The sequence below is a fragment of the Cupressus sempervirens genome, chromosome 6, assembly GCF_028749045.1.
Source record: "Cupressus sempervirens isolate cs-2001-9-10 chromosome 6, ASM2874904v1, whole genome shotgun sequence".
Taxonomy (NCBI): domain Eukaryota; kingdom Viridiplantae; phylum Streptophyta; class Pinopsida; order Cupressales; family Cupressaceae; genus Cupressus; species Cupressus sempervirens.
Genome location: NC_143123.1, coordinates 486215610 through 486503967, shown reverse-complemented (window position 1 = coordinate 486503967; position 288358 = coordinate 486215610). Strand labels below are relative to the sequence as shown.

General features: G+C 35.2%; 3 protein-coding genes across 3 annotated transcripts; 1 reads left to right on the top strand and 2 right to left on the bottom strand.

Annotated features, from left to right (window-relative positions):
- The first annotated feature begins 74912 nt into the window (after positions 1–74912).
- Positions 74913–193879, top strand: LOC149553152 (DnaJ/Hsp40 cysteine-rich domain superfamily protein). The gene is made up of 5 exons (XM_089788652.1): positions 74913–75211; positions 75293–75423; positions 133818–133878; positions 160041–160137; positions 193430–193879. Exons 1-5 carry the CDS (start codon positions 75154–75156, stop codon positions 193506–193508), a joined length of 426 nt encoding a protein of 141 aa, XP_089644778.1. The 5' UTR covers positions 74913–75153; the 3' UTR covers positions 193509–193879.
- Positions 115781–116343, bottom strand: LOC149553154 (uncharacterized). Its single transcript, XM_089789842.1, has 2 exons — positions 116137–116343; positions 115781–116026 (listed from the first exon to the last, which is right to left on the bottom strand). Exons 1-2 carry the CDS (start codon positions 116304–116306, stop codon positions 115804–115806), a joined length of 393 nt encoding a protein of 130 aa, XP_089645968.1. The 5' UTR covers positions 116307–116343; the 3' UTR covers positions 115781–115803.
- Positions 117068–118671, bottom strand: LOC149553153 (uncharacterized). Its single transcript, XM_089789841.1, has 2 exons — positions 117449–118671; positions 117068–117303 (listed from the first exon to the last, which is right to left on the bottom strand). Exon 1 carries the CDS (start codon positions 118186–118188, stop codon positions 117568–117570), a length of 621 nt encoding a protein of 206 aa, XP_089645967.1. The 5' UTR covers positions 118189–118671; the 3' UTR covers positions 117068–117303; positions 117449–117567.
- Positions 193880–288358: the final 94479 nt, after the last annotated feature.

The following is a 288358-nucleotide window of genomic DNA, read 5'->3' as shown; positions in this document are numbered from 1 at the left end:
AGTTATCCAAGGTCCAGATGTATAACTAAATCTTTTCACAACTTAGTAAACCCATATCTATAAAATAATTTCATCATGCATGCATCCATTAGATTATGCAATCACTCAAACTTGTAGGTTACTATCAAATCAATTTGTAGAAATATAAACATGAAACATAATAGATTCAATAACTTATTTGACACAATGATTCAACCTAGAAACCCAATTTGGGAAAAATCACCAATAACATGCTACTGATTCTCACTCTTCTGAAGTGATGCCCTATGAAAGGCCAACCCTGTTAATGGTTACAGTGCACACTGTTAAATATGACCTGGATAAAGGATTTCAATCACCCTATTAGGAGTGATCCTTGTTAGAGGACTTTAGACCATTCACTTGGAATGTCACCCAGTTAAAAGATTTACAAATGATTGTTAGGTCAACCTTAATCCAAAGGATTTACCCTAGACTGATACAATTATTAGAGAGTAACAATAAGGCTTGATCTGATAAAAAATTATAAGTCCATTTGTAGATTATAGATCTATATTTTAGTTCTCCATTCTGCTTAGCTTTCACACACTTAAGCTATAATAGCTTGTTCATCCTTCAAGCATACATATGCTTAAGCCTTCTTGTTTTGTTTTCCAATGTTTCTTTGATTAGGTCACTGAATGAAGCAATACCCTAGACTCCTTGTCTTCCTTAGGTTCTCACACATTACCAACCTTGCTTCTGACTAGCCATCTCTAAAAATAGAGAATTAAGATATTTTATCATTCATCCTCCATCGTCCAATTTAGGCTTAGGATAGATTAGGTAGGATTCAATGAATCTACCTCTTATTTCATTTCATTCCCTTCTAGAAACTTCTCCTTCAGTCCTCTTTGAATTTGCCTAAACTAGTTTTCCATGAATTTTGTGCCACCAGCTCATCAGTCTTATCTTCGACATGGTTCACATAATCCAAGAAGTCAAACTTTTCAGCTCAGATTCATCAAATTCTTGATCTTTCTCATAATGGTGATACTCAATATTAACTAGCTTCTAATACTCAACATATACTACATTGCTCGGCATCCACTATAAAATCACTTGGCATGAACTAAAGTTTATTGGTGCTCGGCATTAACTAAACTTTACTTGGCATCAACTATTTCACTCAGCTTACACTAAAATTGGCTTTGCTTGGCTCCAACTGATTTTCTACTCAGTTTGCACTAACTTTTCTCGGCACCTACTATCCACTCGGTCAAGCTTGGTAGACAAACCCCATTTAACTTGTTCTTCTAAACTTAATCAGTCTAACCAATCTTTGCAACCTTAAGTAGGTTATCAATGCACTCTAATATCACTATCTTAGTTTATTCTTGTACTCCTTTTCCATATCATAACTGAACCTTTCCTCTAGGTGTTATTGTTACATCATTTTGATCAAATCCTCTTCATCAATCAAAGAAGTGATGGTACTTAAATCATATAAGTAGTTTTCTTACCAGCAAATAGCAGGTTTGACATCAATGACAAAACAATGATTGAAACATATTGATCATACTTGTATCAATCTATTTTCAACATCGCCTTGTTCTTCACTTTGAGAATTCAATAGCCTGGTAGGTTAAAAACCTCAAAATAGAGTATATACCTTCAAATGGTCAAAATAATCTTCCATTTAATGTTCTGTACTCTTAGTAGGTAAAAACAAAGTGCATGACAACTATCTTGGCTTACTCTATAAAACTAAGCACACATACATACTACTTTTCTCAGTCAATACCACAACTTGACTCATACTAACATAAAAAATTGACACTTGGTCACTACCAAATTGTTAAATTGACACTTAAATTCAAACATTAACATCTATCCTTAGGAATCTTTACTTATACTGATATGGAATTCAATACATTTTATGCTAGGGACTAGTGTAGGATTTAGCAACTTGAAACACAGTTCCATACATACCCTTTATGCTTAGTTTGTGGTATTGTGATAATATGATCCATTAGATTGGGTGACCTCAACATAATCGTTTGCACTATTTCTTCCTTCTTCCTTCTTTCTCTAGGTTTTATTCATCTATTTTTTCATTTTCTTAGTTCCAATTGTTGTTTTTGCCTCAACTCCAATTGTTGTTTTGCCTTTATTTTGCTCAATATTGAACTACAATACCTAGTTCCTATAGTTTCTAGTCAAATGGACAATCATATAACAATGATAACATGCTACACTATCATTCATCCAAATTTTAGATTTACCTCTTAAATGTGTTCTAATACAATTATCTACAATATGTCCATACTCACCACATAGTTGACAGTTATACCATGTATTGTAATCCCAATTGATTGTATTACGTTGTTTAGGTGCTTTGCCTTGTCCTTTGGATGTCTAATTATTCTTTGCCTTAGATCTACAATTTTGTGACTTATGAACAATACTTATAACTTGTATATCAATAACCTTCAAATCTAGAAGTGGTTGATGCTTTTTTGACCTTTGATCTACATTCATGTGCTAGATGACCTTGTTTGATGCCCTTAAAGCAATAACCATTCAACTTAGGTTTAAGGTATGACATATGAATCTCGCTCCTACATATGTTTGTTGTATGGCTTGGTTTTCCACAATGATAACATGTAGGCTTCTTATTCTTTGGCTTGGAATTTGCATTCCTTTATTCTCCTTGCTTTTATGATTCACCTTGCTCTACACCAAATAGGAACTTGACATAGCCTAGTCTAGAGGTGTCATTAGGTATCCTAGGTGCATTCATCATATCATTCAATAATTTCATAGCCTCCTTAGGTTAGTTTATCCTTTCCATGAAATAATTTTCAGCTTTCAATTCATTCTTCAATCTCTCATCTTCAGATTTTAGACTTACAATATCAAGATCCTTTCTAGCCAACTCATGGTTAATACCTAATCACTAATTTACCATATCAAACTGATTGTGTGTTATGGTTTGTACATTAATGATCTTTTCATCCAGTCTTGTAATCAACTATGTAATTTTTACTTCTGCTAAAATTTTGTCATCCTTAGCCTTTCCCTCATGCTCCAAAGCTTTACATAGTCCTACTAATATCACTCCATGTTCTCTCTTCAATTCTTTTACTTCTTCATTAAGATTGTTGTTTCTCTCCAATAATTATTCTATTGGTGCATCAATATCACTAGATCTACCTTCATTACATATATCCTCATTACTTTCCTCCTTGTATTGTGTGTTATTCTTCCTGAGTGTCATCTCCCTCCTTTGATCCAAGAACTTCCTTAGTTTCTCTTTAGCGACCTTGACTTTTTCCAATGCAATTTGCAGATCAAGCTTATGTTCTCAATAGCATTTCCTAGCTTATAGGCTTCCATCTCTAAGATCTTGTCTCTTAAGTGATTGAGATTATAATAAGAGAACTAGCTGTAATATTCATTATTAGAAATCTAATAGGGAAAGTGAGATACTAAGAGGGGGGCAAGGGTGAATCAAGATCTATAAAACTTTAACCCTTCAAAAAAGTATCAATCTAATAGCTTCACCATAAATCCTCATCTCAATAATATCATAATCTAAAAGAACATTCATTGCAATGCATAATCAGATCTAGCATCTAATATCATGAATATCTCACATACATGTAAAGTATCTCAGAACACATGAACACAAGGATTTGGATATGAAGAAACCCTCCAATGTTAAGGTAAAATTGTGGTGGTGATGACACCCACAAATCTTCACTACTACAACAATAAGTTTGGCTATTAAGGATCCAAGTTTGATCACTTCTAATGATCTACCATATAAGGTATCTTCCATGTAAAGAGATTACAAGACTTATTTGGTCTACCTTGATTAAAGGATTTAACATTTTTTGGTTAATAGTTTGTCCCTCTTTCTAACTTGGTTTTACCTTGACTCTAGATGCTCAGAATGTGAGGAAACAAAAGGATGTTACTAAAAAATGGGTCAGTGTATGTATTATATCATTGCCCTCTGAATTATAAGGTACATATCCCTTATATGCAATATATGCAATGAATTGTGTTTTTAATGGATCATTGGGATGAGGGATATGCTCTTAACCTGAGAGTAGAAGAGGATAAACCAAGATGCTCATAACTAAAAACACCCTAGGAACAAATAGATTTGGGAAACCTATAACACCTAGTGGAATGGATATCAAAAATTACCTTAAAGTTCTTCTAACATCTACTTATACTTCTAAATGTAGATTAGTCCTACTAAAATGCAGTCTAGAGATAAAGCAAAGATACATCTGAAAGATGAAACGGAATCCACCTTGACTGATAACTCTCCACTAAAATGGAATCGAGTAAGATATCATCAAATTCAAATACATCTATCCTACAATCTCATAGAAATTATTCTAAAATCCAAGGTTAGCTTGATTGAAGAGACAATGAAAAAAACCTAGGCAAGCTAGTCCTAAATGGCATCAGAACAATCATATTACCTAACTACAAACATCATACAAATCCTTCATTCCATCTAACTCTTTGATTCTCACTCAACATCTAGAAATGTATGGGGAAAAGTTAGATAGAATTATCATTTCTTGTATTATCAAAAGAAATTACATTTATAGGCCCCCTCTTGAGGTTCTTGATCAGTTACAAATTCATCGGTTACATTAACAGAGCACTTGAAATGTCAAAAATCTAACAATCAATAGTTACAATTCAATACATCAGGAAAATACAATAGAAATGATTAGAATTCCTCAAAATGGTTCACATTCTCCTTTGATTTGTAGCAATCATATTGGCTTAAAATCCATATAATTCATCTTCCAACAGTCACTATAGTTTTGAATTCTGACCATTTATCTTAAACCAACAATCACAATTAAAACATAACATACTTCCTTATTTTTCCTTTGTAATCTCCTTCATGGGTCCCTCTATGTACACACATGAAATCATCATTATGTCGCTATGATTAACATTTATGCAACTTTTTATAGCAACATAACAATGAGCATTAATCTCTTTTTGATCTGATGGTTGCAAAAAAGATCTCTTGTTTGGTTTGCAGTTTGGGTCCTCCTTCTAGCTATGTACATTGTGGTAGATAGGTGGCACTATTTCATTGCCTAGAGAATTTGACAACTATAGAAATTGATGGGCCCATCAAGACACATGTTGATCTATCATTATGTCACCATAATTAACAATTGATCAACTTTACATGGCAACATAATGACAGTTGTAGATCTTTTAAGATCTGACGGTCATGGAAAAGGTGTTATTTCCAAGGTGATTTGACTATTCAACTCAATGACATGGATGTTCAAATCTATTTTGGACCATTGATTTGATTTCAACTTAGTTTTCACCACCTTTGACCATGTTCTTCATCATTTCTACATCTTTCAGTGTTCACTCTGAATCAAATTCAACTAATATTATTTTTTGCTTGTTCTCATGATCTGAATATCATCTTATATCCTTGGTCTTTGATGTTCTCCACTACTGTTTTCTTTGAATATTCTTGTGATCTCTTTTAAATTTATCCTTTCTTTAGAAAGAGACCTTTTGACCATGAAGTTATAAATTCTCATAGAATTAGAATTGTTTCCCTCTCATCTAAGAATGGATTGACACTTACCCTCCTACCTAAATCACCTAGCAGGACTTAAATGCACTTTAACTTGATTGATTCCCATCAATATAAACTTAGGGAAGAGATAAGAGAAGGAGGCCTAAATGGAAAACTAGAACCAAACAAGACCCTAATCCTTGACTTGATATTAACCAAGTAGAAGTTTAAGAATAGGGGATTGAAACAATGGCAAAAGTTGGCTCTAACTAGGGAACTAGGCATTTTAGTGCCTAGGCAAGAACCTAGCAATCTCCAGTTTCGCAAAAAGTTAGGCAAAACCACACACATAGCAACAAACTACCTGCTTCATTTATTATAGAAAATACCAAATAGAAAAGATCAGTGCCTTAGTCCATTGGATTGCAGAGTCTTAAATAGCACAAGGAGATGTTATGCATTCTAGGTGGTGGGAAGTAGGGTAGCCAAAACATAGGAAAAGAAAACACACAAAAATCAGGAAAGTAAGGAAATACAACTACACTAAACACACACCTAACCTAACATATTTACAGAGGTGAGATGAATCTCACCTTATGAAAATAGCAGCAAAAGATACTCAAGTGAATCCACTTACTGATTGACTGAAGTAGGATCCACTCCTCCATAATTTATTTTGATCTCTAAGTAGGATCGCTACTTCTAGCAGCAGCAACAACATGGAAACTCTGCATGTTTCTTTGATTATATGCACTAGCTAGCTATACATCCATTTAGGTCCGAACAACCATGTTTGGTCATATACTTCATTATCTCCCTTTGCATTTTTCATGTCATTCTCTTGATAGTCTTTTTTTGTACCAAAGACATACGCCTCTTTTAAGATAATGAACTCATTCTTGTAGTGGTTTGAACTTTCTTTATGAGCCTGAGTGTAGAAAGATGTCACATCTACCATGGAATCCACTAATTGATGATCAGTCACCTCATTACTTTGAAAAATTAAATCAATTTCATCCCTTCCCTCTTTCAGTGTATTATCATTGCCTTCACAATTTGAATGCACAAAAAGAGAATCAAAAGCCAATAACCCTTCTTTAATTTTTAAGTTCATAGTTGGGTCATCTTGAAAAGGTTCATCCATTTGGAGGTGTGACAAGAACCCACAAAAAATCTATTCCTCCTCACTATATGAAAAAGTTGAGTCTACCAATGGAACTAATTCTTCTACAGACTAATAGTTGATCTCAGGACTCTTTTCTTCAATCACATCTCTACCAAGGATAAGATTCTTACCATTGGATTCATGAAGTTCTTCCTCATGCTAACACAACCATTCTTCAGGATGAACTTCATTGCTTCTTTCTTCAACTAGAGTCAGATTTGTAGCTACTATCAGATCAAAAGTGGAATGTTCTAGTGTAGGTAGATGATCATCAAAGGATTCTTCTTTAGATGACTCTAATGGAGTATTGTCACTTTGATCTATAACATTATAAATAACCTCTTGTCTACTAATGACTGCAATAATATGAGAACTAGAATCAGGTGACATTACCATGGGAATTTCATAATCAAGTGTAGATGTTATCTTCAACTTTAGCTCCTTTCTCTTATCCTTTTGTTGATCCTTCAAGTGGTGGAACCAGTTGCAAAAGTGATTCCATATCTTCCTTTCTTTTGGATCATCTCCTCTATTGAGGTTTTCTACAAGATTCAACAAGATCTTCTGAAAGACCTTGTCCTTAGTTGTATGAAGTTCTTCAAGAGTAGGCTCAGGCTTTGGCCTCTCCTTTGTGTTAACATTAAGTACATTCAGTTGCTCTTCAAAGGTTTGGAAATCACAAGAAATAGAGTCATTCAACCTTACCAAGGGTTTTTCATGTTCAACTATATATGCTTGTTTTAGCTACTTTCTTTCTCTTTCTTGTAAGTTCATGAGTCTTTGGAAATGGACACAGATGTGATTCCAAAATATCTTTGACATATGATCATCTTTTATGTTGATGTTTTCTCAAGTTGCATAAGAGATGCTTTCTCTATACTATTCAAAAAGCTTACAAAGCACCTTATCATTTGTGGCATGAAGTTCTTCAAGAGTAGGAATGAGTTTCATCCTTGCTTGCTTCAACCTCAACTCCTCTCTTTGCATGTCTTTAAGCTTGTAGAATTTGGAGCACACATATTTCCACAGGGATGCAGAAACATGATCATATTTAATGCCAATATCATTTTGGACATCATAGGAGATGCTTTCTTTATATAGAAGTCCAAGCTCTTGTAGCATCTTGTCAGTAACCTCATTAAGTTCTTGGAGAGTGGGTTTAGGCTTTAGCCTTCTCCCAGTCTTTGAATTTGGCATGGTCATTGAGTTACACTAGACCTTCTTGGACCAAAGGGAATAGGTCCTTCATACTATTGAAGACACCTTTAGATTTCTAAGAATAAGAAACCAAATACTAGACTTAGATTCCAATCCCTAGAAAAGTCACCAAAAACTATTGGTTAACAATTTGTCCCTCTTTCTAACTTGGTTTTACCTTGACTCTAGATGCCTAGAATGTGAGGAAACAAAAGGATGGTACCAATAAATGGGTTAGAGTATGTATTATATCATTGCCCTCTGAATTTAAGGTACAACTCCCTTATATGCAATATATGCAATGAATTGTGTTTTTAATAGATCATTGGGATGTGGGGTATGCTCTTAACCTGAGAACAGAAGAGGATAAACCAGGATGCTCATAACTACAAACATCCTAGGAAAAAATTGATTTGGGAAACCTACAACACCTAGTGGAATGGATATCACAAGTTACCTTAAGTTCTTCTAACATCTACTTCTACTTCTAAGTATAGATTAGTCCTACTAAAATGAAATCTACAGATAGAGCAGAGATGCATATGAAAGATGAAATAGAATCCACCTTGACTGATAACTCTCCACTAAAATGGAATCTAGTAAGATATCATCAACTTCAAATACATATGTCCTACAATCTCATAGAAATTATTCTAAAATGCAAGGTTAGCTTGGTTGAAAGAGACAATGAAAGAAACCTAGGCATGCTAGTCCTAAATGGCATCAAAACAATCACATTACCTAACTGCATACATCATACAAATCCTTCATTTCATCTCTCTTTGATTCTCACTCAAAATCTACAAATGTAGGGGGAAAGTTAGACAAAATTTTTGATGCTTGTATTATTAGAAGAAATTACATTTATAGGCCCCCTCTTAGGGTTATTGGCCAGTTACAAATTCATCAGTTACATTAACAAAGCACTTCAAATGTTTAAAAATCCAACAATCAATAGTAAGGGTTCAATACATCAAGGAAATACAATAGAAATGAATACAATTCCTCGAAATGGTTCACATTCTCCTCTTATCTATAGCAATCACATTGGTGCCAAATTGATATAATTCATATTCCAATGGTCACTGCAATTTTGAATTTTGACCATTGATCTTAAACCAACGATCATGATTAAAACATAACATACTTCCTTTTTTTTTCCTTTGTAATCTCCTCCATGTACATGCATCAAATGATAGTTATGTCACTATGATTAATGTTTGGGAAAAATTTTATAGCAACATAATGATGAGCATTGATTTATTTTTGATCTGATAGTTGCAAAAAAGATCTCTTCTTTGGTTTGCAGTGTGGGTCCCTCTTCTATCTATGTACATCATGGTAGAAAAGTGGCACTATTTCATTGCTTGGAGAATTTAATGACTGCAAAAAGTGATGGATCCATTGAGACACATGGTGCTCTTTCACTATGTCGCCATAATTAACAATCAAGAAACTTTACATGGCGATATAATGACAGACATAGATCTTTTAAGGTATGATGATTGTGGAAAAGGTCTTATTTCCAAGGTGATTTAACTATTCAACTCTATGACATGGATGTTTAGATGTGTTTTGGACTATCAATTTGATTTCAACTTAGCTTTCACCACCTCTGAATGTGTTCTTTGCTATTTCTACATTTTCAATGTTCACTCTACATCGAATTCAACTAATATTGTTTCTGGCTTGTTCTCATGATATGCATATCATCTTTTAGCCTTGGTCTTTGATGTTCTCCACTAATGTTTTCTCTAGATGTGTCTGTGACCTATTTTAAATGTATCCTTTCTTTAGATAGAGACCTTTTGATCGTGAAGATATAAATTCTCAGAGAATTAGAATTGCTTCCCTCTCATCTAATAATGGATTGATACTTACCCTCTCACTAAAATTACCTAGCAAGACTTAAATGCACTTTAACTTGATTTATTCCCATCAATATAAACTTAGGGAAGAGATGAGAAAAGAAGCCCTAAATGGAAAACTAGAATCAAACAAGACCCTAACCCTTGACTTCATATCAAACTTCAAAGTTTAAGAATAGTGAACTGAAATCATGGCAACAACCTTACAATTAAGTAAGTAGTTTCTTATGAGATTTACAAAGGTCTATTAGGACCAGTCTATTAAGAGATTTAAGCCCTAATTACACCTATTAAAATGTATTAGTATCAGATCCTTCAATTTACACTAACATGTAGGTAACAGATCTCCTTTGCTCATTCATTGATCACCTCTCAGATATGATATACCTCTATCTCTACACTTCACTGATCTGTTCAATCTTTACATTCTATCTGATTCACCTTCAACCTTGCATGCATCCATTCCTTCACACTTCACACAAATACAATAACCTTCCTTACCTCTATGTCTTGATTTAGATCATAGACCCTCCTGAAATATATTATTGGGTGAACTTTCTAGATCCAAATCAACAATCTAGAATCAATCATTTTTCTGCTTAGACCTTCCAATTTTGTGATTGGTGGAATCCCTTGCCTAGGGATTAATGATCCTCAACAAAATGTGCAATCACCTCCTTGATCAACTCCTCAATCTTCAAAACACACTTCCAACTTGACACAAATGGTTAACATAGATTTCAGTCTCATGCCAAACAAAAATGTACAACTATGTTACTTGGCACTTACAACATATTGTTGCTTGGCCTAAACTAATTATTCATGTTGTCCCTTGGCCTTCACTAGCTTGGCATGAACTGGATAAATCAGACTATATAACTCTTGGCTTCCACTAATCTCTAACAAACTTGACATCCATTATAATCTTTGATTTTCTTAGAAATTGTGTGAGTACTTGGCAAGCATTAACACACTTGATAATAACTATTGTTGGGTACTTGACTTAGAATATTTACAAGTCTTTATTCCTTCACTCGGCTTATATAGGATGACTAGGTCACAATGATGACCAAATAATATTGCCTTGTGAATGACTAAGTGTTTGACAGTAATAGATAACAAGACTTAGGCATTAACAAAAATTGATCCCTAGTGATTACCAAGTTAGTTTATTAAGAAAGATGTAAAATTTGAGATGATTATGAGTGTGAAAGAGTATACTAAGGAGTTATACAGATTAGACATTAGACCTTAACATGTTGATGATGAGGTAGAGAAAGTGGCTAGATATGAATGGTTTGAGAATTAAAACTCAAGATGAGATCAGTTTTGTGAAATTGGATAGTGAGAAAGAAATATATCAAAATGCCTTGAAAGATGAAGATATCTTGACAAAGAAGCATGAACAAAGAAAAAGAGGTAGAGGAGGAATATTTCAAAGAGGTGGAGGTAGATCTTATGGAGAAAACACTAGATCTATGAAGACCATGCAAGATAAGGGAAAAATATAGTGGAAAGGTCATAGTTCTTATGGAGGAAGAGGTAGTTATTACTGAGGTGACTATGGAAGAAGAGGGATTCCATGGAACCTCTTTTAAATGTGGTGAAGAAGGAAATAGAGCCTTTAAATGTAAGAAAACCAAAAGTAGTAGCAGAAATGTTGCAGTCCAAGGAGTATCTGTGAGTCCACCAAATGGACCTGGAAATTGGGGAAAATTTGATGGTATGTAGAACTTTGTGTAATGAGGAAAATGATGGAGAATCCCTCCTAAGGAGAATTATTTTCAAGACCAAATGTAGGTTGTAGTAAAATATTGTAAAGTGATCATTAATAGTGGTAGTTCAGAAAAGTTGGCATCAAAAAAGCTAATTAATAAGTTGTAGTTGCAAAGGATGAGATACCTTAAACCCTATCAAGTTGCTTGATCAAGGATGAGCATAAGTTTTTGATAAGTCAATAATATTTGTGAGATTTTATATTGGGAAGTACTTTGATGAAGTTCTATGTGATATTATGCCTATGGATTGTTTCTATATACTTTTAAGTAGACCTTGGCATTATGATAGACAAGAATTGCATGATGGTAGGTTGAATCAATATACTATTTGGGAAAATGGAAAGAGGCAAGTCTTCTTACCTTTGATAGAGGCACCTAATGAAAATAATTTTATTACAGTACAAGTTTGCATGGTTAATGGAAGTCAATTTGTGAAGGATATTAGGAAAGAAAAGTTTGTTTTGTTGTGATTCCTAGTGCACCAGGTAATGATAGTATTGACTAAGTTCAAATAGACGTTGAAAAGTTGTTCACTGAGTATTAGGAGACTATTTGAGAGAATGTACCTCATGGTTTACCACTAGTAAAGAGTATAAGTCATTGTATGGATCTGATTCCTCGAGCTAGTTTTTTGAACAAAGCACCTTATAGATTGACACCTATCAAGAATGAAGAACTAAACAAGAAAGTGCAAGAGTTGTTTTAGAAAGGTTTGATTAGAGAAAGTTTGATTCCATTTTTTTTACCTACTATATTATCATCTAAGAAGAATGGTGAGTGGAGAATGTGGATTGATTTCAGAGCCAATAACACAATAGTAGTGAAATATAGGTTTCCTATATCAAGGATGGATAATATAATGGATTATTTGAGTGGAGAAAGATATTTTACTAAAATTGACTTGAAGAATGGGTATCATCATATCAAAAATAGAGAATGTGATGAATGGAAAATGTCTTTCAAGACAAAAGAAGGTTTGTATGAATGGTTGGTTATGCCTTTTGGTTTGACTAATGCACCGAGTACTCTTATGAGGTTAAAGAATGAAGTATTGAAGAAATTCTTGGGTAAGTTTATGATTGTTTATTTGAATGATATTTTGACATTTAGTAAGACTAAGGAAGAACATCTAGAGCATATTAGGCAAGTGTTGCAAAGATTAAAAGAGGATATGTTGTTAATTAAATTAAAGAAGTATCCATTCATGAAGGAAGAGATTGTGTATTTGGGATTTGTAATTGCAAATAATGGTTTGAAGATGGATCTTGAGAAGGTTAATGTAATTCTTGAGTGACCTACACCAGAGAATGTGTTTGAGGTAAGATCATTTCATGGGTTAGCAAGTTTCTAGAGAAAGTTCATTAAGAATTTTAGTTCAATTTTTAATGCTATGACTTAGAAAATTAGAGGAGATAAAAATAATACCAAGTGGGGACATAAAGCTAATAAGAGTTTTGACACTTTGAAACAAAATGTTGTTGAATTACATGTGTTGGCTTTTCCTTGTTTTACTAAAGTATTTCAAGTTGAATGTGATGCAACAGGAGTTGTGTTGAGTCAACATGATAAACATGTTGCTTTCTTTAGTGAGAAATTGAATTATGCTAAAATGAAGTATTATGTGTATGATCAACAGTTCTAAGCAATTGTTAAAGCTTTAAAGAACCGGATACATTATTTGATTCTTGAGGTGTTTGTGTTGTATATTAATCATAAGGATTTATAGTATAAATTGAATCAGATACATATGAATTGGGTTGAGTATTTACAGAATTTCACATTCATGATCAAACATAAGAGTGGAGTATCTAATCGAGGTGTAGATGCATTGAGTAGAAGAAGATCTTTGTTCACCGAGATGAAAGTTGAAGTTCATTGCTTTGATGAGATGAGGATTTGTTTGAGATTGGCCCTAATTTTTTTAAGGCATGGAGAGAGTGTAGAGCACTAGTCCCAGATCAACCAAGTAATTATGAAAATTATTCCATTCAGGAAGATATGTTATTTAAAGGAATTTAGTTGTGTATACCAAGAGGATTTACAAGAGTTAATTTGATTAAGGAGAAAGATAGTAGTGGATTGGCTGGAAATTTTGGTATTGCTAAGACTTTGAACTTTCTTAAGAAGAAGTATTATTGGTTGTAGTTGTATAAGGATGTTCAGAAGTTTGTAAGGAGTTGTGCAGTTTCTCAAGTTGCAAAAATATGTAAGTCAAAATACTAAATTGTATATAACTATTTTAGTACCTAAGAAACCTTAGAGTGATATTAGTATGGATTTGTGCTTCGCTTACCAAGGACTACAAGAGGGCATGATTATTTATTTTTTATTATTGATATATTTTCTAAGATGACACATTTTATTAAATAGTAGGGTTTCATTCAAGAAGAATATAGAATAGGGGAATAATAGAATAGTTGGGTCAGATATTGGAATGTCACAAGCTATGCCAAGGGAATCGGGTAGTAGGGAAATTAGAAAATTATCTGATTCAATGCATCTTACCAAGATTTTCTTCAAAGATGATGTTAAATTGCATGGATTACCGAGGAGTATTGTATCTGACTAAGATAGTAAGTTTGTTTATTATTTTTGGAAGACATTCTGGAAGAATATGGATACCAAGTTGAAGTTGAGTTCTACATTTCATCCATAGACTTATGGACAAGAAGAGGTTGTGAATAGAAGCTTGGGTATTTTTTTGAGATGTTTAGTTGGGGATAAATTGAGTAATTGGGATTTAGTGTTGGAACAAGTAGAGTTTGCATATAATAATTCTATGGAATGGAGTATTGGTAAGACATATTTTGAAATTTTTACCAGGATGCAACCTAGAGGTATATTAGATTTGAGGGATATTGTTGGAAAAAATTAGAGAAGTGTTGAAGGTGATGAATTTGCTAAATTTATGAAGTCTTTGCATGAGGAAGTCAAACGTAAGTTGGAATAGAGTAATCAAGATATAAGGAGAGTACAAATAAGTCTAGAAGACATATGAGTTTTGAAGTTGGTGATGAGTTGATGGTTAATTTTCATAAATGTATATTTCTTGTTGACACGTATAGTAAGTTAAAGATGAAGAAATTTGGTTCTTGTAGAATTTTGAGGAAATTTGATAGTGGTAATGCTTATAAGCATCATGAATTTATTGATGAGTTAATAGTGCCAAGTGATTATCCTAACTAGTAGACTAAAGAGATAGAACATATTTAAAATTAGAGAGTTGGTAAGTGTACAAGAGAAAATGATTACTTTGAGTATTTGGTAAAGTGGATGGACAAACCAGTTGAAGATGTGTGGATTTCTCAATCTAAGTTGGATTCAACTCAGGTTGCGACATGCTCATGATTTAGGAGAATCATTTATTTTCAACCCTAGTTGTCTAATGCAGGAGCATCCTAGGTTGCATTATTATCCTACTTGGTAGATATGTGCTTGATTATCATTGTGAACCTACTCGATGAATTCATTATTTATTGGCTTGGTGAAGGTATCTTTTTCTTCATTCACTAAGTGGATCAAGGTCTTCTTTTACCAAGTGATTTTATGTCCTATGTTCACTAAGTGCCTCAGTGACTATTTGTTGTTGTATTTTGGTGATGTCCCATTCTTCTTTCACTAAGTTGTATGTTTGGTTCTTATTTGAGAGCTAACTTATGTATTTAATTTGAGGTTTTAATTTAATGAATTGGATCAATCATTGGGATGTCCATTACTTGGTTGGCCTTCTCCATATGATGATCTAGAATCTTCTGTAAGTTGTTTTGGAAAGTATAAATATAGGATCTTGGTCTAGGTTTAGGAGGCTAGTCAATTTAGTAGGAAAAAGAGTTGGGAGTTAGAATCTGAAAAGGAGATCATAGATCTCGCATGCTTGAGGTTATTTTCCTATGTATTTGATTCTTTGTATTGGTGATAACTTAAAAGCCCTCATAGTTGGGCATGTATGATGAATGAATCAATGAAATATCTTGATTCTCTCTCCTTTCTAAAATTGTGTCTTTTGTGAATTGATTCCATTGCGTTAACTATACAAGGTTGGTTGACTGCTAGGTTTACCATTGGCCCTAGTTTCCATCTATTCCTTGTGTCAATCTATCGATTTATCTATTATCCTCTATCACCCATGACCCCATATATCTTTATGATTCCATATCTTCATCTCCACCCTCTCCTCTTCTTATTAATATCCCTCCATAACTATTCCTCACTTTTCATTGTTTAATTATGATATAGCAATCTATAATTAATAATTTAACATTGGCTTTATTACATAATCTCTCTCTCTCTCTCTCTCTCTCTCTCTCTCTCTCTCTCTCTCTCTCTCTCTCTCTCTCTCTCTCTCTCTCTCTCTCTCTCTCTCTCCATTTTTCCATATTTCTTCTTCCATATATCTCGACTTTGTCTCTATTATTATTTTTATTTTACTTTTGAGATAAAATGAAATAGACCTAAATGTTATATTTAAGTATAGGTAGAATGTACAATGAGTTCCTTGTTAAGCCAAAATTTCAAACTTAGCACTTAGTAGAAAAATTACGAAGAAAACCATTCAAAATGATTGCTCTAAGTAATTTTATTACAAAGACCACATATATTGAACATGATGGTGTACAAAAACTAAAAACTAACAAGACCTTGCATATTAGATCTTAAAAACATAAAGTCAATTAGATGTAGAACCACTTGTAGTCTTCCACGTCATCATTAAAATTGGCATCTTCTTCACTATCTTACATGTATTCATTAGGATGTAAAAACCATTGGGATATTTATTGTCACTTTCTTCCACACCAGCATAAAAATTTGGGTGTATATCAACAACATGAAATAGGGTTGACAATTTAGGACATTGAATAATAAGAAAAATTGTATCATATAAAGTGAAAGATGGTGCCAAGATCAGGTGTGTCTCTATCGTATTTTTTCTTTGTCTATTTTGATTTTTTTAATAAATACTTTCATGGATCAACAATAAGTGAAACTATGAAAAATAATGTGAAATCTTTAATACTCCAACTATAAATGTATTCAAAAGTTTTAATCTATGTGCTTCGCTTCTATGAACATCACATAGAGAGAATGAGTACTAAGTATTGTATTCATTCTCATGAGAGATTGGTTCTTGTGAACCACTGCTTACAAAATGGGTTAATATTGAAGGCTTTGAGAAAATAAGCAAATCAAATCCATGAAGCCCTCAAATACATGTATGTAGAAAACATGTCAAAAAGAATAAAAAGACAAGAGGAGGCAAGGCTTTGCTCTGAAAATATGCAAATTGTATTCTCAAATAAAGAAAAGATTTTAAAAAAATTACAAAGAGATCAATCCTTATGAAAGGAGATCGAAACTCGAAAAGGGTAACCTAAAAAGTTACAAAGGGTAACCTAAAAGGTAAAAGATGTAACGCCTCGCTCGGGAACCCAAGAGAAATAAACCTAATATGTGACAAAGTTTACTAAACTATTTTTTTTTTTTAAAGTTTAAACAACATCAAGATAACATTAATGCGGAAGCAATAAGAACATACATATCAAATACACATTTGCAATTACAGATACAGTTTCAATTCCTCAAGGATTCCTTTATGTTGAGTCACATTTAATAATTTTAAATTAATTAGTTTAAGTTCCAAGTACAATGTCTCAAGATCATAAAGAAATAACAGATACATAATCACATAAGCAAATGCATAAGTATAAACAATACAATGAAAGTACATCCACTAAATAACATCCACTGCACATGTCGCAGGGTATGTGAAAATAGATATAATACATCGGAATACATGATAATATATATACATCATCTGAAAAGAAGTCTCTAAGATAAGAAATAAGAATGATAAGGGTACATCTTCTGCAACGAACATCCAATAGCTAGCAATGTGAAGGGGAACCCAAATGGTAAGAAGGCACTACCTCCCGACCACGTGGTTACCTAGTCAGGCTTCCACTCCCACCGTGCAGGGAAGATAATGAACGATCCACATACGGCTATCAAACATAAAACATTCCTAGGCAAGGTACCCCTAATAGCCAAAACTACCTCAAAGGTAACACATACTACTCAAGAAGATAAAATAATCCAAAAGTAAGAACACTCAATCCAATACCAACACCACATAACCAAACATCATACACGAACCAAGTATAAACCAAATACCAAGATCATAAGATAAAGTCAACAAAAGACAATCACCTCAAGTCAAAAGCCACATATTAAGAGTACATCATCCATGAATCACCAATCATCATCAATGAAAGTAATAACCACAATAAACACATCCAACAATAAATACACCACCAACAATAAGTACACCACCAGAGGTACACAAATCTACAAAGGAGACTCAAGCTACATACTAGGGAGTGTCATCACATGGCTGCTTGAGTTACCCTGGACTGATCTCTTAAGAGACCTCGGACCCTCAAGCGTTGAGTTACCCAGGACTGGTTACTTTGAACCTCGGACCCTCAACATCACACATATGGAAACTAGAAAGCCCTCTCAAGAAGACGAGGCACTCATCTCATTCCCATCCTTAGTCTATACAAGCACTAAAGGCATGGGTAGATCAAATATCTCTAACTTATCTTTTTAGTGTGTTTCCCCCCCATAAATTTTAATTACTAGATTATCACTTATTACATAACTTGCATTAGGTTACCCTGGTACTGACCACTTTGGGTCCCGGACCCCTATGCAAGCCACTCCCAAGTCACGTACCTAGATAACCTCTCCTAAGCACATAAAAACATAGTTGTGTCCCATACCACAACACCCATAAAGATCAAACTCGGTTCCTTAACAAACAACCTGATAACAAGATGGTTCTCCCATCCAAGTACACATAATTTCTCCACAAGATAAATCTCATAAATATAATCTCCAATATGAATAAAAAAACACATCACAACATCTAGTCCCATAAATAGTATACAAGAAATCTGACAAAGCCTCTGGTGTACATCCTAGGCTGGTCAAACTAGGTCAACTCCAAAATCCACAAGTAAAGACAATACATAGAAAATAGTACAATTTCATAGTTTTGCATTTGATTCGAAAATACACAATAGAGTTACCAGTAGAGTTTTAGTTTTAATTTGTGTTTCAAAGTATAAATTTTAAGTAAATAAGTCTCAAAGATCACCCATACAAATTATCTCGTTCTTAATTTGAATTTTACCCTTATTGATTTTAGTCAATTTCGTAAAAACAATCAAAGAATAATTTATTTAAATTATTAAATTAATATTTGCTGATTCTTAAAGATATAACCTATTACTTTTATCAATATTGAATACATTTGACTCTTAATTGAACATCTTATATTATTAATTAATTCTCATTAAACTAGATTAACTAACAATCTCTAACTTTGTTAATATTCATTAATTATAATTTTAAACAAATTTAATATAATTAAATAAGTATATTATTATATATATAATACTAAAATTTATTATTGAAAATCATTATATTTAAAATTAATAATTAATAATATAATTTTAATATAAATTAATTTTAACTAACTTAAATAATATATATAAAAAACATAATATTAAAACCCTTTTTTTTTAACAAACATAGCCTACGGCTAATGATTGCTGACCCTTATAAAGGGTGGCTCCCGTGGTGGCTTCGCTGCTGCAGTAGCAGCAATGTACTACCTTTACGGCAGAACCTGCTGCTACGGCAGCAGTCATAGCTGTCGTGCAGCATAACATGGCCGCTGAAGGTAAGTATGGAGGGTGGGGGTTGGTGGCCCCGCCCACCCCATTTAATATTAATTATTTTATTTTATTTTAACTTCTTCTTTTTTAAATAGCGTTTTCCCAAATAAGTTTTATATATATATATAAAGTAATTTTGTTTAATTGAATAAACAATCCAACTCTCTCATAAATGCATAATTTTAACATATATATATATATATATATATATATATATTTTACAAATATTTACAATATTAGTTTGATGGGATAATTATGTTTAGCCAATCCATTTTCTAGCTTAAATTATTATTATTTTAAAATTGAACCTCTTCAATTGTAATAAAATATATATTATTTTAAATTTTATTTTTAATAAATTTTAAGCTACTAAACCAATTTCATTTTCTCTTTAAATTTTCTTCTACAAAATAATGAGAGACTAATTACAATCAATCAGATCTAGAAAACAATTAAGACGACAGACATAATTTCAACCACCCAATCAAACACAGAGCAAACAGATATTTTCCAATTTGAATTACATTTATGGGCTTTCAAACCCTACCTCGATCTGATGCTAACAATTTGGTGAAACCCTTGCTAATCCAAACCCTTCAAAGCTTCCAAAGATTTCTTTGTTCCCCTTTCCAAAAGTGTGTTCCCTGAAACCTGTGTCTGAAAACTTGTCTCCCAAAAATCTCCCCTGAAAAAATGAACCCTCAAATCTTGATCAGGAGTTCTCTTCCTACAATCGGGGCACTAATTGTGCGTTTACCCAAGAGGTCTCTTGATCCCTTTTGTTAACTCTAAAATCAACCTTTATTTATCTTATCTTTCATATTTTCATGCACGTTAAATGGATTATTAAATCTCTTTATTTAATTTCCACTCCACTTCTATTTTAATCAATTTATAACTTATAAATCTCATGCGCACTTAATGCGATTAAATATCTTTATTAATTTCACATGTTTAATCTTTTCAATTAATTTCTTTTATTTTCAACTCATGCATAATTCATGCGAACTATAATCTTTATGATAATTAAATATCTTTTCACTTTTAATTTCATTTTTAGAAACTTAATTGATAAAATATTTATTAACTTAAATAACAATAATATTTAGCATTTATTTAAAAATGCACTCTAAATATATTATTATTAAATTAAATAAATATAATCACATTCTAAATTTAAACTTTAACTTTTATCTCCAATATTTAATTCTCTCTTATTTAATTAATTCATTCATGCACAACTAATTTCCTTTTTAAATTAAAATATTCTTTTATTATTCCTTCATGCACTTTAAGTGAATTATTAAATTACTTTATTTAACTTTCCACTTTACTTTACTTTAAATTAATTTATTAACTTTAATCTCATGTGCACATTATTAAATTATCTTTATTCAAGTTCACATGTTTTTTTATCTTTTAATTAATCTCTTATATTTTAAACTCATTCATGCGAACTTAAATCTTTTTCATAATTTAATATCTTTCTCCTTTTAATATATTTTTGAACGTTTAATTTGATAATATTTATTAACTTAAATAACAATAATATTTAGCATTTATTTAAAAATGAACTCTAAATATATTATTATTAAATTAAATAAATATTATCACGTTCTAAATTTAATCTTAAAACTTTTATCTTCAATTTAATTCTTTATATTTAATTAATTTCTCAATTAATTAAATATAATTAAATATTCAAAATATCATAATAATTTTTCATTAAATTAAATTATTAATTTAATCTATTAATTAGACTTAATTAATAGAAATTCATCAAAGACTCACAAAACAACATACGCACAAAATACTCACGGGTTTAAAAAGGGTAGACAGTCTGTTACGAGTCCTCCTTGCAGGACAAGTATTTTAGGTTATGGCTAGGATTGGACCTGATCATTATCTTCCCATTCTCACCATTTGAGTATTTGTAATAGGGCACGCTCATCCTGGCAATTCAGGGAAGTCGATGCCTGGTACCTACATCCTGCATAAAAGACGAGCATGTACATGTATATAATATATCTAAACTAAACAGACAATGGCGGGGAGTGGTTCATCGTGTAGATCCCGACTAGCAGGTGACTACGACTCCCTCCCCTAACCACATCAAACACGTCAGACAGAAAGATAAAATAAACACGCGCACCATACACATGCAAGTATGGGGTAAGTATCGTAAAAATAACAAGTCTAATATCAAATGCGTACATATAATAATGCATCTCTATCAATACAACATAATCATCATTAAAGACATCATGTTAACATTTTTATGAAAGAAACCACATTTACTAACTAGGAATCATTAAAATATCATTAACAACACATGAATGAAATCAACTAAGCAACAATAACTAATACATTTGTGATCAAAGTCATGAAATAATATCATAATATTACAAATCTAGTATCTCTAAAACTAACCGATGCATAAAATCAACCTAAAGCAAATTGATAATGATAACAAAAATGCAAACGAGGGGCAGGCACTACAAAAGCTATTTAATAATTAATAATTAATTATTAAATAAAGAATGCAAAAAGCACATAAAGTGAAATCTTAAAAGGGAGAAAAGGTAATTTAATTAATGAAATTAAATTAACATTTTCTCTAACAAATAATTTTGAATCAACAAAACTACACAGTTGAAACTGATAGCAATATCACAATTGAACTTGTTGTTTGCTATCTATATTTTTTTAACATCATCTTAACAATATCACCATTTATCCTTAATTTTGACACATCATCCATTATTAGTGCAATGCTTTTTGCACCCATTTTTAATTAGAGTTTCCCACTTTCTTATTTTTCCACCCATTTCAACTTTTTTTAGCAGATAATTTTGTTTTAAGTTTTTCTATTTAATAAGTCAATTACATGTGTCACCTTTTACCACTTTCAATGACATATTGAACATATTGTAATCAAACTTGGATCTCTCCACTAAATAATTTGATAATTATAGTTATCTAATTAATTAGAATTAGTTTATCTATCATTGAATAAACTATACATCTTTAATTGAAAGAATTCCCTACATCCTTTAAGGTACTAATTATATAAATAATCTTATTATTCAAGATTAATCATTTAGAAATTCTAAATCATTAGTTTTGGTCATTATTTGATTGGATATAGATTGTTTTTTAAGAAATCACCAAATATGATGACACATCAAAGAATCAAGAAATATGATATATGGTATATAAATTATACAAATAATTTACATATCCTCTAATAATTTTTTTAAATGGACAATCAAATTAGTGAGTTCAAAAGGGGAAAAACTTGTAGAGTGAAAAAGGAGTGCATTACAAATATTACGAATTTGAAAGGTTTCCATTCTAAAATGAATCTTTGAGTAGAATTGAGGTTAGTATTAGCATACTTTAATGCTTGTATTTTACCTATAATATAAAAAATAAGCATTGTAACTCTATTGTTGTAATTTTTAAATGTTCACTTTTGTCTTATTTTTTAATTTTCATTCATACATATAATAGTAACTTCCATCTAAATATATAAAAGGAAACGAGTGATTAGTGTAATTTTTAAATTATATTTTTCTAAAGTTTCAAATTTTATCTTTAATTTGATATGTATTTCCATGTAATACACTTTGGAAGATGACGCAGCACAGGGCAAGAGAATCCCCAAAGGAGATGTCCTAGCCTCCAACTACAAAACTACGCAGCGAAAACACAAAAACAAAAACCAAGAATGCAAGACCAAATCACAATAATATATTCATAAAATATAATTGATTACATGCAATGTGTCAAGCTATAAGCCCTTCCCGGTTATGGCCAAATACAAAGCAAGTAATAGTTCTGCAAGTTCCCTCAAGATCCAATCCAAATATTAGCTAGTCGAGATCCACACTCTGGTAGAAACCCCCCAAGGAAGATCTCAACTTGTGCTCGCAAGCCTCCAAGCAATCTCCTTGTTTTCCAAGCCGCAACTACTAGCTCTTCTCCGAATTCGCTCTTCCAAGCTCCTCCACTTCTCCATGATGGATGAAAAATGACTAAAGACTTCCCCATAACCCCTACTTATACCAATCCAAGCCACAAGTTAGCCCAGAACACAAATTAAATACAAATACATAAATTAAATGCCAAAGTCGGCCAACAACAATAATTAAATGCCCAAAATTGATGTCTTAGTAAAATTGTGATATCTCCTAGCTCCGAATGAATTAGAACTCGTTCTTTGAAATATAGTTATTAATCTAGGCCCTCTTCAATCCCTAAAAATTTTATCCTCTAAATCATTATAGAAAATTATTTATATGGCTTGAAAAAAGAACCAAATTCCTAAGCAAGGTCGAGCAAACAAAGACCATGCCGAGCAACCAAGACCATGTCGAGTAACCAAAGACCATGTTGAGTCCCAAGACCATGCCAAGCAACCATAGACCATGGCAAGCAACTATAGACCATGCCAAGTTCCCAGACCATGCCAAGCAACCATAGACCATGTCGAGCTCCTAGTGTATGTCGAACACAAATATCTGCCAAGCTCCACAACATTTAACCAAAATACCTCCAAACATGTAGGATTACAAGCAAGCCTAGGATGCTCTTGCATCAGACACCCTAAGTTCAAAAAGATGTTCTAGTAACTGGAAGAACATCTTCTAGGATTCAGAACATAAATCCCAAACTGGTTCTTCACATACATATCCTCTGAGTCTTCAACTTGTAAACTCTTTCCCTTGTTTTTCTTCTTCTTCACATCCACCACAGGTGTTTCATAGGTCTGCTTTTCACGTTGATCTCCAACCTTCTTAGAATCTACCAACTCAACTTGGCTGCCAATACTCAGGTTCCTCCTACCGAGCTCTTCATTCTGTAAAGGTATTAGGGAAAACTTCCTACCACCTTTCTCAATAGTAAACAATTTCCTAACACAATCATGCATAGCCCTGTAATCATACTGCCATGGTCTACCAAGCAACACATGACAATTTTTCATATCCACAATATCACACAAGACTTGATCCTTATACTGCCCAATTTGAAAATCAACAAGGCATTGCCCCCTCACTTCCAAAGCATGCTCACCTTGCAACTAGCCAATCCTATAAGGATAAGGATGTCTCATTCTCTTCAAACTAAGTTTCTAAACCATCTCTTCAGCAACAAGGTTATCAGTACTACCACCATCTACAATCACTTTGCAGACTTTACCACCAGACTTACAAGAAGTTTTGAATAAACTAGTTCTTTGACAAGAATCCAATGTCCTCTCACCAACCAGTATTCACTGGGCCAACAAACTTTCTCATTGCTGAGGCTAATTGTTCTAGACGTCAACCTCATTCAAAATAGCAGTTGTCCTACCAATCAGACATTCAAACAATCTATGTCCTTCTTGACCACACGTGAAATAATTACCTTTGAACCCACCTCTGCCTGTCCTTCTTTTCTATTCAATAGGTTTTGGTTTACCCTCTACTTTATGTTTAGCTTGTGCTGAACTATCCTGCTTTTCCTTCCCTCGGGAGCTACCTTGATTCTTCCTCTTTAGCTTCTCCTTTTCTCTCAAAGCATACTGATAAGCATCCTCAACTGAAGAAATATTCAACATACCAACCTCATCCTAAATATTGAATCTCAAACCATTAATATATCATGCTACCTTTTCCTCTGACAATTCTCTATGACCAGACCGAATAGTCAACTTGAAGAATTCCTCTATATAATCTTTCACAATCATATTCTTCTGCTTCACATTCTGCAACCTCTTAAACAACTCAATTTCATAATCTACAGGAATAAACTTAGCCTTCAACTTAGTCACTATCAATTTCCATCTAGTGATCTTCATTTCACCTTTCTCTTCTTTGTCTCTTTGCAATTCCTTCCACCAAAGAGTAGCATGCCCCTTCAACATAGTTTGTTCCAAACTTACTCTGAGTGGATACTCAATATCCTCAAGCTCAAAGTAGTCTTCCAATTCACCAATCCAATCAATCAAGTCTTTAGGATTCAAAATGCCTGAAAAATTAGAAACCTCCATCTTATGTTTCAACTTCAACTGAGATTCAAGTCGAGCAAACTGACCAGCCCTAATTCCAATAGTTCTCTCCACATGATCAGATCTATCCTCAACACTAGATCTAGCAATTTCAAAGTTTTCAACAACTTCCTCATAACTACCTTCAGTACCCACATGCCTAGGTACACCACCTAAAGCATTCATAATTTCAACGATCATGTCACTCTTCATTAATGCTATCTAGGATATGAACTCTGCTCTAATCTTCTCTGAAATTCATTCTTCTACAGTATTAGTAAGATCAAAAATTACCCTAGGGTCCAATATTTTTAGAGGCATCTTCCAAAAATTTAGCAAACCCTAAGCAACAAATCCACCAACCAAAAGATCAATCAGCCACAAGATCAATCTTCGTCAACCCAAGTCCTAGTGCAAATTGTGTCAGCTTTGGCGATCTATCTACACACTCAATAAAAACCTTCACTCTAATACCACCTAATGCAATGTAGGGTAAGAGAATCCCCAAAGGAGATATCCTAGCCCCCAGCTACAAAACCACATAGTAGAAACACAACAACAAGAACCAAGAATGCAAGACCAAATCACAATAATATATTCATAAAATATAACTGATTACATGCAATGTGTCAGGATGTAAGGCCTTCTCGGTTACGGCCAAATATAAAGCAAGTAATAGTTCTAAAAGATCCCTCAAGATCTAATCCAAATCTTAGCTAGTCCAAATCCACACTCTAGTAGAAACCCCCCAAGGAAGATCTCAACTTTTGCTTGCAAGCCTCCAAGCAATCTCCTTATTTTCCAAGCCACATCTACTAGCTCTTCTCCAAATTCGCTCTTCCAAGCTCCTCCACTTCTCCACGATGGATGAAAAATGACTAAAGACTTCCCCACAACCCCTACTTATACCAATCCAAGCCTTAAGTTGGCCCAGAACACAAATTAAATACAAATAAATAAATTAAATGCTCAAAATTGATGTCCTAGTAAAATCACAATGTCTCCTAGTTCCTAATGAATTAGAACTCATGCTTTAAAACATAGTTATTACTCTAGGCCCTCTTCAATCCTTGAAATTTTCATCCTCTAACTCATTATAGAAAATTAGTTATATGGCCTGCAACAAGCACCAAATTCCTATGCAAGGTCGAGCAACCAAAGACCATGTCGAGCAACAAAGACCATGCCGAGTAACCAAAGACCATGCCGAGTAACCAAAGACCATGCCAAGTCCCAAGACCATATTAAGCAACCAAGGACCATGTTGAGTTCCCAGACCATGCCGAGTTCCCAGACCATGCCAAGCAACCAAAGACCATGCCGAGTTCCCAAACCATGCCAAGCAACCATAGACCATGTCGAGCTCCTAGTGTATGTTGAACACCAGTATCTGCCAAGCTCCACAACACTTAACCAAAATACCTCCAAACATGAAGGATTACAAGCAAGCCTAGGATGCTCCTACATCAAAAGACATCTACCTTGAACATCAATAGAATTGGGGAGAAGCCCGTAAGAAGTTTTTCATGCCCATTTAATAGATGGAATAAACATTGTAAATAACTATAAAAATATATTAATTCATACACTTAGTTGTATTTTTAATAGATGAATTATGAGTATATATATGTATGAAAATGGAAGCATAATTAAAACTATCTGTTGAAGCTTGATAAAGTATAATTATATAAAATTAACATATAAAACATGATCACTCATAAAATAAATAAAATACAGAATTTAAAAATGTGAAGGATTACTTAATAGCAACTATTATGTATGAAATCACTACAGATGATCAAATTTGATTACTCCTGACTGAATGAAATGTATAGAACTAAAAGGAGAATATGAAATTCTAATTTAAATATAGTAGTGAAAATAGACTCATTATGAATACTATTCATGCATAGTTAAATAGATTCCTAGGTTATCAAGAGTTCACACTCTTCAGGTTACAAGATAAGAAGTAGAACTTGAATTTTTTTCATTACAATAAAACATAAGCAAACCAATAGATCAAATAGATTGAATGTGAAAATTAAATGTAACAAATAAATATTCTATTTATCCTTCATAGTTCAATGCCTAATAAGCTCTTACATACATAGATAAAATATAAGTTTTTGAGAAAGCTATGCAATATACATTCTGTTTGTAGCAATGTGACAAATAATAAAATAAAATAACCTCATTAATCAATAAGTAACCTTGTAGATAGATCTTGCATGGTAGATTAAAAAAGGATTAAAAAATGAGATATTTAATAGAAAGAAACAATTGCTACTCAACAAAATGTATATGTTTGAAAAGATATTTAATATCCTAAAAAAAAGAGGGAATTGTGAAGTTCTCCAAATTCAACTAGTGCAACTTATTGAACCAAAAAATGGAAATTTTTGTTTTTTTCTTTTGCTTCCACCAATTAAATTAAAACAAAACATAAAATAAATAATTAGATAAATTGCTACTATTAAACCTAATTATGCATCTTAAAATGGCTAAAAAAATTAAAATTAAAAAAAACAACTCATGCAATTTAGGAAATGAATCTGATCATCACAAAAAAACTAAGAATAACGTACAATTCATATGTTGCTAAAGTTTGAGAGAGAAAAGTGTGGGGAAAAAAAATTGTTTTCTATATTACTTCTAATTGATCACCACACTTTCGCACATTGAATTGCTTTGGTATCTTAGTTATAGTTGTAGACACCTGAATATGATTACATCACTTAAGTAATCTTATTTAGTCATCTCCTAAGGCATCATTAGTTAAGTATTTAATATTTAATAAATGTATTGTCATCCCCTAGTTAATTAATTAATTTAATTAACTATAGTCCAATTGATAAAATCAAACGATCACCCAAAATCAATTTTTTAATTAAATCCCTATTCCTCTATTAAATTGAATAAATCCTCCAATATATTCAATTTAATTCCATACCCCCATTTTATTAAATAAATCAATTAATAAAATATCTAAAATCCTAAAAGCCTCCCTAAACACTATCCTAACCCCTAATCCAACCCATTCACACATACTAACCTCAATTAGCCACCTAACTAACCCATCCCATCAAATCTAAGCCACTTACCCCCTAATCCCCCTCTAATCCAAGCCTAATCCTCACTCTAACCATGTGCACAACCTTAATCCTAGATTAGGAATTCCTAACCCAAGCCAAAGTCAAAACTTCCACCCACCTCCCATTTTAATATTCAAACAAAGACTTCATCCTCCATTTTAAAGTCAAAACTTCCACCCACCAACCTGTAAGGAAACTTGGCAATAAAGAATATAACTGTTTCCACATAACCCATAATAAATCTGAAATAATCACGGAATTAAAATCCACATGCAAGAGAATAGACAACATACCCACAAAAATGTGACACAAGATATACCCTGGGAAACCCTCATAGAGGGAAAAACCCAGCCTCCAAAAGCATCCATCACCATGTATTATTCAGCAAAAATACCATTGCCATACAACCATGGAAGCCTTCATGGCCATAGCCACAACCGAGCAAACTATGTGAACAAGCACGAATCCACACATCCCATGCCATGCTTCCAACCTTCACAAATGCTCCCTTGGCTAACCTGTCAAGCCTTGTCCCGCTCAACTCTTGCCTTTTTGTCTTCTCCTTGTCACTCTCCCACTACAACAACTACCCTTGTGGCTGCTTATATAGTAGCAAAGTCCCACAAAACCACTAAGTGGCATTACATAAACCATTTGCTAAAACCATGTGCTACCTAACCCACTAACCCCACATTTAATATTGAGCATTTAATTCTTTTCCCCAATATTAAATAATTACATGAAATATTTTCACAATGTTACAATACAACTCATCAAGAATATTCTATGGGAATCTTTACATGTTGCACGTCCATCTAGGCACAACATTACATAATAAAATAAAATAATAAAATATAACAATATTATGCAATGTGTGCAACACCCATTATCTCAAAAATCTCCCACTTGTTGTATACATTGCATAGGGTCAATCCGTAGCCACATAAATGAATAAGGGAACTATCCCTCCCAGCACATCCACCATCATGGATCAAAATACACCAAGTGCTCCATCTTGGTACCCACAACAAAATCAAAGTATCTAGCATCTCGAACATGAATGATCTCACCTCCTATTATGCCACTCCCACTGGACATACAAAGAAGCCATCCAAAGAGAAAGCCACCCAACCTGTCGCATTAGAAGATCATAAAATCCTGTACCAACTAAAATTCTGAGCACAAAAAAAAAACCTGATCCAAAAGGTAATCACATGTATCCGTAGTTGTCAAAATATCCATAGCTGAAATAGCACCCACAGTAAGTGCCAAACCCATCCAACTATCCATACCTCAAAGGTATAACAAGTGAATCTCATATCACTGACATATCCAATCTATAACCTGCAATCACAAGCCTCAAGAGCAATACCTGCCACATATATACCAAGAAGCTCCCATTGCAAAAGATAATGTCAAATCTATAACCAATCCACTCAACACATCTCAAAGAAGTGAATCCATGTAGTATCAAGGACATCCACAATACATCAACTGATAACCTGCAAGAACAACTCTCATAAAAAGTCTCCAATGCTCTCCCAAATTCTCCACAACCAATAGAGGAAAGAGATAAAGAAATAACCATGTCATATCTCACATGACATACATGAGCACAAACCAGTGATCACAATCTCCAACCAATCTCAAATCCAATGTAGTCAAAAATTGAACATCTAGGAAGATAACCAAGACTAGAGAAACCATGCAAATTATAACCTGTATCATGTCCTTCTACACACACCTCTAGATGTAAACTGTGCAAGTATGATCTCCTCCATAAAACCCCAACAAGAAGCCTCAACAACACCCAAACAATACCATATAACTCATCATGGATGTAATCCTCTCACAAGAAGATCAAACTCAATAAAACCATTCCTAAACCAAGGAATAACCATTCCTAATCCAAGGAATATGCCCAATATAAAACCATCTCCCAAACTCAACCAGCATAACAACATATGCACATGGAGATAACCAATGCTAAACCATCTCTCAAATGAACCCTCCAAAACTAACTCATGTACCATAGCTCAGGATCCATATCCATGAAAGACAAGCATAAATATAATGCAACTGAGAGAAAAAATAGGCTATACCTCTCAAGTAGCAAACCGCCGAGTAGACCAAGAGTGGGGAATGAGAATGCTCATCAAGATACCCAAGTATCCAACCACGACTCATCTAAGAACAATCTCCTCTCAAGTCCATATCAGGTGACTGCCCCTCGGACTTCCTGTTGAAACCATCAACTGTCTCAACCAATACTTCTCTAATCCAAGAGAAATCAGTGTCACCACCATCTCTAAGTATCCATGAGCACCTGTAACCAATCAATCCATGCCAACTCCAAAGGCAACATATCAATATCATGAAGTATTCAGCTTATGATCAGTGTACTCAATACCAAGAAACTAAACCAAGATCAATGTCAAAGTTCCAACCATGGCCTCAGGAACATAAACATGACAACATGATCTAACCATCTCAACCAAAGAGATAACATGCTCCACATGAACATACCATAACATGTCACAACTCTAAACGTGTATCAAGAGTATACCATGACATAATAATGAAACCATCCTCATACCAAGGATAACATGCAAAATAAAAGCATAAACCACATCTTTTCCGAGAACCCTGTGAGTCCTCAAGATGCAACCATCTCCATACACCATGAAGAAAACCATCTCCACATACCATGAAGAAAACTAAGAACTCCATGAGTCCTCAAGATCCAACCATCTTCAAACACCATGAACATAACAAGTGCACCATGCAAATGTCAAAGACGCTTCTGCAGCAACATGATCTAAGACAAACCTCCAACATCTGCAAACACTCAATAAATATATCAATGCCAACAACTCCCACTCAACCGTGGTACCAAGTCACCAATGGCATCATAAAATCCATCCTCTCCAAACTAAGAAGATATAAACCAAACCAGGAACTAATCCTACACTATCACCCCATCACTGTCACAAGCTCCCACTAAACCATGTATCCAAGCTATCCATGACATAATGATGAAAAACCATCTTCTAACCATGAGAATCAACCAAGGCATCAAACCATCAAAGAACTCAAAGTGCACATCATGAGCTCCTCAAAAGAAACCAAATAACCATGATCCTCAACCAAGAAGATATACCACCATAACTGAATCAAAAATCCAAGCTAATGAACATCAAGGATGTACCTGTATATCCAATCATGTCATGCCAAAATCCATGACACCATGATCACATCTATGAACTTAGCATCTATCTCTCAAAGTGTCCAACCTATCAGCATAAAATAGTCAACCACAATCCTCCACCATGATTGTCCCTGGTAACAACATCTCATACCTTCTACATGAAGATAAAAGTGAATCATGTGACTTATGGCATAGACAACCCAAATCCAAGCCACCAATCTGAATATGCATCAATAATGAAAGATCAATGGGCAAAGACAACCCATAACCAAGCTATAAATGCAACCTGTAAGTATAGACCGCTTACAACACTGCACAACTTGTAGACCCAACAAGTCATCATACATATCCAAATCCAAACACTGATAACTATATCATCATGAGACCAATCTGAAATATGAACTGAGTATACAATGACATCAAAACTTAAATCTCCAATGCCATAAACTCACAATGTTACCATAATCAAAATATACCTATAAACTGTTCAGATCAATATATCAACAAATAAATAATGTCAAACCTACACCAAATTTGAACCAATGTGTAAAGCTCTCCAAGAGCTTTCTGTTGACTACTCGAAGTCCAAAATCTGACTCCATATGCCCAAGTTATGCCCTAATCTGTGCTCAAAATAAATAAAATCTGACTTTAGGGCTCTCAAAACCTGACAAAATATCAAAATCATAGAACCAAACCTACACCATGTTGTAGTGCTCTGAATTAGCTTTCCAACGCCTATAAGAACTCTGAAATCTGATATTCTGAGAGAAAGTTATGGCCATTTTACTAAGACAGTCTTTTTACCATTTTCAGTACGATTTTTAATTTTTAATTTTTTCAGTGACGAAAATTCCGACGGGATTAAATTTGACAGCCATCATGGGCTGAAACCAAAAAACTCTTTCATTTCCTGTGAACATGGCCAAACTAGGGCATATTATATATCAAAATTTATGAAAATGTCGACCCGGATTCAATGGTGAGGTCTTTTTTTTTTTTTTTTTCGTAGGAGGTCATTTCTGCATGCTACCCCCCAAAACCCTCATTTTAAATGAAACATCCGAAAAACTCTTTTGTCCAACAATTTCACATGCCCAAATCTTTTAACATCCCATTATAACAGCAAATCCAAAACCCTCAGATCTGCAATAAATCATTTATATATCTTGCCCTTTCTTTTATCCTCTCATGCATTCCCATGGATTCAATCTAGGGTTACAATAATAAAACCATAGCTCTGATACCACTTGTAAGGAAACTTGGCAATAAAGAATATAACTATTTCCACATAACCCATAATAAATCTGAAATAATCATGGAATTAAAATCCACATGCAAGAGAATAGACAACATACCCACAAAAATGTGACACAAGATATACCCTGGGAAACCCTCATTAAGGGAAAAACCCAGCCTCCAAAAGCATCCATCACCATGTATTATTCAACAAAAATACCATTGCCATACAACCATGGAAGCCTTCATGGCCATAGCCACAACCGAGCAAACTATGTGAACAAGCACGAATCCACACATCCCATGCCATGCTTCCAACCTTCACAAATGCTCCCTTGGCTAACCTATCAAGCCTTGTCCCGCTCAACTCTTGCCTTTTTGTCTTCTCCTTGTCACTCTCTCACTACAACAACTACCCTTGTGGCTGCTTATATAGTAGCAAAGTCCCACAAAACCACTAAGTGGTATTACATAAACCATGTGCTACCTAACCCACTAACCCCACATTTAATATTGAGCATTTAATTCTTTTCTCCAATATTAAATAATTACATGAAATATTTTCACAATGTTACAATACAACTCATCAAAAATATTCTATGGGAATCTTTACATGTTGCACGTCCATCTAGGCACAACATTATATAATAAAATATAACAATATTATGCAATGTGTGCAACACCCATTATCTCAAAACAACCATTTTAATATTCAAACAAAGACGTAACATCCTCTTTTAATATATTCAAATAAAGACTTAACCTACCTCATTAAATCCCAAACCACTTGCCTCTTAATCTCTTCTTAAGCTAAGCCTAATCCCTTCCTTAAGCATGTGCACAACTTTAACCAAGGGTTAAGAAAGTCTTAAACCAAACCAAAGTCAAAGTTTCATCCTTAAAGTCTTGCATTCCTATCCAAGAGCCTTAAAGGCTCTTATATGAATTAAAGGCTCTTTAAAGACTTTTTACACCTATTTTCCACACTCATCCTCCCTTTTCTTCCCTCGTAAATTCCTCTAACCACCTATCTTGACCATCTTCCCTATCCAATCCCTTTATGACACTTGTCACAAGGCTAAAACTTTGAAGAATCAAAATCCATGTGCTCTCTTCTCCTTGCATCCTAGCCCTCCTTAACCAATTCCCCTTCCTTGCATCCTAACCCTCCATCTCACTACCCCTTGGCCTATAAATGAAACCCTCTCCCTTCACAAATATCATCCACTTTTATGCTAATGTTATGATGCTAGTTTGAGAGCCTAAGGATTAACAAAATACCATCATAATGGAAAAATCCATCCACAAATCTATTTTGAATCATATCCTCCATTGAAGATTGAGCACACATCCCATCTTACGGACACATATATGCATCAAAGGGAAGATTGCTTGGTTTAAGAGGTTTTCACGTTCTTAGGCTACTTTGATACTTTAATTCTCTTTTGTCTAATCATATATGTGAGTTAAATCTATTGTTTTGAATGTTTTGATTCTTCATTATATTCCTTTAAAAACTAGTTTTACAACTCTACAATAGTTGCATTCCAATTGTCTAAATTTGCATTATGTCCTCTCAAAAATCTTTGAAAGACAGAGTTTTTTGAAGCTAAAGTTTTTTATATTGTTATTGATTGAAAATAAAAGAGGGGGCATTTTTAAATTTTCTTACCTCTATTAGTAAATGCATCAACAACACTAATGTGTTTACACTACAAAAATAAAGCTTTATTTTGATTTGTTATATTTTCTAAAGGTCAGGATTTTTGTCCTCTACATCATGAAAAAATGTGTGAAATGTGTACAATATTAAGGGGTACAATTTTACCATAATGTTATTTTACACCCAAAAAAACAATTTCTACCCCACACAAATTATGCACATTTTCATCGGGACTTACCTTGAAGCCCACTATGTGGACAAGAAAATCAACAAAAAAGTCTGTTGCAAGTGTGGATAAGATAAAATCACAATGTGCATCAACTAAATACTTCTAGTGCAACATAACTAGTAAACCTAATACAATAATAAAGATAAACTCTAATAGTTGACAAGTTTTTTTCAGACCACAACCTCATTTTACAACTTTGTCCTAAGGCAGACAAAGTCTATAGAATATGACCACATAAAAAGTGGAAACACTAGTAGATGTTGGCCACAAATTCCTTAGCGTGATCAAAATGAAGAAGAGTGCGGAGAATAGCCATGTGGGGCTTCCCTTTTCATCAAATTGAATTATTTTTTTGGCAATGTTCCTTTTTTTTACCAGCGTAAGACACCCTGAATTATTCAAACAATTTGGCAAACATATTTGTTGGGAGTAATCCTATCAGTTTAAATATTAAAAGGAAAGCCTCATATTAAATACCATCTCTGAGTCTAAATAGATCCCTCTTTGCATCCAAAATTAGTTTTAGGAACTTCTACAACTCACACAAGGAGTAATTTAGGACTTCTTGAAAGTCATTCAAATAACAAAGTTGAAAGGATGTATCTATTAGATTGTTGCCAATTTTTTGTATTCAAATGGACTTTCATTTAATTTAGTTTGTACTCTATATTAAAAAGATATGATCATGTCAATTAATGAAGCACCAAAGGATGTAAAAGACCAAATTATGAGAAGGTCTATATCACACTTTTGAGTAAAGGAAAATATTTATACCTCAAGGTTCTACCATTTGTAATGGATAGGAGAGTTCTAGAAATAGACTCCTAATTAATGTTATTGTAATGAGCCCAAATAGGGCAATATTTTTAAAAGCAATGGAATATAAGGTTGGAGAATAATATATTGAATTTATTAGGCCAACATTGTAATTGGATTAATTGAGTTTATGGGTCAAAAAGTATTTTGTAAGTGATCACATATAATGCAAAATTATGCAATGAAGTAGGGTGGATAGTGAAATCAAGATATCAAAATATTTGGTGGATCACTAGCATAGTTCATTTTTTGGACTCAAGGCTACAAAATTTAGAAAAAATAAACAAATACATAAGGTTTATGAAAAAAGTAAAATATATTCATACAATTATTTGTAATAATCATTTACCATGATCCATTTAAAGACAATGCACTAAGCTAGACTTTTTAAAGGTAATATTTTTCTATGAAAAATATTTAATTTTTTAATTGTAAGAAGACACAAGAGAATTGTACCTCATAATAATTAAGTAAATGAATTTAAAGTTGGGTTTTCTATAGAAAAGGGGTGCATAAAATAGTCTAAAAGGCATGGCATCTAGTACTGGCTAATCTCCAGACAAAATGCAGCAAAGACAAAAAAATAAATTCAAACATGAATCTTTTTCAAATTCACGAAAAGACAATGAAATTTTCTCACAAATTTTGTTGTTTTTTATCACAAAACGTACAGATCATGAAGATCAAATGCTGAAAATTTCAAAAAAATATGGTGTTTTAATTTTTTGAAATTTAGTCAATGGTGCAATTTGTAGAGAGGATAGCCACATCCATCTAGTACATGGTAGTCTTTTTACAAAATATCCCATATCTTCATTACATGGGCATTAAGAATTATTTAAAGTCAAGAAATATTCATTCTATTAGAAGATGATCTTAATGTGATTAAATGATTAAAATTTGTGGGAGTACATTTATATTTATCAAAAGTGGTCTATTACTAATCTAAATGATGAATGTAATTATAAGGTTGTAGACAATTTCTTTAGAACTATCCTAATTTCCATATATAACAAACCAAGTTGTCATGGGAAATAGTTGCCTCCTCAAAATCATCAAGATTCTAAACTATTTTCCTCTCAAAGGAAGAAGAGGATGTAGAAATAGTTTCAGTAGCTTTGGAGGCTTTGTTTGAGTCCCCAATAGGAGATGAAAATCCCAAAAAAATAGGGAAGCAATTTCACATTTAAATGATCTCTAAAGGAACTTATGGAATAGACATCTCATTTTGAGTTCCAATTGAAATGAAACAATGGTGGGATTTTATCCCAATCCACTAGGTAGGACTTTATAACTTTTTTTTATGGTAAAACTCATGAATTTTAATTTTTTAGAATTGATGGGTAAAGGGATCAATTGAAAAGCATTATTAACATCTAAAGATCATCTTTTCATAACAAGTTGGTTGTCCCAAACATGTTTTTCCCACTTTCAACTAGAAAAAATGTTAGGATTAAACTTCAAATGGAAATAACAATTACATGCAAATATAAACAATATTAGAAAATAATAGATCACACAGAAAAGAACACAAGACACCAAGATTTAACATGGTTCACTCAAACCCCGGGCTACGTCCACCAAACAACAAGTCTAATATTATTAAGATCTAGTGATTACAACCTGATTACAATCTGTAATCCCTTACAACTCAATGCCGCCGCAAGAACCAATTTTTGCATCACCTTATGAAACAATCCCTAACCCTAAGCCCTTTTATATAAGTATTTTTCCACTTTAGGGTAAAAACTAGTTACATGTTGGTCATAAATTGGCGAATATAAGCAATAACCAATTGGCGAATATTAGCCATTGGTGAATAGTAGCCCAAAAAAAATTTAAAGAATTTATGAAGTACGTACAGTACTTCCCTAATCAATCACCACAAACTAACAACAAATTGAGAAGAACAATATGTAAGCTACACACTTATATACATATATGTGCACCATTCAAACTCGTATAGTTAATTTTTTATTGGAAGTGCATTGGCACTTTCCTAATCTATTTTCAATGGAACTTCTATGACAATCTAATTCCCATAATTGTAAAGAAATATATGGTAAACTTTCTAAAAGGAAAGTCAATGTGAAATTCTCAATTTTAGGACCAAAAGAAGAGAACCAAGGCTTCATGCAGATGGAATATCCCTAAGAAATATAGTTTCACATCAATTCCTTGTATACATTCAAGTAAAATTATAGGATAAAATACTCTTATGTACAAGGATGGGTACACATTTCATCTACCACTTTTTCTTTTCTTTTTTTACTATGAGTGATCCAATGCAAGTCAAATATTACGGGATAAGATTTAATTAGTCAACAAATGAGAGCATGTTTTCCTATATGTATTCCTTGTTATCATAGGAAATACTATCCAAAAAATGTCATAAATATTTATTTAATGTTGAACCAAATGACAGAAAATATTGTCATTGTTCACACCCAAACCTTTTGTGCCACAAGGAAGGACACAGGAGGAGAACCCTAACATTAGAAACCTAATAGCCAGAGTTATAATCCTCCCTATGGTATTTTTGTGATCACTTCTTGGCACACCAACACCATGAATTGTAGGTCCTTAATACAAATCTAGAAGGTAGAGAAAAGTGTTTTCACAATGCATAGTAGGAATTTGCACAAAAGAGTTGAGCTTCAAATACATTATTTATATTTCAAAATTATAATATTTGAATATTTACATGTTTTTTTATTTGAAAAAAATTATTGATGGTAGTTGATACATGATTTTCCATCCACTGCATTATCTTTAAAAGGATTGTGGATGTCGAATAATCCTTGAAACATATCATAATTAGTGATTACATTGCAATTGGAGGTAACCTCAAATATTGTGAACAAACAATAATGGATTTCATTAATTATTTAAAATGATCTATAAGCTCAAACATATTATTATCAATCTTTCACTAAACCTATATTCACCCGAATTGGTTGTTTTAATACCAATAAGACAATATTGGGTTACATCTATAATTCATAGATGTAATGATGGAGCATGAGAGATACTATTGTAGATAAAGAGAAAAGGCCCTCTAATTTTTTTTATAGGAAATATATAAGGTAATCAAGAATGTAATACTCCACCTATCAATTACAAGTCTAGTTGATTATTATGGAACAACTCTTGTGGTTATGATCTATAGGATATGGTGTTATTTATATTTATGGAATTAATATTTCTACTTACCCCATACTTGCATGTGTATGGTTAGTGCATATGTTTTTAGTTTTCTATTTGATGTGCTCGATGTGGTTGAGGGATGAACTCATGGTCACTTGCTTGCAAGATCTACATGATGTATTGATCCTTGCCATTGTCTATTTTTATATATACATTTAAGTTCTTGTCTTTTATGCAAGTAGTAGACATTTACTTCTTTAAATTGTTAGGATGAATTTTCTCTATCAGAATATATATCACTAGTAAGAGAGGGGGGATAATATATAGATCCAAATTTCAACCTAAGCTGTCATTTATCCTAAAATAGTTGACAAGTATTTGATTAACTACTCATATGAACAAATCAAGGTGACATGTATTCATGGACCCTTTCCTTGAGCATGGTTATTGCATTTTTTATTTAGTTAGGTTATTTTCGTGTATGTCATGTGGTTTAATTTGGGCGTCTACATCAAGCTAGTTAGGAAATTAAACAAAATTAATTAAATGATAAATTTTTTCTGTTTCCTTTGAAATATTAAAATATTATGTATAAGGTTATTTAATTAATGAGAATTAATTAAATACTTTGATTTAATTAAGAGACTTGTTTAAAAAGTCCAATTATGGAATTTTAGACTTTAATTTGAAGTACAACTGTGATGCAAGAGCATCTTGAGTTTGAGGCTATCTTGCATTGACCAAAATATATTGTTTTCAATTTTCTTTATGTTTTTCCAATTCCCATTTTGTTTGATCATTATTATGATTCTTTGTTTGATTGATTCAACAACTATGGTATTTGGTGTGTGTACTACAATTAGTCTTATTCTGGGTCTTATTCCTAGGTTCACAACTCATTTGGTTCTTTATTTCTCGAGTTATGATTCATCTTCCCTTGGGTAACATGTTCTCACCAGTTTCATGTCCATTGGTAGATTTCAATATTATGATGAAAATCTAAAACTGTACAACTTTAATGGTACATATAATGTGTTGTCTTTCATTTTGTCATCGCAAAAGTGAGGCAACAATACAAAATTTTGCCAGTTAACTTTCAAATTTATATAAGTTAACTCATTATATAGTTGGTAAATATTGGTCAATTAATCCTTCCCAAATCATATAGTGAGTCATCTTATCAAATGTTCTTGTCAAGTTTTTTTTTTTTTTTTGAAAGCTTGATTGGAATTGTCAAATCTAGTTATATATATTTGATTTTTGAGGTAGTCAAAGTCTCTCTTTTGTTTTGCATTTTAGCAAAAAAAAATTGTTTTTTTTGATATTTTTGGTTTGTTCAGTCTCTTTCTTTTGGCAAAGATCTCATTTTGAGTTATCTTAGGACTTAACTAGAATTGTTAATGAAAATTTATTAAGGTTTAAGTACATGCATAATTGGACTTTAGAACCCCAATTGCATATTTTAAATATTAGACCTTATATTTTGATGTTATGTGTTACCCACGAATAGTCCACATTTATTTCTTGTACATGATCATGATAAGTTTTAAGGCTACTATAAAAAGATGGTCTCCAATCGAAGTCCCATTGTGAACATTAGCTAGTTTAGTGTTCTTGTTTGTAAGTATCTTGGTCCAACAAATCTATGAACTTGAATATTGAACACTTTATTCAAGGTTCAAGTTTCAAGGTTCATATGTTCATCAATTTTCTTGGTTGAGTCATGAAAGTCAATTGCCACAAGGATAATTTCACTCATCATTGAACTTGAACTTGAACATTGAACACTTTGTTCAAAGTTCAAGGTTCATAGGTTCATCTTCGTGCCTAGTCTGTTGTCATGAACATGGTTTCCAATATATTGTGACCATTGAACTTGAACATTGAACTATTTTGTAGTTCAATTGTTCATGTTCACTTGGTCATAAAGATTGATGCCTTCGGTGCCACATATCTAGGCTGATAGCTTAGCAGAAGCACAATTTTAAGCAAATCTACAGAAAAGATATGTATTAATTAGGAGTTAAAGGTAATGATGGTAAGGCATATCATGGCATGTGTAGAACTTAGGTGAGCTTTTAATGATTGAAAATACTTGTCCTGACACCTATCTTGTCAACCATCAATACGCTTTAAGTTCAGGTTTTATGTTTTAAAAGGAAGTCACCTTGTTTTCATTCCCCTATCATTTTTTCTTTTAGTAAAGATTGTCTTGTCTCATCTAGATGTATGTGGTGGTAGATTAAGCACTTTATTTCTGCAAGCTTGCATGCACTCAACATGATGATTCTTTAGCCCTTCATCTTTTAAGTGTCATTTCCTTTTGCATTTCTTAAGGGTTATGCATTCTTTCTATTTTGTTTCGTTTTGGTTAACTTTATACCATGGTTATCGCTTTCCCTCCTAAGTTATTCAATAAGGTCAAGGAGTCTATTATAAGTAGTGTCTTCCTTGACATTGAAGATATCTTTCTGGAAAAAGAAGATATGGATAAATTGTTAGCTACATTTGCAAACCCAATACCTAGTTCCATATCTTAGAAGGTCTCAGTTAGCGATCTTTTGCAAGTGTTTGCTTTCCCTGAAGCTTTCCTTTGTCTTGATTTAGTCCTAGCATGCAAGAATAGTATGATGCAACCAAAAAGTATATATGTTCCTTTAATACTGAAGTCCTGGTGTATGTTAGTTGAGTTGTTGTCATGGGTGCACTAAGGATCCCTCCACGTGAGATATATGAAGACCGGACTTTTAGTTATTCCTACACCTAATTCTCTACGGATGTCACTGAATTCAAAAATACCATTGCAAAAGGCTAGCTTTTTAAATTCAAGAGAGGGGGTTCTTGACTTCCGTATCCATTGACTAGAGAACACATGATCCTTGAGATTAAGGATGTCATTACATTACTGAACACATTGAAGGGGAACCCACATGCTTTTCATTAGGATAACTGGATGTACTTCTTGATCCATAAAATCTTGGGAGAAGATAAATTCATTGATTGGGAAAATATCATAGCTACTAGACTACAAGAAGAGCTCTCCCAGACTTCTGGAATTTCTAGATTTTATATGACTTCCTACTTGTTTTATATCCTGGCTTATGGTAGAGAGTGGAAGGGTTTACCACACTCAGACTGGAATCCAAACATGCCTTTTTACAAGTACTATCCTTTCTTGTAGAAGAATAAAAATCCTAAGGGTTTCAAAATAGTTCAAGATACCTTCTTAGCTAAATTGGTATTTGAATTGCAAGGGAAAGAGAATGTGAGGTTGACAAAGGAAGCCACTCAATTGATTGATATTTATGGTAGTTTCTTTACTCAATTCCCCAAGTTCACCTACCCCAGGATTAAAGGATATGAAGGAAAACCTTTAAGGTTGCCTCGTCACTACTTGTATCATTTTGTGTTGATCAAGATATGTAGACAATTGGTATATTTTGACAAGAATTGTAAAACTTAGAAAGGTTATGGTTACACCTTCCCTATTAAACTTGGACATTATAAATGTAGGACAATCCAAGATGACCTTAAGCTTCAAGCTGAGATTAAATCCATGAACCTATTAACCTATTTTGCTAGACCTAACTTTGATAGTCAAAAGTTTTCCCTAAGGTTCTCTAAGCTAGGTTCCTCTTCTCTTCATTTACCCCATTTAGAAGATTTGTGGGCTAACTATCAAGATGATTATGAAGTTAGGAGGAGGCTGAGGTCTAGGTTATCGCTAACAAATCAAAGATTTCAATCTTCTGCTAGATACTTTTGTAATCGAGGAAGCAAATGAAGAATTTGTTGACCTAATTTATATTGAGCAAGTGGAAGCTTACCCATTGCTGGAATTTGATTGGATAATACTAGAGGAGGATGACCTATATACAGGAACCCTACCTATCCTAACCAAAATAGAACAATGACTCATAAGCAAGAAATAGTCAAAACTAGTGGCTCATAGCAGTCAAAGGGTTCATGCTAGTTCTTATTCACCTTTAGTTATTCTCGATACTAATGAGGTTGTTCCTTCTCGCACTATAGGAAAGCTAAAGTCAAGTGTTGAACTTGAACACTCTATTCAAGGTTCAATTCATCTCCTTCCTTTGATCAAGTGGACCCATTCTCTTAGCAGGAAGAAGCAGGAGTAGGCGAGTAGCTTGAAGGAGACTCATGACAAATGAGTAACAATAGATCTTGACTTAAGGGAAGAGACAAAAGGAATAGGGGAATCCCTAATTGGTGAGATGGAATAGGGAGGTCAACAAGTAATAGAAGGGGCTAACACTTTGAGTAAAATGGCACTTAGTTCATCACTTGTGCTACAAACTCCTCCTCTTAAGGAGAGTACCTCTATCCCAAATTAGTTTTAGTTATTAGTGAGTAAGAAGTGGAGCATAGTGCTAGCGACTCTCCTAGTGGGTGATATGGTAAGAAAATGCCTTGGGAAGACTCCTAAGACCAAAAGGGCAAAGATTAAAATTGTGTTGAATATTGATGAAAATATAGGATAGTGGGTAGTAGAAGTAATGAAGCCAATAGATGAAATATAGCCCTGAGATTATACAGCCAAGAAAACTATCCTCAACCCTACCTCCAGAGGAATTGAAATATATGGAATGTAGGGAACTCCAGGATTTCCCAACATGTATGGAAAAATTAGAGGGATAAGCAAGAGCTCAAGCAATCACTACAAAAAATGGCGGAGTATATCTATGAAATTCATATGCCTATTGTCATTTTTGTGATCGACGTTGAATTTCCATTGAATAAGATCTTATCAAATAGGTTAAAAGGAATCATTCCATTACCCAAGACTATGGTGAGTGGCTAAATGTTGTTCATGCTCAGGTGACTAGTTATTTCTCTCATTTTACAAATACCAATGCAAAAGCTGATAAATTGACAATAGCCTTAGAATCAGAGATGAACATATGGGAATATGAAAAAATCTAATGGGATGAGTATATCATCAACATTTCTGAGGTTTAGGAATATGGCTAGACAAATTCTTGAAAGAAAATTGAGAATCCAAGTCTGAAGTTGATTTTCTATGCATCACCCATGCTAACCTAGAATGGAGAAACATAGTGATGGAACAGGGGTTAGAAGAATGTTCTAAACTACTAAAAGAAGTAGGATGTCTGAAGGAAATCCTGGTGGCTGATATTAAATGCATTAATGTCAAGATTATGGGAAATGAAGATTGGAATGAAAAGGCCCTAAAGGACGTAGAAACAACCTTTTTCTCCAAGATTAAACTGTTGAAGGAAATGAGCGAAGTCTTAGTCAAAGATTTAACCATTATCTCCCGAGAAGACTCTATGATGATCATTTTTACCGATCACTTGAATGTACAAGACAAAAAGCTTGATCATATCTACCAGATTATAAAGATGTGGAAAATTCACCTAGAGTAGCTAGGTCTCCCCACAATAGCAGAAGTTGGTTGGTTTCCTTGCAGCACACAAAGTTTGGAAAGAAAACGGTGGTAGTTTCTCTGATGCTCAAGAACTTCATACCAATATCGATGATACAATTAGAGCTTAAGAGAGGATTGAAGAGTCACCTACATCAGTTCCCTATTTTTAGTTAATTTTCCTTTAAAACTCTATTTGTTTAAAAAAATTGGAATTCCTTTAAGGAGTTAGTTTTTGAAAGAATTAGAAAAGCCTTGTGTGGCTATATATGTAATATATTGATTCATCTAAAGGGTTGGCTCTCTGGATTTAGTATCTAGATTTTACTAGTAAGTTTAGCTATTTTCTCCTTTTTTTGTATGGACTGTAAATTTGATAATACTAGAAGTGATTGTATGATTATTTCTAGTGCATCTATTTGATAATCATGTGATTGTCTTGTTGGGTGATGGAATTCATGTGAATTCATTCCTATATAGATGTTGTTTTATTAACTATGTTGTGGTTACTTTTCCTTTTGTTGGTTTGGTGAGCTTGATCATTCTGGAATTTTATGCTATGTGTCGTAAGGCATCTATTAAATGTTATTTGTTAAATATGCAACATTATTTTGTGGTTATGAGAGGATGCTTTCATGTTCCTTAAGTTCTTTTAGGTCAAAATAATGACTGTTATAATTCATTTACAATAAGAGTTGCATTGATAAATTATTGTAGAAGGGAGTTGTACCTTTAAAACATAGAAAGTCTATACAAGTCTTTCAAACTCATTTGTGGTGAAAGTTATTTTTCTTGTTGATATAAGTTTAAATAACTAAGAGGAAAAAGTATTCAATAACATTATGTTACACTTTTTGATCTTTTAAGCTATAATTTAAGTCACCTAAGTTATAAAGTGCACTTTTTAAATCTAATTTGATGTTAAGTTTGTACTTTATTATTATAGTTTAAATCATTTTAAATGAAAATCTCACTTTTTCAACCCATTTACACATGACACATAAAATTGTTATGTGTAATATGTAATAGATGCTAAAATGTGAGATTTACTTAAGTGAATGAATTAAACATATGAAAATTAGAAATAATTAGTTCTTTTAAGTCATTTACACATGTAGTTGAGGAAACACACAAATGCACTTAACAGGTGTGATTTGCCTTATGTATATGAAGTTGCACCCAAAGTATGATTTTTCTTGTTTCACCTCATTCCAAAAAGCAAATCACACCATTTGAAGCCAACTAAATATTTCATATGATAGTTATTTAATGTGAAATGTATATTTCATCCTTAAAACCATGATTGGTTTATAAAAACAACGTTTTTTCTACCAAAACTACTTGGCTGGGAAATTTTACATGGAATTTAAAATAGGTGTCACTCTCAAAAGCATGATTTTATTACTTACATGTAAATGCAATATGTAATCACTCACAAAAGGTGCGGACAACTCCATACTTGGGGAATTTTATGCAAGAAGGTAACATGGAAATGAGTTAAAAAAGTCTGACCATGAATTTGAGTGAATTTGTAATGTGTAAGTTGGCTAGAAAGTCCTGACCTCTTCTTCTAGTGTCATTTACACAACTTTTTTTAAAACTAATTAAGTTGTATTGAAAAGTGTGATTCACATTTGGGTGTCCAAACTCAACATGTCAATGGGCTGGAAAAGTTTGATTTACATCAAAGACTTCATTTGCATGTATAATAGGGAGTGAAAAGTGTAATATGTAATTGTAGATATCATTTGCATGGGTAATAGAGCTAGAAAAGTGTGATTTTAGGGCTAAATGGAAGATTTTTAAAAAGATTTTGAATTCTATATGCATACACACTTGAAAAACTCGATTTTGGAGAAGAGCGTCTAATTCCAACTTCTCGCTCCAAGATTATTTTTTCCCTCCAAGTTCTTCCTCTAAAAAATGAAATTGCTTGCAAGGTTGAAGTGTTTGAAAGTCACCATTTTGTGTCAAATCAAAGAGAAAATTATTCAAGTCAAGATATGTTAGAAGAACCTATACCTTCAAAAGGTAAAGATAAATGCTTCGTGCCAAAAGAAGCAATAATCATTTGGTCTCCACTTTCCAAATGGATTCCCCGTAACCTAAGTTTGTGTGGGAATAAATTTGATTAAAACAAAACAAAAACCAATTAAAGATGTTGATGGGAAAGGCTTTCTGAATTTACATCTAGAAACCATTAAGAAGGTTTTCAAAGTGTCAAAAACTCCAGTATGTGTAAATCTGACATAGGAAAATTGACAATAACAATGGAATGAGAGAAAGCTTGATTACATTAAGTTTCCAAAATACAAATGGCTATTCATCAAAGAGAGTAAGGAGGTTATCAAAATATGAAACACCATGGTTATTATAGTGAATGCAGTGGCTTAGAATACAAGAACTATTGATAACTCCAACATTTTAATCACTTTTCTCAGAAGACATGTTGCATATAATTAATTTGCATGCAATCAAATTACACATGCCTTCAAGAATGTAATTGAATAAGTCTTATTTCTTGTTTGACTTAGTCAAGGTGGTTGAGTTCTCCAAAAAATTTCTCCTCTTTTCTCTCACTTCTTTGCCTATACAAAAGAGTGTCTTCCATTGTAAAACTCATCTTTTTATATACAAGAAACCTTTGCAAAATTTGTGCAAGCGTAATTGTGATCGTAAGAGTTTGAAAGAGAGGTGAATGGAAGAAATAATTTTTTTTGAAGCTGGGTCTAGAGGCAATTGTGGTAGTATAAATTGGAATTTATGAGTGCAATTTGTATTGTTGTATTTAATTTATTCTAGTATTACTTGTATTTAGAGAAAGTGTGTAGAAGAAACAATTTGTTTCGAAGTTATTCCTGGAAGTAATTTTGGTAGTATAAATTGGAAGTTGTGACTATAATTTATATTTCTTTACTTAATTCATACATATTGTTAGAAATAGTTATTTTCATGTTTGTATGTTGAAATAACTTATAGGTTTAGAATTTAGAAATCATCTACTTATGGAAGACTGTGTGCCCCAATAGTAGAGATTTATATTTAAAGGATTGTAGAGGAGTCCATGAGCTTCCCAATTCACTCTAATAGAATAAAAAAAGAAGACATGGATCTAAGATGGTACACTTACAATAAGTTTGTAAGTTGATTTGATTTATTGCTATCACTGTTTAGATTTTAAGATAGAAGTGTAATTAAGAGATTCATCTTGCTCATTACTCTCTTTCCAAGTAAGAGGATTCTTTGGAGAAGAAAAGAGGAAAGAATATATGTAACACCTCTATTAGTACCTCTAAACTTATTTCTCACCTTGATTTGATCCAAGTAATAGTGAGAAGGGGGAGCCTTCCCTTTAAGGTAGGAGAGACCTTGTCTCACACATTGTGGTTGGTACACCTATTTTATGACAGAAGTTATACAAATGGTTAGTTGCAAAATATCCACCCAATATAATGATGTTCTTAGATCATGTAAGGAATTTAATTTATGATGGTAATTCTTCAAACATGTTATTTTATTTGTTCCTTATGATTTGGGACCAGACCTATTTCACGTAATATGTTTATTGTTCTTGGGAAATATTCATAATCTTGAGGACATATTGTATTTCATGATGACTATATATTGTAATTGATGTATCTATAGAGTAGTGGAATTTATCATTTCATAATTATAGATCATTTATCATTAGAACTATATATAAGGTCTCTAACCAAATATTGGAGGAAAGCAAAAATGTATGTAACTTGTTAGAGGTTTATTGGGGAACCGAGATACTGAGAGGTGGGGGGTGAATTAGGATCTATAAAACTTTTATCCTTCAAAACAACTTTACTCCATTTATTACATTAACCATCTCATATCTAGCTCATGCATAACTTGAAAAATCAAATGCTAAATAAATATAACTATGCATCACATTTGTTAAATGTAAACACATAACATAGAAATTTGGTAATCTAGAAACCCTCCAAGGTGAAGGTAAAACTGGGGTGGAGATGACACCCACAAATCTTCACTATTGCAGTAACAAAGTTAATCTATTGGGGTTACAATTTTGATCACTTTTGATGATCTACCTCATGAGGGTCTACTCTGTTAAAAGCTTTAAGATGGTTAGGTGTACCTTAATTAAAGGATTTTACACTTGCAATTAAGTAAGGAATCTATTAGGAGATTTGCAAAGGTTTTTTAAAACCACTCTGTTAAGATATTTAACCTAATTCAATCTATTAAAACCAATTCAATACCTGATCCTTTGGTTTGCACTTATGATTGCTGATTATGAATCTCCTCCTTCCAATCTCTGATTTGATCTCCAATATTATATATTTTTATTATGTCCTTCACTGCTTCATTAGGTCGCTAACTCTATTCTTCACAACTTTTGCATGCAACATCCAAAACTTAACTGCTTCTCTTCCATCACATAATTTGCACTATCTTCTATGATATCTTACTTCGTGTATCATCCATGCTATTTTTTGAAATAGGGTTTGGATCTATCTATTTAAAGACATATGTAGAGTCTTCTATATGCTTCCATTTTTGCCTCTTCATCTGATTGGTTGTTCTTGTATGCACCCTAGAAATGGTGACCTAAACTATGGGCTCCCATTCTTCAATTTATCAATTTCCTAAATTGATGCATCACAATATTTTATTGAATCAATTCAAATAATTTTCCTTGATCAAATTGCAATTAATTTAATTATTTCAATATTTCCTAAGGTTTAATCATTTCTTCAATAATCTTATTTAATTAAAAGAAAACATCCCTTTTAAATAAATAAAATAATCTTATTTAATTAAAAGAAAATCTCTCTTTTAATTAAATAATTTTATCTTATTTAACTAAAAATCTCTCTTTTTATTAAATAATCTTATCTTATTTAATTAAAAGAAAATCTCTCTTTTAATTAAATAGTTTTATCTTATTTAATTAAAATATCCCTTTTAATTAAATTATCTTATCTTATTTAATTAAAAGAAAATTCCTATTTTAATTAAATAAAATAAGAAAACATCATTATAAATAAATAAAATAATATTATTTAATTAAAAGAAAATCTCTCTTTTTATTAAATAATCTTATCTTATTTAATTAAAAGAAAATCTCTCTTTTAATTAAATAGTTTTATCTTATTTAATTAAAATATCCCTTTTAATTAAATAATCTTATCTTATTTAATTAAAAGAAAAATCCTATTTTAATTAAATAAATAAATCCACACTTAAAGCTCTCTTTTTTGATGAAAAAAGGAAATAAATCAAATAAAATCTTATAAAGGTTCCTTTTTTTTGCACATATCTCTAAGTGGTAGGCTTTTTCCTCCTACTTTCCTTTTTAGGGATTTATCCCACATTGCTCTTGTGAGAAGCCTTCCACCTCCACACTTTCCTTTATAAGAAGCACTCTCCTTCTCATTTCGATAGATGTTAGTTGCTATAGTATTGTTATGCTACATGTTTGAGAGCGATTTTGGAGGAGCTTGAGCATTATGGTTTGAGCCTTAGGGTTTGGATATTAGAGCTTCATTGAAACTTCTCTCTTCTCATATTCTTCTCTCATGCATCCATTGCTTCCATCATCATGATACATCCTTGCATTTCCATATTAGCTTAGAGTCATATTTGCTTTCATAGATTAATCTTGCATTGTTATTCCTTTCGTAGATTAGATTTCCTTTCTTGCATTGCTTTGCATTGTTATCATTTAGATTAGCTTGCATCTTCATTTCCGTGCATATTTGATGACTACAAAAACTAGCATTCTTACTTTTCCTCTTTGAATCTCTCATTTTATGGTGCACTTGCATGGACACAAACTAGGTCAAACTGAGGGCCTCCATTACAAACCCTTGCCCTCCATGAATAGAGAGCTATGAGTCAACATTTGAGATGTCATTCTTGAGAAATCTTCAATTTAATGACTCATAAAAGTGTGTCAACATTTTAGCACACATTTATTTCCCCATAGGGATCAATGATCTACATCAAAATGCATAACAACCTATATAAAAAAACTCTACGATTATTATATGTCGTGTTCATGTTAGCTTGAAATGATTTACCTCAAAGTTTGTATCATTCCATACCTTTATGTTCTCTTTGTGTTACTCAACACTCACTATCTCTGATGCTTAGTCATAACTATTCTTTGTTCGGCTACTCGACTTTAACTTACTCGGCTCCTTCTGTATAACTTGACATCTATGTGCTCTATTTGCTTAACATTCACTATACTCGACTTATATTAAAAGTACTTGGTGACCAAAGACTTGCATGAGTCCTATAGAGCTCAGCATATACATGATTATTTACAAGTCTTTACATGACTCAGGCTATATAGAGTAGCTTGGTTCCAATGATGACTGACTAACACTACTATATATATGACTAAGTGTTTGATACTAATAGACAACAAGACTTAGAGATACCAACAATCTCCCCCTTTGACATTAGTGGAAAAAACAATTTTTCATTATTTCAACTATACAATACAAAAAATAATAGTACTCCCCCTAAGTCTATGACTTACTTCTTATAGAACTTCAAAAAAATTTCTTTTACAACTTTACATGACTCAAATTAGTCTGATTGTAGCCTTGTCATACCTTGTCACACCTTGTTTGCTTTTTGTTTATCTCAACTCTGAATCTTTGTATCTTTCCATTTTGACTTGTAACTCATCATTCCCCCTTGATCATTTCACTTTATTTCCCCCTTTTATATATCAATCATCTATATTAATCATTTCCCCTTATTTTTTATACTTATGGCTATTGATGGGGTTGAGTAGGTGGAATCAAACCATATTTTTCAATGAATTATTTATGAATTTGATTGATCATGGCAAGAGCATGATCCCATGTGGTTCTCATGATTCCAAAATATGAATCTTTATTTCTAGACTGGCTACCAAGTCAATTAAGCTATCAACAATAGAAAGATTATGGTCTCTATGCACTAGATCTTTTGTTGAAGTTAGCTTTCCTTGCATAACCTCCAAATAAGGTATCAATATTGATTGGATAGATATTAATTTGGCCCTCATTATTTTATCTTCTATATGGAGCTTCATAAACCTCCCTTGTGCAAACAATAATCTTCTATAATGCATTGAGCTTGATAAAGTTGACTAAGAGATAGAACTACTAAATTCTGTACAAGTGCCTATAACTCTACTTTTCTCACTAAAATGACAACAACAAAAATTCTCTATTACATTCTTTTCAAATTTCTTCTTACAACATGCCATTAGTTTTTCATTTGCCTCAATATCCTTAGTGTTGACTTTTTCAACAATTTGCACCAACTAAGAGATAAGGGGGGCATTTTTATCTATCGTTTGAATGTCAAAGGCATTAAAAAATATGTCCTTTATATTATGCAACACCTATTCATGTTGTTGTTATTGCCTTATCTCTTCTTGCTTTTTCTTTCTTGTTAGGATGTCTTGCAAGATAACAATTTTCTTAAAAGTGAGATTGCTTAGACCCCATTTTGGAATTTCAATTTCATCTAGAATAATAGTATTATTTGGAGAACTATCATTTTTCTTATATCATTTGCTTTCCTTTGGAGTGTTGTTTGACACTACTAGGGGTAAGAGTAGGTGATGGGGTGTCACCACTCGATCTAGCTTGTACTTCAGTGCTTGGAACAACAATGGTAGAGCTCAATACTACATTCTCTTTTACTAATTCTTCTTCTTTCTGGTCAGTCTTCTTTTCTCCCTCATTCTGAGGTCCTGAGACATATGGTCCTGTGTGACCTATAGTAGATTAGTATATATTTGAGTCTTTATTTTTCTTTTTTGTTTTGCCTTCGTTTCTAGTTCCTCAGCCTCTATTACCAAAGTTTTTATTTGTGATGCCTATTGTTTTTGTTGCTTTATCTTTTTTTTTTGAAACCAACAACTTGAACTTGTATTTCTCCTTCCTTGGGATATTTCCTTATTTGTTGTAATATTGGAGTGCCAGGTGTAGTATCATGAATAGGTGATACATTGCCCTGTGAGCTTAGTACACCTAAACTTATTCATCACTTTAATCATCCTCTATGGTTATTGTATCAACTATTTTCTCTTGTTCATCTCCTCATGTGATTAATCTAAAAATGCTCTTCCATAACAGTTCATTCTAATGTACAACCTGAAATTTATTATGTAAAATCACAAATGTTCTAAATTTAGGAATAAATTAATTCTTGTATTTCTCCAAAAATGTTAACTTTTCTTTATTTGTCAACTTGGGCATAATCTTGGCTAATGTGCCTTCTCTAATTTTCTTCTCAACTTTTGTTGTATGTTGCCACTTTCTATCAAGTCTACTATGCAAATCATTTAGAATCTTATTTTTAAATTCTATAGGGGCAAGCTTATTATTAGGCATCATTTCTATCATGACCTCTTCTACTTTAGATTTCTCATCATTTGTCAACATCTTATACATTACATATTTAAATCTTGATAGGCCTACAGAGTTCCTAATGTTGGCACATACCTTGTCAATATTTCTTGGCTTTGTAGGTACAATGACTCAGTGATATCCAGGTTAATTAGATTTGGTCCTCTCTATAGCTTCCTCTTCAATGTTTTTGTGTTTTAATAACATTATTCTCCTTGTTTGTATCATAGTAGTTGGCATTTTCCTCTACTCTACACTTGTGCCACTTGGTTTTGTGATATTTACTATTGCTTTCTTGACTAGTGGCTCGACACTCATTATTGTTGTGGTGTAGGAGGAGAGAGGGGCTTGGATGTCATCTTGTTTTCAACCTTCCTGATGCAAGAGCATCTTGCATTGGAAAATTATTGGGAAAAAAAAAAGAAAAATTGAAAAAGAAAAAAAAGGCAAAAAAAAAAAAATATTCTAGAGGAGAGAGAAAAGTGACGAAAATTAGAGGAGAAATAATAAAAAAGGAAAAAGGAGAAAAAAAGAAAAAGAAAAGAGGAATTTCTATTTTCAAGGTGCATAGGTGGCGTAAATAGAAAAATAAGAAAAATAGTTGTCATTCCATTAATCGAGGTGTGTAGGTGGAAATTCTAGAAAATTTTGGATAAATCATGTATTTAATATTTGTTGGGTGCTTAGTTGTATTTGGGTGGGAATTTAATATTTATTTAAAAGTAGTTGTATTTACCTTTTATCCCACATTGGTTGTGTTTGTAATGTATTGGGTTAGAAGTGCCTATTTAAGCAAGGCTTATTATCATTTGTAATCAAGCTCGAGAAGGAGGAGCTTGAGGAGTAGAAGCTCAAGGGGAAGCTTGAGGAGTAGAAGCTCGAGGAGTAGAAACTTGAGAAGTAGAAGTTGTGGAAGGAGAAGCTCAAGGAGAAGCTTGATATCATCTTGTGGGTGTTGTAAGGATCTTCAAGTATAATAAAATTTCTTGTGAAGCATTTTTTTTTATTGGTCTCCATATTTTTGCTTTCTTGATTGTGAGTGGGAAAGGGTGGTGTGGCCCTCTATCAAGTGGTATCAGAGCGTACCTTCATTAGTGGTATCAGAGCGTATCTACATTAGTGGTATCAGAGCAGGAGTTCCTGAGTGTACAAGTAGATCGTCGAAGTGTGAGGTAGTTTGTACCAGGACCTTGGTCGGGTGAAGTTTATCAGAGAAGGAGATCCTGAGTGTACAAGCAGATCGCCTAAGTGTGAGGCAGTTTGTACCAAGACCTTGCTTGGGCAAAGTTTATCAGAGCTTGTGGATTGTAGATCCATTGTCTTAGACTTGTGATGTGGTTCCTTATTGTTCGTGCGAGGTGGCAGGTTGTGATCTGACTTGCAAACAATTTGGTAGTCACAAGGAGCGTGGGAAGGATTTGTTGCAGAGGGTTTACGAAGATCTTGGGAGATGGCTCCAAGAGGATTGGACCCTAAGATGATTGCGAAAATCTATGATATAGTGGAGAGGAATTTTTCTAAGATGTTTTCTTGGTTGGATGCTAGATTGGCTGATCAAGCTAAGAAGGTCAAGGTGAGGGAGGATGGTTTTGCTGGTCAGTTTGTGGAGCCTGATGCAGAACCTACAGAGCAACTAGAGGTTGTTGCTAAAGATATTCCTAATGTTGTTGATGCTGGGATAGAGGTTGGTTTTCATGATCAGTTGGTTGAGTCTGACATGGAGATTGCAGAGCACTCCATTGTGGATGATCTAGTTGATGTTGGTGGTGACTTGTATGTTGCAGAGCACTTGGTCGTGGATGATTCGGTTGCTGTTGGAGGTGAGTTATGTATTGCAGAGCATCTTGTTGTGAGCAATGAGGTTGTTGGTGTTGAGAGTTTGGCATGCGTTGATGGAGATCTACATGTGGCTGTTGATGTGGGGTTTGTTGCTATGGGTGTGAATTCACTAGTTGCTAATGTGGATGAGAGTTTTCTGTTGAAGCATTATGTTCAGTTTGTTCCTGGGAATGAGCATGTTAAGATGCTAGTGTGGAGGATTTGCATGGTGGTTTTTTTGTCCCTATTGAGGTGGAAGCCTTTGGTGAAGATGAAGATGGTTGTAGATTTTCTTTTTGGCATCAAAGTGTGGGACACACTTTTCTATCTACCGTGGGAGTCTCATGCAAGAGCATCTTGCATTGGAAAATTATTGAAAAAAAAAAAAAAAAAATTGAAAAAGAAAAATAAAATAAAATAAAATTCTAGAGGAGAGAGAAAAGTGACGAAAATTAGAGGAGAAATAATAAAAAAGGAAAAAGGAGAAAAAAAGAAAAAGAAAAGAGGAATTTCTATTTTCAAGGTGCGTAGGTGGCGTAAATAGAAAAATAAGAAAAATAGTTGTCATTCCATTAATCGAGGTGTGTAGGTGGAAATTCTAGAAAGTTTTGGATAAATCATGTATTTAATATTTGTTGGGTGCTTAGTTGCATTTTGGGTGGGAATTTAATATTTATTTAAAAGTAGTTGTATTTACCTTTTATCCCACATTGGTTGTGTTTGTAATGTCTTGGGTTAGAAGTTCCTATTTAAGCAAGGCTTATTATCATTTGTAATCAAGCTTGAGAAGGAGGAGCTTGAGGAGTAGAAGCTCAAGGGGAAGCTTGAGGAGTAGAAGCTCGAGGAGTAGAAACTTGAGAAGTAGAAGTTGTGGAAGGAGAAGCTCAAGGAGAAGCTTGATATCATCTTGTGGGTGTTGTAAGGATCTTCAAGTATAATAAAATTTCTTGTGAAGCATTTTTTTTTATTGGTCTCCATATTGTTGCTTTCTTGATTGTGAGTGGGTAAGGGTGGTGTGGCCCTCTATCAAGTGGTATCAGAGCGTACCTTCATTAGTGGTATCAGAGCGTATCTACATTACTTCCTCACCTTAGGATTAGTGGTTTTCACTATTTTAGCCTTCTTAACAAGTGGGATGACAAGTGTTAGGGCTTCACCTTATTTCTCTACACTCTTTTCTTCTTCCTCAACATCACTGTCATTTTCTTCATCTTCTCCAAGACCTTATTTTAGCATCAAAGGTTATTTTCCTTTGCTTTGTGTGCCTAGCTTCTCTTCTATGTCTTCAATTATTTTCTTTCTTTTCTTATCTGTAGAAGTAATCTTGATGTCTACTATAATTCTAGCTTTTGCTTCTTCAAATTTGCCAAAGGTCTCAGCCTTAGCATCAATTTCTTTTTTCAATAGTGCAACAATACTTGCACTCACATCATGAACTCTAATTTCATAGCCAAAAGGTTTAAGCTAGGCTATCCTCGGCTTAACTACCTGAACAAATGTGTTATCTATATCAACTAGAAAACATACATCATTATAACTTTTCTCTACTAAGGATGCATGAATCCTTAATCTCTTTCTCATCTTCAGTTTGAACTCTTCAAAATATCCATCCAGAATATCTTCAAGTTTTTTTCTCAACTATGTTATATACTCACTAATCTCCCTTGTAATACGTTTATCTTGTTCCCATATAACATTCCCAATAGCCAAAAAATAATTTTGAGTGTAAAAAAAAATACACATAATCAATGATCTAAATTTACACATTGAATTCTTCACTTTTCTAATTGATGTTAGGTTCTCTTCTAGTTGCAACTATTGTAACAAGGCAAGATCATATTCATGATCCTTCACCACAATCTTATATGCCTAATCAACTGCCATACATGACACACTATTTAATTGGCTTGATTAGTAAAACATATGAGAGATTACTCTCACAAAAAACTCAATAAATAGATCAATGATGTTAGAAATAGACATGCCATGTCCATTCCACTCATCTTATTAGCTCTAACGACTTCTTTGCTTTGGCACCGCATTGTCTTCTTTTTGTCAAATATAGGGTAGTCAATAACAACATGAAGTATCTTCTTTGTAATCTTAACTAGTCCGTTCTCTAACCACAATTCCATATCATGAATTCTTCTCAGCACGACTTTAATCCATTCAATTTTGAAATTTTTTGAAAAATCTAGGTCATGAGTTAAACCTTTCCTCTCAACAATTTTGAACTCATCCTTTAATATTCCTTCATCACACAATTTTTCATATGCCACATGAATCTTATAATCTCTAACTTTGCTAATTTTGCACATGTAACAGCTCCTTACGTCGTGAATCATGATGACTATAGGAGGTGTCAATGATAACACACTCATTGAATCTCCTTTCATGGAAATCTCACAAATAACACATAGCTTAAATGGAGGACAAGTGTCACTCTTCACCAATTGAATATTACGTACCTCTTCGACTTGATTCTTCATTGTGGATGATGAAGGTGCAATTTTCTTGTGGTAGGGTTTGAAACTTTTCTTTCTAAATAACTTGACACAATTGAAAAATTAATACTTGATCGCTTTTCCACTGTTGATTCGCTTCCCATTGCCTTAAAACCACTTTACAAATTGCTCAAATCACTCTATGCTCTAGAAATCTAAATGAAAGGTGTCTAAAATACCTTCAAATTATTGATACATACCTCCATTCATTCAAGTTAAGGTCTCCATAAATGCTTGGTTCTTTGTTAGGTGGAATCCAGTTATCTTGATTCATATAGACAATTTTGAACTTGGTCTCTACTATACAACTTGATCAATTCCATCTAACTCAGCCTATACATCAGTTTGACATTGGGGCACTCGATCCATACTGTAATGCTCGGTCAGTATAGATAATTTTACTGATGCTTGGTACTTAACATGTAAATGATTCTTTTGCACTATTCTTTCTATAGATATGTTCTAATGCATCTTTTCTCATGCATATATGAACTTTTGCAAAATTGATGTTTGGAACTGATGTAAGATAAATCATTAAGTATACAGTTCCTTGCATACCTTTCTTGACCAGTTTGAGGTGGTGTTATCACCTCCTCCATTGGATTGGGTGATCTCAACTTCACTTGTTCCACTACTTTTTGCTTCCACTTTTTTCTTCTAGGTTTGATTCATCTCTTTCTTTCTTTGTTCAACATCTACTTTGCATTTACCCTTGATGTGTTCATTGGTTGGTACTAGTGCTTGGGTCCTACAATTTTTGCTTACATGTCCAATCTTGTGACAATTGGAACAAACACTCTTAGGTGCATTGTTGTGCCTTCTTCTTGACTAGTTAGGTTTTGCCTATGATCTGCATTCATATGCTTTATGTCTAATTTTTTTATTATTGTAACAATATCCCTCAAATCTAGGTGTAGTAGGGGTATTGTTCATTCTTTATCTACACTTGTGTATCTGATGTCCTTGCTTCTTGTAATAAAAATAATAACCAGTAAACTTAGGTTTAGAGTTTTGCATACCATTCTTACCTCTACAAATGTTTGTAGTATGTCCAAGTTTACCACACTGATAGCATGTAGGTTTTCCTTTTGATTTTGCATTCCTTAGCTCTCCATTCTTGGATGATTCAACTTGTTCAATAGATGAATGTTTCTTTATATGTCCTAATCCATAAGTGCTACCAGATGACTTAGGTGATCTCATCAGTTCTTCAAAGTACCTTAATGCTTCACTGGGCTTGTTCATCCTTTCCATGATTTCTTTCTCAGATCTTAACTCATTCCTTGTTGGTGTAAATAAGTATTTCCTATTTACACTTTACTTAATTTTACTTAGGTCAATGCATATTCATAGTAGTTGTCACAGAGACACCTAGGAGTTTGCATATTCATATGAATTGTCACGTAGACAACATAGTAGTTTGCACTCCAATTGAGCACATGTTGTCTACTACATCTCTTTATGAGATACACCTTTGTATTCTTATCCTCTCATTGTTGCACATACATTCATGCACAATGGAGGATAATCCACTCTTTGTGGACATGTGCTTAGTTGTTATGCTTATCTCTGGTATGACTCCTAGGCATATCAGTTGCCTTTATATACAAGGCACTTATATGATGTAATCATCCGGATTAATCCATTCTCATTTGACCATATCTTGTCTCTCTTGTGTTATCTCTTGAGCTTCGAGATCTTGGCCTTTCATTCTTGCCTTAAGAAAATTGTTACATGATATCATAACTATACCAAATTCGTACATGGTATCAGAGCCATAAGAGTTTCATTACATAGCCATTGGAGAGTATTTTTTTTGTAGATCAAGATTAGAGCTTGCTGGTGGAAATTAGATGTTGGCATCACATTCAAAAGGTCAAAAAAACCCCTAAATCAACTTTTGTTTTATCAAAATTAGACATCTAAGGCTAAATATAGAGTGATTTGATTTTTAGAGGTGCGACAATAGTGTTTCACGAAAAAAATTACAGAGGTGATTTTCAAACAATGATATCTCCCTAATACAAACTCCTTTTTTCGAGCAAATTTTTTTTGTTTTGGGGTAGAATTTTGTGATCTACACATTATTGCAGGTTGTTTGCAATCTCTAATCCTGATTTTTTTCTTAAAATTGCAAGTCCTAGTTTTTGCAACTTCAAAGGCTTTGTTCAGGCTCATATGGACACATATTTAGGTGTTATTTTTTTTAAAGTGCATATTTTTTTGTCTACTTTCTAGATTTGGTATCAGTTTGGAGTAGTATTGAGTAGACATAGTACTTTCAACATTTGGTCATTTTTGGTCTATTTTGGCACTTGTAATTAATGAGATCCTTAAGAGGTCTTGTGTCTTATGTTGTTGAGTGATATATAGTTTCATATATGCTGTTGTAACCATAAAAATTAGAAGTCCACTTTGGTCTATTTTGACAAGTGGTCAATTCCACATGCACTAAGTATAAAGTACAAAAATCATTCATTTTGGGTGGGGGGGCTTCTTTGATTGAGTGATTTGGGGGGGGGAGTGTCTTGAGTGTTTTTATTTCTCTTTCTCTTGTATTCTTTAATTTTTGCATCATGGGTTCTCCTAGGTTTCCACTTTTAACTCCACATAATTATGTTACATAAAAAATTAGAGTATGGAGTAAAATAATGATTTTTTTTTTAATTGATTATATTGATGGAACCATGGTTGCACCATGTGATCTTAATTAACTAAATGAATGGAATCATAAAAATAAGGTTTATATTGGTACTTTGAGGAAGTATGTACATGAAGATCTTATCTTCCAATTGATAATTGTAAAATAGTAAAGGAAGCATGGGATAAGTTTGCTAGCTTGTATTCAAAAGTATACAAAGCTAGGGGTTTTGAACTTGATGAAAATATCATGTATTAGATCCAAAGGAGTTTGACACAATTCAAGACTATATTACCAAGGCACATGAGCTAAGGTCAAAGGTTAAGGATTGTGGAATTACCATAGAGGATGAAAAATTGATCCATAATTTGATTAGAAAACTTCCTCCACATTACACATCATTTGTTTTGAGCTTCAACACTAATAAGTTGACCTTAGGTTATTCCTACACCGGGCCTTCATTTGATTCCTTCATAGAGATGTTGATGGTAGAACAATCAAACTTATGAGCATGGGGATTCTTAAGTCTTCAAAGTCCAAAGCATTGGTGGCTAGTAAAGGGAATCAAGGAAAAGGGTCTAACAACAAGAAACGATCATGGCAACAAAGTTCACAACAAGAGAAAGAACACTCAACCTCCTCGCCACAAGAAAACTCCAACAATAAGGGAAAATCATCCAAGAAGGAGTTTCTTACTTATGCATATTACAAGAAAAATGGACATGAAGAACATCATTGTTAAAAGAAGGAAATTGATGAACTCAAGAATCTTCTCAAGAAGAATCAAATTAGTCTACCTTCAAGAATGACTACTTCACCCTCTTCTTCACATTCACATTTCGATAAAGGAAAAGATCACATGGGAAAAGTCAACCCTTAGTAGCTACTTCAAGTCAAGATTCGAGGGCTTCTCATCATATGGCATCTTCACAGTCTATGTTTTCATCATTTGATTTGTCATACTCCACCTATTTTGATGGGCAATCATACATACATGAATGTGATTGGGAAATGAACTATTGATAAGGGGAAGGGATACTTCAAAGATGTGTTGTGTGTACCTCACCTAAGTTATAATCTTCTTTCCATCTATTAGCTCACTCATGGAGATAGAAGAAGGACTGTGGAATTCACACCTATTTCAATTTTTATCAGAGTCTTGGAAACTAGAGAAATCATTGCTACAAGGGTGGCTGATCATGCATCTCAGCTATACTACTTCTCAGTCTTTGGTCATGATGATGATAGTGATTTTTCAACATATTTTTATCACATTCTAGTGATGATTCTGACTTTGAGGATTTTGGCTACTTGAACTTGGGTGTTCTCACATGTAATGAAGCTCTTAAGCCATCCATTGCTTCTCCTCCTATTATTATTCCATCTACTATTATTACCGATGATAGTTGTATTCACATATCCATTAATTCAAGTGATTTAGTGTAGTAGGATATTCATTGTCTTCCATAATCAATTCCATGGGATGACTACTTGGAAGACATTTCTAGTTTGTTTGTGGAGTCTTACATTGTATATTTTGGAGACATTATTCATTACATTCATCTTCTCTTTGGTGAAGATGATCCTTTTTTAGTTTTTGTGAGGGAACACTCTAACCCTCATCTTCATTCTCTACTTGATCATTATTTTGAGGTTGACATGATGGTGGATATTTTGATACAATAGTTGGAGAAGGTCAATTTATCGTTAGAGGAGACACTTGGGTCGTTGATACATGTTCTACATTCATCCATAGTTGATCTTGATTTGTCTTTTTTAGCAGAGTGGAATAGAACACATGATTTGGAGGAGGCACTTTTTAGTATTAACATGGGGACACTTGAGTAGGTTTTGAAGATTTCATACATTTTGATGTTTCTTCTTACACATGGGGGAGGCTTCTTTGATACACCTTTAGTTTTGTTTCTTCCTAAGGGGAGGAATATTGTTCTACACTCATGGAGTAGTTTCTACATCGAGCCTGGAGCATCTACCATTGGTGTACATTCTACATTGAGGGGAGGCTACTTTGTCTATCTTCCACTTATTCTCTCTTATGGGAGGGATCTTTTCCTCACATGAGGTCTTCTCTCTCATTTTTTGTTATTGTACTTATCTCTCTTTTTGGAGGGGGGTTTTGCCATGTGGTTTTCCCTCTTTCTCTGCTTTATGAGAGATTGCATTACATCTATCTTTTTCACTTGCATCTTGTACATGGGTGGCTAACATGGCCTAGTAGTTGAGACCCATCTTGCATTATAAACTAGCTTTTGTGAGCTTAAGTACATTTCCCTAAGTTACACTTAATGGGGGGTGTTAGTGTAAATACGTATTTCCTATATAAACTTTACTTAAGTTACTTAGGTTAATGCATATTCATATTAGTTGTCATGTAGACAACATAGTAGTTTGCACTCCAATTGACTAATGTTGTCTACTACATCTCTTTAAGAGATACACCTTTGCATTCTTATCCTCTCATTGTTGCACATACAGTCATGTACAATGGAGGATAATCCACTCTTGGTAGGCATGTGCTTAGTTGTTATGCTTATCTCTTGTATGGATCCTAGACATACCAATTGCCTTTATATACAAGGCACTTCTATGATGTAATCATCCAATTATCTAATTAATCCATTCTCATTTGAACATATCCTGTCTCTCTTGTGCTATCTCTTGAGCTTCTAGATCTTGGCATTTTATTCTTGCCTTAGGCAAATTCTTACATGGTATTAGAGCTATACCAAATTCTTACATTCCTTAGTAGGTCACTCTGTGATCTCATATTTTCTATTTCCATGTCTTTCCTATTCAATTCCTAATTCACAAGCATCAATTGATTCATCATGTCTAAGTGAGTGTTTGTAAGCTTTTGCACATCATATGACCTTTCTTCAAGTCTAATAGCCATTTGTCTTTTATCTTTCTTGGCCACAACTTTGTCTTCTTTAGATTTCTTCTTTTGTTTGGTCACTTCACATAGCCTTACTGACTAGATTTCATGTTCTTTTTTCAATCCTCTTACTTCTTCATTCAAGATATTATTATTCTCTAGTATATATGCAATGGTTGCATCACTTTTATTGGAGTTACCAATGTCAAACAATCCTTGTCTAGAAACTTCTTCATAAAGTGTGTCATTTTGTTGAATGGTCATTTCCTTTCTCTTTCTTAGGGATTTCCTTTTTTCCTCTCTCGCTACTTCAAGCTGTTGTAATAGGAGATGGATGTCAATCACTTGATTGTCAATAACCTTTCCCAATTTATAATCCTCCATCTCCAAGATCTGAACTCACAAGTTGTTAGACTTCTTTCAAGAGAAATTGTGCTATGATACCAATTATTGGAGGTTTATTGAGAAACTAAGATACACAGAGGGTGGGGTGAATTGGGATCTATAAAACTTTTATCCTTCAAAACAACTTTACTACACTCACCATATTAACCATCTAACATCTAGCTTGTGCATAACTTGAAAAATTAAATGTGAAAATAAATATAACTATGCATCACATCCATGAAATGTAAATACATAACAAAGAAATTTGGAAACCCAAAAACCCTCCAAGGTGAAGGTAAAAATGGGGTGGGGATGACACCCAAAAATCTTCACTACTGCAGTAACAAAGTTGACTTATTAGGGTTGCAATTTTGATCACCTCTGATGATCTACCCTGTGAGGGTTTCGCTTTGTTAAAAGCTTTAAGACAATTAGTTCTACCTTGATTAAAGAATTTTACACTTACAATGAGTAAGGAATCTATTAGGAGATTTACAAAGGTCTATTAAAATAATTATGTTAAGAGAATTTCTCTGATTCAGTCCGTTAAAATTGATTCAGTACCTAATCCTTTGGTTTGCACTTATGATTGTTTATTGCGGATCTCCTCCTTCCAATCTATGATATGATATCTAATTTGATATATCTTTACTCTATCCTTCTCTACTTCATTAGGTCACAACTCTATTCATCACATCTTTTGCATGCAGTATCCAAAACTTAACTCCTCATCCTTCGCACAATTTGTACTATCTTCTGTGATATCTTACTCTATATATCATCAACTCTATTTTTTGAAATAGGGTTTGGATTTTTCTATTTAAAGATATATGTAGAGTCTTATAGACAACCTCTATAACAAACTCTATAATCATTAAATGTTGTGTCCATGTCAGCTCAAAATGGTTTACCTCAAAGTTTGTATCATTCTAGACCTTTATGTTCTCTCTATGTTACTCGACACTCATTGTCTCTAATGATCAATCATAATTATTCTTCATTCTATTGCTTGGCCTTAACTTACTTGGCTCCTTTTGTATAACTTGACATCTATGTGCTCTCTGTGTTTTCAACATTCACTTTACTCATCTTCTATTGAAAGAACTCGATGACCAAAGACTTGCATGGCTCCTATGGAGCTCGTCATATATATGATTGTTTAAAAGTCTTCGCATGACTTGGCATATATAGAGTAGCTTGGTCGTAGTGATGACCAACTTAGCCTTATATATGACTAAGTGTTTGACACTAATAGGAACTGTGACTTAGAGATACCAACAATTAGCATGCAATAAGTTCAAATGTTAAACCTAATGTACATTTGTTTATTTTTTAATAAATGCTATTATCTCTTGGTTATATTTTAATTATTGTTGTTAATTTTGTGTTTTCTCTTTCTACATGACTAGATTAGTCTCCTTGAGTTCTCTATGGTTGGGGACTGCATTAGGTGGTTTTATAGCGAAGGTTGTGTTCCTTGTGAATTTTTGTTGTGAATTTATAGTTGTGAATCCCTAATTGATTTTGGTTATAGGGTGACAAAGTTATGATTTAACCTACAATTATAGAGGTTTTTAAGGACAATTTAGGGAAGAAGAGATATAGATCTAACCCAGTGGATATGTTAAGACAAATTTTGGCTAGCCTTGAAGTAGTAAAAAATGACAAAGAAGAGGAAGACCAATTGATGATGTAAGTGATGAGGAAGTTGTTGCAATGAATGATAAACATGTATTGGAACAAGAAGATAAAATATTTCTAAGAACCTTGACTAGAGTGAGTGCTAGACCACATTTTAATTTACTTGACTATGTTGGAAAATTAGATTATGATGAATTACATGATTGAATCATTGAGATAGAAAAGTATTTCACATATAGAACTACAATATAAATAAGAAGATGAAGATTTCTAGTTCTAAGTTGAATAGACACACATCTTAATAGTGGAAATATTTTTAAACTAATAAACGAAGGAGAGGAAAATAAAATATCAAAGGAAAGTTATTGGCTGGTGATTATCAAGATTATTTGTTGATGAAAATGTAAAATTTGAAACAAAAAAAATCTTCAAAGCAATATAATGAATAATTTTATAGGTTGGTCATATATGGACACGTGGAATATGAGGTGGAAATAATTACAAGAAATCTTAATGGATTGAGGATATCTATTTAGGATGAAATCAATCTTGTTAATATGGAAAGTCTTGAGGAAGTGTATCAGTTTTCCCTAAAAGCTGATGATAAACTAAACAAGAGACAAGAGCACAAACAAAGAGTAAAGGTGGAAAATTTCAAAGAGTCATAACATTTAAAGATGGAAGATCTTATTCTTATCCAAATAAAGGTAAATCTGAGTAGAAAGAGGATCATTCATACTGAGGAAGAGAAGGAGGTTACCCTAAAGGTAACAGTTGCAAAAGAGAAGAAAGAAGTTTGGCACTTGTTTCAAGTGTGGAGAAGAAGGACATAAAGCATTTGAGTTCACACGTGAAAGTTTGAAAAAGAAGGTAGTTATCAATAATAGAAATGAATTTGTAGGAAAGGAATCATTTAAATCCTTAAATCAATCAGAAGATGGAGAAAAATTGATGCAGGAGCATCCTAGGTATAAGGGAAAACTTGCATCACCCAAAAATATTTCTATTTCTAGTTTTTGTGATTTTGTGTTTTTAATAAGGGTTATTCCTATACATAGTTTCTATTTGATGAAGCTTGCTAATTTTAGTATGTTGGTATTGTGTGCTCAGATTATTCTAATCTCATATATGGAGCTTCATCTTTGACATATCAGCCTACTAGTTGAGTTCTATTGTCATATCATATGTATTGGTACAGTCATTATAGATTTTCAGTATGAATTTTGGCTATCCAAACTTTAGGTCCAGTGATGAAAGTCTAAATGGATCCAAAAAAGGGTGAAACCTCAACTAATAGATGCTTGTAATATCATTGTTGTAGACCACTAGCCAAGGATTCAAGAATGAAGCTATAATAGCCCATTGGGTCAACAGTTTGCTAGTTATGGTCACCAAAAGTGGACCCATCTAAAAATATAATTTGTAAATTGTCTTGAGTTGATCCTTTGTAATAAAGTGTAATTAAATGATATAATATGAGGACGGTTGGCCTCAAGGATTGGGGATTAGTGTCTAGAACTTTCCATGGTAGTAAAAAGTGTTTATATAAGGAAGGTCCATAGGTTATCTAGGGTAGTTATGGGTAATAGTCGCAGCTCTGTCTTGTAGACTATTGTAAGGAAGGCACCCATGAGGGTTTGCATATTGTAATTTTGTAATTCTACATTTATGACGATAATAAGAAGCCCATATTTTTTTCTCTCAATTTGTGACATTCTTTGTTTATGTTGTTTATTGTTGTATTGAGGAGAGCACCCTTTATCAAAACTAATGGTGAGAAGATCATTTTATAATGAAGATCCTAATCAAGAAATGGTACTAAAGAAATTTTTCTTCAAAACCAAATGTTAAGTTATAGGAAAATGTTCCTAGTTCATCATTGATAGTGTAATCTTAGATAATTTGGCTTCAGAAGAGTTGGTTACCAAGTTTTAATTACCAAGGATGTAGCACCTAAAGCCATATTAGATTTCTTAGACAAGGGGTGATCATAAGGTATTGGTAAGTAAGAAATGTGTTTGGAGATTTAAGATTAGATACTATCATGATTAATTTCTTTCTAATATTGTGTATATGTGTTCTTGTCATATCTTATTGGGAAGGCCTTGGTAGTATGATACATAAGCTATATATGATGGCACATTAAATGGTTATACTATAGTGGAAAATAGGATAAATAAAGTATTGTTACCTTTGGTAGAAGAACCTAAGAATGGGAATCGTATTATAGTGGATTTTTTTTGGTTGAAGGCAATAAATTCTTGGATGATATAAAGAAGGGAAGTACAAGAACTATTGAGGAAGCATTTGATTAGAGAGAGTTTGAGCCCATGTAGTACCTGTAGTATTGGAATCTAAGAAGAATGGATAATGGTGAATGTGTATTGATTTTAGAGCTATTAACAAGATCATAGTAAGATATAGGTTTCATTTTCCTATAATGAATGACATAATAGACTATTTGAGTGGATCAAAGTACTATACCGAGATATATTTGGAGAGCGGTCTTCATCATATCATAATTAGAGGAGATGAATAGAAGACTTCATTTAAGAATAATGAAGGTTTGTATGAATAGTTGGTTGTGCATTTTGGTTTAACTAATGCCCCTATTACTTTTATGAGTTTTATGAATGAGGTATTAAAGAAATTATTGGGTAAATTTGTGATTGTGCACTTGGATGATATTTTAGATTTCAGTAAAAGTAAACAGAAACATTTAATGCATCTAATATTGTACGGATTAAAGGAAGAGATTTTTTTGATCAATATCAAGAAAGGTATCTCATGAGGGAAGAGATGTTGTACTTGGTATTTGTGATTTTAGATGAAATTTTAAATATGGACCATAAAAAGATTAAAATGATTTTGGAATGTCCCACACCAAAGAATCTTCGAGAAGTTAGATCATTTCATGGATTGGATAGTTTTTACTAAAAGTTTTTCATTAATTTAAATTTAATTTGTAATCCTATAACAAAGACTCTGAGGGGTGATCTAAAGCATCTCAAATGGACATGTGGAACTGACCAGAGTTTTGAATTATCAAAGAAGAAAGTAGTTAAACAACTAGATTTGGCCTTATCAGACTTCAATCAGGAATTTCATGTGAATTTTGATACAAGTGGGAATGCAGTTGGAGCTATGTTGAGTCAAAAAGGAAAGCCTATTGCATTTTAGAGTGATAAGTTGGATGATGCTATGAAATATATTTGATTTATGATCAATAATTATATGCCATATTCAAGCTTTGAAGAAATAGAGAAATTACTTGTTACTGGAAGATTGTGGTGTACACTAATAAGAAAGCATTATAGTATTTGAGTAGTCAAGGAAGGTTTAATCGAAGGCATATGAGATGGGTTGAGTACTTGCAAAGTTGTTCTTTGTGTTGAAGAATCAAAGTGGAACTGACCAGAGTTTTGAATTATCAAAGAAGAAAGTAGTTGAACAACTAGATTTGGCCTTATCAGACTTCAATCATGAATTTTATATGAATTTTGATATAAGTGGGAATGTATTTGGAGCTATGTTGAGTCAAAAAGGCAAGCCTATTGCATTTTAGAGTGATAAGTTGGATGATGCTATGAAATATATTTGATTTATGATCAATAATTATATGCCATAGTTCAAGCTTTGAAGAAATAGAGACATTACTTGTTACTGGAAGAGTTTGTGTTGTACACTAATAAGAAAGCATTATAGTATTTGAGTAGTCAAGGAAGGTTTAATTGAAAGCATATGAGATGGGTTGAGTACTTGCAGAGTTGTTCTTTTGTGTTGAAGAATCAAAGTGGGAAGAAAAATAGAGTACTTGGAACATTAAATGGGAGAATAAATATGTTAACATAAATGAGGGTAGAAGTTCATGGATTTTAATTGAAGACTTTGTTGAGATTGATCTTGATCTTACACGTCTATGGAAATATTGTAAGGATTTGGTAGTAGTTAATCAAAGAAAATTATTGGACTATTTCATTATATATGATATGTTGTTTAATGAAGTTCAATTGTGCATACCTAAAGGACCAATGAGAGATGATATGGTTAAGGAGAAGCATACTGGAGGACATGTTGAATACTTTGGTGTTAAAAAAATAGTAAGCTTGGTAAATGACATATATTATTGTGATAGATTTGTAAGGATGCTAGGAAATTTGTTCATAGTTATAGAATTTCTAGATTTACTAAAGATAGTAGTCAAAATGTGGGATTTTATATACCATTCCCCATATCTAGTAGACCTTGGAAAGATATTAGCATGGATTTCATTCTATAATTACTAAAGACACAAAGAGGTAATGATTATATATTTGCGGTGGTGGGTAGATTTTCCAAAATGTCACTTTTCATTCCTTGTAAGAAGACACCATATGTAGTACATATAGAAGATTTTTTCTTTAAGGCAATTTTAAGATTGCATCAATTTCAAACAAGTATAGTTTTAGATAGAGATAGTAAGTTTCTTGGTTATTTTTGGACAACACTTTGGAGGAAGTTGGATACTAGTATAAAGTCCATTTCTACATTTCGTTTGCAAACCAATGGAAACAAAGGTAGTAAATAGGAATTTGGGTAACTTGTTGAGAACTCTTATTTTAGATAAAACTAGTCATTGGGATTTAGTTTTGGTGCAAGTAGAGTTTTCACACTATAGTTAGGTTTGTAAAAGTATAGAGAAAATGCATTTTGAGATAGATACTAGTATGGTTCCTAAGGGAGTTTTGGAGCTAAGAGATCTAAAATTAGAGGATAAAAGGAATGTTGAAGAAGAGGGATTTTGAAATAACATGAAGTCTTTACATGAGGAAGTTAAACATCATCTAGAGGTCATGATTCAAAGATATAAGGTGAAGGTTGATGGAACTAGGAGACATAAAGGTTTTGCTATAGGATATGAATATATTGTTGACTTGAAGAAAGGGTTAGTTTTAGTAGGAACATATAACAAATTAAACATGAGGAAATTTGAACCTTGTTAGATTTTGAGAAAATTTGATTTTGGATATGATTATGAAGTTGAGTTACCAGAGTATATGGATATTTCACCCATATTCAACATTGCATTTTTGTATTAGTATCATGAGATTAAAGCTATTTTAGATTAATATATAGATGTGAAGTAGAGCTATACAAAGAGGCAATTAGAAGACATTGAAAAGGTATTAAGGAGACAAATTAGAAGGAGCACAAGAGGAGATGAATATATGGAGTATCTAATCAAGTGGAGAGAGAATATGGTACAAGACTCTTCATGGATTTCTCAAGATGAATTGAATCTTAAAAATTAGATTCTTCTTAGGCATCAAAGTGAGAGACTCACTTTCTTAGCATCCCAAGTATTTGATGTGGAAGTATCTTGGGTTCAAAACAATCTTGAATCAACCAAAATATTATGTATTTGATTTTTTTTTTTTTATAATGTTTTTCTAATTTCTAGTCTATTTAATTGTTTTAGTGGTTCTTTATTTGTTTTGAGTCAACACTTGTTTTGTTCAAAGTGTGATCTAAACCTAGTTTGGGTCTTATTCCTAGGCCTATAACTCATTTAGTTATCTTTTTATTTAGTTATGATTCATCTTCTCATGAGCAGTGTGTTCTTTTTAGTTTCATGTTTATTGGTAGTTTTTTAATCTTATGATGGAAATATGCGATCAATGATCTTAGATGGTGCATTTAGAAATGTTACTAGATCATGTGAGGACCTAAATCTGAGACCATAAGCATTAAAAAATGTTATTTCATTTTTTTGGAATACTATAGAGATGTAATAGTGCATGTTTGATGGTTAATTGATAAGTTGTTGTGCTGTCATTGATGCCAACGTGAAGGTCATATATTAACTATTTACTAGTGAGCATTATTCTAGATTGTGCAAGCTACACATCAAGTGTGAGGTTGATTTGTGTGTTATGTTAGAATATGTGGTTGATACATGGGAGACTCAGATATGTCTCTATATGTTGTATATGCAAATATATGCACTACACACAATTATGGAGAAAATTATGATAAAGCAATTGGGTTCAATAATTTATGACAAACAATGAATGATTATAGTGCATGTTTGATGGTTAATTGATAAGTTGTTGTGATGCCATTGACGCCAACATGAAGGTTGTATATTAACTATTTACTAGTGAGCATTATTCTAGATTGTGCAAGCTACAAATAAAGTGTGAGGTTGATTTGTGTATTGTGTTAGAATATGTGGTTGATACGGGAGACTCAAATATGTCTCTATATGTTGTATGTGCAAATATATGCACTACACACAATTATGAAGAAAATTATGATAAAGCAATTGGGTTCAATAATTTATGACAAATAGTGAATGATTTGATTCATCATTCAAATTTGTAATGATCTAGATGTTTTAATTCAATATTTATGACATATATTGAAGGATTTGATGAGAACAAATCCACATATCTAGTAGAACACCTACATGCAAGAACCTGTCATAGAGAAGAAAAAGACAAGAGAAGGCAAGGTTTTGGCTCTGAAAATATGCAAGAATATATTATCATACTAAAAGAATGAATTGAAAATACAATGGATCAATCCTAATAAAGGACATCATAAAACCCTAAGAGGTAAATGACATTTAATAATTAATACTTAATTATTAAATGGAAATGCATATGCATTAAGTGAAATCTTAAGGAGGGAGTAAAGGTAATTCAATAAATTAAATTAAATTAATCCTTTAATCTAACACCCACCCCCCAAGATGAGCAATAATGCAGCTACAAACAATGCAGAAAAAAAAGGAAACTAAAATGCTGAAAGCATAAAATGGGTCCTAACAACATGGTCTGATGAGGTACCCAACACAACTAAATCTTTGAAAAAATGGAGAAATAGGGAAAACCACGTGGGAAAAACCCACTCCAAAAAGAGATAGAAGAAGTGAAAAAACAAAAAAGAAGGAAGGACTCAACAATGAGACCCCCCAAGGACAACTTCTTTCACCCCAAGCATAGAACACAACTGGAGATATCACGGTGATGCAAAAAGTTTAGTGAAGATATTTGCAGCCTGCTCAACAGTGGGAATGTACTTCAAGGAAAGAGAGCCATCTTAAATCAAATGCCTGATGAAGTGCATGTGAAGCTCAATGTGCTTGGTCCTTTGATGCTCAATTGGGTTGCAGGAAATGTGTATAGAACTTTGATTATTACACCAAGCAAAGGTGGAACTATCAGGAGGAAATCAAATCTCTGTCATCAACTATCAAAGCCATAAAACCTCCTGACTAGCTAGCACAATTACATTGTATTCTTCCCCCATAGATAATAATGCATGATCATGGTTCTTCTTGCAAGACAATGTGATAGGACTAGAACCAAAATAGAAAATAAAGCTAGAAGTAGACTTTTGATCATCAATATCGCCAGCCCAATCTAAGTTTGTATAACCAACAATTTGAGGATCCCTTGATGTGTAGTGAATGGCATAACATGTAGTACCTCATATATACCTCCAGATACATTTGGAATCTCACCAATGACTCTCACGTGGATCATGCAAGAATCTAGAGACAAGTCCAACCTTAAAGAAAATATCAAGACATGTATGTGTCAGGTACAAAAAATCCACAAGTTGTCTCTATAAAGTGGAATCCACTATAGAAGTAGTGCAAGTGGTAGATAAAACAACACATAATTGAAAAGGTGTGGGAGTAGGCTTGCAATCAAGCATGTTGAATCTTTGAAGCATATTAAGGCCATACTTTTGCTGGAGTATGGTTATCCCATCCAAAGATTGAACCTATAGGCCCAAAAAATAGTACAGAAATCCAAGGTATGTAATCTCAAATTGATCTCTCAAAGCTCATTGAATACTCTGTAAATAGAAAGAAAATAAAACCTATCCTCAACCCAAATTCCCAAAAGGAATGATCCAAATTAATTATCCACAAGGAAGTGATCGATGCATAAATAGATCATGTAATGGACAATAGGGAGAAAGGAGGAGATCCTATAATATTGGTTATGGAAAAGTAAGTACTTGAAATCTGAAATGAATAGAAGATAATACTAACCTCAAAGTAGGGTAAATCTAGAAAATATTGATTTCTGATGTCTGTGTATAGTTTCAAAGAATCCTACAACCTCTTCTAAACTATAAATGTCAAAATGGAGAAAACCCAAAAAACTTTTGTCCTTTTGAAGGTAGGTTGACCTTAACCCAAATAGTAGGGCACACTCTTACCCCAAGGCGCAATTGTGCCCCAAAAATTTGACCTTGACCTGCACAGCTCCAATGAACATTTTGTTTGCAGATATCGCAAGTTCAATGAAAAGGGTATCCAAATCTGCACTTTAATTTGTTGTTCCACACCTGTATATGTAAGAAAAATGGTTTTGTTGTTTGGATGAGGGGTTTGCCTTAGTCAAACCCCAGTTTAGAATCAACCTTAATAATATAATTAAAATAAAGAATGCTAGCAAGCAGTGGAAGTAAATCTAACAATGAAGCTATGATACTCAATAGATATGCAATTTTATTTGAAATGTAAACAAGTATATTGATATGAAAGCTTTAACATGACATTACAAAATTTAAATCAAAACCTCCATGATTGTATGCTTGGAATCCACCTTGATAAAAGAATGATTAGATCTTGAAGATGAATAAAGGATCTTGAAGGAAGATCACACCACCGTGATGGTTATATCTAGGGTTTAAATGATAAATCTTGAATGCTTCAATCCTTGATCTTCAGTGGAAAACTTGAATGCTTGAATGATAGAATTCTTGATAATGTCTTCTTATGAAAAGTAGATAGTCACTCATAAATTCACTCATAATCCATAGATAGTTCATAGAAAAATGTATCTCAAAATGAGGGAAGAAGACTTCCTTATATAGAGATCTAGGGCACAAACTTCTAGAGAAGGCCGACATGGGAGCATTAAATATCAATTAACCTTACCCCTAGAAATGGTCTTATATTAAATGTAATTTAAGAGTGTACCATTCCAAAACCCAAAGCAACCGATCCAAAAGCGGAAAATGAAACTTTTGGAAGCCTGATATCCCAAAACTCCCAGAACTTGAAAATGGACCTAGGGTCAGGGACGAGGTCAACCTTGCCCTAGGTCAGGATCAAGGTCATCTGTGACCTAGGTCAAGGTCGAGGTAAACCTTGACCTAGAAAGTTAAAGTCCTCAGATTAACAGAGAAAGTTGTCAGAAATAGGTTGGAAATAGAGAGAGAAGCGAAACAAGGGGAAAATGACTAGATCCATGCAAAGAACCATTCAAGGAACTTGACATGATGTTAGACCACTTACTCGGAGGGATAAACACTCTTAACATGGAAGTGCTTCCATTTTAAGATGATACACTTTGAATCATTGAGGATTAGCTACCTGTAATGATGAGATCATCTACATATAGCACAAGTATTACTAAGTCAACCCCATGATGTTGAATGTATACTATAGGATTGGAATGACATCGAGTGAGCTATAAAGCAAGCAAGAAGGAATTCATCTTCTCATACCAAGCCCATGGGGCTTGTTTGAGATCATATAGAGACCTCTGAAGCCTGCATGCCATAGAAGAGTCCTGCAGAAAACCATAAGGCTGCTCCATATAGATCTCCTCATGTAGGTCTCCATGCAAAAAGACACTCTGCACATCCATTTGAAATATTGTCCATCCCTAAGAAGTTTCAAGAGATAGTACAAGGCGAATAGAATTCATCTTGGCAATAGGAGAAAAGGTCTATGAGTAATTAATACCCTCAACTTGTGAAAATCCCTTTGCAACAAGACGTGCCTTGTACCTATCAATAGAACCATCCACAACATACTTGGTATGGTACACCCACTGGCACTGAACCAACTTTCTTCCTTTTAAAAGAGGACAAAGATCCCAAGTGTGGTTCTTCATTAAAAAAGAAATTAATAGATTATATAAAGAAACCATCCTTATTAAAATTAATCTACTTTCAAATCAAATTATTAATTGATAGATTATATAAAGAGATTATCTTCATTAAAATTAATCTACTTTCAAATCAGATTATCTCTACTATAGGTATAAAATAACATAATTGTGTGTTGGTTGCCACCTGGTCTTGTGCTGGTTGTCAACAAGTTTTTGATGGTTGTTCCACAACTATTGCAAAGGTCCATCGCCCTAATTTTTGACTTCTTTCCTATCAAAAACATAATATCTATATATTTCCCTTTTCTTTTAATAATATCATAATTCTTAACCTATCTAATTATTCATATATTGCCTAAATTTCTTCTATTATATTTTTTTCCCACTTATATCCCTATATAATAAATATTTACACACCAAAAAACAATTCTCCCACAATAGATACTTTTCATAACTTGAATCATAACTCTTTTCAAGTGTAAACATAGAGGCCCGGTTGATGGTGAAAGCCTTCGCTCCAAAGTCATTGTATGCCTTTTGAAGGCTAAGGTTACGATTCTTATAATTTTTTCTCATTTAGATCTAAATATGCATTTCATAACTTTAAAATAGTTATGGAAATACATATAGACGTCTATAACTACAGATACACTCTTTAACCTTAAACAATGGCTTATAAAATTGAGCGAAAATGTACAGCGGGGACGGAGGAATAATTAATTAAAAAATCAAGTTTAAAGATTGACGATTGAAAAAAATATGGATCACAATACCTTATCTTATTTGCGGAAGAAAAACTGAAGCAAAATCATTCCGTCAGCTGGAAAAAATGTTGGCATCCTCTTGCTCTTTAGGCGGGAGGCCCTCCATTCTTCTTTCAAATTCAGGTTGGTTGCATACAGTTATACTCTTTTGAACTTGAAATTATATTCGTATTTTCTCAATGCCCTTTTGCATTTCTTCTGCAGCCACTCAATTGAATCAAAAGCCAGGCGTTAAGATTGTCTTTGCTAAGCATTTCTGCTCCCATAAGAGCATCCATGACAAACATAACATTTCTTTAGAGCAACCCAGAAAACGTCTCCTAGGAAAAACGAAGGTTAGCAGTTTCCATATTTGGATTACTTTAAGAAATGTATTTGTGCATATAGTAAGGAAAAAGAAAACATCTATATATTTCCACTGTCATCTAGAAGGCTCAAGTTATCCACCACAGGAATTTAATTATTGACTAATGGTGAAGGTTTTTTGGATTAGTAACTTCTTGTTATTGATGACACGAATTTCTTAATTGCATTAGTCGATGATGAGGGAATATGATAATTTAATTAAAAGAACTCTCTTAAATTATGAGTATTCGTTCTTTTCAGCACTTGCTATGTGTTTAGTGTATCAGGTGGATAATCAGATGGTCACTGGCTGCTGAAGTGTAATTACTCTGCAATTTTGCGTTTTTGGTATAACCAGATGTTTTATTTTATAACATATGTTGTTGGATTACTTCAACGAAGATGTCATTATCTATTGAGTTTTCTTAAGAACTTTTTTGTTTGATAATTCGTGTGCGGGTAAGAAATGTTGACATGGGTGAAATACGAAAGTACATCACAGTTTGGACAAATGCTGTTAGAGTTATGTGCTGCTTGTTTTGGCGGGGGAACCGGAAACTGGTTATACTTTTATAGTGTCCATTATTTTTGTTACTCCGAAATCCATTGCATAAGTTGGTTTCTTATTTTTCCATCTATTTAATGTTAGGTTTTTTTTTTCAGGATGCTTGATTTCAGAGTTCGTCTGCTTAGAAATTTAACAGGGTAGAATACATACCAATTCCTGGATGCCAGACAATCTTGTCTCCCTGGAAATCCCACCTATATACAGAAGTATTCGACTCATTTTTGCAAATCTTAAGATTTCAATTGTCTCACTTTTGTGTGGCAGACAAGAGGGACTAGAATATCTAATTGGATGTCTGTTCAGAGATGTATGATATATGTGTATGTCTGCTTGCATTCAGAGGTTATATTATAGATTTAGGACAAAGAAGAAAATGTATGTAATTTATAATCTGTTTTCCTATGCATGATGAAATGCTACTGAACATTTCTTGATGGATTGGATTAATTTTTTATTTCCTTCACTTTACAAGTTCCTTCAATGCTCTCTGAAGTTTAGCTCAGCTCTCTAATTTATCTGTATGCACCATATACCATCAGAACTCTCCAGATCAGCGTACTTGAGCAAAAGCAGTACTAATAATGTTGTGTTCATTTACAGCACAAAACTTGAATGCTTGACAAACACAATTCTTTTGGATAAAATATATTTCATTGAGCTGAAGGTGAGCTAAATTACACACACACACACACATACACACACACATACATGCACACAAAAGGACCCTTATGCAGATACCGAGGAATTATGTCAGAAGAACAATTTGGGTTTAAGATGTCTATATTTCTGACCTGGCCAGCCACGAAATCTAGCAGTGTCAGCGTCCATAATTTTGTTGACTGTAGCCTGGCTTTAAGCAAACGTATGAAACAATTCAACTGAACTTGAATAATACGTTAGGAAGAATAAATGGAAGGTTCTATCAGTTTTTCACTTGAAAATTATAAATTTAATTTCTGCGATCAAATATCAGTGTCAAAGTGATGTGACAACCAATCTTGCTCTCTTAAACCCCAAGCTCTATAGGGTCTTCTTAGGTAATTGACTTGACCAAATAAGGCTTTTACATACCCTATGCCTCTGAGGATTCTATCCAATAGATCCTATTCATTCAACTGGTGCACATCAACTAGGTACTACAAGCTTACTCATCAACTCCCATCAACAAACACATAACCCCAAACCTCATTGGATCTTCCACATGATCAAATGGACACCTAGGCATGCCTTAGGTCTCTCTCCTAGATTCCAAACCCAAAACAATGCCACAACCCTAATCGAGTTGCAATCCACAAGTGCAAATGCACTCAAATGCTTGGAAAAGGGCTACAAGGATTAGTCCTCCAAATGCATAAAAATCTGAGTATATAGCAAAATCCCTTAACAAGTACTCAAACAACTTACGATTCCCAATACCCTTTTCAGTGATCTTGAAGATTTTGAAGGTCTTGAGTTCCCAACTTGTCCGTAAAGTGCGGGCACAATTTTAGCCTAGAAATCAGGGTTTCAAGGGTTACATGCTGCCTGATACAAAAACTTGTTTTGCATTCCTTGGAGTACACACCAAAGCTTCTCCTTAGGATAGGAGCTAGTCCACAACACTTCCTCACTGCTCACATGCTTGGATTGGAGTATCTGCACTTTCAATCCTCTCCATAGCTCTTTCTCTACTCTGTGATCCCTAACCAAGTTGAAAAGACTTGTCTAGGGTATCACCTTAAAAACCACAGCTGTGCTTTCCATCGGCCCTCCATTACTGTACATGGAGTACATGGAGTCTAGTTCCAAATCCCAAGAAACTGTACAATGTCTATGGTGGGAAGTGGCCCTAGAACCCCATTTGTGCAAACAGCCTGTCTCAGGACAGCAGACTGCTGAAATACAAAATTAATCTAAACACACAAAACCTTGCTAAATAACAAATGAACTAAGTATAGAATCTCTGAATGATATCTACTAACACTTCCAACACTAACAGAACTGGAACAAATCCATACAGATGCCGAAAACTTAGAAACCACTAAACTGTCATTAAAATGCTGCTTTCTCAGTCCGTACAACAGCAAATCCAATTTCTCCAACCCTTGGAACAGGGGGGGAATGGCCTTATATAGCATTAACATGAATGTTCCAAACTGACTTAGGTAGTTGAAAAGCTCTAACTAATAAGTTGCTCATTTTGCAAGAAATTGACAAAAAGTTGTCAATGACAACTTTTGCAAGATTTGGCAATTTTTGCAATTTTTGTAATGTGCTTCCCAAACTTGCTCTAACTGATATCTGTTGGGTGGATATTTTGCAACCGACATTTTTGGGTAAAAATTCAGTCGCAAAATAGGATGACCAGCCACAGCATGTGAGACAGAGTCTCTCCTACCCTAAAGGGAAGGCTCCCCCTTCTCACTGTTTCTTGGATCAACTCAAGGTAAGCAAGAAATTGAGAGATTTATAAAGAGGGTGTTACTATTATCCTTTCTTCTTAACTTTCAAGAAAGGATCCACTTATTCGTAAGGCGAATAATGGGCAAGGTGAATCTCTAATTACACTTCTATCACGAGCTGGAAACAGTGATACCGATAAATTTTAACTAACTCAAAGGCTAGCCAAAACATGCCAGTTTGGCTCTAAGTCCTGTTGTACTTCTATGTGGTAAAATCTCTACAATTAGGGCACAAAGACTCCTAAAAGTAAGAACAATCTAACTATTTTGCGAATTAAGATGAAAATACAAGCCACAGACAAAGCTTCTAGCTATGGATTTTCACAATTGTTCTTGGTCAAAGCTCAAGCTTCAATTGTTTCTTAACTCTCTATGCTCTTTTATTGAACACACAATAATAACATGAATCAAGACAATAGGCACAAATTATAGTCAAAGCTTCTAATTTGTTCTATCACAATTGCTTCCAGTCAAAGCTTCGAATCCAATTGCTTCTTTTATTCACTTTTCTCCCAAATTCTTACTACACAATCAAAGTTATGCTTGCACAAATGTGGCAGAGCTTTCTTGCATACAACAAAAGATAATTTTTACAATGAGGGGGCACTCCTTTATATAGGCAAAGAAGTTGAGAAAAAAGGGGAGGAAAAAGTGGGAGCAACTCAACCAACTTTGACCAAGTCTAACTACAGAAACTAAAGGGTTACATGCAACTGCATATGCAACTCGCATTGCATCTTTTACATACACATGTAACTCGCATTACATGTAATTACACTTTTTCATGTAATGCATCTTCTCCAACTACAAACATGAAAGAAGAAGAAAGAAGACGGAAGAGAAAAGAACAATTCTGAAAGGCCTTGTACTTGACGATGCAATCCTAGATGATAACAGGATTGGGAGTTCCTGTACCTTGTACTATTGCATTCACGTTGATAACCATAGTGTTGCGTCTTTTGACAACCTCTAGCTCTCTTTGATGAATTGTCCATTATCATGTGGAAACTTGATGTGATCCATCTTTTCTTGCTCAAGTTATCGTGAATTCTCCTTTGTAGATCAGCACAAACTGGAGTCTTTGACACTTTGGAAACCTTCTTGACCATGTTTGGATGTACACTCGGAACAACTTTCCATCAGCACCTTTAACTGTTTTTTTTTTTTTTTTCTTTTCTTTTTTGAAGTAAAGTGCTTGGCGCTTGGGAATGCGTGTAAATGGAGATTGCCGATTTTCAAAAAGTGACTTGGGCTTTCAAGATGTCACTGCACAGAAAATAGATTACATGTAAATGCAACATGTAAGAAGGTGGAGGGTGAAATGAGATGCAAATGTAAGTGAAAGATATGCTTTACATGCATATGTGGATGAAGGCTAAGATGAAAAGCATGGAAAGATACGGAAACATGTATTTACTCATGGAGGTGTGAATGCATATGGAGAGGAGAAAATGACATCTTTTTGACTTCACAAAAAGTGACTTTTAGTCAAAATTGGACTTTTTGGATGCAATTACATGTAAGGCATTTCGTGTAATCGTGTCGTGCGAATGGAAGCGAAAAATGAGATGGATGAAAATGGAAACGGAAAATGGGATTACATGCATATGTGGATGGCGAATGGGATGAAAAACATGTAATCACATTTGTCAGATGAGATGTGAGGTGTAATGACATGGAAATGGAATGTGAAATGAAATGATAATGCTTTCACATGTAATGAAGGAAAAACAAGTTTTTGGGAAAAAACTTGCAACTTCTCCAAAATGGAGAAAAACCGGCAACAAGCACACAAAACTAAAACAAAGGAAAAACATACTTTTGAAAACAACTCAAAATATGCCAAGATGCAATGCACTCCAAAGATGAAATTCGAATTTGGAACTTGGGGAAGAACCAAAAATATCAAAATGAAGGAGAAATTCATATTTAAAGGAAAAATGCACATTCTAAGGCAAAGATTCTTACAAATGGCATCCTTTAAACAATTTCATGCATAAAATCAGCAAGGATAAACATGAATTAAAATGCAAGAAAGAACAGGTCCACTTACATGAAGAATATGTCCCAAAAATGAAGGAGACAGAGCTAAAATAGCAAGTTTTATAGTCTTAAGACCAATTCTCCCTTAAATCCGGATTTTCAAACAACCTTTTGACTTTTTCCGCACTTGCATGTAATGGACATTCAATGGTCGGATTTGACATGAAAGTGCCAAATAAATGGTCTCCAAAAACAATATCATGCATTTAAAACTCAAAAACGATCCCTTTTGATCAAATGTATGGGCTGAAAATGCAATTTTTTGAGTTTTTTGAACAAAAATATGACTTTTTTATTCAAAAATCTGGGCCGTTTTTGCAAAAACGTGACTAAAAAATGTATGTTTTAAGGTCATTTTGACTTGTGAATGCAAAAATGACTTCCCCAAATGTATATACATGGATCAAAATGCAAAAAAGTGGCTTTAAAACGCAAAAAAGTGGATTAGAACTCCAATTTTCCAAGCAATTTAAGCAAAAACGTGTTTCTCCAAGCAAAAAAAAAACGTGATCTTCCAAACAAAACGATTTGATGTTTAAACACTAATATGGTGATCACTATGTGATGTAATCAACAAATAGGGCCAAAACGATTTGATTCCATACAAAAATGTGATCAAACTTTGAAGATTTATGGAGTTTTATACAAACAACGTGCCTTAGCTTGGGAGTTTCAAACACGTTTTTGGGTGCAATAACTTGATTTTTGATGAGGGCAAAATGATCACCTCTCCAAAACATGATGAATGCAACTGATTTCATTCAAATCCATGGAGAAAATCAAAAGTTATGATCAAAATAGGAGGTTTTTGGAGCAAGAACATGTTTTCTTCACATAATAGGACATTTTTATGTTCATTACATATTTTAAAACATGTAAGAAGGCAAAATAGGACTTTTTTGAGTCCAATGCATATTTTTAAAATATATTTTGAGATATAATCTCACTTTTTGAAGCCCATTACATATTTTAAAATGTGCAAGTCTCCAAAATTTCACTTTTTGGAGTCACTTACATATTTTATAAACAAATCTTACCTTTTTGATGCACAAGCATAAAAACTCAACTTTTCATGTCATTGCATAAAAAAGATCCACTTTTACAAGCATTTGATGTAATGGCATGAAAAAGGTTTTCAAAATAAATTTTTATATGCATTAGCATCATGGTTTTTTACATGCATATGCACATAAAAAGTCCACTTTGAGGCATTTAAGTTATGTATTTCACTTAATTTTATAAAAATGTCATTAATATGGGTCAAAAATAACATTTATGCATCATATTAATCAATATAATACATAAACATTATATTAAAGTGACATTTATATAAGTATTTGATTTAAAAATAAAAAATTTAAAAAGTAACTATATAGTTCTATAGTCACTTTAAGTGAAAAATTAAAAAGTAACTCAACTTAAAATTATAACATAAAGTGCACTATAGTCGATTTAAGTTATAAATTTAAATGAAAAGTAACTTCAAAACATAACATAAAGTGAATAAAATGTTATATTTTTAAAAAGTGAATGTCAAAATGAAAATATAACATCATATTTTTAATTCGTGTTGTTGCACCTAAAATGTCCACTTTTGAGGCACTAAAATGACCATATCTCTTGACTGACAACTCCGATTGACCTCTAGGTTAGACCGAATTGAAGGGGAAAACGAAAGACATGACATGAGCAGAACCAAAGGACTAAAAACAAACAAACACAAACTTAAAAGCAAAGAACAGACTGTGAAGGCTTCAAAAATCAAGCAAAGGCTCGACAGAAAGCAAAACAAAAACGACTTGACGAAGGCTTTTAGTAAAAGGATTCATTGTATCAATTGGTATTGATTGGTTAATCAATACTAACCAATTAAATAATGAAATAAACTCAGAGAAATGCGAAACTAATTTGACAAAGTTTCGTACTGTTGCCTACATTTTGTGGTGACAAAATGTAGGACAACAATACCAAACTAGAAAAAGGCCTTAAATGGTTCCTAAACACCTAATAAGGTCCTTAAAACACTTACTTGACCTATTTAGCCACCAAAACCCAAAAAATGCTCTATAGAGCCAAATGAGCAATTTTGAGCAACTATGGGCAACTTCACCATTTTGTGCTCTTCCAACCTACCCATCCACACCTTAGGACCAAGTCAGTCCTCTTATTGATCTAGTGATGTGGCTAGCATCACTACAAGCCAAGACATCAAAGAAGCCCTAGGTCTACCACTAGCCTACCTAGGTGCTCCTGCACTACAAAGCATGTCAGATCATCGCCATAAAACTCTTCACGACGATTGTATCTCTTACAATTTTATCAGTCAAAAGTATTTTTTCACTGCTAGTTTCAAGCTTTCAACCCTTCTATCATTGATTTAACTTCAGCTATATTATTAGTGGTTTAGACAAATCCACAGCGTATCAACTTACCTTTCTAGGGCAGGAGCACCTTAGTGTGAAACACAAGACCCTAGGAAATTTTGGCTTGTTGACTCATTGTGAGTAAAGGATGTAATAAAGGCTAGTGAAAAGCCTCAAGAATGTGTTAGTGTGTTTTTGTTGTGTTTAGGATGTTAAGGTAATAGTACCAAGTTTGGTTAATCTATGCTTTGTATGGGCAAAATGTTGCCAATTGGGCCAAATAAGTGAAATATGAGTCTAAGTGTTAGGAGAGCCTATTTTAGGCTTAGACATGTTTAATCCACCTTGAAAAATGCTTTGGTACATCTCTTATTGTAGGGAAGCAAGAGATGAGTGAAATTGCAAAAAGTTGCAAAAGTTGTCAATGCAACATTGACAACATTGCATGACAACTTTGCAACAAAGTTACATCTTTGTAAAAGACCAGTTATGGGAGGGCTGGAAACAGTTGGGGTAGTTGCTATTGATGTATTTAAGGCCTCTCCATGCCAAATCAAGGGCTGGATGCCTTGTTTGAGCAAGTCGAATACAAGAAATAGTGGATTGTTATTGCAAAATTCAATTGCAACTCAAGCTTCTATGCTTTAATGGATTGGAATTCTTCTTTTTCCATTGTAAATAAGTATCTTAGATTATCTTTGTTCTCCATGTAAAGTGGTGTGAGTAGTTAAGAAGTTTTGGTGTGTTGATAAAAATTCTAAGTTCTTAGCCAGTCACTGGCCTAAATTGGGGTCTTGTGCAAAATGACCTCCTATTTCATTTCCCACCATTGAATCAGTACAACTTTTGAAGGAATGAAAATAGGGAAGGTGGACATTATAATGTGTTTGATTGGGATTGAGAAGATGCAGTTTGCTATTTTTAAGATCAAGCCTTAAGCAAGTTGCAAAGTACCCGGTTAGGGACTGATCATAGTTGCAGAGCTAATTACTTGCAAGGGTGGATTGGTGAACTCAATCCAACGATTTATTGAGTTAGAGAAAGGTCTAAGGATGGTGATTCTTGAGTTTGAATCCATTTGTCTCAATTTGAATCAAGTTGAATAGTGTTACTGGTTAAAACCCTTAAAACCCTCAAATACCCTTAAATTGTGGATATATGTTGTATGGTTGCATGGGAGAATGAAATCTACCAAATCTAGTAGTACTCCAAAAAGGGTATCAGAATCAATGATTTGTTTGCCAAGTCCTTAAGGTGGATTTGACAAGAAAACTTAAAAACTAGAAAAGGAGGGCTAATTGTGCACAAAAGGCTACTAGGCCTAGAAAAGAAGTTTTGTGAAATCAATTAGGAAGAGACATATTGTTAAGGCCAAATTGACCTAGGAGCAAGCCTGTGAGTTGAATATGAATACCTCCACCCCCTTGCAAGGTTTTCATTGTGCCATGGAGGTTGGTCAATGTATGGTGAAGCTAAATGCATTAACAGCAAAGGAGTGTTAAAACCCTTGGCTGTTACCTAGAAGGGATTGGACAAGAAAGTTCATGTGAGCATTTGGAGGAATCTTTGAGGCTTTGTTAAACCTTGTAAAACCCTAGATCAAGGTATAGAAAGGGTTAGTGAGTTGTTGAACTAGGTGAACCCTATCACTTTCATATAGATATTCCTTCGTCCAATATAATCCTTAAAGTTTAGTTGTACTATGTCACCATTAAGTGGTCTTCTACATGAAGCCAAGTTCTCTAATTGGGTTCAAGGTTCTGAGATCAAAAAATTGATTAAAAAGCTCTTTTAGTCCGCAAGGGTGCCATTTGATTTAGATCCCTTGACCAAGTGATGCAACTGAGGGAAGAGAGCCAACTAAATGGTGATCTTTTTCTTGAAGCAAAATCTCACATCAGTCTTCACTGGGGTTAACAAGGGCACAAAAACATGCAACAAATTGAATTTGAAGACTCACTCAAGATGTCTTAGCCTAGACAAAAAATGCAGCAACCTAGCTACACAATCAAGACCTTTGCAAATCTTGTACTTGTTTTTGAAGGATTTAATATCCTTGTTTACTGACTTGTGCAAAAGTTGATGATTCAACCATAGAAGCCAAGAATCATTTGCAAGCACACCACCTATCACAAAACGAAGATCAAGCATGAATCGTATGGTCACCAACTTGAGAATTCCATATATCGACTCACAAAGGTTTAGTATTACAAATAAATGAACGAACCCTTATAAAAGGATGAATGCCATAGATGCAAACCCTAAATTAAGTTAAAGTTAGCTATTGCCAATTGTCATTGTCACAATTAATGAGACAACTTAAGCTATTATTAGCCTAATTTGTTAAAAGGAATAAGCACCCAAGTTTAGCTTAAATGAATAAAATAATTAAAAGATTTAATTAATTAAATAATTAGATAATGCCCTAATTACCCCAACACCCCTTTTAAGATTAACTTAGGGAGAAGGTAAAAGGGTCTAGACAACAAGGCCTAATTAGGCATGCATGAAGAAACCAATGCAACTCTCACAAATGGAGAAAAGGAGAAAAACACGACGGGAGAAAAATCCTCTTTAAAAGAGAGAATGAAATGAAAAGGTACATGTGACAAGAACAGTGTACCTCGAGGATGCATCCCCCCTCCCCCCAATTCCCAATTGTTTGCAGAACGGGAACGCATCTAGGACTTGGGGACGATGTTCGACATTTCCAATGATGCCACCATTTTTTGCTCTCGCCTATAGGAATGCAGGGGCATTCTGAACGTTCCCAAAACGCTTAGGGGGATGCCTATGTGTCCCTGTGCGTCCTGGGGATGCCCAGGCATCTCCTTTGCAACAACATAACAAATATGTTTAAAAAAACATATTTTTTAAATGTTTCTTTGGTTCTATTCAAACTCTAAGGGTATTTGGGGCCCATCTATGGTCTTCCATTCCCTCAAAAGGTCTCCAAGCTTCATTTGTTTTCACATTTTCATTTCTAATTGATTGATACATTAAGAAGAAGAAGAGTGATAAGCTGAGAAAACTTCACTGTTCATTGTTCAATGTTCAAGTATTTATTATTTAGCATATAGTATTGGGCATTTGCTTCTTAATAATATTATGCATATTTTCATAACTAGCATTTTTGTTAAAGATTGTAGTTGCAATAGAGATCTTTATCTTTGATTTTATGAAATAGAAATATGACTGTTATGACCGTTATAGTCATCTTCAATTGAAAGAGACATTTATAATAATATTTGAGATAATATTATATAAAGAGACATGTGTCATGCGTCATGCAAAGAGGCATGCATATGGAAATATGAAAAGTTTTATATTTGGAATTGAAAGGACCTTCAATTGTCTCTCTCTATTCTTTTATACATCGTATCAAGCAAAAGCATTGTACTTGTAAATTTATTATCAATAAAAGTGATATTTTTGTGCTGTGGCTGGGTTTTTCTTTTCACATAGAAGGGTTTTTCCTAGGATAAATGTTTTGCATCTTTTGCCCTTATTTCTGTTCTTCTTTATTGTTGTTTATCAATTATTTCTGGGCAAAACTTAACATGGTATCAAAGCTAGGTTGGATAACAACAATATAGGAGTGTTGAAGTCCTTGTTGTAGTGATATAAATTATTGAATCCTATGTCATGTGTTTTTTAATGTATTGTCAATGTACTATAATACATACTTTTGTTTTACTCTTCAATGGATCTATCTAAGAGGGCAAACGCTATGAGGTGGCTTCTTTTGGAAGCTGATCCTGAAGTCAAAAATCAATTTCTATGGAGCCTTGGAGAACCTGAAAAAGAAATAGAGTTTCTTTTTGCAATGTTATGATTTCAATGATGAGCTATTGAAAATGGTTCCTTTGCAGTTTATGCAGGTGATATTATTGCTCCTAATCTAAGTGTTGATGTGGATTTGCGTTTTGTTTGTTTCACTTGTGTCGATTTTTTTGGGAATCGTATATATTTATTGTTTCTTTGACAATGATGTTCATTTATTGTCAATGTTATTATGCGTTCCCTTTCAGTTTTGTCATTGGATGACATTTGCCTTGTTATGGATGATGTGATTTATTTGGTGTCTCTTGTGTCGTGTCACTTCTGGTATCCTAATGGAAGATGATTCTTTGCATTGTAACTATTGTCTTTCTACATTCCATCCTGAATTGTTTTCTACCGTCAATGCCTCTATGTTTGGTGGAATATACAAAACAGTGTGTGTAATTGCTGTTATTTCTTTGTTTTGGAATGGGCTGAGAAATTTGTACTTGGTTGTAAAATATTTTACCAAGCTTGACAATCCACTCTTCTTAGTTATTTAAATGAAGTCGCTTCATTTTTTGTTGAAATTTCCAAGTGGCTCATCAATTTCGGATTTTGCCTTAAAATCTTTTACAAAGGTGTAGAATTCTTCGGCCGTAAAAATGGAGGATATCTTCCCCTAGCAAAGATTATATGGTGTACAAAGAAGTATTATTGTGAAACTCGTTTACGCTAAAGCTATGGTGTTGTTATTTGTTTGCACGACATCACTCTATTTGAGAGAAGGGTAGGTGTATCTTTCATATGAAGTGTGAGAAGGTTCCAAATATACACATGCTGAGAAGACGCATTATCATAATGAGTAAAGTATCATTTGTGTTGCAATATCGTGTCTTCACGTCTTTCAAACTCATTGAGTGTATTGTGCAAAGTTTATCAGTGTTATCGTATTGTCTTTTAGGGAGTGCTATAGGTAGCTTGCAAAATGAAAGGTTGCTCGATGATATGGCCAACAGGCACAACAGTGATGCAAAACATGGGCTCTTAGTATTTGAAGTATTTGCTATGCAAATAGAGGCATTAGAAAAGATATTTTGAGCATTTGTTTGTTGTGTGTGGACAATCACTGGTTCTGTTTTTTTTTTGCTGAAATATAATCAACTCAAGTGGTTCGAAGTCCTAGCTGACTATCTGTGTCTATTTATGAAGATCTTGTGTGAATCAACTCGACTCAATTTGTTCTAGATATATCAAGCACAACAGATTGAAGATTACAAGAATTTGAATTGACTCTTATAATGCTATGATTATGACTGATGGGGTATAATTGCAAAAATTCCATTTATAGGAACATGTTTAGGAAAGTTTGTTATTTTTGTTTGCTATAATTGGGTCAGATTGTTCTCGACTCTGTTATGTGCCTGTATTGTCTGCCTTGGAAGAAGACTTCTCCGCTGAGATTCTTGTACCGACAGCCGATGGTTGGAGTCTTCAATATAAAATTATGGCTTCATTGTGATGGGCAGATCACGGTTTGTGGGTGGCCTGGTATAAAGGACAAACTTGCTATTGAGATTTATGATTTAGATACTGACAAATAGGATATTTTGTACGATTTAGATCAGGAACTTTGTCACAGTGGCTGACTTCTCTGCTATTGAATGGAATATTCATGTGTCTGAAATATATTCTAGTTTTATGTCAGCCTTTGATTTGAAGCTTAGGTTATGGGATGGGGTAGGGGTTTTGAAGTCAGCAGGATTGAGGAAGAATTGATGGGCCTTTGTGAAGTGTATGAAAATTCTTCCTCTCCCTATGCTTGTGAGTAGGTTTTACAGGGTTATTAGCCTCTGTTTTACAGCTGCAGTGGATTCAAAATAAAGGAATCATCTCTTGTTTGGCTCAGATCACAAAAGAGATAAGCATTCTATCTTGAGTATTGATCATGAATCTTTGTTATATCATTGGGAATAGCATATGCTTTTAAAAATGATCTCTATATATATTATGATGAGCTATTTTATCTCTCTTGGCTGCAGGGCACAACAAGAAGCAATGCGATGAGCATGTTGCTTTAATGATACATATTCAGAGGGAGATGTTTTTGCTTTAGAGGGAGGTTTCCTCTACTATCTTCTTGTGATGATCAAAGTTGTTCCTGTTGAGAGGGAGTCTTTGTGGAATCCCCGCCATTTTTATACTTGCTGTTAATGAGTTTTTTTTTTCTATGACGAGTTAGGTATTGTAGAATTTGACACTTGTTGGAAACGAGTCTTAGTTGTGATTTTACTTCTTGTTGATTATGAGTTCTTATTCATGTGAAATTAATAAAGTTGTAAGGACAACTATAATAACTCTTTCAATAATGAGGGAAATCATAGTGAACATCATGAAGAGGGAGTCCATGATGTCATCACGTTGAGAGATTTGGTGATGGGAGTTGGATGTCATGTTGAGAGATTCCATGACAACATCGCGTTGAGAGAGTCTATGATATAAGCTGGCTGTGATCCTTGCAAGCCTATTATGTTGAGTGATTCCATGATTTTTGACTATTAATAAGTTACATGTTCTTTTATTGTCATGTTGAGAGAGTCAATGACTGACAATTTAGTAAATTTCATATTTGCTAAGAGGGAAAGCCCTTGGACCACCCTCTGTGAGTAGGCATGGTGGAAGTCATGGCTTTAATTTTATGTTCTTATAAAGTAACTATGGTAAATTATGTTATGCTGAGATAACGTGTTTTAATGAGAATATATATGATGGAAAAATTATCATTAACATCTTTGGTTGCAACTTTGTGTGCCTGCTTTACTAAAGATCTCTCTCTAGCTAAGATGGAGTGTTGAAGATTGTAGCTGCAATAGAGATCTTTATCTCTGATTTGATGAAATAAAAATATGATTGTTATGGTCATCTTCAGCTGAAAGAGACATTTATGATAATATCTGAAATAATATTATATAAAGAGACATGTGTCATGTATCATGCAAAGAGGCACACATATGGATATATGAAGAGTTTTATATTTGGAAATTGAAGAGACCTTTAGTTGTGCAACGAAGTTTCTCTCTATTCTTTTATATATTGTATCAAGTGAAAGCATTGTACTTGTACATTTTATTATCAATAAAAGTGATATTTTTGTGTGGTGGTTGAGTTTTTCCCTTCACCTAGAAGGGTTCTCCCAGGATAAATGTTTTGCATTTTTTGTCCTTATTTCTGTTCTTCTTTATTGCTATTTATCAATTATTTTTGGGCAAAACTCAACACTTTTAAGTACCATATGTATAGCATACATTATATACAACCCTCCCCTGTGCTGCCCCCTTATCGCCATCCCCCTATCGTCCCCCCACAATCCCCAAATTAAGGCCCCTTTGTCCTCTCATCCCAGGAACTTGTCCCCCTATTCTGAAGTCCCCCCAACCTCGACAACAGTGTAATTATGGCTCACAAGAATGAATGACTTAAGATGCCCCCAAAGTATCGTATTGGTCACATAAGTAAAATCAAGATCCTTCCATAGGAGAGAAAGGAAGAGATGATGTACCCCACCCACCTCTTAAGAGAGGCTCCAATGCCAAAGATGGAGGCTCAAATATGAATGTTGATGAAGATCCGAGAGTGACAAATCACGTTCCTTGCATTAGGAAAAAACAATTCCAATGGCCAAGGCATAAGCAACTCCATCCAAGGAGATGGAAGGAATAGTATCATGACGTGTGCTATGGAAGATTGCTCAACTATCCACATGTTTGAATTAAACGATGCCAAATCAATTGAAGAAGATTCGAAGCATTGTGAAGATGCTAAATGAACAACCTTGGAAGGCATTGAAGATGGGATAATAGGAAAACTCAAGCAGCCATCAAAGACGAAGTGATGATCCTCAAGAATCTCCTTAGTGTTTGATGTATGAAGGTTTCAAACAATGCGGTAATATCTGGCAGCTATTTAACCCACATTGCAGAAATTGAAAGGAAACAACCAACCTGCTGAACTGAACTGATCTCTAAAGAATTAGGAGGTGGAGGAGGAGGCACAACAAAAATCTTAGGAACCATGGTGGATGTCTGAAGGACGCATAGGTTCAATTGACTAAACCTCTTGTCATATATCTGATCCACTCTAGATGTGTGAGGAATGGGGCCAGTCAATGGAATTGCATTCTTAGTGGGAGCCAAATGAGAGAACTCATAAAATCAAGATGCATGATCAAGATTGCCAACTGTAATAATCTCTCTATGGTGCAAGTTTTTAATAAACACCTAATTTGGTGTGAATTCTGCTGTCTTAACTTGCCCACTCTGAGTAATTTGATATATGGAAAGGAGATGTAGATGATAACTAAGGAACACAATGCACATCATTGAATGTGTCATCATTAACCACAATAGAGCCTTTCCTAGTGACATATAAGTGTTATTACCCACCAAGATGTATGGTAAAGTGCAAGGTTCATATGAAACAAAAGATTCTCAAAAATATGCATTCCAATCAAACCCATAGTTGATCTAACTTATCCCTATGTTGAAGGATCTCAAATTGATGAGTCAAGTATGGCTGGGTCTCATTTGAATAGGACCATGAACCTTGTGATTGAAGCAATTCGGTCATCTTGGTCTTGCAGCTATGATACGGGGTGTAAATTTTTGAATAGGAGGTTTTGTAATTGCAATTGGTTTTTAGAATGGGCAAGGGCTAGGGCAGTAATATGAATATGAAAGGTGATAATTCTACCCCCTCAGACAAGAAAAAGCAACCCTTTTGTAACTTTTTAAGTTGAGAAATGACAAAGTCAAGAAATGAACTAAACTAAGATCTGTGAGTCGCTAGTGCACTTATTGGAAAAATGGATGGAAGATTTTGGTAGCCGTAGAGCACATAACCAACTTTCTAATGCTTGTTGAAAAATGGAGTCCGGATGTGCAAGATATGGCTTTGAAAGCACAAAATTGAAGATCTGATTTCACAGGTCCGTGGCTTAAAAAAATCAAGAATAAAACAAGTATGATTGGATCAAGCTTGGAACTACCTTTTTGGTAGTATATCATTTGCATGATTTCAAGTTCGTATGCACAAGTTATGGTTGTTTTACTAAAGGTCGGCCAAAATAGAAAAAGGAGCCAAAAATGGGAATATTCTATTAATGGGATATTTCGACAAAACATTTTGATGGTGCTTGTAGATTAAATATTTTGATAGTGATGGAATATTCTCTGGCGCTTGTGTCAGTGACGGTATGGATTTGCATTAACAATTTTTTTGGGAAATGTTTACATAAGAAAATTGCCCAAAAATGTCAACAACTTGGATTTAGGCAAATGAACTTGGTTTTTGGTCATTGTGAATGTGATGGCAAGGTTTGTTTTGCCCTAAAGTGCCCATATTTTTTGCTGACCTCCAAATTTTGCATCAAAAAGAGTTCCCTTAAGAAAAGACCCAAACACTTGCTTAGATTTTAATTAAAAAACTATTGATTTGTAGGTTTTGGGATGCTGCAAATGCAATGACAAGGTAACTGACCATATTTTTTGTTGGTCACCATATCTTGCCTTGATTTTTGTACCCTTAGCAAAAACCCAAAACTTCAATTACTTAGATTTTTGTGAAAGGATAGCCAATATATAGGTTTTGGGATGGTTTGAATGTGATGACTGTTGGAATGTGAAGCCATCATAGATAACCACTAGTTGTGCTTGAGTCATCAATTGAGATTGAGTCATTATAGATGCTCATGTAGTAAACAGTTTAGCCATGAGTTTATGATCATGAGAAAAGCCATTGCATAATGTTTGAAATATTTTCAGTAGTCAAGGAATCAATGTTTCTAATATATGTCTCCAAGTGAGGTGTTTCCTGTTGGAGTACAATATCACTCTAGGGGATGAGGAATGATAGAATTTATACATTTTTAAAGCCAAACTTATATAACAATTCAAATGAGATGAATGGAGAATAAAAAATAGAGATAAGCATTGTACATAATGTAACGCAAGATATGTCCTAAGTGGGAGACCCTTCAAGTAAAAAGCCACTAAAAATGCCTCACTAGATTAACATGGAAATATCTTTTACAAAGCCTTGTTGGCTATACAAGTGTCCCACGGAGAAACGCTATCTCAATGATAGTCTTGTATTCCTCACTAGCCTTACAACTCATTACAACTTTCCATACATACAAAGGAATTTCACAAGTTTGTAAGTTGACTTCAAGTGTGAGAATTTTGGAGTGTGAAGTCATCATAAATAACCACTAGTTGTGGTTGAGTCATCATAGATGCTCATCGTAAGGCAAACACTTTGAAGAAATCGTCTCAAAGGCACAACTATTGTTGAGTTACTAAAATTAGAAAGTTTGCATGAGTTGACTTACTATAAACAATAAGTCATTTTGGCGACTTGCCAAAAATAGTAACTTTGACAAATTTATTACATGTAGTGGTACGAATCATAATTACTAAACTTAGTAAGTGGTTCGTGATTTGTCTCTACAACTTGGTTGTTATAAACAACTCGAAGTCATGATTGTTCATACGTTTTGAACATTGTTGTAACTATGAAAATTCTTGAGAAATAAAATTGAGAGATATTTGCCCATGGTTTTTTACTAGTATATTTTGACCAAGTTTTTCCATGTAAATTTTGTGTTATTTGTGTTTGCTCTTCTTTGAAACTTTTTGCGTTTTTTAATTTTCATTACAATGACAACCTCCATTGGAGCCCAGAAGCATAGAAATTTTTCTCAAGGCTAGATCTCTCAAGAATATAGACATGAAGATAGCATATTTGCTCCTATACTATGCAAAAGTTGATTCAACTGCACAGACCAAGAATCATTTGCAAGCACATCGCTTGTCACAAAATGGAGATCAAGCAAGAATCATATGCTCACCAACTTGAGAATTTTGTATATTGATGCACAAAAGAATAATATTACAAATGAATGAATGAATCCTTCAAAAGGATAAATGAAACCCTAGGTGCAAACCGTAGAGCAAGATTGAATTAGCTATTACCGAGTGTCACAATCACAATGAATTAGACTAACTTGAGCTATTAATAGCCTGATCTAATTAGAAGAAAAACTATGTTGCCCCAAGTTTTTCGGACGGGGGGATGGGTTTTCGAGAGGGTTTTTTTTTTGGGTAGGAGCAGGGGATGATAGGGGATGGCTATATATATATAATATTATATAATATAATGTAAATATAAATTTTCAAATATATTCATGAATTTCAGAACTACATAACATTTTCACATTCATCATAGCAACATAATTTAAAATTATCAATTCCATTCATTAAATCAGCATAGAACATAGCATCAAGTCAAATCATCATCTAAGAATAGGAACATAAGATGACATCAAATGAGAGAATCAATCTTCCATATATGTGCGACATGTTTAGACTTTAGAGCTCGTGCTTGTGGGTTTTGGAGGAGAATTGAATTTATTGTGCCAAATCTTTCCTAGACAGGGAGTAGCCATCTTGTCTAGGCAATAATCAGCTACAACAATGGATTTGTGGACGATTATTGCTACTATTAGAGAATTATCAAAGCTGGAAACAATTTTAGTATTCCTCAACCCAACAATAGTCATTTCTAGGTCTGCAATATGAATATCAAATAGAAGTTTAATTTATAGTCATTTGTAGGTTGCCCCAAGTTTTTGGGACGGGAGGATGGGTTTTCGAGAGGGTTTTTTTTTTGGGTAGGAGCAGGGGATGATAGGGGATGGCTATATATATATAATATTATATAATATAATGTAAATATAAATTTTCAAATATATTCATGAATTTCAGAACTACATAACACTTTCACATTCATCATAGCAACATAATTTAAAATTATCAATTCCATTCATTAAATCAGCATAGAACATAGCATCAAGTCAAATCATCATCTAAGAATAGGAACATAAGATGACATCAAATGAGAGAATCAATCTTCCATATATGTGCGACATGTTTAGACTTTAGAGCTTGTGCTTGTGGGTTTTGGAGGAGAATTGAATTTATTGTGCCAAATCTTTCCTAGACAGGGAGTAGCCATCTTGTCTAGGCAATAATCAGCTACAACAATGGATTTGTGGACGATTATTGCTACTATTAGAGAATTATCAAAGCTGGAAACAATTTTAGTATTCCTCAACCCAACAATAGTCATTTCTAGGTCTGCAATATGAATATCAAATAGAAGTTTAATTTATAGTCATTTGTAGGTTGCCCCAAGTTTTTGGGACGGGGGGATGGGTTTTCGAGAGGGTTTTTTTTTTGGGTAGGAGCAGGGGATGATAGGGGATGGCTATATATATATAATATTATATAATATAATGTAAATATAAATTTTCAAATATATTCATGAATTTCAGAACTACATAACATTTTCACATTCATCATAGCAACATAATTTAAAATTATCAATTTCATTCATTAAATCAGCATAGAACATAGCATCAAGTCAAATCATCATCTAAGAATAGGAACATAAGATGACATCAAATGAGAGAATCAATCTTCCATATATGTGCGACATGTTTAGACTTTAGAGCTTGTGCTTGTGGGTTTTGGAGGAGAATTGAATTTATTGTGCCAAATCTTTCCTAGACAGGGAGTAGCCATCTTGTCTAGGCAATAATCAGCTACAACAATGGATTTGTGGACAATTATTGCTACTATTAGAGAATTATCAAAGCTGGAAACAATTTTAGTATTCCTCAACCCAACAATAGTCATTTCTAGGTCTGCAATATGAATATCAAATAGAAGTTTAATTTATAGTCATTTGTAGGTCTGTTTATTGAACAAAAGTTTGAATTTTCAGTCATAGTTGGCTGCTAAGTTTGTAATGACTTCCAAAAAGGAAACTTTCAACATATGTTAAATAGATTTTATTATTTTAATGATTTCCAATGCGCAAGACCCGCGAACGGGCAAAAAATCACCATTTATTAGTGTTTTTTGAATTAAATTTTATTTTAAAATTGGAAACTCCAATTGGTGCTTAGGACGAATGGGAAACGGCTACGTAGTCCCTGGAACGGACAATGCCAACTGCAAACACATTGACTATTTTCCAAAGTTTCTGGGACACGTTTCCAAATGTCTTGCTTGTGTCGGGACGACTTGGAAATGTTTCTGGCCGTTACCAAGTCCTCAAAATGGGGACAGTTTCTGAAACCCAAGGCTTAGGGATAGAAATGCGTCCCCAGGTAACATAGAGAAAAAGCACCTTAGTTTAGCTTAAATGAATAAAGTAATTAAATTTCCTAATTGATTAAATAATGAGATAATGTCCTAACTATTCGTACAACTTGGGTTAGACCATAATTGTCCTCTTAAATTCAAACTCATTGATTAAAACAAAAACAAATAAGAAATCAATTGCTCTTGATTCATTGTCTCTATAGACATTGTGAACACCAAAGATGAAGAAAATTGTTGAATTCAGTACATTATGAAAATAAGGTTATGTCCAAGTTTCATTATGAAATCTGACAACATCTTCGTGTATAACACAAATCTCTAACCAATCCTACCAAGTGACACAATACATAAACTTACACTTTTGGAGCATCTAGCCTAACTCCAGTGACAAACTAAAATTAGCTCCTGCAAAAGACATCTTCACCCATGAGCTTCAAAGTTTGCAATATGAAGTTGTCAAGTCTTTTTCCACCTTCAACCTACAAGAAATAAGAAGGAAGTTATCCAAATTTCCGCCTATCTCATTCTTCTAAATGTTGCACACAACTAGAAGATTCTAGTTATGAGGTCAATGTGTAACTCCCAAATGCTTCTATCCTCATGTGGCACCATTTTTCCAAGGTGGTCAAGTATTCAAGTTAGGGAGTCAACTTGCAAATCCTTATATAGTAGCTATGAAACATAGCTAACTTTGATTTGGGATCTTCCTTCGGTCATGGAAACGATTGACGGAAGTAGAATCCAGATTCTATGTGCATTCATCCATTCTTGGGTTACAGAGCAGAGCAACAAAAGACACTAAAAACATAAAGGATGACATGACTGACTAAACCATCTACAAAAACAAGGCTCTATCTTGAGTAAGCTCTTATTGGAAAGGGAAACTTACCTACCCTAGACTAACCAACAACGAGAACTTCTTCAGATGAATTTGTTCATGAGTATTTCAAAGTAGTTGCCTTTCTTCAACAAGTTACCATGCTTTACACAATTGTGGATTGCCGGGTATAAGTGAAGTACAAACAACTGTACTTGAGTTGATGCACCGCTTCTTGAAAGAAATGAACAAATTCTCCCGCCACCTCCAATAGAACATAATGCTATTGCTCCAAAGTGAATCAAGGAATCTAGATTACCCTTTCTCGTGCAAATGCCTCTACAACTCCATTGTCAACTATATGTTCATGTAACATACCATTTTTTCCTAATCCAATAGAAACATCATAATTCAAATTAAATCTGGTTTTCATAACAGCATGACAAAGGTAGTTATATTCGTTACTTCACTTGAAAGGAAATCTACCAACTAATTTCATTATACAAGACTAGATAAAGATAACAGAAATCTAATATTGATGTTTTCTAGTTCACATGAAAGGAAACTACTTTAACTTCCATAACCAACTTTTGCCAATACATTTGTAGAAAACATCATAACAATTTATATATATATCTCCAAAACATTAAATTTACGATAAAGGAATGTACGAAAGGAACAAGTGTCATACATATAGCAAATAACTGTCATTGTGTTGTGCAAGCCTCGATATTGGGTGAAGAGGAGAAGCATTGACATGGGCTTAACCTCCCAACTACGAACCTTAACTTATCCTCACACAATCTCATTCGAGAAAGGCCCTCCCTATCCCAGGGTTAGGCTTGTGGCACCATGCTCTTGCTACCCGAGCATTCTAGTGTTAGAGTGTCGGCTAAGCAGCAGATAAGGTAGTGGATATCCTACTACCCTCCATCAACCTCCCCTTTGTTAGCGAGCACTCTGACCTCTAGTGGTTGCTTGTGACAAGCATGCCACTAACCTACCTTGGCCAAAGATTTCAGCAGGCTATTAATATGCCCAATCACCCACTGCTCGTCTTGACAACAAGATTATAATTTGGACAACCTTGAGCTGACTCAGAATATACAGTTTAGTTATTCAATTTCTTTCGTTTACTGACATTTATTTGTTCTTGTAGGGATGCTTCTCCTCCCCACCCATTAATGCTTAACCCTTTTGGTCTTGGGTGTATTTTGGGAGATTTCAAGCCATGTAACCTATAAATATCATTTTATCAATTCAGATTTCTTTCATCTGATTTGATCTTATCTCAAGGGTATATGAACCATACCGCTGTATAAGTCAAATCAATGTCTCATGTAAATATATCGGTGCTTGCTTCAGATATTCATGCACAAAATATGCCATTAGAAATGTAATCGCTGAACATTCATAGTGATGACAAACTATTTCATTACAGTTGTGGGGCTGTATTATCATCAGTGCCCGATAAGCATGGTAGTAAGAGAGATTCAAAAGTTTCTATTACTTTCTTAAACAACATTCTATAGCCTTTATTTATGACCATTGTTGCTTCATTCATGATCAAGGATGAACAATGATACTACAACAATTCATTTACATCATTGATTTCAACATTTGAAACAAACATGAACAAAGAATATATGAGAATAAAATATGAGCAATGGTTGAATGACCTATAGTTGGTTTGATGCTCTATCTATTGCGGTTTGTGAACAATGAACTCCAATGCGATGACTGCAATCTGGAGTTAATGGCAACTGTGTTGATTTAATTCTCAGCTTTTGATGCTCAGTATATAATGCTGAGGTTTGTTAGGTTTGTGATATACTAAGAATGGAAGTTGCAATCGGCTTGGGGCTGTGAGAGAGTTTTTGCTAAAAATATAACCTCAAGAACAATTGTGAGGAGAGAAAAAGAATGCTTCTTAGGCAATGGAGAGAGTAATAAATATATTATATGCACATGATCTCAGTTACAAGAAAAGGGTGGCGGTGTATGGCCATCCATCGGTCACAAAGAAGCATAAGCCGATGTGAAGGTGGCTATATGAGTTTGCCCATTTTCTCATGCGAACCTCATGGCACATTCTTGACATCATGTTTGAGCTTCATCTAGGTTTACACCTCTATCCAATTCTTCGCGAAGGAGATCTCTTTGTTTCTTGCTCGGACCTATTTGTTCTTCATGTTCTATGACTAGCTGGAGTTTTCCGATCTTGCAAACTATTCCCATGATTTGTGAAGCTATTGGCTCATCGTTCAATGTTCCTAAACTCTTGGCCGACCCACCCATGGGTTCATGCTTCATTTCAATTCTTGACGGGGTTCTTCATGATTTGGATCCTAACCTATATTTGGTATTATGTCATCTTGGGGAATGTAACCTTTCTTAGCAAAGTCGATGCATGTGTTGTTCTATATATTGCTGTAATCGGTTCTTTTTTAAGTATCCTAGTGGTAGAATAACTCTTGAAGGTTTGTAAAAAAGGATGGTTTGGGATTTCAATTTGTAATTAGGCATGTATGCTTATTCTGTAAGCCTGCATGTTGCTGGTCAATTGTATTTGATTTCATAATTCTATGATAATGCAAACATTTGATCTTGCATACTCTCAATTTCTTGTTGTTTTCGTTGTGACTCATGCTGCATGACTTAGATAGTTCTCCTTGAGGACCCTCCAATTGTGATTGTGTCAAGTGGTATTTTGATCAAGTGTTTCATTCTTGTTATAACAAATATTTGTTTTGAGATTGTGAAGGCCTAGAAGTATTTTGTGTGCAGTAGCAGAGTGAGGATCAAACTTGCAATTGTAGAGGACATGTACAAAGATGGCTTGAAGACGAAATGTTAGTGGTGGTGTGGAGAGATGCAAACCTAGCTATGTTGGATATGTTGAGACCGATTATAGTGTGATTAGGAGCTGTTGAAATGACCTAGATAAGAGGTTGACATGTTGATAATGTGAGTGATGAAGAGGAAGAAAAATAATCGAGGAAGAACCAAATCTCCATTGCTAAGATGATACTCGTAAGAGCCTTAATTGGGTAAATACCAGACCACATTTCAATCCACTAGACTATGATGGTAAGCTGGATTCAGATGAATTACTTGATTGATTTATAGAGATGGAGATATACTTCAACTTTGAGGGTACAAGAGAGGATAAGAAGGTGAAATATGTTTGCACAATGTTGAGAGGACATGCATCATTGAGGTGGGAGCATTTGTAGACTGATAGGCAAAGAAGAGGCAAAGAGAAAATCAAATCATGGAATAGGATGGTAAATAAGTTAAAGGCAAGTTCTTACCTATTGATTATCAAGTAAATTTGTTTTAGGAAATCGTAAAATCTCAAGCAGAAGGAATCTAGTGTGAAGGAGTATACCGAGTAATTCTACAAGTTGGACAATAGATCTGGACATACGGAGGATGATGTTGAACAGGTTGTAAGGTATCTCAATGTTTTGAGAATGTCTATAGAAGATGAGATTAGTTGATGAAGTTGCAGTGTGTGGAAGAGGCTTATCAATATGTCTTGAAAGCCAAGGAAAAATTGACAAAAGACATGAGCAAAGACTAAGAGGAATAGGTGGAAGATTTCAGAGAGGAAAGACTTTTACTGAAGGAGGAATATCTTATGTGGATTAGAACAAGGGCAAGGCAAAAAGTAAAGATGATAACTCACAATGAAGAGATGATAGAAACTGCCATAGGAATGGAGGACAAAATGGCTATAGGAGAGATGATAAAAGGGTTCTTAGAGGAACTTGCTTTAAGTGTGGTGGACACCAAACCTTTAAATGTACTCAAGGGAATTCAAATAAGAGGATGGATAACAATGAAAGCTGCATTTGCTAAGGAGTAACCCATTAGATCTCTAAACCAACCTGGGGATGGAGAAGCTATAATGCTAAGGAGATCCCTATGTTAGAAGGAGATGGATGTAATGTCCCTAGTTTAGTAGGTTCCTGGAGTTTGGATTTGTTAGCTCATCAACACGACTCCCGTGAGTTGATGTTTGGTTTTGGGGGTCTTTGATTTGGATTTGCTATTTTTGGACTTTTAGTAAGTCACTTTTGGCCAGTTTCTATTTTGGTCAAGGCAGTTCTGACATTGTTGGTTACTTATCATTTTTCTTTTGGGCTCTGGGTGAGTTGATTTGGTGAAGTCATATTTATTGCAATTCTATTGAGACTTGATGATTATTTAATGCATTGGTGATTAATTATGGTGCTTTATATTATAAAGTAATTGGACTTTATATTATAAAGCAAAGTTTAAGTGAGAAGTGTCAAGGTGAAGCCAGTATGCATAAAGTCATATAAATGACTTCATTTTGAGGAGAAAGGCATCTTGAATTTTATATATTTTCTTGCTCTTTACATTGCCTGAGGGTTTGAAAAAGTTCTGAGTTTCCCCATTGATAATTGTGTTGAGGTAAACAATTATTTCAATCTCCAACTGTATCGATTGTGGCTCTTGAGATTAATCATTTTGAAGGAAATCGTTAGTGGTGGGTTTGCAAATTGGCAATCAATTTGCACATCGATTGAAAGATTTTAATTTTGTGGCGGCTCCTCTGAAGGTTGCGTTTGAGATTTCTGAGAGTCACGCTTGGAGTGTTGTTGCTGTTCTCCCAAGGTGATAGGCAGATTATGTAATATTCTGGCTGGCAGAACCAAACACCAAGCCCAAAAGTTACAATGCCCACATGAGACTACAAACACGTCCTCATTGGACGTTATCCCTTGTCTGTTGATTCATTTCTAGTGTAACACGCAGGGTAATCAGTCACATTCTCTGTTCCTCAGCTTGGCGCCAACAATTCTTCATTGTATGCTGTGTGAGGGATCATCCAATTGCAGAGTGTGGCCTCTTCCTTTCAGCCGGTAGGATCAAGATTGTGGTTTGCAATTTGATTAGGTTCTACCACTATTTTAAGTTGGAAATTCAGTTATGATAATTTTGTTATTTCTTTTTAATCACATATGATGTTAAGAGGTTAGTTGATGAGGAGAATTGTCTGGTACTCGCCATATCTACTAAATATCAAATAAAATCAAGAACCCTGTTCCCTGTTTTTTGGTAATTCTATCAAAGTCGACTTTGGGTCATTTCAGTGGTATCAAAGCAGTTTCCTGCCAGCCTGCAGGATTTGGACCCAGATTAATTCATATCTTTAGTTGTTCGATGTCTTGAGAACATGGATGGTGATCGAAGATTTGTGCTAGGCATGCACTACACCCGACAAGATTAGAATGTACCTCTTGGAGAGGGAGAGCCGGAAATTCAGTTTGGCTTGGTGGGTAGTCTAGGTGGTTTTGGTGGCATTGGGCAACGAGCTACAGATGCTCAGGTTGATAGAGATGCCTTGTAGGCGTTTAGAAATATTGCAGCTGGGCAGCAACAAATGACAGATGTTCTCCAGCAGTTATCTGACACTTTGCAGCGGTTAGCTTTGCCTCAGGATCGGGGTAGAGAGAGGGCTCGTGATATGTCTGTAGGTTCCCATCGGTCACGTGTGGATGCTGGACTTAGAGCCGATGACAGGCATCAAATCGAGGATCATATCAGGATGGATGATAGGGTGGACAGGACGGGGTATATTGGTGCATAGGACAAGTCACAAAGACCCACTTTCTTGAGACTAGAGTTAGATGCAGTCAGCACCACTTTTGACACTGCCCCATTTGTTGATGATGTGCTGACTCATTTTCACGAGTGGAATGCTCTTCCTCAAGCATTAAAGGATAACTTGAGTTTTGACAGATATTTGACATAGAAGCGTGAGAATTCCAAGGGTAGGCCTGTTATTGGCAGACAACAACTTAGGTATACTAAGCTCTAGTAGGTAGCAGGTAAGATGACATTGGCTCATTTTGATGGGAGCGGTAGAGTGACTGCTAGAGCTTGGGTCCACAAGCTCGACACTTGCCTCGCTTTGCGTCCTATGACCGAGGAGGATGCCATCAGGTTTGCTATGCTACACTATGGAGTTGCGCATGATTGGTGGTATCATGGTTTAGTATCTCTCCATCATGATTAGATCATATCATATCAAGAGTTTGTTGACAGGTTGATAGAACGTTTTGACAAGAAGGATCCTGAGGTTTATTTCAAGGAGTTGGCTCAGTTACGATAGACAAATGGTTTGGAGGCATTCATCATTGAGTTCCAGAGGTTGTCAGTGATGGTGTATGACATATCTGAGCAGAGGACGGTTATGCTTTTTATTGAGGGTCTGGCTGAGCCACTCAAAGGGTGGGTCAAGTCATTAGATCCCCCTTCATTATAGGAGGCAATGAAAAAGATCCGTAATTTAGAGGCCTCTACACCTAGAGGCAAGTTTTCTTCAAAGCCTACTATGTTGTCCTATGATAGGACACCTCCCCAGAGAGAGGAGAAGACTGAGGGTAAGCGTCTTGCTGTAGCACCTTTGGACCAGGAAACAATTAATGATTTGAGGAGGTGGAAGTTATGTTTCTATTGCAGGTGTCCTTATGATGTCGACCATGACTGTCCTATGAAGCGTAAGGGTAAAAATATGATGATGATGGTAGTGCTGAGTTTCAAGAGCAGTTTGGGGATTCTGATCAAGATCAACATAGGAGTGATGATGTTGATGATGAGGTGGATGACTCCAACCTCAAGGTAGCTTACTTATCCAGTATGAGGTTGGAGGGAGCTTTCAGGATGCCTGGGCTCGTAGTTGGACAGGGTATTGTCGCTTTATTTGATACTAGAGCTACTCATAATTTTATTGATGCTCATTGGGTTACCAGGAGAGGTATGCAGACTGAGGATTTCGAGGGCCTAGGGGTACAGGTAGCTGATGGTTACACCTTAGAGTGTAACAAGATGATTTCAGATCTTCCTGTGAAACTTAATACATACGCTTTCATTGCAGATTTTTATGTGGTAGACATGGGGGGAATAGATATAGTTCTTGGTATGGCTTGGTTACACACACTTAAGGATATCTACTTGAGTACAGAAAAGATGGAGATGAGGTTCATTAAGGATAGGCAGCCCCAAGTTCTTAAAGCAATCTGTAATGATGAGCTGAAGTAGATTTCCCTTAGGCGTATGCAACATTTGGTTCGTCACAAGGATATGATTGATTGGGCAGTGGAGTGTAGGATTATGCCTACTCAAAATAATATTGAGGAGGCAAAACATCATCCAAATATCCAGTAATTGAGAATTAAACACTTTAAGGTGTTTAATGATTTACCCCTTGCTAGGCCACTGGATCGTGGGATTGAGCATATTATTGAGTTGGAGGAGGGCACTAAGCCTATTATGATTACTCCTTATCGCCATCCGAAGAGGCTCAAAGATGAGATTGAGAAGACCATACAAGAGCTACTTGATTAGGGGCATATTAGGCCAAGTAAGTCCCCATTCGCTTCTTCAGTTGTTCTGGTGAAGAAGAAGGATGGTACCCTCCGGATGTGCATTGATTATCAAATGCTGAATAAGAGGACAATAAAAGTCCAGTATCCCATTCCACAGATTGATGAGCTCATTGATGAATTGCATGGGGAAAAGTATTTTTTGAAGATTGATCTGATGTCCGACTATCATCAAATCTGGGTTAGAGAGCAGGACATAGAGAAGACAAAATTCAGGTGTCACTATGGGCATTTTGAGTTTCTGGTCATGCCTTTTGGTCTTACCAATGCTCTTGCCACTTTCCAATCTACTATGAACAGGGTGTTCCATAGTCAACTCCGTAGGTTTGTGCTAGATGACATTCTGATTTATAGCAAGATTTGGGATGATCATGTTGTTCATTTGGATACAGTTTTGGGTATATTGGATCAGGCTTCCTTGTATGCCAAAGAGTCCAAGTGTGCTCTTGGTATGACAGAGTTACTTTATCTGGGACATATTATCAGTGTTGATGGAGTTCGCATGGACCTAGATAAGATCCGTGCTATTGTGGAGTGGCCTACACCAGAAACCATGACACAGTTAAGAGGGTTTATTGGTCTTTGTGCCTTTTATCGTAGGTTTGTGGCTCGTTTCTCACGACATGTCACTCCCCTTACAGATCTAACATGTAAGGGTGCTTTCCAGTGATCGGTTCAGGCGTAGGAATGTTTTGAGAAGTTTGAAATTATCATGACTTCATGTCCGGTGTTGGCTTTACCTAATTTTTCTAGGCCCTTTGATTTGCATTGTGATGCTTCCGGAGAGGGTATTGGTGTAGTTTTATCCCAGGATCGACATCCCATAGTCTTTGAGAGTAGGAAATTGTAGGATCTTGAGAGATCTTTCAGTGTTTATGATAAAGAGATGTTGGCTATCATGCATGTTTTGGCCAAGTTTAGGCAGTATTTAGTGTGCAACAAGTTTTGCATTAAGACTGATCATAATAGCCTGAGACATTTCCTAGGGTAGAGGGATTTAAATGAGAGGCAACATAAGTGGGTCAGCAAGCTATAGTCTTACGATTTTGATATCTCTTATATCAAGAGAATTCAAAATGTTGTTGCAAATGCCCTTTCTAGGAGACCTCATCTTTGTATAGTTTCCGATATCGCTGAGGACTAGAGACACTTAATTCTTGCTGAATATGCTAGGGATCAGTGGGCCTCAGGCATTGTAGATAGCAATATTTAGGATGATAGATATTCGCTTTCAGGAGGGTTGATTATCTACAAAGAGAGGATATACTTGATTCTAGAGGCAGATGTGCGTAAGAATATCCTGCAAGTGTTCCATGATTCTCCTATGGCTGGTCACCCCGGTTTTTTCAAAACTTATATACAGGTTCGGGAGAGATTTACATGGAAGGGGTTGAAGGCTGATTTTCATCACTATGTTCAAGAGTGTTTGGTTTGTTAGCAAAACAAACATGAACACATATCTTGCGGGTTTATTACAGCCACTTCCTATTCCTAAAAGGAAGTGGGAGGGAATTTCCATGGACTTCATTGTGGGCTTGTGCAAAGCTCAAGGACGGGATTGTATATATGTGGTGGTAGATAGGCTTACAAAGTATGCACATTTCTTCCCTATTACCACTACCTATTCAGCCGTGCAGTTGGCTGAATTATTTTTTAGAGACATCTTTAGGTTGCATGGTTTACTTAAAACCATTGTAAGTGACCATGACAACAGATTCATGAGTCATTTTTGGCAAGAGATTTTTACATTGTGTGGGATTGAGTTGACCCCTAGCATCAGCTACCATCCACAGACGGATGGACATACAAAAATAGTGAACAAATGGGTTGAAGGTTATTTGCAGAATTATGTCCTTTCTTAGTAGAAGGCGTGGGTAAAGTGGATTCACTTATGTGAGTATTGCTACAATTCTACTCATCACATGACTATGCAGATATCACCTTTTAGGGATTTGTATGGGTACGATCCACCTAGTTTTATGGATTTATTATGTGGTGATCGTAGGGTGCCGAGTGCAGGAGATATGTTGTAGAGTAGCGAGGATGTAATTAGATCATTGAGGGATAACATACAGAGAGCTCAGAATCAACAAAAGCACTATGCTGATCAGCGAAGAATAGGCCGGACATTTCAGGTGGGTGACATGGTTTATTTGATGTTGCAGCCGTATTGATAATCTTCGATAAAAAAGAGGGGTGTTGAGAAACTTAAGCCACGTTATTATGGACCCTTTGAAATTGTGCGGAAGGTTGGTGAGGTAGCATATGAGTTGCAATTGCTTGATGAAAGCAAAGTTCATAATGTGTTTCATGTTTCACGCCTCAAGGGGCCTTTGGGTCATCATGTGATACCTTCTCCTATATTGCCTCCATTGGATAATGAAGGAAGATTGGAGTTGATTCTGGAAGCAATTTTTGATGCTAGAGAAATATAGTTGCGACAGAGGACCATTCGTGAGTTTTTGTTTAAGTGGCAAAATCTTCTAGATGAGGATGCCACTTGGGAGCCTGAGGATATTCTACAACATCTCGGATTGTGATTGCTTGAGGACAAGCAATCTTGGGGAGGGAGGACTGTAATGTCCCCGATTTAGCAGGTTCTCGGAGTTTGGATTTGTCAGCTCATCAGCGCGACTCCCGTGAGTTGACATTTGGCTTTGGGGCTCTTTGGTTTGGATTTGCTATTTTTGGACTTACTATTTTTAGTAAGTCACTTTTGGCCAGTTTCTATTTTGGTCAAGGCAATTCTGACATTGTTGGTCACTTATCATTTTGCTTTTGGGCTCTAGGCGAATTAATTTGGTGGTCATATTTATTGCAATTCTATTGAGACAATGATTATTTAATGCATTGGTGATTAATTATGGTGCTTCATATTATAAAGTAATTGGACTTTATATTATAAAGCAAAGTTTAAGTGAGAAGTGTCAAGGTGAAGCCAGGTTGCATAAAGTCTTATAAATATGACTTCGTTTCAAGGAGAAAAGCATCTTGAATTTTATATATTTTCTTGCTCCTTACATTGCCTGAGGGTTTGAAGAAGTTTTGAGTTTCTCCATCGATAATTGTGCTGAGGTAAACAATTATCTCAATCTCCAACTGTATCGACTTTGGCTTTGGAGATTAATCATTCTGAAGGAAATCATTAGTGCTGGTTTTGTAAATTGGCAATCAATTTGCACATCGTTTGCAAGATTTTAATTCTGTTGCGGTTCCTTTGAAGGTTGCATCTAAGATTTCTGGGAGTCATGCTTGGAGTGTTGCTGCTGTTCTCCCAAGGTGGTAGGTGGATTATGTAATATTCTGGCCGGTAGAACCAAACACCAAGCCCAGAAGTTACAATGCCCATGTGAGATCATTGGACGTTATCCCTTGTTTGCCAATTCATTTCTAGTGTAAAACGCAGGGTAATTAGTCACATTCTCTGTTCCTCAGTTTGGCGTCAACATTTCTTCATTGTATGTTGTGTGAGGGATCATCCAATTGCATAGTGTGGCCTCTTCCTTTTAGCCCGTAGGAGCAAGATTGTGGTTTGCAATTTGATCGGGGGTTACCACTATTTTAAGTTGGAAATTCAGTTATGATAATTCTGTTATTTCCTTTTAATTACATGTGATGTTAAGAGGTTAGTTGATGAGGAGAATTGCCTTGTACTCGCCATATCTATTAAATATCAAATAAAATCAAGAACCTTGTTTCCTGTTTTTTGGTAATTCTATTGGAGCCGACTTGGGTCATTTCAATGGATCAAGAACTATTGCAAAGAAAGAGTTTGTTCAAGACAAGATGTAAGGTTGAAGGTAAATGTTGCAAAGTTATGATTGACAGTGGTAGTTTAGACAACCTGGCTTTAGAGGAATTAGCGATCAAGTTGCTGTTTAAGAGATTGAAGCACCCTAATCCCTAGTAGCTAGCATGAATTCAAGATAATCATAAGGTACTGATAAGTGAAAAATGTTTGGTGAAATTTAAGATTCAGTCTTACCATGATGAATTTCTATGTAATATTATGCCTATGGATGTATGCCATATCTTTGTTGGGCAGACTATGGCAATATGATAAACAAGCATTGCATGATGGGAGAAAGAACATATATACTATTGTTGCAAATGAGATGAAACAAGTGTTGTTTCCTTTGGAAGAAACTCCTAAGAGTGAGATTTGTACTAGTGTTAGCGTTTGTTTGGTTGAAGAAAAGAAATTCTTGGATAGTTTAAGAAATGAAAGTATCTTTAGAGTGGTGGTTGTCGTTGCACCAAAATATCAACTTGTCAACGCTTGCTACAACCATTAGACTTGTAGAAGATATAGGAGACTGTTAACCCATGTCATGAATTCTAGAGGGAGATGTTGGCGATTAGTCCAACAATCCCTACCTCAGCATCACTTGAGAGGATTCAAACTTGTAATCAAGTTCTGATACCACTTTTTAGAGTGACAGTTGTCATTGCATCAAAATATCGACCTGTTAATGCCCGATACATCCACTAGACTTATATAGGATATAGGATGTTGTTAAACCATGTCATGAATCCTGAAGGGAGATGTTGGTGATTAGTCCAACAGGTATGTGTCATGCTTTGATTCCTAAGAAATCTGATTTGGAATATGAAGGACAACCAAAGGAGATAAAGGAATTGTTGTAGTGTATGAGGATATAATCTTAGATCATGTACTTGATGGATTACCACATGTGAGGAGTATCAATCATTGCATGGATTTGATTCCAGGAACTAGATTTCCAAACAAAGCAGCACACCCAATGACACCTGTAGAGAATGGAGAATTGAATAGACAAGTGCTAGAATTGCTAAGGAAGGGTTTGATTAGAGAGATTTGTGTCCTTGTGCAATACCTAGAGTATTAGCACCAAGAAGAATTGATAATGGAGAATATGCAATGATTTTGGGGCTATTACCCAAATTACTATGAATTATTGATTTCCTTTACCTAGAATTGATGACATAATGGATTGTTTGAGTAGAGCTAGATATTTCACAAAAATAGACTTAAAGAGTGGATATCATCAGATCATGATCAGAGAATGTGATGAGTGGAAGAATGTGTTCAAGACAAATGAAGGATTGTATGAATGGTTGATAATGCCTTTTGGATTGACGAATGCATCAAGTGCTTTCATGAGATTGATGAATGAAGTATTGAAGAAATTCTTGGGTAAGTTTGTGAATGTGTAGTTGGATGACATTCAGATTTTTAGTAAGGTTAAAGAGGATCACTTATTGCATCTTAGACAAGTATTGTAGAGGTTGAGAGAGATTGCTGATAAAACATCAAGAAGTGTTTGTTTATGAAGAGATAGTATACTTGGGATTTGTGATATCAGTAGATGGATTAAAGATGGATCATGAGAAGGTAAAAACAATTGTTGAATGGCCTACACTTGAAAGTGTTGGAGAGGTAAGATTGTTTCATGGATTGGCTAGTTTCTACTGAAAGTCCATTAGGAATTTCAATTCAGTTTGCAGCCCTAAGACTGAGACAATAAGAGGAGATAGGAAGGATTTCAAGGGGACAAATGGAGCACATAGAAGTTTTAAATTGTGGAAACTAAAGGTGGTTGAACAACCAGTGTTAGCCCTACCTAATTTCAGTAAAGTATTTGAAGTTGATTGTGATGCAAGTGGAGTGCAATTGGAGAAGTATTGAGTCAAGAGGGAAGACTTGTTGCTTATTTTAGTGAGAAGTTGAATGATGGAAAGATCGAGTTTATGATCAAGAGTTCTATTCCATTGTTCAAGACTACAAGAACTCGGGATATTTTTTGTTGGTTATACTGTGCATCTTCTAGTATATTTGTGTGGATGGTTCTCTGCTATGCATCCTCGCGAGCTTCTTATCAACTCACAAGGACTCCTCCATGTGAATATACGGGTCTGATGTTCTCTATCTATTTTTTATTTATTGTGAAAGGTTCGTGTTTGCTAGTTAAGGCTAACAGCATTTTTTGTTTCCGCTTAGCTTCTTTTGCTGTTAAGTTTGTCTTGGTGCTGTTGGATGACTTGGGCACATAGAATCGATGACTTGGCATCATTTTTTTATCTTGCTTGTGGACGTTATTGGAAATCAATCAAAGAGTCTTCATTGGGGTAGTACAATAGTCGTTTGGCATTTCGGTAAAAGTATCTTCAGCTATTGGAAACTCTATGTGTCATGTGAGTGAAATATAAAAATGTTGCATAGGTTATTATTCATACGGACAATATGTTATGTGTGTTTTTCTGAAGAGTGGGTGGTTGATATGGATGTTAAGTGACTGACATAATATTCTTATGATATTTTGAGAAAAGATTGTGTGCATGGTCTTTGCTAGCAAGACAAAGATAGTTTTTTCTGATGCTTTCAGCGGCTTAGCATTCTCTATGTAATTATCATGTGACCATTGTTGTTGTTGTGATAACAACCTCTGTGAAGAAGTCATTCATTTGACTTAGCTTGTGAAGCATTGTACTGGATATATTGTGATTATCAATAAAGGATATATCTTGAGTGTGGCTAGGTTTGTCTTTCAAGTGGGAGGGTTTTCCCAAGGTATCTCTAGTGTTATTGTGTTTCTTGCTTTATTTGTTATTTAGTTATGCTATTATGGTTCGAAAACTTAACAATAGTAGACCAAAGCGAATGGTTGGATTATTTCATTTAAGATGAGATGCTATTTAAGGGAACTCAATTGTGTGTGCCTAGAAGTTCTATGAGAGATAATTTAAGGAAAAATATTATAGAGGATTAGTTGGACACTTTGGTGTTGACAAGACAATGGCTTTGGTAAGTGAGAATTTACTTTTGGCCTCAAATTCATAATAATGGAAGGAAATTTGTTGAAAATTGTAGAGTTTGTCAAGTGGCAAAAGGGAGTAGTCAAAATGTGGGATTTTGTAAACCTTTGATAGTACCAAATAGACCTTGGGGGGATATAAGCATGAATTTCATTCATGGATTGCCTAAGATAGAGAGAGGGGTTGATTTAATATTTGTGGTAGTGGATAGATTTTCTAAGATGACACATTTTATACTTTGTAAGAAGCCAACAGATACAATACATGTAGCAGATCTATTTTTCAAAGAGGTTGTGAGATTGCATAGGTTACCTACAAGTATTGTTTTAGACAAAGATGCTAAGTTCGTTGGTTATTTTTGGAGGACACTTTGGAAGAAAATGAGGATTGATTTGAAGTTAAGTTTTACATTTCACACACAAACAAATGGAAAAACATAGATAGTGAACAAAAGTTTGGGGAATCTATTGAGATGTTTGGTTGGAGAGAAAGTTGAAATTTGGGATTTGATGCTTACTCAAGCAAAGTTTGCATACAAATAATTCAGTAAACATGAGTACAGGAAAGGCACCATTTGAGATTGTCACGGGGATGAATCCTAAATGTATATCGGAATTGAGATACATCAGTCAAGAGGATAAAAGAATTGCTGAGCTAGAGGAATTTGCAGAACACATGGAGTTTTTACATTATCAGGTGAAGCAACATTTGGAAGATATGAACCAAAAGGAAGAATGAGGTAATAGTATATTTGAGAAAATGAAGATTTCTAGTTGGGACATACAACAAACTGAAGATGAGGAAGTTTGGAATTGTAGGATCTTGGCGAAATTTGATTTAGATAATGCATATGAAGTTGAGTTACCAAATTCCTATGGATATATCATCAATATTCAACATTGCAGATCTATATGAGTATCATGAGGCACAATTCAGTGATGACTGTGGATTAGATTTGGGACAACAATTTCCTAAGAAGCAACTGGATGAAATTGAAGACATTTTGGATCACCGAGTTGGTAGAAATATGCTCGGACCTATTTGTTCTTCATGTTCTATGACTAGTTGGAGTTTTTTGATCTTGCAAATTATTACCATGATTTGGAAAGCTATTAGGCTTATCGTTTGATGTTTCTAAATTCTTGGCCGACCTAACTTTGGGTTTGGAGTTCATTTTAGATTGTAATGGAGGAATTCTTCATGTTTTGTCATGTCCCCAATTTTCTGGTGACAGTTCGATTTAATTAATTTAATTAATGGTTGTCCAAGGACGACTAATTAGTTATTTTAATTAAATAAATAATTATTAAATAAGTAACTTTATATTTAATAAAGTGACTTGGAGTATTTAATAAAGTCACTTAAGAGATAAGATCAAAAAAGTTCTAGAAGTCTCTGGAGAGGATGGAGGAAAAAGAATAAATAGGCACCTCGGGGCTCCATTCGAATCAGGCAATTTTTATCTCTCTTTTGATTTCAAGATTGTGATTCGATCACAGGTGCATTGTGGAACCTAGGGTTTTCGCAATTGACACAGTTGGCCATTGAGAACGATAACTCTCAATTGGTTCGCAATTTTGAGGGTGTGAAATATCATCCGAATTATTGCAGATTGGAGGTGACACTTAGTCATTTCATCGGAGCGATCATTTGTGGCTTAAGGCCAACTTAATGGTTTTTGCATCACTGTTTATTGTTGGATCAGCAAAGTAGAATTAATCATCATCCTCACAAACCAATGCAGTATTAGAGGAAATTCAGAAGGAAGCCAAGAAGTGAAGGATTCGATTCAGGACATCACATCAGAGGGTTCGAATTTTTTTAAGGTAATTCCAAGCAGCGACTCATTCACTTGCAAGCAAAATTCGAGTGGCTGGATCAGAGTTGTGACATACGAAATCTGGAAATTGGGCCAGTTCTAGTAGAAGGATATGCGGTCTGAACGAGTTGGCAGTTTCTTCAGAATCCTTCTCGGCTCAGATTCGACATGTGAATTCCAGGTCCGGCTAGGATGACCTGTCATTGAAGGTTATACGGGTCGTTTGGATAAATCGACAGTTACTTCAAGACCCGCAACGCAAGGAGTTTATTGAAGATGTGTCGCAAGAAGTAGCGGAAACAAAGAATAGACACAGGTCGGAATATATGACTCAGTATCCATGCAAGCAGAGGTGACAGGTCGCGATTCATAAAATCGCAGGTGACAAACTTTCCTCAGGGTCAAGCCGAAGATCAAAACTTGACATGCGAAATCGAGAACAGAACCAATTACATTAGAAGGTTATGCGTTTGGACTAGCCGACAGTTTACGACGAATATTCAAGGGTTGGTTGCGGGGTAGAGTCTCGCTGATTCCAAGACGGCATTGCTCACGGTGCATATTACTCATCCTCGCAAGTCCTATCAGCTTCAACTTCCCTTGCGACCAGCAGGCTCGGCCTTCAATAGTTCAGGCACCTTTGCAAGCTGCGATCTGTATTTTATAATAATCACAATCAATCCGGAAATCCATCATAGGATTCAATCATACAAATTGCAGGTCAAGCATTAATTCACCGATTTAAAATCAGAGACCTGGCGGGGTACGAACTGCAGAGCTCCAGAATCGACAAGTACTGTAACCAACACTGGAGAAGATTTACGCTTAGACGGGACAGAGGCTTGGTAGTAAGTTAGCGACATCAGTCCCTCTACCATTCAAGATTAGGCAGATTTGTATAAAATCAACAGCCCTTCGTAATGATTAATGGAGCCAGCAATCTCAGGTTTTCTATTCCTATACAGTCCAGGTTCACTGCTTGATTACTGAATTATGAAACATTGATTGTAATAAGAATTCTTTCCTGAACATCATTAGCATTATTATCTATTGCTTTGTTACATCTATACTAATTGATGAATTATCTGAGATATTCCCCTTTGCATGACAAAATTTCATAGTACATTGTCTTTCATAGTACAACTCAGACTATAAGAATAGAATTTGTCACGGTTTATCACTGGATTTTAGTGACCTTTATAGCAAGGGTCATTTCATGTTTTAGGTCCTGACCTATATTTGATATTATGTTTTTCTCACCTTTTAATGTAATAACTTAATTAAATTAATTAATTAATTGGTCCCAAAATTTAAATAATATAATAAAAAGGACCTTTAAATAATTACTTTAATTAATAAATATGGGGACCCAAATTAATAAAATAAAAATGTTTGCATTTGGGGTCCCCATTGATTTATTTATATCCTGGGCACATTTTTAATTTTTACTATAGATGTATGTGTTGTCATGTCAACACTTATTATGCACCCTCAGGAGTTTACTTTGTAGGGGTATTTATGACCAGTGAGCAGAATGTCTTTCTCATGTGAGCTCAATTATTTTATTGTACTGCAAATTCCAATTGGAGTTTTGCTTTGTTTCACCATTTCGGAAGTAAAAGACCTTCCCTATTTGGCTATCACAGTGTTGGGTGGGATTCGATCCTCATCCTATTTCATTCTGCTTGTTGGTTTCAGACTTGAAAAATCTGAAGCAATATCATTATTTGAATTTGAAGAATTTCTCGGTACAATAATTGGTGTGTACTTCGTAGCATTAAATCTCTTTTATTCTATACATTGCAATAACCATTAATATCATAGCAATATCATCCGAAGGGAAGAGCCTTTGTCTAATGGGCATCTGCCTTACTAAGGGATTGATAAGTTTTCAACATAACTTGCTAGAAATAAGTCATTGTACGACATCAAAGGAATCACCATATGAAATAGAAGGAGATCATCATATGTCCAGTTTGACCATATGAACAAGAGATAATTGTGTTCAACAGAAGGGAGATGTCACTAGCATACAAGTGGCACCCCTAGTTGCCATACGGTGGGATGAAGTCACCATAGTTGGAAAACTCGCCAAATGCAAAAACTCGCCAAGCCCCCCAAAAGTTTAATCGGGAAAAACTCGGTGATTTAAAAAAAAAACTCGAGGAAAACTCGGGAACCTAAAAAACCGCTGAAATTTAATTAAAAATACATTTATTTTGCAAAATTTAATGAGAAGATGCATCTAATAAGTTAATTAAAGACAATACAAAAGAAAGAAACGAAGTTTAGATATATATAAATGCATAATACAAAATTGCATTCTCATGCAGAATGCTCATGGTAGGAAGCAAAATAGTAAATTACTAAATAGTTTCAATCTGTCAAACTAGAAGTAAATACTAAAAGTCTAAATACGTCAATACAATGTGACAATGTCAATCACATCTTCCTCTTTCCATTTGCACTAGCAAGAAAGCAAGGGGGTCTAGTCCTAGAAGAAGTGCCCCGCACTAGGATAGGGCGTGAGCTGCGTGACTGTGAATTCTGTGGTTGTGCCCCCTCACTCGACGTCCCTACTGATTGGCTTGGCGTCCTAGAAGAGGATGCATCTCCTCCTAATGGTAATGCCTGATCCTCGCCTGAATCGTCATCATCCTCGTCCTCATCCTCAATGTCATCCATAGTGAACTGAAAATCAGTGTTAGCCTCCCCCTCCATGGCCTGCCTCTCCAAATCAGCGATCTCATCTGGTGTAAACAATGGACTTGGCTCCTGTGCTGTCCAATCAGAATAAGGATCTATCTCATCTAGATCAAGCGGACCAGGTAGTTCTAAGAGCTGTGCCTTTTTTATGCGCAACTTAAGATTATAGTGCACATAAACAAGGTCATTAAGCCATTTTTGAGTCAATCTGTTTCTTTTCTTTGTATGGATGGACTCAAATAAGCTCCAATTGCGCTCACAATGGGATGAGCTACAAGGTTGGGATAGGACTCTGAGAGCAAATTTCCTTAAATTGGGGGTATTGCCACCCCAACTTGCCCACCAAGCATCTGCAAAACAAAATTAAAAAAGTTATAAAGCAAAAAAAAAAAAAATTAGAAGCACAACTTATCAATTAGCAAAATTTTTAAAGTTTGACGCATTATCTGGTGCTTGAGTAGATCTTGCTCTCTTTGCTAGCATAGAAGAGAACAAAGGACCCCTTGATTCCACATAGATTTGTTGTTCGGTCACAATAAGGTCTCTCTCCTCTTCACTTGATATCATTCTCTCAATGCATTTAGAGAGACCTTCCATGACCTCTCCATTAGGATCTGAGTAGGAATCATCAGCCCTAAAACAAATAGAAAATGATATCAAGTCTTACTACACAACCTTAAAAAGTAAAGTAAAATAAAGACTTATTAAAATCCCAACTTCAAGGACAATCAATTATCATAGTACCTGAATTTGGGATTGAGGAAGTAGCCTGCTGCATGAATAGGTTGGTGGAGCATATTGTTCCACCTCCTATCAATTATTTCCCAAATGGGGTCAAATTTGAGACTATCCCCGTGATAGTAACTTCTAACAGCCTCTTTCGCCCTATCCATGGCCTCATAAAGACCTCCCATTGGAGATTGCTGCCCATCACATGTGCGCAAGACTAGAACCAGGGGTAGAGACATCTACATTTGAAATTTGAAAAATACAAATTAGTTAATAACATAGTAAGTTATGAATTGATAATGAAACTTGAATAAACTAAAAATATAATGAAGTTACCTCCACAATCTCCTTAGCCTTTGCAAAAAAGCTATCATCAAACACTATTCGTGCCACAGCCTCTCTTTCGGGCTTCTTTGAGTAAGGTGAAGCAACCCAATCAGCACACACAAACATTTGCTTCAAAGCCAATATGTGGTCAAGAATACTTTGCAACGTCAAGAAGACCGTTGCAAACCTTGTCATAGCAGGTCTCATCAAATCTTTGCCTTTAGTGGCTTTTCTCATCAAACTGAGAACCCATGGGTGATTATAGATATATTTCGTGACTCGCCTAGCATCTTCCACAATTGGACTCACCCAATCAAGTTTTCCTATGTCTTCCAAAAGAAGGTCAAGGACATGTGCTGCACAAGGTGACCAAAAAAGTGTGGGATGCCTCTCTTGGAGGATTCTACCTAAAAGATTAGCAAAAAATCAATAATCAGTAACAAACTTTCCATATTTAGTATTTACAAATTACATCAAATCTAAATTGAATAATACCATTATCCATAGCATTACATTCATGATTCATATTGATTCAAATATAAAAAATTAAATCTACCTGCTGCCACATATGTTGCCGCATTATCTGTGATTATTTGCACCACATTCTCTATTCCCACCTCCATGACAACATTCTCCAACATTAAAGCCAATGTGGCTGCATTTTTTACTTTGTTGGAGGCATCAACAGATTTCCAAAACACCACATCATCTTTGCAAGCAATCAAGAAGTTAATAATGGTTCTACTTCTTCCATCTATCCACCCATCAGATAAAATGGTGCAGCCATACTTCTTCCACTCTTTCTTTTGGTCTTCTATCAACAATGTTGCCCTACCAACCGCTTTGTCAAGCAACCTACAAAATTTAGGTGTAATATTAAATAAAGTGTAAGTGTTAGTAAAAAATTAGGAAATAAGTTATAAAAATTAAGATTTAAAATATAACAATGAACTAAAGTGAATCACAATTATTTACAATTACTAAATAGTAAAATACTAACCTTCCACTCATATCCTTGCGATTAGGCGGCTTGTACCCTTTGCCTGATATTGTCATTGCATTCACCATATTGACCCAATAGGGACTATCAGCAGCATTCATTGAGATATTGTTGAAAAATCAAAAATCAGCTGCTGCAATATCAGTTTGCTCATGCACCTCCTTAAACCATGCAGTGCCCTCTAATGATGGCTGTGCTCCAGGTGTGTTCCTGGGCACAAAATAACCACCTATCCCTGATGGGGATCCGGATGGTGATGATGAAGAAGTAGGAGATGTAGAAGAAGTAGAACCGGTAAATGAGAAATTTTGTTTGCGGATCCGTGGGCCACGAAGAGATCTTGGTATGTTCTCAAGTGCTTCTTCTTGCTCTTGCATATCAAAAGGAGCTCTTTCTGATTCAGCTATGGCTGCCCTCATAGCTAATTTTGCCCTCTCCTTATTCAATTTTTTCTCTTCAGCAGCTGCAAGTAGGGCATGGATGAATCTTTTTTCTTCATCAGTTACCTTGAGACAAGGATTTGAGTCATGTTTCTTTATGCCTGCAAGGTGGTATTTGAGGCAGTTTATGCCTTCAGAAATAATTCTCTTACAAGGAATGCATATCACTTTCCCAATATCATTTGGATTTGGAGCTTCATAGGCATACTGCCATGCCTTATCTCTTGCATTTTTAGGCCGAGTGCCTATATATCCATATGGGCATGGTGTTTGTGGCCACTCTTCTTGCGGGTTTGTCATTTTTTTAATGGTTGACCACTGCCCTACACATAAATATATAGAAAAATGAATAAACAAAGTTAGAACTTAGAAGCTAGGGTTTCAAATGATTCAAAGTTTCAAACTTCAAACTTCAACCATATCCTTAGCAAACAACAAACTTCAACCATATCCTTAGAAGCTAGGGTTTCAAATGATTCAAAATGATTTTAAATGATTTGAAAACATTTACAAACAAGTTAACAATAACAAAAACAAAAGAACATTTGTTATAAAACTATAAAATGTTTTGAAACAATGATAAGATGAACATACCTGGAAAGAAATTTGTCTTCTAAAATCGGTTAGAATCCTCTACAATCCACTCAAATCCGCCTTGAATCACTTGCAATCAGCCAAGAATGCCTCCAAACCTTCTTCTCTTCACTCCTCAAGGCTCTAAACAATGCAAATACAAGAAAGAATGAGAAAAAACACATTTATTGCTGCTTTAATCCATCACAGGCCGCGGGCGAAAATCTCACCAGTAAATCGCGAGTTTTTATGAAAAACTCGCCGAGTTTTTCACGATTACTCGCCGAATACTCGGCGAGTTTTTACCAGTCTGCCGAGTTTTTAAATCGGTGAGTTAACTGGTGAAAAACTCGCCGAGCTAGGAAACTCGGCGAGTTTTCCAACTATGGAAGTCACCATACAACACATCTCCATATATATAGCAATACTGTGTAGAGTTGGTGTTGATGGTTTGATGTCATTTGAACAGGGGCAAAGAGGCCCGTCATATGGTGGTAACCTGCCAGACGGAGGATGAAACGTTATAGTGATATTAGAGCTGATGATCTTGCCAGCCTATTGGGATGATTGAGAGTTGTTGTGATTTGGATCACACTATGGTGCTCAATTGTGATGTATAGTGGTGGCTGAAGATTGGCAAAGAGCTCAACGATGGTGTTGATTTTCCATTAGATTATTGGAAGTATGTTTGTGTAAGGTGGATTGATCACCTTCAAGATTTATACAGAGAATCCTTTCTTTGGTTAGGAATGCCTTTAGTCAACCTAGATTATTGAGACACCATGACAAGGAAATCAAGTTGGCAGTTGCAGCATGTCTAAGTGAGATCTTGAGAATCTCAACTCCTAGAGCACCGTAGGATGATGACACCTTGACAAAGGTATTGCACTTGATTATTGACAACTTTCAAAGCTTTGATGACATCAATGGTGATCCGTTTGGCTGAAGATTTATAATATGGGAGAATTGTGCAAATGTTAAAGTAACCTCCTCTTAGATTTGGAGTTGCAAGACTTGATCCTTGATACATTTCATCACTTCTTGGTCACAATCAAGGAATACAATGATAGTAAGGTTTTGGTTTCTAAGGAGAGCCTAATGATTTCATGCATTGAAGAGATGGAGGAAATATCCCAACCTATCATATCTATGCTATGGGTTGTTAGCAATCTAGAATGCGTTCCTTCTATTGTAGCATGTAAATAGGCCAATAATGTATTCAAGCATTGTGAAGAAAAAATAATATTTTACTTTCACAAGTGGGAGAATGTAGGCGAGGGCAATAAGAACGATGCACTAAATGAGGAGGATGAAGACATAATCCCAACATTGTTCCAGTCACACAAGGATCTGCTAGATTTTGTTACTGCACAAACACATGAAGAACACCTAAGCCTATATGACAACCAGAAAGGTAAAGTGATGGTTGGATGAAACTTGCAAACTCAACATTGATTGATCAAGGAGACACAAGCTCGACTACTAATCCTTTTCATGGAGCAAGCTTACAATTGGTTGAGTATGGAGTCATTCCTTTCATGTAACATGTTGTGGAAGTGGTTATTGCTTTTTAGAAAGAATGACAACCATATGAGACGAACAAGATGCAGATGAACATTGAGGTTCCATACCATTCTTAGGGAGTGATGAAATGACATGATGACAAGATTCTAGGGACTCGAGACATTGATATCTTTGAGGATCGACGACAATGTGAGATTTGGGGGAGGATTTGTGATCCAGGAGATATTTAGAGGAATTATCTACGATTAGATCCTTCTTTGTCTATGTCCATGACTATTCTTGTGTCTATGTCTATTCTTGTCTGTGTTTGTGTTTGTGTCTGTGTCTGTTCTTGTCTATGTTTATGTTTGTGTCTTTGTCTATGTTTGCATTTGTTCTATGTCCGCATTTGTAGTCATGTCCATATTCATGTTAGTGTCCATGTCCATGTCTGTGTCCATGCCCATCTTTGTGTCCATGGACATGTCCATATCCGTGGTTGTGCCTGTGTTTGTACTTGTTCACGATTGTGGCTGTATTTGTGTCTACATATACTCTGCTTTTGTGTCTGTGTACGTGCCTGTTCCTGTGTTTTTTGTGTTTGCGTCTATACTCGTGCACGTGTCCTCTGTGTTTGTGTCTATACAAAATTGAAGTATATCATCTGATCAAAATTCTTTGTACATGCCGACTCCCATATCAAGGTGATATTAATAAAGAGTTTACCAATTAATGAACATCCATCATAGTGATCTCTGACAGAATGCTTGCGCCAAGTTGAGAAGACCACCAAAGAATACAATATGTGATGGGTACTATTATGTTCGACAGAATGGCCTAGCACCATGTCATCACCGCCAGATGTCTTCTATATATGCCAATGAGGGAGTTTGTAGAAACTCTTGTGCAAAGTAAACATAAAATCTTGAGCAAATTTGTGTCATCCACAGTGTGAGAATGGTTGGATAAGTGTTGGTATGCATGTTAACAATGCAAGATGGGGTAAAGACAATCAACAAGAGTCTAATCTAAACTTCTTAACCTTAGTCATGCCCTTCTAAGTTGATACACATATAAATACGAAGACATAGAGATTCTATCTTATGAGGCTAGTGTGAGCTTCACCACCTTGTTGAATGTAGTTCAATCTGGCATCGTGTGCCAACTTTTTATGTCTACTCGAAATCACTTCAGTATGAAGTTGTGCTACTTGGCATTGTGGATATTGTGAAATAGTATTTTTCTGTTTATTCATCCCTGTCATCAACTGCTGCTGTCTAGACAGTATACATGTTCATAGTTATTGATTAGATATTATGCGAGCCGTATTTATTTCAAGTGCCATTGGTTTTATTTATTTATTGACAACATTGGTTTCAAGAGATGACGCTTCATTTTTTTTGGTATAAATTTCTAAATTTTATGCTAGTCACCCCAAAAATTGATCTGTAAACTCCTTGTTATGAATCACTTAGAATTTCAAGATTCACTAGGATATAGATATAATAGAAAGATCGTAACTGACGTTGCTTGTGAACTAAGCAAATAATACTTAGAAATGCGGAAAATAACTAAGTAGACAAAACATGCATCAGAAAGAACAAGAGAAAAGATTTGATTTCGGAGTTCACCAGACTCTGGCTACGCCTCCGGATTTGCAAACTCGCAAGATCAATGCCATTATTATGATGCAAAACTCATACATCACCATGGTCTTCCATGGAGTTACAATTTGCTTCTCGCTTCCACATTGCGATGACAGGAACTTGCTAGCAACATGTTCGTGTAAAGCTCCTTCACCACTTTTTACAATGCGAAGTAATAAAACTGCAACTCTCTCTCAATGGGCATTAAGTCTTTACAAAAATGACTTTTAAAGTCATGAAAACTCTCTCAAGGAACTCACTAAGTTTTTATCTCTCAAGAGACCACTTAGCTTACTTACAAGAAAAACTCTCACTTCCTTAAAACTCTTTATTAAGAGTAAAATAGCTGTTCAAGAATTTAAGAAATAAGAATAATCTCTCTTCTTACAAGAATTTTCTCCTTAGAGTTTTCTCCTCTCTAGGCTTGTCTTTCAAAGGAAAATAATTCCCCTTTTATACTTGATATTGACTATATTTGGCTTAAAACCATATAACCAATATAATTACTATTTTCTTTATTTAAAATAACCAAATAACCCAAATCTCTCAGTTTTACTACTATCCTTGAAAAGAATGGCCCTTATAATTTTGGACTTACATTATAATATCCAAAATATAATAACCCATCCAAAATTATACCCAAGTAAATAACCTCCCTTTTTGGTTTTTATAATTTTAAGCCATACAAAATAAACCAACCCCTTAACAAATAACAATATATATCCCCTTTTTTTATAAAATAATAATCATAATAATATATGGTTCATATTAACCACATATTATATTTATACTTTATTTTAAAACTTGTTATATTATTAAGAGCATAAAATGAGGATGATGATATCATGATGTTATATTTTTCCTCCAATTTCAAATGACCATAACTTTAAAAAATGAACTTTGCTTTCGACGAAATGAATGCCATTGGAAAGCTCTTAATGAGCTCTTAAATTTAAAACCCATTGTTGACCACTGTGGAGATGGTCAAATTTCACCTTTTTGGTCAACCTCTGCTACTCCTATTTGACCAAGCATAGCTCAAGAAAATGAACCCCTTTTGACACACTTCAAGTTGCGTCATGAATATTTTTCCATGCTCTATGCATTGATGCCAATTTTGGGAGATTTGAAGTGGGCTGAATTTTTAAGGTCTTCAAGATCCACTTGGATCATTCCTCTCCACTAAAGGAACTTTTGGACTTCCAAAAGGTTCTTAATCAAACAATAAGTGAGAGAAACACTTTCCCACTTGTCTAGTATCTATCCACCTCATTTGTGCACCTGCTTCACCAAAAAGTTGTACAATAATTATGAAAACTGCAATCACGTTGCTACCCATTTGCATTTTCCCACATCTTTCTGTATTCATTACCCTAGCTACTATCCATTTACAACACATTAGCAACACTAACAAATACAAAGATGATAATGACAATGAGCTAACAATACTCTTAATCCTCATAATAGGTTTCCACAACAAGTCCTCATGTTGTGGCATTGATGATCCTTGAGGCACATGACGGTTAGGCATACAAGCAACTATATCATTTTTATGCTTTCAATCACCTTGCTTTCCCACCTTTACAGACATGAGTGAAGAATTTTTTCTCACATAAATGAGCCTCTTCATTTGCCCAGTGTTCACCAATGGCGAATCAACTACAATCTTCTTCTTGTCCTTCTTTGGACAAAGCTCTAGATGAAGCTTCCAATAATGAGATTTTTGATGTCCATCTTTGTTGCAAGAAGAGCAAGGTATTTTCAACGTCCAGCTTTTCTTGCCCTTCTCTTTCTTCTGATTTGGAGATGGGTCTTTATGCATTGTCCCTTTATTGGTTGACTTGACCTTCTTGTACAAAGCCATTCTTTTCCAACACTTGGCAATAGTATGGTTATTCAACCCACAACATGTGCATGGTTTTCTAAAACATAAAATTTCTACATTGCCAACTTTCTTATAATCAAAATAAATATTGGATTTACCTGGCTTTCTATACCTTTCATGGTCACCCTTGGTGCATGCATGCTGAGAAGAATTTGTGTTCACTATTCTCTTGGACATCTTGCATGTGTCAGCACTGCTTGAAGATGATGCTTCATTGTCTCTCATAGATTGTTCTTGAGATGGTTTTTCTTTAAGAGAAATATTTGCATCCACTACAAGGGAGCATTCTCTTTCACCATACCCCAATCTTGCATAGCGAGATCTAGCTTTCACCTTCGCAGGTTCAACAATACTCTGTTCATAAATTCCAAGGCCCTTTACTTTGTGGCCCATCTTGGTTAACAACCTCAATCCACCATTTTGAGATTGTTTATGAGAATCACCAAGAGAACAAACAAGAGAATAAGAAGAATGAGGAAATTCAACCGAGTCTGCATCTTTAGCTTCCTTCGAGAAGCCTTCTTTTTCAGACTTCCATTCCTCGTACATCTCATCAACCTTGGCTTTCATCACCATGAATTCCTTGTAAAATTCTGCATCAAAGACAAAAGGAAACTGATTTTCCTTACGTGAAGCCATCTTGCCTCACCTTTATTGAATTTGCTCCAAGTATCTCATAACCTGCAACTTGTCAGACTAGCTTTGATACAAAACTTGATCTATAAACTCCTTGTTATGAATCACTTAGAATTTCAAGATTCACTAGGATATAGATATAATAGAAAGATCGTAACTGATGTTGCTTATGAACTAAGCAAATAATACTTAGAAATGCGGAAAATAACTAAGTAGACAAAACATGCATCAGAAAGAACAAGAGACAAAAGATTTGATTTCGGAGTTCACCAGACTCTGGCTACGTCTCTGGATCGGCAAAGTCGCAAGATCGATGCCATTATTATGATGCAAAACTCATACATCACCATGGTTTTCCATGGAGTTATAATCTGCTTCTCGCTTCCACACTACGATGACAGGAACTTGTTAGCAACATGTTCATGCAAAGCTCTTTCACTAGTTTTTACAATGCTAAGTAATAAAACTGCAACTCTCTCTCAATGGGTATTAAGCCTTTACAAAAATGACTTTAAAAGCCATGAAAACTCTCTCAAGGAACTCACCAAGTTTTTATCTCTCAAGAGACCACTTAGCTTACTTACAAGAAAAACTCACTTCCCTAAAACTCTTTATCAAGAGTAAAATAACTCTCCAAGAATTTAAGAAATAAGAATACTCTCTTTTTTTTACAAGAATTTTCTCCTTAGAGTTTTCTCCTCTCTAGGCTTGTCTTTCAAAGGAAAATAATTCCCCTTTTATACTTGATATTGGCTATATTTGGTTTAAAATCATATAACCAATATAATTACTATTTTCTTTATTTAAAATAACCAAATAACCCAAATCTCCCAATTTTACTATTATCCTTGAAAATAATGATCCTTATAATTTTGGACTTACATTATAATATCTGAAATATAATAACCCATCCAAAATTATATCCAAGTAAATAACCTCCCTTTTTGGCTTTATAATTTTAAGCCATACAAAATAAACCAACCCCTTAACAAATAACAATATATATTCCCTTTTTTTATAAAATAATAATCATAATAATATATGGGTCATATTAACCACATATTATATTTATACGTTATTTTAAAACTTGTTATATTATTAAGAGCATAAAATGAGGATGATGATATCACGATGACATCATCAAAATTTGCATTTTTCCTCCAATTTCAAATGACCATAACTTTCACAAATGAACTCCGCTTTCGATGAAATGAATGCCATTGGAAAGCTCTTAATGAGCTCTTTAATTTAAAACCCATTGTTGACCACTTTGGAGATGGTCAAATTTCACCTTTTTGGTCAACCTTTGCTACTCCTATTTGACCAAGCATATCTCAAGAAAATGAACCTCTTTTGACACACTTCAAGTTGCATCATGAATATTTTTCCATGCTCTATGCATTGATGCCAATTTTGGGAGATTTGAAGTGGGCTGAATTTTTAAGGTCTTCAAGGTCCACCTGGATAAAAAATGGCACACAATCTTTCCTACCTCAATATTTTCTATGGTACAAAATGAATAAAGCACCTTGCACGGGAGAGCAAGGAACTGCTGTTACACCACATGCTGAATATTCATGGAGCCAACCATAACTCTAGATTATATGATGACGGTGATAACATCCACGTAGCAAAGAACTCTTAGCATTGAAGTGCCATATATGATTCATAGAAGAACAGATGCCTATGAACTCTACCCAGTTATAATGCACAATGATTATTCATAACACACGATGCTTATCCATAACGGTGAATATGTACAATTCAAAGGCTGGGGAGAAGCCCTACTGATTCCATCCCCTTCTATGCATAGCTCTTGCCTTTCATTAAATTGTGCATCTCTCCTTTTTGTCCGTGATGTGAGAACAACGTTGACTCGTAGATGTGATTCTCTGTGACTTATCCATTTAATTATTTTATAATTGCTTCAGAGTAAGGTTGAATTGTGTAATGTTTTGTCCATTGTTTATTAATATTCCTTTATTCCCTTATCATGCCTACGACATGAAGTATATATGTGTCTAGCAGCTTTTGAAGCTGACTCCATCAACTACTAATAGGAGTTGAATGTTATACAAAGGCTGTTGATTCAATATCGCAAGCACCAACCATCTCTTGTACGGCCACGTTCAAAGATTATTGCATCAACACCATGGCCTTACCTGATAATAATTTGATATTTGAAGCAAGTTTAATTAATAAAGATGCGATTGACTATAGTGGGGAGGCACGATGACGAAAGGGCATAAGATGTGCAGTAATTATATCCTAGGCTATTGATGATTCAACAATCATCGATGAGGACAAAACTATCGATAAAGAAATCTTTAAAGTTATATTATCATTATTAAACGAGGAGACCAGTTGATTAGGCACCGAAGTCGATCATATTAATACTATCGACCTCTATAATAAATATTGCACAAGTAGTATTACGGATTCTTATCTGTCCACTCCTTTTATTCTATCTTTGGCGGTGTTTCTTGTCAGAGTAAATAATTAATTAATTATTTATTTTGTTACTTAAGGTTACTTAGGTAAATGCATGTAGTTAATAGTTGTAGAGATAAGTTGTTGACAACACGGGAGTTTGTTCCCTTCTAGCATGCTCCACCTTTTTGTGGAAAGTGTGCTTAGTTGTCAACCTTATCTTCTATCACCTTCCAAGCTTGTTCTACAAGCTTCCTTGAGGTCTTTATATGCGACCTCTCTCTCATTGTAAATTCAATCCATTCACATAGCAATTCTAATTTCCTATGGTGAAATATTCTCTTGTGCGGTATTTGCTTCAAGCTCTTTGCTTCCTAGGTTTCTCTTCAGCAAGTTATTTGCACTGCAGGTGATCTTGGCACATTTCCGGAGTTGGATTCTCAACTCTTATATGGTATCAGAGTCTCCCTGTTGCTTCTTGTTCGAAGGCTTTTTGAAGCCGTAAATTGGAGTCACAAACCCTAGTTTGTTTGTGCAATTTTTCTTCAATTCAGGGGTAGAGCAATTTTTCGAAGCATCTTGGGGCCAAACGGATGCTGCTATTGGATCCGAAAGGCCGTTTACAACCAAGATTCATATAAAACTTTTCGTTTTTGGACACAGGGCATTTTGAAATTTTTTTTAGCCCTCTCTGGTTGTAGTCGTACGGACTGTACAGATGTAGAAGCTTAACAAAATTTTAAAAAAAAGGGTAGCCACCGCAGCAGCGCCGAAGTGCCACTGCGCGGCCACCGGCCAGCCTCCAGCACATTGCTCCGCCGGTGGCAGCTCCGTCTTCGCAGCCATAGTGACACCCAGAGCCTGCTCCACCTCTGCTTCGCTAGGGAGCCACCAAACCACTGCTAGCTCTAGCGGTGTCGTCGAGTTCTCCTCCTGGGCGTTGGTTTCAGCTCCTTCGCTGCTTTGTGGCCACTCCGACTTGCTGACGCCAGATTTCGGCACAGTGACATCATTTAACGGATCGAATGCGTTGACATCAACTTTCTGAAGGATTACGTCATCTTTCCGGCAAGTGATGTCATCACCGCTGAACCTCGTGCTGACATCATTTTTCGGCGAGGTGACGTCATCATTCCGTCTATTGACATCAACAATCTGGCGACCAAATTTTTTCTGGTGATGTCTTGTGACATCTGTATGGCTGTCAAATTTAAGACAGTTTGTAATTTTCTAGCAAAGTGCATTTTTGTAGCAGCAGTCAGTTTTTTGGCCATAACTTGAGCATACAGAGGTCTTTTTCCAATCCGAAAGAAGCGCAGGAAAGCTGACTCAAAGACAGAGAGAATGGTACTGGTTTCATTAGATTTCGAGTTCGTTTGAGCTCCCATTTTTGGTGTCAAGGTAGAGGCTTGTGTTTCCTCCTCTGCATCAACAAATCTAGGTTCTTTTCTAGTTTTTTGCTTTTCATAGTTTTTTTTTGTGGTATTTGAGGGATATACTTGTATTGTATTTTCTTTTCTGTAATTTGTTTCAGATAAGACCCTTCTACTTCCGTCTTTTTTCTTTCTCTCAATGGCGAATCCATCTATGACCCGTCTCACACCACACAACTACCACACCTAGAAGGCACAAATGACTAGGCTTCTCATGTCAAGAGGTCTATGGTCTTGTCTGGATGAGAATCAGCCTGTTCTTACACGACCTTTTGAGGTTCTACTGCACAGGAACAAAATGGATGAAGCCATGGGGTTGATTGCAGTTAACATTTCAGACAGTCTGTTGTTTCACTTGGATGGTTTGACTACTCCACGGGCTTATTGGTAGAAATTTTAGACTTTTTTTGGTTAGGTGAATGAGTTCCGGGCACTTCAGTTGGATGCAGAGTTGACTTCTTTGTCACCAAGGAACTTTCCCACCATTAAGGACTTTTTGATGAAGTTCAAATCCCTACGTGCAGTTTTACAGGGATGTGGGAAGAACAAAATTGATGATGAGTGCATATTCTTGATACTCTCAAAGCTGAAGGGGCAGTATTAGATTTTTTTTTCTACTTTCTACTCCACCATGGATGCCCTTGGAGACAGACATAGGATGCCTACATTTAAGACATTTTGTGACGGGTTGACTAGGGAACAGGCAAAGATCCAACAGGTGGATGCCTCTGGCTCTTCCAGCCAAGCATTGGTTGCTCAAAATTCTAAGGGGAAATCAAAGAAGAAAGGCAAATCGAAGAAAGACACATCAAAATCTGATCCTAAGCCTCCAGCTAATCCTCCAGCAAACCCTCCCAAGGGTAAAGATTCTTCCAAGTCAGGTGAGTACCTCCAAGACCAAGAAGAAATCGAGTGAGAACTGCAGTTTTTGTGGGAAAGATGGACATTTAGTTTCTAGGTGTTGGAAACGAATGGAGGCTTTAGAGGAAGCCATGAAAGAGCATCAGATTTCAGCTCCTCAGTCTTCATCTCCACCTACAGGGAAAGGTCATGCTCTTTCTGCTCGAGCTACGACTCTAGTGCCTTCATGGATTCTTGATTTCGGGGCTTCTCACCACATCACAAACACTCCTAAGTTGCTTACTTCACTTGCTCCTTGTGCCACCACATAGATTGCAGTTGGAAACTCTACACAATTTTCAGTTTTGGTTTTAGGTACTGTTGCTTTGGCCGGGGGCTCTCTACAGGATGTACTTTGTGTTCCTGATATTTTGATGAACCTTTTGTCTATCTATCAGATTTGCCACTCTGGCTCTGGGAAGACAGTTGAGTTCTCACCACATGATGTGGTTATTCAAGACTTGCATGATCCGAAGATGATTGTGGCCACTGGGAGTGTTGACTCTGCATCTCGCCTCTACAGATTTGATGGATTTGAGTCTTCTAATGACACAGATTCATGCTTAGTTGCACATGCAGATTTAGTAAGCAGACTTTGACATGAACGTTTTGGGCATGTCAATTACAAATATCTTCAGCAGATGAGCACACAGGCACTTGTTCTTGGGCTTCCCTAGATTTCTTGTTGAGATGGTGTTTGTCAGGGATGTGCACTTGGCAAGCAACATAGGGATTCATTTCCACATGGACGAGCCACTCGTGCTTTACACCTTTGGAGTTGATTCATAGTGACCTCATGTCATTTCCTACTCCTTTTTCGGGTGCTAGATATGTGCTTACATTCATTGATGACTTCTCCAATCGCACATGGGTGTACTTTCTTAAGTACAAGTCTGATGTCTTTGACTCCTCAAGGCATTTGTAGAGAAGCAGACTGGGCTTTCTATTCAGCGCATACGCACGGATAATGGGGGGGAGTATGTGAACCAGGCTTTCAGAGATTTCTGTTCTGAGCATGGTCTTCAGCATCAGCTTTTAGTGCCCTACACTCCTCAGCGGAATGGTGTGGCCGAGAGGAAGAACAGAACCCTTTGGGAGATGGCAAATTGCATGATTCAGTCGAGGTCGATGGATTCATGTTTTTGGGCAGAGGCAATCAATTGTGGCAGCTACATTCAGAATTGGATGCCTCACAAGGCACTTCGACATATGACCCCTGAGGAGGCTTGGTCCCATGTCAAGCCTGATGTATCGTCGGTCAGAGTTTTTGGGAGTACAACATATGCATTTGTACCTAATGCTCAGAGGAAAGCAATGGAACTGAAGAGCCGACCACTGATTTTTGTTGGCTACTGGGAGGATGTAAAGGCTTACAGGTTATTTGATCTTGATTCCAGAGAGGTCCTGTTTCGACAGGATGTCCAGTTTGATGAGAGCTCTCCTACAGTTCATTCCTCGCCTCCAACGCCTCCTTCAGCTCCCACTACTCCCTCTTCATTTGCAAATTGTTCCACAGATGATGAGGATGATGATCATGGTGATCCCCATTTACCTCCGCCACAGGACCTTCCCCAGATGCCTAAATGGGCTCGAGCTACAGTTGAGGCTGTAGGATCTCTAGCTAGTGACCCATCCACTTCCCGTCGCACCCGTTCTCACACTACAAGTTCTAGTCTTCTTAGTCATGCTATTAGTTCTGATCCTCAGACATTTGCGGAAGCGACAGGACATTCTGAATGGGACAGTGCAATGGAGGAGGAATATTCTTCTTTGATGAAGAATCACACATGGGATCCTTGTCCTCTTCCCAAGGGGAGAAAGCTAGTGCGATGTAAGTGGATTTATCGTACTAAGTATGCTACTGATGGTTCTATTGATAAGCATAAGGCTTGTCTTGTTGCGAAGGGTTTTTCACAGGTTGAGAGTGTTGATTACTCTGAGACTTTTGCCCTTGTCGCCAAGATGAATTCTATTTGCCTTGTCTTATCCCTCGTAGCTTCACAAGGATGGCCAGTTTATCAGATGGATGTGAAAAGTGCCTTCCTACATGGTGATATCACTGAGGAGATTTATGTGGAGCAGCCTCCAGGTTTTGTGCAGGATCCTACCTTGGTTTGCAGGCTTCGACATTCATTGTATGGTCTCAAACAAGCCCCTCGGGCTTGGTATGGGAAGATGGACTCCTTTTTGCTATCTACAGGCTTCACTCCCTGCCATTCCAATCCCACAGTGTACATACAACGTCTTGGTGATGAGATTCTGATTCTTGTCTTGTATGTTGATGATCTTATCCTTATAGGTAGCTCGTCATCCATGCTCCAGGATGTAAAGCATGCACTGATGGACCAGTTCGAGATGACTGATCTTGGTTTGCTGCACTACTTTATTGGTCTTCAAATTGGTCAGTCTCCTACTGGGATTTTTGTGTATCAGTAGAAGTATGCTCTTGACATGTTTCGTCGCTTTCACATGCTTGATTGTAAGCCTGCTCCTACACCATTTTAGTCAGGTGTCACTTTGTCTACCTCCTGCTCTTCACCTTCAGTGGATGCTACTTTGTATTGGTAGTTGGTTGGTAGCCTGTTGTACCTGACACACACGCGCCTTGATCTTTCTTTTGCAGTTGGCCTAGTCTCTTGATTTTCTCAGGACCCTCATGAGAGTCATTGGCAAGCTGCCAAGCGTATTTTGCGCTACATTCAAGGCACACTCATGTATGGCATTCACTACACTTCGAGGACTCCACACAATGTTGGCTACACTGACTCTGATTGGGCCAATGATGTTGATGATCGAAAGTCTACTTCTGGCTTTGTGTTTTGCCTTGGCTCAAGTCCGATCACATGGTTGTGCAAGAAGTAGCATGCTCGAGTACTTTCATCTATAGAGGCTGAGTACAGGGCCGTAGTTCTTGCTAGTTAGAAGGCTTTATGGCTTCGTCAGTTGATGACTGAGTTTGGCTTTCCTCCCGATCGTCCCACTATTTTGTGGTGCGATAATCAGAGTGCCATCCACATTTCATGCAACTCGGTGGAGCATTAGCGTACCAAGCACATGGAGTTGCATATGCATTTCATCCGTCAATTGATCCAGGATGGTGTTATTGCATTGGAGTACATTCCTACCGCCAGTCAGGTTGCAGACATCTTCACTAAACCTTTTGCATCGCCCCGCTATCTTCAGCTGCGGTCTATGCTTGGGGTTACAGAAGTTGTCCTTGGGGGGATTGGTTGAGGCCTTCCTTCCTTCACTTCATTTTTTTTAGCATGTTGTTTTTACCTCTTTTTGGAGGAGGGTTTTTCCCATGTGGTTTTCCCTCTTTCTCCATTTTCAGAGGTTGCATTTTCTTGCATTGTACATGGGTACCTAACATGGCCTTGTTGCCAGGACCCATCCTGCATTTCATCTTAGTTTTTGTGAGCTTAAGGCATTCCCCTAAGTTGCACTTAAGGGGGGGTGTTAGAGTAAATAATTAATTAATTATTTATTCTATTACTTAAGCTTACTTAGGTAAATGCATGTAGTAAATAGTTGTAGAGATAAGTTGTTGACAACACGGGAGTTTGTTCCCTTCTAACATGTTCCACCTTTTTGTGGAAAGTGCGCTTAGTTGTCAACCTTATCTTCTACCACCTTCCAAGCTTGTTCTACAAGCTTCCTTGAGGTCTTTATAAGCAACCTCTCTCTCATTGTAAATTCAATCCATTCACATAGCAATTCTAATTTCCTATGGTGAAATATTCTCTTGTGCGGTATTTGCTTCAAGCTCTTTGCTTCCTAGGTTTCTCTTTAGCAAGTTATTTGCACTGTAGGTGATCTTGGCGCATTTCCGGAGTTGGATTCTGAACTCCTACATTTCCTCTTCTTAACAATGGTGTAGTTTGTGTTGTTTCTTGCGTTAGAAATGTACCAGTTATTGGTATGATGTTTTCCCTTTACTGTAAATTCACCCATCTTCAATTTAGTCTCCAAGTCTTCTCAAGTCAATATTTTAATGGCTATTTATTTGCAGCCTAGCTTTGATACTATGTTAAGTTCATAGGATTGTTTTCTGCAAATGTACTAACATGGCCATTGTAATTGATATATTCCAAATGCAGATTTGAATCTCATATAAATATGAGAGGAGACGTGTCTCTAAGGTTTAATCATCATTTAATTAATATATTAAAAATAATAATTTGTATTATATATAATATAAAATATATATTTATTATCTATAATATAATATATATATTATAGTTTATAATATATATATATATATATATATATGACATGAACAAGCATATATAGAAAATTGATAATTTAACAATAACAACAATGTATTTCAGATCAAATTAATCCGACTGAAGCTACAACTTTAACAATCCAGCCCTGGAAAGACCCTAGGTTTTTTAGAGATCCCATCAAAATTGATTTTGACCCATCCAACCTCTGGTTTTCTCCATTAAATCAGAGCCCTGGCCTCAAGAGAGGGATGAACTCCTGAAGATCCACTAACAGGTGTTGTCATTTAAAAAAAAGATAATAATATTACCTTGCATATATTTTCCATGCTTTGTTTAAAACTAATAGTTCGGGTATGGTAGATCCTTGTGGATTGGACAATACAATGCTATGGGCTATTTGACTTCATTAATCAAGGAAAACGTTTATCATTCATAGAATTAACTATTCTTTTATAAGGTTTACATTCAAGAAATAGAGTAGCTGGAAACTTTCAAAATTGTTAACCTATTTACTTGGAAAATTTTCTTTCAGAAGACACAAAGTATATATTTTCAGGCTTGATAGTACATACTAATCATAGGATGCATGAAAATTAAGGGGATGTATTTTAAAGATTATAATATTTGTTTCCATTCTTCAGTTTCACATTCCCATGTTTAATTTTGGGCCGTTGTCATTAATGATCCTTCTCAGGTTGCTGAGAGTACTCCTCCAACTAAGGGAAGCATACTTTGTACTAACTGTGATGGAAATGGTAAGCATGGCAATCTTACATGGCAGCACATTTTCTTTTTCAAGTTAAGAGCCAGATTTGAATGTCTAGAAAGTGTGCTTTTTGTATATCTTAATGTGTGCTCATGTGTGCAAGATAAACGGATTAGTGTATAGTATTGTGTGCATTATATTTGTGACGTCTCATAAAAATAAATTAGAAACATTGGCTGTACACTTCTATAGTGTATGGTCACTCTTTATGCACTCTTCATTATCCAGATGTGTTGGGACAGTTTTTTCTTTACTCTATATAATAGAAATTTTGGTTTGTAAGAACTTTAGGTCTGTGTCGCAAGTAGAGTTGTGAACATTGGACGAATATAAAAAGAAGTATTTTTTAATTTTAGGAGATATCATGAATTCTATACATAGTTTGTGGGGAGAAAACTTGAAAGATAATTTTTATACAAAGTTTGGGGAAATAAAACTTGGAAGATAATTCCCATACATAGTTCATGAAGACATTTAGGTTATCTCACACTTCTCAAGCATTAGGATTACAACTTTTGGGCTAGTCTTATGCTCAAGCAATTCTAGTATCCACAACAGATGTCTGCTGGACTTTGTAGATGATGGACTATGGACTACAACTCCAGTTTACTCAAGGGCAGTAATCTTGAACAACTGGCATTAGTTGAGGCTTCCTCTGTCCTTTGTGCAAAGCCTATTACTCCTACTTACAAGAAGAAATAGGATCTGTACTCGTGCATTTCAAAATAACATTGCATTAAAAGAAGTTTGCACAAGGAGGTAGATAAAGGGTAAGGTCTTGTTTATCAAATAGAATGCCAGTTCATTTTTGATATATTCTGGTATGGATCTTAATCTTTCCTTATAAAAACTGCTTGGTTTTCTGGCTATATAATTAATGAATTGTTTTGTTCATTTCCAGACTAATAGAAAATCATCATTCTGAAAGCAAAGGAAAGACTATTGGGTAGCTTTAAGTATCAGTTCCTTACTTTCAATTGAACTGGAGAATCAGTATATGAAAGTAAGATTTTTGCATAATGTACAAACAGCTAAATGAACGGCATATCCTGCCATTGTCTTTTTACCACATAAGTTAATTTGGTAATTCAGTCAATCAGAGTAGAATCTTGCTTCAGTGGGATGACCCTTTGCTGGTGGAAATCCATTCTCAAATGTATTCCAACATTGTTGTATAATTCAGTCGAATTGCCAGGATTAGTATACTTTTCTTAAAAATGTATTTTTAACAAGACGTACAACAGTATCAAATCGGAAAGAGGGAGAGGATGAGCCTATGTTAACTGTTGCAATAAATAAAATTAGAATGGCACATTAGCTACGTGTCTAAGCTATGCCTTTATTCTACATATGGAATTAAATGAAAACAAATTAAAAAGGTCGAAGGGGTTCAGCTTAGTTGGTTGAAATAATGAGTTCTCATTGTGGAGATCTTGGTTCAAATCCCAAGAGGGACATCTTTATGGTGGTCTTCCATTGCTTGTATTTGTCTCATTGTAAAAGGTGGATTCTAAGTTGTGACTCTTGGTCTTCCAATTGTTGTTCTAGTGTGGTTGCTTATAAGGAGCTTGAACAAGCTTGTAAGTCTCATGTTGCTATTCGAATGAGCACAAGATTTGTAAACGATCTTCAATATAAAAACAGGCTAAAAAGTTTGTAGCTGAAAGATAATGCCATCTATATGAAACAATGACATACAAGAGTAGCAATAGATTACGATACTTTTGGAAACTCAGAAAATAGTACTATAACATCTTACTAGATATGCTCTCCATGCACCAAAAAATGTGTATCCCTATATTTGCTACAAATGTTAATATGACAACCCTTTGAGTGCCTCATACATTTAATCTGTATTGTTGAATGACTTCATATTTGTTGCCACATGACAGCCAAAACAAATGAACATTCTTTATGTCCTAGTAAGCTATGGGTAGTTACAAATACAATGATTGCTTCTTGTAATAATTAAAGCTGCGTAGAGCGCTAGCAGGCTGGGATGGATAGATATTTCTTGTGGAGGTTGTTGGTTCCCAAAACCATAGATTGGAAATCCAAGAGCTTGCCAATTCTCCAACATGATTCCACAATCAGTTCTGGCCAATGAACGGGAATGACTTCAATTCCCTTGCACTTTAGGCTTCGCTACACTTAGGTGGGTAAACCTTCACTCCAAACCTGATCACATGATCCGAAGCTTATTTATAGTGAATTTAAGCTTTGCGAGTTCTCCGATTGGCAAGGTCCTCAAACTCGATCAAAATGAAATTGAATGCTTGCTTGAAATAATTGAATGTTTTGTATATGGTTCTTAACAATGGGTTTGATGCTTGTAAGCTAAGTTACCAATGCGTCTGGCCTGGAGGGGGATGTGGATGTAGATGCGGACTGGTGCGCAGATGCAAGGGGGGTGTTGTTAGGAAGCACCATCTTCTCTTGCGGATGCGCGCGGGGTGCTTCGGAGAGCATTTGGGTGCACTAATATAGTTCAATGGTGGTGTTGAAGGCTCCATTGCTTTAGGTTGTGAGCACGTCTAAACCTTTGGCGAGGAAAACTGATTTTCACTTTCCCAATCCTTCAATAATGGATAAACCTGAAGCTCCTGGGATTCAAAGAAGAGTCAGAGGAGATGGGTGACCTCCTTATATTCAAAGAATGGAATTGAGCCCGCAGCCATTTTATAATTTACTCATTGCAAGAGGATTATAATTTGTGTATTAATGTTACTTTTTCTTTTTGGTGGATAGGTATATCCATTTAATGAGATATATATTTTTTATGATATTTTTTAGTTAACAAAAATATTGGTCAATGCTTTTGAAAAATTAATTTTTAGGTGTTTGCAATATGACTATATCCTTGTAGCAAGTATATTTTAATTCAATGTTATCAATTAAAGGGAGTGAGAATGGCTATGCCATTGTAGCAAGCTTTTTTTTGTTTGGACTAAATGCTATTGATTGGAGGTAATTAGAATTGAGACTAGATATTGTCCATCAAATTTTTAAATATAAAAATAAGATATATCTATCCATATTTAGAACTTTTGTAGAGCAATATATCCATCTTTATAAAGGATTTAATTAAACAATGGATTGAATAGTTAGATTAAAAAATAATATAAATATTGTTCTTTTATCTGTCTTTTTTAATTGTATATTTTCAATAGTAATTAGATTTGTTATTTTAATTCTTAGAGATAAAAGGAAATTTAAAAGAATAAAAATGTTCATTTTTATTAGTGATAATCAAAATATTTTTCTTAACTCACTTTTAAAAAGTATGTTTTTTAAAAATGTATTTTAATATTTATCGATAATTAATCATATGTACAAAACAAAATAAAGAAAGATCAATCTTATAAACATAATATTATGTTTAAAATATAAAAAGCAATCTACGAAATATTTGCTTTAGTTATATCTAGTAACTTTATTATGTTTTGTAACTATTTGATTATGATAATGATTCAATGAATGGTTTATTTTTGTATATTTTATATTACTTGTATTTCTTTGTGTACATAAATTATAGTTGACAACTTTATATATATATAAATACATGCAGACACTTATGTATGGACGCACCCAAATGCATCCAAAATCTCCCAAAAAAAAATCCGTGCATCCATGCATTAGCACCCGCACCTGCATCCGCATCAAAACCAGAATCGGTAACTTAGCTTGTAAGAAGGAAGATATAGATTTTATGACTTCAAAGATAAACCCAATAATAATACTTCAGTGATTCAAAAGACTAGTGCCTTTGCTTATTCAAGCAATAAAGTCAACTATAATGAAGATTTTCACATACAACTTTATAAAGTTCTATGCACTTATACTGTCAACAATTTAATAATCAAGATGCGACAGATCAAATATATATGCAATCTTAAATTAGTCCAGATTGAACTTTAACTCCTATGCTAGGGAGAGAAACTGGACACAGATATGGAAACAATTTGATATTCAACTATATCTATGATAATCACATTTAAGATGTTAAATGACCGTGTCTACTTATCTGACATTTATATTGTTTACAGAATTTAAAGATGATTATAAAGGACGAATCAACTACAATTTAAATCTCCATGCCTTCAATAAAAATAAACAAAGGCCTTTTTATTTTCTTATTAAAATAAAATATTTGAATTCATATTACAAAGCCATGCTGTACGCTCCTTATTCGTCCTTACAAAATCTGTATATCTTTTTATAATTTTCCTTCGAATATATCTTGTTCTTTATTCTTTCATTATTTATATATGAGCGAAATGGTGCGAGTATAAACCATCACACTATTCATTCCACCTAATCAAACATCGGCAGTCGTAACTGCTAAATCACATATCAAAAAAATCTTTAGCCCAATTGTTAATCAAAATCACAAATTATTTGTAATTGTTTGTCTTATATGCAATTTATAAAATCTCTCTCTTGTTTATGAACCGACACAACTGGAGATTTGTTTTGTTTGACTTTGGTCTCATTGTTAATTAGACTTATCGTGATTCCTTGATTCACTGCGATTGTATTAAACAGAGTATTGAATATTTTTGGCACTTATATTAAATCATCTTGATGTTGTGGGCCTTCTATCAGCAAACTTGCTCCCTCATGCTATTTCATCGTTGCATGTGCTCGACTTTTACGGCATCTATCAGCATCTACTCTTCTTCCTTGTTGTTTCTTATATATTTCCATCGTAACTTTATTTATCGAGTTGTATATTTTCTTATGAAACAACATTCAGCAGGGGATATTTCATAGGGAATTATTGTGTACATCATTTGCTCTTTCTTGTAAAATCTGGACAGTGCCATAATATGAAGCAGAGCATGTGTGCTAGAAATCCAACCATATATAGCTTGAATCTGCTTTAGTTTTGAGTGCATACACTTTGAATATCATTCTGTGTAGTAGTGCGGCACGTTTCCTTCATCATACGTCCTTGGTCGATATCCTTTGTCTTTGTGCGCAAGTGATGCAAGTCCGTTTGAGGGATATTGTAACTGCCAAGAAATGAATAATATACATTGAGTGTGACTTCAGTTTGAGAAGTAATACAGTTCTATTAATTCTTCTTTCTGTGCATCAGGAGAATAAAATTAAACCCAACAAGCTAATAAGGCCTCAAGCTTGGTTGAAATGAAGAATCTCTGTTACTGTAGGCAACATCGATGTCTCCATGTGTTACAATTTTTTGTCACAGTGGTGTCCACCTTTGCATATCTATCACAGTACATGTTGGCAGTTGTTGATCCACTTGCCAGAAATTTCCATGTTTCACAGTACATCATCTTCTGTAACTTCAATGTATTTTACTGCAAGCTCTTCTTCATTAGTAATTTCTATACTCTGACCTCTAACTCCACTAGATCCGTCCTCTCATTGCTGATATAGTTATCATGTGCATGTCTCTTCATTATAGTTTTCTATATTGATGCATATTAAGTTAATCAGATCACTGCATACTAAGTGTATCATTTCATATTCATGCTTTTCTTCTTAGGTCAATATCTCCATTAGTAGTCTTGCTTCAAATGTCTATCATCATACATATAAAAACTGGAATGGCCATATCTAAATGGATGGACCTGAACACTTTGATTTGACATTACTGATTTTAACTCATTTCATATTGGCCATTGGTGACATTATTTTCATCACAAATTTCGAACATTATTTTTCAAATGGAGGCCCTAATTTTTGCAACACTTAGGGCTCCATCAGTGCCCCTTATTCGGGACATATCTGCTTTTCGGGCATAATGAGTATCCCAGCTATCTCTGGGTTAAGTAGACCATGTATCTATGCTTAACCTAGTGCAAAGTGAAATTGAGTGGCCCCAGGCCCCCCCAAAACAAACATAGATTCTTCCCTCTAAGACCCAATTTTGATCATGTAACACTTTGGATCTCCTGATCACTGTTCTAACTCCCCTCATCATTTGCTTAGGATCAGAATTTTCCCTTCCCTTATCAATAAGAGTATCTGAAAAGAAACCTATTTCATAATCATTTGACCTCAACATCTGATCTTTTGTTGAATTAGATGTATCATCCTTATGGACAATACTTGTTGATTTTGTTTGATCAATGCGGTCTTTGCTGAATGGAAGATCCTTTGGGTCATGTGTTTGATCAATCATACACACAACAGAGCAAGTCTCCTTTGCTTGATTATCATCTTGCATGCAATCTGCCCTACCACCGTGCTTTAGATATTGTCTTTTCTCACAACAAGGTTTATCTTCATAAAATGCTACTTCACTTTCATAAAGAATCTAATCAGATAGTACATATGGAAAAATTTCAGAATCATTCTTCAACATGTTCTCCTCATTGTGCTTGGCTGATTCAATCTCATCTTCACATGTTTGATACAACTCCTGCTCATAGGATGAACTGAAAGATGTCTCACATTCTGAATGCATGTAATGAATTTCATCAACTTCAAAATTAGGACTGCTATCTTCATCATGATGCTGATGGGCTTGATTGTAAAGAAAATCCTCTTCAAATAATGGATTCAAGAACATAGAGAACTCAACCATATCTTCATCGGCTTCCTCTTCAAACAATGATTCAAGAACATAGAAAATTCAGGCATACCTTCATGAGAGCTTTCATTTGGATCATCAAGTATCTCATCAACAACACTAATATCTTCATTGATATTATCTTCTGAAACGTCCTCCTGTTCATACACCATATGCAGTTCTACCTTTTCTCCACTATTTGATTCTTGGAAAATATCATCCCCTTCATCTAGTATCCTCTGATTATGTGCTGATCTATCAACTTGTTCACCATGGTAAATTGAGAAAAAAATTGGACTATTTCTCTCAGTATGTTTATGATATTCAATGTCTAACAAGGCTGAAATCTCTTCCACACTAAGAGAATCCTCTTCCTCATTTTTACAGTCACTGTTATCTGTTGGCATATGAGTATCATCATGGGTAGATTCTCCTTCAGACTGCCCAAAACTTCTTCTCCATTCAAATCTGAAAGATCATTATGTTCTTGTAGCACTTTGGTATATCTTTCTACATCTCCATCACCTTCTTACAATATCTGAAAAAAAAGCTTCAAATCGGGTTCACTTGGTGAGATTCCCAACTCAAAAAAATTCTTTATAAATTCCACTTATGGGGGCATGATGTCTGATGGTATCTCATGATAAATTTTTGTCATCCTCATGTACAAATACGCTGAAGACTCCCCTTCAAATCTCTCTAAACTGAAAAAAGCATCAAGTGGAGACATGTCAAGATCTTCCATGTTGCAATTTTGGTCTTCATACTGTTCTTAACACATCTCATTTTCCTCGCTTTCATCATGAAATTCATATAAGACCCATTGTTCAAAATCCTTCCAAGATGAGATACATTTTGTAGGTAATGATTCATATGCTTGTCTCACATTGTCCTTTAATGTCCTCACAAATAGCTTCATCAATCGATCTTCTGCACAAATCTCATAATCTTCTATGAATGTATAAAACACATCGAAATGTCCAAGTGCTGATTCATCCCATTCTCCATGGAACTTTGGTACAAGTGAAAGTTTTGGGGATAACTTGCTAGGTTCATAATCAAAATTGCTGAAATCCAATGGCCAAATGCCATCCGGAATGAAAGGCTTTCTTTGAAACGATCGATGCATTTGAAACGACTATCTACCATTCCCTTTTGAGTCTTCTCCCTTAGTAGAGGTACCAACTAAAAATTGTATTGAATAGAGTTGCCACCTCTTTCAAGGAATATATTGATTATGTTGATCTTCCAGGTTCTCGCTTCTAGCAGAGTACACTTCCAAACAAATTGATAAAACTACTTTCTGATTCCAGTCTGCAAATTTGAAATTTTGGATAACTCCACAACATATATTATGAGCAACTCTCCCCAGTAGAGTCACCAATTTGTTCGTTCCCAAAACCACAGATTGGAAATCCAAGAGCTTGCCAATTCTCCAATAGGATTCCACAATTAGTTCTAGCCAACGAATAGGAAGGACTTCAATTCCCCTGCACTTCAGGTTTCACTACATCTAGGGAGGTAAGCCTTCACTCTAAACCTGATCACATGATCTAAAGGTTTTTTATAGCGAATTTAAGTTTTGTGAGTTTTCCAGTTGGCAAGGTCCTCAAACTTGATCAAAATGAAATTGAATGCTTGCTTGAAATAATTGAATGTTTTGTATATGGTTCTTAACAATTGGTTTGATGCTTGTAAGAAGGAAGATATAGATTTGATGACTTCAAATATAAACCCAATACTAATACTTCAATATTTCAAAAGACCAGTGCCTTTGCATATTTGAGTAACAAAGTCAACTACAATGAAGATTTTTGCATACAACTTTATAAAGTTCTACACACTTATACTATCAACAATTTAATAATCAAGATGCGACAGATCAAATATATATGCAATCTTAAATTAGTCTAGATTGAAGTTTAACTCCTATGGTAGGGAGACAAACTGGACACATATATGGAAACAATTTGATATTTCACTATATCTATGATAATCACATTTGAGATGCTAAAAAACTGTGTCCACTTATCTGACATTTAAATTGTTTACAAAATTTAAAGATGATTATAAAGGACGAATCCATTGCAATTTAAATCTCCATGCCTTTAATAAAAATAATCAAAGGGCCTTTTATTTTATTATTAAAATAAAATATTTGAATTCATATTACAAAGCCATGCTTTACGCTCCTTATTTCTCCTTACAAAATATGTACATCTTTTTATAATTTTTCTCTGAATATATCTTGTTGTTCTTTATTCTTTCATTTTTTATATATAGGTGAAATGGTGTGCTTATAAACCATCACACTATTCCATTCCACCTAATCACATATCGATAGTTGCAACAGCTCAATCGCATATCATAATAATCTCTAACCCAATTGTTAATCAAAATCACAAATTATTTGTAATTGTTTGTCTTATATGCAATTTATAAAATCTGTTTCTTGTTTATGAACCGCTGCAACTGGAGATTTGTTTTGTTTGACTTTGGTCTCATAGTTCTTTAGACTTATAGTGATTCCTTGATTCACTATGATTGTTTTAGATAGGGTATTGAATATTTTTGGTACTTATTTTTAATCATCTTGATGTCGTGGGCCTTCGGTCAGCGGACTTGCTCCCTCATACTATTTCATTGTTGCATATGCTCTCAACTTTTACGGCATCTCCTATTCTTCCTCGTCCCATCGTAACTTTATATATTGGGCTGTATGTTTTCTTATGAAACAACATTCAACAGGGGATACTAAACAGAAAATTATCGTGTACATCATTTTCTCTTTCCTGTAAATTTAGACGATGCCATAATATGGAGCAGAGCACGTGTCAGAAATCCAACCATATATAGCTTGAATCCACTTTAGTTCTGAGTGCATACACTTCAAATATCATTCTGTGTGGTAGTGCGGCATGTTTCCTTCATCATACTTTGTTGGTCAATATCCTTTGTCTTTGTGCACAAGTGATGCAAGTCTATCTAAGGGATATTGTAACTACCAAGAAATGAATAATATACATTGATCGTGACTTCAGTTTGAGAAGTAATATAGTTCTATTAATTCTTCTTTCTATGCAGCAGGAGAATAAAATTAACCCTGACAAGCTAATTGTTAGATCCCAATTTTTGACCCAATTTAAAATGTTCATATAGCCGTTGAGGTTTCACGTCAAGTCAGTTGACAGTTGAAATTTGTTATAATCATGTGAAATGGTAAAATGGTAAATTGTTATAATTTTATATGAAGATGACATGCTAGTTAACCATTATGATAATATTTTTAAGCTATTGCAGATGGTTATTTGTTATGAATTCGTGGGAATTGAAAAGGCAGTTAGCCGTTATGATTATTTATGATTAATAACTTGTTATGGTAATATGATTTAATTGTAGAGAATTTCCTTGTAGGGAGCACATCAAAGGGGTAGATGCATTGTCAGAAAAGAATTGGGCATAGTAGCATCACCATCACTGGGCAAATGGGTATGAATCGTGAATCACGATGGTTGAGGACCTAGCGACTGCATAATAGGATATAATTAATGGACATGCATGAGCTATTAAATAAACATTTAAAATATTATCTTTTAAACTTAATTAATGCGTACCTCAAATGGCTTTTGGTTGACTTTTCCACCACATCATTATAATACATATTTATGTACGCACACATAGATATAAATTAAATGTGACATCATAGTATTATTTTTATACAAGATTTTATCTATTTAATACGTACATTTAAATGCATGTACAAGAAGATATAATAAATCTTCCAAGATGAAACATGTATTTAGAGATATATATTTAAAAGGTACGACCGTGGATAAACATTTAATATGTGCCATTTTAATAAAATATATTTACGTGCAAGTAAATAAATATGTTTATATTATTCTTTTGATTTGTAACCTTTCAAGTTCTTTTCCATATTTATTTATTTATTTTCTTTACTAGAAATTGAAATGTACACTTGGCATATTATATCGGCATCCAAGAAGGCAAAACATTTCTTTAAGAGTTACGGCTTCTTGGAAGCCTTTGAGAAATCAAATGCCTTTACATATATTTGGAAGCCGAGAGAAGTCGGATATGTATTTTGCCTCCACACGATTTTACTCCTGCATTCCTTTCCACTGTTTTACTCCTTGTTTCTACACTCTTGTTGAAGGTGGAAATCAGGCACTTTCTGATATTGCATACAGACTGTTGTTGTGAGGAAGCCGGCTATTAAACATCAAGCCAAGGCTCACGTTTCTGTATTACATTAGATTAGGTTAAGTGGTCACTTCTTTTCTGAGTTACACATCTTTAGTCTCTCTATTTCTACATTAGAAATTATAGCAGAACGAAGTACATCCATGAGAAGTCTGCATTGTAATATCAAAGAGACTAATCTTTCCATATTGAGTAAAGATGAATTGTCATGTTGAGTTCAAACATCTTTCTTATACTGCTGTAAGTCAGGATCAAATTGTACTTTTGCAAGTCTTAAGATTATGTCCTCAAGCCATAAAAGCTGAGATATATTGAATATGTAATTAATCATACTTTAGCTGAGGAGTAGCAGATTGAGTTGGTTCACTCTGAGATTTAAACACCTGGGACTCACCCGACTGAGTGGCCAAGGAAGAGGTGAAGAGGTGATAAAGAAATCTGCAATAACATGGAAACACAATCAGAAATGATATAGCAATAATATATTAATTTAAAAAGGGAAATCGTTTAATAGCTCATGCATGTCCAATTCATTCTCTGTTGTCAAGTCGAGTGGTGTGGTTAAGTACCAAGATGCTCAGTGGCTGACAAGGTGTTCCATGTCTATTTCGGGTAGGGAGGGCCTTTCTAGTTAGAGAAAGTGTGGGGATAAGTTGAAGGTCTGTGGTTGGGTGGTTAAGCCCCTGACTATGTTTCCTCTCTCCACAAGATGTCAAGATGTGTATTAGATAAAGATAAGTTGAGCACTCAAACATTTATTGGTAATAGGTATTTTTACTTTCATGATATTTATACAAGTAGAAGATATGATGGATTAATTTATATCGTTGAATTCAGTTATTTCTTTTGATGTAAGCAACCTTTTTTGTCAATGTAATTGGTAACCAGTTAGATTGGTTGACCATCTAATTGAATATGGAATATATCTATAAGATTGTTATTTCAGTCTTTCATTTATAAGAATAATGATTATGAGCATATCTTCTAATCTTATGTTATTGCCACAGTTAGCAATAGGAAGAAAAGAAATGAAACAAAGGTATTTGACTCCCCAAATGATATAGTGGTATCTGGTGTCCTAAATGATACAATAGTATTTGATGCCCTAAATGAAACAGTGGTATCTGATGCCTTAAATGATACGGTGGTATCTAATGTCCCAAATGATACAGTGGTATCTGATATCCTAAATGATACAGTAGTATCTGATGCCCTAAATGATACAGTGGTATCTGACGCCCTAAATGATACGGTGGTATCTAATGTCCTAAATGATACAGTGGTATTTGACGTCCTAAATGTTACAGTGATATCGAATGTCCTAAATGATCCAATGGTAATTGATGCCCTAATTGATACAGTGGTATGTGATGTCCTAAATGATCCAATGATAATGGATGCCGTAATTGATATAGTGGTATTTGATGATAATCGCCATTTGATTTTGATATAGTGGTATTTAATGGTAATTGTCATTTGATCCTAAGTAGTACTTGTGGACTAACTCGGGTGTTTGCGGAAGCATTTCTAAATTGATTTTGGTTTCGAATTCTATGGTATGTAAATTTTAATTTCTTTGGTAAATTCATTGATAGTGTTAGTTATGAGATTTCCGTCTAACTGATTGTAACCGTTAATCTCATTCGCATGAACGTAGCTGATATAACTGTCTTCCTATGAAAATTTAGTAATAACTATATTTTTGTGATATGTTAGTTGTTAGTTAAGACTCGAGAAAAGTGATTTTTACACTAATAAGGCCTCAAGCTTGGTTGAAATGAAGAATCTCTGTTAGTGGAGGCAACATTGATGTCTCCATGTTTTACAATTTTTTGTCACAGTGGCGTCCACCTTTGCATATCTATCACAATACATGTTGGTAGTTGTTGATCCACTTGCCAGAAAGCTCCTTACGCAATGTGATTGCAATCTGGTCACACTTCCGGAGGGCATTTCTTTCAACATCATCTTTTGTAACTTCAATGCACTCCACTGCAAGCTCTTCTTCATCGTGAATTTCTATACATTGACCTCTAACTCCACTAGATCCATCCTCCCATTGCTGATATAGTTATAATGTGCAGGTCTCTTCATTATAGTTTTCTATATTGATGCTTATTAAGTTTATCATGTCATATTCATGTGTTTCTTCTTAGGTCAAAATCTCCATTAGTAGTCTTGCTTCAAATGTCTATCATCATACATATCAAAAATGCGTATAGCCATATCTAATTGGATGGACCTGAACACTTTGATTTGACACTACTGATTTTAACCCATTTCATATTCGCCATCAATTACATTATTTTCATCACAATTCTCGAACATTATCTCTCAAACAGAGGCCCTAATTTTTGCAAAAATTAGGGCTCCATCAGAGGCCTTCGAAAATAAATATTTAATGCATTTATGCCCCCTACTATTCAGCGTGCTTTTTGAATGTACTCTACTTTAGGTTGTTAGAGCTCCACCAAAGGCCTTTGCAAATAAATATTTAATGCATTTATGCCCCCTACTATTCAGCGTGCTTTTTGAACATACTCTACTTTAGGTTGTTATTTGCAGACTCGGGCTCAAAGGATATTTGACAATCTAAAAACATTTCAATGTTTGACAAAACATAATATATTTTTTTTAGTGGAAAATGCCAAAATACAATGACAAAATGTATCAATGTGTTTGGTGGGGGTCTAGGTGAAGTGCCCATGGTGTGTTCCCTATTGTGATTTGGGGTGGGGTTGTGGGGCAAATGTCGAGTCTAAATGAAGATGTTTGATGCATCATGCCACACTTTTTTTCACGATTTTGGCCTATATGGACTGAAATGTTCATATATGCTCTCACTAAATATAGCAGGTGATAATTTTCACTTTTTCAGAATTCTGTCCTACAGCTTTGAAATGTCACTATGGGCTTTAAAAAAACTATAGAAACCTATAAAAAAGGTAATACGATCTTTTTGGGTGTTGTAAGATTGCCCTTACACCATTGGATGCTCACGCATGAAACACCCAAGGTAATTTGAGAAGTGACCTTGTCACATTTCTTATCCTAGAGGAAAACCGAAATAACGAATGGCTTCCTTAGACAACTATGATTAATCTTCAACTAGCTTTCCTTTCCACTTAATTCTAAATACAACCCGCTTCGTATACTTCTACTCACAAGGCTGTCCAAGATTTCTCCTATCTCTTCTTATCAAGAGTAGATTCTGGACTACTCTAATATGCTTCCATTGGTCTCTCTTTAATGATCAACTGAAATAACTAGATCAACGATTAACTATCTTTTCTACATACAAGTAAGTAAATGCTTATCATGGAAAGAAGAAAAGAAATATACAAGTATCAACTGGTGGGTCTTTAGCTAGTTGTGCAAGCCTTGGCATTCGGTAAGAGGAGAAGCATTGACTTAGGCTTAACCTCCCAACCTCAAACCATACTTATCCCCACACAATCTATTGAATTAGAAAGACCCTCCCTACCCCGGGATCGAGCTTGGCATATTCTTAGTCCAGTCACCTAAGCATTCTGGTGTTTAGAATGTTCGCATAGTTATGGACGAACATGTTTGCATAACTGGCACCACTGACATCAAGTGATCAATAGATGGCAAACATGCCTTTAAACTACCTTGGCCAAAGTTTTCTGATGGGTTCAACGACTTGATCACCATCGTTCAACTTGACAATAAGAACAAAAATAAGGGCAAGCATGAGCTATTAAGTAAGATTATTTAATTTATTTAATCATATCTAATTCCAGTTCTATATTCTTGCAGATTTCATCTCACCTCTTCGCCTTTCCATGGCTATACAGTCGGTGAGTCCTAGGTGTTCGGATTCTCAGAGCAGTCGGCTTTGTTTTGTTAATTCATGGCAATTAGATGCTTCCAACATTTCACATTCTGTGATTTGAGAGATTGTACTCCTTAAGACATGCATACACATGTATATCCATTCTTCTTCAAATTGATTACTTTGTGTAACTGCAGTATGTAAAGGCAACCTCAACTTCAGCAAGGTAGAATAATATACGGTAGCCTATAACAAGAATGATAGCGCTATAATTTGCAGAGATCCTGCTTGGAGTTTGCTGGGTTTCCAATGGTAAATGGTAGCTGGAAATATGAGCAAAGGAAGACGAAAATAATGAAGAAGTCGAAAATGATAAAGGGAGTCGGAATGAGCAAGGAAAATGCGATAATAAATAAGGAAATCGGAAATGTGTTCTCTTGAGTATTTCGTCTCTCTCGACCCATGATATAAAAAGGATTAAAAAGGACTCTTTGGCTTCCGTAACTTAAAGAATTATCTTGGCTTTTTGAACACCAATTAAATGCCAAGTGTTTAATTAGTTTTTTCAAAGAAAAGAAGAATTAAAAAGGTGGAAGAAGATTTGAAGTTTATAATTCGAAAAATATTATGGTTTATATTTATCTATGTACACGTAGATATATTGGTGAGGTGGCATCATTTTATTATAAGAAAATAATATTATGGTGTCACTTCATTTTTTATGTCTATGTGTACGTACATAAGTATATATTACAATAATATGGTGAAAGATCATTTAAAATACTTTGAGGTACATGTTTATATTTTAATTAAATTATTTTATGTTTCTTAAATTATTTATTTAATAGCTCATGCGGGTCCTATAGATGTATCCTGAAGTTCAAGTTGCTAGGTCCTCACCAAAGAAGTTTAAGGTCATACTTGTCAATCTTGTTGACTTGGACTATGCTAGTATCCCATTCCGTTGATCCTGTTTAGCAATGCTTCCCCCCTTCATCTTCTCTTGCAATCACCCATGAAACACTTCCACCATAATAACAAGTTCCATAATAATTTTCATATAAACATTTAAAGAATTTGATTATTAACCATAATTCCAAAATCAAGCAACTGCTAAACATCATCTAACAATAATGGATAATGACCATCTTCATTAATAGTTAATACAACGAATATAAATAACTACCTACTTAACATGATCATGAAAGAAAAATTTGTTCAATCTATAACCGCTATGAGAAAATTTAAAATTAGGTCAAAAATTGGGATGTAACATGGATGATGGAGTTAAAAAATCTGAAAGAAAAGTCTTGACTCGGTGAAAGGTGAATTGTGGTGTATGGACTGTAAGGAGGAGGGTCACACAAGGGCTCTTTCCCGAAGAAATAATTTTGCGATATCTGCCAAATTGTGGGACATTCCACTAAGAAATACTCGTTTAATATGAAAACAAAGGGACATCAGCAAGTATTACTATGCAAGAAGTATCTACCGTAGGAGTAGGAACAAACACGAACAATGACGCAACCTCAGGAGGGTATCGTAACAATAACTGGCACAAACGAGGCAATAAGAATAATAATAATAACAATAATAGGGGTCGAAGTGGAATACAGTACGACTCGAGTGGACAGCCAATTATAGAATATTGTGTGTGCAACCTTTGGGGGTACTTCGCTAGAAACTGTACCACGAAGGAAATGCCACAGTTATTATGTAGATGGTGTGGTCCAAGAGACCACGAGCATTCAAAATGCCCTAAGGGGTGAAGTTGTTAAGCATCGAAACATGTGATGAGGAGACACTAGCCATCATTGCGAGCAAGCAAAGAAGGCAATGTACCCACATGCAGAGGAAGAAAAGAAGAGGTTACAACAAGCACAAGTGGAATTGGAAAAACAAATGGAAGCTGAGAAATCACAAACAAAATACACTGCCGGCACCTCGAAGAGGAACCTGGCAGAACAAAATATTATAAGGCAGGTAATGCAAATGGAAGTTCCTATGAAACTAAATGACCTTCTTGCAATGCCTCAGTTACGAATGACAATATTGAACACGACACTACTCTCGAAAGCAACGGAAGAGACATGAAAGGATGGCAATAGAACGACTGCAACAAACCCAATGCTACTGGCACTCACTACGGGAAGACACCTTGCAGTAGCAGAGATGGGTATGCTAGGAATCGTACTCACGGACACAATTGTAGATGGAGGGTTAGTGGTAAACCTACTACCAGAGGATATATGGAAAAAGTTGGGACAACCTACATTTCAACTACTCACTGCCGATTAGCACAAAATCAAGCCTTTAGGGACCCTGATGGCGCAACTTGTAACCATTGGAATGCAACCATTTTTATTGGATCTCGTGGTCATTCTGTTGAAAAGAAAAGAGTATGATGCCATCCTTGGACAGGGTTGGCTGGTACAAGTGAAGGTGAAACGTGATTGGAAACGGAATACCCTGTCCATTGAAGGCAGAGGTTGGAGATTTGTAATCAACTTACACACATAGATGGTAGGTGAGGAGGCAACGTCGTCGGATTTCAAAGGCGAAGGCGGAGGGGACGACGAGGGGAAGAAAAGAATGGAACCTGACGAAGAGGGAATTTTGAGATTGGAAGGAGGGTCTAACGATGATGACTTGGACTCGATGAATGACCTACTCCATTGGTAGATGGGGGACTACGAGCTCTTTCCGAGCTGTAATATGTTAGGGGTTGACGAAGGGTATAAAGGAGAGGAAAATGAATGACTCAAGGAATATAGAGAAGTGAAAGAAGGAAAGGCGGTTACGAGTGAAGCTGAAGGAAAGAGCATACCGTACGGCCAATACAAGAGAAAGAACATGCAGTACGAACTCAGCAAAAGGAAAGATTCCATCGTATGGTACATTGTGAATGGACCACGTGAAAAGAAAAGGTTACACCGCATGATGGATTTAGTAGAAAGTTGCCAGTAGCAAGGAAAACACATCGTACAGTCAACACAAGGAGACAAAAAGAACTATGTAGCAACTAGAAATGCACACCGTACGACCAAGGAGTACTGTACAAATTTCGCATGCTGTCACAAAAAATGCACTGTACGACAAGGGGAAGACAGTATCGTACACCGTACGGACATAAAATCATGGACACGAGTGAGGGGAATCAGTTTCAGAAGATCTTGTACAGATTGTAGAGAACACTGAAGACAACACCGTACTGAAGCATAAAAAAGTATCACCACACAATAGCAGGAGGAAATTGTACAAACACAGAGAAACAAGCGACCGTACAGACGGGAGAAGACAACAAGAAAGGGCTACTATAGGATTGTGTATGGGTTGCACAAAGAAAAGATGCCAAACATTGTATGGTCCAAAGGAAAATATAAAAGCATTGTGTTGACGTACGAAAGTGGCTGTGCGGACAGTATAGACAACACGGGCGAACAACAACAAAATTGACTATATGGTCAACATCGCAAACAGGCATAGCATCGTACAGTCTGGAGGAAGAATGTTGTGTTGTGCAACATATGTAAAATTTTGTAATGTATATATGTAAATAAGTTAATATAAATAATAATGTATAAAATAAGAAGGCAAAAAGGGAAAAATTGTAATAGAGCAATTGGCAAAATCATAACAAACAAGAGATGTTATATAGCTACTGTATAACTTGGCAAGAGAGTAATTAATACCGTACGGTATCGAATAAAACATCTTGTATGGCTAAAGGAGAGAGTATCGTACGGCTAAGGAGAGAAAGTTGAGAGCAAGAGAAGCCTATGAATTTTGTACAACTAAGGCGGAGGGAAAGGCAACATTGTGTAAATGAAACACCGTACGGTATTGAAGGTCTATCCAATGCACACCACATAGCTAAAAAGATACTGTACTACCGTAGAGTCATTACGGAGAGAGTAACCGCCATAAAAAAAAAACACATAGTATGGAAGGCCGAGCATAAAAGAGAAAACCCATATTGTATGGCAAAAAAAAGTAACATTGGGAAGCGTGTATGGGTAGGATACCGTACAGTCTATCAGGAAGGCACATCGTACGATCATTACGATACCGTACGATGGAAGGAATTGAAGGCAATGCACGTCTGTGGATGGGTATGAGGACATATTGTACGACATAAAGAACTAATATTGGTAAGCATATAAACATTGTACGTCGTACACATATATGAATACCGTACAAGTAAGACATCGTACGGTCGACACATTGGCAGAGAGGAGCCCAGAGCATCATTGTACAACCACTAGTTTAAAGGAATTACAACTATCTATACAGCACACCACCATACGGTAGGAAGGCAACAAAGGGGTTTTGCCCTGCAAATTAAGAGATGAGCGGTGTCGTACAATTGAAAACAATATATTAGGATTGAGTAGAGTAGATTACAGCACGGCTAGTGAAGGCTTGATTAGAGGTAGAATACACTGAAGAGCAAGAAAGTATTGAAAAAAAGAAAAAAAGAAAAAAAGGATGACAAGTCAAAACAGTTCACAATGAATAACATATAGTACCGAAGGGAAAGACATAAACAGGTAGTGAAGAAAACATAAGTGGTTGGTAGAAAGAGAATAGGATCGAAAGAAAATCACAAAAATGGTGTGTTCCATGGACTTTTGTGTGGGTTTAAGGGTGCTAATTTGGTCTTGGTGCTGGGGGCGCTACCCCTCGACCCTGCGTTGTACTGCGAGCTTTGCCCTAGGACCTCGCTGGGTGCGTTGCCCCCTTGACCCCTAGTCAGTTCAGTTATCAGTCTTGGGAAGTGTGACCAGTTGATGAGACCTGGAGCTGCTGCAAGCATAGAGTGTCTGTATGCTAGAGGTGGAGAGAGCACTGGAGCAAGCCTTTCAAGAGAGGTGCTATGCTTTGAGGCACTCGGAGTAGGTGTTGGTTGGATGTGAGGCTCTCTTGGTGGATGCATAGAGAGCTTGGGAGGAGCTAACCATCCAGGTGGAGGCAGTAAAGCGACACTTGGCTCAGTATACCCAGGAGTTGGAAGCAGAGAATGCGACATGGGTGCTATCAAGGTCAGATTGGCTAGGGAGACAATATTGTGTTAGTAGAGGCTATAGATGCAACGTGTTTTGGAGACCAGTTTGGTGCAAGCACGGAAGGAATGTGAATGTGATGTGACGGAAAAAGATCTATCCTGTTATAGTTAGTCACAATTAATATATTCCAATTTGTTAATCTGTCTTGGACATTTTGTAATTGTCGTCTGGAGACGACTTTACTTTTTGGGGGGGATGATGTTGTCAGTGAAATCTATAGTGTAGCCAATGGCTAGAATTGTATTTGAAAGGGCGCATGACGGTTGCGTCACCCCTTCAGGAAAGTATATGTACACCGTACGAAGGGACTATTGAATCATAATCATTATGATTGTAAGAATTGTACTTGGAGTGCATATTGCATATATAAATAAAGTATCTGTTCTGTATTACATCTTAGTCTACTGAATGCAATAAGTATCCTTTTACCCTGTACTGTAAACACTCTTGTTGCTCAATTGGCTACAATGAAAGAGCTTATTCATTATATCAAAGATTTTATATAGTGTTTGCACTGAAATTTTTTTTGTAGTTATTTGTCTGTGTATAGAAGTTTTGCTGCTTGTTTTTTATGCTCTGTCTATGAGCCATGTGTAGCAGTTTCCAGATTTGAATATGAACTTTAGATGCGTTTATCGGGCTTGTTTAGTGGATTATGCTAAGTCAATTTGGTGTGTGTCACCGTCCTATATGCAATTGTTTTCATTTCTTTTTTTACGCTTAACTGGGGGCTCATATTTGCATCGTTACCCACCCCTTTGGGATGATCATCTTCACTTCTTTTCATTATTGGCGATTGATTGTTTATATGTATGTAATGATTGGTGGCTATCTCACCACGCATTCGAGAGTTTGCCTCTCTTTTAGTGCTTCTAGATTGACCAAGAATTTTTGGGGGCTTTAAGTTGAGCTTCTTTATTTTTCTTCCATCGGTTCTTTTACATATTTCAATTTATGGTTTTCTCTGAATCACCAAGTTTCATGTAACTTAGTCCTTTTGGACTTATCGAGAGTCTCCATGATTGCCGCCGAGAGATTTCTTATAGTTATTTGTGTGTCATTTTTGGCTTCTCGCGACACCGTTTAGGATCTTTTTATTTATTTTATTTTAGTTTGTAATGTATCTATTGACTAGACATTCTAGTAAGCATTTATTATCTATGCAGGCTGCTGTTCAGTGAATGTATTGTGAAACTTCATCGGTTTTGATAAACGATGTTGTTTTGTGATCTTTGATTTTCTCTTAATGGTTCACATTTTGAATAGCCATTTTTGATAATATACGTATAGCAAAGACATGGATGTTGGAAAGTTATCAAGCTGGTTAATGCGTCACTTCAGTAAATTCAAGAGGGTTGTTTATTTTCTTTTCAACATTTTATTAGTCTAACATTTTAAGCAAATGCTACGATCATTATATAAATACAGATTATTGTGTATGACTCATATTTGTGTGCCTGCTAAGGAAATCTAGACTACAAAGAGATAAGTATTCTATGATTATAACTTTAAGTATAGATCATGAATTTTGTTATATTACTGAAAATAATGTATGCTTTTAGCATTGGTTTGTATATTTCTCTTCATGATAGGTTGATTCTATGAGTCTTTATTGATCTCTCTTGGTTGCAAGACGAATCAATGGGATGATGAGAGATTATATACAAAGTCATGCAAACTATATGGGGATGATGCTTGCACTCATAGGACTAAATTGGTGAAGGAATATCATATATAGGAAATAATATTCAGAGGGAGACTATTGAGCTTCAGAGGGAGGTTGCGTGATAGAGGGAGACATCTTAATCTTTGCAAGCTTATGTGGCAGTGTGATTGCTAAAGTTTCCTGTTTGGTCAGCTTGAAATCAACTCTCTTATTGTGGCAATCAAAACAATGCAAATGCTGCTTCTGTTGAGGAGTTTGTATTGAGAGAGAATCTTAGCCATTCTTAAACATATTGTTAATGAGTTCCTTTTTGTTAGAGAAATTCGAAGTGAAATCCCTTGTTTCACCCTTGGCGAGTAGGTATGGTGTATCTACCGTCAACGCGTAGGCATGATGGAAATGCATTCTTCTCTGAGAGAAGTCAGAGGTGATAGCCCTCGATCCACCCTCTGTGAGTAAGCATAGTGGAAATGCATTCTTCTCTAGGAAAATTTTGAGATGAAAGCCCTCAATTCATCCTTTGCTAGTAGGCATGGTGGAATTGTATTCTTCTTTGGGAGAAGTCTGAGGTGAAAGCTCTACGAGTAGTTATGGTGGAAGTCATGTATGTGACTCCATGACTTTAATCTTATGCTTTTATGAAGTAACAATGGTGAATAATGTTATGTTGAGATAACAATGTTTTATTGAGAAAATATGTGATGAGAATTTGTTAACGACATTTTTTATTGCAGCTATGTGTACCTGCCATACTAAAGATTTCTCTTGCTAAGAGGGTGTGTTGAAGATGATATTGCTGTATGTTAAAATTGAGAAAATGCCTTTGTAGTTTTGCGTCATCAGCTAAGGAAGAGATTTATGGTGATATTTCCAAGTGAGCACGACATGGTGTCCAAGGTGTGCTAGGTGTCTCACTCTAACTAGACATTTTATTATACGGAGAGACATGTGGCATGTGAAGAGAAATGTGTCTAGAAATTTGAAGAGACATGCATTTGGTGAATAAAGAGACCTTTAGTTATGATATGAAGTCTCAATTCAATATATATATATATGATTGCTTTGTGTGATAAGTATTGTATTCAATTTAAAGCATTGTACTTGGAAATTTATTATTTTAATAAAAGAGATTTTTCTAGTGTAGCTGGGTTTGTCCCTTTAAGTTGGAGGGTTTTCCTAGGATAAATTGTTGTGTTTACGTGTCATTTTTGTTCTTTCGTTTATTGTTGTTTATCTTTATTTCTGGGAAAAACATTAACAAACTAAAGTGTCTAGTCAATCATGACGCTTCTCCTGGATATGTTTCTCTCTCTTAAAACTCCATGTAATGCCCAACTAGCTTCCTAGAGCAACATCCCATCTTGGATTAAGAAATCCAAACATTTGTTCCTATTTAAAATAAAAAAATTCCAAGCAAGTTCTCTCAGCTTTTGCAAGGTTTGGATCTTCATGTTACAAACTTTTGAGCTTATAAAACCTATAACCTCTATCTTCATTTGTGTCAACTACTTTTTCTTTCTATCTAAGGCACTTGCAACTTTGTTTGACATTCCATTCTCGTGCTTCAAAATAAAAGTATAACTTTGCAAATATTCAACCCATTTAAAGTGCCTTAGATTCAACTTTTGTTGACTCTTTAGATATTGCAAGGCTTGATAGTTTGTGTAAAAAATAAACTCTTTTAACACCAAATAATGTCTCCATTTCTTCTAAGCTTGTACTATAGCATAAAACTCTTGATCATAGATAATACTTTTTATTGGCATCATTAAGCTTTTCACTAGCATAACAATCTACCTGAAATACTTATGGAAATTTGGGAGCTCCTATTTACCGCTTCAGGTAACATGTTTAAGACACATAATATTTATGAAGAGAGAAATATAATGCTACACAACACAATATCAAAGAACTTGTGAACTTCTTTATTAATTTTGGGAAATGGTTACATCCATATATTTAGATTTACATTGACAACATTACTTCTTCGTTCACAATCTTGATGATGATCAAATGCAAGTACATAGAATATAAAGTGCCAAAGGGTTGCGACTATGAATCGTCACAACCAACCAACTACCCGAATTGCCTACGCCTTTGGACACACTAATCACATGGTAATAGCTATTTTACTGACAACATCATCCCCCCTCCCCAAAGTACAAGAAAGACATTAAAAAAGGCTAAGGTTGCATCCCTGAAGAATGAGTCAATGGTGTAGAAGCCGCTAGCTTCTCAATGAGCTTATACATTTGCTTTGTCCTTTAGTTTTAATTACTCTCAGCTACCATTTGACGCTCCCTAGCTGCCTTCACCATAGTCTGTCTCCAAAATCTCCTTTTCCTTCTTATCTATCAACTCCATAGCTGTGGGGTGAAGAGCCTCCAATGATGCTCGCTCAAACTTTCTTTTTTGCCAACTAAGCCTCTCTCTTTTCCAACCTGGCCTCCCTCTCTACAAGCTGATCTCTACACTACCCCAACTCAACCTCTACTTCATGTAACTGTTTGGCTAGCTCCTCTCGAGTTGAGATTGCGACTAACCGTTGGGCTTAAGCTCTTGAGGCTAGATGCTGAGTCTTCCTTCATTGGTAATACCCCTCACGAAAGATTTATTCAACTCCGTAAGGAGGTCTGGGCCTGACTCTCCCATGGGCCTGCACAGACCCCAACCCTCTAACATCTTGAGGGTCTTAGTAGTAGGCAACCCCCAAGGCTTCGAACACCTAGTAAACTCCTCTCCACAACCTCTGCTAACAAATGCCAGGAGATGCTCCACCTACTGGTCTATCCCATCACGAGCTCATAGCCACATTGAAGCCACAACTCTCCAGACACCTGGGACCATGTCTACCAAGTATTGGTCCAAGTTTGGGTCACTAGACCCTAAGCCTCCTCTTGAAAAGATATTTGTGGAAGCATTGTCTCCCCTACAACCACATTGCTTGCCTCTCTATCCATAACAGTAGGAACCCTCTCTTGCTTGAAAGCTCTCATAGGCGAAGACCTAACCTCCAAATCTACAATATCAGTGGGTGGGGGTAATGGTCATTGTGGTGAACATATCATAGGCTTCACAGGTCTGATGAGTGTGAGCTACAACCGATTGAGCCATCTATCCATGTTTGGCTCCAATGCTGTCTCCACACTATCATATCCACCACCCTGTCTTCGACCATGTCCTCACTGACAGGCTTTGGTACAGTAACCATCTCCATCTCCACTGCCTCATCCCCCTACGACGACTATGCTACCCGCTTACCATCAATACCTCCAATTGACTTTGTACCTCCAACTAGCACTTAGCCGAGAGTGACTCAAATGCTGGCACTATTATTGGTGTGTTCATGCTCACCAGCGTCCTCACTTGATCAAATGTTGGCATGGGCAATGTGGTCATCAATCCTGTAGTGGTGGTCAGAGGAGTTAAATGGACCTCTGAGAGTAGTGGTGGAGCAAAAAGAACTGAGCCACTGCCAACTCCAACTCCAATGTCAACTCCAATGCCAACTGGTGCGAAAGTGAGCGCCGAATCCACAGCCTCTACCTCCATGGCCTAGCTATCACTTGAGGAGCTCTCACTGTTGTCCTCCCAGCCATTATCAATGTCTCCCTTCGACTCTGAGACAAACTACCTGGCGCTTCTGCGTCTATCCAGCGGGCACTCTACCAACATTCAAATTTCTCCAATAAAATATTGGAGTCTTGCCAGGTGCCAAGGTACCCTCTGGCTTCACTTCCAACTCGCTAGGAGGAATCTGCACACGCGAAGCATCCAAGAGTTGGCCTGTCACATAATGCGGCATATAAAAGGTCTTGTGCTGAAGGGCAAGAAATTTGTACATCTGCACTGCCAAAAGTGGTGCCCAGTCATACAACAGATCGTTTCTGATACCGTTCATGAGGAGAATCTATGGGAGGGCAATATTTGAGGCTCAACTAGAACCAGTAAGTCTTCTCTTCACCACGTCCATAAGACAATGCCATCGTCCTTCAACAATGAATGACTTCTTCATCCATTGGCTCTTGGAGGCACTTGCTACAAAATCCATCTTGGCTGGTGTTAGAGTCTTTGAGACCAATCTAATCAAATGTTCTTTCTTATCTTGGTTAATTTTCTTTGCCTTCAAATCAATTTTCTTTCCATTTCTTCCAAGGATACCAAACACTCTAGTGAATTCAGCTGTTGTGAAAGAAACCTTGAGGTCATACCCAAGAAACTCGAAGGTGCCGGTGCATGAGAATCTGTCAAAAGTATCGACCAACATGCGAAGGGCACCTTCATAATCTCGGATGCAAAATACGGGCATTTGGATGGCCCGATGAACTTCAACCCTTGATATTTTGTTTCACCAAGTCAGTGTTTGGTGTTTCTTGTCACCATTATCTGCACTTCAATCCAATGAGCCCTTTAAACACTACATTTTGTGTTGCAATAACTTTCTTCTCTTTCTGCGTGTACAATTTCCCTAGCATCTTCGGTTTCACTTTCTTCTTCCTTGAGTCCATATTAGTTCTTCCTGTGACTCTCACTCTTATAGGCAAAAATTTGGTTGTTTTGGTTGGATACTAAAGAGTCAGAAGAATGGTTGATCTTAAAATAGTTAATTGACTAGGTGATGTAAGGATGTTGGTAAAAGATCAACAATAAAGCATCTAAATATGATATCTTTTTTCAGTGTTCTGCATAAATTGCATGTATGCTGTCTACGATTGCTATATACTCAGTATCTTTGACTTCAATAGTAGTTTAGCCAATTTTTATATTATCCTGTCCTGCTAGAGTTTATATTTTCTTGAGCTTTGTGTCTGTTCTGCACATGGATATATTTTAAGTGATATTTTTGATATTTCAGGAATGGTGCAATGTACCCAATGCAAAGGAGATGGTGTAAATTCTATAGACCACTTCAATGGCCGTTTCAAGGCAGGCGATACTTGTTGGCTTTGTAGGTTAGTCAATCACATATTTCTGTCTTAGTCTTTATTTACATTATTGGAGTTTGCAAATACAGAGGTATATGTGAATATAGAGCTTGCTAAGAGGTAAGTTAAATATACTTCAATTAGAACATTACTTCTCAAAGGTTATGGACACGTCTTTGTTTAGATGATAGTTATGGATAATCTATCATTAAATACAACCATATATCCATATATCAATAGAGAAACTAAAACTTATAACCATTGTTTTCAGTGTAGAAGTATGGGATAAATATTCGTTGGAAACCTTATCAAAATTGGAAAAGATTTCAATTTGTTTTTTGGCGAGATCTCGTAGATTTGTGTAAAAGGATGAAAAATCCATTGTACTTATTAAGAAACAAACATTTGTGTGGATACACTTTTTTATGTTTGACAGGTTATGAGTAGAACTTTATTACAATAGATTATTTATTTAAAGAGAAAATAATGGTAATTAGAAAATGGCTGGTGAAATAAAATAATTGAACAGAAAATTATCGAATTCTAAGTCACTTATAATGGGACCTCTCAAATTAAAAATTCAAGGTCAACGTTTTCAATTCAAGCGATGATTATGGAGAAGCACAAACTGTTCTCTTCTTTTCTAAGCTTTGAACAGTATTCATCAATAAAGTTACCATTGTTCTCTTTAGTTGTAATTATTTAAACAGGTCAAGTGGACTATCGTATGTTTATATATATTTACGTTAGCCAGGTGAAGATTATGGCGGTGTAAATGCACCTTTCAATTCTAAATCTCAAAGAAATTCAATTGTAGAAAAGTTTGTGGGAAAATCTGTATTGAAATCATATAAACATCGGCAACATAACCATTGGGACAGATACAAAATCATGCCAGAATTGTGGTCACTAGATAGTGTAGAATCAAGTTTGGTATGGTTCTGCAGTGTATTGCTATTTGATTTTTTCTCTGGGGAAGTCTCTAGATGTGGGATAGAGATGTGGTGAACATGAAATCAACTGTTTAATTTGTCAATCTGGAGTTCGTAGACTTTTAACCAAAGCTGTATGGTATACAATCAATCATAAGATAGTACTTCTCACGAGCCTTATATATTGTGCATCTTTAAAATAGGGACTCATCTTCAAGAAATAATTCAAATAAAATACTCTTCAACTTGAGAAAAAGACACAGAAGGAAATGTGTCTTCAGATTAAACTGCAATTGGAAATGAATATCTTGCCAATAAAATTAACGCATCTAATCTAGGAAATCAAGGAAAACTTAGCTCCCTAAGCTTTGTGAGTTTACATTATGTTTTTGCGCTAACTGCTAACCAGTCATTTTACACTGCAGTGAATGATGGCCTTCCCCACTGAGAAAGGAGTTACAACCTCTTACTATGATGTATTTTTCGCATAGTTGCAGAATTGATAAGTCACTATTTGCCAAAATTTTCAAGAGCCTAGTTTATGCTAGTGTAAATCACCAAGTTATTTGGTAAGTACTTTCCAAGTCTTTTAAGTTTTAAGGCATGCCACTCCTGAAATTCACCAAAAACATGGGAATTTTTGCCTATATATGCCCTACAGCTGTATTGAACATCCTCAGTAACATTAGATCAAACTCGAAGGATTTTTTAGTGGATTTGAGAACAATTTTTAATATCATCCACACTATCGGTAAATTTTCCAATTGAGCAATTTTCTTGGTCAAAAGTCGCATGCTCTCCCCAACTAATATGGTGAAAGGGGGATGGTGTAGTGGACAATGGATGACATACGACATCAGATAAGTCATTGGAAAAGTGAAAACAATGTTTAGGCAAACACTGATTCATCAGAAACATATACGACAAACAACCTTATGATGTTTTTTATTTTCTTACGTTCCATTACTGGCCCCTCTGTTTTTGGTTGTCGTAACATTTTTTTAAAATTCTTTATATGCTGTGAGACATTACAATCGTTGGGGGGCATTCTCACAAAACATAGCCTATCGCCTAATAATTACAATGGAAAGTAAAAAATTATAAAGAGAGAATTCAGCAAATAATAAGAAAAAGACATGCATATGGAAAGACATTACAACCGTTGGGGGGCATTCTCACAATAATAATAATAGATGTGCAAATAATAATAGACATTACAACCGTTGGGGGGCATTCTCACAAAAAATAGCCTATCGCCTAATAATTACAATGGAAAGGAAAAAATTATAGAGAGAATTCAGCAAATAATAAGAAAAAGATACGCATGTGGAAAGACACAAGGACAACTAGATTAAGAAACATGCCCATTACTAAAAAAATACATATACTCTATCTTCTTTAAGTCATTAATGTATACTTCTTGGACTTCCATGAATAAGAAAATCACTAACCATGTATATGGAATAAACTGTCATATATTATTAATAATGAAATATATCAATATTATTAGGAAATAAATTCATATTATATAGTTGAATATGAAATAATTCAAATATAGTGGTAATAAGTAATAAATAGATATATAGATGTAATAGTCATGAAATAAATAAATATTTGTGTATTTGTTTATGTGTGTATATATATAATTATACTAGATTTCTAAATCCACAAGGAAATAAGTAAATACATTAAAAATAAGATTATGGTAATTTTTACAAAATATCTAAATTAGATACTCTAATTACGACCTCCTATCTCTTATTCAGGTGTCCTAGGTTAGGAAGTTTGGAAGGGAGAGGTAGAGTAATTGTGGGCACATGAAAATTGTCCTAGCACCGGGGTTGTCCCTTGAGGGAGGCCACTTGTAGTCTGTTTTACATGCCCGTGGCATAGTAATTCTTCTACCTTATGATGATGCTAGTAAGGAAAAGAGAAGGAATTCCTGCGATCTATATGAAGAGATCCTCAAATGTTAAATCTAGACCATGTTCATTACGTTGTTAGATAATGGTTTGCACTTCTTTAATATTTATGAATAATGATGGTTAATATAGAGTAATATGCTAACATGCTTGGTTAGTAAGAATGATTCCCTAGTTCAATATTCCTAACCTGCACTAATTAATGGAAAAAAAGGTTAAGTGATAGGAAAGGGGTCATGACAAACTTGTAGTAGGGAGTGATTTGTTCTCAAAGCTTAGTAAAGGCATCAATGGCCTCAAATACCATTTCCAAGCGTACCTAATTGCAATTCCAAGCCTTGTATAGAGGTGCGAGGAGAGGTAAAACAAGATAGTAACACTTTATTGAATAAAATAAAATTGGAGTGCGCTATGACACAAGCAGCCATAGAAGCAACTATTGCTCCTATTTGCTAGTGGAATTTGATGTAGATACAATAGACATTGTGGGCTCTAGTCATGGTCCATGCATACAGGTCACATACTCATCTAGCTCAAGTAGAGCTCAATCATATGGATTTTTGTGCCTAGAAATTATATGGAGCACATCTTTCATTGGAATACTATAGGGTGGAAAATGAGACATAGAACTAGAAAAGTTATGTGCAAATCTTCGATATTACAACTTTGCCTTCAATGTGGCAAGAGTCCATATTGGAGGATTTATTTACAATAGTTATAGTTGTAGGGAAAGGGTGCAATGCAGCCTCTCCAAAAGATTTTATCATAGATGTAAAAAAATAATTGTGGAAGATTAAAAGAAGTGGTGGTGAAAGTTTGGATGCAAAGCTCAATTAGATGGGTGGATGGATGCAAAGACTTCATCAACTTTTTAGTGAACATGTTGAGTTGATTTTCTTGAAGTCAAAAATGGTTTCTCCAAAAAAATAAAGAATGCAAAAAATTTGAGCTTGATGTTGAAGGAAGTTGTTTTAGAGGTGGGAATATAAAATGTTGTGCATGTTTATGTTAATAGTGCAATGTGTCATACATGGTTGTTTGAAGATACCTTTAAGAGAAGTATTCAACATTCTTTTTGACCATTTATGCAACCTATTTCCTTCACCTTCGTTTGGAGGACATAGGCAAAGTTGATTAGATGGGACTAATTGTAGAAGATGTAGGGAATAAAAGATATTTAAAACCACCCTTAGGATCTTACTTTGATGAGAGATCATATCAAGGCAAAAGAGCTTGTTTGGTTGGGTGCTAACACTTACGACTAATTTTCTAACTTTGTGAAATGCTTGTAGCTTATTGATGTCTTTCAAGAAGATGTTTATAGGATCAAAAAATTTAAAGAAGGTTGACGGAGAGAGGAATACGGAGACTGTTTCTGATGATGTCCTTTCTAAAAGAGCTATAGAGATTGTGAAGGTAACTTCAAACTTCAATTTAAATTTCAAATGAATTTTTTTGTTTGGACTTTAAAAGTACTACGTTTCATTGTAACTTCAATTTTTTTGGCAATTTGTAGATACTATAGCCATTGGTGAGGCTTTGCGCTTGGTGGATGCAAGCAAAACCTAGTGGGATCCACGGATAAAGCCATTGAGGCTATCCAAAACTATTATATGGAGGATGCAATTATATTTTCTCTAGTTTGGGAGACATTGATCAGAGGTGTAACAATAAGCTCCACCAAACCCTTCATATAGTGGGTACTTCTTCAACCCAAAATTTTCTTTTCCAATAACTTAATTGTTGCTAATGAGGAAGTTATCGAGGTCCTTTCAATATGCTTTGAGAGGATGACACTCAAGGTTGAGGTGAGAGACCTCATTATTTCAAAGTTGCAAAATTGTAAGCAAGATAGGTGTTGTGTTGTAAAGACACACACCCCATTGTGAATGGGAGCACCCTATTTTTTCCACTCGGTAGCTTTGTGTTTAGCTTAGTGTCCTTAAGTTGGTAACATTATTTCAGGTTTCTTAGTCTCCTAGCTCTTAGAGAATGGGTGAGTCGAGTTAGGAATTCCTAGATTTAGAATGAAGAATTTTCCAAGGGTGAGTCTCAATTGCAACTCTGGGTTTAAGGAGGATTTCCTTTACAAAATCTGCCTCTTGGTCAAGTTTTTCCTTAAATCCTTGATTAGAGATAGTGAGAAATGAAAAAATCCTTGTTTAAAGAAGAGATTTCAAAGAAAAAGTGACAAACCCTTGTCTAAGGGAGAATTATGACCTTGAAATCCTTGTCAAAAGTGGGTTTTGTCCAATAATTCTTAGGCAAATCAAAACTCCACCCAAGATGTGAGTAAATTCTAATTCAAGCAGAATGTGAAAATAAAATCTTTATTTTGAGGAATTAAAAAGTTAGAATGAAAATCTTTTGTTTGGAAGGAATTCCGAAGCATAAAATGAAAAATCCTTAGTCAATATTGGAAATTCCAAGTTTGGAATTTGAAAATTTGTCTTCTTCAAAATTCCACTCTATTATTTCTTGTTCACCTTAAAATTCTTATTTCACAAGGCAGGAAACACCAAGAGAAATAATGAGAATTCATTGTCTAAGGATAGGAATTTTAAACTTGGAATGCAAAAATCCTTACGCTAGTTGAATTTCTGCCCAAGGAAGTGCTTGAAATATAAATTAAAAAGTTGAAATGCATGGAAACAGTGGAAAAAAATCGAGGACAAATTCAGAATAGAAAATGCAAAAATCCTTATGAAAATAGGAATTTCAAAATAACAAATCAAAAAATCCTTAATGGAGAAAGGAATTCTAAACAAAGATGAAAAAATCCAATGAATTCCAAGAGAAAAAAATGAAAAACCCTTGTTTGAGGTACGGAAATCCAAAATTTAATTGCAAAGATCCTTATATCATGCTAACTTCCACCCTCCGACCTGAGTTTATCCTCACACACATCAAAATCACGCCCTCCATATAATGATTAATCCTCACACAATTTGGAATTCTGCCTGTAAGGAAATCATTTATTCTTACAAACTTTAAAAAGGAGTCCAGCATTCAGTGCAATTGCTATACTCCCACCAAACATCCTTTGAAGGGTTTGATTTCTGCCCTGGAAAGAGATAATATGATTTGCAAATGAAAAATAATAGAGATGCTAATGAGGTTGGCTCCCATCAGCAAAGTGCAATTTCTTTTTAGCAGATTGGCTGTCATTATATACAAAATTGGAATTTACAGACTCACAATAAAGGGCTTGTATATGTAAAGTGCAAAGCCCTTCTTTCACATCAAACACAACTTGAATTCAAAGAAAATTCAGAATAAGAGGACAAATCATGTGCAGACCTAAAAAATTTGAGAAGATTTTAGTGTGAAATTCTTATTAAGGGTGAAAGGGGGAAATCAAATCAAAGTGAAACCAGACCTGATGGAACAAGCTTCCCAAGCATGGTGCAAGTTCAAAACAGTTTGGTTGCGAACTAAAGTCAGGTTCCAGCAGGAAGATGAAAATTTAGGGCAGATCAGAGAGAGTTCTCTCAGCAGGATGTGACTTTCATTAACCAAAGTACGGTTTCCAGATCTGAAAGAGCAAATTTTATAACACAAATCTGAGTTGCAATCAGACTTAAGGGGCAAAAATTAGAGACAAATCATAATTTCTGAAAATCCATTTTGTGCAGGAAAGAGTAGAAGGCAAGGGTTTCCAAATCAGATGTTTATATTTTAAAAGATAAAATCAGATTTCATCAGTGTAACACCAGTATTGGGGTATGTCAGGATGAGTTTTCGGGATGGGGGATGACTAGGGGACGACGAGAAGGGGAGGACGGGTAGGAAGGGGTGTTGTATAGTGAACATATATAACTTGAAATGCTAGTTATGAAATGATGTTTCAGTAGAACATACCAAATTAAAATATTTGAACATAGAAAAATTGCAACATGAACTAGAGCCATTGAACATTCAACGTAGTAACATACTACATACCAAATAGTAACATTCAAAAATCAAAATTCAAATAGAAATTTAAGTACCCATCCCAACGACTGCATGGTTGTAGAATGGTGGAGGTGGGGGTGCTTGGGTACTCAAGTACCTGGTGCGGGGACGTCTCGAAGATGAGTACTTTGAAGTTTGGGAGGGGGTGCGAGTCCCTGTGTTACACTGGATTTCATCATTCAATTCCAGTTGCAATTGAATAATCATTTCTCAACTAACATTTTAGAGTTCTTCAGTTATTCCCTTGCATTTCATTTTTATTCGTAGCTTGTTGGTTAGCAGTTTGTCTCCTTATCTTTTTGGTTCATACCTTGACTCTTAACTTGCCCAATGACTTGTGGAGAAGAAAGAAGTTAATAACATATTGGGTCAATGTAGTAATCTATCAAGGACCCCTGAATTGAAAGGTACAACTCCCTTTTGAATTCAAGATATGCAATGAATTTTGTCTTTCGAATTTTGGGGGTATGCTCTTAACCTAAGAGTAGAAGAGGCAAATACCAAGTTGCTCAACACTTTAGACAACTTAGGCAATTGAAAGGGAGACTAACTCACAACATGCACTCTATTCTAGCTTCAATGCAAGATATGGAAACATGCATAATCAACTACAACAAGAAGAAGGAAGGAAATGATGCTGGAAAGGGTAATTCCGAGACTACAAGGTTAGCTGATGTTTTAACAATACCCGGATTGTCAATCTCTCAGCTACTCCATCAACCAATTTCTGACCTTCTTGTGCAATGAACTACACTAAACACAAAGGAACTACGGTGTACAATAGAGAGAACAAAAGAGATGCTTGTGCTGAAGAAAGTAAGACATTCAATCTGTTAAATGAAGGAATTAAAACCAAGTTCATTACATTCATTCAACTCTCAACAATAGCACATTCATTCCAAACACTATATTGAGACTAAATGAACAACAAATTTAAGATTGGACTCAGAGTCAGACACAATAGTCCCAGCTATAGGGGTTCACCCAAAAGTAATTTTGTTGATCTTATTAATTTCTCCAAAAGTTACATATATAGGCCTTCTCAAAATGGCTGGTTACAATGGATGATTGCATTGCAGAGCATCTCTGAACAAAATAAGCTAAAAATAGGACAAGTTGGAATCATTGTCCGTTACAGAGACTGACAAAATCCCATGAATGGCTACAAATAGAAGAAGAAGAAGAAGAAAGAGACAGATGTCTGGAAGAAAGACAGGGCATCACGTCTTCTCAGGAGTAACTGCTTTAGCTCTGTAAGCTTTCATAGCATCCGTTACTTTATCCAGATCTTCGACACCAGGGATGATTATGTTGTTAGCTCGAACCATCCAATAGTCATGCATCTCTGTCAATTCATCTATTTTGGCAGCCTTCGACTAGAACTTTTTCAATGCCCTCTTTATGATTGCATCTGTTGATGAGAGGTCTTTAATCTTTGACACTTGGAAGTTGAGTGGATCAACAACTTCGTCCACAAATGCCAAGAACCTTGACTTCATCCTCTCAACATCTACGAGCTTGCCATTAGTGGACATGAAGGACTCTGTATGCAGTATCTTTAGATATTCAAATAACTTCTCTACGACCTTTTGCACCAGGTCATGTACATCTTTGAGCTCATTTTCAGACCTAATAGAGCTTTCTGTAATAAACTCCATAGATTGTTTCTATTGAATCAATGGCTCGTTGCCCTTCTTTAGGATCCCACGAGTGATGGCAACATTCGTTTTCATGTCGATTACCTCCTATAATAGGGCCAATTGCTCAATGAGTCCATCTGCTGCCTTTTGTATGGTGGATTGATGATTAGAAGCCGCCTCCCATAGCTTGTGTGCATCTAACACTAAATTTCCCAAATTCTCAATCATTGGGGGAACTTGAGCCTTCATTTGGTCTACCCAAGCTCGGCTAACTTGCTCGAATTGCCTTTCTTGTTGCAACTTTAGGAGTAGATTTTTGGTCTCTTTTGCATTTGGGTCAAATTGACTTGACAAAGTACTCCCGAGTACGGACCTTTTGTACTCCACCAATTCACTGTTCGAGGCCTTCAAGATTTCTTTTTCTGCTCTAAGCTCTTCCAGCTTATCTTCAATTTTATCATTGGTAGACTTCCACATGTTCACCATGGATTCATGAACAGGGATACCAAGATCTAGTGTTTTGATCTGGAAGTCATCCTTTGAAAGCTCATGAAATTTTCCTTCCTTCTGTGGCTCGGCGATCTCCACTAGCATATGGCCAGTTGTTGAATCCATAGCCAGTGCAACAATCATCTTTTGCTTCTTTGTCTTCTTGGATGGCTGAGACGAGGTGACTTGTGTGATCAAGTCCTTTGATGGAGTTGCTTCCTCATATCTCCTCTTCTTCCTATCAATGGTCTCTTCGAGCCATGACTCTGTAGAGTGTACATTGATAGCCGATTGCAAGGCAATGGGATTGAATAGCTTCCTCAGAATTAAGGGAGTTTGCTTGCTTTGAGAAGCAACAGGGAAGGCATCAACCTTAATCACCGAAAGGGCTAAGGTATCCCCTTGCTAAGATGCATCTTGTTCCTGGCCATCCATGGGGTTGGTGTTGCCATCCAAATTGATGACTTGGACAGGGGAAGATGGCTTGGTCACTGATTTTTTTTGTTCTTTCCCTTAATCCTTGTCATCCTCCTTCTCCCCAACTTTTTCTCCAACTTTTCCCGTATTTGGGAGAGAGCCATCTCCACATGTAGGAGTAATTGACACAATTTTATCTGGAAGCTCACCTCCACCTTGCCCAATTGACTGAGCTGGGCCCGCTAATGTTGAAGTGGTGGCTGTAGTAGTTGTTGCTGCAGTGGACTGGGCAGCTCTAGAAGAGACTCCACCTGTAGAACCAGTGCTCCCGGCCCTCTTCTTCCTCGCTTGGGTCCACTCCACCCATTTATTTGTTCTTTTGATTATCACCTTGCATAAGAACCTCCATGGTGTTTATGACTGGATCCGTAGGTGGGGTAGACAAAATTTGGGTGCCTTTGATCTTCTTGTAGCATGTGGGATGCATGTAGGCTCCATCATCTGCAAGGTCAGAGACATCAACAAAATCGTTATACAATTTAATCTCATTAATTGTTAATTGCGACCAATACTTTTCTTGAGTTTGGTACTTGTTGAGACACTTGGACCAAAAGTCTTCAATATATGGAATATGCTTGTATGCATATCTCAACTTCAAGTGACCCCTTACAAAGTTAACTAGATGATATTGAGGCCTGATTAGCTCATAGTCTAACAACTTAATTTTTTCTCTCAAAGCTCTTCACCAAATTATGAGCATCTGATTTGGAAGAACATGAAGATGGTCCAACTACTATAGGGAAAGGAATCTTGGCTATCTTCTTAACATTAGAACACAAGGTGTTCACTTCAAGGATCTGTTGAAATAGTTCGATTAGAACCACCTTGTCTTTTGGATACCTTGAAAGCCTCTTAGGAAAGCCGTCTAAGCTCCTATTTGTAAATAAGAGAAACTCGAAAACTGGATGAATGAACTTCCAAATTGGTTGATGGCCGAAATTTCCTTTGGTGAAAATCTCCTTTCAGGGCATCCTTGCAATTCCTAGCATAGCCTCATTGTGAAGGCATCATTTACAGCCACTCTCCTCAAAACTTCTTTGCAACTGCAGATGAGGATAGAATTCATATACTTAGGTGTGCTCATCGTAATTCTGGATGCTAGGGAGGCTGGGCCATAAGTGATGTGTAGCCAAGGCATAGATTAGATAAGATGACATGTAAAATTGCTTAAATCCTTTGGCCGAATTCAACCACGAGGCGAGCTTATCACAAATAATTTGCGCCCAGTCAATCAGCATATCCTTAACACATATAGCTTATACTAGGACAAAATGGTGATCAATGAACTCCAGGATCTCCTCTTTTCCTTTTAATTTGAGGAGGAGAGTGAGGATATCCACTATCTCTTTCTTCAAATTTGTGCTGAATAGGGTCTTGGGCATTTTGCTCTTCTTTGAGTGAATAGATTGGAACTATGTCCTCTACATGTCTTCCTATCTAATGGTCTTCTTCTCATTGAACATAGATGCGGAAGACATGAAATCAACATCACAATACTGCTCCTTGATGGGAATGCCGAATGCAGACTACATCAAACCCTTGCTAGGTGAGATAAGAATGGATTGGTCCGGGAAAATAATTTGCTTTGTTTTGGGGTTGTATCTCTTGATACACTCCCTCACAAGCTCTGGTGTATGCACTGCCATTGAGAAACCAGTTGCCTCTACCAATCCACTCTCTTTCAGCTTCTAAGTAATTGGGTGAATGGGTTGAGAATTTAATCTTCTACGGAGATCACCCAAATCATAAAATCTGAATGATGTGTCTGTAAGTTTCTTCAATTCACTCTCTAGGCCTGTTAATTTATCATAACCTGTAGCTCTGATTGCCATTCGCTATGATTGCATAGGATGTAGTTCTCGATAAATAGCTGTTGTAATATACTTGCAGAAATGAATTTCAGGCAATGTTGATGAAATAGGCGTAGGGATTCGAACGTTGGCACCACGTGAATGAAATTAAGTTCAGCCAACGATTATAATGGTAGGATTTGCATTTAATTCCATGATTAATGACTATTTAAACTTTTCGTTCATTTGCATGTAAAATATTAAATTCTCGAAAGCTCTATTACTTAAAGTCAAGTCATATGACCGAGAATCACTTAACAAATCAAATGCTTTAGCTTTACGGGAAGTGCCTTACTTCACTCTAGAATTTGGAATACAGATATACTGGATAATATTAACACATGCGGGAGAGAGAGAGAGAGAAACTCGGGATCGCAACTTGGGGAGTGATCCTCAGATGGCTTGCACACTTCATCCTTGCACTTTCTGCACTAGGCATATAACATTTGTTTTCCTTGTGTCGGGCTCGCATTCTCACCACTAACTTTTTCGGAAGCATCTTTCGAGCATCTCCGAAGGATATTCACATTTTAGAGTAACTTGACTTTCTATTTTCAAAGCCTTTAGAGAAGTGGCCTTATGCGTCGCCTGGAGACAGAAAACCCTTCTTTGAGCAACATTTCCTGGAAAGAAGTGAATCAACAACACTTAACATTTTGATCGCAATGTGATGGCTACGAGGCTAGATTTCGAGTATCCCTTATTGATTATCAGTCCGTAATAACTCATTCAACATCGTGGTCACTATTTGATCATTGAGACTAGGATTTAGCTCAAGTTATTACAGCTTCAGAAGCAGAACAAAACATCTTTGTTTCCATGAGTGCGCAATAGAAAACCCATAGACCCGTATTCGCTCATGAAGAAAGAATTTTGCCCTAGCAATATGTTTGGAATTCTTCTTGGCTCTGATTCATGGATCGTGGGTCTTTGCACCATGACGCATTTATAAGCATCGCTTGTTAATCACTGTTATGGCCTCATCCTTCGGATATGCACTTGATGTAGTTCGCTAAAGAGGAAAACTTGCTGGATTGCTCGAAATCCGTAGGAAAAAGGATCCTGGGGCAAGATAGTAGATAGCGAAATATGAATAACTTACTTCTTATCAGGAAAATGCCATAACACACCCCAACCATGCGTAGATCACCTAGACCCCGCGCACATCGGAAAAACAGGAAACCCTCTTAGAATGATTAGGTAAAGGTAGTGCAAGGGAGGACTCAAAAAACAAAGAAAGTAAAGCACTTCGGGAAAGATGAGAAGTGAGTAACCTAGAGGATACTTGGACATCATGCTTGGACACAAACTCACTTTCATCCTAATGACTTTGAGTTTTACAAGGGTAGGACTAAAACTTGGCAACATAACTTTAATCCAAAATGTTTTCCTTTTCAAGTTTGATGCAAGGATTGAAGTTGGGATGCCGATGAAATGATGAAGATGAAGATCTAATGATCTAAGAGGACATCGAGATTCACACTTCAAGAGCTACATTACTAGAGTCGTTTCTATCATCTCTAAAGTCCGGCCCAATCTAGCCAAAAGTCCAGGCCAAATTCTTTTTGTCCAAGAGTCGATCGCAAGGGTGCAAATTGAGGCCAAATTCTGTCAGACGGATCTGGGCCAAGTTTTCTAGACTTTCCAACACTTTATTGGATAAAGAGGTACAACACCTAGAGACTTCCTTCAAATCCATTAGGGATTTAGAATCAAAATAGGTGTGTCCATAGTATTTGGTGGATGAAAAGATGCAAAAGATCACCCTTTTGATCAATGTTATTGTAGTGTCTATGAGAGGGGTAGTGTTTTTGAGAGTAGTGGATTGCGAAGAGAAAGTGAAGGACAATTAGGGTGAACCCACAATAGTGGATTACACATTTTTTGGAGGAAGAAATTCCAAAAATTGGAATGCCAAAATTTTTGATAGGGAGGTTTCGAGAGAAAACCCTAAGGACTTTTGCTAAAATGTCCTTTACTATTGATTGAAAGTACCCTTTTCAGGTATTGTCAATCAAAACTAAAGGATTTTCAATCAAAAGTACTTAAAATCTTATAAAATTTATGAAATATTTTTGATTGAAAGTACCTTCGATAGAAAGTCCTTGAGTAGGCATAGTTTGCAAAGGTTAAATTTTTTCTAAAGAAATCTTGGCTCAGGGACTCAATTAGAGGGCACAAATAGAAAAACAAACATTTGAACAAGCTTTCTAATGATTATAGATTTGATATATTTTCAGTTCATTATTATTTTTTTTTTGACATGAATCAAATGTAGCTTTACCATCCAAAATAAACCTTTGAATTGGACATCCATGGAAAAATAGTAAATGAGAGAATAAACATTCTTAAAAATAACTAAAATCTCTGAATCAGAGTCTAGTTTCTATCGGAAAAAGAAATTTTGAAATCAGCCAAATACACAAGTTTCATGCTTCAAAGACAATGTACATCAAGATTAGAGTTAGGTCAACTTTAAACATCAATCAAATATGAAATACTAAGGATAAAGACATCAAACCAACTCCATGATCTTGTTATGGATGTTGCAAAACTAAATGCAAAAGAATGACATTGATATCTATTTCTTTTAAAAAGTTATGCATGTGAGAAACAGTGCCACTCTTTAAAAATTAGGTTTTTAGCAACATACCAATTTTTCGTGCGAAAAATAATAATTGAATCAAATCAACTCGAAAAAAATAAAAAAATATAGAATCTTCACAAAAAATCCTTAACGACTCTAATTCACTTCATCCTCAAATTTGTAATCGCTTAACGAGAATATGCATCCAAAAGTGGAAGTTTTTAAAAATATGCACAGTTCATTGTCCATTTTGGCAAAAATGTGTAACACACTATTGTGGGTCGATCCACCATTTAGTGCAAAAATTATCATCCAAGCTATTGAGCAAGCCGACTCTCAAAATTTTGTTCAGGTAATAACAAACAATGCCAAAAATTGTAGGGGTGCCAGGTTATTGGTTGAGGAGGGCTTCAAACACATTGTTGGACACATTGTGTTGTCCACTTACTCAACCTAATGCTGCAAACTATCGACGAGAATTTCGAGTGTCCCAAACAGTTATCATAAACCACCATATGTCACTAGCCATGGTTAGACAATTGTCAAGATTCAATCTCTTGAAGGTAAGTTAAATTATGTAAAATTTATATATATTGAAGACTAATAAATTTACTATTTTTTAAATTATAATTTAATTATGAAATAGGTTGCCAAGGTCCATTTTGCCTCTTATACTATTATTTTGAGACTCCTTGTGAAGGTTAAAGAGGCATTATCTAGAACTAGTGCTAATTGGAGCATATGAGGCAATTTAGTTGTACGATGACATTTTCCTTAACTAGATGACGATTGGTGGGATCATGATGAGTACCTTCTGAGATTTACAAAGGCTATATTGAGCATGATTCATATGTTTACATGGATAGGCCTTTCTTGGGTGAGGTATATGATGGCATAGATTCCATAATTGAGAATAAAAAAAAAATTCATAAACTAAAAAGAGTAAGATTGTGAAGAAACATTCTTCAAGGAACTACAAAAATTCATGGTGGAGAGATGGAACAAAATGACTACCCCTTTGCATCTTTTTGCCTTTGCATTAAGCCCCAAGTACTATAGTCAATCAGTCTTTAAGGAGAGTAGCACTAGAGTTGCCCTACGTACAGATTCTAAAGTTGGACACAGGTACAAGGAAACCCTTTGTAGACTCTTTCCGGATCCCATACGACCTATGGTGAGGGTTGAATTCATGAGTTTCACAAGCATCAATGATTGTGAACTTGATGCCAATGAAGACAATAGCAACATTGATGCTCACAAATGGTGGTACTTTGATGGAGAAATGTACCAACACCTATAACCTATTGCTATCAAAGTTTTATCACAAGTTTTTTCTTATCTCTTAAGATTCTAATTTCTAAACATTTGTTGAATATTGAATTTATAATCAAAACTTTTGTTCAAAACTAAGAATTCTCTAATTTCAAAATTGAAAATTCTGATAGGTTGCTAGTTCATCATCATCTAAGAGAAATTGGAGCACATACTCCTATCCTCTCAATCAAACACAATAGACTGCATTCCAAGAAGGCAGAATACTTGGTCTACGTGCATTCAAATTTAAGGTTTCTAGCACAAAGACAATACATGCAAAAAGGTGAGGGAAAACTTTGGGATGTTGTACTAGAGCGTGTAGAGTTGGTTGATTTAGTTGCCTACCTTGATGCACTTGCAATTGGTGATGATGTTCATGAGCCACCTAGTGATACCAAGGCTGCTCTTGAGGCTGACAATGCTAATACTGATGCTAGTGGTAGTGGTACTGTTTGTGCTTCTAATTTGGCATAACTTGAGGATGATGATATGTTGACTTTTGAGGATATTTGATTAGTGGTGGCTGATTGCTAATGTTGACATTATTATTTTTGAACTAAAAAATTTATATCATCGAATATATTGGCATTTCAGTCATTGGGACTATAACATAAATATATATGGTAGTATATTTTCTTGTATTGCTTTACTATTAGTATAGTGGTGCGTGAACCTATATGCTGCTGCATATATATTTAAAAAAAATTCTTTTGTTTTTGTATGAAGGAACCCAAAACAATCCGAACCCCTTGTTGTGAGGTTTTCACACCATCACTCGAAAAATTTGGGGACCCCTCTTTTTTTAATCGCCTTGGCAAATTTTGAGTTGTCCAAATTTTTTTTTTTTTTTTGAAAATTTTAGTCTTGGACACCTTCAGGCCAGTGGGGAGAGACTTAGATTATTTTCACCCAATTTTTTTATTAACTTGATTTTCTAGAGCCACCAATTCTATCCTTAGGCCAAACAGATTTCAAAGTTAATTCCAACTTGGTAGGATAAAATTGTAAATTTTGTACTTAGACGTTTTCTTTTGAAAATTCGGATATAATTGTGTAAATTTGGAGTAATTTTCAAAAATGATTTTTTTTGTTAAATCTAGTCTTTTGGAAAATCTTCAATTTTTAGTGAAGAGATTAATTTTGTGATGATGAAATCAAATTGCAAAATCGATTTTTAGGCTCTAAGAGAAATGATTTATTTGTGTAAAAATGCTAAAAATGCTTAGCTAAATTGATTTGAATTAAAATTGCAAAATTTGGCTTTAAATGGATTAAATTGCCTCGAAAACTTTTTAGTCTTTAATGAAATTAGTAATTTAATATTGAAAAATGGCTTTTGGCTAGCCAAAATCCTTTTTTAATGACATTAATTACTAAATCTTCATTAAATGGAAATATTTAAAACCTCTAAGGCATAATTTATTTTCTTTTGCAATTTTGGTCCAATTGGCAATTTAAAAAGTTAATTTTCATCATGGAAAAGTTAATTTTGGTTAAGCATTAATTGTTGGGCCAGATTTGGAGTTAATTTTTGTTTTTCCTTCCTCCCAGGGTCCAAGTCAGCCAGCTTGGGAAGGCTTGTGGAGTTGGATATAAGAGGAACCTCCTTCCTCTTCTTTCCTCACTTCTCATTTCCAGCTCTGCTTTGTTTGGCAATTTTTTGGCAAAGGCAGATTTCTCCATTGTTGGGCGAATTTTCTTCTTGGAGCAGCTCTTTGGTGTTGGGCGATTTTCCTTGCAAGGCAGATTTTTCTCCTTTTTTGGCGATTTTGGTCTTGAGGGCAGATTTCTCTTCCATTGGCGATTTTTCTTGAGGGCAGATTTGGCCCTTGTCTTGGGCAATTTTATTTGAAGGTGAATTACATGGTAAATTTCTGATTTGAAAGGGATTTGAAGTTCTTGAAGTCTAATCCTAAATACCGAAAAGTCACTGTCTGGCTATTGGTTAAGGTGAATTTTAATCATTTAGAGTTGAAATGGGTCCTTAAGTTGACATCCTTCTTTCGTTTTAGTCTAAAGATTGCTTCCCTTGGTTCTGCTAGCCTTTTGGTCCACCACTCTACCATCCCATAATAGGGTGATGAGTTGGAGGATGTTAGTGCAAGTAAGAATCCCAAGCGGACAACCACTAAGAAAGACATAGGATATGACGCCAAAAAAACCTTTCTTCTTGAAAATGAAGCGAATAACCGACACCAATATAGGTACAGAAGACATGATATGAATGAAGGACAAACTAAAGGAAGGACAATCTCCCTTGGAAAAGAAGATATAGAGGGCGGTGGTACATCGTAGCCCAGGCGTCAACACTTCCATTTCAACCATGATGAGCGACATTGGGATGGCACTTGAGGATATCAGAGAAGGGGATATCAATGAGACAGATTTTGGATTGAGGTTGGATGAGTTAGGAAAGGTTGCTATCAAGAAGAAGCATTTGGGCACCCTTTCCTCTCTCAATGCTTTTATTGGATTTGCGAAAGAATATGAGAAGGATCATGAAAAGATACTACAAGCAGCAAGCAGCGTGGTGAAGTCAGTGGAACTTAGGGCGAAACACACACCTTGCCCTCCTATGGAAGAAGTTAACGAAAGGTTAGCTAAGTTCATTGCCTTAGCTAAAAAAATGAAAGAAAAGGGAAGAGTTATATTAGAAGATCATTTGATGTAAGCCCAAGTGGCAATTTCTCTCTTTTTTCTATAATAGGACAAGTGTCTATTTCTGATTGGCCACCATTTTGGTGCCTTCTCATTGGTTGCCACTTTTTGCACTTTTTTCATTGGTCCATTGATGAGGTGGCATCTTCTCATTGGCCGATGGGGTGGCAACCCTAATTAGGGTTTTTAAGATCCAATCTGGATCGTTGATCTTGTTTTGATTTCCACCATCCGTTGTATTTTTGGCCCCTATATAAGGCCATTTGTTCTCATTTGTAAAGTATTGGAGAAATTGTTGCTAAGATAATGCCAAAATTCGCTATTTCTTTCTCATTGTTGTGACTTGCATGGTGATTAAGAGCCTTTGGCGTTATTGCATGTTTTCTACTTCCAAATAGTTAGAGTTAAATTTCTTTTCAAGTTGTTAAAGTTGGTTGCATTTCAAGTTGCTAAGTAGGAGTAAAGTAGATCGATAGTTGTATGGTAGCATTAGTAGATGTTTGATAGGGATCAATACTAGACCACTAGCATCCTAGCGGTTGGTTGGGAAGCCTTGTGTGGCAAACTAGTTCTTTTTCCTTTGAATCATTGCATCTATGGAGGTGGGGCCGCTGGTCAGCCTTCATTAGATTCGATCCTTGTCCATTTGCCAACCTTCCATTCATAGGAGTAGGAGTAGAATAGTGAGTAGTTGAGTAGTCGAAGTTTAGAGAAGGAAGTTAGGGAAGTGAGTCAAGTATCAGAACACATCAATTCACCCTCCACCATCACTTTCCCATCAACATCATCATTGGCCGACACATCCCCCATCATCACCACCATCAACATTACCTGCCGCTTGCATATTTCACAAACCCACCACCATCTCCATCATCCCACCACATCGATAAAATTGAGTATCCGCAAGTGTAAGGAACATTGGAGTTGTTCTCATATCCTATGAGCAATAACTTTTCAAGAGGAATTTTATGTTTGATACTCCGTATCAGATATTCAATTACTAATATGTTATGTAAGTGATACAAAACTCGCATCAACACCCCTACCCACAAAAAAGAAGAAAAAAATTGAACAAATTTGAAAGTTGAATCTCGAAGCCAAATACGAACCCAAACCTAGATCGACAGCTTAGTTCAAGAGGTAAGCTCAAGGAAATTACAACATGTAGAGCTCTACAACTAATACAAGGAGATCAATCCATCACAATGAGGAATTTAACGTGTAAGGGGATATTAAGGGACTCAAGCTTCTCAAGGAAGCCGATGATGGATACCCCAATAACTATAACAGGAAGAAGTCAATATCAAGATCCGCACTTCAGAGAAGTGGACAAAGAAGGAATTCAAGTTCGAGGAAGGGAATCGCTCTACAAGTAAAGAAAGCCAGACCGACCTTTGATTTCATTTGGAAATCCAAGAATCAACATGAAAGACATCACTAACTACACGTAATGTCCCCTTTGATTATTAGGAAACTGTGCGAATTATGAAATTCGTTCTTCAATTGTCTACTTAGTGCAATGGGATATGAGTGCAGCAACAATGAATTTTACGGATTTGTATATATTACTACTAATTCCATATGCAATTAAATGGATATGAAGTATGACAATGGATTAATATTTATATGACTGGTAATTTCAAATGCTATGACAATGTGAATGCACTAATGATTCTAATTTAGTAGCATGTACAGATATAATGATAATAGAAATGCACTATTCATTTATAATGTGAAGGGAAAATGTATATATACAACTCTAATTCCAATGCCACAATGGATAATTTTGTGACTGCAATATAAGTTTGGGAGTTCGAAATATGTATTTCAATCAATATATAAACTGGCAATATCTAATTTAGCAATATGGAATATGTACTTTACTTGTAAGCCATCTTTGATATAGGATGTGGTGTATGCTGTGATTACAGGATGATCTCTTGGCAGAAAGGCCATATCTGACGTTCTATTATAAATTACACAATCTCTGTTCTACAACCATCTCTGATGTGTCAATGTATTATATGCTCTATTTACTGTATGGGTAAATGAATTAATGCATACAAACAATAGATAAGAACAACAGTACTCCTTGTACTATTCGCATATGCCAAAGACATTACATTATGCTTGTGATGATGATTACAATGATCCCAGAGGGTGTATATATACTTCCCGAAGGGGTCCGACGGCTACATACATGTTGGCTACATAACAAGAACTTTCCCGAAGGGGCATTTACCGACGACATACACCCTGTCGGCAACACAACAAAACTCAAAACAACTAATTACATTTATTCATAAAAACAACATAAACATCATGAACTAGAAGGCTGTGTCGCAGACTGTGTAGATCAGTTGCGTCGAAGCTGATACACTTGTTCTGTCCGAACCTTCAAATCAACTCTGATCTGAGAGTTCTCCTCCACTACTTCCTTCAGCATCAATGTGACCTCATGGCATTCTTTCTCTGCTGAGTCTTTCTCCTGTAGTGCTGCTGCAAGTTGCTGCTCTGCCTCGTGCTTCCCTTGTGCAAGTTCCTCGAGTTGTGCCAATAGTGCTATTCGCCCTATTTCCCATGCAATCTGCTGGGTGGCAAGTCGGTCAGCCATCTCCTCCTAAGCCTTCTCTGCGGCCTCCCGAGCTTCTTGCCCAACCTCTGCTCGTTGTCTCTTTGTGAGCACCAACTCTGCCAGGCACTTGCTTCTCTCGGTGATGTCATCGAGGCATGAATGGATATCCTTGTCCTTTTCCTCCGGTATAGGACCCTGCGTCTGAACCCTTTCTTCTGCTTTCTTTGGTGCCGCTGCACTTTGATTTCTTGCTTCTGGTGATGCAGGAACCTCGACAACCTCGTTGTTTGACCAAATCGCCTCCAATTGTAGGTCCTCTCTCATGGGAGACTGGATGGAAGGACCTCTGGAAACAGGGGCAAGTAGCCGTCGCCTCAGGTACTCACTTGCTTGACTCACTGAGCTCATCAGTTCCATTGATGGCATCTGGGGTTTTGCCTCCGGCATGCTCAAATCAACATCCTCATCTGCCGTCCCATCCAACAGGGTGTCGGCTATCGTGACTACTGCATCCATTCCAATCACCTCTAACCAGACCTGCTCTTGAGCGCCTCCTTGACTGACTCCTCCCTCCATGGCTATCGAGTGTGCTATAGGGGGTAGCTATGGCAAACTTACCGCAACTGATTGAAGTGATCCCTGTTCCTGAGGCACGGGGGTCGATTCTTGAACCGCTGGTTGAGGTTGTGTTCCCGCAGGTTGCATGCCGGTAGGTGTGTCCATTGGTGCTACTGTCCTCTGGGAATGCGAAACTAATCTTGCTACTCCTGTTGCTGTCGGTGACCTGGGGTTTAGGGTGACTAGGGTCATCACCACTGGATGCCTAAACTGTCTGCAACCTGGGATGTGAACATTTGCCATGGTGTGCATATGCGGAGCTGAAAATGACGGAATTGATGGCATAGTTGTCACTGGCGCAGTCGTCAATTGCCGCGGAAAGTGAAGTGGAGTTGCTGAAATCACCCCAACTTCCTCATCATCTTCCTCCTCATCCTGCTCTACCTCCTCCATATCCTCTGAGTTGTCCTCCTCACTAGATGTATCCTGGCAGCTACTATCTATGTTGCCTACTTCCTCCATCTCCTGCCGTGCCCTCTTTTGGTGAATGCCTTTCTACCCTCCAGGTGAGTTTAAATGCCTCCATTGCATTACTGAAGGCTCGCCAGGTACTGCCGGACTCAGCTATATTTTCAACTTTTCTTGGGGTATCATCCTCACCGTTGCCTCCAGAAAGAGTCTGATTGCATAGTGCGGCATATAAAATGTTTTATGCTGCAATGTAATGAACTCATCCATGCGTGTCGCCAATAGAGAAGCCCAGTCATAAACCCTCCCATTCATGAGTCCATTCATCATACTGACCAGCGGAAAGGAGATATCTAACGCCCTACTGGACCCTGTAAGTCTGCTCTTTATCACATCCACGAGACACCTCCAATGGCCTTCTCTGATGTTAGATTTTTGCAACCCTCTTCTCCTGGAGGTCTAGATAAGGGCATCTTTCTGCTGATGTACTTGATCCTAGCACCTAATTCCACTAGCTTCAATTTCCTCTCCTTGTCTATCTTTTGTGGCTTACTGTCGATTTTCTTGCCTCCTTGCGTCGTTCCTAGTATGCCAAATATCCTGGTAAAGTCAGCTGGCCAGAATGAAATCACCACGTCCTACCCCAAATATGGAACTAAACTCTTCTGAGAATGCCTGTCATATGCCTCAATCATGGTACGCAATACTCCTTCGAAATCTTGGATATAGAAAACTGGCATCCGGATTGCCCACTCAACCTACGCCTTCCATATGCTTGCTTTGACAGGGTTGCCATCTGGATTCTCATTCCACCATTTCTTGCATTCCAACCTATTCAACCCTTCGAAATTTACATTTTGTATTGTCAGCTGTACATCTGGCTGGTTCTGCACCTTAGCCCTTTGTTTCCCCTTGTCTTTTCCAATTGGCCGTGCTCCTGAAGGTCTTGCTTGTGTATTTTGACTCATGGCTGAATCGTGATCAAGTTTCTTCCTCCAAGCCCTCTTCCTGGCTGATTGCATACCTTTTCTGATTTGTTGGATATAATACTGTTAGGTCTGTTACTTATTCTGTACAGTTGCAAAAATTACCCTCTTGACCTTCGTACGGATGCTGGCCACTTATATTTTTATTATCTTTCCTCTTGTACACCGTACAATGTTCTGTATTGCTCCGTTCCTTGCTGAGGTACCAGTAGTGTCCTTTAGGTGTGCTTTCTCCGCTTGCGTTGCTTTTTGGATTTCTGCCCGCACTTCCTTCAGTCTCTTCTTTTCTTCTATCGAGTTGGGGTACAGTTTTGCTTGCTTCCGTGTGATTGCCAAAACCTCCTCTTCGTCCGTCCCGATGGTGATCAAATTCACTCCTGATTTTTCGGCACTTGGCATCTTTCATGATCTCCAGGACTGCACCATCTGCATAACAACTCTGGTGCGCTTGCCGTTGTATAGTCTCGTGCAAAGTGGCCCCACAAATTGCATGCTCGGCATTGAACCGTTGGCCATCCGTTTGCATCGTATTGAATTTGATTGTGGCTCCAGTTATTATTATTGGCATTGTTGTTGTTTTGCCCTCATCTATTATTTTTGTACCCTCCCGAGGTGACACCCGCCGTATTGGTGTTCCTGCTCCCTCCTGACACGGAAGCCTCCTGTGTCAGGAACACTTGTCGAGGTCCTCTTGTTTTCATATTGAAGGAGCATTCTTTTGTGGAATGTCCCATGATCTGACAGATCTCGCAGAACTGGTTCTTTGGACAGGATCCCTTCGTATGGCCTTCTGTCTTGCAGTCTGTGCACCATAGCTCATTTCCTTGGTCTCCTTCTGCATGTTCTTAAATTCTTTCATCATTCGGATCATATCCTTTTGGAGAGCTTAGACCACCTTGTTGCCCTTTTCGTCATCGTTGCTCTCTTCTTCCGAAGACCCATCGTCATCTGAATTAGATGAGCAACTCTTCTTCTTTTTTGTCTTTTGCTCACTTTTTAAGTTCATTGCTCGATTGTATGCTTCAGCGTATGGCGATGGCGGCACAATCGTCATCTTCTTCCGAAACTTTGGGTGTAGGCCTTCAATGAACCATCTTTTTTGCAGCCCATCAGCCGACTTACTTTCCATTTTATTTATCGAGTCTTTTAATTTGTTGGTGTAGACTCAGACTATTTCATTTTTCCCTTGTTTTGTGTTGTATATCTCGGCTACGATCTCATTGTCGTTGCGCAACAGTTGAAATTCGACGATAAACTCTTTTTTGATGTCCCAATTAGTTAATTTTTGGGGATCCGTATCGGCAAACTAGTCAGTTGCTACCCCCCTTAGGGTTCTCGAAAATTGTCAGACCCATTCATTTGTATCTGTTATGCCATTTGCCCTCCAAATTGTTTCGCATGTTTTGCAGTGTCTAATTGGATCAGCCGTCCCATCACCATCAAACTTTGGCAACTTCTTTGGTCTTGCCATTATTATTGGATGTTGTGTAGGGGCATTGTTTGGCACTGCGACACCGACGCTTTGTACTCCGGTACTGATGCTTTGTATTTTGACACCAACGCTTTGCACTCTAGCACCAACGCTTTGTATTCTGACACCAACGCTCTGCACTCTGGTACCAATGCTTTGTATTCCGACACCAACGCTTTGTATTCCAACACCAATGTTTTGCACTCCGATACCAATGCTTTGTATTCTGACGGCTGTGCTTTTTGGTGAAGGGTCTCCTTTAAGGGAATTTGTCCGTTCTGGAAGTGTATCGTGGACGAAGAGTTTACTCCATGCTTGTGCTCCCTCGGCACTCCAAGCTATGCAAGTTGATTCCCTTCCATTTGGATTCTCTTCCCTCAGCGAATACAGGTTCAAAAATTCCTCCCTTGTTTCTTCCACCAATTCCACCAGCTGTTAAGTTTCCTCCAACAATTCCTCAGCGCTTTGGTGTCCGTCGGCAATCTTCTAAAACCTCCTACGTTCAGCTTCTTGTGCCAAAATTAGATTTTCCTGCGTGGTGCATATTTTGTCTTTTTCCTTTAGCTTATTCTTATTTTTGTTCAACTGATTCGGCATTAGTCTTCATTCCTCTACCTGCGTGCCAGGTCCATCAGGCAACGGCACCAAATGTTTACCGTGTGGGTAAATGAATTAATGCATGTAGACAATAGATAAGAACAACAATACTCCTTGTAATATTTGCATATGCCAAAGACATTACATTATGCTTGTGATGATGATTACAATGATCTTGGAGGGTGTATATGCTCTTTTCGAAGAACGTTCTCGAAGGGGTCCGTCAGCTACATACAACATGTTGGCTACATAACAAGAACCTTCCTGAAGGGGCATTTACCAACGACATACTCTGTCGGCTACACAACATTTACTGACGACATCATCCCCCCAAAAGAAAAAGTTGTCTCCGGACGACAATTACAGAATAGATTAACAAAACTGAATACATTAACTGACTACAACAAGATAGATATGTTTCAGTCACACCACTTTCACATTTGTTCCATGCCTGCATCAAAATGGTCTTTAAAATATGTTGCATCTGCAGCCTTTGCTAACACAATACTGTTTCCTTAGCTGACCTTGATAGCTACCCATTCTGCTTTCTCTGCTTCCAACTCCTAGGTACACTGAGCCAAGTGTCGTTGCACTACCTTCAACTGGATGATCTACTCCTCCCGAGCTCTCTATGCATCCACCAAGGTAGCCTCACATCCAACACCTACTCCGAGTGCCTCAAAACATATCACCTTTGTCAAACGGCTTGCTTCGTTGATCTTTCCACCTCTAGTACATAGACACTCTATGCCTGCAACAGCTCCAAGTCTCATCAATTGGTCCCACTTCCCACGACTAATAATCGCACCAACTGGGGGTCTAGGGGACATTGCCCCCAGCGGGGTCAATGGGGATACAGGGTAGGGTCAAGGGGCAGCACCCCTGCCGCCAAGACCAAATTAACACTTAAACCCACACAAAACTCCATGGAACACACCATTTTTGTGATTTTCTTCCGATTCCACACTCTTTCTGGCAACTGCTTATGTTTTCCCTTCCCTTTGGCATTATGCACAACTCATTCCGAACTATTTCAATTTGTCATTTTTTTTTTACTTACCTGCTTCTTGAAGAGTCTTAAATGACTTCTCCCTCTATGTTTGTACAGATTAATTTGTTTCTCGTCTCTTGCTTGACAATGCTTGCATGATTGCTTTTAATATGCACATAGAAATGTTGTACAATACGGTTTCAAGTCTTCAACTAACACCCCTTGGCCGTGCGGTGATGTCTGATGGCTCACCTTGCTTCTGGTCGTACAGCTTGTTCTTTTCTCTGCAAACATAGACCACACGGTCCTTCTCCCTTTATAATCTTAAACCGCATGGTCCTTTCTCCTCTCTGTCTCTTGCTGTACTAACTTCACCGTACGGATTTGTTTTCTGACTTCATATGAGCATATAAGCCGTACAGAATCAGGCCGTATGTTCCCTATTCCAAGTTGAATCTAGTCACGCGGTGTTTACCGTATGGGTAAATGAATTAATGCATACAAACAATAGATAAGAACAGCAATACTCCTTGTACTATTCGCATATGCCAAAGACATTACATTATGCTTGTGATGATAATTACAATGATCCTGAAGGGTGTATATATACTTCCCTAAGAACCTTTCCGAAGGGGTTTGTCGACTACATAACAAGAACCTTCTCGAAGGGGCCCATCGGCTACATAACACTTATCAATGGCATCAACCTGTCAGCTACACAATATTTACTGATGACATACATCGTGTTGGCTACACAATATTTACCGACGACATCATCCCCCCCAAAAAAAAAAGTCATTCTCGGACAACAATTACAAAATATTTAATACAAATTAACAAAATGAAATACATTAATTGACTAACTACAACAAGATAGATCTGTTTCTGTCACACCACTTTCACATTCATCCCGTGCCTGCACCAAACTGGTCTCCAAACCACGTTGCATCTGTAGCCTCTACTAACACAATACTGTCTCTTTAATCAAGCTGACCTTGATAACCACCCGTGCCACTTTCTCTGCTTCCAACTCTTGGGTACCCTGAGGCAAGTGTCGCTGTATTGCTTTCAACTGGATGATCAGCTTCTCCTGAGCTCTCTATGCATCCACCAAGACAACTTCACGTCCAACACTTACTCCAAGTACCTCAAAGTGTATCACCCCTCTCGAAAGGCTTGCTCTGTTGCTCTCTCTACCTTTGGTACACAAACACTCTATGCCTGTAGCAGCTCTAGGTCTCATCAACTGGTCACACTTCCCACGACTGATAACTGCATCAACTGGGGGCGCTGTTCGACGCTGCAACATCGACGCTCTGTATTCCGGTACTGATGCTTTGTATTTCGACACCAACGCTCTGCACTCTGGCACAAATGCTTTGTATTTCGACACCAACGCTCTGCACTCTGACACCAACGCTTTGTATTCTGACACCGATGCTTTGTATATTGACACCAACGTTCTGCACTCCGACACCAACGCTTTGTATTCCGACAGCTGTGCTTTTTGGTAAAGAAGAGTCTTCGTTAAGCGAACTTGTTTGTTTTGGAAGTATATTGCAGACGAAGAGTTCACTCCACGCTCGTGCTCCCACGACACTCTGAGCCGTGCGAGTTAATTCTCTTTCATTTGGATTCTCTTCCCTCGGCGAATACCGGTTCAAAAATTCCTCCCTTGCTTCTTCCACCAATTCCATCTGCTGTCAAGTCTCCTCCAACAATTCCTCAGCGCTTCGATGTCTGTCGACAATCTTCCGAAACCTCCTACGTTCAGCTTGTTGTGCCAAAATTAGATTTTCTTGCGTGGTGCATATTTTGTCTTTTTCCTTCAGCTTATTCTTATTTTTGTTCAGCTGATTCAGCATTAGTCTTCATTCCTCTTCCTTCGTTTCAGGAATCGACCCTTGCACCTCAGGAGTAGGGATCACTTCAGTTAGTTGTGGTAAGTTTGCCACAGCCACCCGAGTCAGTCAGGGAGGCGCTCAGGAGCAAGTTTGGTTAAAGGTGATTGGAATGGATGCAGTAGTCACGGTAGCCGACACCCTGTTGGATGAGGTGGTGGAGCAGGATGCTGATTTGAGCATGCCGAAGGCAAAACCCCAGATGCTAACGGTGGAATCGATGAGCTCAGCGAGTCGGGCTAGTGAGTACCTGAGGCGACGACTACTTGCCCCTGTTGCTAGAGGTCCTTCCATCTAGTCTCCCATGAGAGAGGACCTACAGTTGGAGGCAAATTGGTCGAACAACGAGGTTGTCGAGGTTCCTGCATCACTAGAAGCAAGAAATTAGAGTGCAGCACCACCAGAGAAAGCAGAAGGAAGGGTTCAGACGTAGGGTCCTATACTAGAGGAAAAGGACAAGGATATTGATTCATGCCTCAGTGACATCATCGAGAGAAGCAAGTGCTTGGTAGAGTTGGTGCTCACAGAGAGACGACGGGTAGAGGCTGTGCAAGAAGCTCAGGAGGCCATAGAGAAGGCTTGGGAGGAGATGGCTGACCGACTTGCCACTTAGCAGATTGCATGGGAAACAGAGTGAACAACACTGTTGGCACAACTCGAGGAACTTGCACAAGGGCAGCAGGAGGCAGAGCAACAACTTGCAGCAACAGTGCAGGAGAAAGAATTAGAAGAGAAAGAATTCCATAAGGTCACATTGATGCTGAAGGAGGTAGTGGAGGAGAACTCTTAGATCAGAGCTGATTTGAAGGTTCAGACGAAACAAGCGTATCGGCTTCAACGCAGCCGGTTTACACAGTCTGAGACACAGCCTTCTAGTTCATGATGTTTATGTTGTTTTTATGAATAAATGTAATTAGTTGTTTTGAGTTTTGTTTTGTTGTCGTCCGGAGACGACTTTTCTTTTTGGGGGGGATGATGTCGTCGGTAAACATTGTGTAGCCGATAGGGTGTATGTTGTCGGTAAATGCCCCTTCGGGAAGGTTCTTGTTATGTAGCTGTCGGACCCCTTCGGGAAGTATATATATACCCTTCGGGATCATTGTAATCATCATCACAAGCATAATGTAATGTCTCTGGCATATGCGAATAGTACAAGGAGTATTGCTGTTCTTATCTATTGTCTGTATGCATTAATTCATTTACCCATATGGTAAACATTTTTTACCGTAGGGGTAAATGGATCAATGCACACAGAGAATGAACAAGAACAACAATACTCCTTTTATTATTCGCATATGCCAAGAGATTACATAATGCTTTCGATGATGCTTACAATGATCTCGGAGGGTGTATGTATACTTCCTGAAGAACCTTCTCGAAGGGTTCCGTCGGCTACATAACAAGAACCTTCTCGAAGGGGCATTTACTGACGACATATACCCTGTCGGCTACACAATGTTTACCGACGACATCATCCCCTGAAAAAGAAAAGTTGTCTCTGGACGACAACACAACAAAACTCAAAACAACTAATTACATTTATTCATAAAAACAACATAAACATCATGAACTAGAAGGTTGTGTCTTTGACTGTGTAGATCAGCTGTGTTGTAGTTGATACACTTGCTTCGTTCGGACCTTTAAATCAGCTGTGATCTGGGAGTTCTTCTCTACGACCTCATTCAGCATCAATGTGACCTCATGGCATTCAGCTTCTTTCTGATCGTGAGCTTTTTTTGCTTCTTCCTTCTCTAATGCTATTGCTAGTTGTTGATTGGCCTCCTGCTTCCCTCATCTAATTTCCTCGAGTTGTGCTAACAGTGCTGTCCGCTCTGTTTCCCAAGCAATCTGCTGGGTGGCAAGTCGGTCAACCATCTCCTGAGCCTTCTTTGCGGCCTCCCGAGCTTCTTGCCTAGCCTCTGCTTGTCGCCTCTCTGTGAGCACCAACTCTGCCAGGCACTTGCTTCTCTTGGTGATGTCACTGAGGCATGAATGGAAATCCTTGTCCTTTTCCTCCGGTATAGGACCCTGCGTTTGAACCCTTCCTTCTGCTTTCTTTGGTGCCGTTGCACTCTGATTTCTTACTTTTGGTGATGCAGGAACCTCGACAACCTCGTTGTTCGACAAAATTGCCTCCAACTATAGGTCCTCTCTCATGGGAGACTGGATGGAAGGACCTCTGGCAACAGGGGCAAGTAGTCGTCGCCTCAGGTACTCACTCGCCCGACTCATTGAGCTCATCGGTTCCATTACTAGCATCTACGGTTATGCCTCTGGCATGCTCAAATCAACATCCTGATTTGCCGCCTTATCCAACAGGGTGTCACCTACCGTGACTACTGCATCTGTTCCAATCACCTCTAACCGGACCTGCTCTTGAGCGCCTCCTTGACTGACTCCTTCCTCCGTGGCTGTCAACTGTGCTATAGGGGGTGTTGTGGCAAACTTACCACAATTGACTAAAGAGATCCCTGTTCCTGAGGCACGGGGGTCAATTTCTGAACCACTTGCTGAGGTTGTGTTCTTGCAGGTTGCGTGTTCGTAGGTGTGTCCGCTGGTGCTGCTGTCCTCCGGGAATGCGAAATTGATCCTGCTACTCTTGTTGCTATTCATGACCTGGGGTTTAGGGTGACTGGGGTTGTCACCACTGGATGCCTAAACTGCCCAAAACCTAAGATATGAACATCTGCTGTGGTGTGCATATGTGGAGCTGAAAATGACGAAATTGATGGCGTAGCTGTCACTGGCACAACCGTCAACTGCCACGGAAAGTGAAGTGGGGTTGTTGAAATCACCCCAACTTCCTCATCATCTTGCTCCTTATCCTGCTCCACCTCCTCCATATCCTTTGAGTTGTCGTCCTCACAAGATATATCCTGGCGGCCACTATCCGTGTTGCCTGATTCCTCCATCTCCCGTCGTACCCTCTTCTGGCCAATGCCTTTTTGCCCTCCAGGTGAGTCCAAATGCCTCCATTGCATTACCGGAGGCTTGCCAGGTATTGCCGAACTCGATTGTATTTCCAACTTTTCTTGTGGTATCATCCTCACAGTTGCCTCTAGAAAGAGTTCGATGGCATAGTGCGGCATGTAAAATGTTTTATGCTGCAATGTCATGAACTCATCCATGCGTGTGGCCAATAGAGAAGCCCAGTCATAAACCTTCCCGTTCATGAGTTCGTTCATCATATTGACCAGCGGAAAGGAGATGTCTGACACCCTACTGGACCTTGTAAGTTTGCTCTTTATGGTGAGTATTTTGCCTTTCACGCAGGTGACCCGAGTTCGATCTCCGGCAACGGCGCCAAATGTTTATCGTATGGGTAAATGAATTAATGCATACAGACAATAGATAAGAATAGCAATACTCCTTGTACTATTCGCATATGCCAAAGACATTACATTATGCTTGTGATGATGATTACAATGATCCCAAATGGTTTATATATACTTCTCGAAGAACCTTCCCGAAGGGGTCCATCGGCTACATAGAACATGTCGGCTACATAACAAGAACCTTGCCGAAGGGGCATTTACCGACCACATACACCCTGTCGGCTACACAATGTTTACCGACGACATGCTCTAGTTTGGCGCTGTCTCTGATCTGCAATAATAATGCTTGCACTTTATGGTAGGTTGCAATAACAACCAATTCTATGCTCTATGCGAGCAAAATACATGATGGAATATATTATATAGTCAATTCTCAATAATGCTTTTTATAGCTGATTGACTTTGACATTATACATATATAAGTGCTGAAGAGGAATGTTGAATAGTTGCCTACCTTCTTTATCATTATCACCATTTTTTTATGATAACAAATGTGATTTGTATATGAATTGCCAACAATGTGGTATTATGGCTAATTGTATGCCTTGCATATAAACATAACAACCAAGTATCAATGGAGAGTGAATAGCCATCACTGAGAATTGCCATTTATTCCATGTATTGTCATTGCCAAATGTCTTCATTGTTCAAGAGTCATGTCATCTTTGGGTAACCTATTCGATGATATTACGCTCTCAACTATTATCGCAAATAGTTCCCTCAGATAGCCATATCGCTGTTTGCCTTTAACATTATTTTCTATCACATTAAATATTAACGAGTGACTCGTCATTGCTGATAATTGGTTATTATCGAGTCACAATATTGAAATCTCAATTACCTTGGTAATGCTTTGGTTGTCATTGTGCATATGTTCTTGTGACAATTGATAACTAATTTTTGAGGTCCGTTTCACCTTGTACCACTTTGGGATATATATATATATATATATATATATATATATATATATATATATATTCTTTGATTCCAATATTGTTTTCTACAACTATTATCTAGGTGCTGGCCGATTATTATTATATCCTTGTCTTCATCAACTATATTAATTGATCACTAATATTCAAGATATACTTTGAGGGTTTTCTGGTATAAGTTTAAATCTTTAATTACAACTTATAATAATCATTTTACCGATTCATGTCCCAAGTTTGGGGACATCAGAGTCTCTCCCTCTTGGAAAATGCTTTCCCATAAACATTCTTATATTGTCAATGATTCTTGGATCGTAGATGTGGAAATGTTCAAAACTCATGGACTCAACTTTAACCGATGGAAAGGGAACCTTTACCAAGCATAAAATAAAGGTCTTTGTACGCTTGTTCAAGATGTCACAAGTAGAATTCTGAATTGCAATATCGTGAACTTTGGCATTGTCACATTTTATCATATTGTTCCACTCGAATAAAGATGTACCAGGATCCCAATTTTTTTTTCATCCTTGCTGTTGTGTGATTTCAAACCAACCTGTTCACTTAGGTTCAAGGGTGAACGACAATATGTCTGGTTCTTCCCAACTAAGGGTTTAAAATTGATCCTTGTTCTTCAGTCTGAGCTCCTCCTTTCCCCATTCTATTTTATTTGATTGGCATGGACAATCTTGTAAGTCTTCATCCTGGTTCCCTGAATTGTGATGTTTTTCTACTTATATATACTATCTCTTGAGATTCCTCTAACTTTAATGCGGGTTTCCCTTGTTTATCAATGTCAAGAAGATGGAGTGGAATACACAAAGTGACTGACTTAGAAGCATTACTTCTCCCTCTCTCACCCATGAGTGCTAGGTGTTCATTGGAAGGTGAAAGAGAATTCTGATTGGTGAACTTCACATAAGCTGAATTTGTTTCAACCTTTATTGTGTCATCTCCCATGTGCGATCCTTGTGATGATGTACAATGAAACTCACTATGTTTATAAATCTGTGTGCTTTATTCACTTGTGATTAAAGACACACATGGAGATTCCACTGCTTCATTAGAGGTGTCAAAAACGGTTTCTTCAGGAATTTTTGACTTCTTGGAGTGTATAGTGATTATGTTCCTAGTTATCATCTTTTTGTCGTATTCAATGATTTGTATTTTCCAAGTCTTTTACTCCTTTGATGTGACAACCTTCAAGGATTCTGTTGGTTGAGAATTTCTCTATGCCAATCTACAATCACGGTTTCCATTTTCCCTTAAGTCCAAATGATGACTTATTTGCTCCCGTTGCCATTGATCTTGTAGACTGACTAAAGTAACTTATTGCCGTTCTTTCTTTGGAAGAAAAGTAGAAGTGTTGGTCTTTATTTGAGGGCACGATGTCTTGATTCCAAAGTTGTGCAATTACAAAGCAGTATACATAGCATATTAGTTATTAGTAATTACCATCATACTACAGGATGTCACATTCCAATTATACATTTTCCTCAGTTTTATTAATGTTTATGTCATAAGCCATCTTTGGATTATGGTTCCCTTTTGTCTTTGTCACATTAATTTGTGGAAATGGAGTTGGATTTTTTAATTTTTACATTTCTTCTTTTTCCCGTTGTATAATTTCTGATTATTTCTAACCCCTATATATTATAACATTTTTGGACTTGGGTTTTGAAATGCAGAGGTAAAAAGGAAATGTTGTGTGGAGATTGCAACGGAGCAGGTTTTAAAGGAGGATTCATGAACACAACAGATGAATAAAAATCACAATTATTGGTTAGCAGATGATAGCTGTTTGGAATTGGTACTTACAAATTTGTAGTTTAGTATTAGTAAGACAGACAAAAAAATCTTATTTCTTAGGAAAATCAAATTGTACTTCAACAGTTCAACTTTCTGGAATTCAGTTAAATTGCCTTTTCATTGTTCCCATAAAAGGGCAATGTAAACGAGTTAGAATTTATCGATGATCCTAGAGATGATTATACCGAGAATATCTACTTGCATTGAAACAAATTTTTTTGGCAGTGCAACCATTTTCATGGGTTGGCATTTATATTCTTGTTTCATTCCAAACATGTTGAACACTTGATTTGGCTAACAAAATATGGTAGGCAAATTTTATGAGAAAATGTTGTAAAATTGGACAACAGTATTTCTCTGTGTAAAAAGAGGCATAAATTATCATACTTAACTGATAGAACAGGTTTCTTAACTGATAGTTTTGAATTTATCATTTTTTTATTTTATATTTATGGGAAGCCCAATTCTTAACTTCAAACAATACGAGAAACAAGTATAACTTTTATTTCTCACTTTTCCTTTATGATTTGTTTTACATGAAACTTCCAATTGAAGTTTTTTCCTTCACATTTTCAAACCTTAGGAACTTCATTTATTAGCCAACTCTTTGATCCACTATACATACTCTTTCCTTGCTCGCTTTGAAGAGTTCCATCTTTATCAATGTCCCATGCTATTAATTGCCTTGTTCTTTGCTTTTAGATTGCATCTGTCACATAAGCAATGAGAACTAAATTGTGTCCAGTTTCAATGGCCGATTAAAAAAAAGATTCATTCTTGATTAAGGCAATGGCTGCTTTTTCAACACCTATATTCAGCACATATTTTGCTACTTTATAATGGAAACCTTATAGATGCTTTCCTTATGCATCACTTCAATAATTAAATTGTATTGACATTAAATGAGGTTGAGTCCCATCTAAAGCAAGTCTTCTAGTGTATCACCAAGTTAGAACCATCCACGTTATAAACTGACTATATTTGAGAAAAGATTCAGAACCATGCACGGTATAACCTGACTATATTTGAGAAAAGACTTTTCATAATATTGTATAAGATCTTACACTAATTTCCTTAATCTATAAAACATTTGTTTAAATTCTAACATGGAAAGCTTAGTGAGCACAAATACTGTCATGTTGCACATGACAAAACTAAAGTTAGCATCATGCTCAACTCTAATATTTAGCCTTCCAAATTTATTTGGCAAGTTAACCTGATTGGTAGTGTAACTGTAGTTCTTTGCAGGCATATAAAGCCAAGAGAAGAAAACTTAAGCGTATTATTCCTTGTTGGGATCTCCCTTGGCATCCTCTACAATAATTCTAGTTAATCAAAAAAATAGTAAATGACCCTCTTGTCCATGTCCTTGTTCTTAAACAATAACATTCCTATTCATAATGGTATTGCTACTTGATGATGCCCCGGTCTTTTCTCTTAAACTAGACAGATCTCCCATAATGTATAGCTTCAATCCCCAATAATCTTGAGTACGGATCTTTAGCCTTTAAAGAGAAGTTTAGTTTATTCTCCAGAATCAAGTAAAAGAGAAGTTTACCTTATTCTAAAGAATTAATTAAATCAACATTTTTAAATCTCATCCGTAGCCATTCATTCTTAAAGACAATTGAACATTATAGAAACTAGATACTACAGGACATTATAATCATGTGATTGTTAAGAGTGCAGGAAGGCATTACCGAACTGCTAAACACGTAATGCAGAATGAATATACATCTGAAATAAAAATCAGATGCTTTTTGGATTCATATAATAGACACACAGATAATACAAACACATGTGAGTGGCATTCTCTTTATTGTCCGTATGAGCTATCTGGAATTTATGGAGAATGATGTTAACATTTATATATTTCAAGGCTCCTAAAGGTTTCAAAAGTTTTTTTGTTAGCTGGTGACACTACCTAAACATCTTGTGTACATAAATGCAGCTCAATAAAAAGTCTAAAGTTATCTTGTGTTCTTTAACAACCATGTCTAAGATAGAGCAATGACTATCTGCTAATATTCAGCCAATAACTTTTGCTCAGAGCTTCTAAGCTTAAAAGATGTCGGAAAAGCTGTCTCATGCTAGAAAATATATTTAATCCTTGGAATTGTTCCACTCTTCAGGAAGAAACCATTTGATTAAATACAATAAAGCACTTTCTATTGACATGTGACTATATTCCCTATCAACTAATGCACTGGTCTTAATAGTGCAGAAACATAAGTTTTTTTTGATAATACTAAACACTTATCTCACCTCCAAAATCACTTGATATCATTACAATGCGATGAATAGAACAAAAGGTAAGAAGTCACAACTCTTAATTGATGAGATGTGGGCAACAATGGGAGCAAATTTTGGGCTATAAACCTAAATGATACAGAGTGAGAGTTGGAAGTCATGATGTTGATACCAAAGGTGAAGACATTTTATCATCGGTGTCAAAGATGGGAGGATTAAAACATCAACTAATATCACACTTTTGTTGTCATTGATGTCATGATGATTTGTTAAAGTTGTAAGAGAAGTTAATGCAAGGTTGGAAGAAATAGAGATGGTTGAAGGCATTGCTATTGCCAAACATAGGAATCATACACGTGCCTACAAGAATTGAGAGTGAAAAGATAGCAAAGACAGCCATATCAATAATTCCAAATTCACCTAAAACTGATAAATGGGCGAACTTGTCATGTCCCCTTTTCAAATAATAAAAAAATAATAATCTTTGCTAAGACAGGCAGGCCCAAGAAAGTGAAGTTTCGGAAAAAGGGGGGGTTAATCTTTGGAAACCGTTGGACTAATAAATGAAATTATTATTAAAATATGTTTCATTAACCTCTCTTGGACGTGAGTTACAGTTATGGCCTCTTTTAAGGGGTTTGGAGGCATTTTGGGCAGGGAGGAGAACTTGATTTTTGCTCATTCTTTGTTATTCTTCAGAGGCTGCCAAACCTGTGGAGAAGGAGACCCAAGAACGGGAGTTTGCAGGTTTTCAGGGAGACCCAAGAACGGGAGTTTGCAGGTTTCCAGGAAGGCTAAGGACGGGAGTTTGAAGCCATTTCATGTGCATGCTCATATAGAGTTTGCCTTTGTGCTGAACAGTGTAGATTTGTGGGTTTTTGGGTGTGTTTTTTGCATGAGTTTGGTGTTTTCAGTTGAGCATTTCATATCAGTTTTGGTTGCTGCTGTATTTCAGACTTTAAGCTGTTAAAATAGAGCTGAATATATGTATTGGGACGTGATTAAACTTCTGAGATAGTTTATTAGTGTTGTGTGGTGTTTCCGGGCATTTTTGTGTTAATTTCGGGAGCTCGATGAGCATAGTTTTTGTTCTACATTTGAAAACTGTTGTGTAAAGGTTATACGAATCTGGAAATGTCATTTTGTAGGCTGTTATGCTGCTGAAATTTCTGTAAAAATGTCCACTTTCATATTTATTAATAATTGGTGAAGCTGTGAAGCTTTTGGCACAATTTCTGGCATACCCGATTTGGGGTTTCTTGAGAAATTTGGAGGATCTTTGTGATATTAGTTGTTTGATCTTAAAGATTTGATTAAAGGTTGGAAATATCATGTAAAATCAGAAATGGGACATTTCAGTGCTATCAGAGCCATGATCTTGCCAGCCTGAGGGTTTGTAGAAGTTGTAGGTCAGTTTTGACAACTACGCAGATCTTGCATGTCAAAATTTATGTTTGCATTCTACTTCTAATCATATGCATGTTAGTTCTTGGTGAATTTGGTGGTTGCATGTTGCTTCTAATCAGCTGCATGTCAAAATTTATGGTTGCATGCAACTAAGTGAAAGAGAAAAAAGATATTTGCAGCGAGAAAAGAATAAAGAAATTTTGATCAAACCTCCAGTTGAAAGTAAAAGTACAAAATCCAAGGAAGGGAAAAGTATGGCTGATCCAGATGAGATGGCAAAGAAATTCTTCCAAGACATCCAAAATACTCAGAAGCAAACAGTGGATAGTTTGGCAGAAACTAGAGAGGCTTTGCGAATATTGACAGAAAAACTACAAGGAGTTGCATCTATTAATGAGAAAGGGAGCACTTCAGAGGAGCCAAGAAATCTGAAATCCACACCATCTAAATCAACCAAAACTATTTTCTTGCCTGCAGATGAGCCACCAGTACCAAATCTAGCCATTAATCCTATGGAAGAGGTTACAGGTAACTTGATTACATTAAGAGCTACTTATAATGGCTTAGATGATGACTTTCGTAGTTCATTTCCTTTTAGAGAATATGTGGATATGATGAACACTTTGATGCCCAAGAAAGAGTACAGAAGGGAGCATGACATAAGTGGAAGAGAGCTCAAAAATAAAATAAGCAAGTTTATAGCACCTACTTTTGATGGAACAAATAAAATTTCAGCTAGAGCATGGCTACAAAAATTATAGACCTTCTTCACACTTAACCCCATGAAGGAGAGTGATATTCAAATTGCAAGTCTACACTTGGAAGATGCATCCTATGATTGGTGGTATCATGGAATGACTACTCAAGGTCATGATCAGGTAACTACATTTGATGATTTTAGTCAAAGAGTGATAGATAGATTTGACCTCAAGGATGATGATTGTGAGGATGTTGTTGTGCATGATGGTGAGATACCTGGTGTAGATGAGCAGACATTGAGCATTCATGACTTTTCTGAGAGAGAGTACCAGGCACAGTTAGATGCTTCGTCACATGAGGTTGAGGCTAGTAGTACTTCACATGATTTATCCTGCCAGCTGAAGGTGTGTGAAGACAATATTGTCACTACATTATCTCATCATGACAGGTATGTGGAGTTAGTTGGTACTGGTCATATTACTCAAGTCAGGATTTTGCTTGAGTTACCAGCTAATTCTAGTTTACAGATATGGACTCGAGATTCTTATATTGGCATTTGGGGTTTAGTTGACTGTAAACCATTAACACTTTTTGGTAGCAGTGATTGTTTGGGTGCTACCATGGATTTGATTAGCAGATTGCACGGTGTTGTCTTTTCTTGTGCCAGGAGCTTATCCGATGTTTGTATTAGTTTTTATACACCGGTGTTGGGCTTTGTTCATATATCTAGTCGACCATACTTGCTGGAATGTGTTGATGATATTTCATATTTGGCAGTGTGTACAGATGAGTCCCAGGATCATACTGGCATTGATGACATCCAAGAGGATGTAGTAGGCAGTTTTGAAGACTTAGTTTCCTTGGGTACAGAGGAGTTGGACAGCAGTGCTAATGTTTTTGATACTCCGTATGTTGATATGAGCTTTAGATTTAATTCACAGGGTACGGATTGTAATACTCTAGAGACTAGTGACTTTGAGGATACTCCTTTAGACAGTGCATCAGAGGAGGTTTGTAGGAGACAGTCAAGCCAGTGCCATCATGTGCCTAATCAGTTAAGAGTTAGTGACCGAGACATTGCTATCGCTTGCCAGCATTTTGATGCTGCTTGTCAGTTGTTAGCAGTTTATGGATGGGGTTCTCCTACTAGTGATGAGCAGGAAGGCAGTTATCTTTCCTTGACAGAGATCCACTCTTTATGGGAGGCTATTCAGATTTTGAGACAGAATTATATGCAGTTGGTAGTAGACAGAGATTATCTTATGGAGTGGGGCAGTACAGCATATGATGCATTGTTGGCCAAGGAAGATGAGGTGAGTGAGCTTACTGAGCAACTTGAGGTGACTTCTGAGATTCTTGAGAGTACACAGTTGGCTTTCAAGGAGTCACAATTTCATTTGGCTAAGGCGACCATGGAGTTAGAGTGGCTACAGTCTTTACCTGATTCTATACAGTCACAAGCTATGGTGTTTGGTGATCCGAGGATGTCCATGGCCGAGATTTTCAGAGACAATGGAGATGGGGATGCATCCATCCTTGATACTAACATTGGCATATCAGGTTCATTCCCACTAGAGTCAGGTTCAGTTGAGTTGGGTTTTGTAGCAGATTGTTGTATGCCTGACATGGTGGTGGCCTCTAGTACTGATGGCACAAAGACTAGAGATGTATCAAAGAGCATGTGTGATGTTGGTGAGTCGACAGTTGGCATGCTTCCTACTAGTAATACTACTCCCTTGGTGATATCTTCAGAGATAGTAGTCAATTCCAACATGGTTAATGATCAATTGCAGTTAGTTTCATCTGGATTACAGTCTGAGCCACTGACTGAGATTGGCGCATTCTATCAGCATTACACTGTGAGGTACGCTCATCAATTTACCTTTGATGACCATGTTAATGAGATTATGATACAGAGATGTACTTTGGTTCCTAGTGCTTATCATCAGTTATGGAATAGTTTGATGCCTCGGGATGAGAGTTGTGATGGGCACGACATGGTGATAGGTCCTGCAGTTGATAGCTTGATAATACATGACTTAGAGCAGGAGTTTTGGAGTGATGCTTCAGCAGGGTATGTACATCAGTTAGCAATTGATCCTTGTGTTGAGGAGTTGATGGTAGGAAAATTTGGTTTGGGTTCCATTTCTTGTTGTTCATCTTGTGATGGCTTTTCACCATCAGGGGTGCATGGGAGTTATGGTTATGAGACAGTGGCCGATGATCTACAGAGTTGTGTTGATTGCAGGAGTTGTACAGTGTGTGGATTCTCCATACTTGGTATAGTTTCATATGAGAGCATTCACCATTGTTGCAGAGTTGGATTGTACATTTCGTATAGGCCAGTGGGATGCGTTGATGGTATTTATTGTGTTGGCAGTTTGATTTGTCCACTTTACTTGGGTTTTGATGTTCTAAGAGTTTGTGTCTCATGGGTTTTTGACTATGGTGGTGGTGATTTTGGAGTTTGGTTGAGCTATAATTGTCAGTTTGATTATGGATTCCTCTTGGTCATATTGTAGAGGATATTGCAGGAGCCTGTGTTAATTGGTAGTAGTATAGTTCATGACTACATTTGGGATCCAGGTGGATTGATTGGTTTATTGTTCAGCCATTGCTTGAGGACAAGCAATGTTTGGGGAGGGGAGGACTTGTCATGTCCCCTTTTCTAATAATAAAAAAATAATAATCTTTGCTAAGACAGGCAGGCCCAAGAAAGTGAAGTTTCGGAAAAAGGGGGGGTTAATCTTTGGAAACCGTTGGACTAATAAATGAAATTATTATTAAAATATGTTTTATTAAACTCTTTTGGACGTGAGTTACAGTTATGGCCTCTTTTAAGGGGTTTGGAGGCATTTTGGGCAGGGAGGAGAACTTGATTTTTGCTCATTCTTTGTTATTCTTCAGAGGCTGCCAAACCTGTGGAGAAGGAGACCCAAGAACGGGAGTTTGCAGGTTTCCAGGGAGACCCAAGAACGGGAGTTTGCAGGTTTCCAGGAAGGTTAAGGACGGGAGTTTGAAGCCATTCCATGTGCATGCTCATATAGAGTTTGCCTTTGTGCTGAACAGTGTAGATTTGTGGGTTTTTGGGTGTGTTTTTTGCATGAGTTTGGTGTTTTCAGTTGAGCATTTCATATCAGTTTTGGTTGCTGCTGTATTTCAGACTTTAAGCTGTTAAAATAGAGCTGAATATATGTATTGGGACGTGATTAAACTTCTGAGATAGTTTATTAGTGTTGTGTGGTGTTTCCGGGCATTTTTGTGTTAATTTCGGGAGCCCGATGAGCATAGTTTTTGTTCTACATTTGAGAACTGTTGTGTAAAGGTTATACGGATTTGGAAATGTCATTTTGTAGGCTATTATGCTGCTGAAATTTCTGTAAAAATGTCCGCTTTCAGATTTATTAATAATTGGTGAAGCTGTGAAGCTTTTGGCACAATTTCTGGCATACCCGATTTGGGGTTTCTTGAGAAATTTGGAGGATCTTTGTGATATTAGTTGTTTGATCTTAAAGATCTGATTAAAGGTTGGAAATATCATGTAAAATCAGAAATGAGACATTTCAGAACTAGTTGGGATTCAAATTAAAGTAATATGCAGTTAGATGCAAGACATATGCTACTAATCCGGAAAATAACAAGGCAAGACAGATGAATGCACAGCAATGATATTTTGGAAAGCAACAATATATAAGTTCAAATTAAAGATTTAAATGTATTGCAACAACCATAATTAATGGCGATCACTATATAATAAAGGCCCACTATGATAAGGTAAGAAGTGATTAATGCTGTATTTATTAATCTTAGAAAGAGTAGCGATTATGTAAACAAACAACATTTAATTTAAAAATAGTTTTGATTAATTTCCTTCTTAATATAAAATAATTTATATAGAAAGAAACATATAACTTTATAAGATAATTTGGTTTTTAACATATGAATTGGGTATGATTTGTATGTGGAGTGATTTGTCTTGAGCACCATTTGTAATAAAATGTTATGATGCTTCAAAATGGAAGGAGATATCTCTAGATGAAATTCCTGCTCTTTAGAAGATATAAATAAATCTTCAAGTGAGAGTTGGACGAGATGTGGTGGATAGAAAAAAGTATTTCACCAATATACTAGTATTTATAGATGGTTCAGAGAGTACGCTTTGGATGCGATAGGAGATACCAAATTGACACACGTAAATCTTAGAGAGTTTTGGGACAAAATTAAACAAGATCCTAGGCATCAAATTATTCAAAAATTGGTAAAGAGTAGTTTGATTCAGGCCTATTGGATTCTTGGTTTCCGTTTAATGTTTGGACTTGCTAATGGAATGCATAACAAGGTATAACACAAACATCGGACAAAATACAATGGAGGATTAGAAAGTACTTATTACATTGGACAAGTACACAATTGAAAACTATTTTAGAATATTTGTAAGGGAAGCTTATGCAAATTGGGATTTTACCTTCTCATAGTCCACATTTAGTGAGAAGAGAACCAATGATAGAAACATATATTAACAATATCAACATCAAAGGTGAGATTGTAGACATTATTGCATTGTCGAATAGATTGAGGGGGAATGAAGAATCAAATGACTTAGATAATGGATGTTCCTTTTCATCCAAATGATTTCTTTGGAGTCCAAATTCTTCAATTGGGCTAAGATAATCAGCAATCGAATTTGTAAACCAATTAAAGCATTTATGCTTAACCAAAGTTCTATAATATGTAATTGATGCATAGCATCTACACTCGCGCGTGCATCCACCCACACACACAGACACACACAAACAGACACACACACACATGCGCGCACGCGTGTGCAGACACAGACACAGGCACAGACACACAGACACACAGACACACACACACTGTAGTGCCTCTTGTGTTTGCAGTCGATACCTTGTTTATTTTGATTCGAGAGATTCTTGATACTCTTATTTTGTACCTTATGATGACCCGAGGGTCGGATGTTATACTTGGATTCAGTACCATGGATGCTTTACTTCTATACTGTTTAGTATATCATATTTGCATGTTGATGCTATTTTGAGATGACAGTAGATCTATGAGGATATCTAGTTTTATGGTTTATTGGACATATTCATTGATCATGTTATGAGATGAATTTTATGCTATGGTTATTTACTTCATTCTTTTACCTTTACACTTTTTGCGAACATGAGTGGTGTAAATGGATTAAATAGGTATTTTAATACATGTTGCTTTGGCTTGATATTATATGCAATTGCACTTGATCGTGTATTTTTAGTGTGCAGGAATTATATCCCTGGCAGTGGCACATGGAGTCAGTGATTCAACTGTTCATGTTTATCAATGTCGTCCCTGTATGGTCGACGTATCCTTATTTTATTTATGGTAATTAAAACCTTTCGGTGATTAGTGAATCCAAACTCATCTGCATTATGTGACTAGACCAGTGAGCATGTCTGTGCATTTAGAAGTTCGCATTTGCTGCGAATGTATTTAGTGATTTTTTGTGATTTTGGGTTTTAAATCTTTTCGAATTTAATTTCTGGTAGCTTTGCCTTAGGTGAATTTCCGTTACGAATAATAACCTATTTTCGTTTGGATCGATTTGAAGTTTAGCTACTATAGTTAGCTATTTTCTCTAATCGAGTATTCACTCGAAAAGTGAATAAGTGTTGGAAAAGTGAATTCATTATTCACTTGTCACTTTTTAGAAATTGAATTTGAGAGCCATTTTAGAAATCCTCTTCTGAAGGATTCTTGTTTTATTCGTTCTGAGAGCTGTGAGTGTGGGATCTGTGTGAGGTTGGTCTCATTGGATTCGGCTTGGGGAGTTTGTACTTTGTCGTCATTTTCAGCAGATTCGGTGAGTGATTTATTTTATTGTGCTAGTTACTATTTCGGCCCCTTTTGTGGTCAGGTAGGGCTTTCCCGTTTTATTGTTTTTACTTCGTTTCAACTTCCATTTCTTTTAGCAATATATGAGGAGTTTGAGAACTAGTGTTCCTCTCTGTTTCTGTTTGCTGGTTCTGCTCGGTTGGTCAAGTATGAACGTTTTTCCTGTTTTTGAAATGGGGGTTTGGGTTTTGAGCCGTTATGCTGGCCGTTTTTCATACGGTGTTCGATTTCAATTATTTTTGGATTTTCGGAGTTTTTGCACCCAAAGGCCAAATGGGTTTTAATTTTGGATTTTTTTCAAAATTTGAGAGTTTTGCCTCGTTTTGCATGCCACCTTGTTTTCTCGAGTTTTCTTGGCACAATGTGGGTCATGGACTTGGATGATCTGTTTGGATATTTGTCAGACCACTTTTGCACTTTTTGTTGCATTGAGATGCGTGTAGCATCCATCATCCCGATTTTGGTTTCGATTGATTGACTTTTTTTGGTTGTGTTCTCATCCAGTCCTTTTAGTATGATCTTCGTGATGGTGGTGCGCCACACACGAGTACATCTGTCGGGTGACCTGTGGGGCCCAGTCTTTCATGGTACTTCCAAAAGTTGTGATAATTTGGGATGGGTTGGGAGTTTGCATGCCTATGGGCACTCATCATTGGATGAGCATGGGTAGGGTAGGTTAGCATATGGAGGGGGCTTCTATCTCGCAGCTCGGTGTTCATGGTGCCAAAGGTTGGTAGAGGAAGATTTATATAAGTGATAACTAAATAAAACATCGGGTGGTAATAACTTTAAAGATAACAAAAATAATACTTCAGTGTATGAACCTTTCGTTGAGGAAGTTGAGTCTACACAGTGTATGAGCCTTCCGTTGAGGGAGTTGAGTCTGCATATATCCGAGCTTGGGCTTTTCGATGCCAAGCGACTCTCCATGATGTCAGTCCCTACATAGTAGCCCATTAAGATGTTTGACTAGGACCTATAGTTATGCATTGTCTTTGTCTGGGGTTCAGTCATCATATTGCTTGGCGTGTGTGTTAGCCATGGATGTTATTTTGCGTGTTTGTGGTTGGATCATTATCTCCATCAGCATGGCGGGTGTGGACCTACGGGTGCCACATGGTTGGGAGGTGTGGCTACCTTCACCACTGGTAGGGACCGATGTACAGAGATGGTCCATTGTTCTAGCACGACCGTGGCTGGATGTTTCACTTGGTACTTCGGTTCACGGAGTATGCTTCTTGTGATTTATGCTTTCATTGGGATGTTGTTACTACGTTTAGATGATGTTAGTTTTAGCGCATTCCATATTATGATGATTAGCATGTGGTAGTTGATTTTATCTACTTAGTAGGTTTATCTTATGCTTTTCTACTAGCATGTTAGATTTCCTTTGCTTTTGTAGCATGTTTTAGTAGTGACATCCCTATTACAACAATATCGACGATATGATCGGTGGCTTGGGATGTTATGCGCTGGGGATGGTTAGGGCCCACGATGGTCTTCTGACACCATTGACGATTGGGAGGAACCGTGTACTTAGTGGTTATTTTGCTCATTGGTCATTGCGATGTTAATTATGTTTAATTGCGATGTTTCTTTCAATTCATTGTGATGTGTTCCTTTCTTTATATTTCCCTTCACTGTTTGATAGATGGTTAGATTTCAGCTTTTCGTCTTTTAATTATTCAGTTATAGTTTGAGTGTTCATGCCTCGAGATGTGGATCCGGTACTCCCCAATGTGGAGGTTTTATACTCTGTTTTTCCCTTTTTGTGTTCTCCTTAGGTGTTCTTGTGTTTTTTTGGGTGACATTTTATCAGCATGGTGCGACATAAAAATGTATCGCATGCCCGTAGAAACAGTGTCGCACGATACTGGAAAGTATTGCATGCCTCTTGGAGAAATGTCACGCGACACTAGAAAGTATCCCACCTCCTTTGGAGAAATGTCATACGATACCTTGAAAGTATCGCATGCCTTTGAAAAAAGTATCGCTTGAACTCTGAAAGTGTCACCCTCCTTTGTAAGAAATGTCACGCAATACTTTTTAGTGCTGTATTAAAGTATCGTACGAGTTTTGTAAAAACCTGCACGAGTTGGCAGCGGGAACTTTTCGGTTTGATCCAAACTTTTTGAGAATTGATTTGGATATCCTTTTCGGTGTTCTTCAACCATATGGTGTCGCATTTTGGATCCAGGTTGTTTATGTTCTTTTCCAGTTTTGCGTCTTCCATTATTGTCCTTCGGGGTTTAAAATATATCTTTTAAGTATAAATTGGCGTACTTAAGATATATTTTAATATATGCGACAAAGCATTTGAGATGAGTTTTAGACCTCTATGAGCTAAGGTAAAATTTCTAGGAAATTTCAGGGCTTCAGAATTCAAACTTAGCCAATTTTCAAGAGTTTGCTTTGGTCTTTTAGCTTGGTCGTTCTCTTATGATTTCGTGTTCGTGGTTTTGGTAGTAGTGGCGTTTGGAGATCTGTTGGTGTTGGATGGTGTGACAGTCTTCCGTTGCTATCTTTATGATCTCTGTAGGTTGTTATCATGTGCACTTACACTTGGTTTTAAAAAAAAATATTCTAGCTTATTTTTCATCCTTGTTTCCAAGGATCTCCGGGCGGGGCATTACACACACGCACATGCGCATGCGCGCGCGCACACACACACACACACACACACCAAACCACTAATTAGAGACATCTACCAACTTGTTTACATGGATTTCTAGTTCCTTTCCCAATTAACAAATTTTATTTCCATGGCTTCTTAATCCATTCACAATCCCAATCTACTCAAGACGTATTCCCTGATTGAATTGACATCCTTGTTACTCATTCTTTTAAAACTATTTATACATGTCCCCTTATGAACATAATGCATTTATGGGCTCTTTACCATGTCAACTTCAACCTCTCACCCTTTGATTGGATCAAGGATTCCATGGACTCTTTACATACCCTTAGACTGTTGACATCATTCTTTGGCACTTCTAATCCTTTGCACCTTCATATGACAATGACTTTCCTATTGACTTTTAACAGACACGCTCCTTCAATCTTGGACAAATCCCATCCCTTCCTAAGGGTTCCTACTCCCTTCATAATCCTAGAAGCACTTGTCCCAACTCTATACCAATCCTCATACTCAAACAACACAGACTTGAGTCATTCCTAATGGCATGATTATAGTGTATTGTCCTTGTGATAGCCATACCCAATATCTCGTGAGACAATCACTCTAAAGCCCTTTGGTTTGTGTGCCCTTCACTCTTGCTTGTTTGGACACATCAAAGTATTGCCATTACATGTCAATACATTTGTAAATTCCCTCCACACATCTTTAAACCCACAAAACATGACCAAACTCTATGTTCCTTCACAATCTAGTTTGAGATAGTTTTTCTAGTCATGCTTCAATCAAAGACACATGTTCATGGATACATGATCATATGCACATATGTTGGATATATAATATATGCCTACTATGTTCATTCCTCCATAGTTGAGGTTTTAGTGAATGCAAAACTAAAGGGTTTTACATTTTATTATTGTCATTGGTTACCCTAGTAATGGTTCTAACTAGATTGTACACAAATATGAATTTCTTTAAGAGAGAATGAAATGAATTGCTACAAATACCAAAATGAAGATAGATTAAAACATTACCAACTTGAGTGGTTCAGGAGCACCTAAGAACCAAAGGAACACCTATGGGGTCATATAAAGGGTCCATGAAAGTATATGATCAAGTGAGTCCTATAGGGCCATTTCATAATGCAATTTGGCTATTAAATACATTTGGGATTCAAATAGAGTCATATTGAACTTTTGTAAGCAAAGTTGCCAAGACGAGAAATTAAGGCCTAAAGGGATAATGTAAGTGTTTGAAGGGTAGAAGTAGGGATTTTGTTATGTTTCATGTTTGTAAGGTGTATAAGTGACTATTTGATGTAATGAAGACAATACCTAAGCTTTGAGATGCAAAAATAAATGTAAGTTGTCAAGTTGACAACATAAAAAACAAACTAACCAAATGTTGGTTGCAATGTAGTTTAGAAAGGATAATTATCGATTTCAAGGGAAGATACATGCATATTTAAGTTGTAATGGTATGAACATGATATAGAGAGTTAGTTTACAAGGATTTAGTAGCAATAAAATAAAGGTTCTTTGCATATTTCATATGTTTGATAGTTTTGATAGTCATTGACAATGACTATTCATCATCTAGATGCTTTATTTATGAAGATATGTTGTCAAGGCATGTTAGGCATTAAATTCATATTATCTTCATTTTTGTGGTCATCATTTTCATTGAGCATTGAATAAGATATTCTAGTTTTAAGAAAGCTGGTGAAACCCTCTATAAGGTTACAAAGATGAGAATAAATGTAGCCCCTTCATATTTACATAGTTCCAACCCCCCACATTGGAGAGGAGGATGGGGAAGGATGTGTATAGTAACCTCCTAAGTCCACAAAACACCATGCATAAAGATTCCCATGGAATGAATCCATGAAAGGACTGCAAAAATATCACAGAGTTAGTAGTATGGTAGCAATGAAGTGTAAATGAAACTTTGTCCACAAAAGAGGTATTAAAAAGTACTTTGAGCATTGTGAGGAATATAAAAGAGAGTTTGGAACATTTTCTAGTGTTTAGGAATTGTAGGAAATAAGTTTAAGTTAATTGTCTATAGGTAGAGACAAGACGGTCACAATTTGATAGTTGGTTCTTGATTGGGAGAACTATTGATGATAGACTAATAAGGGGTGGGATAAGTGTGGGAAAAGTCAGGAATGGAGAGAGGAATGCAACCTTAAGAACTAAGGATTTGTTCATAGAGGGAATACGACAGTGGCTTGTGGGAAGAATTGCTTGGGCATGGTGACAACCTATAATAGGGAAATAAATACGTTGTTAGTATCAATAGAAATGGGATATGGTTCTAAGTTGTGTTAGGAAAAATAGTATGTCTTCATAGGTTAGGGAGAGAAAGGTGTGAACACAATCAAAGGGGTACGAGGACACCACAAAGAGAAATGAAATCTTATGTATGAAATTAGTGATTGAATGTGATTAGTATTCAGAATATGATAAGAGATTGATGATTGAAGAGTGGATAGTAGTGAATGAAGAGATGGTCAATGTTACACTTTGACCATTAATAGGTCTCCAAAAGTGTAAGGAGGGTATGAACATTTTGAAGGATCCTTGTATTGATTCAAGTTAGTGGTTTGGAATATTAAAATGATGACATATGATGTGAGAAGTTGCATCAATAAATTAAAGAGTGAATTTGTCATAAATAATTGGACATGTTGATTGGGCCCACTATGGCTTTGCATCATAGTGGTATTAGATAAAAGCATTTGATCCTTAGAAAAAGTCCAAGAAAGACAAAAAGGGAGTTGACAAGATCAAAGAGGGAAATGTCAAAGGCATTTGAAGAGTCAAAAGATTTCATGAAGAATGAGAGGAAGAAAAGAGAGGAAGAAGAGAGGAGGAAGCATGAAGAAAAAATATAAGAGGAAAATAGACAAGAGGAATTGAGAATCTTGAAGCAAACATTGGAGGAAAATGGTTCAAGGGAAAATAAGTTGGTAGAATCCCTAGAGAAGGATAGGATGGAAATTGAGAGATTGGAAGAAAAGTGTAGACTCTTGAGAGGAATGTTGTTGATGCATGCCACAAGTTGGCATTTAAAAGTTAAGAAGAAGATGGTGTGGCCTATGCAAAGGCTAGCAACAAGAAGAAGGTTGATGAATGAGGAATGAAAGATTACTAAGCAAGGTATACTTGTGACAACATGTGAGAAGGCTCATGATGCAACCATGAAGGTAGATGATGGTTTGGTATGCCAATCAGAGTGACTCCATTTGGTAAAGGTTGAGTTGGTCTCAAGGGAGGAGACTAAGACTGAGTTGGTTATGATGATGGGAAATGGAAGGGCTTAAGTGTTTGTTTATTCTCTAAACATAGAGATAGAGCATGTAGATGATGCCAAGATAGAGGAGTATCTTTTGCAAGTGCATTTGGTGGAGTTGTAGATGTATGCAACAACAATGATGTTTGGCATGATGTCAAGGTTTATGACAAGCAATAGACAACAAATGGTTCACATGTTGCTTAGAGAAGGAAAATCAAAGGTCAAGATGAAGGGAACTTGGGATATCCAAGTGGATAGAGGTCAAGCAAGGATGAAGTTTCAAAAAAGAGGACATGTACAAGCCAAATGTTAAGATCAAGGAACCTATTTTTTTAATAATTATTTTCTTTGCAGGTATTTCCAAGCAACTTGGAAACATTCCAAAGATTACAGAGTCTGGTGCAAGAGCACTTGAAAACCAAAGGAACACCTATGGGGTCACATGAAGGATCCATGAAATTATGTGGTCAAGTGAGGCCTATAGGGCCATTTCATAATGTAATTGGATTATTAATTGGGTTATTAAAGCTATTTGGGACTCATATAGAGTCATATTGAACTTTTGTATGCAAAGTTGCCAAGATGGATAAATAAGGCCTAAAGGGCTAATGTAAGAGGTTTGAAGGGTAGAAGTATGTATTGGCTCTCATTTCATGTTTATAATGTCTACAAGTCACTATTCAATGTAGTAGAGACAATACCTAAGTGTTAAGATGCAAAGAAACGTAAGTTGTCAAGTTGATAATAGATTAAGAAACAAACCTACCAAATGTTGGATGCAAGGTACTTAGATTGGGTGATTATTGATTTCAAGGAAAGATACAAGCTTATTTAAGTTGTAAAGTCTCGAGCATGATATAGAGTTAGTTATGATGATTTAGTTGCAATAAAATAAAGTTTCTTTTAGTATTTCATATGTTTGATAATTTTTATAGTCATTAAGAGTGATTATTCATAGTATGCATGGTTTATTTTTCAAGATCTATTATTTAGGCATGTTTAGGAATTGAATGCACACTATCTTGGTTTTTGTGGTAGACATGACACTTGATTTTTAAATCATGAGACATCACCAAACATTTAAGGACATCCACTTGACATCCAAGAATTTCAAGGCTGTCATAAGCACTCAAGCTCAAGCACTCCAGGAATTTTAAGGACATCTACTTGACATCCTTCATTGAAAATTCAACATTGACAACACACAAGCATTGCAATATCCTTATTGGCAAGGGTTTTATCAAGCAAGGTGAATATTTACATTTGTCATGCTTCCTTTTATGTTTTATATCTCAATTTCATGGTTGATTCCTCAATCTAGACCAAGGAAAACCCTCATCAAACCCAAACAAAAATCAATTTTTATTGTGTGCAGGAAAAATATATTCAAATTTTGGTTACATATATGAAAACTACTACCCAAGACCTTTCCAAAGAAGTTGGGTCAACTTTTGTATAGTGTTTCAGGAACACTTCAATCTCCTCATAAATTGTTTAGACACTTTACCACCAAGTTGACATGTTCTAGAGGTTTGAGAAAATAGGTTTTTTCAGGATTTTTTGTCATGATTACAGATTCACAGTAAATAATTTAATCACAGGTTGAGATCCATGATTTTTGGAGTGAAAAGTAATCTTCCTTCACTCATCTCAAGGTAAGTATTTCATTTCCGTAGACCTATTTACATATTTGAATTGGTTTAATTACTTAAATTTAACTTCTAGATCTATCTTACACTTGTCCTTAAATTGATTAGTTCAATTTCACATTTACTTCACATATCTTTAATCAATTTACATTGCATGAGATAGGACTTTCTTGCATACTTCCTTGATATAGTTTAGGTTTAGTATTGACATCTCTTTATCTATTTGGGGTTTTCTAATCTAAGTTGAGTTATATTGAGAGTTATGTTCAGAAGCCCCACTTTCTCTTGTATTTTAATGTTTAAAGTGTGGAAGTTGATTTGTTAATGAATTTACGTCACCTAGTTTACATCATTAAAATTAACCCCCATCACTTTTTCACTTGTAACATCTTGGTGAACCCAACACATCTCCTTTTTTGACTTTGGAGTTAGACCCCTTGGTCTCTCTTATTTCCTTCTAGGCATTAGGTGTTTTCTTTCGTTTGGTGTAGAACACGACTTTGTCCCCTTTCTTTTTAGACTTAGATTGCTTCTTTGTACTTTCCTCTTTACATGTTTTTAAAATTTAGATTTAGCTATCTTGAGTCGTTGGATCTCTCTTTTTATGCTCCTTGTTACATTGACATTTGTATGTTTATATCTCATTAGAGTTTTTCTTTGTAATCTCCCTTTTTATGATCTTTATTGCATTAAGTCTAACCTATAACATTCTAATTAGGGAAATTTGTAGACTCTTGGTCTCTTTTGATCACAATTCTTCTTTTCTTTCTCAAACCCATACATTTTTCCTCAAGATCCCAATCCTATCATGGAGAATAAATCTTCTCGCTCTTCCCATTGTGAAGGTGGAGCCTTAAGAGTTCCTCCTTCTCAAGTTTATAATCTCTCTCATGAGTTTGTTAAGTTGGAAAATTGACTTTCATAAGAATATTAAAATCCTAATAGTGTTACCTCTATTTAGGGTATTGAGAAGCTTATTACTCATGATGATAACAACATTTCTATTTTGTGTGGTATATCTCATCTTATTAACACTCATGCTAAGCCTTTGATGGAATGTTCTTAACATTTAGGATGCACTCCTTCCACAACCATTGAACCTTTCATTCCTATTTCCACCTCTATTCCCATCTTTCATGATGTCTTCTACATAACTCTCTAACTCTCTAGGTGTGTGCCTTCCTAACCCTACACTTGCCATAAATATTCCTCCTACTTCTATGCCTTCTTCATTACCTACATATAATGTCATTTCTTTTGAGTATTCTAATATTCCTCTTCTTGGACCCTCCAATTCTCCACCAACATGTTTGCATATTCTTTTCTCTTCCTGTAACAACTTTGCTAAGACATCCAATGCAAATATTGTTAATTCTGTAACTTTAAATCATAATGGTCCGATTATAGATCGTACAGATCCATTCTTGCATAAAACCCCTTCTTAAGTCCTTATATATTTGTCTTCTCCTTAATAGGTATTGACATATCCCTTGGACAACATGGTTTATGACTAACTAATCATCTTGGTTAGTTTATGTATCAAACTAAATGTCTCCTTGTAAAGTCACCAATTTTAAGAGAGTAATTAAGGCAGACTTTGGAAGGGACATGTCCTTTGTAAGGACATGCCCCTTGGTTACTATATTTAATAAGGTATGAACGTGGATAAAAGGACACACAACAAATGATAAGTCCGCTCCTTTAGAATTCATTGCCTCTTACGCAATATAGTAGATTCAAATATATATTTGCAAAATTATATATGAGTCACAAGATACTACATATATCAGTTGGTATTGATAAACACCATCTTCAGCAGACTAAAAGGGCTTCATATCAAACTTGGTTGTTTAGAATTTATAGAAAATTTACATGGTATCAGAGCTCTGGTAGTCGAACCTAGGCTTTTCAAATTAAACAATCAGACTTTAATATCTAGCAACATCCTTCTATCTTCAATGGTGAGCACAATTAGACTTGAGGACATATTTGATGGGAAAGAACACTTTGTTGCTTGGAAATTCAGAATTATGATGATTCTTGAAGACAATGATGTGAAACAATTTGTTGATTCAACATACAAGCAACATGATGTTGAACCTAATAAAACTATCTAGAGTAAAGGAAAGAGGAAAGCCATTTAGATCATATTAGATGTAGTGAAAAATGAAATAGTACCTATGCTAATGGAACATCAAACATAATTTCATATGATGAATGCATATGAGGTTAACAATGTGACTAGAACCCTTGCACTAAAAAGCTAACTAAATCATATACACATAAAGAAGGGAGAATCTATGAACTCTTACTTCCTAAGGGTGGCTAGTCTAAGAGACGAACTTGCAAGTATATGGACCATAACTGAAGATAAGGAACTAACATTTATGGCTATAGTTGGGTTACCAAATTCATGGAAAACATTCTCACAAGGAGTAAGTGCTAGATACAATATTCCAGACTTTAATAGACTTAAAGGAGATTGCCTGCAAGAAGAATCTTGGAAACTTAAGAAATGAGGAAGATTGAAAATTGAAGATAGAAAACTTCATGTTCTCAATATAAATTCCTATAAAGGAAGAAGAAGCACTTCAAGAAGAAGGGTAATCAAAGAAATGACAAACCTAAGAAAGATCTATCCAAAATAAAATGCTTCAAATGTGAAAAATTTGGACATTATAGATCTAATTACCCCGAGAATATGAAGCAACAAGTAAACTGTACAAACATAAATAGGAAAGAAGATAACTATGATCTTGAGAACCGTGTATTGTATTCTACACTATCAAATGAAGTATTAAGAAAAACATGGGTAATTGATAGTGGATCATCTCAACACATTATAGGCTACAAAGAAGCACTGGACTCTATATTTGAAGAAGTTGATGGCAAAGTTACCATTGGTGATAATTTCGCTCATTTAGTCAAAGGAATTGGGAATTGCACCTTGAAATTGAAGCCGGGTAGTTCTCTACATCTCAAAGGAGTACTCTATGTACCAAGAATAAAAAAGAATCTAATCTCTGTTACAACAATTGAAGATGATGGACATAACGCTGCATTCATGGATGGTAAAGTAATGGCTTTGGTCTATAAACTCTTCTTTCAAGAAATCAAAATTGATTGGTCAAAGAAAGAGATTCTTGTATGAATTAAATACAAAATCTAGTCAGCCTATTCAAGCCTTAATTCATAAAGTTGCCGATATAGATGAAATTTGGCACTGAAAGTTAGGATATCTAAATTTAAAAGTCTTATAAACTATGGAGAAGATGGTAACTAGTTTACCTAAGTTGAATAAAGATCATTCAAGCATATGCAAATGATGCACTCTAGGTAAGAACACCAAAATTCATGATAGCACTAGAAAAATTAAGAGTGTTTTGGAATGAAGCCACTTAGATTTATGTGGACCTATGTCCGTTCCTTCTTTTGAAGGATTCTTGTACTATATACTTTTTATAGATGACTTCTCTAGAAAAGCTTGGATTTACTTCTTAAAATGTAAAGAATCAGAAGAAATCCTTAAGAGAATTAAAGAATTAAAAAACTTAACTGAAAACTTATCAGGACACAAATTTAAAACTTTTAGGACTAATAATGGAGGGGAATATACTTCATATTTGTTTAAAGAGTGTTGTAAAGAAGCAAGAATTAAGAGGGTGTATACTATTTCTTATAACCCACAACAAAATGGGGTAGCAAAAAAGAAGAATATAACAATTATAGAAGCAACAAGAGCTATGATATTTGATCAAAATTTAGAATATTATTTTTGGGCAGAAGCCTCTTGACTACTGTCTATATTCAAAACAAAAGTCCCCACCCCTACCTTAGAGATAAAACTCTTGAAGAAGTCCTTACTAAGGTTAAACCTAATATAAGTCATCTTAGGATTTTTGGGTGCATTCCAAAAGAAGAAAGAACTAAGTTAGAACTCTCCAGGAGGAAAGGTATTTTTGTCGAGTATAGTGAAACATCTAAAGCATATAGGATTTTCATACCTGGTCAACAAAACATAGAACTTAGTAGGGATGTAATATTTGAAGAAGATTTAGCATTCAAAAGAGCCCTAACTTTCGAAGATCCCTCTCCCTTACCTAGACCTAAAGGAAAATCTATTATTTCTTCTAAGCGGATATTTAAAATCAAGCATGCTGTTGACGATAGCATTGAAAAACATAAAGCCAAATTCGTAGCCAGGGGACTCTCTCAGAAAGAGGGAATTAATTATGAATAAGCCTTTGCTGCTGTTACCAGATACACCTCTAGAAGAGTAGTCCTAGCTATTGCAACATCTAAGGGATGGAAAGTACATCAGATGGATGTAAAAAATAACATTTCTAAATGGAAAGATTATAGAGGTATATTTCGAGCAACCTAAAGAATTTGAAACTCATAACCCTAAAGTTTTTGTTTGTAGGCTCAAGAAAGCTCTCTATGGGCTTAAACAGTCTCCAAGGGCATCATATGAAAGAATTGATAAGTATCTCACCAGCTTAGGATTCTCCAAGAATGAAGCTTTTGTAAAGATGATATGGTAATTTTGATATTGTATGTTGATGATTTACTAATAACAAGTGATGATCATCTTATAGATCAATGCAAAAAATATCTAATCAGAGAATTTGAGATGAAATATCTAGGACTCCATTACTTCCTAGGACTGGACATGTGACAGAATTATGACACCATCATACTTAATCAAGGTAGGTATACATTAGACTTCTTGAAGAGTTTTGGAATGTGGAACCATAGACCTATGTCTTCTCCAGTGGAAACTAATCTACACAAACTTAAAGGAGTAGCTGCATAATCACCCTCCATAGATTGTACTCTATACAAACAAATGATTGAGTCTCTTATGTACTTGGTAAATATAAGTCTTGATATTTTCTACACTGTAAATGCCTTAAGCCAATTTTATGTGTGAGCCAAAAGGAGATTCACCTAGTCATAGTTAAAACCATCATGTGATACTTACAAGGAACTCTTAATCTTGGGCTCAAGTATGAGAAAGTTGACTTGGTCTTACATGGGTACATAGACTCAGATTGGGTTGGAAGTGTTAATGACAACACTTTAGGATGTTGTTTAAGTTTAGGCTCAACATGATATCTTGGATATGTAGAAAGCAGACATTAGTAGCATAGAGTTCCATAGAAGTTGAATATATTGCTGCAACAATGGCCTCTTAGGAAGCAATTTGGCTCAGAAAGTTACTTGTGGGATTATTTGGTCAATCTATGAATCCTACTATTATTCATTGTGATAATCAGAGTTCCATCAAGCTTTATGTGAACCCAATTTTTCATGATAGGTCAAAGCATATTGAAATTCCTTACCATTATGTAAGAGATATGGTAGATAGGAATACTATAAAATTAGAATACATTTGCACTACAGATCAAACATTAGATATTCTTACCAAACCTCTCTCTCAAGTGAAGATAGATAATTTTATGAAAAGACTTAGTATGGTTGAATTGTAATACATTTGTATTCTTTAATTAACAATAATTTTGAATTAAAATTATTATTGTCAGGCTATTGACTGTTATGGGCTCCACCATTTGTATTCATTATTTAAGAAGTGACGATCTCTGAGATGATGAACACTGGCATAAAAAGACATTATGAGAAATGATAATTTCTTAGATAATGTGTTGAACAATAGAGAACTACTGTCAGATCTAGACAAGTTTAAGATCACATTGTGATATACACATTACTATGCCTATGAGTCACAACTTGGATAAAGGAAGAATTTAATCATTCTCCAGAGTTTATCCTATGAACTAGTAGATCTTAACTTAGGATCATGTTATGATGCAGGCCTACCAACACCTATGAGTCACAAATTGGATAAAGGAAGAATTTAATCATTCTCTGGATTTTATCCGATATGTTGCATTCCATGCAATACTGTTATCACTAGTATAAGTGATAAATTATATCATAGGTATAGTAATATGACATTGTATCATGTGTTTAATAATACCACATGTTTAGAAGATTTAGATAGATATAGAGTATTAATCTATGCTTATTCATCTTAATTGATGTTGCTAGATATGTTATCTCTCAGTATGATTATCAAGTTAAGAGGGAGTGTTAATTTTGTAACTTTATATCATACTAGTCTAATTACAGATCATACAAATTTGTTCTTGCATAAAACCCCTTCTTAAGTCCTTATTTATTTGTCTTCTACTTAATAGGTATCAATGTCTCCTTTGGACAACATGGTTTATGACTAACTAATCATCTTGGTTAGTTTATGTATTAAACTAAATGTCTCCTTGTAAAGTTGCCGATTCTAAGAGAGCAATTAAGGCTAACTTTGGAAGGGACATGTCCTTTGTAAGGACATGCTCCTTGGTTACTATATTTAATAGGGTGTGAATGTGTATAAAGGACACACAACAAATGATAAGTCCGCTCCTTTAGCATTCATTTCCTCTTACGAAATATAGCATATTCAAATATATAGTTGCAAAATTATATATCAGTCATAGGATACTACATATATCAGTTGGTATTGATAAACACCATCTTTAGCAGACTAAAAGGGCTTCATATTAGACTTGATTGTTCAAAATTTACATAAAATTTACAAATATGCCTACTATTTCTTCATGTATTCCTACCATTAGTAGCTTGGTTCAAACTATCACCGATTTGCAACAAGTGGCTCAATTCAATGAATCTAAGTAAAACATCCCTACATGTGACATTGCTAATCCCCTTTCCTTAGACATCCTTCACGTGGTTATCCTACAACATGTTGAAATACCTCATCTTCAAGAGCACCTATTGCACAAGCACAATCAAAATTCCCATGGTCACTAGATGACTATGTTTGGGCCATTGATGATTTTTAAAGAGCATGTGGATGGATTTGGGTCAATTAAAGTCATATAAAGGTTCATGTATAATGTATATGCTCAAAAATGCAAAAATGGTCCTAAAGTCTTAATGTTGGTCAACAAGGTGAAAGCATGTAATAATAGTCCATGAAGAGGAAAAAGACTATAATTATTCATTTCTAATCCATTTTTGTATGATTCAAAAGGTCTATGTATCCATATGTGGATAGGAAGAGAAAAAATGAAAAATTGCTCGAAAAGATGTAAAAGTGCAATGTTGCAAAACTTCAAAATTTGCAACATTTGCACAAAATTGTTGTCAGTATAGATATATGGGCAAATAGAGTGTAAATGATCTTGGAAGTCTTATAAATTGTATGGTTTTGGTCTATTATGGTATATAGAAGACAAATTTGAGGGTTATAAGTGTAAAGTTTCACTTTAAACCCCTCTGGATGCCCTTGTTCAATAGGGTGCAGTAAAGGTTGTTGGAGATGTGAAGACTCCAATGAAGATAGGGTTGAAAAAATAAGTGATAAGGATTGTGACAATCATATTTTTAAAATTTTGGATAGGAATGATGATGCTAGAGCATCCTAGGGTAGTTAGCAACCCTCTATGTTGGAGGTATTTTGGCTTTGGAGTTGAGGACTCGATCACCAAAAGAGTGGTACTTGACATGCAATAGGAGCACAACATAAACTACATGGCTTAGTTATGCTTGGTTGCAGTGTTGACCAAGTAGCTCGATCAATGAAGGGGCTCTATTGCTGGAGGACTTGAAACATACTTGAGCTCAACAATGCTTATGTGAGCTCGGTTATGTTTGGTGGATTTGCTGATACTCGACAGTGGTTTTTTGATGCTCAATCATGTCTTGGTTTCTGTTTTAACCAAGTTGTCTTTGTTTAATTTCTAGTGTGAGCTGACCTTGGCATTTAATTTGGTTGTATGTATTTAATTTTTTTTGTAAGCTGACTTGTGGCTTAAATGTGCATTTAATGCAAGGGTTTATTTAATTTGTGACATACTAGGACAACTTGTGACTTAGTTGGGTATAAGTGGGGGGTCTTGTGGAGTCTTAAGTCATAATAATCTAGCTTGGAGGAGAAGATGTGGAAGAGGAGCAAACTTTGAAGAGCTAGTAGCTACCACTTGGGGAAACAAGGAGATTGCTTGGTAGGCTTGCGAGAACAAGTTTAGGTCTTCCTTGGAGGTTTCTACTAAGACTAGCTAAAGTGTTTGGGGTTGGACCTTGAGGGATTTTGCAGAATTGTTATTGCCATTTCTATTGAATTGGCTGTAACCCAAAAGGCCTTATAGCCAGGCACATTGCACACAAACAATTATTTTATGAATAAAGTGTTTTGAATTTGTATCAGATTTTGCACAATTGTTGTGCTTCCATTGTGTGGTTATTTTTTGGGGGCTAGAACACCTCCTTTGGGGATACTCTTGCCTTGCACTATGTCAAGTGGTATCAGAGCACATTTTTTTTCCTAAGCATGTAGACAGATTGCAAAAGCTAAGGTAGTTTACACCATGACTTGAGGTGAAGATTATCTAATTGAAGGTTGGATCTAGTTGATTTGTTGTAGAGGGTTTGCAAAAATCTTGGAAGATGCCTCCAAGACAATTGGACTTTAGGGCGATTGAAGATCTTAGTGATGTTGTGGAAGAGATGATCTCAGAGAAGATTACAACATAATTCAGATCTGAGATGACACTGATGAAGAGTGATATGATTACTGAAATCATAAGTGCTATTGGTGGTGTACGTCAGCATGTAGATACTAAAGATGGTTGTGAGGAAGTTGCTGAAGACTTTGAGGTTGTTGGATTGAGTGGTGAGGACATAGCTAATCGTTTAAAGAGACCTATGGGAAATAGGGCTGGTTAGTTTGATAGATCTAGTTCTCATTTAAAGTTGAAGCATAAGATGAAGGTTTCTAATTTCTCATGTACTTTGAATCCTAAAGAGCTGATTGATTGGGTTGTCAAATTGGAAGAATTCTTTGAGCTAGAGGATATTGGAGATCCACTCAGAGTGAGTTTTACATAGAATAAGCTGATGGGACATGCTGCTCTTTGGTGGAAGGAATTGCAAAGAAATAGAGAAGATGAAGGTGAAATGAAGATCACTTGTTGGAAACTGCTAGTGACAAAACTGAAGGCTAAGTTCACACCTTCTGATTATGAACTTGAGTTGTTTAAGAGGTTGCATAATCTACAACAGAAGGATTTTTCTTTGACGGATTACACAGAAGAGTTCTACAAGTTGACTATTTAGTCTGGACATAGAGAATTGTCTAAGGGGAAGGTGGCTAGATATATTAATGGCTTGAGATTCAATATTTAGGATGAGGTTGGTATGCAGAATATTGCTTAAGTTAAGGATTCTTATCATTATGCTTTGAGAGAAGAAGAGAAGCTGGAGAGGAGACATCAATGTAACCCTCAAGGGAAGGAGAAGCAGGATCACTTGGTGAAGAACACACATATTAAAGACATCAATTTCCCACAATCCATCATGTATAGTAGTAAACAGTTTCTGGAAGAGATTATGTGCAGTTTACGCAAAAAACTGTACACAATCTCTTCCAGAAATTGTTTATTGCTAAACAAACATATTGCTAAAGATGAACCAAAATTTGTTGAACAAAGGAAGGTGATAGACAAAGATGCATTTAAGGGTACTTGCTATAGATGTGGTGAAGAAGGACACAAGCTTATGAATGTTCACTAAAGGTTGGTGATAGGAGAATTGTTGTGGTGAATGAGGTTGAAGACCATATTAGTAAACCTGAGTAGGGAGAGAGTTTGTTGGCTTGGGAGTATTGGTTGGTTAGAGGACACTGGAATCTTGTCAGAGGAGTAACTTGTTCAGGACTTGTTGTAAGTCAAATGGTAAAATATGCAATGTAATTGTGGATAGTGGAAGTACTGACAACCTTGTTGCTAAGGAGATGGTTTAGAAACTTGGGTTGAGGAGAGCGAGACATCCTTGTCCTTATAGGATTGGCTAGTTGCAAAATGAACATGCTTTAGAAGTGAGGGAGCACTGTGTTGTTGATTTTTAGAATGGGCAATATAAGGATAAAGTGTTGTGTGATATTGTGGACATGAGTAGTTGTCACATATTGCTTGGTAGACCTTGGTAGTATGATTGTAGGGCTATGCATGATTGTGTCAAGAATGTGATTACTATTGAGAAAGGTGGCTAGAACCATTCCATGATTCCTTTATAGAATGAAGAACTTGGTAGGAGGAATTTGAGTATTAGTAGCCGAGTTGAGATGATGGATTCTAAGAGGGTTAGAGATCATCATGGAAAGAAAACTTATAGCACACTGAGGATGGATGTGAAGAGGCAAAAGTTGAACAAGGGAAAGAGTGTGCAAATTGAAGATGTGGAGGATATGTATGTGAAGAACCAGTTTGGGATTTATGTGTTGAATCCAAGAAGATGTTCTTCCAACTACTGAGAACATCTTTGAACACTTGGGTTGCTTGATGTAAGAGCATCCTAAGGTAGTTAGCAACCTTGTGTGTTGGAGGTATTTTGTCTTTGGAGTTGAGGACTCAGTCACCAAAGGAGTGGTACTCGACATATATAGGGAGCTTGAAGTATACTAAATGGATCAATTATGCTTGATTGAAGTTTTGATTGAGTAGCTTGGTCAATGAATGGGCTTTGTTGCTGGAGGACTCAACACATACTAGAGCTCAACAATGCTTATGTGAGCTCGATTATTCTTGGTGTATTTTTTGATACTCGATAGTGGTTTTTTGATGCTCGGTCATGTTTTGGTTTCTATTTTAACCAAGTTGTCTATGTTTGGTTTCTAGTGTGAACCAACCTTGGCATTTAATTTGGTTGTATGTGTTTACGTTTTGTTGTAAGTAGACTTGTGGCTTAAATGTGCATTTAATGCAAGGGTTTATTTAATTTGTAACAAACTAGGCTAACCTATGGCTTATTTGGGTATAAGTAGGGGATGTTGTTGAATCTTAAGTCATAATCATCTAGCTTGGAGAAGAGGATGTGGAAGAGGAGTGAACTTTGAAGAGATAGTAGTTGCGGCTTGGGGAAATGAGGAGATTTTTTGGTGGATTTGCGAGTACAAGTTTAGATCTTCCTTAGAGGTTTCTACCAGAGTTTGGCTCTGGTCTAACTAAGGGGTTTAGGGTTGGACCTTGACGGATTTTGCAAAACTATTATTGTCATTGCTATTGTATTTGACCATAACTCGGAAGGCCTTACAACCTGGTATATTGCATGCAAACAATTATTTTATGAATAAATTGTTGTGAATCACTATTAGATCTTGCACTTTTGTTGTGTTTCTGTTGTGTGGTTATTTGCTGGGGGCTAGGACTTCTCCTTTGGGGATACTCCTGCCTTGCATTGTGTCAAATGATAAGTTTACTTGCAATTTGGTTTGAAATGTTTTAACCATCTCTATTACAACCACACTTCCCTCTGTTTGTAGAAAATATTAATATATGTAAATGAATTAGATGAATGCAAAATGGATTTGTAGATTTTGAGAAATGTGTTAAAATTTTATTTGGGTCGAGTTGTAATCTTAGCTATGGAGGATAATAAAAATTTAGTGTATTTATTAAAATCAGTCTTCAAATCCTTGTCCTTAAATTTGTCAATGAGGGTTTGTTAATAAATCCATTTCCAACCATCCAAAAATTATAATATTATGAAATATTTTCATGCACTCAGTGTACTTTAAATTTCATGTGATTAGGATCCAAAATATTAAGGCATGTAAAGATGCAATGATTCCCTAACATGAGAATGAGAAGCAAAAAACTATATTTTGATTGTAAAACTAAACTATTTGTTTGTAAAATGTATCTCTTTGGATTGATAATTATCTCTAATGGCATAATAAGGTCAATGCATTTTCAAGGAACTTGTAGAGTCACAATGAAGCCATGTCCTTTTTAAACTAAGCCCTATAACACTAAACATTCAAGTATACTAAAATGACATCGCTGATATAACATTTTTCTTTGAATGATAGTTATGGTGATTAGGTAGAACCTTGGTTGGTATCAAATGTAAGTTCTAATAATTGGTAGAATAAAGGAATGATAATGCGATTTATACTCTTTGATAGGATCACTGATAACAAAGGTTATCCAATGTTGCATAATAGTCATGAACAATGGTGGACTAAATTTCTTGTACATAATAGATTGTTATTAATTCTTGATTGATCAACTTTTAATTATAATTACCTTCTTTGGAAGCCATCAATGTCTTGGAGAATGAATATAAATAAGTTTGTGTTGGAAGTGTAAAACTCTTATCAAAGGAAAAGTTAGGTGTATGTATGTGAACGAAAAAATAATCTAAAATGAAGGACTCTTCAACTTGAAAGGTAAATTTTGTGTTGATTGATTCATGCCATTGGTTATGCATATGATTTTCTTTGGAAAGGAATAATTGATGTTATATAGAATTTCATGTTCATTGTATACATTGATTTAAGAAATTGGGAGAATGAACTCGTAAAGGTCTTGTCAAGAAGGTGTTTGAATCCTAAATGGACATTAGGTATCAAATGTTGATTGATCGAGTGGTATCTCTAATGATGTTTGATTGAGTTTGTTAATTTATAGCTTGATTTAGAATGTTGTTTGGTGCAATGCTTGAGTTTTCTTTGAATATGAATAGGATTGACAAACCTATCATGGTTCCATGTGGGAAACTAATAATGTTGATGATGCACTAATGTAGTAGGATATTTTTTCCTCTAATATGATTGTTCTAATCTTGTGTTGTGGAAATGATCATCAAGATCTTAGAAGATTGAGTGTTTTCCCAGATGCCCTGTATCACTTATACGAGTAATGGTGATATTTTGATTCATGTTTGGACTTTCAAAACTAGATGTAATGAGTTTTCTCACGACTATAGGCTCATTGCTAAGTTATTTACACACACTTTTAGGGATAAAGATTTACATTGGTATTGCTCTTGATTTGGACTTCTCTAGCATGGTAGTCTTTGTGTGTTTGTGTTGCGTTTCCCCCTGTCTTGTGCTCTTTGATATGTTTTGTCTAGATTTATTTATGAGATTCTTGTTGCTCCGTTGGTGTAAGATGATAAAGTTATAAAAAAATAGTGTACATGTTCTTCTATTTTTATCTCTCCTCTTCTACATTTTTTATATAGTGTTTTTTATATCTGCTTGGATGCTTGCGATATGGTAGAACTAATTCTTTTTGGTCCCATATTTCCAACCAAAAAATACTCTTCTTCATATCTCTTACATGTTTTTCCTCCATTTTTTTTATAGTTCTAATCCTTTGGGGAATGGTGACATTTCATACAATATAATATTTCATATTATGATATGATCATATTGACCCCAAAGTTAGTAGATCCCTTCATGCTATCTTTTTGTCATGTGTTTATTTCCCTTGAATTTTTCTCTCTTGGGGACATTTTGTAGTGGAAATGTTTCTAGTGGATGTATGCACGCTTTCATTAAATCCATTTGAAGGAAATCAAGGGGAAGAAGAAGTAAAAAAGTTAAAAAACTATAAGATAAGGGAGGAGAAATTGTTATCAAGAAACTTGTATTTCTACCATTATTATTTTGGTATTTCTGTCACTGCCAAAGGGGGCTATTGTTAGAATAAATAATGTAGGATTACGGTGAGAAGTGTAGTGTTAGAAGTTTGATGCCAAGGAGATCAATTTTTGAAATGTCATTGATGTCAACTTAGCATTGTGTTGGTTACTCGTATATTAGATGATCTTCAAAGTATATAAGTAGTTAGTTAATAAATTGTTATGATAGGAGTTGGAATTGAGTTGAAGTGTGTGTCTTGAATGAGAGACATAGAGATGCCTCAAGATACTATATCTTGGATTACAACAACTAGTGACTTTTTTGAAAAGAATTATGATTGATTGAAGATTGATAGAGAAACTGAAAGAACTCATATATGTTTTAGATATGTTTTCTTATGTTAGATAGTGTTTGGTATAGGTTTTGGATGGAAAATATTATAACTGGTAGTAATCACAATTATTAAAAACCAGTTTTGAAGATTGTTCAAATTGGCCTAAGAAATGGAATTATTTTTCCAATTCAATTACTTGGCATTCTAGGGACATTTTCCTAGATGTTTACACATGGATAAAATTTCTTAATAATTATTTTTTGGATATTGTACTACAATTTTTCTAAAAAAAGTTTTAGCAAGCTAACTAAGAAACTAATTTAGAAAGCTATAAAACAAAGTTAGATTTATCATACTTAGATTTATCATACAAGCATGACATGATATACTTGATGTTATGATGCTATATTGACAGTTAGATGTGAGCCTTGATGATATATTGGAGAAGATGTGAGATATTTTATGGACTAAGGAGATATTGTGATGTTTGAACAATGATTGTTAATATTGTAACTATTGTCATTTGTATTTGGACAGTGAGTCCTCATTGAGTAGTGAGCTCTTTTTGTAATACAACTCTTAACATGGTTGAGGACGCTACAAAGGTCAAGTCCTCTAATAAGTGTACCATCTTAAAATAGACACATCCATCTTTTAAGAACTTTTAGCACCCATCTCATAGTGACCTCCTGACCATGGATGGATATGTGTTCCATGACCTTTCTCTCCTATGTTCTTCCACCTTTTCTCAAGTTCATGGACTAAAAAGTAAACCCTAGGTCAACCTATTCTAGAAGAGGTCAACTAAAGTCAACCTCTTCCTTAGGGATTGTGAGGCATGAGGATTAAAAAGTCTCAAGGTTCCAAATAATCAACTCTTTCTCCATAGTTGACTTGTATGTTTTTTAACTTGAAAACTAGTTCATAAGGAGGCTTGGAGGCTTCATTTTGAAACCATGTTCTAATCTTCAACTTACACGCTACACTTAATACTTTGCATTCAAGGAGTTCAAGGCATTCAAGCATTTCAAGCATTCAAGAAAATATTTTTTCATCGAGCATTGAAGGATTCTCTGTGAAAATTTCCTCTTCAAGATCTAGCATATTTTTTTCCATCAAGGGATTAGATCTGCATTGAGACATTCAGCATCTTCTTCATTGGTGTACATTTACATCGATCGCTTCATGATCTGGTTGTGGTAGACCCATTGCAACTTGTGGAGATATCCTAAAATAACATATCAAATTCAAAAGGAGGAAAAATCCATATTGATAAGGGTTTTTACAAGAAAGGTGAATACTTATAGTTATCTTGTTTCATTTACATACATGTACATTTATCAACTCAAAGTTGGTACCTTAATCTAGGGCTTGACGAAGGCAACCCCTCATCCATGCAACAACAAGAACCTCAATTTTATGTGTACAAGAGTAAGATAGAAAATTTGTGATTTTTGATCTAGAAATAATTCCCCAAAGGATTTCAGACAAGTCTGGGTCAACCTTATTACAATGCCCCAGGGACACAGTAACATCACATGAATCATTCCAAAACATTTACCACCAAGTCAACATTTTCTTTTCTCCTTGACCAAAAAATCAATTTCTAGGTTTTGCATTCTCTTTAGGGATCTACAGTCAGGTTTTTAGTCTGCACTTTTTAAAGCAAAAACAAAACTTCCTCTACATAATTTAAGGTGAGGTTTTTTTTCTTTCATTTCAACTCATTATTCTAGCATAATTTTGTACCTTAATTGGGTTGATCGTATACACTTAACATCTAGATTTACATTACTTATTCAAATAATTCTATTTTGCATAGAGATTATCATGTTGATAAACAAATTGTTCTTTCTTTAATAACTCTCAAAATGCCCAAATGTTTGAAGAACAATTGAATACAATAGTTGGGAAAATGTTACTTGATAACTAATTTCCCTCTGAATTATAGGTACAACTCCCTTGTAGGTGATTTTCAAAGAATTTTTTTGTTTCTAATCCTACTATGGCGCGTTCTTGACCAAAGAACAAAAGAGGCAAACCAAGTTAGACCTAGGTAGGACTAACTTAGGCAATGGGTTTCTCTTGAAATGAGAAATGAGAACAACTCCAAAAATTCACACATCTTATGAATCCACATAATTGATAATGTAATTATTAAAACTTGTAGTATGAATAAAATACAAGATGAAATGATATGAAGCTAAGATGCAAGACTATAATATGCACATCATGACATAAATATTCCTTCTAACTTTAGTAATTCTCTGATTACATTTTCAATTCATTAAATTGAAAAGAGAAAAAAAGCTCCATTTGTCTTCAAATTTCTAATATAACTCGTAAGAAATACATAGACTAACATATGAATGGGACAATAAATAAATGGTATCAAATACTTCTATTCTTGTCTCTACAACAAAAAAGCATTTCACACAACAAGTTTAAACTCTAGCCATATATCTTGAATCAATGACCATGATTAAAACATGTTAATCCTTCATCTTTCCTTTCTTCTTCGAAACTTAATTGTAAGTGAATCGTTGCAAAGTTGTGATCAACTATTTTTGCAATAGTGCAACCTTCAAGACTAACTATGACTTAGCTTTGCAAACATGTGAAACTTTAGACTAACTATCTCACATCTTTGCTACAGTCTGGGACTTGACATTGCTTTCTCTCGTGAAGTTTCCCTAGCCTTGACTTTAACTTTTTGTTGATTTTTGGATCCTTGCAAATTAAAAATCCCTAACTCTTTCTCTATCTATGATGTTGTGGTAATTTTTGTATACTTAACTATCACCTTTTTGTGCAACTTCACAATTGTTTATCATGAAATGCCTTAAATTGGTGCGATCATGTGATTCACTAATTAATGTTTATTTCATAGCTTCGCAACTTGATACCTTCATTCATGGCTTAACATTGCAAACATGTGATAACTATTCTATTTAATTGCTACTATTTATCACTACCTCACAACTTGAACATTCTACTTAACACTTAACCTTGTGAACATGCCAAAACATTTAACTTAACTATTTTGAAAGCTTTTTGCAATCTCACAACCCTAACCTAGGGTTAGTCTTTAATGCCAAAAATGATGTAGTCCTTAGTTTTCATAGCTTTTCTTTCATAACTCATGATTAATCTTAACTGCCTCCAAATGTGCGATAAGATTTGATCCTTAACTATCTTGTTTATTTTTGTATCATCGCAACTTAGAAAGTCTTTTAATTGCTTTATCATTTTATCGAAACAACAATATAATGCTTCCTTTTATAACATTATTCATTCTATTTGACTTCATTATCGCCTCTTTGTAACCTTGATCTCAAGTTAGCTTTAACCAGATGTGATCATGTGAGGAGTGTTGATCTTAAAGATCTAGTGACTATAATTAAAGATCTTAACTCCATGTTTGATTTGCATTGTGATTCCATCTCCTAGCTATGTACATCATGACAGACAAGTGGTGCTATTTCATTGGCTAGAGAGTTTGGTGACTATAGAATATGATGGATCCATGTGAACATGTGTCATTCTATTTTCTTTTTTGTAAATTTACAACTTAAATTTCTTTGAATAGACATGTTGTAATCATGTGAAAACCTTTGAATTGACCATCTCCTTCACATCGTAGTTTCACAACTGAAAATCCCTTAACTACATCACGATCTATAAAGTTGCGATGAGGTTAACGACGAAATTTTCGTAGGCTCACAACTTAAAGTTCTAACTCAATAGTTACCTTTGCGATCATGCAGTCATTACATACACATCTTTGCAACCTTGACCTCAGGTAAGTTTTATCATCATGTGAATGTGCGAGAATGTTAGATTTAACTGCAACTTTTCACATCTTCGTAGCCTTCTTTGAGGGTCACTATTAACATCATGCAATGATGTGATGAAGGAATTTTTGCTACTTCACAGTTATCTTTTACATCTACAATATAGGCTATGACATTGTGAAAAGCATTTATGAACCAATCTGACAGTTAAGGATTCATCTCTAAGGCAATTTGACTTTTCAACTAGTGACATGGACCTCCAAGCTATATTGGTTTCTATCTTTGTTCTTGCCATCTTTGACCAAGGAAATCACCATTATTGAGTAGATTAATCATTCCTAAACATTTTTTTGTCTCTTCTAGATTTGATAGAAAATCTACCTTCATGGGCCAAAACCTATAGAGGAGAAGCCAAACTAAAAATTCCTATAGAAGTTTCAATATAAAGAATGGGAATTTTAAATTCATCCTTGAATATATTCATCCTTGAATATATGCATTATGTTGTGAGTGAGTGGAACATGATCTTTATCAGGTTAGGTACAAAACATACCCATTAGGAGACATGAATTTAGGATGACCCACCTGGTTCATTAGAAGAAAATGCAAATGAGGGAAACTTGATAAAGATCTCCCAGCTTAAGGAAAACTTGACTTAGACTCATCATAAGAAAAGTAGAAGAATACCACTTTTGATTTGACATATAAAGTTAATTTGTTTTAACATGTGGAGAACAAAAGTGTGGGCAACATATCACACAGGAGCTAAAGAGAGTATTTCCCTCTATTGCATTGCTTTCAACCATTCAAATTTAGTATTGGCATCCCTTCCTTTTAGGCCTTGCCAATTTAATTTGGATTAAAAAAGAAATCATATTTGGAGATTCTCCCTTTCCTTGCACATACATATTTGATTGCTTAGTGTGACAAGTGGAGGCCTACATCCTATTAAAGAACGCCCATTTCACTACTAAATATTTTGGTGAACCCAACTTGTCCCCCTTTCTTTTTGGAGTTGATTGTTTATTTTAGGTGTTTACTTTCCTTTTAGAGAACCCTTGCATTCCCTTTTCTGGATCCTAGAGTTAGATTTAGGTGTTAGTCTCAGAATGGTTTTGACATTTGAGTGCCAACACACTTAACCACTTTCTACATTGAAGCCGAGTACACTATGTATGCCGAGTCAAAAAATCCAACAAGTGCCGAGTGATCTTCAGGTACCAAGTAGCCTTCAGGTGCCGAGTAAAGATCAAGTGCCGAGTGACTTTAGGTGCCGAGCATGATACAAGTGCCGAGTAATATTTAGGTGCCGAGTCATAGATGATGCTGAGCAAGATAGAATCACTACAATAACCGAGTAAGCCAGTTTCTTATATGTGCCAAGCATTAGGAATCAGTAAAGTGCCGAGTAACATAGAATGGGTATATGAGTTTGAAAAGGCACAAACTCATATGTAGATCATTTTAATGGCCGACATATGATGAAATCTTGAAGGATCAAATAGATAAGATCAAATCTTTTGTATTTCCTATTCAATCTACATGCAACCAATAAGAAAAATGGAGAAGGCATGCAACCAATAATAAAAGTGCAAAGAATGAGCGGGAAACAGAGATTCAATATGGATCGTAGATCCATATCTAACCCTAAGTCTTCGAATGTCTTTATAAGGAAGATGAAATCTCATTGTATGAGAGATGGAAAAATGAGTGAATGAAAAACTATAGTGGAGTTCAGAGTGAAGAGTAAAAAGAGTTAGAGGAAAAGAGTAGCAAATAGATATTCAGTTGATCAAAACTAAGCAAGGAATACAAAAAAATATTAGATTTCATAGAATCAAGATCAGAGAAAGCAGATCAAGTGCCTGAATTCAGCAATCAAGGATTGTAAGCTATCAGGTTAATTATACCTAATACTCTCTAGCAATTGTATTAGAAAGGAAATCCTATGTTGATAGGTTACCTTAACAACTATTTTGTAGATCCTTTAAATAGGTGATTAAATCCTTTAACAGGGTAACACTTCATGTAAAGTGTTTTTAAATCCTTTAACCAAGTCACTATTGACACAGTGTAAAGCCTTTAACAGGGTAGACCATTAGAAGTGGTCAAACATTATTGCTGTAGTAATTTTGTGGGTATCATCCCCACCCCAGTTTTACCTTATTCTTGGAGGGTTTCTGGGTTACCAAAATCTCAAGTGTTATGTGGTGGTACATGTTTTTTTTTCATGGTTGTTCAATATGTTTACATGGATGCAATTTACTTTCAGTTAAAAGTTTTAATGGTTAAAGTGCAATACTTCTGATTCACCCCCCTCCCCTCTTAGAAGCATTCTTCCTATTTGAATATTCCAACATTAGATATATTTTGTGTGTGGTTAGATCTCTCTTTTTATGCTATTTCTTATATTTGTGTGGTTAGATCTCATTAGACTTTCTTTTTGTGATCTTTCTTTTTATAAGCTTAATTACAATAAGTCCAACCTATAACATTCCTATTAGGTGAATCCATAGGCTCAAGGATTCCTTTGATCATGATTTATCTTTTCCCCCAATGACTCATGATGACAATAATATATTTCCTCATGATCTCAATCCTATTGTGGAGCATAACTCTTCTCACTTATCCCATGATGAAGATGAATCCTAAAGAATTCTTCCTTCACAAATAGATAAGATCTCTCATGAGTTTGATAAATTAGAAACTTGGCTTGTGCAATAAGATCCAAATCCTGATAGTGTTGTTGCTACTGAGGCTATTAAGAATATTGTTAATATTGATTATAATAACATCTCTATTTTGCATGGTACATCTCACCTTATTAATACTCATGCAAATGTCCTCAAGAGTTAGATACTCTCATCCTTCCACAATCATTGAACCTTCTATTTTAATTTCCACTACTCTTTCTAGAATTCCTACATATGCTCCACCTCTTATGATTACTTCTACATAAGTCTTTGCTCCTCTAAGTGTTGGTCTTCCTAACCTTTCACTTCCTGTGAGTGTTTCTCCTACTTCTAGACCTTCTTCTTTCCCTTGATATAATGCAGTTCCTTTTACATATTCCAATCCATTACCCATTCCTGCTAATAATACATGAACCTCTTTGAATCTTCCTTCTACATACTCCAATTTTCCTAACAAATTTTATCTATGCCTACTATCATGTCATTTTATCCCATCGTTAGTATCGTGGTTCAAATGTCACTGTGTTGCAATAAAAAGTAACTCAACTCACTCAATCCAAGTACAACATTCCTACATGTGACATTGCTAATCCTTTTTCCTTAGATATCCTTGATGTTGTTATACCACAATGTGGTTAGGTACCTCATGTTGAGACTTATAATAGTAAGGGTGATCTCGTGATTCATGTTAAGACTTTCTAGTCTATATGTAGTAATTTTCTCATGACTATAGGCTTATGACTAAGTTGTTCCCATGCACTTATGGGTACAAAGCCTTGCAATGGTACTTCTCTTTGCCTCCTTATTCAACGGATTATTTTCAAACACTTGCCATTGCTTTCATTCAACAATTTCACAATAATATTGGTCCACAACTTTCTTTGACTAATTTAATGCATTACAAACTAACTATTAAAGAGAAAGTTACTGATTTTATTGGTAGATTTAAAAACTTTTATCCTTTGATATCTTATCCTATGCCTAATCATGATATTTTACATATCGTTATTTTTTATTTACATAAATACATTAGAGACAAGATTCTCCTTAGTGAGTATACCTCCTTTTCACATCTTTGTGCAATGCTTCACCAATACCATTTACAAGTGAGTTGAATTGAGAGCTCCACTCTGATGATTCCTATTACTATTGATAAGAGTGATGTTTCCAGTAATCAAAAAAAGTTTTCTAAACCTAACAACTTCATCAAAATCAAGTCAACCGACATAGCTTCTTATAGAGTGTCTACTACATCTAAAGGTATGACTACATTTTCCTTTATATATCATCCTAATTGCAAGTACACTCAATTATCTAAACATTTACTGATGGTAATGACTAAATTGATTCATGCTGGAATTCCTAAGCTTCCTCCTATTCATCCTATTGACACTAGTAAACCAATGCCTTATTCATTTAATTGAAATACTTTTTGTCAATACCATCATCAACTGGGTCATGATACTCAAAGGTGTTATGATTTAAATAATGCTATTCAAGACCTTATTGATTCTAATGTTATATCTAGTGATGTTAAGGTTATTAGTACAAATATTTTTTTCCCGTCTCCTAATAATTTTTTTCAAATTTACATTAATCATTTTCCTTTACATTCAACAAATGTCATTAATCAATCTTCTTCTCTTGACCATAATATTAGTTATGATGATAAGATAGAAGAGGGTAGTCATGTGATTAATCATGTTAAGTTTTAACCTCAACCTCTAGTTTCATCTCTGCCCAATGTAAAGAATCAACTCATGTTACCTTTAGTCATGTTGATATGTTTAAGGAACCTAATGGTCCTATTTACATTATTGCTAGGGTTTCTCATTTTCCTTCTCATGGTGTTTTGATTGACCCTTCTTGCAATATGAATCACTAAAGAACATCTTTATAATAAAGGGTTGCATAAAGATACCTACAACACTTCTAGTGCATGGATTCAAACTCGCAATGGTTTTCTTTATTTTCCTCAAGGTTCTATCACTCTTCTCGCGACTCTTTCCAATAGAGTTTTCTATACTACCTTTGTTTTCATTCCTAATTTGGATCAATTTAAAGTTAAGCTTGGTCTCCCATGGATTTCTTCCATGCAAGCTATAGCTTCTCCCCTTCATAAGTGTAATAAATTTCTCCATAATGGAGAAATTATCATTGCTAACCATTCCTTTTATAAATAGTCACATCTTGGAGATTGTGCTAAGATTGATTTTTATTAGCCATCTCTTCTTGAATATGTACTTACTCATCCTGATCATCTTTATCATTCCGTCAACAAGAAAAGGTAGCTAATATTCTTGAGCTTATCCTTTTCTAAGAGTAATCCCCATGTACTAATCTTACCTACTCCATATATCTCTTCAACCACTACTTATGAACCCATTTAACCTTCTCCATTTATTCCTTCAACTACCATTCCTAAACCCATAGTTCTCTCTTCAAAACCTATGGTATTTGATCGTCACCCTTCTAATTTATTTCATGAAACTCTTTGTAACCAAAATGCCCACAAGAATCACAAGAATCATCAAGCTAAGGCTAAGGCTCGTTGTCTTTCTTCTTAGCCCTTATTTTCTTTCTTCTTAGCCCTCATCTTCAACTCAACCTTTACATTCCTTTGATTAACCCATGTGTGAATCTTTGGAAGAACCTAATCAAGGTAACAATATGTAAAGAATAAACATGATGATTCTATTTGTATTTTAGATTCTATTAATCTTTATATGGAGGATACTCTTAATGATGAACATATTTTAGTGATGATGAATATATTGATATATGGATTATGATTTGGCTAATATCTTTTCTACGCAGGTTATAGTCACTTCTATTGACGATCATAGTGACTACCACCAAAGTCCTTTCTTGGAGTTGGCCGTGATCCTACCGTGTGGGATTTTTTTCCCTCTCACATGTCACCATCCTTCCCCTAGCATTTCAGATTAAGGTGGGGGGCTACACAAAATGCTTGAAGTGAACTTCCTTTAGCATAGTAGCCTTTGTATTTTTGTATTGTGTTTTCCCTGTGTTTTATTCTCTATTATATGTTTCATTTATATTTCTTAGATGATCCTCATTTATCTATTGAAACAAGAGGACAAAGTAATTGAACCTATCATATACATTCTTCTATTTTTATCTCTCTTCTTTTGTATGTTGTTACATGTTATGGTGTACATGTTCTATTATCCATAATTTTTCCCTTGTATAGTTTTCTTGGTTGCTTATGTTATGGTAGCACCAATTCTTTTTGGTCTCCATGTTATTGGCCTAATGAGATTCTTCTTTGTAAGATTCTTATTATGTTAGATATTGAAGTTAGATCCTTTGATGGATTGACTAACATGCCACACACAATTTATAGTCTATTTAATTAATCTTCTATGGGTTTACTAACATGACACACACACTTGCTACACCATTCAATTAATCTTCTATGGGTTCACAAACCTTATTAGGAAAGTAACTACACCCTTTTTGTAGTGCTATATCTCTTATTATGATTTTGGATATGATGAAGACTCAAGTCTCATGGAAGCTTACCAATTTCTTTGTCTCCTAAGGAATGATAAGATCAAATCTTTTCTTTTGATCTACTTTACTATGAGTTTGGGGTAACTAGTACTCTTGCTAAAGTGGGTGCTAAATCTATCATCTTAAAATGGATGCATCCATCTATTAACACCTTTATCCACCCATCTCATAATGACTTCCTAGACCATGGATGGATTTGTGCTTGATGCTCTTTCTCTCTTGTTTTCTTCCACCTTTTCCTAGGTTTATCTGCATTCCAATTGAGCTTTCTGAGGCCTGTCTCTCCCCTTCTCTAGGAATAGGTTGACCTAGTTTATCTATCTAGATGAGGGTAACCCAGATTGACCTCTTCCCTAGTGATTGTGAGACACGGGGCCCAAAATGTTTCAGGCTACCAAATAATAAACTCTTTCTCTCTAATTGTCTTGTATTGATCTCATGTCTGAAAACTAGTATATAAGGAGGCTTGGAAGGTTCATTTTGTAACCATGATGTAATATTCAACTTACATGCTATAGTTATACTTTTATTTAAAGTATTTCAAGGCAATCAACCAATTCAAGCATTACAAAATTCTTTGTGTGCATTTCCTCCTCAATATCTAACATATTGTTGGCCATGAAGGGAGGTGATCTACATTGAGGCATTCATCATCTTCTTCATTGATGGACATTTACATCCATGGCTCCATGATGTGGTTATGGTAGATCCACTGCAACTTGTGGTAATTTCCTATAATTACACATCAAATTAAACATCTACAACATACAACAAGAAAAAAATCCTTATTGACAAGGGTTTTTACAAGCAAGGTGAATACTTGCATTTATCCTATTTTATTTACATACATTTATATTTCTCAATTTAAGGTTGATTCCTAAATCTAGGGCTTGACCAAGGAAATCCCTTATACACCAAACATCAAAAACCTTAATTTTATGTGTGTAGGAAAAGGATAGCAAAATTGTGATTTAAGATTTGGAAATAACTCCGTGAAATATTTTTGATGAATCTTGGTTGACCTTGTTACACTGCCCTAGGAAAATAGTGACATCATGAGAATCATTCTAGAATAATTACCACCAAGTCAACCTATTATTTTCTCCTTGATTGGAAAATTATTTTTCGGGGTAAGTCAACCCATTCTTTACTGCTCGATTGCAAAACTAGTTTATAGGGTTTTCATTATGTTCAAGTATCTAAAGTTGGATTTTTTATTATAGGTCCAAGTCCAAATATTCAAAGAAGAAATAAAACTTCCTCTACATAATTCATGGTGAATCTTCTATATTTTATTTCAATTCATAATTTAAGCATAATTATGTACCTTAATTTGGTTGTTTGTATACACTTAACATCTAGATTTACATTAGGCAAGAGCCTAAACCCAAATAGAAAATTGTGAGCCTCTTATCTAGGAGGTCTTGGGGTTTGAGTCTACTTGAGATTAATAATAACAACAAAAATACTAATTAATTAAAACACATAATTGTTGATATTGTGGTGATTGATCATGTAGTGGATGTTGATGTTGTGGCGACTTCTCTAGTAACAGAAAATCAAAATTGTAAAAACCCTAAAATGATCAATTTTGGAGGTTGCCCTAAAATGTTGTTATAAGTGGCTAACATGCATAGTAAATTGTAACATTGTTGTACATTTTTGATGGATAAAAAAAAGGTTGAAGGCTATGTAGGTGGACGTAGCCCAGGTTTTGGGTGACCACGTTAAATCTATGTGTTATCTGTGTTCTTTGGGTTTTCTTCTTTTGTTTCTGCATATAATTGTTTATTCTTATATTGTTCCGAAACTGTCAAACTCCTAACAATAATAATAATTAATATTCGATGTTTCCTATTACTGATCAAAAAAAGAAAACATCTAGATTTACATTACTTTGTTAATTAGTTCAATTTTGTATACACATTATCATACACAAGATAAAGAGGTTATTTCCCTATATTGTGTTCCTTTCCACGATTCAAATTTAGTATTGACATCCCTTACTTTTCGGCCTTGCCAATCTAATCTAATTTGGATAAAAAAAGGAATTATATTTGGTGATTCTCCCTTTCCTTACACATACATATTTGAATGCTCAATGTGACAAGTAGAGGCTTACATTTTATTAAAGCACTTCCATTTCACCACTAAACAATAAGGAATATTATAATAAAGTTATGCAATGGCTCCTAACAAGGTCAAAAATTCCTAACACAATATTTTGGATTAGGACATAGTTGTAGGTACCATGTCCTCTAGGGTTTTTCCTTGGGTAGGGTTTTCTAAAAAATAATCATGGTGTCATGAGTTCCTCAATTTCCTTTATTGTTCTTTGTGGACTTTTATGGTTAAGTTTTGAACTTATTAATTAGTGCAAATGTCCTACAATCATGATTTACCCCCACATCCCCCCACATCCCCCCTCTCCCCACTTTCCCCCTCTTGGTATAGCTTGATCTTAATATAATCATCCTTCCTTTACATAAGGCATAGTTGGTTCATCAAACTTAAATATATTCTTTTTAAATTTTATCATCATAAATATTCTCAAGTGGTAAAGCTTTCAAGAGATGATCAGTTTATGATACCAATTGTTAGGAATGACAAGAAAATGTTCATAGCTAAGCAGTTGGGGGGGGGTGTGTGGGGACCTGATAAAAATTGATCCTTTAAACCATACATAATGATATAAACTTAGATTAATTCAAATAAAGAAATAATATCATAATATGTAAATCTATACATTGAATTTTGAACTAAATGATAACATCTTTGATATCTAAAGAAAACTACAATGAAATGGATCAATTCTCTATCTTAATAGGTTCCATTCATGCCTATACTTCTAATCGCATATAGAACATGCTTATACACCTACATATATCATCACATCTTCCATCACTTATAATTACAAAATGATTTCATGCTCTTACACTATACCTCAACATAAAGTATGTTAGCTAGGATTAAGACCTTAATTACAATAATATTATCATAACCAATTCTACCTGAGATATGTTAGGACATAGTTGGGACCTAAAAAAATGATCTCCAACAATCTAACACTATTAAGAAGTAAATTCCACACATAAATGAGAGTGGTGGTGGTGGAGGGGGGGGGGGGGGGGGGGGAGAAAACTTATAAATCTAAAATCCAACAATTAAAATGATGATGCACAATAATGGAAAATCATACACGATAACACCATTTTTTTACTAGGGAAACCATTTATTAGAGGAAAAATCTCGGTGGGGATGGCACCCACAAGATAGTCTACTAATATATAAGTTCCTTGTGAAAGGATGTGACCCTTTTAGGAGCCAATCACAATACATATAGTACAATAGTCCTATTAGAGGAAAGATCCTTGTTAGGAGACCTTGAACCCTTGTTAGAAAGTTCTCACCCTATTAAAGATTCATAGAGGAATAAATAGACCCACTGCCTAAATGCTTCAACAAGAGTAAATAAAAAATCTTCAAGATAATATATCCAAATAAATGAACAGAATGATCTGCAACTTACTTGCCAAAATAATTCCTTTGAATTTCACCACAATCAACCAACTCAATCACTTCTCTTCTCTGATCATGCAACATGAAATCTCACATCCACAATATTCATGATGACCATACAACTCATTCCCAACCAAAGAAAACATCTTTTCTTTATTTCCTTACAAATAATTAATTAGGTTAGCTTGTAAAAGATTCCCCAATGTATAATTAATTATATAGGTCCATGCTAAGACATACTTTCCTTCATAAGAATAATTACAAATATTACATTTTATAATAATAAACAAAGAGTTTCCTTAATATAGTTGGTTGCTAGTAAAATGTATTTCACATTAAACAACAATAACCTTTCTATAATAATCCCAAAGTATTGCTATCATGAATAGATACACAGAGAAATATTCTACCATAATCTAAGCTCATTGACATTACACTACTACATTTGGACTCGAATTGTGATGTCTACCCATCACACTAGTGAGAGAACCATGAATTGCCTCTTTTTGTATGGTCGTCAGACTTTTACTATCAAAAATTATGATGATGAGGGTGTACATCATAAGAGAAATACATGACACTGCCATAACTTGGAAGAAGGAATGAAAAATAGTTCATGTTCACAACTTTGCAATTGCAACTATACACTGTCATAATTATGATTTCATAAACTCCTAGTCTGTTGTTGCAATCATGACATCAATGCGACAACTATGCTATGGAAGCGACACTCATTCGTTGGGACTATCTATTATAACTGTGGATAGCTAGCTGTTGGAAGAGTTCATCCAAATTAGTCAAATTATTTAAAAAAATATATATTTTAATGCTTAGGCTAGCCTAATGAGCTATTCTTGGGTCCTCCTTGGCCTCTTCATGTTTCTTGCTATTAGATGTTATATGTCTATTTGTCCTCTTGCTATGCATTTTCTATATTTATATATATCCAATCCCACATAAGAATGACCAATGCATATTTTGAGCTCTTAGAAGAGGATGAAGGACACCATGATGTTTTTGGCAAGGCTAACATTGTTAGTACTTTTTCTTCTAGTGGTGAAAAAAGTATGCCCAATAAATATAACCAACGAACTGGATGCATACCCATAGATATTTTGATAATAATTATTAAGAGATTTATTAGATTGATGCAAAGGGATCAACACATTGATTAAAAGTCCACACTTCTCAACTTATTTTTTTCTCTTACCTAATAACGAAATAATGGACTCCTGCATCGATGAATTGAAGGAGCATCTCATTGGTCACAAGATCAACTCTAAACTCATCACAACTTGAAAGAATTTGTTGAATAATAGAACAGTTAAAAAGACACTCATCGTGATAGTCATTCCTTCCTTGGCGGTACTCATGCCCCTATTGGTTGTCATTCCTTCACTGGCAGTACTCTAGTGATCACTTAGAAAACTCCATCAAATGCTAGGGGAAGTGATATCCATTAGAGATTGATTATTTAGATTCATTGACCAATATAGGTGGAATATTATTTGATATAACTATCACAAATTCCATGGACATTGACTCTAACTTGTTTGCAAAGAAAGTTCGTGAGCATATTGGATACTTTCCTATTGAGGAGGAAAGCCTGTTTGAGGAAGAAAATATGGATTATCATACTATAATGAATACAAATCGAAAATGATTTATCTCATTGACTAAGAAAAATATTCTTAGTACCAAGAATACTATGATAGACTTAACAAAATGTAATTCACCCATAGCTACTCCTCCAACTAGAAGTTTCTTTAAAAGGATCATCACCAAATCCATAGAAAAAAGACCAGATATGTTAAAAAAGAAAGCTTTAGTGAGCCCTAAATTCAATTCTACAAATTTTTGAGGGCATGCTTCTATAAAGAAAAATCTAAGTAAGTTGCAAAACATATATGGTTCATCATTTAGAAAGAAGGATTCAAAAAAACCCAATCTTAGAACTGGAAGCAGCTTTGCAAGCTAGAACTCACCAAGGATAAGTCAGAAACCAAGAAACATATTATGAAAATTTTCCACTTAACAAATTTCTATTTTTTTTTCAAATTGTAAGAGTCTTGGGACCGGTGCAAAATTCTTTAGGTATAGAGATCTTTGACAATTTATCATTTTGTGATAGATCTATTGTCTTAAGCTTGAACAATAAAGAATTGGAAGACCCAACTCCAAGATCTAATTCACCGATCAGTAGACAATAAAATATCTTCATAGTTTCAAGATTAATCAATTGATTGATTGATTTAGGTAAAGATTTCAGTCCTTTACAACTTATCTCTAACATCTCTATGAGTCTAAGATGCCTCAAAGTGTCTGGTAAATATTGCAACTTCCAACAACCATGAATTTATAGTATGGTCAAGGAAGATAGATCTCCAAGAGAGACCGATAAGTTTTAATATATTTTTTAAAACAATGAATCCTAGATTAACATATAATCATATTGATAGCTTAGAGCCTTCTCAAAGGTTTCTAATCCTTTTCCTTTTTCTTCTCTACTATCATGGTGTGAGAGGGTTTTCTATGTGAGTACTTCAACGGTTTTTCTTCCTTCTCTTTTATTATTGGAATATTATTTGTATATAATTAGGCACACATAACTATTAAAAACTTAGATCCACAACTAAACAATTTCAACTTCCTCAATGCTATTTTTGAAATTATGAATACGTATAGCCTTCACAATTGGAGATTTATGTATGTGAGCATGTTGGGAAAAGGAAGAGGACATAACTATTATGTGAGTATATGCAAATTGTGCTGCCAAGGGAGATGCATGAAATCCCTACAATTTTTTCACAATATAATCAAGAATGATGTTGTTATAGAATCTAACAAATACACTAGTTTTTTAGTAGTGTTGCATACATTTGAAATCCTTGGATCACGACAAGCTAATACATGAACATATGAACTCCACTAGTTTTGAGCCCAACCTCTTCAAATGAATTGCCTTGTTAACATGTATGTTAAATTTAGAAGTATAAGGAAATGCTCATAAAGTGTTTAATGGAAATCCCATCAAAATATAGTTTTGTGGAGTGCAATCATGACTTTCTATATCCAATAAAAGCCATAGAGATGAAGCTTTTGAGTCTTCTTGTGCAATGGAAAGAAAAAGTGCAGAGGTTTCCTATTTTGTACTTAGAAGTGTCATGAGAGCATGTACCGATCCATAGGTTAATGGATTGGGTATGTGCTAGCAACTCCATACCTACATTATTCGAGTGATTTTATACTAGAATTATGTTCTCAACAATGTGTTGGTTGATATTAATGTAGATTATAGCAGCATAGTAGATGGACAACAAGTGTTTGAAAAAATGCCTTAGTGTAATTTGATTTCATGGAATGCCATTATTTTGATAGCACATGACATGATTGCAATGGTGATGCTCTTGAACTTTTTGGTGAAATGCAAAAATTGGGTGTGAAGCCAAACCACTACACCTTTGCAAGTATTATTACAACATGTGATGATTACAGGATGTGCTATGCATGGGAATAGCAAGGATGCATTGATGCTTTTTGATAAAATATGCAAACCTCTTGTTAGACCAAATTCTATTACATATGCAAACATTTTCCCAACATGGGCATAGTTGATAGCTTTGCAATAGGGCATGGAGATACATAAATCTATGATAAATTATAAAGAAATGCCTTATAGTACTATTCTTCACTATTAGTCCAACCCAACCAACAAATCTTAACACATTTTATCAATGATACAAAAACTTAGATTTGACACTTGATGACTGTTTGATAGTATAAACATGGCATCTATTATTATTAAGAAATATTGTGCTAAAAAAACAAATTAGGTCTACAAAAGAAAATATTTGTAATTTAGGATGATCATCAATTAATCCCAAAAAATGATGTCATTACAACCACAAAAATAATCTAAAAAGCTAGAAGGAAAGCAGTAAAAAAAAAAAAAACTAATCTAAATAATATTTTTGATAAAAAAACATTGGAACAACTTTAAAATGATTTCTAGTACAAAGATTTTGAAAAGATTAAAACCAATTTCTAGAACAGAGGATTTGAATAGAATATGCATACCTCTATGTGTAAGTTGTAATATTTGTATCTGAATGGAAGGCATGATCTTCTCAGATGTCTCTTGACCATGACTCTATCTCTACTTGGACATGAAAAAACCTTCCTATGCAAACCTTCAACCACCATAATCAATCAAGCGAACCCCAATTAGAAAGTAAAAATTATAAAAAATATAAACATTTTTAAAAAGATAACAATAATTTTAAAGAAAATGGGAATGCATCATTCAATCCCCACTCCTCTAGGTGCATCTATCCTAATGTACCCATTGTGAAGGGGATCCTACTATAGCTAAATAAAAGTCTCCAATCATTGTTGCAGATCTTTTGTAGTATTTTCACTACATGACCTTTTTACAATTTATTCAATCTCCTCTATTGAAACATCTCTTGCCAATCAAAGTTGTTGGATTTTCTCTAAATTTTGACGTTTTCAATCAACTTTTTTACCTTTCCCTCTAAGGGCAACACAACCTAGTGATAGAAAAAGTAAATAAGAGACTAAATGTCGACACATGAAAGCCACGATGAACACCAAAATGAAAAATGAAATAGAGAAATAAGTCACACTATAGAAGGATCCACATAAGTAACAAAGAAATAAATAATATATATAAAGTTACAACAAAGAGAAACAAAATTTGCTTACATGATTTCATAGTTTAGGTTGCAATTTTTATCAGATGACTACCACATGAATCTTTTGGAATTTTATAATATGTCAAGTAATCATTATTTAAATATCATTGACAGACAAAACAACCCAAGAAAAAGTGCATCCTTGTGTATAAGCAATCTTGTTTGTGCAAAAATTTATGAAATAAAACTCTCTTAGTTTGGGGTGATGGAGTATATTAGTGGAATAGAGAAATGAGCATGCCATAAAATGAAGAGACATGACTTGTGTACTTGATAAATATCAAATCCAGGGATAAGAGTTCAAAAAAGTTTTTTTTATATAAAAATAATACCAATATTTTCTTGTTGTAGTACATAATAATAAAAACATGCATAACATGTCTCTATAAATGCTACCTACATGGTTAAAAAATGACTTGTTTATTATAAGAAAACAAACATTTATTATTTTTGTTAGACAAAGAGAAAGCTATGGATGATTGCAAGACTAAAGTTGATGATTGCAAGACTAAAGTTGTACATAGAAGTGATGATTACATTGATAATACATCATCTTCAATACGTTCTTGAAAAAGCTATGGAAAGTGAAATTACTTGTCTAAGTTCTCCATCCTAGTTGAATCTGCAACCAAGTCAAATGCATAAAATGACTAAAAGTCATCATTCTTTAGATGATGTCTACATAGCCAATTTTGGAGTAGACTGAGTAGTTGCCAAAGTTGGCGAGGCCTCTATCATGTAAAAGAAGAAAAAAAATTAGATGCATTTTGTGGCAGAAAATGGAAGGTTTAGCATGTAATTGGTCTTAATAAATAGAAAAGACATTTGATTCATGGTCTCCAAGTTCAAAGATTGTGATACAATTTCTGAGTGCTCGTATAATTTAGAATTAACTCTTCTATGCTTGAACTTACTCATTGATATTCAAATAAGAAAAAGAAAAAGAAAATGATAGTTATATTGGATATCAAAGTTTCTTTCTATAGATGGTTTACCACAACACGAATGCTAGAGTTGGCTAAAAATAAACTGACATTCCATAGCTTATCCTCTTCAATGTTAAATTGAATAGTCTACATTAATTAGCTCTTTGTCTGTGGTAGCAACTTGGACTCAATTTTCAAATCTTTGTGCACTTTTAGAACCGACATAGCACATACAAGAAAATAAGTAATGATACTTTTTAATAACATATCAATATTGACATAGTGCTCAAATAATTTGCATACACCCAAAATATGTATAGTTTGTAACAATAGCCTGGCAATTAACAAAACTTACTAATGTAAAATTATAGATGTGAATGACATCATACCATTTATTTGATAAACTTGTGAATGTCACTCTGAATTGAGAATGCACATGCAATTGTGATCTATATGCATGGACAATAGGAGGAGCTGAAAAAATGAACCACATTTACATTTTTTTAATAGGTCTATTAAGTTTTTCTAAAATTATAGGCCATCATGAATGTTAGAACTCTAGTTGCTATGGATGAGAGAATGTCCTCAAGAAGCCAACACGTAGAAAGTCTTGATTTTCTTGCATGCTAAGGACATTACCCTTCCCTATAAGAGTCAAAGTTACAATGTTCATGATGGTATATAACTTAAAATACCTAACTAAAGAACTCTAATAACAATTCAAACATGTTGCATTTTTCATCTCCATCTGATGTTGTATACATATGAATTGAGATTGCATATTGAACTATGACATCCTTCTACATTGCCTGAAACCAAGAGATTCACACAGCTAGTTGTCATGCAATCATAGGTTAATTTTGAGCTTCACTTGGTTTTGAGAATTATTTAATATTCTTTACTAATTAGGGCCAACCATGTGAGGGTGGAATCTCATCCCCCCCCCTCCCCCCAACATCTAAGTTCCTTGTTAACATATAAAATTCATTCATTCTATTAATAAAATGTAAAATTCATGAATTATCACATGATAACATGCATTAACACATAAGTTTAATTAGAACATTCACATTAACATTAAAACATAAGATCCATTAGAACATTCACATGAACATTCAATAGAACATAAATAAAACATATATACATAAACATCAATCATTACCAAATAAGTTACATAAGTTCACATGAATCATTTTATTTTATTTTATTATTTTATTGTCCTTCCCTATATTGTTGCAGAGGCATATTCATGTCATCATCAATATTTGTTCTCACCCATGGATTGACCTCGCTATCCTTTGCAAAGGTGGGTCCTCTACAATAATAAATAAAAGGCTTAAATTAAAAAAACTTGAAGCTTGAAATAATTTAAAGAACATTGTAGGGCTTTTTACCTTGTCCAACCACATCATCTTTCCCATTAGATTGAACCTCAACACACTCATTAGGAATAACCTCTACATCCCTTGCAACTACAATACAAGATGTTTTCTTAAACCCAACACATATTATCGTTAAATTTGTAGCACTACACCAAATTGAATTTAAAATGCTTATTCATATTAATAATTCATAAATAAAAAATTGAATAGAAAATATGTACCTTCAGTACTACGATCCACATTCAAATCAACGCCTCCATGGTGCTCGACTGGTGTATCAAAATTGGTAGGTTGCAATCCAATGTAAATAATTAGTGCATTTATAAAAAATATATACATATAAATACAAGACAAATACTGAGAAATGTTAATCATTCATTTTAGCACACATAAATATATTCACTTTAACATTTTAAATAAATATATAATTTCATTGTTTCCTTACTTTAAACAACTATAAAGACTTATATTTTTGGAACTTAATATCAAATATAGTAATTGCTAAAGTATTAAATTTGAAATAAAAATCAATTGACTTATTTACCTCATCGATAGATCTAGCATAAGAACTTTGCACACTCATTGCTCAGAGTTGTTCAACCACAACTATATAGCCTTGTCTGTGGGCTAATTTCTTGACCTCTTTAGAAGTTGTTTTTTAAAACTCCATGGCCTATATTTTTTCTTGGTATCATGAATTTTTTTTGCAATTAATTTCATCAAGAGCAAATTATTTTCAATTTTTCTTATACTTATACTTACAATTTGTGGAGTAATTTTTGAATATCCACCCGAGCCAAGCTTGTGCTATCCATGCTTGTATTTCTTGCTTCGATTTCCTTTGATGTCATAGGAACCCTATGTGAAGTTTGAAATATGTAAGACCACATAAGTATTAAGAGTAATTAGTACATAAATTCATTCTTAATATTATGACATACCTTCTTTCCTTGGGTGGTGCTAATTCTCCACCATGTATTTCTTTTTTCTCAATGGCATCATTTTAAAGATTCTCCCAATTAATAATATTATGGCATACCTTTGCATTTTATCCCCATTCATCACATTTCTCACACAATGATGAACCCATATCAGCCCTATAAATATGTTCCATTTATATCTCCATCTATTGCATCAACACAACTCCCATTTCATATTGATTACTTATTTGGACTATCTTTCTTCCATTATTAAGTTTTTTTAGTGGCAAAGAACTAATTATCTTAGTTACTAATGAGAACCAATAGAAATCATTGTCTATGTTAGGGACATAACGAGAAGATATGGCTGCAATGAAGGAAATATCATAATTTGTGTTTCATTTATGTCTCTTCATTTTGGTTTTGTTCAAGAGAAGCCTATCAATGCTAATAGAAAACAATAATGCATCTTCTAAGAGTTTACAATTTTTCAACAAAATTAATGTTTTACAAGAAAATGCACCTAAAGAGCTATTAGCTTAGAAGCAAGAACATGGTGTTGAAACAATACAAAAAGTGCTTGACATGAGAGGTTTACAAGTGAGGGTGTTTATCAATCTTGAAAACTTGAATGAGGAAATGAAAGTTATCGAGGATCAAACATCTATGCTAGAGTTGGAACACAATGTGAAGTTGATTTAAGATATGGTAGACATGGATATTTAGAAGTTTGATCAAAATTGAAGGCACGAGAGAGAGTCTGTGGCAATATACCAAAAGGAGAAGGAGTGGCTTTAGAAAGAGACTACATGGTAGAAACAACAACTAGACAACATAGAGGATATTATGGGAGCACTAGATAGAATCTAGGAAAGTGTTGAAGTAGGTACTATGACATTGGATTCATTTGCAAGTGTCTTTGAGAATTTATAATTCAAATATCGAGAGGACTATAAGTTGTGCAATGTATTGCATATGCATTTGCTTTGCCATTTCTTATAAGAGTGTTTCAATGTTGGTAATTAATTCAAAATACTTTGCATGGTTTATAGGTTATGTCATTGTGGAAAAGGCTTCTGTAAGGTAATGAGCTTTGTGATTATGACATTTACACAAAAGCAAAAACTTGCTTCTTCAACTCCTTACACTCAAATCTTCATTAAAGTTGTCCTTCTAGATGTGAGAATAGCTGCTACAAATACTTGGAATCCAAGGGACCCTGAACCTATGCTACATTTTGTGGAGACATGGGATAAGTTACTATAGGCTTGAGTACTTCATAAAATTTTGGATCATATAGTGATGCCCAATTTAACAACAACAGTAGATACTTGGGATCCAATACATGCATGGTTACATCCTTGGCTTCCATTATTGGGCCAATATATGGAGCCTTTATATCCAACCATTCGTTATAAGTTTGGGGATGTGCTTCATGCCTAACATGCAAGTGATGCATCTGCATATGAAATTTTATCATCTTGGAAAACTATTTTTGATCCTACTAGCTAGGAATATTGGATTGTTCATTTTATTGTATCTAATCTGATGACAGTTCTACAAGAATTTGTAATCAACCCAGCTAATCAAAAACTAGATCAATTTAGCTGCGTTATCGCTTGTTTCTTTCTAAAAATATTTGTTATGATATGTTTTTGTAAAATTTCTTGTGAACTCTACCCATTTTTCTTGGTCTACATTATTTTTGTGCAGGATCTTGAGGTAAGTCACTTAGCACAACTTCAATGAGTTTTATTGTTTTATTATTTGGATTTTGGAATATGTATGTAGCTGGATCAATTTTTTGTTGTGCTAAGATGTAATAAGAACCTTAAAAAAGACCTCTATGTATGTATAAAGAAATACATGTTTAGAAGGAAAAGAAAAGAACATTTACATAGGCACCTCTTCTCCCCTTGAAGAAAATCATAGAGCAAGGGCACGAAGATTACACAAGAATGAAAATGAAATACAAAGATCATAAGGGCATGGCAACAAAATGCAATGATCAAAAGGGTATGGAAATGAAATATCCATTGATTTCTAAAAAAGTTAAGAGATGTCCACTCTCATTCCAAGCTCTCCACCCTCTTTCACACACATCTCTCCACAATTGATAAAAAAAAAAGGGGGAATGATTAGTGTCATGTTTTTTTTTTAATAATCATGTTGACATTGCAATTATGATGTCAATGTTAGTATTATGACAACCTCGAGGATAACTGTAAAAAAAAACATGAAAATTACCCACAAATTACACCATCATTACAAATTTCCGTCACAATTTGACCCCAAATGTTGTAGTGTTAATTCTACCTCACTAATAAGAGACATCAAATATATAATCACCTAACTCTATCATTAATTCCTTTACACTAATATGCTATTAGTCTTCACCAAACATATTATAATTCATCCATAATTCAACTTAAGATCCAACAAACATTGATATAACATCTATACTCATTCTTCTAGACACATCTAATCTTGCATAGCTTATCCTATCATATGCGAACTTTTTTGTGCCAATGAACATCCTACGATATACATAATCTATCCAATACATAAATAATACATTCAAGTGCTAACCAAACCTCTATTTCTATTAATCTCTCCCTTTAGAATTGATGGAAACACATGGTGAAAAACCACCAATCCAAAAATAACTATGTAAATTGTTTGACAACCAAATACATTTTTTTGAATATCCTCAACATTTACATCCTTCAATAATGCTGGTAGAATCTTCTCCCTTGTAGGTTTTGCAATCTATTCCAAAGGTTTTTCACTGTATGTATTCCTCTTTAAGATCAATGGAAAAGGTGCCAATATGCCAAACATCAGGTGTCATTCTAAAATATTCCCCCTTTGATGAAAAACTCCATCAAAGTACCTTCATTGGAGCATTTAACCTTTTGTCATAAGAAAGAGTTAATAATCTTAGAATTTTTAGACAAAATTCATGTTATGTTATAGCTCCTTGAGAGCTATTTATACCTATAGAAATATCAGTAATCCTTTGCACATATGTTCTAACAATTTCATCTTATTGCATTCTAGCATTCTCTAGCTTGGTTTTCCAATTTTTGAACTTCACTTTCTTTGTATGTTCATCACCTTCATATAACTTTGATAATTTAATCCAACTATAAAATTCAAGATCAATACATTTTATCTCAATAAATTTTAACTTTGATAATGATTTTATTAGTTCTTTCATTGCAATCATGTTACACTACAAAATGTTCTTTTCATCATCTGTGCTTGAAGATAGACCACCCTTTTTTTTAACATGTAATTTTTTCTTTCTAATAAACTAGAAGTCAATTCCCATGTAGATCAAGTATTTTTGTATCTTATTCTTTCAATTTTCATAGTTATCACCATTAAACTTAATACTTTTTCTCCTATGAGCCATAGATCTTCTCAAATTGTTAAGCTTCCTTCTCTAAGAAGACTTGATGCTCTGATACCAATTATTAAGAAGTACTATCCACACAAAACTAAGAGGGTGGGGGGGGGGGGGGGGGGGGGAGGGGTTAGGTGAATCAATCATGGCTAATTAAACTTAAAGCCAAACTTAGAAATCTAAACAATAGAAATTAAAACAATAATGCGCAATAATGGAAAACCATACACCATAACAAAATGATTTGTTGGTTGATAAATCCTTGATAAGAGGGAAAAACTTAGTGGGGATGGTATCCAAGATAGTATACTAATATTTTAGTTCCTTGTGAAAGGATGTGACCCTACTAGGAGCCAATTGCAATGCTTTAGTACAATAGTCCTTGTAAGAGGACAATAATTGTTAGGAGACCTTTAACCCTTGTTAGAAGGTTTTCATCCTATTAAAGGCTAATAGAGAACCAAATAAACTCATTGCCTAAATTCCTCAACAAGAATTAAGATAAAATATCTAAGATAACATATCCAAATCAATGAAGTGACTCCTATGCAACTTACTCTCCAAATAGTTCCTTTGAAGATCACATCCAAAATATCTATGATGACCATATGACTCATTCCTAACCAAGGAAAATATCTTTCCTTTATACCATTACAAATAATTAAGCTTGTTAAGGCTATTGCACTATACAATTAATTACATAGGTTCATGCTAAGGCATACAAGCCTTCATAAACATCATTGAAAATATTATATTCTAAAATGATAAACAACACATTTCCTCAACACAATCAATTTCCAGTAGAATATATTGTATATTACACAACATCCACCTTTGTATAGTAATCCTAGAGTCTTTCTATCACAAACATACATCAATGAACAAGTAATCTAAAACAATCCAAGCTTGCTAAAATTAATTCCACCTTGCTAATATGATACAAAAAAATATGATCACATGTCTCTATCATTAATTCATGTACACTAGTTTGCTACTAGTCTTCATCAAACATATTGTAACTCATCTAGAACTCAATATAAGATTCAAAAATATAGATATGCTATCTATCCTCATTCCTCTACACACGTTTAATATTTCATAGTTTAACTAGTCATATGCCACATTTTCCATACTAAAAAAAAAAATGATATTAAACATCTCTTCCTTTCACGATCACATAAACATATGTTGTCATCAATACAACACATAAAAAATGCATGCAAGTGCTAAACAAACTTCTATTTCTAATGGATACAACATGATAACTAAACAAATTAGAAAAGAATACATCAACATGCATCATAAAATATTTTCAACCTAATCATATAACCTAATGCAATCAAGCAACAAGAATAGGGCATCATGTTAAAAAACAACAATAAGTATCATAAAATACCACAATAACATCTCTACCCTAGAATCCAAAAAAAAATTCACACTTTTCATCATGAACATTACTTGGCAATCTCTTTCATCAATAGAAAAATAGCTCATACATCTCTAACTCTTGAACCATTCTAGCTGAGCATACATATCCAAGTCATAAGCATAACACTAGGTTAGTAATTAAAATATTGTGTAACTGACCCACACCCATCCAAATACTGTGCAATACTATCATTACCAAAATAACCAAAAAAGGCTAATAACCACTTTCTTATCAAATCACTATAATGCACTCAAATAATAACAAAAACCTCTATAATCCAAAAATAACCATCTTTAGACATCCACGAATCTATATGAAATGATGCACAATTTGATTATCAATAGATAAATCATACCAATCCAATATCACCATGGAATAAATTTCCAACAATGTTAGGAAAAAATATGTTGTCATCATCAAAAATATATTATTTTCCAAAATAGATAATTTAGTTTTCTACAACAATCAAAATGATATCCCAACAATTATACCATGCCACTATTGTAAACAAGATATTCTAAATATTTAGTTTAGTGGTAAAAAGAGGATGTTGGTGGTCCATGAGAGATAGATACTTGACCTAGCTTGATTTAGATCTCTACAAATTCAAACTTAGTCTCTTGTGTTGCTTAAATCCTCTTAAATTTAGCACTCTCATACTATGTGTGTTTGGCTCACTAGCTCTTCTCAACACACTTTAAACTTCCACACTTTGTATTCATATTTTTCTCTCACCTTCTCAATGGTGATTGCAATAAACCTAGCTCGATGGTGTTCCAATTTTACACTATGAAATCCACACTTGTTCATACAAAAATGATGATTATATACACTCCTTGTTTTCTCATCCTCAAAACTTCAAATGCAAATTCAAAATTTGAAATCAACTTCCTTTTTCATGTATGTTTACTTCCCTATGTCTTGTCCATTTTCATAGGTAACATGTACCAATTGTAGTTTCCTTACATGGAAGCTCACAATTTCTTTGTGACCCTTGTCAACTCATTGGTAAGAATTCAAATTTGAATTCTCCTATCCATCTTCGCATTGACACTTGATGTGATAGTTCCCCTACAATTCTTCAAGGTGTTAGATCAACTTCACCTAATTAGTGATATGTCCAGTCATGGGTTACTTGCCTCTATTCATTGATCATGAAACATTTCCTTCATTCAACAAGTATGACTACTACTCACATCTTCTTGTCTACCTATCTCGGCTTCTTGCTCAAATTCATTTTTACTTATCCTAAGTTGACTAATTATATTGTGAAGACCACATGTCTATATCTGTCTCTCTTGTATCTTACACTAATCTTGTCCTCCTATGACTGGGATGAACTCATGTCCTTTCCTTATTTCACCAATTACCTTTCATATACTGGTAGTAACATTTATCTCATGTTAACATAAATACAACACTTTCTCTTACCTGTCTCATTAATAAGCTCCCTTGCTCTCATATCTTGACTCCCTTTTAATCAGTTATGTCAATAATCCCCCCTCTCCCTTTTGCATTGATAGAAACCTTAGAAAACATCATCCCTATTGCATACTTAGAAAATAATGGCATGTAATTTCCTTGATCTTCTTCTTTCACATCTTTCTTTGAGATAGTTGAATTATTTGGTGCTCTTGTATTGGTATACTATGCTCTCATTGTCATCTATTTCCTTTTCTCTATGCATATCTACTCACTTCTTTCTCTTTCTTGTTGTATCTTACTTCTCCCCATTCTGCTAATGTTTGTTTTTCTCCATACTTTTGTAGGTGCTCTTCTCAACCAATATTCTCTCCCTTTCATCTTGTTTCTCTTTTATCACTTCCCTTTAATACTTCTCTACCTTTAAAAATAATTTCCAAAGGTGCATATCTATCATTATATCTTTGTGATTTCTCACCCTATGCAATAGTCCCTCTTTAGTCATCAATTTAGTGTAAGCATAATATTTAAATATCTTGGATTGATGCTTGTCCTAACTACTCTACTTTAGGAATGATATGGGTAATGACCCCTAAATTACCTCTAAGATAATCAAAAGTATCCTTTTGAAGACATTTAGTGAAAATATCTGCTAACTATTCTTTTGTTGGAACATATTTCAAGCTTAACTCTTTTTCTAGCACTTTCTTTCTTAAAAAGTGATACTTAATAGTGAAGTGATTTGTTGTTTTAGTGCATAATCAAGCTCTTTGATTTGTTGATGGAACTTGTATTATCACAACTTATAACCATTGGTTCTTCCTTCTTTTCCTAAATTCCTTCTAGTTGTTGTTTGAGTCAAACAATACAAGTACAGTTCATTGCTATAGCTACATAGTCAACCTCTAATATTGATTGAGATATACAATTTTGCTTCTTAATGGCCCATGGTACTAATCTTTCTCCAAAACATGATGCACCTCCAAATGTTATCTTTATGTCAGCTATGTTCACTACTTAGTCAATATCAGTAAAGACATTAAGTTTAAGGGTTCCTTTTTAAGGATGCCATAAACCATACTATTAAGTACTCTTTAGGTATCTAGAGATTCTCTTTATAATAACCAAGTGTGACTCCTTAGGATTGGCAAAAAACCTAGCCATTTTCTCCACTACCTATTTAATGTCTATTCTTATATTCATCACATACTATAGTTTATCGATCATGGACTGCTAAAGAGTTTCATTCACACCTAGCATTTCATTCTCCTTTGATAATTTACATCTAGTCACCATCAGGGTACCCATCAGTTTGGACTCCTCTAGTCCAAATGTCTTTAGAATCTCCATAATGTGATTTGTCTGACTTATGAGGATTCTACCCTTTAGTTGAGATGTTCTTAGTCCAATGAAGAACTTTATTCCCCCAATCATTCATCTCTTTTTCAAATTTCTTGCTCATCTTAGCATCACCTCCAAAAATGACATCATCCACAAATATTTCTATATTTAGCAACCCAACTCCTATTTCTTTCTTTAACTAAATGTAGATATTTCATTGGCTCTCACAAACCTAATTTTTATCAAGTATGAGTGACATTATCATGGTTCTTGTTTGGGTCCATAACAATCTTTCTTCATCCTGATGATGGATCACTGTGTGTGATCTGAAACGTTGATGCAAAAAACTTCAGACATAATCAAATTCCAGAAGAACTAATCAGATCTTACAAAATATTTCTTCAATTTGCATACCTTTTCCTTAAAAAATTTAGATACAAACCCTTCTAGTTGTTCAATGTATACTTCTTCTTCAAGGACTCCATTAAGGAGTACAAACTTCACATCTATTTGATATACTTTGAATATTTTCTATGTTGCAAAGGCTAGGAGTTTCTAGATTCCTTCTATTCTAGCCGTTCGTGCAAAGGTTTCCATGTAGTCTATTCCTTCTTCTTGAGGATATCCTTGGAAAATAAGTCTAGCCTTATTCTTGATCACTTCTCCATCTTCATTCATCTTATTTTTGAATACCCATTTTATGCCAATGAAGTTTTCGTCCTTTTTCTAGGTAACTAGGTTCCACATCCCATTCTTTTCTATCTAATTTTTTCCCCCTCCATATCCATTATCCAATATTCATCCTTTAAAGCTTCTTTTGTAGCCTTAGGTTAGGAGAGAATTATTATTTTTCTTTTCCTTTCTTCTCTTCATCACTCGAACATCCTTGTTCCAATAATTTGATTTGTTGAGTGGTGCTTTCTTAAGCTAGCACTAGTTCTTTTCTAGGCGCTTCAACTATTGGATCTTAAGGCTAAATTACTTCTTCTTGTGTTTGTTCCTATAAAAAAATTGAAAGTTGCACCTCTACTAGTGCAGTGAGTGGGGTATACACAAACTACTTGTAATCTTCTAGTTCTCTATTGCTTCTTTCATTATTTTGTTCTAAGAACTCATGAACTCTTAAATTCAAAGATTCTTATCTTATTTATTGTGGTGTTTAGACACCAGTATGCCTCACTTTCTGTGGAGTACCCTAAGAAGATACACTCATCACTCTTAGGATCGAAATTCCCTTGGTACTCATCCCTTTTTAGGTAGAACTTACTTCCAAATACTTTAAAGTAACTCCCCAATGGTTGGCATCCAAACCATAGCCCATAGGGCATCTTATGTGTACGTTTATTTAATTGAACCCTATTTTAGGTATACATTATCATTCTTACATATTGTCTCTCATAAATTTGTCAAATGTTCCTTTAAATCATTAGAGCCCTAACATAGTCTATTATGTTATGTTCCTTTTCCCAGTGTCACCATTTTGTTGAGGTGTTCTTGGGCTTGAAATCCACCTCTTGATGTCATGTTCTTCACAGTAGACCATGAATTCCTATGAGGTGAAATCACCTCCCTTGTTTGATCTTAAAAACTTTAATGCTTTAGCTATGTCTCTTTCCACTCTATCTTTGAAAACTTTGAACATGTGAAAAGCTTCTAAATTTTCCATTAGGTAAAAAAACCACATCATCTTAGAGAAATTATAAATGAATAACATAAAAAATCTATCACTTGATACACTCTCAATCTTCATAGGATCACATAGGTCAAAGTGCACTATTTCTAATATGTGTTCAGAAGTAAATTATTTTTTACAAAAATTGGAATTGGCTAACTTATCTAGTTGAAAATCCTTACACATTGCATTATGAGGTTTTATGATTAGAGGAAAACCTCTCACACATTTATTTCTTCCTACCTTAACAATGCTATCAAAGTTTACAAGACATTTCGTTTTACACCAAAGAAAATTTCTTTTAGTCTTAGCTATAAATTTTTTTTTTCGTAGAGTTGAGGTAAAAGAGATAACCTTTTCTTTTCTCTTCTGTAGCCAATAATTTATCTATCTTGTCTAGAATCATGCAAGACCCTTTTTCAAACTCAAACCTATAACCCTTAGTTGAGTTATACTCAACATGCTATATTTCAATCCTTCCACTAAATAAACATCTAAACATTTTGTGGAATCATTTAGGAATATAGAACCCTTACCTATTATTTTACATGGAGTGTTGTCACTAAATTTTACTATTCCACCATCATACTCCACTTCATAGAATTTTCTCTGGCCATTAGTCATGTTGTGAGAGAAGCCACTATCTATGATCCACTTTTTTTTGTGTCCTATGCTTAATATTGGATCTCTCTCCACCCAATATTATTTTATTGCAACAAAGGCTATCTCTTTCTCCTCAACATTACAATAGTTGAGTCCTTGTTAGTCACACCCTCTCTTGAATGATGCTATTTTTTCTTTCCTTTTTCTTTTGATACTTGTCCACTCCTTTCTCTTTTCCCTTTTTTCTAGTTTAGGACATATTTCAACTATATGTTCTACTTTTCTGCAGTTAAGACATTTGAAAGTAATTTTACATTTTTACTTCTCTTTTCCTTCAAACAATCTTCTTGCTAGTAGAGTCTTCAAATATTCCTATTTGGCTTCTTCAACAAAGATTTTATCAAGATCTTTATTGGATCTAGAAGTGCTCTCTACTTTTTTTCCTCTTTTGGGTGCAACATGTGTAAAATTTTTTTGATTGCAACCTCTCCCTTGAGTAGGCTATTATGAAAGTTACTTATCTCAAACGCAGTTAGAATTCCTATCAAGGCATCATAAGAAACTTCTCCTTTCTCTAGTGATCTTAGCTCCTAAATTATTGAGACCCTTATAGAATATTTTGTTTGTAGTATCCTCAATATCTTTCTCACTATATCACCCTCTTCTAGTCTACCTACAAACCCACTTATACAAACCACTATATCCTTAATCCTTGTTCAATATTTTATCCTTCTTGTATCCTAATCTCTTCATATTTATCTCTCAAATTTTTCAACCTTTACCTTTTGGACATGTTTGTCTCCTCCATATATTATTTTTAGATTTTCCCATATTTCATACATTGTCTAAAGATCTTCCACATTAACATACTCAAAATATGATAGTTTTCTTACTAGGGCATCCATGGTAGCAATATGGATATGCTTCTTTGTTTGATCTACATCAAGTAGTGGTGCAGCTTGGATGTATATGGTTTCAACATGCTTCAAGTATGCATCTCCCAATGTTCTGAGATGTAACTTCATCTTTCCACACCATAGGACATTTTTTTTTCCTTGGAAAAATTGGTGCTTCCATTTTCATCATTCTAACATTTTCCTTGAGTTGTTAAACTCCCATCTTTAGAAGACCTGAGATCTAATACCAAATTTTGGTCTACAACACAATTTTTTTTTTGTGAGGGCGGGGGTGGGAGGGGGGGGGGAGGGGGTGGGCGGTGAATTAGTATAATAAATATAAGTTCAACTTTTCTCTTCACATGTTTGTTGATACATATGACTACTAAATCAAGATAGAAAGGTAACATCACATAACACATATTTATATCATGGAAACCTAATTAGGGTGAAAATAATAGTTGTCAAGCAATGCTCATGAAGCTTGCACCCTTCTAGAGTGTTCCTAAAAATAACAAAGACATTGTTAAGTGCCACCTGGTTAAGGGATTTAAGAGATAACTATCAAAGTCTTTACCCAGTTAAAGGTATCCTGGTCAAAGGACTTAAGTTGCACATGAGTGTGTCACCCTATTAGGGGATTTGATATAAATTATGAGTCCATCGTTGATGGGATTCACTATTGTAATTATAAGAGAACAATAGAAGCTTGATTTAGATAATGTGTATGTTCATGAACCTATCTATAACTTCCTCTGAACTTCCTCACCTTTGCAACTAGGGATAACATTAAGAAAATCCCTTTTGGAAAAGTGTATAAAATCATGGTGAATCCAACATTATTTTAGGGGAAAAATAATAATTTGTATTGGCAATATTTTTTTCAAAATAAGAAAAAGTTTAATTTTATTGGTGATTTTTTTCCATCATATGAGATTTTTGTAAAACCATGGTGTATCTTTAATTATTTTAGAAAATCATGACCAAAAAGAAAAATATCTAGAAACCAAAAATTTGTATCATCCAAGATACAATAAACCTTTTTAACGACTGTTAGATGATCCTAAAGCAATGGTATAAATCCTATTTCAGGCTAAAAAAGTTAGTATAAAAAGTTTTAGAGAAAGTTTCCAAAATAATGACACTTGTCCACAATATAATCTATTTTAGGCCAAAGACTAGGAGGATACAAATTTACTTAGAAAGTCTCTAGAATAGAGACACTTGTCAAATATATGTACTTTACATATAACCCAACTTTAATTTTTACCATAGATTGGTGAATGTGACCATCTATTAAAACATGCCTTAGAAATTGTGGGCAAAAATATATAATTTACCATGTGGAAAGATTAGATTTCATTGGCGAAGTCATCATCAAAATAAAAATGATTATGTATCATTATTGGCAATTGGTTTGAGCATGGGACCTAGTTTTCATAAATTGTAGGTGATGTTGCCATCGCAAAAGTGCAAATTTTTTTGCCAAATTCAGGGTCCTTGATGAGTGAGATTCACCACTAGAGTAAACCCTGTCTAAAAATTTACACATTTTCACTTCTATGCTTAGCTCCTCTTAGATTTAAAACTTTTGTACTCTATGTGTTTGGCTCACCGACTCTTGTCAACACAATTGACTCCCATACCTTGTCTTCATCTTTTCCTCTCACCTTCTCACCCATGATTGCACTCACCCTAGGTTAATGCCATTCCATCTTTACAATATGAAATCCACACTTGTTCATATAGAAATCAATGATTATATATATTCCCATTTTTCTCATCCTCAAACCCTAAAACATGAATTCAAAATTTGTATTCAACTTTCTTTGTCATGCATGTTTACTTCCCTTTGTCATACACAATTTTCAAAGGTAATGTGTGTCAAGTGTACTTTCTTGACATGGAGGGTCACAAGTTCTTTGTGATCCTTGTCTACTTGCAAGGAACAATTAAAAATTTAAGAATCATACATATCTTCCTATTGAAACTTCACCCACTCAATGACATGCCCAGTTATAGGTTACTTGCCTCTATTCTCTAGTCATGAAAACTTTCCTTGATTTGGTCTATTCAACTACTAGTCGCAAATTTGTGTCTCCATGTTCTGGCTCTATGCTCAATGTTAGTTGTATTTAGCTCATGTTCTTTCTCTATTTCATCAATTACCTTTCATATACCAATATGCTATCATATCCCAATTTTAAGATAAAATTTTAACAATAATTAGATAATACAATGTTATTATATAAATAATGATGATAAAATTTATATCAAAACTAATACTAAAATATAAAAATAGGAAATAATAAAAATTTAATCTATATTATCAATGAAATAATATTTAGTATGATATTTTAAATAATTAGAAAATAATAAGATTTCAATGAGTAAATAAAGAAACAAAATTAAATACAAGAGATAATATCATAGAAAGTATGTTAACTTTCTAAATAGAATTTAATAACAAATAATAATAAACACAAATAAGTAAATAAATAATATAACATATAATAATATAAATTAGCCAAATCTAATAAAAATTTAAGAGATTTTTAACAAATAGACATGTCTCCTTAAACTTAAGGTATGAAAGGGAGGAGAGTTTATTTTAGAGGGAGAAAAAGAAGAAGAGACGATAGGAGTTCAAAAAGAAAAAATGGAAGATGAATTAAGTAATATGAGGAAAAAATTAAGGAGGTGAATTTTTGAAAAGGTGTCAATGATATTGAAAGGATGTGAACCTTCAAAAGGGTCATGATTATGAATAGTTGCAACTCTTCAAAAATATTGTGATTATAAAGTATTGGGACTTTTCCAAAGGATTTTAATTATGAACTATTGTGACTTGTCAAAATGATTATAACTATGAAGTGTCATGACTTTTCAAAGGATTTGTATTATGAAAGGTTGTGACTCTTAGAAAATAAGAAACAATTTTTTTAAAAAATAATTTCCTTATAATTAGAAAATGAAGAGTAATAATTAATTGAAGGGCTAACTAAGGATAGAGCCACATGAACCAAGAAAAGAAGAAGGTAAGAAAGGTATGTTTATGGATTATATTTGTTTAGTTATGTTTATGAGTTTATTTATATTAATGAATCATACTTGTGGATAATATTGTGTTAACTCATGGGGTTAACATCATGGAGATTAAATGAGTCTCAAAGCATGGGACATGATAGATATTAAGATTTCCATTGTCCATCATGGCTGAGAATCAATGTGCCAAAATATTGATGAGACTTGAAGCATGGAGATTGAGATATTGAGATCTCCATTCTTCACCATGGTTAAGAATGAATGTGCTAGAATATTATAATGATGTCAACATATGCATAAGTGATTGACCTTGGATAGAGGATGCCCATCCAAGAAGAAACTTAAGGGGTGCACTCTTGGGAAGATGACATAGTAGCTATGAGCTAGGAAGCCTGATCAAGAGAGGTCCTTAAGATTGGGGTTAAATTAGAGGCTAGAATGATATAGTTAGTTTTTTTGTGATTCTAACCATTATTTGTAGGTATTACTTGTTCCAAACTAACCTTAATAGTGGGGAAATTACATATGCACTTAAATCCTTCGTTGACATCAATGATAACAATTTCTCTTACCTATCTAACAAGTAAGCACCACCAATCTCATAATTTGACCCCTTTTAATCAGTTATGCCAATAGATGCTTTCCATGTGAACTTTAACATGTCTTTTCAAAGAGGAGATATGTATTCTTTCCATTCAATGTCTTGAATCTTTCTATCATGTTATCTCTCCAACAATGAAGAATATGTGGCATTATGTGTTTACTTTTGGGGTCTAGTGTTCTCATTATTTGTAATGGAATCTTGAAGGGTTTCAAAATATTAGGTACACCATCTTGATTTTGTTTGAATCTCCTTTCCCTTCCCAAAATTGACAAGAGAAGATCCAAATTCAATAAAATATTGGAGGTTTCTTTGCATGTCACATTCCTATTAGTTGTGGTTTTCACAACACATGCTCCATTTCTCTTAGAAATGGGGACCCCTATTAAATTTTGCTTTCTTAGGCTCCTAGTCCTAGGTTTGAGTCTTTTTAGGGTCTTCAGTCATGACTTTGTCTAGCTTAGCCTTCTGCTTGAAAAACCTAGTTGCCAAAAATTGAGGAAGCTGGATGAAAAGGTGATTTTTAGAAGTGAAAAGGGGTGCACTAGTGCACCTAGCACACCCCTCAAGGTGTGCTAGTGCAATAGTCATGCTAGCGCAGAGCATTTCCTCTTGGAAGTGTGCACCTGTGCATATGCAGAGGTCTGCACCCCTAAGAGGTGTGCTCCATCCTGGGCCTATAAAAGCCTGGGATCCCCCTTCCTTCTTATTCATTTTCTCCTCCAAGTAACTTTTCAGTGCACCTCTGCACCCTCCAAGGTGTGCTATCTTTGAAGTCCTATACACACACACAAAGAAACACCTAGGTTATAAGGTGCATAGTTGTGCACTTGTCCAAGGTGTGTAACTATGCACTATTAATCAAAAAAATTAAACAACAAACATGTAACATCTAAGTGTAAGGTGTGCATATGCACACCTATCCAAGGTGCACATATGCACACCTTAGAAAACCTAAACTAAGGAATTTAAAAAATGGTGCATGGTGCACACCTTCCTAAGGTGCACACATGTACACCATTTGGTTTTAAAAACTAAGTATGTAGAGTTAGGGTGCACACATGCACACCCCATAAGGTGTGCAACCTTTATATTAAAACTTACTAAGTGTAAAAAGAACACCTAGCACATCCTAAAGGTGCACAAGGTGCACCAAAAATTTGTATACAAGTGGCTTAAATAAAGTTTTTAGGTGTTTTAATGGGTTTTAGGGTTCTAGGTTTGATTTTTTGCTAATTAGGATTTGGTTATGATTTTTTTTTCACCTTCTAGACTAATGTGATCCTATTTTGTGTAGATATAATGGCCTCTTATTCTTCCTTCTTCGTAGCAAATATTTCTCCTAAGCCAATGGTTTTCAAGTTTCAAAGTGTACCATCCAAATCTCATTTATAGGATGCACATTTGGAGATCTGGGATATAGAAATGGGTCATATTGACTAGAATGAATTCCTAGTTATGTACAACAAACCAAATGAGAGGTCCTCAATGGTTTCTACACTCATAAAATCAAGATTAGTAAATGTAGCTCCACACCTTGTTTCAGTACAATCTTCTGAGTTGATCATGGCTTTGGTTGACAATTATGTTTTAGAAGAGAGAGTGGTCAAAAGCATAATAGGAGAGATCATTCTTGATCTAGTAACTAAGAACATTGAGAAAGTATTCCATCTTCTAAGGGTAGAATAGTATATAAGAATGACATACCATCAAGTAGAAAGATGGTATAGAGACAATGAATAGAAAGCAACAAAATTCATTTAATCCTCATATCTCATTGATAGAACATCTATGGTGTGAAGAGCAAGGAAAGTAGACATGACAAGAGATTAAATGAAAGATGATATTGGACATTCTATAGTGCTCCTGAGTAAAATCATGGGATTACCAACAGTAGGACACTTAAACATATGGATGGTACACTTTATTGAAACCATTAAAATGACAAAGATTCTGATTGGTTGGGCTACAATGCTTAGTTAGAATCTGGATGAACAATTGGTGGCTGTCAAAACTAATCCAAGATTCTATATGACCTCATACTTGGTATATATGTTAGTAGTAAGGACTACTAATTACCTAGGGCTATGTAAGAGGGGAAGCATGCAAGATCCCAATGCTTGGTTGCATTTGGTATACCCCCAGTTAGTAAAGAAGAAATTGTCAGATCAAAGCAAAGAGTATTGGATTGTGAATGGAACTTTCATTTTTGTAATAATCAAATTCATTGAAGGTGATTATGCAAAAAGGATTTTAGTAGAGGCATCAACAAGAATTGTAGAAATAGGCACCTACCACATCCAATTTAAGACATTCACTTACCTAAGGGTAGTAGGCACAATGGTAAATCCCAAGAAGCTTCCTAGGTATCTATCTAATAGACCCATTTTATTGGAGATAGCAAGGAAACTCACATTTGCATATGAAAGAGTGAGAAAACAACATAAGAAGACCTGGGTATGGCCCATTATTATAGGTCCTTTGGAGTTAAGAAAAAGTAGGACATAATGATTTTTGATTCAAAATGGGATTAGTATCCCTTGGAGGATTATAACTCCCCTCATTCGTGTTTTGATAATATTGGTAGAGGCCAATATTTGGTGGGAAAGCAATTTGAGCCTAGAGATGCTATAGAGGATCATTGGATGAATGTGGTAGATGACTATGATATCCAAATCAGGGACTATTGTAGGATGACTCTTTATTTGGTAGAAAAGGTCTTGAAGGTCAAAGTCCCATTGAAATTGTTTAAACAAGACATAGAAGAGGTCTTGGATCCCTTGTATAATCAAGATAAGATATTTGATTGATTGATCATGAATGCAAAGATTGATAGGGAGGAGAACACAAATATCAATTACAGGGCAAGATATATTATTCAATTAACCAAAGATTGGATCAAAAGCCCTTCAAGTTGGACTTGGTTCCACAAGTAGTATTTTTCCAAGTTACAACCTACCCAATGAAAGGCAGAGGGGTGAAGGTTACAATACCAACATTCATAACCCAATTTCCAATTAGGCTAGAGACAATATATTACCATGATAGGGAAGCTGGGTACTTCAAAGCAGACAAGAGCAAGGATAAGAGGAAGAAAGATTCTCCTCAACAAGTTGAGCTTGAAGCTGAAGGGACTCAAGCCCTGAAGGCAACTCAAGCCCTTGAGAATCAAGAGCTAGGAAATGTAGAAGCTACTCAAGTCCAGGAAAATCCACAAGGGCCACTGTCAGAACAAGGGCAAGGATCAAAAGAAAGAGCACAAGAAGTGTCTCTAGTTGACCAAGAAGAAGGACAAGAAGTGTCTCCACCTAGTCAAGAGGCTTCTCCATAAATAGATAAGAAAGCTAAGAAGAAAAAGACTCTACTAAGAAGAAGTAGGAGACAAAAGGTGATAATAAAGGTTATTCCTATTCCCTTAGTTCTAGAAACTATCCCCTAAGAGGATGAAGAAGATGAAGATGATGAACTTTCCTTGAGTCAAAAGACTCATCTTGCTAGGGCCATGGAGGAAAATTGGAGAAGGAGCTCCAATATAACACCACCATCCATTCCTACACAACTTATTTAGGTTACTACTTTTGACGATGAGCTAGAAAAATGGATTGAAGAGCAAGATAATCAAGGAAATGATGAATTTAATATGTCATATTTTGACTTCATGCCAATGGGCATTGAAATTGTTAGCAATAAGATAAGGGATACACCAAAAAATTAGCCTTTAGAAGGGGATTGACCTCAACCAAAAGGACTTCAAGGTGCCCCTCCATCACCAAGTCAAGATTTATCTTTCTTGGATAAAGGCTTAGCCACTCCTCTCCCTCTGGTCAATGAAGAATAGGTGCAACTAGTATAAGAAGAAGAGCCACAATAGAGACCCATTGATGAAGTATAAGAAGAGGGGAAAATATATGAAGAATCTTAGCAAACTTCCCAAGATACCGAGGCAAGGACTATGAACTCAACAGACAAAGGGATGCCTAATGTAGATCCTTCATAGAAAGAAAGGACTTCAGAGAGGAGTGATAAGGGAAAGGGTCTAGTAGAACAAAGCTCCTCTTCATCTAAGTATAAGTCTCCAATGGAAACTACTCCAAGATGGTTGAATAAAGAGGTGATGGTTAGGCATAAAAGGAAATTGTATTGTAGTGAGGTGGAGGGAACAAAAGAATTAGTTGAAGCCCTAAAGAAACCTAAGCTACCTATGGATGATGTGTGAACATTGGCCTTTATTATGAGGAACCAAAATTAGGACTTGTTTGTTCACATTTTTATCCCTCCTCTACATGTAGATAATGAAGATCCAACCACAAAAGATTATCAAATTAAAGAGATCTTGCTAGGAAAGCCAACTATAGACAGGACTAAATTGATGGTCACCACAAGACTTAAAGAAGTATTTAACCACTTGGAAAAAGATGAGTCTAAATTTTTGAGACTCCAAAACTAGAATGAGCTTCTAAGAGGCTATTTCCATGAAGGGGTTGGTCCTTTGGACCTTGATCATCTTGAGGAAACTCTAGGTGTGACACTTGATAGGAAGGAGAATGTAGTTGTATAATTGGATCCCTTTTTGAAGGCATGTTAGCAATGGAGGGAAAGCTTTGAGGAAAAAGGCATGCAGATAATATAAGGAAACCTTAAATTAACCATATGTAGAATAATGTAGATAGGGTGGTTGCTATACTAAACCAAAATTTTGGATTGATGGATGAGGTACATACCTAGGCTAAAGACCTTCAAGAATTATAGTCAATAAAGAGACATAGGTATCGTATGCTTATGGATGTATATAAGGGGGATAAATTAGATAAGAAAGATGATTGGATTGAAAAGATTGCAGCTAGTAATAAAGTAATGGAGACATTAAATGCGAATATTCATAAGCTCAAGGATAAAACCCAAGAGTAAATTTTACAAGTAGAGAAGTATTATAGTGATGTGTGCCTTGATATTTTTGAAGATGGGTCAAGGGATAAACTCTTGCCTATGCAAATAGTTGTCAAGTAGTTTTGGAGGATCTTTGAAGAAGCTTTGACTGATGAAGACATTAGACAAGCATTTAAGACAGAGGAGGCATTGCTAGAATTGGATGTGAATCTTGAAGACTTTGCAAAGACTCACATAGAAGTAGGCAACTACATGTAGATAGTAAAGGATGAGTATGATGCTTGGGATTTTTTCTAGATGCAACCCAAGTGATGGAGATCATAGAGAAATTTAAGAGCAAACATTTAGACATAGCTCTGGTATGAAGAGGAAGAAAACCCCAAAGCTAAATGTTCAGTTTTGACACTTGGGGAAAATTTTGCATTTTTTTGAATCTACCACTAATATGTGCCTCTCCAAAGGTGCACCAATTTTTTTTGAAGAAGATAGAGGTTCTCTAACAATTAATTGCCAATTCCAAATTTAGAGCTTTCCATGCATTGGAAATGCATTTTGACAATAGTTTAACTCCTAGAAACATCTAGAGAAGTTTAAGCTTCTATTTTTGGCATCTCTAGAGACTCCTACATAATTTGACAACTTCTTTCTGCTCATCTACTTCTTCTTTCTTTATTTTAAGACATGTAAAGGCTCATTCACCCATTAAATGATATAAACAAAGGTGGAGTCCTAACTAGCACCTCCAAGAGAGTCAATTTGTATATATTTAGATTTGTTTTATTAGTTTTAAGCATATATTTGTATAAAGGAATATCTCACTCTCAACACAAATTGAGGAGACAATTGCCCATAAATTGAGGAATTAAATATGTATTTCAGGCCATTATTTTGATGCAATAATATATGCTATTGGTGCTCTCATTCTGGGTGTAGTGATTCTTGTCAGAGTGTGTTATATTTTGTGGATGTGTGTTCATGTAGTGCAATGGAGCTAATGGTTTTTTTGTGTTATTTTGATTGAGCAATCTTTTAATTTTGCTGTTTGTTGCATGTTTATAAATTCTGCTAATATAAATAGTTAGAAAAGAGATCACCTATTGTTCCTACATAGCTTTTTGTCTCACATGAGTACAATTTATGTGGCCTTGCAATTTGATGAGAAGTGAAACATCTTTTGGTTATTGAATTTCTATTGATGATTACATCAATGGAATTATAGAAGCACTACTCCTATTTTCATTGGTTACTTACCGATCTTTTCAAAGGCTTAACTCATAGACGTGTTATTTTTGTGGCTTATGTTCATTACAGATTTACTTTTCAAGTCATTTTCTTAAACTTCTTGTTACCCTATCTTCATTATTTTCTTTACAAACACTTGGTTAATTTAAGAATTCATATAGTTTCATAGTTAAAATTGCATTCGTTATAAACAAAAGATATAAAAATATATTTCTTTTTGTGTGGTAAGTTTTTGAGATAACAATCAAATTCAACATCTTATTCAAAATTGTATAGAACTAGCAAAGGCCTCCTTATGAACACTCACATTTATATTCTACTAAGCGAATTCTAGTAGGTCGCAAGATTGCTCGAAACCTTGGAGTTGATCCTAGATTATCTTTTCAAGATATTTTCTAAAGGATTCCTATCATTAAGCATCATGCAAAATGATAGCTCAACACTATCCCACTCTTGCAAAGCTTTTGGACTACCCTCATTTAGGCAGGAGCCTAGATCTACGGTCAACAATATGATTGGTTTTATGTTTTTGTTGAATGGTGTGATCATATATTTGTTTTAGATTTACTTTCATAGTTGGTAATCTTTTTAAGATTTTTTAAGTGACATAATAAATTTAATATTGAAACCTCTCATTGCCTAGTTTCTCAACACTATCGACACAAACTATCAAGTTATATTAAGCAAGACAATCCATTTCTTCCTAAATAGTTGGGTGGCATGGAGATCCATAGAGTCTTCAAGGATAGTCCCGTATTTAGATTTTTTTTTTTGTGTTTAGGAAGGTAGGGTGACTTTTCTTTAGTGAATATAGTGGGAGTTTGTTAACGTCAATCTTGATAGGGGGCTTGGGACTAGGAGGGGAAATCATAGATACATGTTTTGCTTCATGATACCTTTCCCATTAAGATTTATTATAGTTTTTTGGTTCAAGAGGCATGAGTAAAATCAGCAATAAATTTTGATATGAATTGGTGGGGGGTATAAGGATTTTTACTATAGGATTAGGGTTGGTTATTTATTTACTACAACCTTGTGATGTTGTGAAGGATATGGATGAATAACACCACCCTTCATAATAAGAGAATGCATTGGTACATTAAGTAATATGATTAATGGATCTATTTTAAAACTAAATTGTGGGTAGTAGACCAATTCCTCTACAAATAATAAGCCATGTTCAATACTTGGTTTATGTGGAATATAACCTCTTAAGTTCATTATATTGAGCTCAACTATGGAATTTTAGAAATAATGATTTTTTCTCATGAGAATATTATTTTTATTTTCAGTTTTCAAGCAAGTGATAATTTTTTCTTTTTTCTATCTCCATATCTAAGTTTAAGTGAAGATACAATGCTACAATTCTAGCATTTTCCAAAGTTGCTCGACCATTAGAGCAACGCCCCCCACAAAATGAGTTAGGTGATACCAAATGATATTAATTAATACACCATGTTGCACGTGGTTCACACACTACTACATTTTGGCCCAAATTTTTATGGCAAGCCATTGCCCAATCGACATCGTGAGAAATTGGCTCTTGTTAGATGGGCATTGGACTTTTGTCATCACAATTTGTGACAACAACGGTGACTGTCACAATTGGGATGGACATAGGTGTCATAAGTTGAGCTAAGTCATTGGTAAAGAATTCATTTTTACTATCCCAATTGTGATGGGAAGTTATTGAAGACACCATCACAATTGGGATGTGCTTGTGACAGAAATGCCATGGGTCTCACGACAAGCTATTGAAAATGGTCATCACAATAGAGACTATCATGTGGTAGGAATGCTGTAGGACTGACGACTAGCCATCAAAATTTTGATGACATGTTGTATTAATTAAAAAATTAGCAACAAATGTTGAATAGCTATGATTATCTCATAGCTCAAAGTAGACTCACACAATTAGTTGTCAGGCAATTATAGGACACTTCACTTGGTCTCAAGAATAGTTTAATATTCTCTACTAATTTGGATGTTTAAAGTACAAAAAAAAGGTTCTAGACCTACAAAGCGACATCATTTTCCCATCTTCTAGTGCATGTCATTTTTTTGTCACATCCAAAATAATATTATTCCACTTTGAATCAAGAATACATGTGTAGATGCGTTCAAATGCATGGACAATAGGAAGAGTTGATAAAACACAACACTATATTTATGTAATAGGTCTAATAATTTTTAAAATTATTGACCATCATGAACAATTTTCGTGATGGTCTATAACCTAAAATACCTAATTAAAGACCTCTAACAAAAATGCAAACCTCATGTTGTGTTTTTTTAGCTCTGCCTCATGTTGTATGCATATGAATTGACATTGCATATTGAAACTATGGCGTCCTTTTGCATTACTTGAAACCAAGAGATTCACACAACTGGTTGTCATGCAATCATAGTCTAATGTTGAGATTCACTTGGTTTCAAGAATAGTTTAATATTCTCTACTAATTAAGGCCAACCACGTGAAGATGGAAGCTCATTCCCCCCCCTCCCCAACATATAAATTCCTTGTTAACATCTAAAATCTTTAAGAAAGGATCAATCTTTAAAGTACTTGGAATGCCCTCATTTCCTCCTACTACTCTTAGGGGAAGCCCATCTTCATTTCTCATGAGCAATTCATCACACAAGTACATCTAGGAATGTCCTCATCACCTCTGGCATAAAATGAATCCAATATTAGAAAATGCCCCCTAAGAAATAATAGTTCAAGTGAAATAAATACATGAAAAATGAGAGAGAAAAAGAGGAATCTACTTACCAAAAGGCATTTCCATCGCATTTATGGCCATGTTACCTATTGAGCGAGTTTTATTATTTTTCTATTCTCTTAGTTTATATACATACATACATACATACATATATACATACATACATGTGTGTATGTCTAGAGAGAGAGAGAGAGAGAGAGAGAGAGAGAGAGAGAGAGAGAGAGAGAGAGAGAGAGAGAGAGAGGAGCTAAGTGACTTACCTCAAGATCCTCCACAAAAATAATGCAGACCAAGAATAATGGGCAGAGTTCCTAATAAATTTTACAAAAAACATACCATAGCAGATATTTTTAGAAAGAAACAAGCCATAACCCAGTTAAATGGGTCTAGTTGCTAATTAGCTAGATTGATATATATGTATATTTAACTGGGTTATGGCTTCTACAAGGGAATGTGCCTCATGATTATGACATTTACATAGAAGCAAAACTTGCTTCTTCAACTCCTTACACTCAACTATTCATTGAAGTTATTCTTTGAGTAGTGAGAATAGCTACTACAAGTTCCTAGGAGACAAGGGACCCTGAACCTATGCTACATTTTCTAGAGACATGGGAGAAGTTACCACTGGCTTCAATACTTCATAACATTCTAGATCATATAGTGATGCCCAAATTAACATCAACAATAGATACTTGGGATGCAAAGATCACAAGGGCATGAGAACAAATTCCTATAGAACTACCATCATATTAAGTACAATAAAATGAATGAGATGTAGAGATTAGAAGGGCATGACAATGAGATGGAGAGATCACAAGGGCACGACAACAAAATGCAATGATCACAAGGGCATGAAAATGAAATCCTAGATCTCCACATGATATATACATAAATATATATATGTATATGTATATATGTATGTATATAGAGATTTTTTTTAAAGTGTGTATTACATACATACATATATACATACATACATACATATACATGAGTATCTATATATGTATGTATGTAATACATGCCTTAGAAAAGATCTCTCTCTATATACATACATATATACATATACATATACATATTTATGTATATATCATGGGGAGATCTAGGATTTCATTTTCATGCCCTTGTGATCATTGCATTTTGTTGTCATGCCCTTGTGATCTCTCCATCTCATTGTCATACCCTTCTGATCTTTGCATCTCGTTCATTTTATTGTACTTAATATGATGGCAGTTCTATAGGAATTTGTTCTCATGCTACTTGGGATGCAAAGATCACAAGGGCATGAGAACAAATTCCTATATAACTGCCATCATATTAAGTACAATAAAATGAACGAGATGCAGAGATCAAAAGGGCATGACAATGAGATGGAGAGATCACAAGGGCATGAAAACAAAATGCAATGATCACAAGGGCATAAAAATGAAATCCTAGATCTCCACATGATATATACATAAATATATATATGTATATGTATATATGTATCTATACAGAGAGATTTTTTTCAAGGCATGAGTTACATACATAAATATATACATACATACATACATACATATACATGCATGTATTTATGTATGTATATAGAGAGAACTTTTTAAGGTGCTTATTACATCTTAACACAACAAAAAAATTAATCCAGCTACATACATATTCTAGAATCCAAATAATTAAACAATAAAACTCATCCAACCCATGCTAATCAACTTAACTCAAGATCCTACACAAAAATAATGCAAAGTTAATGAGCAATATGTGTTTGTGTGTGTGTGTGTGTGTATAATGTATGTCTATAGGGGAATATAATTTCCATTAACAATGACATTAAATCTGCTAGTACATGCATGGTTACATCCTTGGCTTCCACTATTGGGCTAGTGTATGGAGCCTTTATATTCAACCATTCATTATAAATTGTGGAATGTGCTTCATGCCTAACAATCAAGTGATGCATCTGCATATGCAATTTTATCACCTCAGAAAATTGTATTTGATCCTACTAGCTGGGAACAACTGATTTTTCATTTTATTGTACCTAATCTAATGCTAGTTCTACATGAATTTGTAATCAACCCAGCTAATTAGTAACTAGATCAATTTAACCAGGTTATGGCTCAAGCATGTGCTATTCCCATTTATCATATGGTTGCAATGTTGGAGGCAACATTTTTTTATTTGTGTAGGATATTTAGGAAGAGTAGTGGTGTTGGCAAACATGAAAATTTAATAATGCAAAGTCACCTTGAGGAACTTGTGTATGCTCTTGGAAAAAAATGTCATAAAAAGTGTTCATCATAACCTTTTTTTCTTCTACATGTTTTTGCATGGAGCCTTCACACACCTAGTGCTCACAAATGTCTAGTTAAGAATGTATGTGAACTTGCAATGCATAGCTATGTGGTGAAATATGTAGAAAATAAGATAATCTTTCATCACACAAGGTCTTTCACTTGGTGTGCTCATTCATTAAGTTAAGCACCCAATTTTTCATTTAAAATCATGATTTATTTATTTTGCTCTTAATAATTGGTACAATAACCTAGAAAGAGTACTTATGAAGAGATTGATCTCACATTAATTCATTAATAAAATATAACATTCATTCATTATCATATGAAGTAAAAAAATATTTATGAGCATCCATACAATAATATCATAATGTCCAAAGCTAACATCTAACATTAGTTCATCCTTTAACATTAATTAATAGTAGCACATAAACACATAACATTCAATAACATGTGAAATAATGTATTTAAACATGCCTCAACCAATTATGATTTAATTTTGGATCACCTATCTGATTAGTTTGGAATTTTGTTCTCACCAAAAATCATAAAATGTAAGAATGACTACCAAAAAGAGCGTAAAAATATGATTATCATGCACCAATCATATTTTTTTGGTTCTTTTGGCACAATTTCCAACTAGTTAGTATGTGTTTTGAAAAATTATTCTTAAACTGTGAGTCAGGGAAAAGAGAAATATCAAACTTGAAAAAGATGTTCATAAATGAAATTAATTTTTAAACTTCAATTTTATAAACCTACAAAGAGAACCATATAATTATAAGAAACTATTCTGATTTGTACTATTTGAAAATTATAGTTTGATAAATTTATATACTTTTGATTCAGAGAGTGCAAATAATGGAAATGGAGTATTGCAAAAGGTGCAAGCTCAACTACCCCCCACCTGATGTGGATGTCGCTGTTAAGTAGAGAATAGTTACATACATACATACATACATAATGCATGCATGCATGCATGCATGCATACATACATACATACATACATACATGGTTAAGTGCTACTTAACAATGTCCAAGGTGTCTACACACCGGAGGCATATTTTGCCTACTAGGTTGCTTACATACCCAAATCCATGGGATCAAGACCCTTGAAATACTCAATCTAATGAATATGTAGTTTTGGTTTCTAATTTTTTTGATGTAGCTATATTCTTATAACCACTAGTGAGCTTTACTCACCTAATACATCTCTTCACCATCATACACCCACTCGGGTGAATCAAGCAGTTTTCTATAATCACAATATTGTAATACCTTGGTGCAACCTTTGTGTTGTAGTTTATAGTTAATATAAGGTTAATCTATATATGTCCTAACTAACTCCTTATATAGTTATGTTTAAAAGCTTGTGACAATAATCAATGGGTCTAAAGAGACTAGTTAAGTTAATGTTGAAACACATAGTTTAGCCTTCTATTTTCAAAAGCTAGGTACACAAACTACATCCAAGAATGTCCTCATTGTGTCCTACATAAAATGTATCCAATATTAAAAAATGCCCCTTAAGAAATAATAGTTCAAGCGAAATAAACACATGAAAAATGAGAGAGAAAAAAAGGAATCTACTTACCAATAGGCATCTCCATTGCATCTGTGCCCATGATACTTGTTAAGTGAGTTTTATTGTTTTTATGTTGTGCCAACATCTCTCTATTGATATACATACAAATGGGGAATGATTAATGTCATGTTTTCTTTTCTTTTTTGTTTATAATCCAAAATTCATAATCCACAATCCACAAGATGTCTTTGTATATACATACATACATAGACACACAAATATGTGTGTGTATGTATGCATGTATATATACTCATATATACATATACATATGTATATATATTTATATACATACACACATATATACATACATACATATACATATACATATAAATATACATATACATATACATATACATATACATATACATATACATATACATATACATATACATACACACACACACACACACACACACACACACACACACACACACACACACACACACATACATACATACATCTGCATATGCAATTTTATCATCTTGGAAAATTTTATTTGATGATGTTAGCTAGGAACAACTTATTGTAATCAACCCAACTAATATATGTAATAAGCACCTTAAAAAATATCTCTCTGTATATATAAAGATTACAAGTTGTGCAATTTTTCATGTATTGTATCCCCATCTTCATTTGCTTTGCCATTTCTTAAGTTATAAGAGTGTTTCAAGGTTGGGAACGACTTCAACATCCTTTGCATGGTTAAGAGGGAATTTCATTGTGATAGTGACAATAACTTTAGTGAAGAGTTGATTGTAAGGAGTTACTATCCTGAACCTATGCTACAAATTCCTTAGACCCGATGGACCCTAAACCTATGCTACATTTCCTAGAGACATGAGAGAAGTTACTACTAGCTTTAGTACTTCATAACATTTTGGATCATATAGTAAGCAAACTGGAGGAGATCATTGATAAACCAAACATATAATGAAGAGGAAATTTGAAAAATTGAAGACTAAAATGTTGAAATGAAAGCTATCAAGGATCAAATACCTATGCCAAAGTTGCAACACAATGTGAAGTTTATTTTAGATATTAAAAAAGAAAAAATGACATAAATCATTCACAATTTTATGTTCACAACTCAAATTTTCTCCCATGGCTTGAGCTAAAACCCTCATTACTGCATCCAAAATTAAGGAATAAAATACAATTATGTCTCCAATAGAGATTCAAAATGCATTTTTTTTGGATTCCACTTAGTATTGTGTTGTTAAATTCACAAAATTCTACTACCGTACAAATTAACTTACATTGATTCTAAAGCTTAGGCCCTAACAATAGTGAAAAGGTAATTTTTTTTCAAAGAATGTGCTAAAAATAAGTAAGAGTACATATTTAGAATGAAAATAGATATTGGAAACAATGAAGAAACATATAATCCTCTTATACATAATCAAAATTATGTTAGAGATGAACTCAAAAAATTGAGCAATATAGGAGGTGGTCAACCAGATATTCTAGCCATCTTGGGTGATTTGGCTAGAGGCTTTTGCAAGGGAATGAGTCTCGTGAGTTAACATATAATATCTTAAAATAGTTAAGTGCTACCTAACTATGTCCAAGGCATCTACACACTAGGGGCATACTTTGCCTACCAGGCTACCTAAATACCCATATTCACAGGATCAAGATGCTTGAACTGCTCAAACTAATGAATATGTAGTTTTGGTTTCTAATTATTTTGATGTAGTTGTGTTCTTATAACCACTAGTGATCTTTACTCACCTAATACAAATCTTCACCATCATACACCCACTCTGGCAAGTTAGGCAATTTTTTATAATTACAATAATGGAATACCCTAGTGTAACCTTTGTGTTGTAGTTTACAAGTAATGTAAGGTTAACCTATATACATCCTAACTCACTCCTTATATAGTTATGTTTAAAAACTTATGACAATACCCATGGCCATGCTACCTATTGAGTGAGTTTTATTTATTTTTTATTCTACCAAGATCTCTCTATTTACACACACACACACACACACACACACACACACACACACACACACACACACACACATGTATACATACATACACACACACACACACACACACACACACACACACACACACACACACACACACACACACACATGTATACATACATACATACATACATACATACATGTAGATAGATCACAAGGGAACAACAATGAGATGCATAGATCACAAGGGCATGACAACAAAATGCAACAATCACAAGGGCACACCAATAAAATTCTCGATCTCCACTGATCTCCACAATTCACAAGATCTCACTCTATACATACATAGATACATATATACATGCATACATATACATACATACATATATATACACATACATAGATGCATACATACATATATACATACATTTGCATATGCAATTTTATCACCTTGGAAAACTGTATTTGATCCTACTAGCTAGGAACAACTGATTGTTCATTTTATTGTACCTAATTTGATGACAATTGTATAGGAATTTGTAGCCAACCTAGCTAATCGGCAACTAGACCAATTTAACTAGGTTCTAAAAATATTTGCTATGATATGTTTTTTTTAAATTTCTTGAAAACTCAACCCATTTTTCCTAGTCTGCATTATTTTTGTGTAGGATCTTGAGATAAGTCACTTAGTGGGGGTTGAGTGAGTTTTATTGTTTTATTATTTGGATTTTGGAATATGGGCTTTGTTTTATCATTGGCTTTTTTCATGTCCTAATTTTAATGAAGTAACAAAGTGGTTTTTAGGGTGGAAAGGACAATATAATGAAGAGAAAACTTAAAAAATTGAATGCTGAAATGCTAAAATGAAAGCTATCAAGGATCAAACACCTATGACAAAGTTACAACGCAATATGAAGTTGATTTTAGATATTTAAAAAAAAAAAATGACATAAGTCATTCCCCATTTGTTTTGATTGTGAAGATCTAAATGCAAAAGAGGGTGGAGAGCTCTAAATGAGGGTGGAGAGCTCTAAACTTTGGTGGAGATTTCATTGTCATGCCCTTGTGATCGCTACATTTTATTGTTGTGCCCTTATGATATCTGCATTTCATTGTCATGCCCTTGGTGGACATAATTGGAGATCTAGGATTTCATTTTCGTGCCCTTGTAATCTTTACATTTCATTTTTGTGCCCTTTGAAAGACTACAATATTTGGGGTCAAATTGTGAGGACAATTTACAATGACAGTGTAATTTGTGGTGTTCAGGCCCAAATGTTGTAGTGCTTGCTCTGCGATTTTCTTCAAGAAGAGAAGAGGTACCTATGTAAATGTTCTTTTATTTTCCTTCTAAACATGCATCTCTTTATATTTCCCCCAGTAGCTGATTAGAGAAGCTTCTCTTTATGTATATGTATGTGTCTATATACATGCACACATACACACATATATGTTTCAATGTATGTATGTATATATAGAGAGATCTCTCTATTTATACACATACATACACACACACACACACACATATGTGTGTATGTATATATATAGACACACATATATACATATACATATGTATATATATGTATATACATATATATATGTATATAAATATATATATATATAAATATACATACATACATACATACATACATACATACATACATATAGATCACAAGGGCATGCCAATGAGATGCAAAGATACATAAATACATACATACATACACACATACATACATACATATACACATACATACATACATACATACATACATCTACATATGCAATTTTATCACCTTGGAAAAATGTATTTGATCTTTACTCAATCACCAAGAGATAATATAATTTGTAAGTACAAATTTTTGGATACTTAGTTTGGTATGAATAATTTCGATTGAATTTTCTTGAGGAGAGTGAGTCTACTCATGATGATAATGGCTCCATGTATTGGGTCTTTAGAGGATAGAGACTTACATAAGATTAGATGTTGTTTATGAATATGGGATGATTCATTTGTGATGCCAATACACCCTCCTCCATATTGAATTTCTATATCATCAATTTTCTAGATACAAATCACTAGACTTGGTCTTTTAAAATGGTGGGACTAAGATATAAACCTCAAACATGGGTTGTGTGCTATGGTGGGGTAGAAGGAAGATGGGTGTGTAAATGGCTGATCGAGCAAGTTGCAAAAAATCAAGGTGTCAGTGGCAAGTAGTTTCATTAATTTGATAAGAAAATCAACTTTGAAAGTGGGATGATCAAAATTGGCATGTTCATCCTTATGATAGATGTCTCTATCTCATAATAGAAAACTTAAAAAGATCTTGAAATTAAAAAAGATAAGTATCAAAGATCTATATTTGTGTTTTAGTGATAATAAATATACTGTCTAATTTTTTTTTTAAAAAAGTCTTAAATGTGTATGATTAAATAAAATAAACAAGAGTACTAGTTGTAGCAATATAATTCTCGTATTATTGATTATCTTAAAAAAAAAGTTCAATAAAACAAGTATGAAGTAACTATTATCTCTAGAAGTTGTGCCTAGACTGGATTCTAATTTAGTCAACGTTGAGTAACATGAAATAGTCCTCGGTAGTGGGTATACCAAAATTTGTTGAGATAATGAGTGTTGCACACATTGCATAATATTGTTATATTTTATTATTTTATTTTATTATGTAATGTTCCACCTAGATGGACGTGCAACATGTAAAGATTCTCATGGAATATTCTTGACAAGTTGTATTGTAACATTGTGATAATATTTCATGTAATTATTTAATATTGGGAAAAAGAATTAAATGCCCAATATTAAATGAGGGGTCAGTGGGTTAGGTAGTACATGGTTTATGTAATACCACTTAGTGATTTTGTGGGACTTGCTACTATATAAGTAGCCACAAGGGTAGTTGTTGTAGAGAGTAAGAGTGAGAAAGGCAAGAGTCAAGTGGGACAAGGCTTGATAGGTTAGCCAAGGGAGCATTTGAAGGTTGAAAGCATGGCATGGGATGTGTGGATTCATACTTGTTCACATAGTTTGCTCGGTTGTGGTTATGGCCATGAAGGCTTCCATGGTTGTATTGCAATGGTATTTTTTGCTGAATAATACATGGTGATGGATGTTTTTGGAGGCTGGGTTTTTCCCTCAATGAGGGTTTTCTAGGGTATATATTATGTTACAATTTTTCGGGTATCTTGTCTATTCTCTTGCATGTGGATTTTAATTCCGTATTTATTTTAGATCTATTATGGGTTATGTGGAAATGGTTATATTTTTTATTGCCAAGTTTCCATACAAAATTAGGAGTGAATCTCTCGGTCATAGGTTGGTTCCTTATGATGTCTCACCTAATTTCTTCTCTAAACAAAAATTTGCAATTGAGAGGGAAAGGGATAGAAGGATTAATTGAAAGTAGATGTTGAAAGTAAAAGGGGTGATACACCAAATATTCAGATGAAAAGATTTCTTGCATGACACTATGAAACACTTCTAAACAACTAAGATCAGTACAATCTTGACCTCAAAAAACTCATACATGAATATTTCACAAGAAGCATAAACTTTAGACAAGATGTTAAACAGAATTATAACGTTCACAATTTCACAAAACTTGAAATAAAGTAGTACATCATGACTTGCAACCTGTATAAATTTCCAAAACTTCACTTGCAACTAGAACTAAGAAAAAGCTTAGGGATTCAAAGTAAATCACAAGAAGCTCTATCAGATTAATAAATTAAGAAACAAAGAAAAACACAAGAAGAGCTGTTGAATTATTCCTTTATTTAGATTTCAAAGGTCGTTCCACAACATTCATCAAGATTGACTGTAAAGTATAGTAATCTATAGAGAAAGCATGAAGGGTTCCTATGAAATCTTGACAACACTATCTTGCATAAACCTTCAAAATTCCAGCTAGTCTCTTTTCCACTTCATAGAAATCCTTATAAAGAGGAGGATTGCAATAAGCTTCAGATGGGAGGGGCACATGTCAAAATACTATTGGAAGAATACATATATTTTTAGAAAATTAAATTTATATTTATATTCTTTGCATTTAGGTAAAACAAGGAAGATAATCATGAAATTCCAGGTGGTACTTGCTATAGGAATACCTTTAACTAATTTTGTTTTCCTTTAACTTTAATCATGAAACTCTCCTAATTGTATCAGCTAGTAGAACCATGACATCTTCAACTACTCCTACCATGTCCATTTCTTCTCTGGGATCGTTTGAAATATCCAATTCTTCCTTTCAATCTCTCGGCTCCACTTTATCTAGGATCACATCTTCATATTTCTTTACTCTAGCTTTGAAACTTGAAGCTATTTATTCCTACTTCCTTTGGTCAAGCTCCTAATTGACTACCCAGTGAGGTCCACATTGTAATGCCCCGCCAAGGGATTTAAAGAATTAACCTAAAGTTTCACTAAGTTTGGTAGCATTTAAAAAAAAAAATCATGAGAGTAAAAACCATTTACATCATACATATGATAACGGAAGCAATAGCAACAATTCTCATGAAAGTAAACATAAACATAATAATTGGTTACATTCTTTAAGGATCCCTTAATGTTGAATCACATCTAAATTAACTATTAATGAATCCATCTAATACAACATCCACATGAAACAATAATGAAAGTCCAATGTTCATCAATTACATTTTCGAATGCTCAATCATCCACTATACATGTCACAAGGTATGATAGGCTTAAAAGAATATACATGTGTGAAATAAAGTATATCATTAATCTAAATCTAATCCATGATGTAAATGCAATAAAATAAAGGTAATCACATGATACATCATCATAAAAGATAACCATATATCATCAAACATAATTAACTAAGTGCACAGTTCCTCCCAACCGTTAATAGCATCATTAGACCATCATGGGTCCTAGCCATCCCTCCGTGTCTAACATCCCAAATCATCGAAGAGATCATCGATATTAACTTAGTAAGAATGTCACTCCTAAATCATACTACATCAAATGCAGAAAATAAATCTAACATGCAAAGTAAAGCATAAGATAACATCATCTAGCATATGAAAATCATCAATATAAGGATACATGTCCACCATCATAATCAAGAATGCATCAGCTACGATGTCTCAAATGGATCTCAAATGATAAGAGTGATAAAGCACTACCACCCAACCGCGTGGAACTTAAGTGGTCCACTCCCACCGCACTGAGGAGATAATCTCAAGTCCCAAATAGGTTATCAAATCACAAAGCACAAATACTCTCTAAGTCAAGGAATCCTAAAAGTATACTAACTCAAAGGTTCCAATCAAAAATTGACATCTAATCCCAGAGGAACACAATGAAAATGTAGGAAACCTACTATGCAAGTAGGAAAGTGTCATCACACAGATCATGCTAGAGTTACCCTGGTAGTCTCCCAATAGACCCCGCCCCCCTAGTGATCCCTATGCGGCCACCAGTATCCTCTCATGTAGATGAGGTCTACTATAGAATGCAAGGTCACAACCAAGCCTTCTCTCTACTCCCATCCTAGTCTGTACTAGCACTCGAGGCATGGGCAAGAACAAAACAATTATCTTTTTAGGTTCATTAAGTCAGTATTAGGTGTGAATGTTTTCACTTATTAAGACAACTTACAATGCGTTACCCTAGTAGCCTCTTAGGGCCCTGGCCCCCATTGCAAGCCACTTCCCGACACTATAAGTAGATAACCTACCCTAAGCTCATGGAATCATAAATCACAAATACCAAAAGATAATCCACAAAATAAACATCAAATCTTCATGAGCAATTGAAAAGCATCCATAGATAATCATGACCACAACAGTTCTCTATTGGCAACTAAAGGTATCCCTGATAACCACCATAATCATTGGTTCTTAATAAGCAACCAAAAGTATCTCAACTGATCAAAGACTCCAAAATGGTTGAGTCAAAACATGTCACAAGATGACATCATCAAGATCAGATAAACAATTTCAAATCCATCAAATGACTAGAAAGTAACCCAAGTATAATTGGTCTATGACTCAAAATGGTTAAGTCAAGTGTCTCATACATATGAATCTCAGCTTCACACAAGAAGACTGGAAAACAATAACACTCAGTAAATACAAACATCTCATAGAGCATACCATCACATAACCATGGTTGGGTTTATAAAGATCGAAATCAAGACATCATCATGACATCACAATCATAACCCCCGAGCCGTTGGTAGACGTCCTATAATTGGTCAACACTAGTCAACCCAAAAACCCAAAATAAGAAGCATAAAGTAAACACAATGCAAGCACATGTTCTGGTTTTCTAAGATTACATAGTTGAATAATGTGTGGAGGTCTCAGTTTTCATTTTCCAATTTGGATATTAAGTGGAGGAACATTTGTACATTTTTCCTAACCCATGTATATGTTTGGTAGATAAAGGTTTCTCCCTATAACTCTTAAAATCAATTTTCCAATTATTATAATGATATTTTGTTTATATAAACGTTATTTGAAAATGACCCCCATCAAATTTACATTGTAGATTTTAACTTGAGAAATTACCAATTCTTTTCATTGACATCTTCCCTTCAAAATTCAAGTCAATTAAATAATTAAATAAAACCTATATTATATTATTACAAAATAATTTATTATTAAAAGAATTGAATTGCTAATACAATTCTTTTATCAAATATAATAATCTATTAACTATTATTAACATGTATACATATTTACATACATACATATATATATATATATATATATAAATATATATATATATATATATATATTTACAGATATATATACATACATACATAAATATATATATATATATAATTATTAATAATAACATTTTAAAAACATTACAAAATCAAAATGTAAAAATTTGATATCATTATTGTCGCGGGTACACTACTATTGCAGGTACCGCACAACCCAAGATTGTGGTCTGACATATCGTTAGCAGGGAGCCTGATAAATGTACTCGCATTAAGTAATGGTCGCAGGTTTATGTTTTTAACACTGCGAACTATAAACAAAGAAAGAGCCATGCAACTCGGGGGTCGCAGGTAACCTGCGTACACGCAGGTACTCTGTGACTTGTGTAGGTACGCCGCCGTGGGGTCCCTCCCATAAATCGTCTTTTTTATCATTTTTTTTTTATAAAATATTTTTCAAAAATGTTTATCGTGTGAGTGATTTGATTTGTTTTAATACGATTTTTTTTTCACTGCGTCTTTAAACAGGTATATACATATATGTATATATGTATATACGTATATGTATATATATATATATATTTATATATATATATATATGCAGATATTATATATTAAAAAAAGAACATAAACTTAGTTTTAAACAAAATAAGGCTTTCCAAATTGATAAACTAATTTTTTTTCTTAAATAGTAATTGTTCCCAATTTTTACACATTAATTCTTCTAATGGGTTTGATTATAAATTTTAATCTTAGCCCATAATTTCATCAGATCTACACATATGAAAGTTTCATGCAACCAAGAAATAAAAATCCTCAGAAAGCATTCAGAAGACATGAAGAAGATAGGAGATGCAAGAATTAGAAATAACGTAGGCAAAATCACAAGTGTCTACCTAGACAATTTGCTTCTCCTCAGAAACTGCAAAGCAAGCTCCTTCCTTTTCCCACATTCTCGGGTCCTCCAAAAAAGCTCTCCAAATGCTCTCCCTAAGCTTCTAGGAGTGCCTGAATATAAATAACTCTCAGGAAGCACCTAGAATATCTCTAGAAACAACCAGAAGGTGTTGACAACTAAGCATGAGTATTTTCCAACCTTCTAGATGATTCATAAGGTTGTAGACACCATGTGCTTAATTTGTGCGCTAACTCCTGTGTTGTTGACATATGTGTAATCAAAAGGTGCATTTATTCCTAGGCAAGCTTACAACTTTTATTTTAGTTCTTTTATTACTTTTATTATTATTATTTATTTATTACTTTATTATTATTAATTATTAATTTCTAATTTCTTTTATTTAATTCTTTTTCTCAATTAATTCCCATTTAATTAATTAAAAACAAAATATCTAAAGATCATGATATTATATTAATTTTTCCTAAATAATTAAATTATTAATTAAATCTTTTAATTTAGACTTAATTAATAGAAAATTCACCATAGACCTCCAAGACAAAATATGAAAACCCATCACAAAACAATCCATACAAAATTAGTCTAAAGGGTTAAAAATCACAAATTATGTCATCCGACACATTCAGAAGGTAAAGTGTATCAGATACTTGTCCTACCTCACTAGGACAAATGGTTTAGGGATTTAGGATTTGGACTTGAGAATTTTATCTCCCCTCTCTTACCATTGAGATAGTGCGATAGGGTACACTCATCTTGGCAATTTAGGGAAGTCGATATCCGATACCTGCAACCTACATAAAAACCATGCATGTACATACAATATATATATATATATGCTAAGCTAAATAGGCAATGGTAGGAAGTGGTGCATCGTGTAGATCCCAACTAGCAAGTGACTATGACTCCCTTCCTTAACCACATTAGAAATGCCATACATAAGAACAAGCACACACCATACACATGCAAGTAAGGGTTAAGTATCTATAATAAAGCACATGTGATAATAAACCATCTAACTAATCATCATGCATACATGAAATGTAGAGTCTAAGTAATCTCATCACATATTAACTGAATCCATAGCATAATATTTGATAGTCTCAAAACAATACTACTAACCATCAACATAAAACTAGTCTAACATAGTCTGACAATAATAGCAACAATATGTCTAGAAAAATGTAATCGAGGGCAGGCACTACATCCACCCCCTCTTGGATTAGGCTTACTCCTGGAAGCCTACAAACAAGTAGGGATATAACTCCCATAATCTAGCTACATCCTCCCATGTAGTTGAAGAATCATTAATAGGGTCACATTGGACCCTTACCTGCTTGATAGTTCAACCCCTGAGGGTCAACTCCCGCTGCTCCAAAATATGAACCGGCTCCAAAGCTAGCTACCTGTCCTCTACTTGCAACACATTCCAATCAAGAACATGTACAACATCAAGGATATACTGCCTAAGTACTAAAATATGGAAAACATCATGAATGCAAGCTAGGCTAGGCGGTAGAGCAATGCGATAAGCAACTGGGTCAATCCTCTCAAGAATCTTGAATGGTCCCACAAAGCGAGGTGCTAGTTTTGAACCCTTTCCATATCAGATCTGACTCTTTTGTGGATGCACTCTTAAGAAAACCTTGTCTCCCACAGCAAACTGCTTATCTATCCTATGTGCATTAGCATACATTTTTTGCCTATCTTGTGCCGTAGTCAAGTGCTCACGGATACACACTACTTGTTGTTCCATATCACGAAGCATCTAAGGACCCAAAAAGATGCGATCCTCCAGACTATCCCAACTCAAGGGTGTATGAAAAGGACATCCATATAAAGCTTGAAATGGTGCCATGCCAATAGAACTATGATACCTGTTGTTGTAAGCAAACTCCACTAAGTAGAGATAGTCCTCCCAATGTGTTTGCCTATCCATCACATACATCCTTAACATGTCTTCCAAAACTTGGTTCACCCTCTCTATCTTACCATCTGTCTCTAGGTGATATGCTGAATTGAAATTCAATTGTGCTCTAAGCTCATGCTGCAGCGATGTCCAAAATGCAGATGTGAATACAGGGTCCCTATCCGAAATGATCTTTCAAGGAATACCATGTAGTCTCACAATGAAGGCATTAGATATAGAAGCTGCCATGTAGGAAGACTTGATTGGTGAAAAATGTGCCACCTTAGTCAACTGATCAATAGTGACCATGATAGCATCATGATGATGAACAATCATAGGTAATCCTACTAAGAAGTCCATAGAGATGATGTCCCACTTCCATGAAGGAATAAGATTTGGTTGCAAAATTCCTGCTGGGTGCTGGTGTTCTGCCTTAACTCTCTGACACTCAAGACACCTGGCCACATAATCAGAAATGTCTCGCTTCATCCCAGACCAATAGAACAAATGCCACAAATCAGCATGCATCTTCTTGACACCTGGATGTGCTGAGTAGGGTGTACGATGGGCTTCTGCTAGAATCAAGGTGCGAAGCTCATCTAGTAATGACACATAAATCTTTCCTAAAAGTTTCAAAAGACCATCCTACAAACTTACCCTCGAAAGGTCTTCCTGAATCTATCTCCCTGCAAGCCTCCTGGTACCAAGAATCTGTAGGAAGTGCCTAAAGAATCTAACTCCTCAAATCAACACTAAGAGTCATAGATGATATCACATGCCTTTTGTGACTCAAAGCATTTTCCACCACATTCTCCTTTCCATGAATGTATTTTACCTCAAAATCATGCTCACATAGACATTCCATCCATCACCTTTGGCGAGCATTCAAATTTGACTGCGTGAAAATGTACTGGAGACTGCGATGATCACTGTGTAGCTCGAATCTGTGCCCCAACAAGAAATGTCTCCACCTTGTCAAAGCATGAACTACCACTGCTAACTGAACATCATGAGTAGGGTAATTTAGCTCGTGATCCTTGAGCTTGCGTGATTCATATGCAATCACCCGTCCATTCTGCATCAAAACTGCTCCAATCCCTTCCAAGGGAGCATCTGTACACACCATGAAATCACCTTCCAGATCAGGTACTGCTAAGATTGTTGTACTATTCAAAAGCTCCTTGAGCTTCTAAAATTCTTCCTCACACTTGTCTGTCCATATAAAATTCTTTCCTTTTCTCTGAAGGGAAGTGATAGGATGTGTGATTCTGGAGAAGTTTTGGACAAATTTGCTATAATAACCAACTAGACCCATGAAACTATGAATCTTTGACACATTAGTCAGTGTAGGCCAATCTACTATTGCTTGAATCTTTGTAGGGTCTACTAAAATACCATCACCTAAAATTAGATGCCCTAAATACTAAATTTTTGATTTGAAGAATTCACACTTAGCCACATTGGCATAGAGCTGATTGTCTCTTAAGCATTGTAAAACCAATCGCAAGTGTTCCTCATGCTCCTTTTGAGTCTTAGAATATATCAATATATCATCAAGAAACATAAGTACAAACCTATCAAAATAAGAATGAAACATGCCATTCATCAAACTCATGAAAAATGATGGAGCATTTGTCAACCAAAAAGGTACCATTGTGAACTCATAATGCCCATAGCGAGTTTGAAAGGCAGTCTTGTGAATGTTAGTTTCCTTAATGTGAAGCTGGTGGTATCCTGATTTAAGGTCGATCTTGGAAAATACTGTAGCTCCCTTGATCTGATCAAATAAGTCATCAATCCTAGGCAGAGGATACCTATTCTTAATGGTCACCTTATTCAACTGCCTATAATCAATACAAAGGTGCAAAGAATCGTCTTTCTTTTTCACAAAGAGCACTGGAGCTCCCCATGGTGATAAACTAGGTCAAATGCTCTCTTTGGCCAAGAGTTCCTCTAGCTAAAGACGCAACTCACCCAATTCCTGTGTAGTCATACGATAAGGAGCTTTAGAGATAGGCTCTGCTCTAGGAATCAGATCAATGCTAAAATTGATGTCCCTCTTCGAAGGCATACCTAGAATCTCACTTGGAAAGACATATGCATACTCTTGTAAAATTGGGTGATCTAAAGTATTCCTCGTAGGATCTTCCTCATCGAGATGATTTACCATGACAACAAATATCTGACATCCCTTACAAAAACTTTTCTTTAGTTGCATAGCAGAAATCATCCGTAGAGATATAGGCCTTGGTTTCCCAACAATCCTCACATCATTCCCTTGGTCATCCTAACACAATATGATCTTCTTCCTAAAATCTATACTAACTCTATGAGATCCAAGCCAGTCCATACCCAAAACTACATCATAGGAACCAAGGGGTATAACTCGAAGGTCAACTGTAGTATCAAATCCTCCTATGCTAAGCCCACACTTATGAACTATAGAATCTATAGAGACCTTAATGCCTGAGGCTAGTTCCACTTACCAACCATGATCTTGCTGCACAGCATCCAGCTTACACTTAGCAACTATAGATGGAGAAATAAATGAATCTATAGCTCCTGAATCAAACAACACTAAAAGAGATGTACCTCGAATAGCTCTTGTGGTTTAAACCACTATTCCCTGATGATCTATCTAACGATGATCTACTGCTGCAAACACTCTATGAGCTCTGCCTACATCTCCTACTGTAGGCTTTGAGGCTATTGGCCTAGGGCCTAAATACTAAGGTGCTCACTATGGATAGTGAGCTAAAAAATGTCTAATCTACCCACATGAGAAACATACTATATTTTTGCCAGATCCTCTACCCATAGGCAGTGCATTTGACTGCTGATGGCTATTCTTGCTAACAAAAGACTGACTGCTCTGAGCTGGCTGATTGGGTTGATTCCATGTATTGCATTGAGCATTGCAGTTATTCTTGGAGTTAGAACCTTTGCCACCACCTTGAGCTTGAGAATTTGGTCCCTTCTGCTATTGCATCTATTGAGACTATTACTGAAACTATTTTCCCTTAGAAAAAGGAGGCTTCCTATTTCCACCTAAATTGTAGTTGCCTTTAGATCTTG

Coding starts and splice junctions, on each gene's coding strand:
- LOC149553152 (XM_089788652.1), top strand. CDS start 75,154: ATGTTGGCATCCTCTTGCTCTTTAGGCGGGAGGCCCTCCATTCTTCTT. Junction 75,212..75,292: donor CATTCTTCTTTCAAATTCAG/GTTGGTTGCATA, acceptor TTTCTTCTGCAG/CCACTCAATTGAATCAAAAG. Junction 160,138..193,429: donor GATACTTGTTGGCTTTGTAG/GTTAGTCAATCA, acceptor TTTGAAATGCAG/AGGTAAAAAGGAAATGTTGT.
- LOC149553154 (XM_089789842.1), bottom strand. CDS start 116,306: ATGGGAGGTCTTTATGAGGCCATGGATAGGGCGAAAGAGGCTGTTAGA. Junction 116,027..116,136: donor TTCCTCAATCCCAAATTCAG/GTACTATGATAA, acceptor TATTTGTTTTAG/GGCTGATGATTCCTACTCAG.
- LOC149553153 (XM_089789841.1), bottom strand. CDS start 118,188: ATGACAAACCCGCAAGAAGAGTGGCCACAAACACCATGCCCATATGGA.